At 41.3% G+C, this 288,358-nt stretch overlaps 2 protein-coding genes and 1 long non-coding RNA gene across 14 annotated transcripts; 2 read left to right on the top strand and 1 right to left on the bottom strand.

The window, feature by feature from the left end:
• Positions 1-20,373: 20,373 nt before the first annotated feature.
• Positions 20,374-63,383, bottom strand: LOC148043866 (uncharacterized). 2 transcript variants are annotated; one of them, XR_015697894.1, is made up of 4 exons: positions 62,771-63,383; positions 62,337-62,414; positions 54,680-54,841; positions 20,374-21,877 (listed from the first exon to the last, which is right to left on the bottom strand). It is a non-coding gene; the product is annotated as an uncharacterized LOC148043866 (long non-coding RNA). The 2 variants fall into 2 exon arrangements; XR_015697895.1 differs by having other exon boundaries at positions 62,775-63,383.
• Positions 63,384-69,882: 6,499 nt separating this feature from the next.
• On the top strand, positions 69,883-269,525 carry BLTP1 (bridge-like lipid transfer protein family member 1). 11 transcript variants are annotated; one of them, XM_087724418.1, is made up of 87 exons: positions 69,883-70,010; positions 91,342-91,468; positions 92,348-92,464; positions 95,038-95,116; positions 96,780-96,844; positions 107,087-107,273; positions 111,574-111,655; positions 111,928-112,121; positions 113,569-113,648; positions 114,354-114,504; positions 116,776-116,932; positions 118,436-118,514; positions 119,199-119,290; positions 120,079-120,196; positions 120,311-120,466; positions 123,770-123,867; positions 128,259-128,437; positions 128,535-128,641; positions 130,636-130,841; positions 131,441-131,668; positions 133,565-133,702; positions 134,276-134,452; positions 135,733-135,861; positions 137,040-137,159; positions 137,814-138,094; positions 141,891-142,141; positions 142,525-142,783; positions 143,306-144,149; positions 147,333-147,403; positions 154,358-154,531; positions 156,894-157,014; positions 157,817-157,945; positions 159,157-159,284; positions 161,099-161,301; positions 163,153-163,350; positions 163,438-163,649; positions 163,942-164,093; positions 164,937-165,087; positions 165,521-165,673; positions 166,439-166,679; positions 169,398-169,537; positions 177,114-177,333; positions 178,877-179,032; positions 181,062-181,237; positions 181,792-181,967; positions 182,205-182,911; positions 187,641-187,886; positions 188,483-188,576; positions 190,357-190,407; positions 193,009-193,215; positions 193,399-193,637; positions 195,230-195,474; positions 197,161-197,266; positions 198,241-198,338; positions 198,542-198,727; positions 201,417-201,585; positions 209,596-209,807; positions 215,016-215,214; positions 216,676-216,735; positions 218,070-218,296; positions 218,995-219,195; positions 219,386-219,516; positions 226,446-226,569; positions 227,117-227,226; positions 227,826-227,910; positions 231,534-231,596; positions 234,129-234,373; positions 238,006-238,221; positions 239,711-239,891; positions 241,142-241,316; positions 242,799-242,960; positions 243,047-243,186; positions 244,247-244,427; positions 245,429-245,623; positions 251,918-252,097; positions 256,072-256,209; positions 256,561-256,821; positions 258,370-258,520; positions 258,994-259,151; positions 259,468-259,660; positions 259,794-260,008; positions 261,949-262,197; positions 262,501-262,704; positions 262,964-263,158; positions 264,901-265,035; positions 267,176-267,341; positions 268,991-269,525. In XM_087724418.1, the coding sequence occupies exons 2-87, from the start codon at positions 91,372-91,374 to the stop codon at positions 269,205-269,207; spliced, it is 15,189 nt and encodes a 5,062-aa protein (XP_087580544.1). In that variant the 5' UTR covers positions 69,883-70,010; positions 91,342-91,371; the 3' UTR covers positions 269,208-269,525. The 11 variants fall into 11 exon arrangements, with proteins under 11 accessions (XP_087580544.1, XP_087580547.1, XP_087580543.1 ...); XM_087724421.1 differs by having other exon boundaries at positions 157,802-157,945; positions 234,270-234,373; XM_087724417.1 differs by having other exon boundaries at positions 157,802-157,945; positions 267,179-267,341.
• A 1,433-nt stretch (positions 269,526-270,958) lies between these two features.
• On the top strand, positions 270,959-287,227 carry ADAD1 (adenosine deaminase domain containing 1). The gene is made up of 11 exons (XM_087723784.1): positions 270,959-271,200; positions 275,634-275,816; positions 277,262-277,429; positions 278,641-278,724; positions 279,908-280,033; positions 280,125-280,248; positions 280,789-280,959; positions 281,384-281,610; positions 283,476-283,713; positions 283,921-284,053; positions 285,804-287,227. The coding sequence occupies exons 1-11, from the start codon at positions 270,993-270,995 to the stop codon at positions 285,915-285,917; spliced, it is 1,776 nt and encodes a 591-aa protein (XP_087579910.1). The 5' UTR covers positions 270,959-270,992; the 3' UTR covers positions 285,918-287,227.
• The last annotated feature ends 1,131 nt before the right edge of the window (positions 287,228-288,358 follow it).

Raw genomic sequence — 288,358 nt, 5'->3', positions numbered from 1 at the left:
ATATGTGTGTATGTGTGTGTGTGTAATCATTTTCAGACCTGGAGGGAAGTTGAGATCCCTTAATAATAGAAAATGGAGCTCATTGGCTTATGTACAGCTCCCTGAAATACTTGTAATAACTGCTTTGCATGGAGAAAGAATGAAATGGGATATTTGTGTGTGAAATTAATTTACACAAGCAGTCTGATTGCAGTGCGAAGGTGAGCATGTTGGTGGTAAAAGTTAGTGTGAATGTACTGACTCCCTTTTGCTTAAAGAAATGGAGAAAATTTGTTGAGAGAATGCAGAGAGACAGAGAGAGAGAGAGAGATCCCATTCAAAATTATGTTGCACTGGTGGTCTCATGAGTAGGAGTCCCCGGGCTCACTGTGTATAATTTAAAATAAAAATACTGAAAAGCCTGGATTGCACATTAGCTAAACTCAATTTGGCCTCACAAAAATAAGAGCTAGGGCAGATTCAAGAACCATCTCTTCGGAATGGGCAGCCTGTAATTTAAAGGGAAAGCATGGCTGTGCAGAATTTTGGAAGATTTGAGGGGGGTGGTTGCTTGCTGGAAGCTCACAGAAGAGATATCTGGTATTAATTGGCATGGAAAATTGGATACTGTAAATTGAGCCACTGAAGGGATCCTTCTGCTGTCTCAATGCCTTTCCATTGGGAGAATTAGGTCTCCCTCATCTGACCAATTTTACTCTTTTATCAAGAACATGTGCGTTCCACTCACATGTTTTGAAAAAGGAGGGATTGTAGGAAGTTATCACCCAGCCCTCTCCCAGAAAATGTAATGACCTAGGGAATATTGAAAAGGCAGAATATTTCTCTGGATGTAATAAGAAAGAAACATGTTTTAAAAGGCAGAATAGCTGTCTGCAGCTTCCTCCCATTCCCCCTCTTTGTCAATGAATCATTAAACCCTGAGCTAATCCATTTTAAGTTGGTTGTTAACTTAAGGATATTTTTCCCTTTAAAGAGCAAGTATCAGGAAAGGGGGGGGAGTGCAGCTTGGCTTTTCTGCTCTCTTTAACAATTTTTTTTTCTCTTTACCCTTCTGTCTGAGAAAGGAGGGGCTACTGGGTGGACTGCTCATGTAGCTTTGCTTTTCATTGTTTTGGTTTTCTTATATTTTCTTTTCTGCTCTGAATATAATTTTAATTTTGTTATTTTTGGGAAAGTTTTGAGGTTTAAGATGTAAAACTAAACCTATATAAAAAGAAATGATTTTGAAAGATTTTGTTTGCATTTGTACGTGTTTTAACCTACTTAATGAGAATATGCTTTCATCTGAATGGAATCTGAACTAACTCACATTTTACTAAAAGCAGAGAACTGACACAAAAGTTTGATCCAAATATATTTCAGAGCATGGACCCAAAGTACTCTATTTAGATTGCCTCGGGTTCTGTTCTCAGGGTAATTGTATTAGCAAATACCAAAGGGAGTCGACATGTTGATCCAAGTACTCCCTTCACCTAAATGTGTTTTGCAGTGAGACAGGGAAAAATAGGCAGGTTGTATTTAAATGAAGCCAGTACTATACCATAAAGAAAATGGAGTTTTGTTTGCAGTTTATTATGCAACCAACTATTTGTGTCCAAAAAGTTTTGGTGTTTTTTTTTCTTCTTCTTCTTCATTGTATTGATTTCTGGCTTCCAATTGAAAAGCTTACAAGAAATAAAGCCTTATTTATGTTGGCCAAAGAGCAGAATGAGAAATGGAAGTTCTCAGACTCTTACAGCACAACAGTATTTCCATATTTCTATGTCTTTAGCCACATCAGCTGCAATTCAGGTATTTTTATAATGTGAGCTAAGCAGTCGTAATAAGGGTGCTACATATGATCATCAGAAGTGTCTTTAAGTCCTTAGATTCTATCCTTACCCAAACTAGAATTATTTGAATTAATAGGCAGTAAAGAATTTTGAGTCTCTCCTTGCCAGCATTTAAGATTAAGGAGTGACTAATTTGATATACTTTTCTCCAGTGGTGTGCCATCCAAGTATTTAGAGATGACTGAGAATGGAGGTGATAAATGGATGGAGAACCTGAAGATAGACAGACCTTCCCTGATGAAAAAGAGATCATCATAAATAGTTTTCATTTAAAGAAAAATGGCCTTAAAATGGCTCTCTTTGAGCTGATCATGCTATGAGAAAATATTCTTTAATTTGGAGGAGAAGCTATCCTCCGTAGTAATTATTTTATGCCATAATGTGTTTTGTGTGTCTCCTTATAAAAATGAGGAATTTTGAGGGAAGGAAGTAAAGCTTTTTGAAAACATTTTATACACTGGGGAAATGCTACTTCCTTCCTAAGCATATTTTATTATTACTGTATTTGCATGTCTGAGGGGGGAAATGGATTGGGTAACAGAATTGAGTGTCTGAGGTATCTTTTTACATGATGTCATTTCTCACAATTTCACTTTATGTGGGGATGAAGGACTGCAAAATACATCAGAAAAGGAATGATACTGATTTACTTGAAATAACAAGCACATTGTTCCTAAAATTCTTATGCGTCCTTCAATGTCAGTCCTCCGTAAATGAGACAGCAGAGCAGACATCTGAAAATTATATTTCAGGCCCTTTACACTCAAAATATTAGTTAATAAATAACACTGGAATGGCGGTTGGGGGAGAATTATGGATTGAACCGCCTAGAATCTTTGAACCTGATGGAACTTGGACACAAATTCGGTGTTATAATGACAAGGAGAGTGAGTGTTGTCCCATGAATTGGATCTTTGAACCCAAAATTTGGTGGTATGAATCTAAGTTACAACCAAACTGGCAACAAGTAGGTCAGGAGGAAAGCTGGATAGTGGTAACACAAAAGAGAGGGGGTAAGTGTCAAACCACTCTATATTTGCAAATAAACCGAGAGACTATAGGAAGATATACTTGTACAATGTGGGAGGAGAAAGACTATTTAAACACAAACTCTTTAGTGGTCTCCCCAAGTTCTTTCGAATTTCCTCCTATCCCCTCGTGGATGCTGACTGCTTCGACTATTAGGAGATGCTCCCTGCAGAGAAAGAATAGAGCCGTTGGTATGGTTATCTGTTTGAAAAGTGGGGGACATCAAAAGGGAGAGTTCCAATACTGGAAAACTGCCCAATATGGATGTAATCTGACTCTGGAGGTAACACCAAGGCAAACTCAGAGAGATCCAGCTTGGACTTGTAAAAATCAAAGTAGAGAATGGATGAACCGTTTTCAAATTAGCTCTAATATTCTTTGAATAAAAGGATCTTTATTCTTTCACTCCGAAACTCGTCTTTGGATTTTTGGTCCAAAATTCTGCAAACACTGTTAAGGTAACTCTTGCTTGTTCTTTTTGGGTTACCATATAAGGAAATGGGTCATCTTTCCACTCTTTGCTATTTAAGACCACATCTAGCTTTGTGATTTTTGTATTCTTTGAGTCATAAAACATATATATATTCCATGAATACTCAAGCAACACTATTTTTTCTTGTTCATAAATTCTGAAATGAACAAAGTATAAATCAGTTCTAATAACATCTAGATTATTGTGCCAAACTTTGAAGACTGAAGAATAAATTTGATTTGATTTGATTTTGACATTAATGATATGTCCAAAATGAAATTAAATGGACATATGTTAATTTAGCACTTAGCCACAGCCTCACTGATGTTTCCTGTAGTTTGTTTCCCCCTCTTCTCCCCCTCCCCTTTGGAAGAAATATTAAGGCAAAAAGTAAAACGGTAAATTCTGGGATATCATAATGTAAACTATAGCAGTTTAAATAATGAAAATGGGAAAAATGGAAAAAAGTGTGTGGGGGGGGGAGAATGTGAAGATTTGAGCTGTATGCTATGAAACATTATTACCATAAGAAATGAACTAATAGCAAATATTTTTGCTTGAAACCATTAAAAGTTATAGCTATGGATTAAAACTGGAATAAAATTCATTATAATAAAAGGTTAGCATTCATCAAGTCTTTACCACCTTTTTATGTCTGTAAAATGGAACAAAGCTATACAAAAAATAAACCTTTCAGAATTGATAACCTGTATTTTGAGAGGGTAGTTTTCAAAGCAGAGAAATTAAGAATAGCCCAGCTCTATGATTCTAATATGTAACAGAGGCAAAAAATCTGTTGAAATCTGGAAATGCAAAATGCAGCAACAGATTTAAATGAATGTATATTTGAAATACATTTCCTGGGCCATTATGTGTTCCATCTGTAGGAGTTTTGTAGGGGTTTCTCAAAGATGGCATCTCCCTATAGAAAAACGTGATTTCCAATGCCTAATGAACTTCCAAGAGGTGTATCCTTGATTCTAATTTGTGTGTGTGTGTGTGTGTGTGTGTGTGTGTGCTTACATTATTGTGATTTATCGTATATTTTTTCTCCTTTTTCTATTATTTTTAATATCTGTTTCTGCTGAATGCTACACAGCGCCTCTTTGAATAGAACAGTATAGAGATATCAGAAATAAATAAACAACCAAACTGTACTTGAGGAAGCAATTTTAGAAAAGAACTGGTATTTTAAGAGAACAGAAAAATAAAATACTTCTCTATCTTTTCCTAAACCAAACAGGATGAATTGTCATAGCAAATTTTTAGGCTGAGCAATCTTATTACTTGCTGTAGAAATCCCAGAAGCCAATGGTTGTTATTCAAATTAAATGTCTGTCAGAAGAACAATTTCTCTGCACCAATACCCATGCACCAATAAGGTCAGGCCAGAATTATTTACAAATCCTAGTAAATGTCTATGGGAATGTCCAGTGATCAAAGAATGCAATTTATATATAAACACTGGGGATGAGTTTATGTTGTTGATTTTGGGAGATTTAGGAATGTAAAATATAAATAAAGACATGAGAAATAAAGCTTTCATATTATCCTCTAGAACAGTGGTTCTCAACCTTCCCAATGCTGCGAACTTTTAATACAGTTCCTCATGTTGTAGTGACCCCCAACCATAAAATTATTTTCATTGCTACTTCATAACTGTAATTTTGCTACTGTTATGAATCGTAATGTAAATATCTAATATGCAGGATGTATTTTCATTATTACAAATTGAATATAATTAAAGCATAGTGATTAATCTGCCAATCTTGGTTTGGGAGAAGATCAGCCAGGCTGGGATTTTCCAGGATAAAACGACCTCCCTGCCTGCCTCCAGCAGCAGTTTTCATTCTTTCTTTCTTTCCATTCTTCCCTCCCTTTTCTTCTTTCTTTCCATTCCTCCCTTCCTTTTCTTTTTTCTTTCCATTCCTCCTTCCCTTTTCTTTTGTTTCTTTCTTTCCATTCCCCCCTCCCTTTTCTTCTTTCTTTCTTTCTTTCCATTCCCCCCTCCCTTTTCTTCTTTCTTTCTTTCTTTCTTTCTTTCCATTCCCCCCTCCCTTTTCTTCTTTCTTTCTTTCCATTCCTCCCTCCCTTTTCTTTTTTTTCTTTCCATTCCTCCCTCCCTTTTCTTCTTTCTTTCTTTCTTTCTTTCTTTCCATTCCTCCCTCCTTCCCTTTTCTTTCTTTCTTTCCTTCCATTCCTCCCTCCTTCCTTTTTCTTTCTTTCCTTCCATAACTCCCTCCCTTTTCTTTCTTTCTTTCTTTCTTTTTTTCTTTTTTTCTTTTTTCTTTTTCTTTCTTTCTTTCTTAAACAAATGGAGGCTTAAACTACATCGAACTGTGCTTCAGTCCCAAATGCAATTTCTTGGGATGGAAGGAATGGGTGGGCAGGGCCTGTCCTCCCCTCCAGCCTCTCCTGCCAGCCCTTCCCGGGGCCAGAAAGTCTCTGAGCTCAGTTTAGCCCGCAGGACAGGACCGGCGGCGTGGGAGGCAAAGGCAGTGGCCAGGCCCAAGGCGGCTTGAATCCCGGCATGCGCCTGCCTGGGTGAGAGCCTATCCCACTGGGTGAAGTGGGTGGCCTGACTGCCCCACTGGTCTCTTGCTCTCTGGGCACCTTCGAGCCCCTGTGCAGGCGGCTGGGCTGAAGCGGCACCAACGACCATGCTCGCTTTGGACGTCCTGCAGAGGCGAGGCTGATCCGCCACCCAGAAGAACCCGTCTCTCTCCCCCTTCAGCGCCTCAGCCTTTCCCTGGCATGGATACTGGGTGGGGCGGCGTCTAGGTTGCGCCCGGAGCTGGGAGGAGGCTGCTTCGCCACCCAGAGCTCTTCCTGCACCTGCTGCTTCAGGACGCGCTCCTGAGCATGGGCGACACTGGTGGAGCAGGACGGTCTTAGGCGACCCCTATGAAAGGGTTGTTCGATCCCTAAAGGGGTCACGACCCACAGGTTGAGAACCACTGCTCTAGAACAAAGATTACTTTATATCAATTGACAGAATTCTATATATTTTGCAGATACTAATGGAGTTAGTATATAAAATGATAAATTTTAGATAAAAATTGATACCATAGGATAAAATTAAAATTTATGCATTTTTAAGGAAGCAAATCAACCACAAATCAATTACATCTAAATAATCTCCTTTAAACTCCCAGGGGAGAATGTTTAGAACACTCATATGGAAACTTTCTATCTTTGGAACACTCTTGTTATACATACCACCCATAATGTCACTGTGTCCATCATTGTAACCAAAAGAACATTGTGTATGCAAAAGAGGCATATATAAGTGCAAACTGGAGAAATACTGACATTTGAATAAATATATTGTAGAACAAAACTTTGTAGAACAAAACTGCAGAACCCTCAAAAGCTTAATGAATACTTACTAATGGTCAGTACCCATAGATGGTTTAGTAGCCCATTTGGTCTAGTGGTTAAAGCAGCAGGCTAGAAAGCAGGAAACTGTGAGTTCAATTCCTGACTTAGCTATGAAACCCAGCTGGGTGACTTTGGGCCAGTCACTTTCTCTTAGCTCAATCCACCTTACAGGGTTGTTGTCAGCAGTGGGATTTACTTACCTTCCCTACTGGTTCACAAATGTGAGCATACACGCCGCATCTGCACATGTGCACTGCCTTCTGCAAATGCATAGTGCTTGTGCATTATGTTGGAGCGGATGAGTGGAGCCTCCCGCATCCGCCACTATCAGTTCGCCCGAACCACAGAGAATAGCAATAGCAATAGCAGTTAGACTTATATTCCGCTTCATAGGGCTTTCAGCCCTCTCTAAGCGGTTTACAGAGTCAGCATATCGCCCCCACAGTCTGGGTCCTCATTTCACCCACCTCGGAAGGATGGAAGGCTGAGCCAACCTTGAGCCGGTGAGATTAGAACCGCTGAACTGCAGATAACAGTCAGCTGAAGTGGCCTGCAGTACTGCACCCTAACCACTGCGCCACCTCGGCTCTTAATTCAGAACTGCTGAATACCATCTCTAGTTGTTGTGGGATGCGGGGAGAAGGAGGAAGGTGTGTTGGACATCTTCACTGCCTTGAGTTATTTGCAAAAATAATAAAGGTGGGATAAAAATAAACAAAAATAAATGAAATGAAATAAACATAGAGAGTAGAGGCAGATCAAATTAGAGAATTCCAAACGTGTTGCAAGTCCCACTTGTCTGTCAGAAAACAGGCCTTAAAGTGATTTCCTGGATATGTCTTATTGACCAGTGCATGTGAAATACTAGTCAATCTTTCTGCAATTCATTCCTGCTCCAGTTGAAAAATACTTACGTTGAAAAATTACCAAAATATTATTTCCATTGTTTTCATATATTCTCATTCAATTTGATGTGAAATAAATTTAATTTTCTTTATTTTCTTTTAAAGGAAAAAAATAGGAGGGAAAAGGACTATTAGGTCTCTTTTGCAGCAATCAGGGATGTGCAGTCAGGGGAGGCAGGGGAGGCAGAGCCTCACCACTGTCATCATGAAAAGAAAAAAAAATGTAAAAGGAAAAAGGCTGAGGTAGTCACAGTGGATGACTCTGCTTAGTGCTTAAGTGTGTAAAAGGAATTCAAAAAGTTTGATTGCATGCAGAGCCACGTTACCTTTTCAAACACACACACACACACACACACACACACACACACACACAGAGCTGGATAAAAGTATATAAGCCCAGCTTCACTGATTACAAGTTTGAAAAGGCAACCTGCAATCAAAGGCTCAGATCAGAAGGCAGCAGGGGAATGGGGGGGGGTATGGCAGAGGAGCTGCTTTCAAGCCATTGGAAAATATATCCAATCCAACTTCTGTGTTTGTATTTGTTTGAGAGTGAGTGAGTGAGAGAGGGATCCAACTTCTCTGTGTGCATGTGTCTGTTTGAGAGAGGGGGGGACGGAGGGAGAGAGGGAGGAAGGCGGGGGAGGGAAAAGAAAAAGAATGAAGGAAAACTTATTTCGCAAAGGAGAAAAAATGCTGTCACTTTAAATCAGAACTGAGCATGCCTGGTGTGGAATTCTGGGAGTTGAAGTCCACAAGTCTAAAAAAAATTGAAACTCCGGTGTCAGTGCCTCACCAGCCATAAACCTCACCACACATCACTGGCAGCAATTACTGCCTCAATGCACCGTGGCATGGAAGCTATCAGCCTGTGGCACTGCTGAGGTGTTATGAAAGACCACGATGCTTCAATAGCGGCCTTTAGCTCTTCTGCATTGTTTGGGCTCATGTCTCTCATCTTTCTCTTGGCCATGCCCCATAGATTCTCTATGGGGTTCAGGTCTGGTGAGTTTGCTGGCCAATCAAGCACAGTAATCCCAAGTCATTGAACCAGGTTTTGGTGCTTTGGGGGGAAGGTGCCAAGTCCTGCTGGAAAATGAAGTCAGCATCCCCATAAATCTCAACTGCAGAAGGAAGCATGAAGTGCTCCAAAATCTCCTGGTAGACGGCTGCGTTGACCCTGGACTTAATGAAACACAGTGGACCAACACCAGCAGATGACATGGCTCCCCAAATCAACACAGACTGTGAAAACTTCACAATGGACTTCAAGCATCTTGCAGTGTGTGCCTCTCCATTCTTCCTCCATAGTCTGGATCCTTGGTTTCCAAATGAGATGCAAAAGTTGCTCTTATCAGAAAAGAGGACTTTGGACCACTGTGCAACAGACCAGGTCTGTTTTCTTTAGCCCAGGTAAGAGACGCTTCTGATGTTGTTTGTTATTCAGGAGCGGCTCGGCAAGAGGAATACGACATTTGAAGCCTGTGGTGGCTCTTGATGCACTGACTCCAGCCTCAGTCCACTCCTTGTGAAAGTCCCCAATGGCCTTTTCCTGACAATCCTCTTGAGGCTGCAGTCATCCCTGCTGCTTGTGCACCTTTTTCTTCCACACTTTTCCCTTCCACATAACTTTCTATTAATGTGCTTTGATACAGCACTTTGGGAACATCCAACTTCTTTTGCAATTACCTTTGAGGCTTTCCCTCCGTATGGAGGGTGTCAATGATGGTTTTCTGCACAACTGTCAGGTCAGCAGTCTTTCCCATGCTTGTGATTCCTACTGAACCAGACTGAGAGACCATTTAAAGGCTTAGGAACCCTTTGCAGGTGTTACGGCTTAATTAGCTGATTAGAGTGGGACACTTTGAGCCTAGAATATCGCACTTTTTCACAGTATTCTAATTTTCAGAGATTGTGGATTTGGGGTTTTCATGATCTGTAAGCCATAATCATCACAATTATGACAAATCACAGCTTGAACTATCTTGCTTTGCATGTAATGAGTCTATCTCACATATTAGTTTCACCTTTTAAGTTGCATTACTGAAATAAATGAACTTTTGCATGATATTCTAATTTTTTGAGTTTCACCTGTAGATAGCTAGCTAGCTAGCTAGCTAGCTAGCTAGATAGGTGGATGGGTGGACAGGCAGGCAGGCAGGCAGGCACTATTGCTTATTACACAAGCGATAGGTGCACACTTTTGTCATTTGCTTGCATGGAACAATTCCCTCTTTCCTTGCCACTGCCACAAAATCCCATTCGTCCACAAAGCTGGAAAAGTTGGGAACCGCTGCTCTATGACATTGTACAATGTTGTGATTCATAGTATTAACTTTTTCCCATCTGTATGCAACTTATCTGATTAACCAATTTTCAATTTAGCCCCAAAGGAAAACATCATTAAGAAATTCCTCTATTTAGCTTTTTCAGACTGTGTCAGTGGTGGATTGCTGCCGGTCCGCACTGGTTCTCGCGAACCGGTTCGTCACCAGACCCGGAAGTAAGTTCTGGAATGCCTGCCCCGCCCCTGTCGCTCGCTCGCTCGCCCCTGCCCGCCTGGAAGCCGCTCCATTGCTCGCTCCCCCTGCCCGTCCACACTATCCTGGCCACACCCACTGCTCACTGATTGGCTGACTCACCAATCGAGCCATCCGCCTCTAAGAACCCTATCTAAACCCACTTACCTTTTTTCCTGCTTGGCTCTCTATTGCTGCCTGCCAACTCCAAAGAGGTAAGTAAGCTGCAACTAAGCGCGGGGCAGGGGAGGCAGAGGCAGGCCATCTGGAGCAGCCTGCCACAGTCCTGAACTATAAGCAAGTCCAGTGACCTTTTGTGGCTTTGCAAGGATCCCAGGCTCGCTTATAGCGACGGGCCACCGGGCTGCCAGAAAGCATGGGTGCGGAGGTGGGGTGGGGGCAGGAGCTCAAGCAGTGTGGCCAGCATCTTTGACAAGTTCGGGGACCTCACAAGGCCTTTGCAAGGTCGCCGGACTTGCCCAAGATGCCAGGCCGCACAGACCTCTTTGGGGTGCTACAAGGAATCCCCCCTTGCTTTGGAAGGGGACATATGGGCAGCATTTCCCCCTGCCCCCCTCCCTGGGTGCCTGCAGCCTCAGAGCCTGCAGCCTTAAAGCAAGCCTTTGCACTTTAAAGAAAATCTTCTCATGAGTGAGAGAAGTTCTTAATTGCCTTTACTGTGCAAGTTGCTGCAGGCTCTGAGGCTGCAGGCACCCAGAGATGGGGTGGGGAAATGCTGCCTGTCTTCCCCCTCTCAAAGCAACCTCGCAGGTTTTCAAGATCGTCTGCAGAGGCGTTTTTAAAAACAAAGCGGTCTTCTTGGGAGGGGGAATGGGCTGCACTCGGAGGAGCCGGCGCTCGGGGCGCCCTGAAGCAGCACCAGCTAACATAAGGTTAAGCCCCAAGGGCAAGTGCGGCAGCGCCGCACCCACCTCCGCCCTGCCTGCTGCCCAGCAACGCATCCCTGCCACCTCCTTCTACTCAGCAGGCAGGCTGGAGCATGGGACGGCCTCGCAACAGGCGTGTCTGCCTCTTGCGGAGCAAAGATGTGGCACTCGGAAGCAGCGGTGGGCTTGTTTCCCAGTCGTTCCTGGCCCTGTGAAGGTTCCAAAAGTGCCTGGGGTCTGGGACATTCTGTGCTGTGCCCGCTTCCGCTGCCGCCGCCTCCACTCCCAAATGGAACTGTCAGCCGTGAGCAGGTGCCTGAAGCTGCTGCTTGCAGTCATTTACAGCTGCAGATAGATTGCGCCTTTAGTGGGAAGCTATTCGCCCTGTGAGAGCTCCTCTCCAGCACTCCTAGTTTGGTAACATCATAAGTGCTAGAAGGGAGTGGGGTGGGGTGGGGAATGAGGAGAAAGGACAAAAAGGTGAAAGAGAGGGAGAAAGAGGAGGTAGGGGATAGTGGGATCCTTGCTGCTTTCTGAGCTTGGTGGTTTTCTTACAGACATTTCATTACCAAACTAGGTATCATCATCAGTGCTAGAAGGGAGTGGGTTTGGGGGGGAAGGAGGAGAAAGGGGACAAAAAGAAAAAAGATAAGGAGGGAGAGGACTGTGGGGTCCTTTGGTGTTCTCTGAACGTGGTGGTTTTTAATTATTTTTAGGGAAGTTTTATTTAATTATTGTTTATAGAATGCTTATTACAAGAAATGTTATTCCTTTTTGCAAATGTTTTATTTATGATGCAATATGTTGCTTTTAAGTGTACAGGTTGGTACATGGTTTATGTGTCTCAAGGTGGCTGCTTTTCTATGGGCAGGCCAAGTTGGTGCAAGGCAGCTTTGCCAGATTTTATGTGTTTCTGTGTAATATCTGGTTCGTTGTTTAGGTAATTGTGAGGTGGTTGCTGGTTCTGTGAGCTTCCTGGCACTGTCCTTTATAATTTCCCACAATGCCTTGATGGTTTTTATTCCAGTGGCTTTGTCTTTCCTGTCCTTAGGGTTAGGGAAAAAAACTGGTTTCATCCACAGTCTTTTGGGGGGAAATTGTTATTTTTTGGTGTTTTCCTGACACTGTCATAGTTTCTGTGTGCGGGTGTGTAATGTCCCGCAGTTATCTACACATTAATAATGATCAAGTACTAATAATATTTCCTTATACATTTTAGTGACCTTTCCTTACATAATTGGTGTTTTCTTTCATACTTTTAGATTTATAATTGCTGTTTCTGTTAGTTAGCAATTGATAAAACAAATCCCACGTGAAAAAGTATTCGAAGCCTTCTTGATTTTAATTGTCAATTTATTCATTCCTGCACATTCTAATATTTATTCATTTTCATATCTTTGTTTTTTCCACTGTTGTGCAAACACAATTCCAACAGCTGTTAACATGTGTAAAATTAAATATGTATTTATTCCCTTTGAAATACAAGTAGTAAGTAGTAAGATACTTCCTTCTGTAAGTAGCTCTTTTATTGTTTTGTGTACTTATTTTAATCTTATTTAAATAGTAAGTGCACAAAATAATAAATTTCCTTTTTTATATCTTCTTTTTGTAGATCATCCATTGAGGCAAAGAATTCAGTGACATCGTCTTGGCCACTCCCATCCAGTCACATGACTGCCAAGCCACTCCCACCTGGTTACATGGCCGGCAAGCCACCCCCCACTCAGTAACATGGCCGGCAAGCCACTCCCACCTGGTCACATGGCCAGCAAGCCACTCCCACAAAGGAGGCAACACCCACAGAGTAGGTTCCAAAAATTTTTGAAACCCACCACTGGACTGTGTGGTATGCTTTTCCAGTAGTAGTATAAAGAGATGGAGAATCATGTAACAACAAGAACAACAACAAAAAAACCCATCTTCAACATAGCCTAACACCAACAATTAATTAGCGATACAGAAAGGGAAGGGAAAGGAAGGAAAAGTATTAAACTGAGAATGAAGAATTAAAATACTGTTTCACAGGGTATAGAAATGTTTAGGAAATTGGAAGATACATTTTAGCACTTTTACTTAAAATCATACTATGTTCTCTAATATTTATAAATTATAAAAGAAATTAGATAATAGAGCACAAACTTTCATTTTGGAAAAAAATTCTCTAGCATTTCTGATACCTACATTATAATAAAACCTAAGGTACATTGGGACTCCGGAATTATTACAGGAACCTTTTAGGACTTGCTATTTTAGAGCTGTGCAACATTTCAACTGGGTGATTGGATTCAAAACTGATTTAATGGAAATGTCGTACTACAGTGATCCTACAAAGAATGTTCTTTGTTAATGAATCAGAACATTGTTCTGCTCCTCACTTTGCACAAAAAACTAACAGGCAGATTGGTCTTGACTCAAGGGCTCTTAAGTTCTGAGTATGTAGGCTTTGGGTAGTAAAATCTAAAGTACATTTCCTCCTGTTTTTCTAGATCTGGGTTGAACACAGACATCCTGGGTAGAAACGCCAGGAACCTCTCAACTTGACAGACTACAATATAAAGTATCAGGAGGTTCATCTTGAATGAGGGCAGAGTATTTGAGTTATCTATTATTGGCAACCTATGCCTTGTTGGGTCATTGTTTCAAAGATATTTTCTAAATGAGGAAACAGAATGGCAGTAGGCCAAAGCAGTAGGAGTAGGAACATTTCTGACTTCCTGTTGGTTGTGGAGGGAAGTGGCAGGGAGTGTTGTAAATCATGATCATGTGACTGACCTTGATGGCATGGTGATGTCAGTCCAACTGATCTGAAAATCTTTGGAAATTTCAGTCCCACTAGGTTTGAACTAAGTGTAATGGGTCCTGGATTTTGAATGCATTCTTTAAGTTAGCTCATTTGAAGAACCTTGATTCAGAATTGTTGTCCTCTCATGCACTGTTTTGCCCAATTAAAGGTTATAAAAAGAAAAGCCGACATAAGAGTTTTGGTTAAGGTGACCAGACATCCCCCATTTGGAGGGACAGGCATGCTTTTTCATAATTTTTCCCGCATCTCGGGCCGTTCTCAAAAGATCCCGCTTTTTAATTTTGACGCCTTCTTCGATCGCTCGCTCCCCCCGCCCATCCGCTGCCGCTCGCATGGGCGGGGTAGCGTAGTGAGTGAGCGGGCAGATGGCAGTGGGATTGCCGCCCGGGAGCCGCCAGAAGCCTTCCTCCCCAACACCTACTCTCCCCGGACTTGTTTTGATGAGTGCGGGGTGACTGACGATAGTTTGCGCCGGCCACGTCCGCTCAAACTATTGTCAGTCGCCCCGTGTTATAATCTGGCCACCTTACTCTATGCTCACTTTTATTCCCGGGGAAAAAAAAAACTGAGCCTCCACCGTTGTCCAATCCTCGCGTTTCCTGGCAAGAAATCCGTCCCCCATTGTGATGAGGTACGCCGGCTGTCGATTGGTTAAGGGCCCTGTCCTTCTCCCATGTCTCTTGCTGGTAGAGCCGGGTTAGTGGGGTCGCGGATGGAGAGGCGCTTTCTGCCAGGTGAGGACCTGGGTTGGGGAGAGCCGTCGTCTTCTTCCCCCCGTTCGCTTTGCTCAACGGTTCGTGGGGACTCGGGCGGAGGGCTAGAGGCATTCTTCCTGCTGTTTCGTCCTGCCGCTTGCTTAGTTTCTTTAATCTGAGGGGAACTGAGGTAGGCTTTTTTTTTAATTAAAGGGGCGCCGCCCAGTCCCCCCTTCTTTTTCTGGTGGCCATGAGATTCACAGGCAGGCAGAATGAGGAACCTCGCTTGCTTCCCTGGACTCGCGACAAGCTTTTTAAATGAGAAAGAAGAAAAAATATACCGCCTCAGCTGGGAGATGGTGGGGAGACCCGCGGAGCCTAACACTTGTATGACGACAAACAAACACACTGCAAAAGGAAAGAGAAACCTTTAATGCTGCTGCTTCCCCGAAGCCTCTCCCACCAGGCTCTTTAGCCTTCAAGCGCCCCTTTTACTTTCCTTCCTCATGCGAGATTATTCGTGTCTGTGTGGATGCACCATCATTGACCTTGGTCGCTTTTACCTCTCTTTCCGTGCTTCCTTTTTCTTCGTCCTTTTAAAAAAAAGATTAAAACCCTATACAGGAATAGCTGGCTAACCGGTCTCCACCTACGGTATTTCTATTTAATGTTCGGTTTAATTATACTCGGTGGAAATAGTCGCAACCCTCTTTTAATTTGAAACTGGTTCCACTTGCGTGACTACACTCTTGCTGGGTGAATAAAATGTTGTCTAAGACCTTTTGGAGAACAACAACCTTGAGAATTGAGACCTTAAAAAGTCCTTCTTCGCGCGCTTTTCCCTCCCAACCGCACCCCTCTCGCATTCTTCGGCCTGCTGGACCAATGGGGGCCCAGGGTAGGCAGAGCCCGGCGAGCCTTCCGGGCCAAGAAATTGGAAGGAGCGAAGTTGCAAATGCTCCAAGGAGTGAGTAAAGCGCCACGCTCGGAGGAAGTAGCGGTGCATGATTGGAGTGGAAAGAGGGGCTGAGTTGGGGCATCCTCGGCATCCCCCGGGTGATCTCCGGGCCCCCGGCTTCCCCATCTCCTTTCCTATGGGGAGACGTGCATCATAATGTTGTAAGCTGCCAGGAGTTACCTGTGTGTGAGGTGGGCTGCCCTATGCATTTGCGTGTGTGCGCTGGAGAGAGAGTGAAAAAGAGAGGGAGAAATAATTACATTAATTAGATAGATCAGTGTTTCTCCACCTTGGAGACTTAAAAGTGTGTGGACTTCAACTCCCAGAAAGGGAGTTGGGAGAAAGGGAGAAAGGAGAAGAGAATGAAAGGAAGATGGGGGAAAGAAGAAAGAGGTAGGATGGAAAGGAGAGAAAGAGGAGGAGAGAGGGTAGAAAGGGGAAGAGGAAGAGCAGGAGTAGGAGAAAGGTACGGGAAGAAGGAAGGGGAAGGAGAGGAGGAAGGAGGAAAGTAGAGAAAGGAGGGAGGAAGAAAGGAAAGGGAAAGGAAAGGAAGATGGAAGGGAGAGAAAAGGAAGGAGAGAGGGTAGGAAGGGAAAGAGGAAGAATAGGAGTAAAGGAGAGGTAAGGGAAGAAGGAAGGGGAAGGAGAGGAGGAAGGAAGAAAGTATAGAAGGGAGAGAGGGTGAAAAGAAAGAGGTAAGGAGATGAGGATGGAAAGGAGAGAAAGAGGAGGAGAGAGGGTAGGAAGGGAGTGAGGAAGAGCAGGAGTAGGAGAAAAGTACAGGAAGAAGGAAGGGAAAGGAGAGCAGGAAAGAAGAAAGTAGAGAAGGGAGGAAGGGAGAAAAGAAAGGGAAAATAAGGTGGTGTTATAACAGGAGGAAGGGATGGTAAACAAAGCAACCCAAACTGTATATTATAACCTATTAAATGAAATAATAAATGTATAAGAATGATAAATGTTAAAACACTTGTAACCAAACGACATGCTATATGTGATGATAGGTTTTTTTTATTGTTGTGGGTATGTGTCGTCTATGTAACAAAAAAAATAAAAAAAATTTTTTTAAAAAAGGTGGAGAAACACTGAGATAGATGATAATGAGATGAGGGAGGGAGAGGGAGAGAAAGAGAGAGGGAGAGAGAGGGAGGGAGGGAGAGAGAGAGAGAAAGAGAGAGAGAGACCATAACTAGATAGACAGATAGGCAGACAGATAGATGGATGGATAGAGAGAAAGAGAGAGAGATAGGTAGGCAGGCAGATAGATGGATGGAGAAAGAGAGGGGGAAAGAGGGAGAGGGATACCATAACTAGATAGGGCAGGCAGATAGACAGACAGACGGATGGATAGAGAGAGAGAGGATGTGTATAATTAAAGTGACCAGACGTCCCTAGCGAGGCCGCGGGCTGGCAGTAACCGCCGTGGCCTAGCTCCCCCCCCCCCGGTCAATGGTGTCCCTCTTTACCAATCTGAAAATCTGGTCACCTTAGTTTTGGTAGTATATAGCTTGGGCAACTCCTGAAAAAGGAATCTGCCAAAGGAGTTTGAATTGTCTTTGTCCTGTTTGAATATTCCTATTTCTTTGCACAACTAGATTTAACCAGGAGTATTTCATATAGAAGCATATGCACAATCACTGAAGCTAAGTTACTTAAACAGTGCAGACTTTGGCTTGACTATATTAAAGTAGAATAAAATATGGATTAAAAATATAAGAATGAAGACGTGGCATAAAAAGGATAGTTAGAAGCTTGCTTAAAGGGACAGAGAAATGGCATCAGCCTCTAACCACAAGATGTTCCAGCCAACGTCCCTGTCAAAAGTCCAAACCACAAGTTCAATTATAGTTCGCATAAAGGCACGTAGTCAATACCTATGGCCCAAGACAAAAGGAGAAGTAAGACCCCATCTCCTTATAAGATAAGGTGACCAGATTTTCAGATTGGTAAAGAGGGACACCTTTGACCGGGAGGGGGGGCATTAATTAAAAACTTTATTCGGAGCAACAAAAATTTTCATACAATGCAAAAATAGTATTGTAATATTTTTTTATTTCAACATAACTAAAATTTACAAATATAATACGTTTATTTACATTTATAAAATATATTGACAAAAATTATGTACAGTATAATTTTAGTCTTTGACATATTTTTTGCTTGAGTGATTTTTTTTTTTTAGATTGCTGTCGTTGTTTAAAAGGTCATGAAATTTTTCACAAGAATTTGTTAAATTATATTTCACACATAAAATGGCTTTCAAAGTCTCAACACTTAATTGTGATTTTTCTGATGTCCACACTTTATTTACCATAGAAAAAACCCGTTCAGTCGCAGCATTAGTTCCTGGTAAGGACAGCGCGTATTCCACAATTTTTAGTGCATTATTGTATGGCACATGGTTTGTTTAAAATGATGAAATATTTCTAACCATTTGTTCTCTATTGTAATTTTTTCTGATGCCCAAGATTTAACCTTTTCCTTATCAATATATATATTTAATAATGATACCTCATCAAAAAGATCATTTTCAGAAATATTACTATTTGGGAAATTTTGATTGAATGATTTTTGCACATCATGCCAATTAAGTTCTTGTTTTAATGCAACCCAATGAAAATGTTCAATATCATTGTAATGTACCGTCCACTCTTCTAAATAATCTACACAGTTACTATAGAAATTTTTAATGTGATTCATGATGTCTGCACGATTTATTGCACCTTGTTCTTCTAGCTGGCTTATACTATTACGGATAGTTATGGGAATAAAAATATTTTCTAACTGCTCTTGATACTGAAATTTGAAATTATTAATTTCATTTGCTACTTCGATTACTGAAATTTTGTCACCTTCAATAAATTTTATACTATTTTGAAAAATAGCTGCTTGATTGTGTATAAATTCTAGCCTAATTTTTGAAGATTCTTTTTCAAAAAACTCTTCTAAAATTCTAGGACATTTATCCTGTGATAGAAAATAGGATTTCAAAGGATCGTATATTTTCAAAATTCTTTCAACAGCTGGCAAAAGAGCTAACCAGTGCGTTTTCCTGTATCCAAGTATTTTGTGATATTCGACTTCCGCATTTTCACAAAATTCTTTAAGCATTTCTACGCGCACAGTGTATATATAGAAATAAGAATATATTTTAACAATAATATTTTCCACATCTACGGGCAACAAGTCAGCAGCTGTTTGAATGGCGTTATGTATTATGTGCGCTGCACAACCAACACCAATGTGAAAATGGTCGCTAAGTGTGAACAATTGTCATCAGTCACTTTTTTCAATGCCATTGTAACTTTGGTCACTATACCACCTTTCTTGCCACAGTTCTTAAGTGAATAACTGCAGCTGATAAGTTAGTAACGTAAGTGAATCTGGTTTCCCCATTTGACTTTGTCAAAAGGTGATTACATGACCCCAGGAGACTGAAACCATAATAAATACGACTCTGTTGCCAAACATCAAAATTTTGATCGCGTGACCATGAGGATGCTGCAACCGTCGCTAAGTGTGAAAATGGTCGCTAAGTGTGAAAAAAGTAGTGAACTTTGGTAGTGACCAAAGTTACAATGGCATTGAAAAAAGTGACTGATGACCATTTTTCACACTTAGCAACCATTTTCACACTTAGCGACCGTTGCGTTGCAGCATCCTCATGGTCACGCGATCAAAATTTTGATGTTTGGCAACAGATTTGTATCTATGATGGTTTCAGTGTCCTGGGGTCATGTAACTGCCTCTTTTGTGACCTTTTGACAAAGTCAAATGGGGAAACCAGATTCACTTATGTTACTAACTTATCATCTGCAGTTATTCACTTAAGAACTGTGGCAAGAAATGTGGTAATGGGGCAAAATTCACATAACATCAGTGACGTGTGGTTGGTGAGGCAAGAGCGCAGCAGCGGCGAGAAGCAACGTCCCCACTGCTGTGTCCGACAAGCGTCTCACGTTTATGGCGGACATAAATGCAAGACAGCTGTGACACAGCGGCGGAGATTGCATCTCTCTCTCGCCACTGGCTCTGCCGCACCCCCTGGCTCTTCTGTCCCTGCCGCGAGGCGCCTGCTGTGACACAGCGGGCAGCGGGGATCCCTTTTGCACAACGGCAGAGATCGCTCTCTCGCCGCTGGCCCTGCTGCACCCCCCCGGCTCCTCCGTCCCCGCCACGAGGTGCCTGCTGTGACACTGTGGGCGGTGGGGATTCCTTCTGCACAGCGGCAGGGATCGCTCTCTCGCCGCTGGTTCTGCCCCACCCCCCCGGCTCCTCCGTCCCCGCCGTGAGGCACCTGCTGTGACACAGCGGGCGGCGGGGATTCCTTCTGCACAGCGGCGGAGATCGCTCTCTCGCCGCTGGCTCTGCCGCACCCCCCCCCTTTGCACAATAAATAAAATAATATTTTAAAATACATTAAATTAAAAAAATAAAAGAAAAAAACCCAGCTCACTTACCAGCAGGCAGGCAGAGTCAGAACTTCGATGCGATGGATCCTCACAGCGATGGATGGAAGCACGGAGCAGGCAGGCAGACACTGACTGGACTGGACTGTGAAGGGACAAAAAATGGCTAGGGTCCCTTAGTGGTGTGGAGAGGAGGCAGGGCGGGGGGGGGCAGAAGCTAGACCGCGGCGGCTACTGCCAGCCCGCGGCCTCCCTAGAGAAGGCATTTGCAAGGGAAGGCCTTCCCTTGCAAAGCTAGGCTGCCGCGCCCACCCGAAGCCTCCCAATTCCCGCCGCTGGAGTTGCTTACCTGAAGCAGCAAAGGCGAAGGCGAAATGGAGACTCGAGTCAGCAGCGTGCTTAAACTTTTCCATCCCCAGCCTGCTCACTGATTGGCTGGAGTCCAGGCCCAATCAGTGAGCGGCAGGCTGCACTGCCTTAGATTTAATGTGGATGGGTGGGGGAATGAGCGAGCGAGCTAGCGAAGGCGCCAAAATTAAAAATCGGAATTTTTTTGAAAACTACGCGGGACATGGGACAAATTGTGGAAAAGCGTGCCTGTCCCGCCAAAAGCGGGACGTCTGGTCACCTTATTATGCTTTCTCCTCAAGGTAACCAATAAGAAATGAGTTAAGTGTTTCCGTGTTATGCTGCCTTTGAGAATGCATAAGAATGCGTGCTTCGATAATGAAGGTTGTTCAAAACTTGCAATGCTAGCCATGGGCTAGCTTTCTGAACCTGGCTGCCAAATAAACTATTCCTTTATCCTGAGAAGTCTAAAGCCTGTCATTTTCTGCAATAATATAATTCATAAATGAGCTTAAGTTTATTATTACAAGCCTTCTCCTTCTGTCCCAGATTTACCCATTTACGTGATCTTTTTGCTTTATGATAATACAAAAGATTTGTTTTTGACAAAGTTCATGGGAAACATCTGGTTTCAGAACAGGATCACACATACACTTATACTAAACTGTATAATAGTAGTTGTTGCCAGATAAAGAAAGCAACCTACAATGCAGCTTTATAGAATTTGTTCCAGTGTGTGTTTATTTATAATCTTGTTTACATTTCAAGAACTTGCATTAGAGGTTGCCAAGTTTTGCATTTCAAAAATACTAAATAAGCAACTGTGAATAAAATGAAATGGATGTTATATTGACATGTGAAAGGCTGTATAATCAGAAGGCCAATATTTCAATAGATTTATATAAATTCATTATCAGAAGGCATGTGTTCAATTTTAGAAGAAAGTATGTTTTAAGATCAGACAAAGCTTTGCAACTATGAGCTAGGTAGCTAGAATCAGAGATCTGACCAGAAGCCTAGGGCCAGGGCATCTTCAGTGGAACTTAGCAGTGTCAAAATGGCAGGCTAATCAAATCCCCTCTTTTTAATGTGGGTATGATGCATGTGATGCTCATTAAATCTTTAATCTCCTGTTTTTCTTCTTCTGGGGCTGCTAATTGTTATTGGAGCCTAATATCAAGTTTATTGGAGCCTAATTGTCAGATCCTCTCCATTAGATAATTAGGAAAGAAAACCACGAGACTCCATGAGTAGAAATCAAGTGTACTTTTACTAATTATAAATGATTAAAGGCATAGCGAAGCGAAGTCTGATTATTTAGGCGCGAAAGCGATTGATATATAGAATAGCCCATTCCCCACCCCTTGGCATCACAGTTACAGTCCAATCATAATTCTCCCAAGTGTCAGGTGTGAGATAACTTCAAAAGGCATCACGAAGATGGAATGTCGGTGCTGTTAGTCCTGGCGGGAATCTCCTACGCATGCGTAGTCCGACAGGCAGCTGAGCTCCAGAAACTTCCTCCAGCACAATTAGTAACCCCTCCCAAATACCATGCCCTCCCTCCCCGTTTCATGGCAGAAGAAGCAACAGCAAAGCAGAGGCTGACATCCAGCCGTCCTCCGGAAAAAGGCATTCAGGCCTGGAAAACGACAAAACACAAACAAACAGACGAACAACAAAAACAGAAGAGAAAAAGAGAGGGGGGGCGAAAAAGTCAAGGCTTGCCAGGATAAGCAGAATAAAACTGTCGAAGCAGTCGGGGAGCACGGACATGGGACTTGTCCACCCATTCGGTATGAGATGGAGGAAAATGCTTCCAAGCCATGAGGTACTGTATCCGATTCCGCTGCCGTTGAGAGTCCAATATTTCATGAACCTCAAAATGTCGTTCACCATCAATCAACAGGGGGGCAGGTGGTGGGTCCACAGGCAGATGTAAAGAGGAGACACGAACTGGTTTAATGAGGTTAACGTGGAAAACTGGATAAACACGGTTGAGATGTTTGGGTAGCTGCAACCGAACCGAAACAGGATTGATGATCTTGATGATGGGAAATGGGCCGACGTACTTAGGCCCCAATTTCTTAGACTTTTGTGTAGTTTGAAGGAACTTCGTGGACAAATAAACCTGGTCACCCACTTTGTATTGGTAAGTTTGCGCACGCTTCTTATCAGCCTGTTTCTTATGAGCACGATGCACAGTATCCAAAGTACTAAGAGCCAAAGGCCAAACATGGCTCAATCTGTCGCTCCATTCAGAGACGGAAGAAACTTGTGGCTGCTCAAGGGGAAGTTCAGGAATAGGAACAAAGTTCTGACCAAAAACGACACAAAAAGGAGTGAACCCAGTGCTGCTATGGACAGAATTATTATAGGCCACTTCAGCGTGCGGCAACAAGTCCACCCAATCATCTTGTTGATAATTGATGAAACAACGTAAATATTGTTCCAGAACAGAATTAGTCCTCTCGCAAGCCCCATTAGTCTGAGGGTGGTGGGCGGAGCTTAGTCCCTGGGCGGAGCCAATGCGTTTAAGAAATTCCTTCCAGAAAACAGAAGTGAACTGGACACCTCTATCAGAAATGATGCGATCAGGCACCCCATGCAAACAATAAATGTGAGAAATGAAATGCCTTCGCAGAAGGAATCTTGTGGCACGGAATAAAATGAACTTGTTTTGAAAATAAGTCAGTAACCACCCATATGACAGTGTGCCCCTGGCTCTCGGGAAGTTCGACAATAAAGTCCATAGAAATTTCCTTCCAAGGGGCGACAGGGCGGGCTACAGACTGGAGCAGGCCTTGCGGTTTTCCTGGTGGCCGTTTAGCGGCTGCACAGACTGGACAACTGGCAACATAAAGTTCAATGTCTTTTTTCAAAGAGGGCCACCAAAACTGCCTCTTCACCAAATGCACCGTCTTCACAAATCCAAAGTGACCCGCCAACTTGGAATCGTGAGCCCGTTGGAAAACAACGAGACGAAGAGAGGCAGGGACGTAAAGCTTAGCCCCAATCCATGGTAAATCATCCCTCATTGTGCATTCACCCTGATGCTGCTGGAACCAGTCATCCTGGGGAAGGGCCCGTTTGAGGTCAGAAAGGAAATCTTGAGGCACTTCTACTTTTGAGCGCGCCTGCTGCCGAGTGACAACCGGAGCAGCAAGGCTGGATGCGGGAACTACGGGTTGAACAATACTCAGCTTAGAGCAGTTGTACTGAGGGAGTCTGGACAAAGCATCAGCCATGAAATTCTTCCCTCCCGGGATGTACTTGAGTGTGAAATTGAAACGATTGAAATGCTGAGCCCAGCGCATCTGCTTAGGGGAGAGGCGTCTTGGAGTCCTCAAAGCCTCTAAGTTTTTATGGTCAGTCCACACCTCAAACGGGTGCTTAGCGCCCTCTAGAAAGTGGCCAAAGCCCAGCGTACTGCAAATGCTTCTTTCTCCCAGATTGCCCAATGCCTCTCTGTGTCCGTGAGCTTACGGGAGGTGTAAGCGCATAGTTGCAAATTACCTTGGTCGTTGGCTTGAAGCAAGACGGCCCCAACAGCCACGTCGCTGGCATCAGCTTGGACGACGAAAGGCTTGTCCATGTCCGGATGCTTCAGAACTGGTTCCGCCGCAAAGAGGTGTTTCAACTTCTCAAAAGCAGCCTGACACTCCATGGTCCAATCCAGCGGCTTGCTAGGCTTAGGTTTAGGCCCACCTTTGGACTTCAACAAGTTAGTGATGGGAAGCGCAATTTTGGCCAAAGAAGGGATGAACTGACGATAGAAATTGGCAAAACCCAAAAATTTCTGCAATTGTCTGCGTGTACGGGGCACCTCCCACTCAGTGACTGCCTTCACCTTAGCGGGGTCCATCTCAATACCAGCGGGGGAGATACGATACCCCAGGTAGTCAATCTTCTCCTGGTGAAATTCACATTTGGACAACTTGGCATACAGTTCAGCGGCCCGGAGCTTTTTTAAGACAGTGCAGACCAACGTGACGTGTTCGTCATAAGTCTGAGTGTAAATAAGGATATCGTCCAAATATACGATAACGCCTTTGTAAAGATGGTCATGCAAGATCTCATTAATTAATTGCATGAAAACTGCAGGCGCCCCCTGCAGGCCAAAGGGCATCACCCGGAACTGGAAACAACCGAGGGGGCAGTTGAAAGCAGTCTTCCACTCATCCCCCTCCTTTATGCGGACCCTATAGTACACTTCCCTGAGGTCCAATTTAGTGAAAATGCGGCCCTTTCCCAATTGGGCCAGCATGTCCTTCATCAACGGTAACGGGTACAGGTTTTGAGCAGAGATACAGTTCAGGTTTTTGAAATTAACACATAGTCTCAGGGAGCCATCTTTCTTCTCTCTGAACAATACAGGTGCAGCTACCTTGGGTCGTGCTGGCTCAATGAAACCCCTTTCCAAGTTTTTATCAATGAATTTTCTCATTTCCTCCATCTCTCTAGGGGACATTGAATATATTTGGGGCTTCGGAAGCTTAACCCCAGGCAAAATATCGATGGAGCAATCAGTAGGTCTGTGGGGCGGAAGCTTATCTGAAGATTTTTCACTAAAAACTCCTTTCAGGTCCCAATATTCTTTTGGAATCTTTTCTTCCCCCTCAATTGTCTCCTGGCCCCTGGCGGGCAATGCGGGGCTGGAGCCAGCAGGCTCTGGGGAATTGCCCTCCCCGTTTGGAGCTGTGCTGGTGCAAATGCGCAGCCATCCCTCCCTCCAATTAATGCGAGGGTTCCATTTACGAAGCCAGGGGAGGCCCAAAATCAAGGGTCTGTCCATTCCAGGAGCCACAATAAAAGAGATCAATTCTACATGGGTGCCCATTTTCATCTCTAGAGGTTCAGTATAGAAATGGGCTGGGCCACCCCCTGCAATGGACCCATCGATTTGGCAAAACACAATAGGGGTTTTCAAAGTTCTTAATTTCAGGCCTAGTTTTTCCACTATTGCAGGGTTGATCATACATCTCGAACAGCCCGAGTCAAGGAGGGCAGGAAGCTGTTCTGTCACCCCATCGGGTGGTACTCTTAATTCTATTGGGATCAACATGGGGCCTTTATTTGAACTCACCCAGTGAGGCGAGGCGTCGTCATCGGAGTCATCAGAGGAGCTGGCGGTGACGTCAGCTTCTTTCTCTACCTCCTGTCTGAAGCGCGGGGGGGGTGTTATCAGCAGCGAAAGCAGCCTCTTTCTTCTTCTTCTCTGGGGCCCTGCTCATCTTCCCTTCCCTCTTGGCAGGGGGCGGGGCAGTTTTAGGAAGTTTAGTGCGGCAATCTGTGGCGCGGTGGCCTCCCCTCCCACAATGGAAGCATGTGAGCGGCTTGCGCTTGCCAGTGGAGCTTCTCTTTCCCTCACTCCTGATTCGGAAAGGGGGCTTCTGAGTTGGGGGGGGGGTGATCTTCCTGCTTTCTCCTCTCTCGCACGTTGAAGTCTAATCAAATCGAGCTCAACGTCTGCTGCATTTTCATACCAAGCTGTAACGCGCTTGGGAAGGTGTCTGTTAACACATTGTTGGTAAATGTCCTCATTCAATCCTAATGCAAATTGGTCCAAAAGGGCATCCTGAGACCAGCCTCTCATATAACAAGAAAGCTGTTGAAACTCCTGAATATATTGAGTCACCGGTCTATCTCCCTGCCTGACGGCCATAAATTTCATCTTCCCCCGTTTCTCAATTAGAGGGTCATCAAATCGTCTTTTAAATGAAGTCATAAAAGCATCAAAATTCCTCAGGAGGGGGGAATTGCTTTGGTGCAAGCTGATCATCCATTCGGCCGCCTCTTCCTCCAAAGCAAGTAACACCATTCGCACTTTCATTTCATCTGTTTCTAAATCGGGCCCATAAATTTCCATATAGTTATAAATTTGTATAACAAAGAGACCCAGTTTCTTGGAATTCCCATCATATTTTACAGGTGAGGGAGGGACTTTTGCCATTCTGCATCTTCTGGGGGCCCCCCCTGCTCTGGCAGCCGCCCTGGCTGGGGGGGGGGGAGAAGCTGTTTCTGGGTTAGTTTGCTCCCATCCTCCCTCGGCCTCTTCACCCTCCCTAAATTTTTGCATAGAGTACCTTTGTTCAAAGTCTTCCGTTTGGTCTCTTTCTCGGGGTTTCCGTTCGGGCAAGGTTTCTTCCAATTCAGCTGGCTTCGCCCTTTGTTTTCTCTTAGTAACTCCAGCATCCCAACTTTCGCTGTCCTCCTTTTGCCCCACACTTAGGGACCATCGAGGGGGGATCGCAGGGTCCGCTATTCCTAGGCCAGCCATTCTCCCAGGTAATGATGGGTCTGCAGTTTCCCTTTCAATCTCTTCATCGCTTGCTCGCAAAGACATCTCCCTCGTTCCTTCTTGTAAGTACACCCCCCACGGAAGGTTGAAATTTCCTGGTGGGGTGTGAGTGAGACTTCGCTTACTGTCAGATCCTCTCCATTAGATAATTAAGAAAGAAGACCACGAGACTCCATGAGTAGAAATCAAGTGTACTTTTACTAATTATAAATGATTAAAGGCATAGCGAAGCGAAGTCTGATTATTTAGGCGCGAAAGCGATTGATATATAGAATAGCTCATTCCCCACCCCTTGGCATCACAGTTACAGTCCAATCATAATTCTCCCAAGTGTCAGGTGTGAGATAACTTCAAAAGGCATCACGAAGATGGAATGTCGGTGCCGTTAGTCCTGGCGGGAATCTCCTACGCATGCGTAGTCCGACAGGCAGCTGAGCTCCAGAAACTTCCTCCAGCACAATTAGTAACCCCTCCCAAATACCATGCCCTCCCTCCCCGTTTCATGGCAGTCGAAGCAACAGCAAAGCAGAGGCTGACACTAATATTAAGATACATAATATGGTATCCAGAAGAATCTAAAAATACCCAAATGAATCAAAATATGCAACCTGAATATGGAATACATCCAGACCAAAATACTGACTTAAAGTGCTGCATTGTTACATGAACTTTTATCTATAATCCCAGTTTTATAACAGGCTTTATGATTATAAGCAGCAACCTCCCACCCACATTCCTTTTCTGTTTTTTTTTAAATGATAATGATGATGATGATTAACATTATTAACAATATTAACCATATTATGTATCTTGACTGGCATCTGTTGGGGGACAATTTTGTATTCTATTTCATAAATAGAACATTGAGTAGCTGATTCCAGCCTTAGTCTACATATTTATTTAACTGTTCGTATAGATTTATACCTATTTAAAAACTAATTATCAATCTTTTTAATAGATGTAAAGTAAGGTTTTAAAAATTTATATATTTTAATGATGGTTTTCATTAATCTTCTCTGAGATTTTCTCAATTCCTATAATTTCATGGATATATTCATTTTTCTTTTGCAAAAAATATGGAAGTGGTTTGTCATTGCTTTCTTTCGGTATGCTTTTTCTCCCCCTATTTTTTCTTGGAGTCATGTTAGACTCTGAATTGTAACTAAAGTAAACAAAATTAGCATTAGTTAGTTGGATTTTTAGCCTGCTCTTACACCAGGCATCATTATGGTTTATAGGCAGATTGCCTTTCATTATCTCTGAAGCAACAAAGCTAAGAGGCTGATTGATCTGAGAGAAAGAAACTGACTGTCAACTCGCAAAGCATTTGCTGAACCCTGACATAAAGAATGTTTCCACGGCTTTGGGATTCTTTCAATTGTAACTCTAATCTTAATATAACATTTTAAGAATAATATCATATTATCTTTCCTAAGTATAAAAGTCTTATACTAATATTGATATATTGATAAAATATTGTTCTTTCATCTGTGATCCTTATGATTTAATTTGTTGAGTGAAGATTGAGATCCACCTTGGTCAAATTATGGTGGATGAATTATAAAATAGAACTTGGTTCAGGTTCCCTAAATTCATCAGATGGATTTGATACACCATTAGGGTGGCACATAACACTCTCTGGGTGGTTCTTGAAATAAGAACATTTATTTATTTATTATTTATTTATTATCAAAATTTATATGCCGCCCAATCCCGAAGGACTCCGGGCGGCTTACAAAAAAGAGAGGGAAAAAAAAGAGAAAAAAAAGACAGTTTAAAATCACAAACCACATACATTCATTCTAATCGGGGCTGGACCTCGACAATGAGGTCAACAGCCCCAGGCCTGCCGGAACAGCCAAGTTTTTACAGCTTTCCTGAAGGCCATGAGAGTGGGTATGGTCCGGATTTCTGGGGGTAGCTGATTCCAAAAACATTGCTGAGAACTGACTTAACACCAATACTGTATGCAACCTCCCCCTAGAAGTGATACTGATCCCTCCAGCAATAACCTTTTATAAACTGGTAAAAAGTAATATTTTCCAAAAAGCCTTTGGGAAGGTTTTTGTCAGCATATTAACAATTATGGTCTATTTTTTTAAGGTTTTTTGTTATTGTTTGGGATTACCATGTTGAATTTTAATTTTACACTGTAGAAAGTTATCACCCAGCCCTCTCCCAGAAAAGTGAAATATCCTAGGAAATATTGAAAAGGCAGAATATTTTTCTGGATGTGAAAAGAAAGAAACATGTTTTAAAAGACAGAATAGCTGCCTGTAGCTTCCTGCCCATTCCCACTTTGTTAATGGGCCATTAAGAAGGCCGAGCTACTCCACTTTACATAATAAAGACTTCTCCACTTCAGCTACAGGAAACCATGATAATATTGGCCCCAACTGACCACATGGCATCTGAGAACTCAACCAAACCTGGATTCAAAACACAGCCTAGAGAATTGCCCCTGCATGGCCCCATGGGAGTCTGACAACCAATCAGAATACATTTCTTACACAGGAACAGGAAACAGAGAGGTGGGACTGAACAGGTTATAAAAAGCCTAGCAAGCCCCTTCCTCAGCCCTTCTCTTCTTCTCCACCAACATTGAAGCATGTAATCACATTTTCTGTTCAGGGCTCAAGCCATGTGGTCCTGTCCAACAATAAACTATCTTTCCAAGCAGCCTCCATGTCTCCAGGGTCTTTTTCTCCACTTGGAGCCGAACCCAGAAGGACATTTCTTTCATCAACACCAAAAAAGCTAGACTGTCATAGAACTTATAAACATTTTGAAAGAGAAAGGGAGCTTTAAGATACAGAATCTTACAAACATTTCCATTCCTTGATCTTCTTTCTAAATGTCTACTGATATAGTTGGGAGGTGGTCACGTCTTTTATAACAATAGCAGATTTATATACTGCTTCATAGTGCTTTACAGCCCTCTCTAATTGGTTTACAGAGTCAGCTTATTGTCCCCAACAAGCTGGGTCCTCATTTTACCGATCTCAGAAGGATGGAAGGCTGAGTTAAACTTGAGCCAGTGGGAATCAAACTGCCAAACCGCTGGCAGCCAGCAGTCAGCAGAATTAGTCTGCAGTACTGCATTCTAATCACTGCATTACTATGGGTCTGAATAAAAGAGAAATGTACAATGTTATGAATTTAGAAATATTTTGTAAATTACCATCCTATTTGATGGTCCTTGGTGCTCTCTAAGCTTGCTTGTTTTCTTACAGATGTTTCATTACTTCTTTTGAACTGGTTGATTGAAAGAGACAAAGAGAAAAAGACTTCAGCACCTCTCCACCAGTAATCAGTACTCAGATCAGCATAGATTTAACTCCAAGGTCACCTTTAGGCCAACAATCAAGTAACCATTTTAAAAAATTTATCAGGGCAACCTTGTCTACCCAATTATGGGACAGAGCATACTGCTCTGCTTGCGCCTTTCAGCCCCAATACAGGAGCCTTCACAGGTCATCACTTTTGCAACAAACTATTTTGTGTTGAATTTATGTTTTACCAACAAAAAAATAAAGGGAGACTAGTATAGATCTAGTTCAAGCTATTTAGCTCTCATCAGCTAGCCATACCCTTCTGGGATTTGAACCTGGGGTACCTGGTCTAATTGGGACATAATTGGGCAGATGAGATTGCACTGATAGATAGATAGATGATAGATGATAGATAGATAGATAGATAGATAGATAGATAGATAGATAGATAGATAGATAGATAGATAGATAGATAGATAGACAGACAAACAAATAAACAAACAAACCCACTTAATCTTTCCCCTGGTATAGCCAACATAGTGAGGAGAGCCTGTGTCTTAGAGGTTAATACATCTACCTAAAGTACAAATAGGCTGGGTTTGAATCAGTGGTGGGATTCAATTTTTTTTTATTACTGGTTCTGTGGGCATGGCTTGGTGGGTGTAGCATGGCTTGGTGGGCGTGGCTCGGTGGGCATGGTAGGGGAAGGATACTGTAAAATCTCCATTCCCTCCTTACTCCAGAGGAAGGTTACTGCAAAATCCCCATTTCCTCCCAATCAGCTGGGACTTGGGAAGCAGAGAATAGATGGGGGCAGGGCCAGTCAGAGGCAGAGGTGGATTGCTCCCAGTTCAGCCCTGTTTGGCCGAACCGATAGTGGTATTTTTGCCTGGGTCGTGGAACCAGCAGCAACCCAGGCTTGCCACGTCCCTGAACCGGTTCCCCCGCCGCCGTTAATGTCACCGCCATGTTGTTTTGTAATGACTGCACGTGCGCAGTTCACTGTAAATTGTTCTGCACATGCGCGAAGAACAATTTACACCGAACTGTGCATGCGTGTGCAGCAAAACGCGTGTGAAGTGAACCAATAGTAAAACCGGCAGCAACACACACACACCCCTGTCAGAGGTGGTATTTACTACTCAAAATTTCCGCTACTGGTTCTCTAGAACTGCTCAGAACCTGCTGAATATCATAAATTCAACACAATCAAGTAAGCAATATCTCAATCAAGAAACTGTCAAAGAGCCATTAATAAACAGCCAACCAAAGAATCTCTAAGACTGCTCCCACCCACATAGACAAGCAAGACACCAGAATACAAACTCTCAGCAAATACTACTCCTTACTATCACTGATGATGTTACCTAGTTAGGGTAATGAAATGTCTGCAAGAAAATAAGCAAGTTCAGAGAGCAGCTAAATAGGAGGGATACGGGGGATCCCCTGCAGGGTAGGGCTGAAGAGTACGTCCAGTTCTTGGCGGACAAAGTTGCTCGGTTTCGGTTGGAGTTGGACTCCGATTCTGCAGATCCAGCTGAGGCACAAGGGGATAATCTGGCAGACCATCGCTGGGTTGAGTTTCAGGATGTTGCCCCTGGGGACGTGGACAAGGCCATGAGAGCTGTGAGTGCCTCCACATGTGTACTGGACCCGTGCCCCTCCTGGCTGGTTGTCAACAGCAGGGAGGTGACATGGGGCTGGATCCAGGTGGTTGTTACCGCCTCCCTTCGGGAGGGGGTCTTTCCCCCCGCACTTAAAGCGGCGGTGGTGAGACCCCCTCCTGAAGAAACCATCTTTGGATCCAGCCGTTCTTAACAATTACCGTCCAGTCTCCAACCTCCCCTTTGTGGGGAAGGTTGTTGAGAAGGTGGTGGCCTTTCAGCTCCAGCGGGCCTTGGAGGAAGCTAGCTATCTTGTCCCATTCCAGTCCGGCTTCAGACCTGGCTACAGCACAGAAACCGCTTTGGTCGCATTGACCGATGACCTCTGGAGAGCCAGGGATGGAGGCCATGCCTCCATCCTGGTTCTCCTTGACCTCTCAGCGGCTTTCGATACCATCGACCATGGTATCCTTCTGCGACGACTGCGAGAGGTGGGGGTGGGAGGCACTGTTTTGCAGTGGTTCTCCTCTTACCTCTCGGACAGGTCGCAGTCGGTGTTAGTTGGGGGGCAGAGATCGAACCCTAGGCCCCTAACATATGGGGTGCCGCAGGGTTCGGTCTTGTCTCCCCTACTTTTCAACATCTACATGAAACCGCTGGGCGAGATCATTTGGCGGCACGGGATAAAATACCACCAGTATGCGGACGATACCCAGCTGTATCTGTCCGCCCCCTGCCAACTCAATGAAGCGGTGGACGTGATGAACCAGGGACTTGAAGCTGTTAGGGACTGGATGAGGGCTAACAAACTCGTGCTCAACTCGGATAAGACCGAGTGGCTGTTGTGTTTCCCTCCTGCCAATTTGGCAAATATTCCATCTCTCAGGCTGGGGGGGTCAAATATTACACCCCTCAGACAGGGTCCGCAACTTGGGAGTCCTCCTGGACCCACAGCTGACTTCCGAACACCATTTGTCAGCTGTGACCAGGGGGGCATTTGCCCAGGTCCGCCTGGTACACCAGTTGCGCCCCTACCTGAACCAGGAGGCTCTCACAACAGTCACTCGTGCCCTTGTGACCTCTAGGCTGGAGTACTGCAATGTGCTCTACATGGGGCTGCCCTTGAGGAGTATTCGGTGACTTCAGCTAGTCCAGAATGCAGCCGCGCGAGCGATTGTGGGTGCACCTCGCTTCACCCACGTAACACCTATCCTCCGCGAGCTGCACTGGCTACCTGTCGATCTCCGGATACGCTTCAAGGTGCTACTTGCCACCCATAAAGCCCTCCATGGTAGTGGATCTGGGTACTTGAGAGACCGCCTGCTGCCGATCACCTCCACACGACCTATTAGATCTCACCGATTAGGCCTCCTCCGAGTTCCATCCTCTGGCCAATGCCGACTGGCCACCACGCGGAGGAGAGCCTTCTCGGTGGTAGCCCCGACCCAATGGAACGATCTCCCCGTGGAGATTCGTACCCTCACCACCCTCCAGACCTTCCGCACAGCCCTTAGAATCTGGCTATCCCGTCAGGCCTGGGGCTAAAGATTGTAACCCGCCCGAATGGTATGAATGTTGCGTTTTAATCATGTATTGTCTTATATGTAAAAGTCTGTTTCCCCCCACTTCCTTTGGATTGTGAGCCGCCCTGAGTCCCCCCAGGGAAAAGGGCGGCATACAAATAAACCTTCAATCAATCAATCAATCAATCAATCAATCAGCTCATTTCAACCATGAGCTACAAATATTCTCCTTCATTGGTACCTATTTCTCAGATTGAAAAGTCATTTTTGTTTCGTAAGGTATTAGGAATCTTGAAGGATTTTGCAACATATAAATTCAATAAATAACAAAATATTTATCCGGGACTCATGCAAATCAATGGATTTCTATGTAAGAGTTGGTAAAAATTCCCATATGCCTCAAAGAGCAGCTATTAGTTCTTTATTACAAATTGCAGGCCCTTTGATTAGAAATTCCATTTGTAAAAACTAAATAATTTATTAAGTCAGAAAGTGACAAAATGGACTTAATTAAATATGTAAAATGATTAAAAATACCCTTTCATAGCTTCTCCTGTATAAATAGCAGTCATGATACTTACTATTGCTGAAGAATAATTGATTTTCAAGTAGCTTACATAAAATGCATGACAATTAGTCATGAACATAATTAATTTTGGATAGTCAAAAAGCTGTCACATGATAGTAATAACATTTAGTAGGACTTAAATTTTAAAATTATTTTGTGCATTTAGTGGTCTAACTTATGCTGTCTTTAGTTTTGTGTCATACACTACGCATTGACATGAATCCAGCCAGTTATGGCTAATTCAACAAACAATAGGTAAACATGAGTTGAATAAACGCATTGGTAAAGCGGCCACCACATTTTCTAGACTTACAAAGAGAGTATGGCTTAATAAGAAGCTGACAGAACATACAAAGATCCAGGTCTATAGAGCCTGTGTCTTGAGCGCACTCTTGTACTACAGGGAGTCTTGGACCCTTTACACACGGCAGGAAAGAAAATTGAACACCTTTCATATGCTCTGTCTCCAACGTATTCTTGGCATCACCTGGCATGACAAAGTTCCAAATAGCACAGTCTTGGAACATGCTGCAATACACTGTTGAAACAGTGACGTCTATTCTTGCTTGGGCATGTCGTGAGAATGACTGATGGTCAGATTCCGAAAGATCTCCTGCATGGAAAATTAGTGCAGGGAAAGCACCCCAGAGGGAGACCATAGCTGTGATATAAGGATATCTGCAAGAGGAATCTAAAGGCCTTGGGAATGGACATTAACAGCTGGGAAACCTTGACCTCTGATCATTCAGCTTGGAGGCTAAAGACGCACATGGTCTTCTCCAATTCGAAGAGACACTTATTCGGCAGGCTGAGGCAAAGAGGCAGTCTCAGAACCAGCAAAATCTGGGGGCTTGGTCAGGGACAGAATGTATCTGCCCTCAGTGTGGAAGGGATTCCCACTCCCAAATTGGCCTTTTTAGCCACACCAGTTGCTGCGTTAGGACCTCTTTCCAGAGCACGATACCATAGTCTTTTGAGACTGAAGGATGCCAATATAAGGTAAACATATCCAAGTTATTGTGATGCATAAACTCAGCCAATAACAATTAATAGATGCCGGTTCTAACATACCATAGATTATAAAAACCAATATTTGTAAATATTGTATAAATATCCAGCTTCAAATTGTATTCACTTATGTTTCCTTTGAGGAACATCTACCTATAGAATAGACAAATTGATTTTGATGTTTTGATATTGATAATATTTTGTGCTGTCAGGGTTTGTTTAACTATGATTTACTTCAGTGGTGGGTTTAAAAATTTTTTAGAACCTGAGAGGGTGGGGCCGAAGTTGTGACGAGACGACATGTGATCTCAAAGCTCTGCGATCACAGTTGACATTTTTATTGCCGGGGGGTCCCAACGGACCTAAATCATCCCGAAGAGATGGTGAATAGGAAGATTACGTCTTGCTGATCTCAGGGATATCGCAAAATCTCCGAGAGAAGCAAGGAAAAGTCTTCTCTCTGGTAATAAAAATTTCAGTCTTTTGTCAAGACTGACAAAGTCAGGGAGGCCTCAGAATGGAACGATGTGGAAAGAGAAAGTGTTTCCAGCTGGTGAGAAACTTTTATTGTTTTAAAAAAACGGACTGCCTATAAAAACTAAAAACTAACTAATCAAAAAATAGAAGAACTTAGCGGCAAATTTGATTTTTGTAATGGTTCTGGACAATGGTTATCTTACTTTTTAAATCCTATTTACATGGATTGAATCTAAGCAAAACTTTTTCAAATGGATGGATCTAACTTCTTCTAACATTTCTTTGTGACTGTCTGCAAGCTACAGATTGATTGTTTTGACTGCGACATTGCAAGCTTTTATTGCCTAGCTGTTTAGCTTAAGATCTGATGAGATTTTACAGCTGTTCTTTTGAAGTTTGTTTTAGCTTACAGAGAGCTTGTGAGTGTGTGTTTTAGTCTTGCTGACCTTCTAAAGAAAAAATATAACTGCGTATGGACATGGCATCCACAGGGCCTTTGAATCTCCGAGGAGTATTTTTAGCGCTGCAGAGTTTGTTGGATACAGAAGAAAGAATTGAGAGAAAAATGGATTATTTGGTACATTTAACAACAAAATATGATGAAAAAACTGAGCATGTTTTTCAAATACAAAATAAGAAGATTGGAATTCAAAAAACTGAAATGGAAGATGAATATAAAGAGACTGAGCCTGTTGATATTCGTGGTAATTGGTTTATTTCTGAGGGAGAAAGGAATGGAATATTGGAAGAGGAATTAAATGGAGAGAAAATTTATTTAAAAGACCAGGTCATAGAAGAAGAAGAAGAAGAAGAAGAAGAAGAAGAAGAAGAAGAAGAAGAAGAAGAAGAAGAAGAAGAAGAAGAAGAAGAAGAAGAAGAAGAAGAAAAAAACATTAAAGAATTTATGAACTATGAAATACTACTTGCAAAATACTTGATATCACTGCTGATAATTAAAGATAAGCTGAACAAGGAAACAAAAAGAGGGCGTCAAGACTACATGAGAGATATTACAAGTAAGGAGCTGCTAAGAGGAGTCCATACAGATTTGATCAAAAGGATGTTTGGAGGACTGGATCCACAAATGGCAGAAGACATAAGATTGTTTTGCTAGTGGAGAGATACAGGTTGATAGAAACTAGCTAAACTTAGTTAAATTTAGTGACAATAGGTATAGTTAAATAAAAATTGATAATGATAATAATGTATACAATGTTGAGCTGTTATGATAAGTAATAATTTGATATGAATATTGAATGTTACCCTTGAAGGGAAGGTTAGAAATACTTTTGGACTATATATAAAGGTTATTAGTAACAATAACAATAAAAAATAACAAAATTAGGCACTGCTAAGTTTTAATTATTAGGGGGGAAATGTTATGATATAGGATATAGCCAAATAAAGAAAGGATAATGATAATAAATTATATACATGCTATGAGTACAATATGAGGGAATTGGATGTAAATGGTAAACAGGGATTTGGAAAGGAGGATTAGAAAATTTTGGTATTAAATATTATGGATTTTTAGCTAGAATAGGATATGAGGATTTAATGTTAATGGAGGATTTTATAAATAAGTAAATGAAATGCCAGTATGTGGTTATGTATTAAATCTTGGTATATTTTATGATGAAGGACGTTTAAATAATCATAGTCAAATAAAAGTGGAGGTATGATGATGGTAATATAATAAATATCCAAGTTAAGATATTAGAATTAATATGAATTATATTTGATGACGGTGGAAGAGATGCACGAAAGCCTTTTGTAACCAACTGATACACTTTCTACAGTATGTAAAGAAGGAGGGTTTGTATGTGTGTTTTGAAAATAAAAATATATTTAAAAAAAAAATTTTTAGAACCTATTCTGTAGGTGTGGCGTGTTTTGTGGGAGTGGCTTGGTGGTCATTTGACTGGGTGGGAGTGGCTTGGTGATCATGTGACTGAGTAGGAATGGCTTGGCAGTTATGTGACTGGGTGGGAGTGGTCAAGTTGATGTCACTGAACTCTTTGCCCAAAAGAATGACCTACAAAAAGAAGATATTAAAAAAGGAAATTTATTATTTTGTGCACTTACTACTTAAATAAGTATAAAATAAGTACACAAAACAATAAAATGTCCTGTCCTAAGCCTTTACACTATGTATGGACGCAGACTTGGCTGTCTGCCACAACTAAGGAAGGAGATAAGCAACCCCCTTGGCTGGGAGCCCAAAAAGCTATCTCTATGAAACAAGGCTTGAATTCATGAAATTCTCCCAATCTTTCTCTACGGCTGGATCAGTAAATTGTTGTTTCCTGCAAAATTCCCCTCCCGTCACCCCACCTATAAGCTCTCTGGGAGAGGCCAATCAGTAGCCACCTGTTCCTATTTCCTTCTGTGACCCTTTTTCCAAAGCTGCTCCCTCCTCCTTGCAGCCCTATGCATATGTACATCAGGGATAGCCTCCCTCTGTTCTTCCTCACTGCTCCCTGATTCAGATGCACCTGGTGGCCAACAGGCCTCTCTAGTCCCAGCTCTGACTCTGAACACCCCCCAGAGTCTTCCTCAGCCTCCAGGGCAGTCCCATAGTGTTCATCACTGTCAGGTTCCACCAACAGCTCAGCCAGCCGCTGTTGGGCCATAACATAAAACAGCTACTTATCAAAGATTGGAACGAAAACTGGATCAATTTATTCTAAAATATGAAGCTAAAACTGAGAACGTTGAATGCTTAAATGTCCCTGAAACACAAACGGAAAATGTGAGAAATGGTGTCTGGTCTATCTCAGAGGAAGAGAAGAAGGGGGAAGCCATAAAGACGTCTCATTTAAAGAGACAGTGTGCAGAAGGAATGAAGAATCCACCCTTGAGAATTAAAGTTAAATTGGGAAGATTTATAAACCAAGAACAACTTTATTACTTCATCACTGACATTCAGAATCCAAAGGTGCCGAAATATTTTTGCTTGGACTTGCTTATGGAAACATTTGGTAAATCTATTCAACGAATGGCTACTGGACGGAGGAAACCTTGTGGCTGGAGGGACACAGGCTGACAAAAAAATTTAAAATTAACTAGATCGGATTACTTTAATATGTAATAGATATAGCTGAATAATGACTGATATGGATAGCAATATATATGATCTGGAATTGGCTGATAGATTGTTGAATACAATTGAAAACTACTTAAATCTAATTGCTTTTCTGTGTAACAAATATTGTTGAATAATAATTGATATTGATAGCAATGTATATAATGTGGAGTTGACATGATAATTAACAATTGGATATGAGAAAATACTTTTAGATTACACATAAAGAGTATTAACTATAATAATTAGCACTATTAAAAAAAACTAAATAGAATCCATATAATCAAAAGTTAATTAATATTGGGAAAATGTTATGATATATGATATAATTGAATATTATGGATGTTTAGCTAAAATATCTAGATCGGATTACTTCAATTTGTAATAGATATAGCTGAACAATGATTGATATAGATAGCAATATATATAATTTGGAATTGGTTGATAGATTGATGAATATAACTGAAAATTAGCTAAATCTAATTGCTTTTTTGTGTAACAGATATAGTTGAATAATAATTGATATTAATAGTAATGTATATAATGTGGAGTCGATATGATAACTAACAATTGGATATGAGAAAACACCTTTAGGGTATACATAAAGAGTATTAACTATAATAATTAGCACTATTAAAAAATTAAATAAAATCCATATAATTAAATGTTAATCAATATTGGGAAAATGTTAGGATATATGATATAACTGAATATTATGGATGTTTAGTTAAAATAGAACATGAGGATTTGATGATAATAGAGGATTTTACAAATAAGTAAATGAACTGCCAGCATGTGTCATGGACTAATTCCCTAGCATAACTAAGGATGAAGGATGTTTAAATAATTATAATAATTAAAACCGGAGGTATAATGATCTTGATATGGCAAATATTTGAGTTAAGATACTTGAATTAATAGGAGTTAATCGAAGAGAAGCACCAAAACATGTTGTAACCAGTTGATATACTTCTTACTTTTTCATAATAGATACCTGTGTTTCGTTTTGTTTTTCTGATTGTTGTCTTTGTTTTTTTTTCTGTATTATTTGTAATTGATTGATATATTAAGAAAGATGTTGTACCAGTTTTAAACTAAAACTTAAAAAACATTTAATAAAAAAAAAAAAATGATGGGCTAAAATAGAAAAAAAAAAAAAAAAAAAAAAAAAATAAAAACAGCTACTTAGAGAGGAAATATGGCTGTCCTTGCCGGTCTTCAACATTACTGACCACCTTGCACACACACTTCCAGCATCTCTTCCTCTTCCCTCTTCCTGGATTCACCCAGACGTCTTTAAAACTCACAGCCTGTGTGTGCGCGCGCGCACACACACACACACACACACACACACACACACACACACACACACACTTCCAGCCCCTCTGCCTCTTCCCTCTTCCTGGATTCAGATGTTTTTAAAAGAGTGGAAGAGTATGTGATGTGCACAGGCTGTGAGTTTTAAAGAATCTGAGTGAATCCAGGAAGAGGGAAGAGGCAGAGGGGCTGGAAGCATGTGTTCTTATATATCTTCCAGCCCCTCTGCTTTTTCCCTCTTCCTGGAATCACTTCAATGTTTTTAAAACTCACAGTCTGTGCACACGCACACACTTCCAGCCCCTCTGCCTCTTCCCTCTTCCTGGATTCACTCAGACGTTTTTAAAATAGTGGAAGAGTGTGTGCTGTGCACAGGCTGTGAGTTTTAAAGACATCTGAGTGAATCCAGAAGAGGGAAGAGGCAGAGGGGCTGGAAGCATGTGTTCCTATAGTATCTTTCAGCCCCTCTGCCTTTTCCCTCTTTCTGGATTCACTCAGACATTTTTAAAAACCCACAGCCTGTGCACACGGACATACTCTTCTAGCAGCCCCTCTGCCTCTTCTCTCTTCCCAAACATCCTCCTCCCCACCAGCCACTCACCAGTTTTTTCTTCTTCTGGTTCTTCTTCTGAGAACTTTTTGGCAGCATGGTGAGGATGTGTGGGGCAAATGAAAGAGGGAAAGAGGGGAGGGAGTGTTCTGGTATGGCGCCTCCTGACCAATGGGTACGGGAAGGTACGCTAAATTTCACCATCTGGTATGGCCGTACCAGTCCATACTGGTTGAAACCCACCCCTGGTTTACTTAATAAACCACAGTAATTATACATGGTTTTAAAAACACAAACAAGTGTGTTCTAAAAACCAAAAAGTACCACAGTATGGTAAAAATCATATTATGGGACGGTATAAATACACTCTATAGCAATAGCAATAGCAGTTAGACTTATATACCGCTTCATAGGGCTTTCAGCCCTCTCTAAGCGGTTTAGAGTCAGCACATTGCCCCCAACAATCCGGGCCCTCATTTTACCCACCTCAGAAGGATGGAAGGCTGAGTCAACCCTGAGCCGGTGAGATTAGAACCGCCGAATTGCAGATAACAGTCAGCTGAAGTGGCCTGCAGTACTGCACCCACCTCTTTTTCTCTTTCTCTTTCTATTCCCAGAAAGAATAATGAAATCCAAGTAAAAACATTAAAGAACCCTATTAAAGTTTTTTAGTTCCAGTATTAACATTCCAGCACCAAGGTAAATGTTTCTGTCAGTAAACAAGTAGCTTATTAAACAAAAGAGTCTGTTCTGGGTAGGTTTTATCTGAGATAGAGGAAATAGATTCTGTAAAGGATCCTTACTTTAAACTGTAAAATATTTTTAAAAGCATTATTCTTTTTGAAAATTTGTGCTAATAGGGCTGTTAGATCAGTGCTGCAAAACTAAAATGTCCATTAGGTGGAGATAGTTTCCTGTACCTCTTTTCACATATGTATTAGATGATTAGTTATTTTAAATTAGAACTGCTAGCTTTAGTGTGGGAGCAGGGCTTGGCTTTGTTTTGTCTGTAGTTACACACTGCTCTTAGTTAATATATTGTTATGACCAAATGATGGTAATTCCCTGAATATCCTAGTCTTTAGGGTACAATGTACACTGAAGAACATCATCCTAAAACCTGTTATTTTGTATTGATTTCTTCCCCCTCCAGCTTTCCTCTCAAGAGAGTAAAACGTTATATATAGAAATAGATTTCCTTTTTTAGTTATTTTATCAGGGAACTTTTATTACGCTACATATTTCAAACTTGGAACAGTAATTTATATGAGATTTATCTATAGTTAATTAGTCTCCGGAGATTTAAAATACATTGCTCAAGATATATCATAGAATTCTTTGGAGGAAGAAATTGCCTGGATTTCTAGACTATAGCCATTTCCGCACTGGTGACTTATAGCAACTTCTAGTGATGGTCAACAACTATTAAGGTCATGTAAAACCTGTTCTCATAATTGTTATACCAACTATCTACAATTCAATAGGGACGTGCAGTCACTGGAGGCAGGGGAGGCAGGGCCTCACCAGTCTCATGAGGAAAAGGAAAGAAATTTTAAAATAATTAAAAAGGCCAAGGTAGTTGCTGCCTGACTCCAAGTCACAGTGACTCTGAATCTGCTTAGTGCTAACTGTAGGAGGAGGCGAGAACTATGGGCCTCCTTTGCATAAGGAATTTTTCACCTTTTAAGAGTTAAGCAAGGGTTAAAAAGCAAAAAATTCCTTAAGGCAAATGAGGCACGTGATTCTCTTGCCTCCTCCTGCAGAGGGCACTTTGTTTAGAGGCTTTTTAAAAACATTTAAGCAGAGTCATCCATGTGGTGACTCTAGCAGCAACTATCCTAGCCTGCCTGGCCCTGGCTAGACCAAATCTTGCATTTTTGACGCAGCTGGAAGGCATGTGGGTCAAAGGGAGGGGGCAGGGCGGAGGAATTCAAAATTATTTGTAATGTAAGTAATTGTAATTTGTTTTTAGTGTGTGTGTGTGTGTGTGTGTGTGTGTGTGTGTGTGTGTGTTTTACCTGCCTCTGCTGGCGCGCGGGCTGGCACATTTATTTTTATTTTTCATTTTTTGGCCCGCCATAGAGCGACACATATCCTGGTTTGTGGCCGGGAGGCAGGCTGGCACTTTAAAGTGCATGCCGCCGCCCCGCTGTATGGCCAGGGTGGCGGCATGCACTTTAAAGTGCCAGCATGCCTCCCGGCCACAAACCAGGATATGTGTCGCTCTATGGCGGGCCGAGGCGGCATGCACTTTAAACTGCATGCCTTCCGGGCTGGCCATTCAGCGGGACATGCTTGATGTGCTCCATCCCAGCGGGCAGAGAGGGCGAGGGAGGACTGGAGGCGACGGGTGGGTGGCGAAGCGAGGCTGGTCGGGCGGCTGAGCCAGCCTGGGGGACGAGGGGTGGTCACAGGCTCCAGAAGCTGAGGGGCCTCAGAAAATCTACTTAGCACGGGCGTGGGGATGGCAGCAGGAGCTTACGTGGCACAGCAGGTCACCTAGGACCTCCTAGGCGCTGGTTGCACTGCTTATTACCATCAGTCGCCCCGTGTTCAGCAAAGCAAGCATGGGGAAGTCCTTTGCAGGCGGCTAAGACTGGCCGCCCACAAAGGACCTCCCCAGAATTGTTTTGATGAGTGCGGGGCGGCTGACGGTAGTTTACACCGGCCGCACCCGCTCAAACTAGCCTCAAACTAGCCTCAGTCACCCCGTGTTCAGCAAAGCAAGCCCGGGAAGGTCCTTTGTGGGAGGCCAGTCTTAGCCGCTTGCGCTCGGCACTGCAGCTGAAGTGAAGCCCCAAAGCCCCCGCTGCCACCGGAATATCTGCTGCCACCTCCTCCTCCTCCAACAGCACTGCGGGATTTGCTGCCCAATGCTGCGGCTGAGGTGAAGCCGGCAAAGGTCCCACTGCCCCCCCCGCCCGTGGCAGCGGCGTCTCCCCCTTTGCTCAGAGCACCTGAGCTGGGCTCTGCGTTACCCCTGCCCCCTCCTCCTTCGACGTGCTTTTGAGGAGCTATGAGTCCGTGGGAGGGAGCGGGAGCAGGAAAAAAGGCCGCAGCGCTGGGCAGCAAATGTGGTGGTGCTGTTGGAGGAGGAGGAGGAGGAGGCAGCAGCAGTTATTCTGGTGGCGGCGGGGGCTCGTCGGCATCTTCAGCGGCAGCCCACCCGTGAATAAAGCGAAGTGGAGCAGATCCATGCAGATGATGTCATCGCAACATGACTGGAGGAAGAATTCTGGGAGTTGAAGTCCACAAATCTTAAAGCTCTACCAGGACTTCAGTGGTGCTTTCACGCTTGCCTCACCGGCCATGAAGCTCACCGCACGTCACTGCAATTCAATGACATTAGAAGATGCTGTAAGTCACTCCCGGAAAAATGTCCTATGATAGGATTATATTATGGACATTGTAGTGAATGGAACTCTTTAACATTCAGCTTTTGCTTTTTATACATCAAACCTTTCATTGAACAAGCCTGGCTGTTTACAGTCTAATTTTTCTGCAAATCAGAACATTCCAATGAAATAGAATTGTAACTACCGAAGAGAAGGGAAAATGCATTTTAACACCAGGCTTTATTGCCACAAGCTGTTAATTTATGAATTCTTTTCAACTATTTTGGCAGAAAGAGCAGAAAATATTCTGGGATTACTTGGACCAGTAGTTATCACATCTCCTCCATAAATGCACAAATTTCAAAAAGAAAAAAATGGGAAGGCGGGGAAGATAGGGAATTGTTAAAAGCCTACTCATCTAATATGAAATATTTCATTTATTACAGGGTTAGCTTTGATTTTGTTCAAAATAATTTATGAATAATTATTTGTCTGCCAGGCAAAGGCAGAACTCAATTAAGAATGGCAAAACATGGTACTTTTTGTAGTATTTCCATATTTGAAGCTTACCTGGATGAAAAAGTTATGATTTACAGATTCAATTATGGACTGACTATATTTGACTTTCTAAATTTCCTATTGCCAAGTTACTGTTCAATCAAATCCAGGAAATCTGCTAGCTAACATTGAAATCATAAAAAATAAACTGAAGCTATCACATTTGAAATACATGTATATCTTCTTTTACATATTTATTTGAACCTGTATTGCAGGGGAGTCAAACTCTATTTCATTGAGAGCCACATCAGGGTTGTGTTTGACCTTAGGGCACCGGGGTGGGTGGGTGTAGCCAGGATGGGTGTGGCCAACTCAATGTCACTCATGTTGAGGGTGCCTGTGGAGGTTCCAGTGAAAACTGGCTCCTGAACTCTGTTTTTGGCTGCAATGGCTTCCTGCAACCCTCTGCCAGCAAAAATGGAGCTCAGGAGGGCCACACGCAGCCCTCCAGAGCTTTGTTTTTACTGGGAGAGGTACCACGGGCCAGTCTTTGACTGTTTCCAGGATGGCCCCACAGCACCCCAAGGACCGGATCTGGCTCCTGGGCCTCAGGTTTGACACCCCTTGCTGTAGTGGATAATGGGAAAAAATGCCAAAATGTTCAGATATTGAAGAGTAAAGGAAAATGTGAATCTGAATTGCCAATCACATCTTAACTTGTCCACACAGAAAGTGGATAGGACCTTCAGAGCCTTAAAAGTTAGAAGCAGGAAAGTTCCCCTTTCAGGTGGAATCCTTAATAAGAAGACATAAACATTCCATTTTGCCTTTGTTCTTCTTTCATCGAACTGGTTCATAACCAATTCCCAAGGACTGGAAAGCAGAGATCTTAGAACTATATAGCAATCTAATGAGCAGTGCAGCTTCATGTTGTTTAAGATTTTTGATCATCTGCAATTTGGGGAAATGTTCTTTGTTTTACTTTCTTATCCTGAGTTTTATTTTCTTCTACTCTTGTTTGGTTTGAGCATATATAACTGGAGAACAGGTGGCTGAGAGAAATATCTTCAATTAATTTTTCTATTGTCCATTTGTTTTTCTTTCTCCCATTGTCTTCCAGCCTTGAAGCAGTCCTTAATGTAGATATAAGGTAAAGGTTCCCCTCACACATATGTTCCCAACTCTAGGGGGCGGTACTCATATCTGTTTCAAAGCCAAAGAGCCAGCACTATCCGAAAATGTCTCTGTGGTCATGTGGCCAGCATGACTAAATGCCAAAGGTGCATGGAACGCTGTTACCTTCCCACCAAAAGTAGTCCCTATTTTTCTACTTGCATTTGTTACATGCTTTCGACCCACTAGGTTGGCAGAAGCTGGGACAAGTAACAGGAGCTCACTCCATTATGCAGTGCTAGGGATCCAAATCGCTGAACTGCCAACCTTTCTGATCGACAAGCTCAGAGTCTTAGCCATTGAGCAACTGTGTCTCTTAATGTAGACATACATAATACTATAAAAGACTTTCATTTACTCAGCACTCTCAGTTTGCCAAATACCTCCACTCCAAAAACAGTAAGTGTAGAAAGTTAGTATCTACACCTCCTAGAAGAATGAAATATTTTAGGAAATATTAAAAAGACAGAATATTCTATTCCCTTAAAAGAGAAATAGAAATCTTAAGGGAGACAGAAACTCTGAGCTTCAGCTCCCTGCCTCAAGCAGATATTTGGTGCCCATTGAGAAGGACTGGGCCAGCCAATCTACAAAACCAAAGATCTTCAGCTCCAGGGTGATGAGATTAAGACATGACCCTCCAGGACATAATAGAATTATCTAGAAGCAGGATTCATTGCATTGTGAAATCACCTGGGTACATTGCATCACTTTCCAGGCTTCAACCAAACTTGATTTGGACAAAGTGACCCCACATGGCCCTATGGGAGTCTGACTTGCACAAGAACAGGAACAGAAAGCTCAAGGGTAAGGCTTAAGAGAAGATATAAATAATCCTCACTCTCCACTCCATGTAGTCAGCAGCCCAGGACCATCAATAAACCATATTTCCAATTAGCCTCCATGCTTCCAGTGTCTTTCTCTCTGCTTGGAACTGAACCAGATGGATTTTTCTTCCAACAGAAGGAAGGAAGGAAGGAAGGAAGGAAGGAAGGAAGGAAGGAAGGAAGGAAGGAAGGGAGGAAGGGAGGGAGGGAGAGGGAGGCAAGGCTGGAAGTTTTGACTAAAGTGAGTGATGGCACCATATTGAATAAGCTTGGAGAGATAGGGAAGGTGTGGGTGGAGGATCTAGAGGTCTTTTGGGATAATCAGGGAACCCAATCTGCCATTTCTCCAATTGTGTGTGTATATCAGTGGTGGGTTTGTACCGGTTTTACTACCGGTTTGCTTGAACCAGGAGCAACCCACCTCTGGTGTATATGTGTGCAAAGTTGATATCAAATCTGTTAAAATATTCATGTCTGGGAGAGACATGGGAACAAGGTCAACCAATGAATATGCATAGCAACTGTCAGCCAATGGGAATTTAAACAGTTCTGAGTCTTTGCAGAGAATTGAAACAGAAACTTAAGAAGTCTGGGCATGGCTTAGCCTATTAAGCTCTTTGCTGAGAAGCTTAACCACTTCTGCTCTGAGAAGTAATCTAGCAGTCTGTCTGGGCTTGTCTACTGATAGGAAACTATCTGCTTGTGTTTGTCTGTAACTCTCCTGCCTTGTGTTTACTTGAAGAACCACCTGTTGATATTGTACATTTATTCTTATGTATATTAAAAAGTTAATGAATCCTGCTGCATCAGTTATCTGTGTGTGCTTCTGGATTTAAATTTATGCAACAAACTCGTATGAATGATTATTCCAATTGGATGGATGGATTGATCAATAATTTTATTAAAATAATAAATGGAAGAAGTAAAAGAAATATGATTGGAAAAAATATGGTAAATCATTTTAACAGTAAACAATTACAACAGTTACAATTCTATATGTATTTAGCTAATGCAAATATTATGCAATGCATTTAATTATAAGCATATACTTCTAATACACATATAAATATCATTGTTTTGTTAATAATAAGAAAGCAATATAAATAAACGTTTCTAACAAATGGACACCAATGACAGTGAATTAATGTTAAAGACTTATCTGATAATTTTCAGTAAAAAAAAAATCAGTGCAGCTGAATAAACATGGATTGCAATGCACAATTAATCATAAACTTAGCTACTTTTCCTTTTGCATGAAAATGGTTCTTAAAACTACTGGTTCCTGAATCTAGTGGCCAATGTACAGTAATAGTTTTGTAATCGCAGAAGAATTAGCAGTTATTACGTTTTCTTTCAAGAAGAGTAATGGGAGAAGCAAGATTCCAGCAGCTTCTTCCCAAAGTAATGAATGGGCCATTCCCTTATCATTATTCTTTACTGGAAGGCTGCAGATGCAATTTTTCAGAGGTCTTTTGCTTCCTGGCCAGTGGCAGAGGCCAGAATGTGCTTCCCTTCAATTCAGTTCTGCCAGAACAATGTTTCTTAGCAATTTCCCTATTGCCCACTTATAACCATTATAAACTGACAGAGTCATATCCGGAAGATGTGTTTACTTAGCCAAAGCCAAAGATCATTTCTATAAATACATTACATAGGGCTGTCAAATGTATTTTGGCGGGCCTCTCTCTAACTTTAGAGGAAATCCATGAGCATAGATTTCTATGAAAAGTCAACAAGAACTGTTAGGGAAAACACTGAAAAGTATTAGGATGGATAAAATATAGACATTGCGCTAGTGATGTGAAAGAATTTGGAACAGAGAGGGAAAATTGCATTAAAAACAAAAGCTGTAGTGTTGCAGAACAGTAGAACAAAAGTGAGCTTATTTATTTTATTTCATCAACTTAGATGGCTGCCTATCTCACATTCATGTCTCTTGACAGCTTAAAATTAAAACATGAACAGAATAAAAAACATGAAATAGCCATACAAACACCACAAATATTAAAAACAAGCAATTAAGGGCATACAATGTAATCAGCAGGAGAGCACAGCTGTTCAAGAGCTGTATAGGTAATCTTTGACTTATGACCACAATTGAGCCCAACATTTCTGTTGCTAAGTGAGTTTTGTTGTGAGTTTTGCCCCATTTTATGACCTTCTTGCTAATGTTGTTAAGTGAATCATTGTAGTTGTTAAGTTAGTAATACAGTTGTTAAGTGAATCTGGCTTCCTCATTGACTTTGCTAATCAGAAAGTTGCAAAAAAGTGACCTCCGTGCATGCTCAAGACCTTCCGTGCATGCGCAGTGTGTCATAAATGCGACGTGATGACATCCAAGTAGGTGGGCAGCCATCACTACCGGTTCGCCCAAACCGGATTGAACCGTCTGAATTGCTCCACTGTCCCACACCATTGTGGGCTTCTTCCAGTTCACATTTTTAACCAGGTGTGAGCTAACCTAAATTTTAGTTTTATATCCCCACTGGGTGGATCTAAATCAATGTCTCAATTGCTGCTGCCATCACTCTCTTTGCCAAATTCCCCTGTATCCCAGAAGTTGCTACTGAGGATACCTAGCAAGGGGAATCGCTAGCACATAATTTTCCACAAGACCAGCATATTCTTAGTAGCCTCTTACAGAGCAAATTGAAGAGCTGATTGGGAAGAAATTTAAATGAGGAAGAAGTTGCAGGACAAAGACATCCTCATTTACATTTTTTCCTTTATACTGTCAGCCTCTGCTTTGCTACTGCTTCGGCTGCCATTGAAACGGGGGAGGGGGGCATGGTATTTGGGAGAGGAATCATTGTTGTGCTGGAGGAAGTTTCTAGACACTGAACTGACCACCTTACTGCGCATGTCGAGAAGGAGTGTTTCCCGCCAAGGCCAACGGTCCAGCATTCCATCCTGGTGATGCCTTTCGAAGTTATCTCACACCTGACATTTGGGAGAATTATGATTGGACTGTGCACGGGGATGCCAAGGGGAGGGGAATGAATTATACATTATATTATTCGCTTTCACGCCTAATTAACCAGACTTAGCTTAGCTTTGTAACTGTTTATTTATAATTAGTAAAAGTACACTTGATTTCAACAAATGGAGTTCAGTGGTTTTCTTTCCTGATTACTGAATGAAGAAATGCTGACAATAAGCTAAGTCTCATTTTTCACCCAATCTGGAGCTACAACCTACGGAGGGGGGTGTCCTCACAAGAAGAAAAGAAATGTCTTTGCATGTGAGTGACCAAGAAGATGATGAGGGGGCGACGGCAGGACCATCTTTAACTGAAAGGCTGGCTGGGCTAAGAGTGGAGGAGCCTGTTGTTCGTCCCAGATGGACTTTGAGTGTGGGACAAAAAGAGGAGTCGGAGGAGTTGGATGCTGGAGTCACGAGAAGGAGACCAAAGAAAAAGTCAGCGGATTGGGGTGACTCTGGGGAAGAGGATTACAAGCTGTCCCACGCCATGAGACTCCTCGAAGAAACTTGGTCTGAACGCAAAAGCCGTGAAAGGGCAGTGGAAAGGGAGCCGGCTGAAGATCTTGAGCAAAGGTACTCGATGCATAGTTTAAGGGAGGGTGAAGAAGCCGAGGGGGTTGGGTGCAAGAAAACCCAGAACCAGCCTCTCCCCCTCCAGCTAGGGCCGCTCAAAGAGTAGGAGGGGGCAGGGGACGTCGAATGGCAAAAGTCCCTCCCTTAAATGTAAAATACGATGGAGATCCTAAGAGTTTAGGACTTTTTAACATTCAGGTCTGGAATTATATGGACATCTATGGACCTGATTTAGAGACAGATGAAATGAAAGTAAGGATGGTGTTAATGTCCTTAGAGAAAAAGGCAGCCGAATGGATGGTGGGCCTACACAAATGCAATTCCCCTCTCCTGAGGAATTTTAATGACTTTATGGCAGCCATGAAGAGGAGGTTTGATGACCCGCTGACCGAGAGACGTGGGCCCCTGAAATTTATGGCCCTGAAGCAGGGAAATAAATCGGTGGCAGATTATGTCCAGGAATTTCAACAGTTGTCAGCCTATATGAGGGGGTGGTCAGAAGATGCTTTGTTGGATCAGTTCGCTGAGGGATTGAATGAAAAAATATACCAGCAGTGCATAAACAGACGCATTCCCCGCTGGGTTACTGCTTGGTATGAACACGCGGCAGATGTTGAACTGGATTTGGCCAGGCTTCAATGCATGAAGGAGGGAGAAGCAGAGAAATCCCCACCAGCAGCTCCAAAAGCCCCCCTCCACCCAAAAAGTGAGGGAAAAGGGAGTTTCACCGGCAAAACCAAGCCTTTCACGTGCTTCCACTGCGGAAAGGAAGGCCATTGCGCCATGAATTGCCACGTAAAATTAGCTCAGACGCTCCACCCCCTCCCCAAAGAGAGGGAAGAGCGATAAAGGCCCCAGGCAAGAAGAGAGAGGCTGCGTGCGCCGCTGAGAATGTTCCCCAGCATTTCCAGCCAGAGGAAGAGGGAGGCGTTAGCTCCAGCTCGTCTGATGAATCGGATGAGGAACAATCTCATCGCTGGGTAAGTTCCAAAAGGGGCCCCATGCTTATCCCAATTGAACTAACAGTGCCACCTTCTGGCACGCCTGAAAAACTTTTAGCTCTCCTGGATTCTGGTTGTTTTCGCTGCATGATAAGTCCTGAAATGGTGGAGAAACTTGGCTTAAAATTGAGGACTTTGAAAACCCCTATTGTTTTTTGCCAAATTGATGGTTCTATTGCAGGAGGGGGTCCTGCTCATTTTTATACTGAGCCCTTAGAGATGAAAATGGGGACCCATCAAGAATTAATCACTTTTATTGTGGCACCTGGCATGGACAGGCCCCTTATTTTGGGACTCCCCTGGCTTCGTAAGTGGAACCCTCACATTAACTGGAGAAAGGGGTGGTTGCATATTCGCACTAGCACACCCCCTGAACGGGAGGTTGAGACTCCAGATCCTGCTGATTCTAACCCTGCATTGGCCGCCAGAGGGCAGGAGAGGATCGAAGGGGAGGAGAAAATTGCTAAAGAATATTGGGACCTAAGAGGAGTGTTTAGTGAGAAATCTTCTGATAAACTCCCCCCCCCACAGGCCCACTGATTGCACCATTGATATTTTGCCTGGGGTGAAGCTTCCCAAGCCCCAAATATATTCAATGTCCCCTAGGGAAATGGAGGAAATGAGAAGATTCATTCATAAAAATTTGGAAAGGGGGTTTATTGAACCGGCTAGACCCAAGGTGGCGGCTCCTGTGCTATTCAGGGAAAAGAAAGATGGCTCTCTTCGTCTGTGTGTTAATTTTAAGAACCTTAATGGGATATCGGCTCAAAACCTCTATCAGTTGCCACTGATGAAGGACATGCTGGCCCAATTGGGGAAGGGCCGCATTTTCACTAAGCTGGACTTGGGAGAAGCATACTATAGAGTCCGTATTAAAGAGGGAGATGAGTGGAAAACTGCTTTCAACTGCCCCCTTGGCTGTTTCCAATTTCGTATGATGCCATTTGGCCTACAGGGGGCGCCTGCGGTCTTCATGCAGTTAATTAATGAGGTGTTGCATGACCATCTTTACAAAGGCGTTATCGTATATTTAGATGATATCCTTATTTACACGGAAACATGTGAGGAACACGTAAAGCTGGTTCGTACTGTGCTGAAGAAACTTAGAGCCGCGGAGCTTTACGCCAAATTGTCCAAATGTGAATTCCATCAGGAGAAGGTTGACTACCTGGGCTATCGTATCTCCCATGTGGGTGTTGAGATGGACCCCGCTAAAGTCAAAGCAGTCACTGAGTGGGAGGTCCCTCATACACGCAGGCAATTGCAAAAATTTTTGGGGTTTGCCAATTTCTATCGCCAGTTCATCCCCTCTTTTGCTAAGATAGCTCTTCCCATAACTAACCTTTTGAAGTCCAAAGGTGGGGCAAAACCCAAACCTAGCCAGCCGTTGAATTGGACCATGGAATGTCAAGCTGCCTTTGAGAAGTTAAAACGGCTTTTTGCAGAGGAACCGGTCCTCAAGCACCCGGACATGGACGCGCCTTTTGTGGTTCAAGCTGACGCCAGCGACGTGGCAGTGCGGGCCGTGTTGCTTCAAGCCGATAGTCAAGGTAACTTACAACCCTGCACATACACCTCTCACAAACTAACTGACATGGAGAGACATTGGGCCATTTGGGAGAAGGAGGTGTTTGCTGTCTGTTGGGCTTTGGCCACTTGGCGCCATTTTCTGGAAGGCGCCAAACACCTGTTCGAGGTGTGGACTGACCATAAAAATTTGGAAGCTTTGAGAACTCCCAGAAGACTTTCTCCTATACAGATGCGCTGGGCTCAGCATTTCAATCGTTTTAATTTTACCCTGAAATACATTCCAGGGGGGAAGAATTTTATGGCTGATGCTTTATCCAGGCTTCCTCAATACAACTGTTCTAAACTCAGCGTGGTCCAGCCTGTCTTTCCCACGACGAGCCTCGCTGCTCCTAGTTGTTACTAGAAATCAGGCACGCTCTAAAGTGGAGATGTCCCAGGACTTTCTTTCCAATCTCAAGAAAGCCCTCCCTGATGATGATTGAACCAACCAACCAAAGCACGTGAATGAATGTACTATGAGGGATGAGTTGCCCTGGATTGGGGCAAAACTTTACATTCCTGCGTCTCTTCGAATTAATTGTTCTTCAGCGAGCTCATGATTCCCGAATGGCAGGGCATTTTGGTTTCGTTAAAACGCTCCATCTCGTCAAAAGACAGTTTTGGTGGCCTTCTTTGAAAAAGGACATTGAACGTTATGTTGCCAGTTGTCCCGTTTGTGCTGCTGCTAAACGCCCGCCGGGGAAACCGCAAGGACTGCTCCAGACTGTAGCTCGCCCTGTTGCCCCTTGGAAGGAGATCTCTATGGACTTCGTCGAACATCCTGAGAGTCAGGGACACACTGTTATCTGGGTTGTTACTGACTTGTTCTCCAAGCAAGTCCATTTCATCCCTTGCTCCAAGATTCCTTCTGCTAAGACTCTTGCTAAGATGTTCATCTCCCACATTTACCGCTTACATGGGGTGCCCGACCGCATCATTTCGGATAGAGGTGTGCAGTTCACCTCCATATTCTGGAAGGAGTTTCTGAAGCGGATTGGCTCTGCCCAAGGCTTAAGCTCCGCCCACCACCCTCAGACTAATGGGGCTTGTGAGAGGACTAATTCTGTACTGGAACAATATTTACGTTGTTTCATCAACTACCAGCAAGATGATTGGGTGGATTTGTTGCCACACGCGGAGGTGGCTTATAATAATTCTGTGCATATCAGCACTGGGTTCACCCCTTTCCGTGTGGTGTTTGGCCAGGATTTTGTGCCCATTCCTGAGGTTCTTCGTGAGCAGCCCCAAGTATTGTCTCTGTCCGAGTGGAGTGATCGCCTTCGATGCGTGTGGCCTTTAGCTCTCCAAACTTTGGACGCTGCGCATCGCGCCCATAAGAAACAGGCTGATAAGAAGTGGACTAAGCCGTATGATTACAAAGTTGGTGATCAAGTTTATTTGTCCACCAGATTTCTTCAGACTCCACAAAAGTCGAAGAAGTTGGGGCCTAAATATGTTGGCCCATTTCCCATTGTCAAGATCATCAATCCTGTTTCTGTTCGACTGCAGCTGCCTAGACACCTCAACCGGGTTTACCCTGTTTTTCATGTTAACCTCATCAAACCTGTCTGCACTTCGTCGTTGCGTCCGCCTGCTCCTCCACCTCCCGCTCCGCTTTTGATTGACGGTAAACAACACTCCTCCTCCCAAATCTCAGGACGCAAGGAAGGGATATTTAAATCTTTACTGTTGTTCCATAAGATAACTAAATACCAGAGTCATGACCCTCTGTGTACCTGTGCATTTATCTACATGTGTACAACTAAATGAATGTGAAGGCTAGAGTATGGGTGACCAACTCAGCTCTTGGCTCTCCCACCTTCACCTTGTTTCATTAACTATGAGTAACGAGTTTCATGTGAATGAATGCAGGCAGTGGTAAATAAAATTAAAATCCTTGGGCTTCTCTCTCTATTCAGCATGGGATACAGTCAGGTCAAAGCTCTTATTAAATAGCATGTAAACTGACACAGAGTGCTAATTGGTTTTAGCCAGGATCCCAATCTCTATTGCCAGAAAATCCAACAGATACTTTGCTTTCCCTATGGCATAGTTAATTAAACTTCCCAAACACTGGAGGGCCTTTATCTCATATCATACCCTCCCCTCAGCTGTCCTTGAAGTTTAATACAGGAAGATTGCTTACCCAGAGAGAAATTAAGCTTGTGACTCTGTACAGACAGAAACAACAGAGCACATGCTATGCAGTGCCTGTATAGATGTACTAGCTTAATCTTACCATTACTGCATAAATATGATGGCGTACAGAAGGCCCACTTCCCTACAGCTTTCAGATCCTAATCCTGCTATAACATAGTGTTGACTTATTCTAGGCAGCTCTTAAAATTCCTTGGAAGATGACCTGTGCTATAAACTAGGTTTAATTAGCATCTGGTTAGCCATTCTAGTGTGCTCTGTAATTTTCCACATGTTAATCTTTCTACTCTTACACCTGTCTAATGCTCCTACTCTCTATATATATTTCATACCTTCTAGCTTTTCAACATTTTAAAACTCTGACGTGTCTTCCATACTTTTACTCACTGTGCCTCATACTCCTTAAGTTGATCTATGACTGCAATAGCAATTTGATTTGAGTAAGTGAATTACAATAGATCAAGGGAGTAGTTCATATTTATTTCATGCATTTGTGTGCATATTTCAGAGTTGTAGGCCATTATTCATCACTGCAACATTTAATTATTTAATTGATTTAATATTAGCAAAAAAAGATTAAATATTTATAGCTATGCCTATATGGGATAGCTTACCCACACTTACATTTACAGCTCTTTATGCATAGTTTTGAACACAGATGGAGTTTATGGCTCAACATCTCAAGAGCTAACAACGTCTGCATGCAAAATACAGATGGCAGCGAGATTCTTGTGGTCCATTTAGCAATCGCCCGAATTTTTGCAGCAGTCGCCTGAATTTTTGCAGCTGAAAGTAGAAGATCGATCGGAATGAACGTGGGTAACCATATCATACAATCGCGAGCTGAGAGAGTTGTACTGAATATGATATATACTGAATATAATACATTTCCAAAGTAGTTAATTTATATATAGTTATCTCCTTTGGACATGTGATTGTAAAAGCCTCTTCATACAACGCACGATCTCCTTATCCCACTTTCGTTTCATTTCTATATGTTCAGTATGGGAAAAAGAGATAGATTTAATAACCGCATTGCCGAATGTAGCAGAGAAAGAACGTTGGTCCTTACCTGAACGTCTAGTCTCTGTAGCGTAGGAGGGAGGGGCTACAACCGGGTTTGTGACAGCCTGATTGGTCCAGAGACTGAGGGATTTTGTTTTAATATCAGCTCCTTTCCCTCCTGGCTCCCAGTTTCACGAGGTCGAATGGAACATCTGATATCTTTACGTAAGGAATAACGCTCCAACAAACCACAACAAGAAGAACATCCATGACAACAACTCCGACCACCCCAACCCCTGCTAATGACCTAGGGCGGGAAATGTAGCCCCTCCCTCCTACGCTACAGAGAACTGACGTTCAGGTAAGGACCAACATTCTTTTTCCTGTGGCTCCAGAGGGAGGGGCTACAACCAGGACATATCCAAGCTAGGTTCCAGGGCAGGAAGAAGATCCCGGGGGAGGGGAGGTCGCCACCTGTTGAAGCACCCTATGGCCGAAGGCCGTGTCTGCCGAAACGAAGCAATCCAGGCAATAGTGCCTAATGAACAGAGAGGGGGAGGCCCAGGTGGTCGCCCGACAAATATCTGCCAGGGGGCCCTAGTAGCCCAGGCCGCTGTAGTAGCTGCACTCCTGGTGGAGTGGGCCGTGATACCCTGAGGAGGAGCCTGGTTACTGGCCTGGTAGGCCTCTCTGATGGCTTGCCTCACCCACCTGCCAATGATGCAGAGGAGACCCTGGCCCCCAAGGAACTACTCTGAAATGACAAGAACAAGGCTTCTGACTGCCTAAATTTGGACGTACGCCTGAGATAAATGCTTAGGGCACGGCTTATGTCCAGACAGTGCCACAGCACCTCCCTCTCATGAGTCGGAGAGGGACAGAAGTTGGGAAGGATAAGCTCCTGAGATCTGTGGAAAAGGAATTGACCTTCGTGAGGAAGGTCAGGTCAAGCCGCAGGACAACTCTGTCCTGATGGAACTGACACAAGTCCTCCTTGGACAACAGTGCGCCCAACTCGGAGATGCGTCTGGCTGAAGTTACAGCCACCAGAAAAATGACCTTCAGAGTCAGGAACCTTAGGTGTACCGACCTCAGAGGGAAGGTCCCATGTGTGGAACCTGTGCACTGGAGGGGGACAGAGGTTAGCAGCCCCTTTCAGGAACCGTTTCACCAGGGAGGACTGCACTAGCATTCCTGAATCTTCCCCCACCAGAACCGAGGAGAGGGCTGCCGCCTGTCTACACAAGGTGTTGTGGGAGAGACCACGGTCCAGACCATGTTGCAAAAATTCTAGAACCTGAGCTACCGAAGAGGAGGCCGGGATGATCTGGAACTTACTACACCAGGAAGCGAATGCTGACCACATTGAATTGTAAATCCGAGTGGTAGAGGGATGCCTGGCAGCCTCGATGGTGGAGATGACCTTGGCCGAGAGAGAGGCATCCCTTAGCAGGCGCCGCTTAAGTGTCAGGCGGTCAGCTGGAGCCACTGGGGCTCTGGATGGACTAGGATCCCCTGACACAGGGTGACTTCCTCCCGGGGAATCCTCCAAGGGGAAGATATGGACATCAATACCAGATCCGTGAACAAAGGATGGCGTAGCCAGTAGGGAGCTACCAGAATGACGTGAGCCCCCTCCAACTCTATCTTCCTCAGGGTCCCCTGGATGAGAGGAATGGGAGGAAAAGCATAGAGAAGGCCTGGAGGCTACGGACTCCAAAGAGCGTCCGTGCCCTCCACGTTGCGGGAGAAGAAACGAGGGAGCTGGGAGTTGCTCGGGCTGGCAAACAAGTCCACCCGAGGATGGCCGAATCGAAGGCAGATTCTGTGGAATATCTCTGGATCCAGCTGCCACTCGCTGTGATCCACCGTCATCCGGCTCAGCCAGTCAGCCTGGTGATTGGCCACTCCCGAGATGTGTTCTGAGAGGATGGAGGACAGGTTCCTCTCTGCCCAGAGTCTGAGTCTGTGAGCCACAGGCTCCTGGAATGGGTCCCCCTTTGGTGATTTATGTCAGCCTTGGCCGCCACATTGTCCATCAGGAGCAGGACATGCCGATGGAGGATGGAGTCCCGAAAGTGAAGCAGCGTAAGGCGGGCCGTCTTCAACTCCAGCCAATTGATGTTGTGGCGCAGGTCGAACTTCGACCAACGACCCTGCACCAGGCTGGACCCCATCACTGCCCCCCAGCCGAATAGGCTGACATCCGTTGTTATGGACACGCGATTGGGCTCCCAGAATTTGGCCCCACGGTTCAAGGACGGGGACAGCCACCACCTGAGGGACCAGCGGAGTTCCAGAGAGAGTTGAATGGAGACCGGGGAGTTGCTCATCCACCGCCTCTGGTATGGGATGAGAGTCCATTGTAGCGTCCTGGAGTGCAGGCGGCCCACGGGACGATCCCTATGCAAGACACCATCTTGCCCAGCAATTGCGCCAACGTCAGGATGGAACCTGGCTGACTTGCGCGGACGTGTTGCGCCAAGGCTTGAAGACTTGAAAGACGTTCTGGTGAGAGGCGCACCAAGCCCGTCACCGAATCTATCACCGTGCCCAAGTGCAGGATCTTTGTCGACGGCGAGAGGTGACTCTTGGGGAAGTTGATGGAGAACCCCAGGGACTGCAGCGACTGGACGGTGAATTGTAGGTCCGAGGATGCCTGTGTGCAGGACTGGGCCAGGATGAGCACATCGTCCAAGTAGCAATAGAGCCTCACCGGGAGCGTAGGTGAGCCGCCATCACCGCCAGGACCTTCATGAACGTTTGGGGGGCTGAGGCTAGACCAAAGGGGAGAGCCCTGTACTGGAAGTGCCGGTCCCTGTGGGAGAAGCGGGGAAATTTGCGATGGGACTGCTGAATTGGAATGTGAAGGTATGCTTCTGTCAGATGTATGGATGCCATGAAGTCCCCCCACCGGATGCCCAGCAGTATGGACTTGAGGGATGACATTTGAAGCACCTGTAAACCAAGTAGGAGTTCAGGCGTTAAGTCTAAAATTGCCCTCCACCCCAGGATCTCTTTGGAACTACAAACAGGTGTGAGTAGACCCCTTGATCCTGTTCCTCCTTGGGAACCGATTCAACTGCCCAAATGTCCAGCAGGTGTTGGATTGCCTGGAGCATTAGGCGCCACTTTTCCTGATCCCTGGAGAGCGGGAACGTCTGAAGGAGCGTCGGGGGAGGACAGAGGAACTCCATCTGGAGTCCCTCCCTGACAGTAGATCTGACCAATGCATCCAAAGTCATCTGATCCCACTGGTCCACGAAGGATGCCAGGTGGCCGCCGATGGGGAGACTCGGGTTTGAATCATTTCCCGCTGCGGAAGGAGCGGCTGCCCCGCACCCCCCCACGAAAGAGCCTCTTAGACTGGCCCTGGTACCTATTCCTATCCTGATAGAAAGGCTGTTGGTTCTGCCTATCATAGGGGGTGTACCTCTGTTGGCGACAGTCTTGGTCAGGACCCCTGAAAGAGGAAGAAGGTCTATGGTAGGAAGGCGGACGGCCATCCGGCTTCTTGGTGTTCGAAGGAAGGACCTTCTTTTTGTCCTTATTCTTGACTAAAATGGGGTCGAGGGACGCTCCGAAAAGGTCAGGACCCGAGAAAGGAGTCGCCGCCAGATTCCATTTGGACTTATTGTCCATCTGCCAATTACAAAGCCAAAGGAGCCTTCTGGCCGTCACAGCAATAGCAATAGCAGTTAGACTTATATACTGCTTCATAGGGCTTTCAGCCCTCTCTAAGCGGTTTACAGAGTCAGCATATCGCCCCCACAATCTGGGTCCTGATTTCACCCACCTCGGAAGGATGGAAGGCTGAGTCAACCTTGAGCCGGTGAGATTTGAACCGCTGAACTGCTGAACTAGCAGTCAGCTGAAGTGGCCTGCAGTTCTGCACTCTACCCACTGCGCCACCTTGGCTCTAAGAGAGTGGAAAGAGCCCTGGATGCGAATGTAATGGAATCCAGGGTGGCGTCCGCTGAGAATTGAGTGGCTGCAATGATCTTGGTAGATCCTGATGAAGGCGCTCATCTTGGATCGGGATGCGATCCTGGAGCTGGTGAAGCCACATGACCGTCGTGCGGTTGAAATACGATGCTGCTGCGGCCGCTTTAATGGCCCAGGCAGAAGCTGTGAAGTTCTTACGCAAGGTAAGCTCAGCACGCTTGTCCTCCAGCTTCAACTTGTCTGCCACATCCCCTGAGACCACTGTGGAAGCACTGGCTAACAGAGAGACTGGGGCATCCACCGTAGGGAATTGCAAGGCCTTAATAAAGGCCTGCTCCATATTGTAGTATCGTTTATTGTTACCCACGGGATTGGGTAGGAAGGCCTGGCCCACTGATTCTGAACTACCTCCAGGAAGAGGGGAGGAGCAGGAACCTCCTCCTTATCCGTATTGGGGTTAATAAACATAGCTAAGTTTGGGTCCCTGTGTTGGGAAACCGGGGGAGCCCCTGTGCCAATCTGAGTAGTCTTCTTGGCCTTGTGCAGCATAGGCTTAAAGGCCGGGGGAGGGAAAAGCCCCGGAAAGGCTGGGGCCTCTGAGGGGGCAGCGTCCTCATCCTCTGAGAACCCCAGGTCAGGGTGTGCCACCTCCCTCAAGATGGAGCCTTCGCTGACAACTGAGTAGGAAGGAGGCCTGGCACTATCATGTCTGGTGGAAAAGGAGGACTTCTGCCTGACCTCTGGCGCAGACCTAGGACCCCCATGAGTGTCCTCTCTCTGAGACATGCCAGAAGAAATGCCCTTTGAGATGGCTATCGAGATGAGCCTCCTAATACTGTCTGGTAATTGCTCTAACTCCTCCAGTTCCTCCTCTGAATGGCCCCTTGAAGGAGGACCCCTAGGATAGGGTGACCAGACGTCCCGCATTTGGCGGGACAGGCACGCCTTCTCATAATTTTTCCCACGTCCCGGGCCATTCCCAAAAGATTCCGCTTAATTTTGGCGGCTTCTTTGACTCGCTCCCCCGCCCATCCGTTGCCGCTCGCGTGGGCGGGGTAGCGTAGCGAGTGAGTGGGCGGATGGGCGGGGGAGCGAGCTCGCCTTTCCAGCTCCATTTCCGGACAAGCCGTGGGAAAGCCTTCGTGAAAAGAGCCACCTGGGGCCGCTGCTTCTTCTCCGAACTCAGAGTAAGTTACCGGTGGGGCGAGTGAGCGGGTGGATGGTGGTGGGATCGCCGCCCGCTGCACTGCAGCTGACTCACCCCGGGCCGGCCGGACTGGGAGGCTTTGGGCGTCCGGGCGGGAAGAGTGTGGAGGAAGGCAGAGCGGCGCTCGACGCAACTCTGCTACTTCTGTTGGAGGAGCCCCTAGATAGGGAAGGCGGGTGGCGGGGCGGAGCAAGGGAGCGCAAGTGGCGGATCCCGGGCTCATATGCAGATGGAGCTCTCCAGGCACAGGAGCGCTGGAAAAGTGCTCCGCTCATGCACCTACCGGGACAGAGCACGCTGGCTCGCTTGCTCCAGCCCTGCCTGCCGGCACGCTAAAGTGCCGGCATGACTTTGAAGTGCTGGCTTGCCGCTTGCCTTCCACGTTGGCCCGCGCGGAAGGCAATCCAGCCCTTCAAAGTCATGCTGGCAGTTTAGAACTCGGCCGCCGTTCAGTGAAACATTTTTTGCTGAATGGCGGCCGAGGGGCATGCTAAAGTGCCGGCATGACTTTGAAGTGCTGGGTTGCCTCTTGCCTTCCACGTTGGCCCGTGCGGAAGGCAATCCAGCCCTTCAAAGTCATGCTGGCAGTTTAGAACTCGGCTGCCGTTCAGCAAAACATTTTTTGCTGAATGGCGGCCGAGGGGCATGCTAAAGTGCCGGCATGACTTTGAAGTGCTGGCTTGCCGCTTGCCTTCCACGTCGGCCCGCGCGGAAGGCAATCCATCCCTTCAAAGTCATGCCGAACCGCTCTCTTCGGTTCGCTAGGACGCGCTGGTTTCGTCTATTTTGGTAAACGCGGTGACGCTAACTGCGCTGACAGAAGCTACTGGTTGGCGTGGGAGGACCCAGCTATCTTGCCTTCACGGCTTTCGTTGACGCCGTTTTGGTGGTTATAGCCCCCATGCTTGAGAATTTATGATGCATTAATGAGTTATTGCAGCGGTACCTCCCCCTCCTCCGCTAGAAACACTTCAGCTGGGCAGACAGGGGTGCTGGGCTTTGCCGGCTTCAGCTTAGCTGCAGCGTCGGTCAGCAAATTTTAAGAAGAGGCACTGGACAGCCACTTGTCTAAAATGGATAGGATCTCCTGCTTGAGGGGGGGAAGGACTAGAAGATCTCCAAGGTCCCCTCCAGCTCAATTCTGATTTGACCAGAGCCCTGGTCAACAGTTGCAACAACGACATTGTGGAATGAGGGTTGCAATGGCCATTGCAAGCCACTAAATGGACTTTCCAGCCCCTGTTGTCTTTCTTAGAGAAGAATGCAGAATACCGGAGCAGGAGGTCATCTAATCCAACCCCCTGCTCAAGCAGGAGACCTGATACCATTTCAGGCAAACTGTTGTACATTATCTTTTTCAAAACCTCCTGTGATGGATCACCCACAACTTCTGGAGGGAAGCCGTCCTCACTGTCAGGAAATTTCTCCTTAGTTCTAGGTTGCTTCTCTCCCTGGTTAGTTTCCATCAATTGCTTCTTGTCCTTCAGGGGCTTTGGAGAATAGGTTGACCCCTTCTTCTTTGGGCAGCCCCTCAAATATTGGAAGACTGCCATTATGTCACTCCTAGATCTTCTTTTCTATAGACTAGAAATCCACAATTCCTGCAACTCTTCTTCATATATTTTATCCTCTGGTCCCCTAATCATCTTTCTTTCTTTTCTCTGCACTCTTTCCACATCTTGAGACTGATTGATTGGTCGATCTCAGGTAGCTTCTATCCACCTCAAAGCCACAAAGTGTTTCCTCCAGGCTTTTATCACAGATCACTTATGTTACTAACTTATCAGCTGCAGTTATTCACTTAAGAACTGTGGCAAGAAAGGTGGTATAATGGGCTTAGTGACCAAAGTTACAATGGCATTGTAAAAAGTGACTTTCACACTTAGCGACCATTTTCACACTTAGCGACCGTTGCAGCATCCTCATGGTCACGTGATCAAAATTTTGATGTTTGGCAACAGTTACAATTTATATTTGTAAATTGTAGTTATGTTGAAATAAAAAAAAATACTATTTTTGCATTATATGAACATTTTTGTTGCTCGGTATAAAATTTTTAATCAAGCCCCCCTCCCTCGGTCAAAGGTGCCCCTCTTTACCAATCTGAAAATCTGGTCACCTTACCCTAGGAGCCAGTTGAGCAGGGGGCAAGAAGTCACGAGAGCCCCCTCCCCTGGATTCTCCAGCCTCCTCCTATAAGCCCTGGGCGAGATGGAAGGGGGAAGAGAAGTCACTCCCTCCTGTTCCTGGCAGGGGAGATGGAGGGGGAAGAAGGACTGAACCCCCTTGCAGGGGAACAAGAGGCCTGGGACCTAGCCCCAATGGGAGATCTGGACCTCGAGGGGGAATCAGGCCTACTAGCCTCACCCCGCTTTTCAGCCCTGGCCACCTGTTTTTCTAGGGCCTGATGACTCCTGGACTCATCCCTGGCTGTGGCCCTGGAAGGCCGCTCTTCAGAAGTGTGCCTGACCAACGCCGCTCTGGGCCTAAGCCCTCCCCAGGCGTCCTCTACCAGATCCCCTTGGGCCCTGTCTGGGTTAGTCTAGGCCATGATTCACTCACGTGTCTTCTGGCCTCGGCCTGGGGATCCTTGCCTTGCAAGGTCTTCAGATGCAGGCCCAGGAGCGAGCTGCCTGGTCTCTTCAGGCCCACGAGGCTGATCTAAGATGGCCGCTCCAAAATGGCCAAATCAAAATGGCGACCACCACATGGAGATGGTGGTCGCAAATGGTGGCTCTGAGGTTATTAGCCTCGCTACGAGCCCGGGTCTCCGACCTGCATGCCGCCTGGGGGAGCAAAAGGATCACCACATGCACTTGCTCTCTTCCCCCAGCTTCTCTCTTCCACCACGAGCCTCAGAATGCAGCCAACAGTGGCGCGCGTTCCTGGCGCTGCCTCGATCACTCCAGGCCCACCGGACAGCTGATGGCTATAAACAAAGCATTTGCAATAGGCGCGGCTGCCGTAAAGCTCCCGAAAGTTGCAGACAGCGTGCCCAAGTCGCAGCGGCTTCTAAAAGCCCAAATGCGGTCTCCACTGAGCGCGGAGGGAAACGACCCCCCTCCGGAGGCTGCGGAAAGGTTCTACCACCCTCTCTAGCCGCACTACAGATAAGAAGAACGAATTTACTCACAATTTAGAATGTCCAATTTCAAACAGCCAAATTATATTTTAGAAAGGACGTTGGTCTTACCTGAACGTCTATTTTCAGAAGGGGGAGGGAATGGTCACACGTGGGTTGTTGTCAAAGCCTGATTGGTCCAAGACTGAGAGAAAACGCTTAAATACTGGTGCCTTCCATTCCTATCCCAGTTTCCTCGAAGGCGAACGGTAGAACTGAAAAGACAAAAAAACAACACACAACAAAAACCCCGGGAACCACCCGGGCCCTCCCCTTGGCCCCGACGGAAAGGTCTCAGGGCGGGTTGTGACCATTCCCTCCCCCTTCTGAAAATAGACGTTCAGGTAAGACCAACGTCCTTTTTCCAGAAGAGGGGGAGGGAATGGTCACACGTGGGACATACCCAAGCTACCGTCCCAGGGAGGGAGAACGAGAATCACCAGGGCCCAAGGGGAGCCTCAACCGCCACCCCCAGAGGGTCCTGCCACCAAGGACACACTCGCATCTGCAAACCTCCCAGACCATAGCGCCGGAGGAAGAAGCCGGGGAATCCAGAGGCCGCGCGACAGACGGCCTCAACTGGCCCCCCCGCGGCCCCCGAGGCCACGCTCGTGTCGCTCCTAATAGGCTGGGCCGTGAACTCTGACGGGACTGGCCCGTCGACCCGAAACCCCGAGGGCTTCCGCAATGGCCCGGCGCAGCCAACGCCAACGGTGGCTGAAGACACGCTCGAACCCAGCGACCCCCGGCTGGAGGATCAGTCCACAAGGGCTCGACCTACGGACCCCTCGGTCCACTGGCGATGGAGCCGCAGGGCGCGGTGCGCGCCCAACCAATGCCAGAGCTTAGCGAAGGAAGTGGCCACCTACGGGAAGGGCACGAGCAAGGCGAAGCCTCGCCCCGCCCCTTAAGAGGCGACGGGAACGACCTCAGAGCAGGGTGCCCAACTCCACGTACCCGGGCGGAGACAACCGCCACAAGGGAGCCAGCCGACGAGCATACCGAAGAGATTCGAAGAAGCCCCCCCTGAGCACAAGGGGGAAGAACACACGGGGAACCCGCGGACCGAGGGAAACCCAGAAGCCGCCCCCTACCGAGAAGCTCGATCAGGGGGACCTGAGAGAGGGAGAACCCCCACCCCCTCCAGGGCTGAAACAATTCCGCCACCAGGCGGCACAATCTTGTGGGTTTCCGAAGTCAGGCCCCTCCTGCAGGAACTCCTGACGTTTGAGAGAAAGGTGCCCTGCCAGGCGAAGCCAGGGGAGGCCAGGCGGATAACACCGCCGGACGATACCCAGGTGGAACCGCAGCCGCGGTCCGTAAGGCCCCCAGGCATCCCTAGTCGAGAGTGACCCCGTTGGCTAGACCAGCCCCCAACAGTTGCCGGACAAGAGTCATGGGCCGGATGCAACCCCAGGGACCAGGCGAAGCAGGACCACCACCCCCCGCTGCCAGGCCAACCCTTCCCGTGGGCGCCTCCGCGGAGGGCCACCGACAGCTGGACGAGGTCCGCGAACCAAGGCCCCTAGGTCCTAATGGCCCACCCCCACGATCAGGGTCCCCATGCCACCCCCCCCCGGGGAGACCTGGAACCAGGGGGACGGGAGGCCCCATACCGAGACCGCAGGTCACCTCCTCTCGAGGGCGCTTGCGCCCTCCACAGATCAGGATAGGAAATGGGTGAAACCCCAGGGAGGAATAGAACACGCGGCGAGCAAGGGAGTGTCGAACTGTCGACAGATCCGCCAAAAAAGAAGAACCGACGACTGAGGGAGTAGGCCTGCTCCCCTGGTCAGGGCCGCCCGATGCTGCCGAGCCGCCCGGAGACAGGAGAGCCCGGGGAGATTCTCGACTCTGGGGGCAACAGAGGCCCCACCGCCCAGACGTCCAGTCCCGAGCATTCCGGTCGAGGGCTGGAGAAGACCCCCCCCCCGGACAGATGAGGGCCTGAGCGGTCCCCGTGCCAACGGGAGGTCACGCGACGCCCAGCTACGGGGCCCAAGGGAAGCGCAGAGCCCAGCGGGACAGCACTAGTGCCATTCCAGTGACGAAGGGTAAGCCCCGAAAGCGACCACCTGCCGAGAGCGAACCGGGAGCCCCCTAACCAGGACGAGGCTCCCCAGGAGAGTCCAAGGGTCCGGCGGGCGGGACTATCCCTGCTCAAGAAACATCTCGCCCGATCTGATAGAGGGAGGTTGAAACCGAACAACATCCCTAAGGCCCTACGCCAGCGGGCATAGGCCGAGGTGGAGCTCCTGGACAGACTCACCCCCTCCCCTGACATGGAGCCTATGACCGACACCGGGCAAGCGGAAAGGGAAGAGGTGGACGCCGGAGAAGCCAGCCGAGGAACAGGACGGGGTTCCGAGCTCCTAGAACAGGCGCTAAATAACCGAAGACCTGAATAGGCAAGCCCGCCAAGGAATCAGAGCCCCCAGGATGGGGCGCGGACAAGCCGCCCGGGCCGCCAGGCCTTAGTGAAATCTGGAGAACGGAGACCAGACCAAGGGAAAAGCCCCGGGGGGGAACCCCAGGGACCCGCGATGACCGGCCAGAGCCGAGGAACGAAGATAAGCCCCCCGAAGAGCCACCAGGCCAGGGGCCTCCTGTCTGAAACCCCGAAGGACCGAAAGGGGGGAGAACGCTCTCCCCGCCTGTGCACTAGAGCGGTGCAGAAACGAGAGGGCCCGCTAAGCCTTCCGGCCACCCGGCCGAACCGCAGACAGATGCGAGAGGCGCTCCAGGCCCTGGTCATCCGGAGGAGTCATCTGCACTCCCTGAAGGCCAAAGAGAAGGGCAATGGCCTGAACCACCGGGTAGCAGCCCCCCCCCCGGCTCCCGGACGGAGGGATCCCCCAAAGAGCCGGCGGGGTGGAGAGAACCAATGCGGGAGCGAGGCAAGCAGAGGCCCGTGCCCAAGCGTCCAATGCCGGCCGCTCTGAGAACACGCCTAGCGGCTGATGGCCTCCAATGGGACGACCCGAGGTCAAGCCCCCCCCCCCGAGTGGAAGGGGTGCTGCCCCCCCCCTTGTGGCTGGACCGTCTGGACCAGAGGAGGGAGCCGTAGGCGCTCCTGAGGGATGAGCTGGAGAACTGCCTACAAATGGAAGAGAAAAACGCAAGATTATTGACAGAATCGGAAATCCATGCTGGCACATGACAAAGAAGATTTAGATCCGGCTCAGCTGTCACAAGTGGGCGAACTGTCCCGTGTCTCCATCCTCGGACCGGGAAGAGCCCCCCCCCAAGGGGTCAGGCCTCTCGAAGGCATGGTCATCCAGAGACAGCGGGCCGAGCCGGTCCTCAGTCAGTGACGCCGGCAATGAAGCCCGGATGACGTGACCGAAGTGGTCAGCATCCTGGACGCAAACTTGAGCGAGCCCCAGTCGCCCCAGGGAGGAAGGGCGGGCTGCCCCGAGTCAGAAGAGACCCAGGCGGCGAGGCTCCCTGGGACGTGAAAGCGCTCCCGGCGCTGCCCCAGTCACAGACTGAGGCCTGACGAAACTACCGGGAGTTGAGTCCGCAGAGGGCGACCCCCGCAGCGGCAACGGGAGGACATCTTAGAAGCTCAGCGCGCCCGATGAAACCAGGGCAGCCACTAGAAGGTGACGGACTGCAACTGAATCGCCCAGGCAAGGGCCCAGTTACTCTAGAGCCAATGGCCCAGGCCCCCAGACAAGTCGGAGGAATGCGTCCACTGAATGGTCAGCGCCTCCGTGCCAAGGGAGGAGTCGAGATCTCTTTCCAGACCATGGCCGTGGCAGAACGTGGTCCTGCCAGGATCAGTGGGTGGAGGCATCAAGGTCCCCCCCCACCAGCTGGCCATGCACCGAGCCTGCCCCAGGCAGAGCAAACAGTCTGAGCCAAGACGCCCAGAGATGGGCCCATCCAGGGCCACAGCTGCGATTAAAACGCCTGAGCCGGTCTACTCTACATAACAAAGATCGGATTAGCCTGCAACAGAAACTCACCACCTGGCATCTTGGAACTCAATCTCCAAAAGGGAATGCTACAGATCTAAGCAGGCCAGGAAGAACCCCTGGCCTCAATAGAAAGGTTTTTTGTTTTTTTAATTATCATTATTATTATTTACTTATTTATTTATTTATTTATTCATTAACTTTTAGTCCACTTTATTTTCCTAGCAAATTTCCAATTTCATCATTGACCGCGGATCAAGTAGGGGGGAACATAGCCCAACGATGGGCGCGGCCCAGACCTCCATGTCTAGAAGGGGCGGAGAACCATCTAATCCTCCGTACCACCATAGGCAAAACCAGGCCCCGGGAGAGCCTACCTGCACGCGGGTTAAGACCCTCGACTCACCACCACCCCCTGGACCCCCTGAGTGGGGGAGGGAGAGAGGGACCCCACTCTACCTGGAAGGAAGGGGAAACCTGCCTGGGAACCCCAGGGCAGGAAAACCAACCCCTAGGAGTGATTTGGGGGGAAAAAGGCCTGAGGCGGGACCAACCCCAGACCCTGGGATAAGGTCAAAGGCTCATACATGTAGATCTGATGCAAGTCCCCAGAAATGTGCACGGCCCTCTGTTGGGCCCCACAGAACAACAGTTCCCAAATGGCTAACCTCTGAAGGAGGAAGGCAGAGCCAACCCAGAGTAGGCCCGGGTAGAATCCCCGGGCACCAGTAGCAAAAGGAAGACTAACATTGCAAGCCCTTAAGTTCTCATCTGCTAGTCATCCCTTGCTGGCATTGAATTAAGCACAGTTGTGAAGTGCGTTTGTACATATATGTATGTATGTATATATATATATATATATATATATATATATATATATATATATATATATATATATATATATATATATATATATATATATATATATATATATATATATATATATATATATATATATATATATATATATATATATATTTGTATTTGAGCTGATAAAAAATAAGGGAGACTCGTATAGTCTATTACAATCCATTTAGCTCTCATCAGCTAGCCTTATAATAAAGGGGGACTAGTATAGGTCTATTTCAAGCTATTTAGACCTTATGTTAATTGCAATGTGAAACCTCCAAGCCACAATACTGTTCCTGCACAATGCAGCCCCTGACCTCCTCCCACGAGAAGGACTTCAGGGCAGAGGAAGACATGGGGGGGGGAACACCCTCCCCCTCCCCCTGCAAGGGCTTTCTCACCTGCCGCCAGGTCTGCCACCTGGCCCTGGGGAAAATCCAAGCCCCCCTCCATTTCCCCACTTACGCGTCCAGCCGGAAGGAATGGAGGATTCCAAGCCACTGTAGGCCCCACCGGGACCTGGGCCTGCTTTCCCTGCTGCCTGCCATGCCAAGGAAGAGACCGCACCAGCCAATGGACCTGGGTCGAGGCCCGGTCCTCGCACACGTGGCGACCGAGCCAACATGGCCGCCGGAACTTTCATTTTCGATCTGCGGCTCCGATGGCCCATTGAAAGGCCGTGCTGAGGCAGGCAAGGACGGGGGAGGCCACGCGGCTCCCAGGCACGCTCCCCCTCCCCCAGGAATGCTCGTAGCAGTCCGAGCCGATTCTCTTGCCTCTCCTGGCTATTTAAAGGAGAAGGCAGCCTCTCCAGCAGCTGAAAGGAGATCTGGCACCCCCGCACCCGGGGACGGGCTGAGACTCTGGGCCTGCGGGGGGGAGGCAGCATGCCCCACTGGGCCCTCCCCCACCGCCCGGGGCAGTAAACTGTCCCTTGGGGCCGCAGCTGCTGAATTTAGTAATTTAGAAATCTTTTAAATGCCCAATTAAACCAAATAAGACCAAATTGAATAAAGTAATCCTACCAGTAATTCTCAACAGTTCTTGGACCAGAAAAGACTGAGAGGAAACTGGGATAGGAATGGAAGGCACCAGTATTTAAGCGTTTTCTCTCAGTCTTGGACCAATCAGGCTTTGACAACAACCCACGTGTGACCATTCCCTCCCACTCTTCTGGAAAAGAACAGAGACACTAGTACTAAAACTAAGACCCTCAATTGGAGCCAAGTGATTGGACCAAAAGACTGAGGGAAACTGGGAGCCAGGAGGGAAAGGAGGTGATATTAAAGAAAAATTCCTCAGTCTCTGGACCAATCAGGCTGTCGCAAACCCATTGTAGCCCCTCCCTCCGAAGCTACAGGAGAACATGACACTTATGTGTACTGCAACCTTGTTACAATGGACATATATTTATCAGGGACTGGGATTGAATTTCCCTCAACTCTCTCTTCCTTACATTTCAGTAAACTAGGACTCTTTAATTTCTCTCTTTCAGCGCAGATCCAAAGTTCATTCACACTCCCTGGACGTTGCATAACTTATTTTGCGAGCCAAAGAAGAAAACTTCTGCGTTTACTCGGAAGTTCGGAACCTCGGGAAAGTCTGCTTTATTTTTCTATCTTCGTCGCATCAAAATTCCACGGAGGCGTCGCTTTCAAGGTTCACGTATGACGCGATTGGCTAGAGGTCGGGTTTTTTTTTTGGCCCGCCTTCTGCTTCCGACTGTAGACTGTTACCATTGCTCGGTGAAGCCGAGAGCGTTCCTGGGATTGGCAGAATGACATGGGAGGCCGGCTCGGGTGGAGTTTGCCGTTATTTGCAGGCGGCGTCGGTTGGGGAGGAGGCGGCGGGTTCCGGATTCGTAGTAAAGAACCGCAGAGGGGTTGGATGTAAACAGTAGACCATGGGGTAAGCCGGGGGAGCTGGGCCGTCTTGCGTGGGCTGCTCTGAACCGCCTTTCGTGCGCAGCGGCAGGTGGAGCGGCAAAGCCGCCTCCTGGGTTTTCTAGGCTTCGGCCCCGGCCTTTTTCTTACGAGAGTGGCTGCCGGTGGAAGCGAAGAGGAAGATACACGGGCTCCGTTCGTCCGAGCGGAGGGGGCGTTGCTGCTGCTCGGAGTCCGGCCGCGACTCTCGCCATCCTCAGCCCTAATTAAGGCCGAGGTGGAAAGAGCTCCGGACGCGGTGGCGAAGTGGCTCTGGACGCGATGCGGCTGCTCGGGTGCTTTTGCCCTTTGAGATCGTGAATCCCGATCGCTCGCCGGGCACTCCCACCCTCTGGGCAGGGCGCTGCTGATCGCTCAGGTAGCTCACATCCTCCCCCTCCTCCTCCTCCAGCAGCGCTCATTTTATACATGCGATCATTTGGAAGAGAGGCTGCGCTTGAAAAGACATAAAGACGGGCCACCCTAGTTTGGTGGAGTGAGGGAGAGGTGGGGGGAGCAGGCAGACCTTGATAAGGGCTTATTTCCTAAGGGAAGCCTTCCGTGTTGTGCTTCTTTCGAAGTCATTGACGGTCTCTGCTCCGTTGGGCATATTCTGGTTGTCTGTTCTACAGTATGTGGTTTTTTTTCTTGCAATGAAGTGGTCATACTGAAATCATGCTTTAATAAAATTTCGTTATTGAACTCGGTGCCCTTTGGCTGGTTTTGGACCAGATTTCCCATTTTGGCTGGGGTTGATGGCAATTGCAGCTCATAACATTCAGGTTTCTTTTAAGCACTGTCAAAGCAGAAAGTTAAAATATCTGATAACAGTGGAATATTTCACGTGATTTTTGAAAAAGAAAAGTAATCGGTAATGTGAATTTAGCTATGCACCGTGTGTATGGAATGGTGTGTCTTGATTTCAGTGAAACACAAATTAATGGAGAAATGAAAGTTCAACATCTGAGCATTTTTGGATTCCTAGTATCCATATAAGAGAGCTAGTTTGGTGTAGTGGTTAAGGCATCTAGTCTCGCCTTACATACAAAGTCAAATTGGATGATCTTGAGCCAGTCACTCACAGCCCTGCAAAGGAGGAAATAGCAAACCACTTTTGAAATCTTGCCAAGAAAACTACAGGGTTTTGCCAGGCAGAGTCAACACTGCATCCATACAAATAGTATCTATATATATAAGATAATATTTCACCCAGTTGAAGTTACTCCCAGACTCCGATAATAATTCTATTTCTTGGTTGGTTTCAGTTGGACAATTGCATTTATTTGTCTTTTAAAATATTTTCTTATACATTGCCACATGTATGTTTTTGTCCAGAAAGATCTTTAAGGTGGCCTGAACTGGAAAATTTTACGAATTTCAAAGCATCAGGTGAAACAACTATTGAAAGCATAACAAAAGGAATAATCAAAGCAGAAGACAATAATCTCATCAGTTTAAACTTAATTGGCATACTAAAAAAAGTTTTTGAATGCTATGTTTAAACTGAAACATAACTATATAGCAATATATTTCAGCCATGGTATTTTGTTCTTAGGTAACAGAATAAAGCAATATTTTAATTTATTTTCTTCATAGATTAAACTAAATTTATTGTGGCCATGTATCATCATATTTCAAGATTTTCTAACAAATCAATACACTACTATAAGGAAAAAATGAATTCTGACAAATAATGGAAGATTTTGCTAAATATAATGGTTTAAAAACAACAGGTTTTTCTGGTTTAAAATGAAAGTATATTGGACTATAATAAAGTATAGGATAGTAATATCTGGGATCTTGTATGTCTCAGTTATATCATGGGCTACAGATAATTCCATTTGTGATCTTGCAACTTCCCATATATTAGAAGGAAGTAATTGGTCGTGTTCTCAAATGTGAAATATAATCGTTGTAGCAGTGTTTCCTCGAAATGTTTATTGGAAATTTTTTATGGCAGGTATGTTTAAGATTGTAGTATATTTTTAGAGTTAATTTACGATGGACACTTGCTTTACTTTGCAGAAAACTCTATTTAATTAAGTGGAATTATTTTGGATAGAATTGGTTCTTCTGCCTCTTTTGAAATAGAATGCATATTGTTTGAGAAAGATTGTATTGAATTATAATTATAATATACGTCAGAAAGAACTGGATTCTTTTTATTTGAGAGTAAATTAGGCTTCCATAAATTTGAAGTAGTTGATTCAGTTGCTGATGAAGAAAAAGGCTTATTCCACTTCAATTTTTTTAATGTTTACTTAAGATTTTTTAATATACAAAAGACCTTTGATTATTCAAGGATTATATTATAAAATACAGGTAGTCCTCAATTTATGAGCCCAAAATTTCTGTTGCTAAGTGAGATATTTGTTAAATGAGTTTTCCCCATTATACAACCTTTCTTGCAATAGTTCTTAAACGTAGTTGTTAAGTTAGTAACACAGTTGTTAAGTGAACCCCCATTGACTTCTCCATTGACTTTGCTTGTCAGAAGTTTGCAAAGGGTGATCACATGAGCCCAGCACACTGCAACCATCATAAATATGAGTCAGTTGCCAAAGTCTGAATTTTGATCACGTGATCAAGGGGTAGCAGCCCGAAGTGTGAAAAATAGTCATAAATTTCTTTTTTCAGTGCTGTTGTAACTTCGAACAGTCATTAAATGAAAAATCATAAGTTGAGGATTATAGTATGGTATCTAGTTTAGTTTTAGATTTCATAGTTTTGGACATAGGATTTGGTGTGGGTTGATGTGGAGATGATTTGATCCACTTCGTTGCTGAGATTGAGAGTAAAATGGGGGGGGGGAAGTGTTTTATAATCCTGGTATAGTTTAATGAAGGGGGGGAATATCTAAGGAAATAAGTATGAGGTTTGGGTTCTTTTTTATTTATGATTGTAAATTCTGATTTATAAAAAAATCTTGTAACTCACAATTTAGATTAATCCTACACTTTTAACATTTTAGCAAATGTTAGAAATCTGGTTTTTCTGTAGAGCATTTGAGGTTTAATGTCTTTACTATGCTGGACCATTTTTCATTTTTAACATTGATTTGTGATTTAAATTTTAATTTAATTTTAGTTTTTCTTAACATTGTTGATTTCAATTTATTGTGAAGTTGTTATACTATATTAGGTGTCTAAAGTTTGTGAAAGTGAGTTGGCTATAATTTCATAAATATGTTTGGGACAGATTGTGATAGTAGCCTGATAGTAGCAGAGGGAGCATTCATGTCAACTGTAGAAAGATAGACTGAAATATTGGTGTACAAAAAAGAAGGGGTTTGTGTGGAATGGGAGCTCATTTTCTGAATATGGTGAAATTATTTTTCTCCAGAGGTTTTCATATAAATATAAAAATATGAATTTATTAGTCTTTTTCTTCATCATTATTTCTACTGAATATTGTCATAGTGAAAAGATAAATATTATTCCAAAGTTACAGAATTATATATCACAGGATGAAAATAATCAATGCGGTTCCAAAAACATTGTCATATCACTTATAGAAAAAGAGACTGACAATACTGTAGTGAGGTTCAGCTGTGGGAAACTAATAGTCAATAAGGAATGAGATTTGGATTAGTAAGAGTTATTGGGAAAAGGTTAGCTTAACCTCACAACTATTTCAGTAAATACTTTGAGATTACAAAGAGAAATGTCTGTATAAATTTATATATAAGTTCTTTGAAAACAACTGTTGGACACTTTATTATTCTGTGAACCAGCTTTCAGATTGTACTACTGATTTAACTTTCAGCATCTCTCACAAGAACACAAGATAGAGTGAGCGATTGCTAAGTTTACTTTAAGAATAATGCTGTAGCTCATTAAAATCCAGTTATTGATACCTCTTTACAGTGCTGAATAAGTAAATGACAATGCTTTTTTTTGCCTGGTTGCTGCCATAATGGCACTTTTTGCAGCTCTCTGAGGAAAAATAGATCAGGTATGGAATTTCACTGAAGTTCAACTTTAGAACACCAGGAATCATTCAGTCTATTGAGAACACGATCACTTGTTAGAACTATTCACAATGCCTTCAGATCTAAAATTCATCTCATGCACATATCTGGTAGATCATCATGGCATGAAACACTGGTATTATATGGTTGCCATAGTGCACTTACTGTAGCCAACATTGCAAATGAGTTGAAAAAAAGTAAGAAAAGCTGAATATTTTAAAAGTTTGTACAAATGAGTCTCCCCGTTAAATCAGCTGCATCTTCTATTTATTGTTTTATTTATGAAATATATATGTTGCCTTATCTATCACAATTCTGGTTTCCTACAGAATCTAACAATTAAACAAATCTTAATACAACTCATAGAAGATTCAAAGTATATTCATAATTTTTCTGGAATCAAAGACAAGCAGAGAGATAGCTGATGCTTTGGTGTTGATTGAATAACTTTGGATAATGAAAGTAAATAAAGTTCTGCACAGAGAATATTTCCACATTGGTTAATATTTGAACTACATAGAACTACATTTATAAATGAGGTTAATTGTTTTCTTTTGATTTGCACTGTTGGAAAAAAATGGAATTCTTAATCAATATTCTATTTTTAAAAAAAATGACATTTGGAGTAAGATAACGAACACAACCTACCCCCAGAAAATTTGTAAGCTGTTGAGAGACATTTTGGAGTCAGGCAGAATTAAAATCTAATAAATAAAAATACATTTTCCATAACGTTTTAAAATGTGGTTATCTTAGTCTTTGATCATACATATTGGTTTTTAAAGTAATATCTTTTCCAAGATAACTAACTCTATTTTCTCTGCTTTCCCTTGCATAGCTAAGTAGATTTTACCCCCTGTTGAGCTATTTTGATACTGTATGTTCCTGATAGAAAAAGGAAGTAAATGAGGTATGTAAATGCCATGTAGCCTAAAGACTCTTAAAATAATTTCCTTTAGTGAAAACATAGCTTTAATTAATGTACACTTAAAAAATTAACCCATGATTTTATTAAGGCTGAAAGTATCTTTATAAATATCATTTTAATCATTATATTTGGGCTGCTGTGAAAATATTATCATGTTAAGATATAAAGCAATTTAAAGCAGGTGTAAAACTATAAAATGAATTATACATTCCAGTGAGCGTCAATGTGAACAATTAATGAGTTGTTACTGATTTCTATACTCCAGTTATGATTCTCTCTTTGTATAATTTATCCAATTCTTTCCATTATGACTCTAACAGAATAAAATAAGTTTATTCTTAATCTGTGACATAGTGGAAGGATGTTTGTGTAAGTGAATAATACAATAGAATTCTTTATTGGCCAAGTGTCATCAAACACAATTTGTTTCTGGTGCATAAGATCACAGTGTACATATAAACAGAAAATAATAAATCATGGTCATAAAACATAGCTGCAATCATTAATCATATGTTACAAGCAACAATACAATCAAGATATGAAAAAGATAAAAGGGAGTATGGTTTTAACTTGGGAAGTTCAAAGTTGGATAAGATACTTATGGGAATAGAAGAAAGAATAATGAAGAAACTATATAGCTATCTATTAAGAATTAGGCTAGAAGAAGAAGTGGTTAAAGATACAATGTTAAGTTGGGCAAAGAACTTTGGCTACAGGATGGAGTTAGAAAAGTGGCAACAATTATGGGAAAGGAACTATAAATTAACCATGCCAACAACTTACAAAGAAAACTTATACAAAATGTTTTATAGATGGCACATGTCACCGGAAAAATGAGCAAAGATGTTTTAAGACAAGTCAGCAAAATGTTGGAAATGTCAACAAGCAACAGGTTCATATTATCATATGTGGTGAACATGTGCAGAAGCAAGGAAATATTGGACTAAAATAAGAGCATGGCTAGAGAAAATGTTACAACAAGAAATAGAATTTAGACCAGAGACATTTTTATTGGGTATTCTCCCAGAGAAACATAAGAAAGCGGATACCTATTTGATTATACATGTAACTACAGCAGCGAGAATTGTATTTGCCCATAATTGGAAGCTAAATAAGTTACCAACAAATGAAGAGATAATAAAATAAAATAGATTGTGCAGAGATGAACAGGTTGACATTGAAAATAAAGGATAAAGAGGAATCGGTGTACTTCAAGACATGGGAAAGATTTTATGATTGGCTAAAGGAAGGAAACTAGAAAAGAAAGTAAGGAGAAGATACAGAAACCAGATGATACACTATTAAATGAGAAAGAGGGGAAAGGGGGGAAAAACAGAAATGAAAGTACTAAATATATAAGTATATATTCAAGAGTGAGATATAAAGGGGAAAAAACATAGCATAGATTAGCGAAGGTAAGGGAATAAGAAATGATACTAAATTATATTTGAGTTTGCGGAAATGCCAACCCAAGAAAACATAAACTGAGATTTGCAAGAGACATCTATAACAACAGAAAAAGAAAGGGAGAGAGGAGGAGAGAATGAGATGAGGAGGAAAGGAAGAAAGAGATAAGGAGAGGAGGGTGGAAGGGAAAAAGAGAAGGAGAGAGTGTAGGAAGGGGAAGGGAAAGAGTAGGAGAAGGGGAGAGGTAAGGGAAGAAGGAAGGGGAAAGAGAAGAGGAAGGAAGGAAGTAGAGAAGGGAGAGAGGGAGAAAAAAAAGGGAAAATAAGGTGGTGTTACAACAGGCTGAAGGGATGATAAATAAAGCAACCGAAACTGTATATTATAACCTATTAAATGGAATAACAAATGTATAAAATGACACGTGTAAAGAAGAATAACAATTATGTGAATGTATACCATTGTAAGAGAATAAAAAATAAAAAACTTTTAAAAATTGATAAATAATAAGAAAACAACGAGGAAATAGGTAAGATGAGAAAAAAACCAGTGCTGTGGGGATTAAGTATTCAGTAGAGTGATGGCATGGGGGTGGCGCAGCGGAAACTAATAGATTTCTTAAGAACATAAAACATATACTATTATATTAGAATTTAATCTAGCATACTGTTTTCAAGAACAATGTTGACAGGAGCTTCAAAATCCCCCCACCCCCTAGTTTGATAGGAATTGTGGGAATTGTTTTCTGAATATCCTGCTTAAGTTAATTTGAACTTTCCTGTCTCGTGGCAATTCTATTTTCTATGAATTCCCTTATTTTCTTTAAAATGCTTCCTGAGCTACTGTTGATGAGTATATCTAAAACTGACTTTGATTTTTCATATACCATAATCTTTTATTATAAATAAAAAAGAAATTGTTATAAATTAATGACATTTCATCTGCATTATCCCAAGCACATTAATAGTTATACTAATCTCAGGAGCTATGCTACGTTGATGAATTAGAGTTATTTAAAATTGGTATAAGAGAGTTACTAATTACATAAAAGCTTTTCATTATTTAGAACACAATAAGCTATGGGCAGCTTTGCACAAATTGTCCCAGCCCACCTGATCAGATTCATTAGGTCACTCTACACCAGGGGTAGTACCTCTGGTGTACGTACCACCCACTTTTGTATTTCTGTTAGTAGTAACATTTTCTAACTGCCCATCGGTTCCACAGTAATGGGGAATTATAAAATAGGGAAGTAACTTTACTTTATAAAATTTATAAAGCAGAGTTACAGCAAATCCCTACTGCCCACTATGAAAGCTGGAATGCCCACTAGTGGGCATTAGGGACCAGGTTGACTACCACTGCTCTACACCAATCAGGCAACAGTGAGACCACTTTATGGTGACAGAACTGGTTGTCAGTTGCTGCTTCACTTAGTAATCAAGAAAGAAACCACTCAACTCCATTTTGCAGAATTAAGAGTACTTTTACTGATTATAAGTAAATAGAAGCTAAGCAAAGCTGGATCTGAGCAAAAGCACGCGAAAGCATTAGATATCAATACATGACCCATTCCCCTCCCCCTGGTAACCCCAGTCCATAGTCCAATTCAATATCTCCACAGCTGTCAGGTGGGAGACATCTTTAAAAATCATCATCAGGTTGGCATGCCGGACAGTTGGTCTTGGCGGGAAACTCCCCTCCTTGCCACATGCGCAGAACAACTCCCAATTAACAATCCTCCTGTACAGATTATTTCCCTCACCCAAATACCATGCCCTCCCTCCCCATTTCAATGGCAGCCGAAAAGCAAGCAGCAAAACAGAGGCTGACATCCGGCCCTCCTCCAGAAAAAGGACATCATCCCTGCAGAAACGAAAGAACACAGACAGACGAACAATATTACATAAAAGAGAAAAGGAAGGGAAAAAGGAGAAAATCGAGGTCAAGGCTTGTCTGGGTAGGCAGAGTAGAATTTACGGAGGAGTCGAGGGGCTTGCACATGGGACTTATCGACCCATTCAGCTTGAGAGGGAGGAAAGTGTTTCCATGAAACAAGATACTGAACGCGGTTTCTATGTTTCCTAGAGTCCAAAATTTCTTTAACCTCAAAATGCTGCTCGCCCTCAATCAGAAGTGGGGCAGGTGGAGCCGCCAAAGGGCCACGCAATGGAAAAGTGCGTTCTGGCTTCAAAAGATTGACATGAAATACTGGGTATACACGGTTGAGATATTTAGGCAGTTCCAGATGTACGGACACAGGGTTAATGACTTTGACAATCGGGAACGGGCCAACATACTTGGGACCCAATTTCTTCGACTTTTGAGAGGTCTGGAGAAACTTGGTGGATAAATGTACACGATCACCAACTTTATAATCCTTTGGTTTTGTTCTCTTTTTATCCGCTTGTCTCTTGTGCTCGATGCGCCGCATCTAGCACCCGGTATGCCAAAGGCCACACCTCCCGGAGTTGGTCACTCCACTTGGAAAGGGACACCACTTGTGGTTTTTCTCGAGGTACTCGGGGATAGGCACAAAATCATGTCCATACACTATTTTGAAGGGCGTAAATCCTGTGCTACTGTGCACTGAGTTATTATACGCAACCTCAGCATGAGGCAATAATTCCACCCAATTATCTTGCTGGTAATTGATGAAACATCGGAGGTACTGTTTCAGCACCGAATTAGTCCTTTCACAGGCCCCATTAGTCTGAGGATGGTGGGCAGAGCTTAAGCCCTGGGCGGAGCCTATCAACTTCAAAAACTTCCAAAACAAAGAGGTAAATTGGGCCCCCCTATCTGAGATGATGCAGTCTGGTACTCCATGTAGACGATATACATGTGTAGTGAACAACTTAGCTAAGAATTTAGCGGACGGGATCTTGGAACAAGGAATAAAATGAACCTGCTTGGAGAACAAGTTGGTAACGACCCAAATTACCGTATTTCCTTGACTTTCCGGCAATTCAACAATGAAATCAATAGATATCTCCTTCCACGGTGCCTCAGGATGGGCCACTGCTTGGAGCAGTCCTTGGGGTTTCCCTGGCGGCCGCTTTGCTATAGCACATGTGGGGCAGCTAGCTACGTAAGATTCAGTGTCCTTTTTCAATGAGGGTCACCAAAATTGTCTTTTAATGAGATGCAGGGTTTTAACAAACCCAAAATGTCCAGCCAAGCGTGAGTCGTGAGCACGTTGAAGAACCAGACCCCTAATAGTTGCGGGAACATACAATTTAATTCCAATCCAAGCCAGGCCATCTTTCATGGTGCACTCATCTGCATGTTGGTAAAACCATTCATCAACTTTAAGGGCCTCCTTGAGTTTTGTAACGAGATCTTGTGTGACTTCCAAACTGGAACTGGTCTGGCTTCTGGTGACGACTGGAGCGGCGAGGCTTCTCGTTGGCATGACTGGTTGGACGACACTAAGCTTTGAACTGTTATATTGAGGAAGTCTGGACAAAGCATCAGCCATAAAATTCTTCCCTCCTGGGATATACTTCAAAGTGAAATTGAATCTATTGAAGTGTTGTGCCCATCTCATTTGTTTGGGGGACAACTTCCGGGGGGGTCTTTAATGCCTCTAAATTTTTGTGATCAGTCCACACCTCAAAAGGGTGTTTAGCCCCCTCCAAAAAATGACGCCAGGTCACCAAGGCCCACCTGACCGCAAAAGCCTCCTTTTCCCAAATAGCCCATCATCTCTCAGTCTCTGTTAGTTTTCGAGAGGTATAAGCGCAGGGTTGCAACTTCCCATTAGCATTCGCCAGAAGTAGCACCGCCCCAACTTCAACATCACTAGCATCCACTTGGACACAAAAGGTGAATCCATGTCTGGGTGTTCAAAACTGGTTCAGCTGCAAAAAGCCGTTTTAACTTTTCGAACGCCGCTTGACATTCCATAGTCCAGTTTAAGGGTTTACCCAGTCTAGGTCTTGCCTCCCCCTTTGATTTTAGGAGGTTCGTAATGGGCAGGGCAATTTTGGCAAAGGAGGGAATAAATTGATGATAGAAATTAGCAAAACCTAAGAAATTTTGCAACTGTTTGCGTGTGCGGGGAGCCGCCCATTGGGTGACTGCTTGGACCTTTGCTTAATTAATGTTAATTCAATAATTCAGGTTCCTCTTAGTGTCTACTATACTTACTATCACCACCCTAATAGCATATCTAGTATATCTTACTAGAACATGTAAAATTGTAGAAAATGTTTAAAGCTAATAAATTCTTCTAAAAGAATATTTTAGAAAGATGTTAAAAATTACCAAATCATAGAAGGAGAAATAGAAAATGGAAGAGATTACATAAGAAAGGGAAAAGTAAAAATAAAAAAACAAGAAAATATATTTAAAGAAGCAATTTCCAATCTTTGCTGCAGTAACAAACATAGCAATTGCCACTTCCATCCTTCCATATTCCATATTCTAGTTCTTTCCCTGCACTAGATTATGTTTGCTATAGAGTGGTCCTACTAAATTAATATCAACAGAATGGCATTGACTAATATACTGTTTTATTAGAGAAGCAGTCCCTACATTTTTGGCACCAGGGTCTGGTTTCGTGGAAGACAATTTTTCTACAGACGGGTGGTGGTGGTGGCTTCGGTTTTACTCACTTGCCTGCTGTTTACCTCCAGCTGTGCAAGAGGCCACCTACAAAACTCTGTGGCTTGGAGGTTGAGAACCCCTGTATTGCAGGAGAAACTTCACAGTCCTACTTTACCTTGTTTGGAACATTAGTATTGTTTCTTGTTCACAAAAGTTTGTGCCATTAAAAATTCTGTTAATGTTTCATTTAGTACTGGATTCTTGGTGTCTGCTGCAGCAGGCTTTGAAGAAATGTGTACTTAACAATTGATTGTAGCATTTCCAGGGCGCTGCTCAGGAGAGTCCAAGCAAGGGTTAAATACAGCCAAACTGCCCAGAACTGAATTGAAACTTTAAGCCACGCCTCTGGTGCTGATTATCTTCAGGTGTTTTTTTTTCCAATTCAGCTAGCCCAGTGGATGCCCTTAGAGTTTCTCTTCATTTCTATTACTTGCTTGGACTCTCTTTATCTGTAAGTAGTCTGAATTTGATTGTATTGGAGCAGGCTTGGAGAGCAAAAGAACAAAGGTTTCTTTAATTGATTGAATTGGCCATTCTCTCCCTTCCAGTCCTCCCGGTGTCCTGGATACCTTAGGCACCATGGGGGGGGGGGAACACAGGCAGCTGTTGGGGGGGCGCATGGGTTGGAGTACCGACGCCAGCGCTGCCGCAGCCACCCAGCTGCATCCGTGCTTTTAAAGCTGGCATTCGGCACGGTTTCTCCGGGCGCTCATTACTCAGCCGGCTAGTTAAAGCGCAGGCGTGGCGGTAAAGGAATCTGCTCGCCATTTTTCCTGATCTGCTGGTTTTGCTTTCGATCTCCTCACACAAGCTGCAGCTGCCTGAAGCCTGACTCATCGCAGGAACTGTGCGGAGTTATTGTTGTCCGGCCTGGCTGGCAATTTTCCTCTGGAGCCTTTCACTTGCAGTGGTGGAGATTTGAGACCCCCTGGGGCACAAATTGTTATTCCTGCAGCTCAAATTGCTCGCACTTCGTTCTCACATTATCTTTGGTCCTTCGCCTTTCTGTGTCTCTCCAGTGAGCACTCTGGTCGATGGAGGGCCTTTGTGAGGTAGTGAGTGGGGGTGCCTCTTATCTATTGGATTGAGTTAGTGTCATGGCAAATCACATTTCAGAGGAGCCTGTCCAGTCAGGGGTCTCCTCCAAGGCCTTTCATAGGCAGGCAGGCGTGGCTGCCAAGGAGGCTATTAGGGGTTCCAAACCCTATGCCAGGCCTGGGCCTAAGCAGGGAACGGGGCCTGATAAGGATGCCTTGCGCTGCCAGAAGGCCCTTGAAAAACACTTCTCCAAGGCCCAACAGCAGACCCAAGCCTTTCAACAAGTGTCTCCTGAGGAGCCCTCTTTGGGAGTCCCTCCTGCTCAAACCCATCCTATTTCTGACAATGATGAGGAAGGCCAGGAATTTTCCCCCACGGCTTCCTTGGCCATGGGAGTTTCCCCTGGTGTGTCTATGGTGGATCAGGCCAACCTGTTTGCATGTCCTTCGGACCTGAAGGAAGGGTCAGTCTTAGGACCCTTGGCACCGCAGGATCCGCACCCCAGGCCAGATCCCAGGGTGCGTCCTGTTGAAGATCGGGGACCCGATCTCTCAGCGGAAATGCAGGAGGTCATTAATAGAGCCATTTCTCAAGGTATCGAGGCAGGCATGCAGCCGAGGGGCAAGCGCACTTGCAAGACCCGACATCTGCAGCCCCCAGTGGCTCCCAGGGCAGCTTTGGTCTCCCAAGAGCCTCAGTCTCCACATTCTTCCATGGCATCTGAGGATTCAGAATGGGAGGAGGAGGGGATATCTTACCCAGGCAGGAGGCGGAGTTCTCTGGGGACGAAGGTGGTACCTTCGAGAAGCCTTCTCTTTCTGGCCTGTTTAAACTGGCCAATTTCAAAACCATTTTTGATAAGGCTTAAATAGCAACCATATGGGGTCCAAGCCCCCATATGGGGTCCAAGCCCCCAGAAAGATGATCTTTCCAGGGACCTCTTTGAGGATCCTGTCTTGGCCCAGGAGATAGTACCTATCCCCAAGCTATTTCTTAATATGGTTCAGAAGCAATGGGCGCAGCCTGCCACCATGGCTACCCCCAGTAGCAATGATAAGAAGTTATATACAGTTGATGCCAGTCTGGAGGACTTGCTTAAGCTCCCTCCTATTGATCCTTCTGTGGCGGCCCTTACCTTGACCTCCATCCTCCCGCCTGATTTATTGAAGGCCTTAAGGCGGAGGATAAGAAATCTGAGACTGCCTGTCATAAAACGCACCAGGCAGCCGCTTGGGCAATTAAAACTTCAGTTTCAGCTTCCTTTCTCTCCAGAGCTGCCCTCCTCTGGCTGAGGCAATTGTTAACTAGGATTCCGGCCAGGGATACTAAGTTAAGGCAGGATATTAATAAGATCATGGCGGCTACGGAGTATACTGCCAATGCCACCCTGAGCGCAGCCAAGTTTGCCTCCCGGGCTCTGGCATCCAATGTTGTTACCAGGCGCCTCTTGTGGCTTCGGCACTGGAATGTGGACATGCGCTCCAAGTGGAAGCTGGTCTCTGCCTCCTTTAAGGGGGACAAGCTTTTCGGGGGAGGTCCTAGACCCGGTCCTAGTGGAGAACAAGGACAAGAAAAAGGTGATGCCATTGGTCACTAAGAGGTCTGACAGGAAGGGCCCCTACTCCTACAGGAGGCAGCCCTTTCGGAACGTGGAGCCGTCTACTAGCTCTGCTCCGCCCCATCGTTTAAATTAACTATTTTTATATTATTGTACTATTGTATTATTGCATTTTTAATGATTACAGTGGGGTATATATGAGGAGTGTGCTTGTTTGGTATACATGGGAGGACTGAGAGCGCGGCCTGGAGCCCCCACCACTGAGTGCATATGCAGAAGTGGATGGGGGCCCAGACCCACCTCCCGTCCTAAAATGAATGATATGTGCAGCCTGCCGGGAAGAATGGGGGCCATGAGAGAAGGGGAAGGGTCTACAGGGATGGGGCGGGTCGGAGCATCTCGGTTATGACCGGGAGGGGCAGGTATGGCGGGAGCTGCAGCGCTAGCCATTACTGGGGAAGGAGGGCTCGCTACATCACAGCTATCCCTTGTTCCGGCCCTGCAAGCTCAACTCAAGGACCTGGTGACAAGGGAAGTCAGTGCCCTGGTCTCAGGTTGCTGTTGCTAAATGCCAGGTCTGTGATTCAAAAAGCTCCCCTCGTCCGGGACTTAATATTAGACAAGGGGGCAGACCTGGCATGTATTACTGAAACCTGGCTAGGCCACAAGGGAGGAGTCCCCCTCTCAGAAATGTGCCCAGAAGGGTTCCAGGTGCTCCACCAACCACGACACCAGTGAAGGGGTGGGGGAGTGGCAGTTATTATCCGAAGGTCATTAGTTCCTTGCAGGTTCCCTGCTCCAGAGATTGTGGGGTGTGAGTCTCTTCTCTTGAGGTTGGATCTAGGGGTTCAAGTGGGCTTCTTTTTGACGTACCTACCTCCCAGCTGCGTCACAACAGCCCTGCCTGCATTTGTAGAGACTGTAGCCGGGTTGGCGGTTGAGTTCCCCAGACTAATTGTACTGGGGGACTTCAACCTGCCATCTTTAGGCGAACATTCTGATGGAGCTCAGGAATTCATGGCTTCCATGACAACCATGGACTTGACCAAGGTAATTCAGGGTCCGACTCATAGAGCGGGACACACGCTTGACCTCGTATTTCTCTCGGGGCATTTGAGACGTGATCTTGAACTAAGGGGAGTAGAGATCTCGCCCTTGTTATGGTCAGATCACTCCTTGCTGAGGCTTGACTTTAGGAAGCTACTCCCCCATCACAGGGAGGTGGAACCAATTAAATGGTTCTGCCCCAGGCGCCTGATGGACCCGATGGGATTTCAGAAGGAGCTTGGAGAGATACCTGACTCCCTTGCCCACAATCCGACAGAGTCCTTGGTTGCTACCTGGAATACTGCGGCAACTGAGGCGCTGGATCAGATTGCGCCTTTGCGACCTCTCCGCGGCAGTGGATCCAGGAGGGCACCTTGGTTTACCGAGGAACTCCGGGAGATGAAGCGCCAAAAGAGACGCCTAGAGCAACGCTGGAGGGCTAACAACTCCGAATCTGACCAAACACTATTAAGAGTCTTTATTAGGACTTATTTAGTGGAGATACGGGTGGCAAAATGTGCATATTTTTCTGCTCTTATTGCATCCGCAGAATCTCGCCCGGCCGCCCTGTTTAGGATAACCCACTCCCTCCTGAAGGGTGAGGACGCGGGGGAACCCTTACAGGGGAGGTCTGAGGAGTTCGCTCAGTTTCTGTCGGACAAAATCACTCAGATTCGGACGGACCTTGACTCCACTTGGACAGTACCAGCGGAGATGCTGAGGGAGAGTCTTGATCAGATTTCTTGGAATGAGTTCCAACTTGTCACCCCTGAGGAAGTGGACAAGGCCATGGGAGCGATGAGTGCCTCCACCTGTTTACTGGACCCGTGTCCCTCCTGGCTGGTCTCAACCAGCAGGGAAGTAATACGAGGCTGGCTCCAGATGATTACGAACGCGTCTCTGCAGGAGGGATCATTCCCACAACCTTTGAAGGAAGCGGTGGTGAGACCCCTCCTCAAGAGGCCTTCTCTGGACCCAGCAATTCTTAAAAACTATCGTCCGGTCTCCAACCTACCTTTTTTGGGGAAGGTTGTTGAGAAGGTGGTGGCCCTTCAACTCCGACGGACCTTGGATGAAGCAGATTATCTAGATTCCTTTCAGTCTGGTTTCAGGCCTGGATACAGCACCGAAACCGTTTTGGTTGCACTGACCGATGATCTCTGGTGGGCCAGTGATGGAGGACATTCCTCTATCCTGGTGCTCCTTGACCTCTCAGCGGCCTTCGATACCATCGACCACAGTATCCTTTGCGACGGCTGGAAGAGATGTGAGTGGGATGCACCGTTTTACAGGGGTTCTCCTCTTACCTCTCCGACAGGTCGCAGTCGGTGTTGGTTGGAGGGCAAAGGTCGACCCCTAGGCCCCTTAAATATGGTGTGCCGCAGGGCTCGGTCTTGTCCCCCCTCCTATTTAACATCTACATGAAGCCACTGGGTAAGATCATTCGTCGGCACGGGATTAAATACCATCAATATGCGGATGATACACAACTGTATCTCTCCTCCCCGTGCCAGCTCAGCATAGCAGTGGACGTGATGTGCCAGTGCCTGGAAGCTGTCAGGATCTGGATGGGAGTGAACAAACATGCACTCAATCCTGACAAGACTGAGTGGCTGTGGATATTGCCACCGAAGGACAGTCCAGATAGTCCATCCCTAATCCTGGGGGTGAAAATTTACACCCCTCAGAGAGGGTCTGCAACTTGGGGCTCCTCCTGGATCCACAGCTGACATTAGAACATCACCTGTTGGCCCTGACCAGGGGGGCCTTTGCCCAGGTTCGCCTGGTGCATCAGTTGCGGCCCTATTTGGATCAGGAGGCACTTCAAGCGGTCACTCATGCCCTCGTCACCTCAAGACTCGACTACTGTAATGCGCTCTACATGGGGCTGCCCCTGAAAAGTGTTCGGAGACTACAACTAGTCCAGAACGCAGCCGCGCGAGCGATACTGGGTGTACCAAGATACAGCCACGTTACACCAATCCTCTGCGAGCTGCACTGGCTTCCTATTGGTCTCCGAACGCGATTCAAGGTGCTGGTCATTACCTTTAAAGCCCTACATGGTTTAGGACCTGGATACCTGCGAGACCCCCTACTGCCGCATATCTCCCAATGGCCGGTAAGATCGCACAGGATGGCCCTTCTTCAGGTGCCATCAGCCAGGCAATGTCGGCTGGCGGCTCCCCGGAGGAGGGCCTTCTCTGTAGCCACTCCGACCCTATGGAATGAACTACCCCCAGAGATCCGGACCCTGCCCACTCTCATGGCCTTCCGAAAGGCTATCAAAACCTGGCTATTCCGGCAGGCCTGGGGCTGTTGACCTCATGATTGAGGACCAGCCCCGACCAGATTGGGTACATGATGAGGTTTTTAATCTGTCTCCTTTATTTTTAACGCTTTATTTTTTTTTTATGATTTGTTTTTTGCAATAAGCTGCCTGGAGTTCTCCGGGATTGGGCGGCCTATAAATCTATTCAATACATTACAATACAATCGTCCGTACTCCCAGCAGGTGGACCGCTCCCAGGACCGTCAGTCCTTTTGTGACAGGGGTTGCCAGCAGCACTACTCCAAACATCCCTTTCAGGGGGGGGGTCTGGTTCCCGTCCCTTCAGGAGATACAAATGACTATCACAGCTCTGCTCCCATAGGGGGGCGCCTCCAGTTGTACAGCGCCCAGTGGGAGCAGACCATGTCGGATCAGTGGGTCCTGCAAACAATCAGACTAGGACTCACCCTGGAATTCCTCTCCCTTCCCCCCGCCACTTCACCAGGTGCCCGGTTCCATCGTGCCCGGTAAAAAGGGCTCTTATGGAACAGGAGATCAGGCATCTCAGGGATATCAGGGCCATAGAGCCGGTTCCACCAGGCCAGGAGGGGACAGGTTTTACTCAATCCTGTTCCTGGTCTCCGAAAATTCAGGGTGGAGGGGTCGAGGGGAATCTTGGATCTAAAAAGGCTAAATTATCACATGGACTTGGACTTGGACTTGATCTTCGTAAATGTCAACGTCCATAAGGCAGTGACCGTTGCATTGTGAAGGCCAGGGGCAGGACGTCACGGATTACAGCACGCCATTGATTCCGATTTAGGGCGGCTTGTTGGGCATCGGTTATCGAGAAATGGAGTGGTTGAAGATCGTGAGCCACTTGGGATATCCACGTTTTCTTTGGGGCATTTCATGCGATTTTCCACCCATCCGGTCGCAGCGAGTTAATCGATCGGTAAGGTAATCGGCTATTGTCCATACGGCAAACGTGTCCAAACCATCTAAGTCGTTGTCTTCTTAGATAATGTAAATTATTATACATTCTTAGATAATGTAAATTATCACATCACTTACCGGAGGTTCAAGATGCAGTCCCTGCAGTCCATTCTGGGATGCATCAGACCAGGAGACATCTTGACCTCCATAGATCTCAAGGAGGCCTACCTCCACGTTCCTATTTGTAAAGCCCACCATCGCTACCTCAGGTTTGCTTAAGCCGGCCACCATTACCAGTATTGAACCCTGCTGTTCGGCCTGTCTTCGGCACCCAGGACGTTTACAAAGATACTCGTGGCTGTGGCAGCCTTCTGCTTCAGATCCCATCCAGTGAGACTGCACTACTATCTGGACGATGTCCTCATTCAATCGTCATCAGCCCAGCAGGTGCTTTTGGACCTGGAACACGCCATCCAAGTGCTTCAAGCTCACGGGTTTTCCATAAACATGGAAAAGAGTCATCTGCAACCGACGACCAGGCTACAACATCTAGGTGCTGTCATCGACACCATCGCCTGCCAGGTCTTCCTGTCGCCGGAGAGTGTGGCGAACCTCAGGGAGAAGGTCGCATACGTGCAACAGCTTCCTCAGGCCAGGGTTGTTCAGCTTTCGCAGCTCCTCGGCAAGATGATTTCATGCCTGTCCATCGTCCCTTGGGCAAGACTCCATTCCCGGCCGCTTCAGTGGCTCCTGCTCCCTTACCAGAGGGCCAACGAGAGCAGCTTGATGAAGCTCGTTCCAGTTTCTGCCGAGGTATGTCGGTCGCTCAAGTGGTGAATGTCTCCAGCTCTGTCGAAGGGATCCCCAAGGAGCCAACATGTCTCACCGTTAGGATGGATGCCAGCCTGTTCGGTTGGGGGGGTATTTTCAGAACCAGCTGGCTCAGGGCAGGTGGTCCCCAACCGAGGCCGCTCACAGTATCAATTGGCTGGAGCTGAGGGTGGTCAGGCTGGCCCTGCTTCACTTCCAGATTGGCATTCGGGGATGTCACGTGAGGGTGTTGACGGACAACGTTTCAACGAAGGCACATATAAACCACCAGGGAGGTATGCGCTCCAGATCCTTGATGTTGGAGGCCGATCTACTGGGTCGGTGGGCAGAGAAGCACCTTCTCTCCGTTCAAGTGGAACACATTTCTGGCACGACCAACACCCAAGCGGACTGGTTGAGCAGGGCCACAGTTGACCACTTGGAGTGGCGCCTGCATCCTCATCTGTTCCAGCGATTGTCCCAGAGTTTCAGGTGTCCACAGGTAGACCTGTTCGCCACCGCAGCCAATTCTCACCTCCCCAGGTTTTTCAAGAGGTTCCACGACCCATGTGCAGAAGGCATCAATTCTCTACACTCCCCTTGGCCGAGGGGCCTGATCTACGCATTCCCGCCATTACCCCTTCTTCCCAGAGTCATCAGGAAGATCCTGTCAGAGGCAGTAGAGGTCCTGTTGGTGGCGCCGTTTTGGCCCAGGAGAACCTGGTTCATGGACCTGGTGAGTCTCTCCGTCAAGCCCCCTTGGCGGATTCCTCCGCAGGAGATCTCTCTCAGCCAGGGGAATCTTAAACATCTGGAACCCCAGTGGCTTCAACTAGCCGTCTGGCACTTGAGAGGGATCTCCTGAGCAGGGGCAGCTTTTTGACCAAGGTGATCTGTACCATCCAAGCGTTTCAGCGTCCCTCCACGACCCGGATCTACGACGCTACCTGGAGGGCCTTCGTCAGCTGGAGCTCTGCCTGCGGCCTATCAGCCTCCTCGGCTTCGGTTCCTGTCATCCTGGACTTCCTGCAAGATGGCCTTGACAAGGGACTGGCACCCAATATTCTTCGCCGTCAGGTAGCAGCTCTTTCCACCACACTGGCTCCTGACGGGCAGGCTTCTCTTGGTCATCATCCTACCATCCGCAGTTTCCTCGGGGGCTACCAACTTGAGCCCTCCAATGGTGCACATATATCCGACTTGGGACCTTACCGTTGTCTTGCGTGCTCTCACAGAGCCTCTGTTTGAGCCTATCTGGACGATCAGCATGAAACACCTTACATTTAAAACTGCCTTTCTGATTGCCATCACTTCTGCTAGGCGTATCTCTGAACTGGCTGCCCTGTCTGTCCGGGAGGACTTGTGCTTGATTTTACAGGACAGGGTGATACTTTGCCTGGATCCATCGTTCATCCCTAAGATAAACTCCTGGTTTCACCGGGCTCAGGAGGTAATTCTCCCTGATTTCTGTCCGCATCCCAGGCATCCCAGGGAGAAGTGATGGCACAAGCTGGATGTCCGCAGGGCGCTTCGCAGATATATCAAGCGTACGGCCAGTTTTCATCATTCTGAATCACTCTTCATCTCTTTCCAACCGTCTTCCCAGGGCAGGAAGGTGTCTTCCTCTACAATTGGTGGGTGGAGGGCCTGCATCGCCCTCGCTCATGTCCTGCAATCTAAACCTGTGCCTAGTCGTATCACGGCACATTCTACTAGGAGCGCTGCCACCACGGCAGCCTGGGCTACCAGGACTCCGATTGAGGAAATTTGAAGGCTGCCACCTGGACTTCTCTATCTCTGTTCGTATGGAATTATAAGTTGGACAAGTTTACTTCAGTGGAAAGGGCCTTTGGGAGTCGTGTGCTTCAGGGCATTCATACCAGCGGAGAGACCCTGACTGCTGCAGCTTCCCACCCTAGTGACATTTAGCTTGGGTATGTCCCTTGCTTGGACTGTCCTGAGCAGCGCCCTGGAAAAGGACCATTGACTTACCTGAAGGGTTGTTTTCAGGGCGCTGCGAAGGAGAGTCCACCCCACCCAGGGGGTCTAGCTCTGCTGTTCTCAGTTTTCAAAGTTGGCAGTTCCTGTTCGACTTGTTATTGTTGAGAGTGATTTTGATTCGTTGTTGGACTCAGCGTGCAACAGTTCCACGTCTTCATTGAAAAAATCTGAAGATAGTCAGCACCAGAGGCGTGGCTTAAAGTTTCAATTCAGTTCTGGGCAGTTTGGCTGTATTTAACCCTTGCTTGGACTCTCCTTCGCAGTGCCCTGAAAACGACCCTTCAGGTAAATCAATGGTCCTTTTAATTGAAAAGCATAGTTTTTGGAAGTGATTTTTGGGTATGTCAAGGTCTAAAAGAATGTTTTGACCCCAGTCTTGATCAGAGACTAACAGTTGTATTTTAAAAATGAAAATAAAGATATTTAAATATGAAAGGTGATCACATATTTAATGTAATATGTATATAGCAAGAAAATTATTTTCACCTTGTTACTAACTCTTTACTTCAATAAGCTATCATTCCGTTTCTTGCTGTTTAGCGTATATTCCACTATCACAAAAGCTGTCCCTATGAATCCTACTGAATGAAATAGCATTTCTGTCATCCTATAGATGCTGCTTAAAGGCCATAACATTAATTTTGTGTGTTAATTTTGTGGTTGATCTCTGTTACATATATCTCAAACAAATCACTTCAACAGCACTTTTCAAAATGATACTCCCATTTGTTTTTTCTCTTTACAGTCATCTAGACCCTGCTGAAAGATTCTAAGAATGGACAGAAATAATAATGTTAGCATTGTTCCCAGTATCACTCAGTTGGAAAATTTCCTCACTGAACATAACTCAAATGTTGTTTGGCTCCTTGTTGGTATGTAATGTTTGGTTTGTAAAAATATTTCTTATGTTTTCAAATATATCTAATTATTTTCTCATCTGACATTAAATGTTTGGCAGCAGCTATACGTTACATGTTTGTTTTAGAAAACATTGATTTTATTCTGGGTGATTTTAAACAGAACTTAATTACTAATCTCAAAACTGGAGTTAGTGGAATGTTAAATACAGTTTCATGTAGCTTCTTAATTTTCCATCTTTAAGTTTATTTAAGTTCTTTTTATATCAGCTTGAAATTTAAACATTAAAATACCTTTTGCTTCATATAAACTCTTTATATACATTTTATTGACTTGTAATAGCTTAAATAGTTATATTTATATGTATATAATATACCATTTATTGGATCATGTATAGTGCACAATATAGAACATAGTCAATATGTAGGCAAAAAAAATAATACAGCATTTGAAATGTAGTGTTATCTGCGGTAATCTGGTTAGAATAAAGCTTCCGTTAAGGCAGTCAAGCGATTTAAAACATATAATTACCAATTGACATTGCTATTTCAAAATAATACCATATAGCTTTATGTGGAACTGTTTTATAAAGCTATTTTACACATGAGATTGGGGCAAGGAGGGGAGATAATGATGTATGTCCTCAGCCACTGTATGCCAGTGAGAATATTTGGAATTTTAGGAATAGAGCAGCCTTGCAAAATGGCTACCGTATAGCTGGTTACAAGAACCCATTTACCATTAAATAATTTGGTAATATTGCTTCCCATTGAGTCTGTGGTAGTCCATATCTCTTTCATTTCCAAAGAGTTTCTGTGTTACAAATATATAACTTCCGTGTTTTTGAAAAAATAATTTCCATTGCTCTAAATGTATTAATATTTGTTTTGCAGCTACAATTTTGTCCTGTGCCTGGATTATTTACCTAACTTATTACAATTCCCGAAACATTGGTTTCATTTTAACATTGATCCTTAACAGATTACATAAAAATGGCTATATCCATATTGGTAAGTGATCTTGATTTAAATATGAAATGCCAGTATATTCGGAATCACATTCGTAATATTATATTGATAAAAAGTCAGCAGTGTTACATATTTTTACATATTTTATGTAATATGTTACATATTGATTTCAGCAAGAGAAAAACAAATACGTTCAATTATTTTATTATCAATGTGATGAAAAGATTAACCCCATGCTGAGATTACATTGCAATGGTGAGGTTAATATCTGGACTGCTGTTGCACAGGTGAAATGTCTCCTGTATCCTATATATTGTGAATTTGGGAATATAAGTCAAATATCAACCAAAATATTAGTTTCATCCACTGTGGGGTGTAGTCATGTCATGCATGGACTCTTAGCAAGGCTTTTTACACTGAAGACTTTTCTTGAGTCACTGCACATGCAATATATACTGTTTTATTGGATCGGGAGAATATCGCATTTAAAGAGATTCGGAGGTAAAAGACTTAAGCTTCAACTTCATTTAGCTGCAAAATTTAAGTTTCAAAAAAAAAAAAAAAAGACCATGAGAGTCCAGAAACATAAACTCCAAGCAATCATCCAGTACTGGGTTGTTTTCCTTCTCTCTCCTGTAAAGATTTTATTATATTTTATCTGTATTTTAATGGAAGAAACAGAGCAGGTTTTTACTGTTTGACTCAGAGCCTGGCAAATGAGGCTAAATTCCTGGAAATCTAAGAAATTTAGAACCATCTAAAAGCTTGTATAAGTTTATTGCAAATTAGAAACCTAAATTTTGTTTTATGAAAAATTATTCAAGTTGTCGTTTTTTTTAACCATCCTTTGATTTTATTCTCTTGGATCTCTGTGTATATGCATTATTGGCTAAATATCCGCTGAAGAAACACTTTTTTGTCTTTTTCTTTGACTCCTAATCATTTCTGAAACATTGATAGACATAACAAAAGCTTGAATTTCTTAATTTAATTAGCCTTTCACACTGAAAGGACTTTATCTTTAGAACACTCTCCCCAGTTAGATAAACTAAGAAGACCTGGAAATTTTGCCTCTTTTCCCCTCATGAATGCACATGTAGTGAGGGATTCCTCCTTGGAATAAAATAGGTGATTGCAGTATATATACTGAATATGACCTCACCAGTTTTGCATAATACAGTAGGAAAGAAAAAACTTAGGAACCTTTGCTTGATGGAGTCAGAGGGATCAATTCAATCAGTTGCATGTCCATGCATGGTAATACATCATGGCAGTTATGGGATGCAAATGGAATAGATTTATCTAAAGATCAGTAATTTGAACACTAAATGTTCGCTAACTCCTGAACAAATGAGTGTGGGAAAATATCTTCCTTGGGAGCGTTCTTTGAGTCAAGTATTAATTTTGTTTGGGAAAAAGGTTTTCCTTCCTTGAGAAGTTTCTTTCCACCCAGGAATCGTTTTAAGTTTGATTGGTATTTAAAGGTTGTTATTCTCAAATAGGACCAAAAGGGGAACATAAAAGCACTACATCATCATTTTCTGTAAAACAAAATAAATATTTTAATTCTTTCATAGTTTCTGCTAGTTCTTAGATAGATGGTATTTCCTATATCTCTTATTCAAATTTTGGCTTTGTTAACTGCCTTGTGAGCCAGAAGAGAAAGAGGCCTCTCTCCCTTCCTTAAGAAAGAAGATACAGCAAATACAAAACGGGATCCCTCATTCCTCCCCTTTTAGAAGCACTGTTGAAAGAGAGGTTAAAGTTTATGCTTGAGCTTGGAATTTGAGTTTCTTAGGCTTTGAGGATATCCACCCATTATATTAGAACTAATTGAACTGAACCTTTAATTTTTGTTTTCTATTGCTTGAGATGGGATATTTCCATTACACTCTTCTTGTTAGATCTTCTATAATCTGTTCAGTATCAGTGTTTCAGTAAAGAATAATATTTATTGCTCAGGACAAACAGTAGGATGACACAAAATAAATCAGCCCCCACATAACTCTTTGCACAGTAAGTGCAGCCTTTAGAGATTCAAAATTATCTGAGAAAAACTATGGAAGGGGAAGAGAACTGAGAAAAGCGGTTAAGATTGATAATGGTATATGATTAAGAATAGCTCAGAAGTTAAGACACTGAGCTTGCCAGCTGAAAAGGCAACAGCCTGGGTTAAAGATCCGAGTGCTGGGTGTCAGGGTGAGCTCCAGTTACTCATCCCAGCTCCTGTCAGTCCAGAAGTTTCAAATGTGAGTAGATAAATAGGGACAGCTTTGGTGGGAAGGTTACTGCGTTTCCATATTTTCATGCTGGCCACGTGATGCTGGAAGTGTCTCTCAGACAATGCAGGCTGTCTTGGCTAAGAATTGAAGATGAGGACTGCCTGCTTGAGTCGGTCCCAACTGGATAGGATAAATCTTTAAACCTTTAAACTGTTGACCCACTCTTTCTCTTAATCATTGTGATAGGTTGCCCTTCATTTGTGCAGAAGCTAGATATTCATTTTCTAGGATGCTTTAATTGGATTCTTCTGAAAAGTTGGGAAGTACATCTTGAGAACTTAAAAGGATTGCTTGGTATTCTGCGATTTAACAGAAACTTCCTTTTTATTGCAGGATCCTTCTCATTCTCTGTTCTGTCTGGAAAAATCATGGTTCGTGAAATCTATTATATTACAGAAGATTACTCCATTAGGTACTTAACTTTTATACTATTTCACAGCCATGGCTTTAATAAGTTTATTTCCATTGTAGCATTGCATATAGATAAAGAAAGGCCCTAATGTGGTTTAGAATATAACATCTTCATTTTTATTTTCATCATTGGTATAATAAGAAAAATAATTCAAAGAAAAAAAGTTAGGTACTTATTTTGTGACTATGCAAAAATTTCTGAAAGGGATTATCTCTGTAAATTTAAGAAAATAAGATTCTCCTTATGTAGTAAAATTTGTTATCCTGCTAGTTGAATCACAATAATCTAGCAGATCTGTTGCAATACTTATGAATGGCAGTGAACCACAAGAGCAGGGATAGCAGGGATGTCTAACCCATGCATATCCTTTTGTCCATATTTATTAATCATATTTATTTGTTAACGACATTTATATCGCCATCCATTTCACAAAAGTGATTCCATACAATAGTTACTAAAACAGAAATATATAAAATATAACTATTATAACAATAGAATTGTTCTATTTAAATTTTTAAATTTAAATTTAATAATTTAAATAATTATTTAAGAACAAAAAACATTATAAAAAATCTAAAAATTAACCACAGTGGAGCCATGTATTTCCATTTCCCTGAAACCACCCCATCCCAGGCTTAGCATCATGATCAGGTCTTGAGGGACTAATCAAATGATAGCAAGGACAACCTGACTTCAAGGCGGGGGAATGATCCTTAGAGTGAGCACCATGGCAGAGAAGCGATAAACCATCCCAAGCCATGAATGGTTTTAAGATGATAACGAATGTTACATGTGCTCTTCTAGAAGCACATTTTTTTTGCCTGCACTGCTGCATTCTGCACCAGCTGAAACTTCCAGATACTCTCAAGGGCAACCACATGTAATGCAATTACAGTAGTGCAATCTGGAGGTGATTATGACATGAGTGACCTGTGAGCCTCCTGATCCAGGAGAAGGTGCAACTGGCACACAACATGAAGAATATTTTAGCTTTTACATAAAAAAAAAGTCTAAATGAGTTAAAAACCTAATTTTAAAGATATAGAAATATAAGCACGAATGGCTTGACTTTCAGTATATCCATGATCTATCAGAGTTGAGAGAATCTGTTTGGAGTGGTTAAAGGCAAGAGACTTTGAGATAACAATAATTTCACATTACTTTATGAAAGTAAAATCCGATAGGCTGTTAAATTGATGTGATCATCTCTTGCGACCTTCTTATAAGCGAAGTCAATGGGAAAGCCAGGTTCACTTAACAACAAGAAAGGGCAAGAAAAATCATAAAATGGGGCAAAATTAATTTAACAAATGTTTTGCTTGGCAACAGAAATGTTGGGCTCAATTGTCAAAGACTGCCTATAAATCCAGGAATTCATGATAGGTGTAGAATCAGCATAGAAATTCCCTTCTTCCTTAGTGAAAGTTATAAAGATAAATCTTTCTGTGAGCAGATTTGGGTTGAAAAGCTCATGTCCTTGAACAAATTGCAAAGAAGCTCTGAATGCATATATTTCAACTCTTTGGTATCTTTTCAGATTCCAAAAACAGGATGATAAATTTACCTTTGTGTTATTTGAAACAATTTCTTATTAATTGCATATGGAATATAGCTACACTTTAAGAGCTGTTTTAAATACTTTATTTGTGTAAATACTTTTTAGAATCCAAGATGGATTTATTATATTTCGTTGGTGGAAGATGTACAATCCAAAGCAGAAGCAACATGGTAAGTTTCTGCCATTTAGAAATGTATTGCTAGATATTGTAATAAATAAATGATTCCACAGGACAAATTATTATTTGTAATTTGAAAAGAAAGTAATTATTTGTAGGTATGTAATGAAATGGGGAAAAAGTTATATAAATATATTTTAAAGTCAAATATTTTGAAACTGCCTAATGTAGGAATTTAAGCCTTTTAGAGAAAGGTGATTGACATTTTCTCATTTAATGTTTCCCTGAATTTGTGGTTGCGTTATTTCCCAATTTGTGAATTATCATTTGTAATCTATGCTTTTTGAAGGTACTTTTATGTTCACTTGCATTATTTTAGCTTGCAGTGATTTCCAAAGGGTGGCATGGTTTTAAATAGGCAGAGTTCTTTATTATTGATATACACTGCAGGAGAGATTTTTAAAAAAATGCCTATTGATAAATTTTAGTTAGTATAGTTCTATATTACAAATGAAATGCAAGATTTGTATTTGTATTTTTGTATTTATTGCACATTTATAGGCCGCCCTTTTCCCTGAGGGGACTCAGGGAGGCTTACAATCAAAGGGGAAAGGGAGTGTAGGACAATACAAAAAGAGATGTGAACAAAGTAAATTAAACAGTAAAACTCAACATTCACTCGGCATTCGGGAGGGGCGAAAGTAGACTTATCCCCAGGCCTGACGGGCTAGCCAGTTCTTGAGGGCTGTGCGGAAAGCCTGGACGGTGGTGAGGGTACGAATCTCCACGGGGAGATTGTTCCATAGTGTCGGAGCCGCAACAGAGAAGGCTCTCCTCCGAGTAGTCGCCAGTCGGCACTGACTGGCGGATGGAATACGGAGGAGGCCAACTCTATGCAATCTGATGGGACGCAGGGAGGTAATTGGCAGAAGGCGGTCTCTCAAATAGCCAGATCCACTACCATGGAGCGCTTTATAGGTGGTGAGTAGGACCTTGAAGTGCACCCGGAGATCAACAGGTAGCCAGTGCAGCTCACGGAGGATCGGCTCACGGAGGATCGGATTTAGCACAAGATTATTGTGCTAAAATCATTTCACTAGATGTTTTGAAGCTAAAGTATCCTAAATATGAAGCTATGATAGTTAGAATTCCCATCAGGAAAATTAATATCTTCAAACATTTCAAATTTGGTTGGAAAAAACTGCAGAGGTGATAATCAAGAAAGAAATTTATTGCTCTGAAACTGATTCTTTGAAAAGGAGAGATTACTTAGATTCCTTACATTTTAGCTCATTAGACATCAGGTCAATAGCAAGGATAAATTTTCACTGTCATAATTCTTAATTATTTGGATGGCTTAATTTGTTATGTTATAAATGCTCTTCACCGTGCTTTTTTAGAAAGGGTGAAATTATTTATTTATCTTGCTGTATCTCTAAAGTTGAAAATGTTACATTTTCCTGTGCACCGCTTGGAGAGTCCAAGCAATGGGTTCCTGGGACTGAGGAAACTTTTCCTGATCATGCCTCCTGGTGTGGCCACTCCCCAGAATTTTTCCTCAGTCTGGATTTCCCTCTACTAGGGGCGGTGGGTCTGGCAAGGGCGGTGCAGGTACCATGGGCAAACATCCCCCTAGGGCCCCATCCGCTGCTGAGGTCAAGGACGCTGAAAGGCGCCAACGGGCTCCTGACAAGCAGTTTGAGAAGGCCTGGCGCCAGGCTGCAAAGGAGCTCCCTGAGTACAATCCTTCTGGGGACTCCTTTGTCCTTCCCCTCCCACGGGGAGATCCTCTGGCCTTGATGGTTGAAGAGGTGGAGTCTCAAGATCTGTCCCCTGATAGGTCACTGGTGGAACCAGCTTCTCCAGCTCCGTCTTGGGCTTACGAGCAGGGCCCCATCCCTGAGGATCCCATCCCGAAGGATTTGCCCGAGGCTGTTCCTACTCACCTGGAGGGGTCCATTGTTCAGGACCCTGAGTCCAACCAGGAGCCAGAACTATCTGCCTGCATGCAGGCCGTGGTAGCCCGTGCCATTGCCAAGGGCATTGCGGAGGGCATGCAGAAACGTGATCAGACCTCAGTTACTCCCAGCTCCTCCCAGCCCAGTCAGGGTGCTCATCCCCCTGCTAAGCAGGTCCGTCACCCCTCATTAGAATCCTCTGTGGTCAGCGAGGTCTCCGCCCTTGAGGATCCTGACCAGGAAGGACAGGAGCTCTCGGAGGATCTCCCGCCCGATGCTCCTGCCTTCAGGGCTCTTCAAGCCCAGCCTTTTTAAATCTATACTTCATAAGGTTAAGGCTGTTACCAGGGTTGGGATCTCAACAAAGTCATCGCGGAGGGGGCGGAGGTGGTCCTCGTGGCTCCTCATTGGCCCCGGAGATCGTGGTTCAGCGACCTTGTCCCCTCCGTGGCGGATTCCCTCGGACCAGGTCTCCCTCAGCCAGGGGGCCATCGTCCATCTGGAACCCCAGTGGCTCCAGCTGGCCGTCTGGCACTTGGGGACCTTCTAAGGGGCGAAGGGTTGTCGGAAGAGGTGGTGCGCACCATTCAAGTGGCTAGATGTCCTTCCACAACAAGGATTTATTACTCTTCCTGGGCTACCTTTGCCAAATGGTGTGAGGACTTACACCTTGACCCGGTCACGGCCCCTGTGTCCCGCGTCTTGGATTTCCTACAAGGGGGACTCGACAAGGGTCTTGCCCCGAACAAGCTCCTCTGTCAAGTGGTGGCTCTGTCCATCGTCTGGTCCGGCAATCCCACCATGCCCCTCGGCAGGATTCCCAGGGTGCGCTGTTTCCTCAAGGGCGCCTCTAACCTATGTCCTCCCACAGTTCACCGCTATCCCACCTGGCAGCTGTCAGTGGTTCTACAGGGGCTCACCTCTCCACCTTTTGAGTCTCTTCGTATGGCGTCTCTCCGCCACCTTACCCTTAAGACAGCCTTCCTCATTGCCATAACGTCCACCCGTTGTATTTCGGAACTGGCGGCCTTGTCCGTCCGTCAGGTCCTATGTGTCATCCACCCCGACAGGGTTGTTTTGCGACTGGACCCGGCTTTTATTCCAAAAGTCAATACTTGGTTCCACAGGGCACAAGAAATCATCCTACCTAACTTTTGCCCATGTCCATCACATCCTAGTGAGCACACCTGACACAAGGTGGATGTTAGATGGGCTCTGAAAGTCTACATTGCCTGCACCTCGGATTCCGTAGGTCAGAGGCCCTTTTCATTTCATTCCAGCCAGGCTCCTTGGGCAAGAAGGTCTCGTCTCCCATGGTAGGCAGGTGGCTAAGGGTGTGCATCGCTTCTGCCTACTAGAACCAGTCTAAGGCGGTGCCTCGGCGCATTACCGCCCACTCTACAAGGAGCACGGCCACTTCAGCGGCCTGGGCCACCCGGGCCTCGATAGTCGATATCTGCAGGACGGCCACGTGGTCTTCACCATCACCCTTCGTCAGGAATTACAAACTGGACGTGTTTGCCTCAGCTGAGGCATCTTTTGGCAAGAGGGTGCTCCAGGCGGTTGTTTCTACGACCGAATCCCAGAACTCTGCTTCTGCCCGCCCGGATGGACAATAACTTGGATATGTCCCATTGCTTGGACTCTCCAAGCGGTGCACAGGAAAAAGACCATTGGCTTACCTGAAGGGTCCTTTTCTGTGCACCGCGGGAGAGTCCAACCCACCCTGGATGATCCGTCCAGGGATTCGTGCTCTTCGTGTCAACAGGAACTGACTATTCTTGGGCGCTTCCGCTCCATCCTCACGGTTCCAGACCATCTCAAAATTCTGGGGAGTGGCCACACCAGGAGGCGTGGTCAGGAAAAAAGTTTCCTCAGTCCCATGGCAACCAGACTGAAATAACCCATTGCTTGGACTCTCCCGCAGTGCACAGAAAAGAACTCTTCAGGTAAGCCAATGGTCTTTCTGAAGATATCTTTCTTCATTGTGTATAGTTAGAAAATGAATAAATAATTTGCTAAAAGTATTCAACTAAAAATGTTCAAATGATTTGTGTGCAGTAATACCCTTATGTGTTTTAGGGAAAAAGTAAATTTTCTACTACTTTCTGGATAATGATAGAATACATAGAAAACTGCTGGTTATATAATGTATGTAGTTTAAGAGACCTAGTTTATTGAAATATCAAAGGAGTTCATGTCTCTTGAGTAGATAAGTAATAAGGTTGTCTTTAAAGAAAAATAATGAGTTAATTATAACAAAATTATGTTTAATTGGGTCATACTATATGAAGCTAAAAATATGTGAATCACTGATATGCTATTTTATTATTTATAATTATGTACAGTTTTTTAATTTTCTAAATGTATAACAATTAATTTTTACAATTTAAACATGCTATGTAACAGTGCTTCCTGACCTTTTCATTTAAGCTGATAATTAATATTCTTGAAAACTTGAAGAACAACATATAAAATATAAATTACAGCAACATTTATGCCCCTGAATTTGTGGAATTTCATATTAAATAAAATTAATTACATTGGTTTTAGTAAATAGTCAAAATCCTGTATGATAAGATGTCAAAATTTAATAAGATTTGAGTATATAATGAGATTGTGTCCACCTTAATCACATAGGTATTTTAATTGGCATTTTAATTGGTATTTTAATAAAATGGACGGGGAAACAGTATAGAAGACAGAGTAGAGTCTATGACAATTAGCCACAGGAACATGGGTGCACCCACTTCATTGCATACACACCCTGCCACAGCCAACCCAGCATGGGTGAACCTCTGCTGGCACTCCTCCCCCATACCCTCATGCCAGGCAATTTGCTGAGGGACATTTGTCCCTGGCCAATTTACAGCACAGGACAAGTAGCCACGCATTCCGGCAATCAACCCACATGCATAAGGGTAGGTCTTTGCCTTCCCATTGAGTGCAGTCCTGCTGGCTCAGCTTACTGAAGTGGAAACTGAAAAGGTTTGGAGTGGGGGCAAAAGTATTGTTTCCCGTGGCAAGAAACAGAATAATATGATCTGCTGCACTTTGCATGTAGGGGACTGGGATGGGCATGATGGTTGGGATGGAGAAGGCAAACTAAAGGAACAATTCAGGTGATCCCTGCAATCTGTTGCCTTCCGGAGGTTCCAAGCTGTTGTAGGGAGCCCCTTGGTTGAATACTGCACATTTGTGGCAAGGCAGTGGGTGGGCGGGCAGAGATGCATGGTGCTTCTGAAAGGGAGAGATTGGCTAATAATGGAGTCGTTCCAAGCACATCCAGAAATCAGGAATTTGTTTTCAGTTTCAGGATCAGGCTTCCTGCGTTCTGAAGAATATGTCAGAAAAATTTACATAATACCTGAGTGACAAGTAGTGGTGAAATTAAATACAACTTTCCTGTCAGGTTACAAAGAAGAAAAGGAACCTGAAATGAAGTAATTTAGATTATCAGTTTCAGCCAGATTTGCATAACAAAACCCCCAAGGAAGAGGCATGATATATGTGAAGGAACCCTCTCGGAAAAAGAACTGTCAGCCACACCCTGAAAGCTTCTCTAACTGAGTGAGCGTGTTCTCTGTAATTGTAGTCAGCAAAAATAAAATGAAAACATTAAATAAAGTGATTCTCTCAAAGAGACAGAGAAAGAAAGAGGGAGAGAGTGGGGAAAATATTAACCTCCACTCCGCCCTACACAGGTAGAAGTAGATGAAATGACATTATGCATATGAAAATGTCCAGAAAGATGTTTGTAACAAATGTTTCAATACCAAACCAATAATCCTGGTCTGTCATATGACTATTCTCCTAGTTAGTATGTTTTCTTTTATCTTATTAGGACAGTGTGGTTCAATATCGGGTGCTTCTCCTTTTCCGTCTTTTCCTCTCCACCCCCACATATCCCTCCACACCAAACAAAATCATCTCTTTTTTAAAAATGAAAACTAGTAGTTCCTCATACAAGATTAAGTTCTAACTATGTTATAAAACACAGTGCTTTTCTCTATAATAAAAGATGTTTAAAGAGTTCACTGCAGCTTTAAACAGAATTACAACTTACTTTTCAATTGTCCAGACCATAAATACATTATTCTCAATTCTTCCCATCTCTCCTTGTCAGAATTAATGAGATCAGACTCGATCAGGGCAGTGATTGCAACCCCCAAATTATTTAGGACACTGAACACATCTCTGCCCTGATGTGATCACTGGAGGGAGGGGGAGAGAAAGGATATACCTGAAACTGAAATCCACCTGAAATATCAGGCATCTCCTACTCTTCTACTTTCTGCCCCCACCCAGTGATCATATCAGGGCAGTGATACCTTCAGAGTCTGAATAATTTTGGGATTGCAGTCACTTCCCTGATCAAATCTGATCTGATCTCTGCACACAAAGCGCGGCGAGTCATATTATTTTGCTTCTTGCCAGGAAAAAACACATTTGCTCCACTACCTTTTCAGTTTCCACTTTGGAAAGCTGAGCTGGCGGGACTGTATCCAATGAGAAGGCTATGGCCCACCCTCTGGTGCGTGGATTTGCTGCTGGGACATGCAGTTACTTGTCCCATGCTATGAATTGGGCCAAGATTGCTTGCCTGCCTTGGTTTGGCTGTGTTGGTACCGTGATGAAGTGGGCGCAGTCATGTGCCTGTGGCCCTATTCCAGATGGTGTAATAGGTTTGAAAATAAGAGATGACAGGTGAAAATGCATACAAAATACATATGAACGTGACATCGGGTGCCTTTATTTGCTTTTATTTGTTTGCTCATATCTTTTCTATCAACTAATCATTTTATTCTTCCCTCCTAGCCATTTAAGATAATGGCATGTTAATGGATAAAAAAGACATAAACAAGGGACAGAGAGAAGCATCTTGCTTTTTTATGCAAAATCCAAAGTGTGTTAGTCAGCAAACATATACTGTATTTTTTGCACTATAAGACACACTCCCCCCACCCAAAAGTGGGTGGAAATGTCTGTCTTTTTTTTAAAAAAAACATTTTTTTATTTTTACTAAACAAACAACACACACACAAAAATAATCATCTTACATTACATCTTGTAGAAAGTGTGTCAATTGGTTACAATTAGCTTTTGTGCATCTCTTCCAGAGTCATTACTTACATTCATATCAAATATCAAAGTTCTTGATGAGTCTTACTTTCAACATATCATAGTTCTCATTTAACTGAAATTGTTTTAATGTCCTTTTGCCTAGAATAATCCATAGTTAAAAAACACAACCACCTAATGGCATTTCATTACTTATTACAGAGTCATCCAATAGCCTTAAACCTTTATAACATATTCTAAACAAAAATTAGTTGACAAAATTTCTAAGCCCTTTTCTTCCCCCAAATCACTGTTTACAATTTGTGTCCACGTTCCTTTTGTTATGGTGGTACATATATGTATCATTAACTGTACCCCTTATCCTTATCATTCCATTGTTAATTGTTATAATTAATATTGGTTAACAAAAAATCCTTTACTGTTATATCTATTTTCTTCTCATCAAACCAACATATATGTATACCTTATTGCCCTTATCAATTATTTTTTAACATAACCATCTATAAGTTACTAAATTACTACTTACTAATTATAAAACTTAGTTAAATTTTTTGTTATCTACTTTCATATATCCAATAACATTACACCTTTATAACATATTCAAAATAAGAATTAATTATTTACATTTCTAAACCTTTCCCCCCCGAATCATTGTTTGCAATTTATATCCAAATTCCTTATATTAAGCCAGTACATATATTATACATTACATTAACTATAACTCTTATCATTTCATCAAACATTATTACCATTAATGTTTGTAACGAAATCATTTATTACTTATATCCAGCTTCCTCACCTCCAGCCAACATAGAAATATTGTTACCATTATCAACTATTTATTTAAGCAAGCAATCTAAAGAGTTACTAAATTCCTACTTACTAATCATCAAACTTAGGTATTATTATTATTTTTTATTATCGATTTTCATATATCAACCTGTGTCCTTCCAGAAGGCATATAGTCTTATTTCTTTTGCCATTTGTGCAGTTAATTTTCTATTTATTTCCTTCGTAAAGTTTTTATGGACATCTCTCTGCACCTTATTGTCTATTGGATCTCTCAGGTAATCTCGGCACCCTTTTGCTACTTTAATTGATTTATGTTGGATTGCCAATTCTGTTTTTGATAAGATTTTTTTCTTTAAAACCATCATTTTTTCTTTTTTCTTCTTTTGTGCCTTGAAATTTGGGGTAAAGCTCCAGACCATCGAATTCCCCCCTCCAAACTCCCATTTTTTCGCTTTCAACCACTTTCAGTTCAGAAATCAAATAATTAGTTTTCTTATCTTTGTGTTCCTTTTTCTCTTCAGTTTTTGGAACTCCACCTCCCTCATTTTTTTCTGATATAAACTCTATGTTCTTGTCAATTCTCCAAGTTACCAATAACTCTTGAATTGCATCCCAAATCTTTTGCAAAGTTAAAGTTTCCTCTTCTGTAAATTGCTCCATGTTCCAAATTGTAAATTACTGCCACTGTAGCTTTAATCTTCACAAGAGAGAGGTTCCGTTTTTTCCCCTTCTCCCAGTACCGATAATGCTCTCAAGAGACAGCTGTGGTAAACAATTTATGGCCTTGACTCTTATCACTTTTAGTTACAGAGCTTTGAAGCACGAAGACATTAAGCTTCCGAGTAGCAAAACTAGTATTTTTTTTCACTTTCTTGTATTGACTCAGATTTAGGAGGGACAAAGTTCTTAAATGGAGTTAAATAGCAAATAGACAATTTTTGTTAAAGTAGAGAGGGAAATTTTAGTCCTTGAGTTGAAAAATAAGGCAGGAAGGAGCCGAAGAAGAAAAACCGGTCCGTTCACTTTAAGGGGGGGGGGGGGAGAGAAAAAGTTGCAAGAAGCATTTCAATAGTTACAAGAAGAAAAGCATACTGACCAAAACAAAACAATGAAGATCAATTCCGCCGCTGACTTCTTCTGGTTAAGGGTTTAGTTTAGCATAAAAATGAGATTCTTTGGGGCAGTTTTTTTTCCAAAACAGAAAGAATTCCCCAGATGATCACACTTTCTCTTTCTGTTCCCTTCCCTTTCATAGCCATCCATCCTCACTTCATTAGCCTAAGCTGTGTTTTGTCACTAGCTTGAAGACCTTTCTTTGCTTTTTTCAGGGATTTTGCGATATCCCCGAAATCAGCAAGACATATTCTTCCTGTTCACCGTCTCTTCGGGACGTTTTAGGTCCGATTGGACCCCCCCCCCCCAGTGGCAAAAGTACCGGCTGCAGTCTCAGAGCATCAAGACCGCACGTCCGTACCGTGGGGACATTGGCTCCTCCTCTGGAAATGTCTGTCTTATGGACTGAATATTGCTGAAGCCTCCCCACCCTTTGGTCCCTGCGTGCCCTGTTTTTGGCCTCTCCGTGCCCTGTTTTTGGCCTCTGCATGGGATGCCTGTTACTGTCACTTCCTCTAGCCACCAGCTATTGGCGATTGGATCATTCTCCTGGAATACCACCAATCAGCTTTTCCAGGCGGCAGGGATTGTCGCCACCACCATTCACGCAGTGAACGGCAACCCCCGCCACCTAGAACAGTTGATTGGTGGTATTCTGGGAGGCCGATAGGTGGCAGTGGTGGTGGCGGTGAGTGGCGATAGCTGGGGAACGCTGGCAGCAGAAACAGAGGAGACAGCAATAGCTCCGTTTCTGGTCAGCCAGCCCGCTGATTGGCAGAGCTATGGAAGCCGGGATCCAGACCAGTGGTGGGTGCAACGGAGCGTAGCCCTGATGGCCACATGCTGGGGCTGGGAGGTAGAGACAGATTTTTTTGTTTTCTTTTCCTCCCAAAAAGCCTGGTGCGTCTAATGTTCCCGAGCAAAAAAAACAAGGTATTTAAAACAAGTCATTTAGACTACACAGTAACAGCATGCATTGTTGGTTTGCTTCTGTGAGTGTTTGTAAGAATTTCAGCCATAGCTAAAACCTATCTTGTTTTTAATTAATAATTTATTTTCATCTTACTTGCTGGGAACTAGACAAAAGCTACTAACCAGTATTCTAAATGAAATAATTGTTATAATGAATGTTGACTTATAATACAAATGATGATGTGATTGTTTACAAACTGAATTAGATACATTATTCATGCATATTGGTTGGTTAATTATTTTAGAAGGTCATTCTTGTGTATGCGGCATATAATTAATGATTTGGTGTATAATATGCATGTATAATATGCATGTAATGTTTCTACATTTGTTTGTGAGTTGACTAAATGAAATATACATCTTGTTTAACTCCATAGATCCTAAAGCAGAAACAAGATTATATATCATGGTGAATGATTTTGAATTTCATGTCTACAACCGCTCTTATCTTTATGCACAACTTCAGGAATTATTTGGTTTAGAGCCAACCATAATTCCTCCAAAAACAAAGGATGAAAAACCACGAGAAAATGGGCAAGAGCAATCACATACAAATCTTGACAGGTATGGATTGTGTTCATTCACATAAGTTTTTGAATATAGCGCTAACTTTACTGCTTTATCAGTAAACTTTGATTAAAATTTACCAGTTAATTTTTAAAAAAAGCAACAAAGCTTTAAAACTGATTCTTTCCTTTGATTCTAAGAAATTAAATCTGTCCTTACTAGACTACTAACCATTTTAGCCATTCAATCCTTTATATGACAATTCCTCCATATCGGAGGAATATCTAATATTTCAGACATTTGAATACAGTACAGAAATTGTTTTGCACTTAATTTTAACATGTGATTATTTAGCTTGCACCTACTGATTAGTGCACTGGGTTTTTAGAAAGACTTGACCTGTTCAGTAATATGCTTTACAGTTCAGGCATTTATATATTAAGATGGTATCTCCCATTATCTACAACTAAATAGTAAATAGATGCACTCTTTTAAATAAAATATGTCCAGTTATTGGGAGTATTTCCATTTCAGTTTTTTTACTCTTTTGATTGCATTGTATATTTTCATTTCTTATGTAATCCATGTGCAGGCCTTTCTATCTTGTGATGCCAAGTATTTATCTTTCCATGGTTCTTTGTGTCACTTGTAGCTTTTGTATTGAATTAGAAATGGAAATTCTTATCTTTATGCACAACAATACATTTTAATTTGTAATGAAAGGAAAATGGGATTAGGTCACATAGCAAGAAGAACTGATAGCAAGTGGACTAAGGCAGTCATAGAATGGATACCACTCAGGGGTGGGTTTCAGCCGGTTCTAACCAATACGCTAGAACCCATTCATGAAATTCAGTGTACACTTTAGAACCCCTTCGTCCGGTGGCACAGTACCGGAACGCTCCCTCCCTCTGCCCCCCTTTCTCGCTCTCCCTGCCCAACACAATCTCCTTTCATTCTCCGTCTGCCTCATTCACTCATTCGGGCAGCAGAGAATGAAAGGAGATAGCATTGCCGAGGGCAAAGGAGCCTCCTTCATTCAAACGTTCAGGCGGGGAGGGGGCTTTCTCGCATGCCTTCTTTCTTTCTCTGAAGGCGTGCGAGAAAATGCCCCCCCCATTGCCCAAATGTGTGAATGGAGGAGGCTGCAGGCTCCTTTGCCCTCAGCAATGCTATCTCCTTCCGTTCTCCATCTGCCTCATTCATTTGTTCTGGCAGCAGAGAACGAAAGGAGATAGCGTTGCTGAGGGCAAAGGAGCCTGCAGCCTCCTTCATTCCTTCCTTCCCTCAGTGCCCGCCAAAGCGTTCCCCCTGCTCGGCTGCCATCGTTGCTGCCACGCCCCCTCTGCATGCCCACCCAGCCTCCAGCCTGAGTGGTAGCGAGCGATGGTGCTGGGTGGCTAGCGGTGGCGGCTACTGCTCCTGGGTTAGCTGTGGGTTGCATTGCTCAGCGGGCAGTGCCCCGATTCTCCCACCGCCACCGCCGCCACCGCTGCGCCACCTCAGTAGCACCTCTCACCCGCAGAACCGAGGCGGGGAAGAAGATCAAGAGACGTGGAGCCAGACTCTAATTCCCAATTTCAGTGGTGAGCCTAAATATTATGTGTATGAGTTTTTTAAAAAGTAATTTATTCATTTATTTAAAACTATTCATCCTTTTCATCACTTAAACAATACCAAAATATGTTTTTAGCTGGTAGGAGCCAGGATTATTTATTCATTTTTATTTATACTCTGCCCTACCTCGTCAGAATACTCAAGGTGATTTCTAACAATCAATATGAAAATTAAATTAGAGTTCACTCTACCATTTTAATGTTTAATTAAAAAGAAAACAGTTCTAAAAAATATTACAACTCAATTTAATATTCACTTTCAATAAAGTATAGAAAATATTTATGTGTGTGTGTCTCTCTCTGTTTTTAGTTTCACAATGTGAGTTAAGGCCTTCCCTTCTGTTTGTTGCATTTTTTCCCCACTATAAGTGGAATATTTTCAAAAGATGGAAAACAAAAGATGGCGCCCAGTTCAGAGGAGACTTGAGACTCTTTTCAAAAGAAGCTGTAAATCATTCAGTTGGCTCAATGTCACCAGGAATATGAGAACTAGCAGGAGGTTATTTTTATTTGTCTACTTGATATAACCAAATATATATTTAGATTGATAATAGACATACATTGCCATGAAGAGTAAGATTACCATTTCCTTCCCACTATCCATAAGTTAAAGCACATTATTTTATTAATATTATATCTATTTAGATAGATAAATAGGTCATGAGAGGTTTGATTGCTATAAAAAAATAATTCTCACAGTTTTTTCCATTATGCTATCTATTATATTGTTACAGGTGTATATCAACCATTGCATGTTTACAAGAATTTTATCCTTCCAGATTTCTCTTTTACTTGAGGAAAAGAAAAAGGAAAATATATTTTTCCCTAAGAAATGGTAGACAGGGAAACCAGATATCAACCACTTCCTGCCTTTAAGAGAGCTTGCTATATTCTATGAATGGTTGACCCATGTATGACCTTGATCGTGGGAAGGATTTGTTTTGGTTGTCTGATGTAGCCAGCTATCTACCGTGAAAATTCCTATTCAAGGGAATTCTTAACACTCCTTAAAAGAACATTAATTTGTGGTAGATGTTTTTGAAACAAGACTTTAGCTTTATATCTAGAGAGAGAAATTTCTCTGCAAATCCATATTTCAATTTTTAGTCCTTTGTTTACTGTATGGTTGAAGTGTTCTTACATTTGCTATCTAAATATATTAGAGTGTGTTTTAAGTAATTAAATTATAAAAAAATTAAAAATTGGAAAAGAACATCCCCTCACACACAAACACATGACCGCCAAGCCACTCCCACCCGGTCACATGACTGCTGAGCCACTCCCATAAAACAGGCCACACCTACAGAAGAGGTTCTAAAAATTTTTGAAACCCACCACTGATACTACTTGATAAAAAGCATCCACAAAAGAGACCTAAAACAAGATGGAACGACATCAGCAAATATTGGCAAAGGAAAGCTTAAGACCATATTGGTTGGAAACATGCAGAAGAGGCCTTCATCCTGCAGTGGATAGATAATGGCTAGGATGATGATGATGATTGAGAGTGTCCTTATTTTATCAGTTTTTTCTTCTAGCCACTAGTGTGTCCACTAGTGTCCAAATTGGCAAAAAATATATCAGTATAAAATGTGTTGCCCCTACTACTAGTCTCTGTCCTGACACAGGTATGGTGCTGGCAAAAGAGACTATCCTAATGTATACCAAATAGGACCATCAAAACAGATTGGTTGATTGCCCTGGCTGTGTTTCTTCCTTCCATAAAATATCACCTGCTGGCTGGATAACTATTTTTTAATCTATTTTATTTTATTTTATTTAAAACATTAAAATACAAACTCCAAAAAAAGAAAAAATATATACAAAAGCAAAAGAAAGTAAAACAAGACTACACCAAAATAAAAGTGCATAAAAAGAAAAAAAGAAAGACATACATAAATTGTCCCTCTCAATTTAATATTGATAAATATATTTCAAAGAAAACTCCTCCCTTAAAATCTAGGAAATGCTGAAATGAGGGCTGTAGGAAGATAAAATTACCAAATCAATCTTGCCAAGGCTGTTGAAAAACCTCTCCTGTAGACTGAAGATATCTTCTGAATGTGTTGGGATTGATGATACCTAATTTCTGTCCAGCTCCTGTACCATAGAACTCTTCAGTTATAGAGCCGAGATGCCGCAGTGGGTAGAGTACAGTACTGCAGGCCACTTCAGCTGACTGTTATCTGCAGTTCAGCGGTTCAAATCTCACTGGCTCAGGGTTGACTCAGCCTTCCATCCTTCCGAGGTGGGTAAAATGAGGACCCAGATTGTGGGGGCGATATGCTGACTCTGTAGACCGCTGTAAACCTATGAAGCGGTATATAAGTCTAACTGCTATTGCTATTGCTATTCAGGGTGATTTTCTGATTCTTGGAAAATCATTTGGAGAATGTTCCCAGGTGGAATAGAAATAATAATCTTTCTGCTTTCTCTTCTTTCTTGTCTTGATTGAAGCCAAAATTAATTAAACATTGTAGCAATATAGCATTTCAGAAAAAGGCGGGACATTACTTTGAAAGGTTTTGCATAATACAGTTGAAAATGTTCTTAAAAGATTACTGGAACTGCCTGCAAGTGTTTTGTTTTACCTCATATTTTAGCCTAATTACAGCAGTTGAAGGTGAGAGCATGTTCAGGGGATTACTGGCCTAAGACAGATGTGGGGAACTATGGCCCCTTTATGACTTGTGGGCTTCAACTCCCAGAATTCTTAAACTTAATTTGTTTTCTTCCTTCAGTGTCAAAGCAAAAAGTGATTCTTCTGACCCCTCATCTTCATGGAGATCTCTTATTCCCATAATTAAAGTCAATGTTAGCACGGTAAGTAAAATCTGATCATCTGTATTTTAGATTTTCTATGCTTTTTGAAGATCACTTTCTTCAGTAGTCATTATAATATTTCATTTTGATCTTAGAAGCCTTATTTAGTTGACATGATTCAAATATGGGTGTGCATGTGCATATCATTTCATATGTATTTCAATAGGTGATATATATGGTTTATTTTAAATGATAAGTAAAATTGTTTAAAAAGAATGTCTTGCTACCAAAGAATTAAGAGCTAACATGAGATTGTCTTTCTTTTAAATTAGGGCCGCTTAGCCTTTGGAAATCATTATCTGCCTCAGACTATATGCATTAACTTTGATGATGCTTCCTTAACTTATACCACAAAGCCACCTTCAAGCCATCTGGATCAGTTTATGCACATTGTAAAAGGAAAACTGGAAAATGTGAGAGTTATGCTTGTTCCAAGTCCAAGATATGTTGGTCTTCAAAATGATGAGTAAGTATAATAAGTTAAAACTATAGAACGTATAATATAGAAGTGGGGTATCTAACCATTTGGGAATAAAGGAATCTTAGTAATTTACAATTCTAAGGAAGTGTCATGGGTGTCTCTATAAAATGACGTAGGAGAATGAGACCTGCCTTACTGAGTGCTTTCCTATATGCTAGGCATAACTTTTCAATCTCCTAGCAAAACTCATGATTTTGTTTTTTTCATGGTCACTTTCCGGATTATCCCTTTGCAGAGGATAAGTATTAATTACAGCCAAATCTTTATTATCATGACCAGAGCATATTGTTTAAAAGAATAGTGCTATGTACTCTCAGAGTGCATCTAAGTTCTATTTTAACAGGAAACCTATTAATAAGTGACTGAAATTTAGGACAGGATAGAACTTTAAAAAAAAAATTAAATCAAACTTTAAATTGTACTGTGAAAATTTTTCAATTAAAAATTTAGTTTGGCTACAAAAACTTTCTCTACCACACTTCAATAATTTTATCATGTTAAAGTTTAAAAATGTATGCTTTCAAATAATTCAATTAAAATCTTTATTTTGAAGCAAATAAAATAAAGATTTTTAATTCAGTATTAATTTAGTTAATACTAATACTAATACTACTATTAGTTAATACTAATACTAGAAAATGTTAATATGTTTATCAATATGTTACTAAACAATGTTTTGGATGAGTCCAAGCGTGAGAAAAATACAGATTTTTTTATATTGCTTGAAAAACCTTTTAAAGGTTTTCTTAAGTGAGTTAACTAGAAAAACAAAGGCTATAAGTTAACTTTTAATAGTCAGAAATTTTCATTAGAAGTCTTGTAGCAGTTGTCAGGATTCCAAGTAATACCCCAACACAACCCAAACTCCCAAGGCAGGCATTTACCTCAAAGTTTGAATTTATTAGATATATCATATTGGCACATCTGGGAAAACCCGAATCTGAAAGCTCCAGGTTTTCCCCACCCAAAGTAAAGTCAATGTTCCTTCTCTTGCATCCACATGGGTATCACAAGGTCCAATCAGGTCACTGTCCCAACTGTAGATGATTCCCAGTCACGCCACTCCAGGTGCAGACTGAATGTTTTTGACTCCCAAGGGAAAAATGTTGCTATGGCTATACATCTCACACTGTCTCCAACAACCCCCACCCATTCCCACAACTTGCCCATCCACTGCTGTGACAGCCCTGAAGATTCCAATTTAAAGATGACCCCAAGGCTAACAGGCTGCCTCCCCTTAACCAACGATTAGCTCCTGAAACGAGATAAGCAATGGGGTTAGTATGGTTGTTCCAAACCACCGCCCCGCTGCCCCGGGGAAATTTAGGCTTGCTAGGGAATATGGATTGTAAATTTCCATAGACTAGAATCCCATTGATAAATGCAGTGTTTACATTTTTCCTTCCCATTTTTTATTTCTTTTTTATAACAGGCCTCCAAGATTAATGGGCGAAGGTTTTGTTGTGATGCAGTCAAATGATGTTGACATCTATTACTATATGGATGAACCAGGTAAGTGTGAATCTTCTCATTTAAGTATAATAACAATTTTCAAGATCTTAGTTTTTTTTCCAATGTTTTGAACTGGAAAGGTTCCTAGAATAATTGACCTTTCCCTTTTACAGAGAGTACCTCTTCCCATTTTTATTCAATTTAGCCTTGCTTTTTAACTTAAAAAAATGACTTAGTTCCTCGTCATGGATTGGTACCCAGTTTGACTCTATCCTAAAAAGCTATAGAGTTATTACTAATGGCCTTTTATTATTGAACAATTAACTTTAAATCATCTGATTATTTGAGTTGTAAGATTTCTTTGTGTAACAGATCTAGATTTCAAGAAGAGTGAAATTTCATATAGCTATGAGGCATCTAGGTTTTTTCTTCTGTGCTTTTTGCCAGCTTTTTTACAATTGGAAAATACTAACCAACATAGCTGGATTTAAGTAAATGTTGATTTTCATGATGTCTGGGAAATTCTTAGTTTTACTGACTAAACTCTTAATTTTCTTACCATTCAAGGTCAGTACAAAATATTTCAATACATTTTGTTAGAATTTTTGGTAATATCTTTATATTTCTGGTTTTTAATTTTAGTAGGGTGTAAAATGTCTTTTAGTCCTTTATGTACTTGGATTTATGATCCATTCATTAATTAAGCCTTCAAGTTACGAGTTATTTGAATATATATCACAGAGGGAACTGTTTCCCAAAATACAGGTGTTGTACCAGAAGAAACTGATGAAAGCAATGAGGGAGAGACAAGTAATGAAGATAGCAAATTGCAAGATTTACCACCATGCTGGGGATTAGATATTGTTTGTGGCAAAGGAACAGACTTTAATTATGGACCATGGGCTGACCGGAAAAGGTAGTGTTGTCATTTTTAAAATGGCTATGCTAGAGAAAATGAAAAATGTGGAATAAAGTTCATGTGGAGATGTTCTGTTCATTCTTGTATATGTATATAGAAATTATGTTTCATTAAAAAAACATTTGTTCCCGCTGTTCTTAGAAAACTTCTAAAATCATAAAATGGCTTTTTAAAAATAAAACTTACCATTCCAGTGACCAAACATCTGACAATTATGAAAATGAAATCCATTTATTAATTTGGTCTATATTAACTTTTTTCTACATTTTTATTTTGGATGAATTATTGAAATAAATAGCAAGAAATAAGAAAACTTCACAATACAATTCACTTCTGACATACACAATCCAGGTGTTACGTTTACAACAAAAGTGGCAGGACAACAGACGAATTACAATGAATAAAAATTCCCACTACTATGTTTGTGTAATATAGATTTCATAGTTAAAAATGTTTTTTAAAAAAAACATCCTGCGGAAACCTAGGATTCCATGGAAACACTGTTGAAAAAGATCAAGGTGTTAATCCAGAGATAAGGCAAAATACATGTCTTATATATTTTAACAGGCAAGTATGCCTCTTCAAAGATTTTGATTGCAAGATCTCATTTAGCAATCTAATCTTTATGAAGTACTAGATGATTTCCCCCCCCCCCCAGTTCATTTCACAGATATTTGCTTACTGGATTACTTACTTAATGCCTTCAACAATGGCAGAGCTTCTGACAAATTGGAAAAGTTCTTTAAAATTCAGGGAGATACTCAGAGTTGTATCTGCCTTGAATGTAGTCTCTGTTGAAGTCTATAGCACAGTCCTACATCAGGGGCTGACACCAAGCTGAGCTGGACCGGTTGTGGAGACAATAACTTGGTCCTTAACACCTGTAAGACCAAGGAGCTTATAGCGGACTATAGAAGGAATAGATCAGACATCCAGCTCTTGTTTATCAATGGAGACCGAGTGGAACAAGTGGCCAGTTTTAGGTTTCTGGGTGTTATCATAAAAAGGACCTGACCTGGGGCACTCACATTGCAGCACATTGCAGTCAAAAGGGCTCAGCAGAGATTATACAACCTGAGACTTCTCAGGAAACAACTGAATGAAAAACTGCAGGTGACCTACACCATATAGAGTATTTTAACTTACTGCACTTGTGTATGATTTGCCAATTGCACAGTGGCAGATAGGACAGCACTCCAGAGGGTGAACATCATTGCCCAGAGGATCATTGGTTGCCTTTCCCCTCTTTGGAAGAGCTTTATAGCTCCCGCTGCCTTAAGAAAGTTCAAAATATTCTTAAATATCTATATCATCCTGGGCACACTTTTTTTGAACTAATACCATCTGGGAGATGGTACAGGTTAATAAAAACAAGGACAAATAGGCAGGAAAACAGATTCTGCCCCAGGGAGGTAACTATATTGAATTCTATGTTATAGTGCAGGGGTCAGCAACCTGTGGCTCTGGAGCTGTATGTGGCTCTTTCATCCCTCTGCTGCAGCTCCCTTTCGCTGGTTGGCTCCACAATTGATAGGGCTTTCGCTTAGGACAGGTAGAATCAAAAGATGCTGTGCTAGCAAGAGACTCTATGGTGGGGGAACCAGACTTCCAGTCGCCTCCAGAATTGAATGGGGGGATTCCAGTTAGGACCTTTGTAGCTCTTTGAATGTTTAAGGTTGCTGACCCCTGGTATAGTGCAATATCGGGTTTTCAATTTCAATTTCAATTATATAGAATGTGAAGGATGTGTGTGTGTTTATTTTTATAGTTATAATGTACATTGAAAATGGCATTTAATTTTGTATGATGTGCAGTGACAATAAAGTAAACTAAACTAAACAAGAAAGGCTTTACAACATTTTGTATTATGTCATAAAATATTTTATAAAAATTGCTGAATTTTAATTCCATGGGAGTCATGGGTCTTGGATTTTGAAAGCATTCTGTAGTTAGCCCCATTTGAAGTACCTTGATTCAGAAATGATTGGCTTACAATATACCATTTCACCCAATTAAAGGTTATACACAAGGAGGAATTTTAGTAATGTATAGAGATTCAGTGGTTGATGAGGATGCAAGAAACCTGGCTCATTCATTCATGGGAAATTTTTTTAATGTAGGTTGATCCTGATCCTACATGTAAATTTATATACATGTAGAGAATCTGAATCGTCAGTATTGCTCTTGTGTAAATATACTACAGAAAATATTCATAAATGACTGACATTTATTTTAGTATAACTGTTATTGTTTGGATTTTTCTTTTAGGGATTGTTTGTGGAAATTTTTTTTCCCACCTGATTATCAAGTAATGAAAGTTACAGAAGTTCCAATTCCTGGGAAGCTAAGACAGATCCTTGCTTTTGAGCTACGTATGAATATTATTGCCGATGCTACTATTGACTTGCTCTTTACAAAAAATAGGGTAAATAAATATAACTTAGCTAGAAGCTTGGGAAATTGACACCAGTTGTTGCAACACATGTATTATTTTCTGCTAAAAATTTTTTATAAATAATATTTCTTATAATTTAATTTTGGAAGTATTGAAAATAGTACAATACAGAAAGCCTTAAGGCAAAAAGTATATTTAAACATTCCTTCATATTGGAATATTATGTTTTCTTGAATTTTCCAACAAATCTGTATTTTTAATTTTGTGTACCTGGTATACATGCCTGTATATTTTTCTTCATCAATTGATCAAAAATATTTTTTCTGCACCCAAGATATTGCTTCATATCAAAGTAAATAAAAACACAGACACACCAACATAAAGAAACATGTCTAGTCTCTAGTTTCCTATAATGTTAATCCATATTCTAAGAAAACAAGGGGGGAAATCTGCCAAAGTATAGGAAGAACTGATTTGAGTCAGTTTATTTAAGAATTTTGCTTGTTAAGGAGAATGTTAAAGCCTTCAAGCTGAGTATGATTCTTAGTGACTATTACACACACGCACACGTTTCCTGAAAATAAGACCTACCCTGAAAATAAACCCTGGCCCGTTATTTAGAGTGTTCCTCTAATATAAGCTCTACCCCAAAAAGGCAGGTGATCCTGACGCGCTATACGGGCTGCAGGCAAGCTGAGAGACGCGGAGTCGAGCCCCCTGCAGCTGGCCACCCACTCCATCCCACTGTCTGTCAGCTTGCCTGCAGCCCACATGGCGCATCAGGATTGTGTGCTTCCTTCCCATGCCTCTGCTGCTGTCTGCTGTTTGGACATGTAATCAAATTGCACTGTATGGGCTGCGCAACTCCAAAGTGTGCTGACCTAGAGGCCAGCAGAGTACAGCTGCTGCTAGATGTCATCCTCCACACACTTGCCATTTTGCAAACGCTGGGAGGGTGTGGCACCCAGTCAGGCTGATCACCTTGAAATCGTGTTCCCCCAAAAATAAGCCCTAGTGCTTATCTTGTTATTCCCAAAAATATAAGACCAGGTCTTGTTTTCGGGGAAACACGGTAGACATACTTATACATACATACATACATACATACATACATACATACATACACCTATATATAAAAAGTATATGTTTATACACACCCACAAATATATACATGCATACATAGCCATACAGTACACACACACACACACACACACACACACACACACACACCACACACACACACACACACACACACAGAGGGTTTTGTTGGAAGAGTATGGAATGGTTTACTGTTGCTTTTTTCCAGATTTTTGTCTGTTCATTTAATTTTACAGCTTTGATATGTACAGCTCTGTTATGTACTCAAAGGGCACAGCATTTTTTCTCCTTTCTGTTTCTAATTTTTATTTTATGTTTAATTATTTCTACTATATTTGCTTTCTTTAATTTTTACGTATGATGGTGATACAGTAGCTTGAAACAGGACATCATGTTAATAAAAGTAATTGAACTAATTCTGAAATTTATTGGCAGGAAACGAATGCAGTGCATGTAAATGTTGGAGCAGGTTCTTACTTGGAAGTTAATATTCCCATGACTGTCACTGAAAATGGTAAGTTGAAGCAAATATTTTTTATATTCTTTGTGGTAAACTATATTGAAGTAGTGTTCCTTACATATTGATTAGCATTTCTAAAAACTCAGCATTTCATAATACATCTCAACACGTATTATTGTAGAAAGTTTGTCGTATATTATTTGATTAAATATTAGTCTTCCAATGTAGTTAGACTGATTGGATTCAGGTTTTCTGTGCATAGGGTAAGCCACATAGTGAATTCTCAAAATAAATTCTAAAAATGTTGATGACTGAAGATGCAACTAGATTTCCCATTCTCTGTTACAGTCTACAAATATGTATTTCTTAAAACTTTCTACAAAAAGTTGCATCCACAATTTATCTGTAATATTCACATTACTTTCCTTCATTAAAAATAGACATTTGATCCAAAATGTTTATTTTTAAATTGATTCAGTTCATGTTATATATTTACTACTGATAGTATGCATGAAATAATTTTAGAAATAGGTACTTCCTTAAAATCGTGAAGTTGGTAGAGGGCTGCAAATGATATCCAGTTCTTCATTCAGTGCTAAAACATTTTGGACTGATGGCTACCTTTAAAGATCTCCATTTAAGAGAAATACACCACTGTATAAGGCAATTAGTTCCAATATTTTTGATGCTTTTGAAGAGAAATATAATCATAAAATCAAGTTTTGTTCTGTTTACTAGGCTACTGTCCCACTATTAAAGGACAACTTTTACATATAGATGCTACCAGTAGTATGCAGTTCCGGACTCTCTTAGAAGCAGAAATGTTAGCTGTAAGTAATATGCATACTCTGAGAATAATTTCTGTTGTGTTTGCTTTCAAAATACTTCAACAGCAGCTCCAAGTGATTGTAGATATCCGAACAATGATATATTTTCTTGAATAATAATCATATGAAAAAAAAACACATCAAAGATTAAAAATTTCCCCAAATTTGGCACTTGCACATAAATAGTATTACTTGATTACGTGGAACTCTCATATAAATGATCATTCCCAAATTAAATAAGGGGTGTTTTTTACTCTGTGTAACTCAAACCTGAGGAGGGACCTTTTGCAGATTTACCTGCAATCTCATCAGGGTAGACTGGAAATACTATCAGGAGGGCTAATGGTTTGCCTCTTCTGCTTGTGGATTTTTGTTTAGTATTCAAGTATAAATATTTCAGTGGGACTTTTATTGAGCTACATCTTTGGTGACTAAACATGCTATGTTGCCTGTTACAGCCATTTAGTGCTTCCTGAATAGTCACATATTTTTCATGGATGGAAGTAAAAAAACTTTATGTGGTCATCTCAAAATAGTTTCTATCCTTATAAAATAAAATCACTGTGCAGTGGGTTACTTATAGAAGGAAATCTCTGGGACAAAGTTTTCAACACATTTGTTATCAGAGCATTTGACAATTTTCAGCTAGGTAGTTTTGTATGAGTAATTAACAGAAGGATTTTTAAGTTAATAAAGGCGTTAAATGGCTCTATGTTTTATCTTTGCTGTTACAGTTTTTGGTTGTGAATTTTACATTGTTAACAGTAGCTATTTTATATATCTTTTTTTAGTTTCACATTAACGCCTTTTATCCCCGAACATGGAACATGCCACAGCTTTGGCAGACTGAAGTTGAAGTATATAAAGCTACTTACCACTTCATATATGCTCAAAAAAACTTCTTTACAGGTATTCTGGATCATATATAATTTGTTGTATTCAATTATACCATTGTCAGCATGATAGAATGTTAAGATTAATATTCTATCACACATTGAAGTAACATATTCTCTTACTTTTTAGACTTGATTGAAGATTGGTGTGGTGACAGTTCTCCTGATATCTACTCATTTGTTCCCTTTACATGGAATTTTAAAGTGATGTTTCATCAGTTTGAAATGATTTGGTCTGCAAATCAGCACAATTGGATTGATTGTTCTACAAAGCAGCAGGAAAATGGTGAGAACTTTATTGTAAAGTATGTATACTAAATTTCTTCTTAAAGCTATTTGAGCAGCTTAACATGCTTAAATTATTATAATTATTGAAAAGATCCAACTGCATTTAAATAAATACCATGTCACTCAAAGATGATTACAGGTCCTTTTTAATCTTTTTTCTTTGTGATTGTAATAGGGTGGGAAACGTGCAATGAAAAACTGTTACTAGCATACATACAAACATATTCTATTTTTAACAACTACTAGATTTGCATTATCAGTGAAGAATATTCCATAAAGGAAAACATATTTGGCAGCTAACTAAGATGATTTAAATTTCCCACATACTGTATTTAACCCACATATGACCATTTTTTTCTACCTGCTTTTGTTATTTCCACTGGAAGGAAAGAGAAATATGTTCTATGATAGTCTTTTCTGTAGTGACATTGCATTCTGGGAATTATTTGAATTTTGTAGGTGGGATAACTTAGTTTTCAAGCAATTCATTTGAGAGGTAATTATTCAGTTAACCCTAATCATTTTGCAATATGCAGCCAGAGAGAAAGGAAGGAAATCTGTTACATTGATTTGAGTTGGAATTGGCATCCCTAAGCTTGTCAAGATGATGAAACTGTCCATTGTTTTTTCTGTCTAGCTTTTATTAATAGGGTGGTGGTGAAGCATACTAAATTTAGGATTGTCTTCTATTCAGGCAAATAGTATTAGATTATTTATCACCTCTTCAACGTAAGTTTTATTTCGGGCATGTTTATGATTTCAAAGCTCTCTTTTCCTTTCAGTTACTGATATTATTATTAAGAAAGTTACTTTACTTTTTATTTATTAATAAATCCCAAGTGCCAGTAAACACAAAATTTTGATTAAACCCATACTTTAGGAACATGTTCCTTTCTCAAAGGGACTGTAACCAGGAGTGGGTTCCTGCCAGTTCTAATCTCTTCTATAGAAGAGGTTCCACAAATCTACCGTGCCGTTTAGAACTGGTTCCAGGTCTCTCCACCCACCCGTCTGCACTACGCTTGCCCCGCCCACTGCTCACTGATTGGCTGGCTCACCAATCACCCCGCCCGCCTCTAAGAGTCCTATCTAAACCTTAAAGTCTTAAAGCTGTCAAGTTTGAACACCTCTGGGTTTTTTTTTTCTAAAGGGTTAGGGGTGCAAGGGTCTTGTAGCTTGACAGCTTTAAGACTTGCGTGCTTCAAATGCCAGAATTTCTGAGCCAACATTTTGGTTGCTAAGCAGTTTCACCACATTTTACAAGTTGGTCACACCCACCCAGTCACGTAACTGTCAAGCCACTCCCACTCGGCCACATGGCTGGCAAGCCACTCCCATCCAGTCACATGGCTGGCAAGCCACTCCCACAAAGCAGGCCACACCTACAGAAAAGATTCTAAAATTTTTTGAAACCCACCACTGACTGTAACCCTCCATCCCCAAAGCTGTACATAAGAAAGAACTATAATGATTTAACAATATACAGGATAGCAGTATTTTTTAAAAGGGCAATTCTTGTGTATTTTCTAATTCAGTAAATTTTAAATTGGGAGAGTCTCAAGCTTGAATGTTTGAAATTTATTTAAAACATTTTATCACTGACAAAAAGGTTGTAATCACAAAGACAATAATGGATTAAAAGGAACATTCTTAAAATATATTACATATATTTGCTTTTAATGTAAATAAAAATAGAAGCAAAATGATTCCCACGACAGTCAGACATAAATGTACTTTTTGCAATGTCATAAATAGTTAGTTGGCATTCTGTGTAATATTGAATGAAACTGACAAAAACTGTCCACTGTATTTCTCTTCACAATGAGAATAGAGTTGAATAGAGGGAAAGAGTCTGGGTGCTACTCCTAGTGCAGGACCTCTTTGTCTCTCTCCCTTCAAATGAATAGAAACAGATGTCTTAAGATGCCTTTTTCTCATTCTGTAATTCAATGTTTGTACACAACATATTTTTGTTGAGCAGGCACAAATCTTCATCCATCTACTACAGTGTGTACAAAGTACACAAATAGTCTCTTGACTCCCATCATAATAAAAGATTTTTCTATTATATACGATAGCAACTCCGTAATAGAAAAATTAAACCAATACTATGAGAAGTGGAGGCTAGGGCAAGGTGGCCATCTCCATTTCTTGGCCGAGAGAGCCACTGTTGTCTGAAGACAATTTCCATGGACAAGTGGCCAGCATGGCTATATGCCAAAGGCGCAGAGAATACTGTTGCCTTCTACCAAAGTGGTACCTATTAATGTACTTGCATTTCCATATTTTCCAATTGCTAGATGCGCAGGAGCTGGGGGCAAATAATGGGAGCTCATCCTGTTGTGTGGAGCTCAGGTCTCGAACTTGAGCTATCAGCTCCAGATCACAACCTCAGCATCTTTAACCGCTGAGACATTGGGATGTGGTGATGCAATGGCTTGATGACACTGGAACTGTCAGCCAGAAATGCACTCTGGCAGATTGAGCCTGGCTCTGGGTGATGGAATGAGCTACTGTCACTTGATCCCTAGTTCCTGCCCACCTAGGAGTTGGCAAGCATGCAATATTGTGAGTAGATGAATGGGTACCATTTTGATGAGAAAAATTAGCTGTGTTTGTGTGCGTGGAGAGCCGAAGCTGGCGCTGAACCTGGACCAAGGCATTGCAAGGCAAGGTTAGACTGATTGAAGAGCCTGGAATCCAAGTGCTACTAGCTAGTAGTTGTAAAACTACTCTCTTCCCCTCCCCGCTCCCTGAGCACCAGCGATAGACATGCAAGCGCCAAACAGAATGAACTAGCAATCTAAGCTGTCAGGACTAGAATGTATAGATTTCCTTGACATTGTATACCATACTGTATGCTAAATAAATAGTAAAAAATGATTGCATACTTCTGTAGAAGCCCTACACTAAATAAATAAATAAATAAATACATAAATAATAATAGGAAAAAAAATCTCTCTATTATTTTTAACTAAACCTCTCAAGCTACTTGTCATTCCATTGCTTCTCAGTTCCAGTACTTACAGAGTGAGCCTTCTCCTGAATTTTTTTTTCTTAATTTTGCAGGTGAGCATTCTAACACACAATACATTTTTGAAAATAATTGCAGAGAAATTCTAGAGCTCTCATTTTTAATAAGTACTTATGTAGTTTAATATACTTAAGTGTATTAAGCATACTGAAGAACTTTTTAATGGTGCTTATAGAATAGCAAATAATCTTTATAATGTCATTTTGATAAAATTAAATATTTGTCTGATTAATTTATACTTGATGTTTTTCTCTTGTTCTCTTTTAGTCTATGTGGCTGCCTGTGGAGAAACATTAAACATAGTTTTCTCTTTGCCTTTTCTTGACTTTGTTCCAGTTACATGCAGTACTAGATTCTCTTTAAGGGTAAGTGGGTATCTTTATCTTCAAAATAAATTGTGTTTCTTTCCATAATAAAGCAAAAAACAAATAATTTAGAAAATAGAACTTTTACAGTATATATTCAAGCAGGACCTGAAGAACAGGAGCAAAGATGTCTAGCAGGAGCAAAGAAAAATTCTGTCTCAGGTGTCATTGTTGAATCGTTCATGCCCTGCTTTGGAATATATGCTATCAATTTTCTCTTTTTATCATTTTTTTTATTACTGGACATATAAGGCAGCCCACATCAAAAACTGACTCTAGTCATTCATCTTATATTGTTTTTAAAAGTGGTTTTATAAACGATGTTTAACTGTTTAACTGTTTAATAAATTTATAGGCCGCCCAATCCCGAAGGACTCTGGGTGGCTTAGAGAAATACATTTCAAAATAAAAAATTAAAATAGAGAGAAAAAAACAGATTAAAAGATCATTTCATACACTCAATCTAGGCAGGGCTGGACCTCATACATGAGATCAACAGCCCCAGGCCTGCCGGAATAGCCAGGTTTTGGTAGCCTTTTGGAAGGCCGTGAGATTGGGAAGGGTCCGGATCTCCGGGGGTAGATCGTTCCATAGGGTCGGAGCAGCTACAGAGAACGCCCTCCCCTGGGGGGTCGCCAGACAACATTGTCTGGTCGACGGTACCCGGAGAAGGCCCACCCTGTGTGATCTTATCAGCCGTTGGGAGGTATGCGGCAGAAGACGGTCTCGCAGATATCCGGGTCCTAGGCCATGTAGGGCTTTAAAGGTAATAACCAGCACCTTGAAACCTGTTCGGAGACCGATAGGAAGCCAGTGCAGCTCGCGGAAGATAGGTGTGACATGGGTGTATCTTGGTACACCCAATATCGCTTGCATGGCTGCATTCTGGACCAATTGTAGTCTCCGAACACTCTTCAGAGGCAGCCCCATGTAGAGCATGTTACAGTAGTCAAGTCTTGAGGTGACGAGGGCATGAGTGACCATCTGAAGTGCCTCCCGATCCAGGTAGGGCCGCAACTGGTGCACCAGGCAAACCTGAGTAAAGGCCCCCCTGGTCACAGCTGACAAGTGATGTTCTAATGCCAGCTGCGGGTCCAGGAGGACACCCAAGTTGCAGACTTTCTCTGAGGGGTGTAAAGTTTCACCCCGCAGGCTTAGAGATGGAATATCTGGACTGTTCTTGGGCAACATCCATAGCCACTCAGTCTTGTCAGGATTGAGTGCAAGATTGTTCACTCCCATCCAGACCCTGACAGCTTCCAGGCACTGGCACATCACTTCCACCGCTACACTGAGTTGGCGCGGGGGCGGAGAGATACAATTGAGTATCATCCGCGTATTGATGGTATTTAATCCCGTGCCGGCGAATGATCTCACCCAATAGCTTCATGTAGATGTTAAATAGGAGGGGGGACAGGAATGAGCCCTGTGGCACCCCATATTTAAGGGGCCTAGGGGTTGACCTCTGTCCTCCGACCAACACCGACTGCGACCTGCCGGAGAGGTAGGAGGAGAACCACCATAAAACGGTGCCTCCCACTCCCACCTCTTCCAGCCGTCGTAGAAGGATACCATGGTCGATGGTATCGAAGGCCGCTGAGAGGTCAAGGAGCACCAGGATAGAGGAATGTCCTCTATCCCTAGCCCGCCAGAGATCATCGGTCAGCGCGACCAAGGCGGTTTTGGTGCAGTATCCAGCCTGAAACCGGACTGAAAGGCGTCTAGATAATCTGTTTCATCCAAGGTCCGTTGGAGCTGAAGGGCCACCACCTTCTCGACAACCTTCCCTAAGAAAGGTAAGTTGGAGACCGGACGATAGTTTTTAAGAATAGCTGGGTCCAGAGAAGGCCTCTTGAGGAGGGGTCTCACCACCGCTTCCTTCAAAGGTTGTGGGAATGATCCCTCCTGCAGAGACGCGTTCGTAATCATCTGGAGCCAGCCTCGTGTTACTTCCCTGCTGGTTGAGACCAGCCAGGAGGGACACGGGTCCAGTAAACAGGTGGAGGCACTCATCGCTCCCATGGCCTTGTCCACTTCCTCAGGAGTGACAAGCTGGAACTCATTCCAAGGAGTCTGATCAAGGCCCTCCCTCGGCATCTCCGCTGGTACTGTCCAAGTGGAGTCAAGGTCTGTCCGAATCTGAGTGATTTTGTCCAACAGAAACTGAACAAATTCCTCAGCCCTTCCCTGTAAGGGTTCCCCGGCATCCTCCCCTTTCAGGAGGGAGCAGGTTATCCTAAACAGGGCAGCTGGGCAAGATTCTGCGGACGCAATAAGAGCGGAAAATGCATGCATTTTGCCGCTTGTATCGCCACTAAATAAGTCCTAATAAAGGCTCTTATTGTGTTCGGTCAGATTCGGAGTTGCTAGCCCTCCAACGTCGCTCTAGGCATCTCTTTTGGCGCTTCATCTCCCGGAGTTCCTCGGTAAACCAAGGTGCCCTCCTGGATCCACTGCCGCCGAGAGGCCGCAAAGGCGCAATCCGATCTAGTCCCTCAGTTGTCGCTGTATTCCAGGCGGCGACCAAGGACTCTGTCGGATTGTGGGCAAGGGAGTCAGGTATCTCTCCAAGCTCCTTCTGAAATCCCAATGGGTCCATCAGGCGCCTGGGGCAGAACCATTTAGTCGGTCCCACCTCCCTGCAGTGGGGGAGTAGCTTCCGGAAGTCAAGCCTCAGCAGGAAGTGATCTGACCATGACAAGGGCGAGATTTCTATTCCCCTTAGATCAAGATCACGTCTCCACTGCCCCGAGAGAAACACAAGGTCGAGCGTGTGTCCCGCTCTATGAGTCGGACCCTGAATTACCTGGGTCAAGTCAATGGCTGTCATGGAAGCCATGAACTCCTGAGCCCCATCAGAGCGTTCGCCGAGAGATGGCAGGTTGAAGTCCCCCAGTACTATCAGTCTGGGGAACTCAACCGCCAGTCCAGCTACTGACTCTAGGAGCGCAGGCAGGGCTGTTGTGACGCAGCTGGGAGGTAGGTACGTCAGAAACAAGCCCACTTGACCCCCTAGGTCCAACTTTATAAGAAGAGACTCACACCTGACAGTCTCTGGAGCAGGGATCCTGCGAGGAACCAAATGACTCTCGGATAATAGTTGCCACTCCCTCACCCCTTTCTGGTGTCGTGGTTGGTGGAGCACCTGAAACCCTTCTGGGCACATTTCTGAGAGGGGGACTCCTCCCTCGTGGCCCAGCCAGGTTTCAGTAATGCATGCCAGGTCTGCCCCCTTGTCTAATATTAAGTCCCGGACAAGGGGAGCTTTATGAATCACAGACCTGGCATTTAGCAGCAGCAACCTGAGACCAGGGCCCTGACTTCTCTTGTCACCAGGTCCTTGAGTTGAGCTTTCAGGGCTGGAACAAGGGATCGCTGTGACGTAGCAAACCCTCCTTCCCCGGTGATGGCTCGCCCTGTAGCTCCCATCGTACCTGCCCCTCCAAGACATAACCGTGATGCTCCGGCCCACCCCCATCCTCGTAGACCCCTCCCCACCTCCCCCGGCCCCCGTTCTTCCCGGCAGGCCATTCGTACCATTCACTTCTGTTTCTGCACTCAGTGGAGGGGGCTCCAGGCCGCACTCTCAATCCTCTCATATATACTGCACAGGCATTCTCCTCATACATACCCCACTGTAAAACCTCAGTTCAGTATTTGTGCCATTAATTTTACTCTTAAATATATAGATTCAGTAACATTGACATTCAAATTAAATATAATAGGTTGACATTTGGGACCATACCCAGTTTATTTTGTACTATACAGATAAAGTATTAGTATAGTCTTTTTTTTGAAAAGGTAGTTTCATTGAAAAATACTTGTTTTTTAATACTGATATTATTTCAATAGGTTTTACGCTACTTAATTTTATTGTACATTATGCAATTGTGGAGAATACTTGATAATTTTTCCCCAAGGCATTGTAATGACTCCTTCCTTCTATTTAGAAATTGAAAATACTTTCGTTATGAATAACTGTCTTTTTAATATAAATTTATAATGAGCGTTGTCATTTTCTAGATGTCAACAAAGTGTCAAATTTGTCATAACTGATTATAAAATTAAAGAAATTTATGATCCTAATTAAAATAAATAATCTGCTTGAGAGATAACTAAAATCTAATTATGTCTTGTAATTTCTAAGAGGTATTCATTATGTTTCATTTGTTTTTATTATTCACAAGAATAGATGAAGTCATACATTAAAAGGAAAGAGTCTGCTCTATGGAATAAAGAATGGTGAATGCCATTTACTTGTGTCAGTTCCAATTTATTTCATGACAAATTGGGATTCTTTGGGCAAAACAATGAGATACAGTAACACTTTTGTCTACTTCTGTATGTTTTAAATATAATAGATTGAAATATGCATTATATTGTATTTTCAGGGAGATGGTCTTGATGTTCACTTACTTCTTCCTGATTGCCATCCTAGTAAATACTCCCTGTTTATGTTGGTGAAAGATTGTCATCCTAATAAATTAAATCCTGAGTCTTGTGCTCCTGCTGATAGTCAGAGTGGTCAGAAACTAAGCAAGTCTAAATGGAGGAATATGACTCAAGAAGAGTAAGTTTGGTTTCTCTTACTAGAATGTCAAATTATGCAATAAATTAATGTGTAAATTAATAAAATAATTGCTACATAGACCATTCTTTTTGAATAGGGCTGGCTGGGTTGAATGCTGGACAATACCAAGTATTATGCTTACAATTGATTATGTGTGGCATCCAATTTATCCCCAGAAGGTTAAGGAACATTTGATCCAATCATGTAAGTTTGTTTCTTTTCATTCAGTTTTTTAAAATGCAGAATAATCCATTTTGAAAGAGAAAATAACTTAGGTAGAATAAATCGAAAGCCAGTGAAACTTGGGTTGAAAGCCACACTTTTCAGTTATGTAGCTTTCTCTATGACAAAAAGTTGTCTTTTCTACCTTCATTGGTATAAAGGTAAACCACAGTCAACACCTAAATTTTAAAACTAGACCTCCTAGTTCATTCCATTATGTATATATTATTGATCAATGCACATAGTCCTTGCTTACCGATTTCCTCATTCAGTGACCATCTGAAATTACAAGGTTGCTGAAAAAATAACTTTATGACCAATGCCCACATTTATGATGTTTGTAATGTCCCTCAGATGTTATGGTCAGTATATATCCAAACTGTATGCTGGGGGGATGGGGAAAGAAAAGTGGGCCAGGCACAGAGCAGTTTGTCTACAGAATTACTTGGGTTTTTTTCCTACCTCCTATTACACAACAGAATGGAGAGATCTCTAAGGGGATGAAGTTCCAAAAGTAAGGTAGATCCTCCCCCCCAAGGATCCACCTCGTGGGAAGCCCAGCTGAGCTGTTTAGAGAATGAATGATGGCCATTCAATGGAGTACCTCCTGCAGTCTGCCAAAACTGGGCAGCATTAGGTGGAACAAGAGGTGGCTCTGTAGCCACTCACCAAGCTGTGGCTCCTTCACAGCCCCCTCTTTGTAGTTTTCTTTGCAGTTGCCACCAGGTAGGCATCATTTTTTAGCCTTGGCCATTAGCAGACCCCACCCTGCCAAATAGATAAAGCTGGCTGGGATCTCGGATGGCATGACCTAAGCCAGTAATCAACCTGCCTGTGGGTGCCTTCTCTTTACAAGTGCACCATAGTGGAGACTCCAACCATATACTTGGAATGTCAAGTGGGGCATTGGGATACTTTAAATTCAAGGCTGACCAGGAGGAGATATGCAAAATCTAAGGGACATCTTTCCAAAGCAGATGTGTAGTCTCCCCCATGGCCAAATAGAACAAAGTTCTCAGACAGAAGCAGAGAACAAGGAAAGCTATCTTGTTACTCTATTTAGGGCCTGCATGCAACAGGACAGTTGGCACAGCCCTGTTTGTCATCACCACCTCTGCCTTCCAACACTTAAGTTAGATATTCCCCCCTACAATATGCGTGTCTGCAAGGCCCCAGTTTCCCCTCACCAATCCCCCTCCATCCAAACATACCTACTCTATCCAGGTTGGTAAAGTAAGAAAAAAAGCATTGACATGCCTCTCTCTGTCCCTATCAATGCCCATGTCTCTCTGGTGCTTTGTGCCATCCTCCCCTTTCCAAATGCCAATCATAGCCTCTCTCCTTGTCGCTGCCAGAACAGAAAAGCCCTGCTAAAACATAATAGGTTTTCCCCCCCTTTTCTGTGTTGTACAAAGCTTCTGGGCCATTAGAAATATAAACATATGATAAAAACTATTTTAAATACGCTTCAGTGTAAAGTACTTTGAAGTGAAATTGCATGATAATATACTAAAAAAAATATAAGGAGCAAATATTTATAGCTTTAATATCAAACAGATAAGATAAACTTTTCATTATTATCATTTCTAAATGTACCACATGATAAAATTATTTTGTGCTTATTTAAAATTTTCAAAAGAAAATGCATATAAAACAAATCCCTATCATAGTTTTCCTTTTCCTTAATTTACTACCCTAAAATACTGTTATGCTCTACTTATTGGACATGTCAGTTTGAATTAATTATTATTTAAAATAAAAACTTGCTTTTAGATCTTCAGGTTAGTTAAGAAATATAATTTAAAATAATATGAAACATCAACAATAAAACAAATTACATAGCTTTTATTTTCTTCAGATTTGTTGAATAATATAAGTCTGATTTTTAAAAAAATTAACAGATTTTACTTTCATCTAGTACACTGGTGAAATATTATCAGTATTTGCTTAATTGTTTTATTTTTTCATTCATAAAGTGTCAGAAATGGAAGAAACTATATTATCTGCCCAGCGACCATCACAGAAAATGGCAGACAGAGGAACATCTCCTTCAGCCTCTTCCCATCTTCCGATTGACCCCTCTGAACTTCCGCCTGACAAGCTTCGTGTAGAACTAGAAGTTTCCCCAGATTCCCAGATAACTTTATATGGACCACTTTTAAAAGCATTCCTGTCTATAAAGGTATCAGTTCTCCCTAGATTATAAACTATACATGGGCCTTGTAGTCCTATTAAAAATGTAGTATTTTGTAATTATAACTTATTCTTCTATATGAAGAAAGTCTCCAACCAGCCTTCTATTTTTTGGGGATCCTTCAAATGTGCTAAATCATAATTGTACATTTCTAACTAGCATGAGAACAGAATCAAATGTTTCCAAAGTTGCTGTCCATAATGTGAACAATATTAAAGAGAGCTCCTAATTTACAAACAACTCAAATATTTGATTTGTTCTACTCATTGCCCCCAGCTTTTCAATTACTTAAAATGTTTAATTTCTAAAACATTATCAGTATATGTGGTAATCATACAGACTATAATTAAGAAATGAAAAATAATATTTCTAAATGATTTGCTATAGAAAAGCTATACTAAAGTGTAAAGATTTATTTATTTATTTGTATCCATCTATTATTTTTAATAATTCAAGGTGGTGGACATATCCAATACACCTATTAATTTTATATTATTATAGTTATATTTTATACTATTATATTTTTCCTTGTTGTAACTTATTTATATTATTCCATTACAATGAATAATGTTAATTCATCTCACTAGGAAAATTATTTTGGTGAAGATGATATGTATACTGATTTTGAAGAAGTCATTTCAAGCCCTGTACTTTCTATGTCAACATCTTCAAGTTCTGGATGGACAGCAATTGGAGTGGATGCTGACAAAAAAGAGCGTGATACATCAGTGAAACAAGTTAATCCTCTAACTTTACGCCCTTGGGATATTACAGTGCTTGTTAATGTATACAAAGTTCATGGACACTTGCCAGTAGTAAGTATTATGAGTACTTTATTCCTGATTTTAGAAAATTGTGCACATAACTAGAAATACAGATTTCGTATGGCTGGCCTATGAATATGCTAGATTTTGTCCTTAAAAACATGTGAAAGAGGCCTTCATCCTGCAGTGGATAGACAATGAAATAATGATCCTTAAAAACACATTACTAATAGTCCTTGCTTAATGACATTTCTTAACCTGGTAGTTACACCAGGTCCTAAAAGTTATAATCATTAATATACTCACATGATCAAAATGTGGATGTTTGAAAGCCTGCTTTCACATACCATCACAGGGGCACTTCATATAGAAGATATACGTTGGTTTGAAATGTAACAACTTCTAAATGAAAAGCATATTGATAAAAATAAGGAAGTTCTCAATTTGGTGTGGGGATTGCTTTTTAAATAAAATTTATTTATGGAATGTCATATTTAGCTGTCATTCTTGCTGTCTATATAATGAAGTTTTGGACTGTTTCGTTCAATTTACTTGAATGCCTCTTTCATATATTGTATGAAAGTTATATAAGTATATATACGTATCTCATCTCTCATCATTAATATACAATTCATTATCATTGTTGGTTCCTTTCTAATACAATTGGTTTTAGAAGTGCTGAAAACAATCCCTCTGATACAGAAGTATCTTTGGGTACACAGTCTTTCCAGTAATTTTGTTACATTATAATTTTTATTATGATGGAATGAAATGGTAGATTACTATTTTAAACTTAATTTAAAATACATTGGTATTTAACCTAAAATTAAATTAAAATGAAATCAAATTTATTTTTTGTCCTAGTTCTGCTCATTTCTTTGTCTCTTTCCATGCATTCTTGAGGCAAAAGTAAAATGTTCTGACCTAGGCTTTCCCAAACCAAGAAGCAGACTCCTCGTCCTGACAAAAAATCCTTTTTTATTAAAGTTACTGTGAATTTCTCTCATTCACATCCAGCAAAGTCTTTCAAGGGTGAATATACAGTCACAGGCCTTATTTGGCTTGGAGAGCTGCCAGGCTGATATCTTCAAAACTTGGCAAGGAGCCCCTGAAAGTAACAAACTAACTAAGTGAACTAATTGTCTCCTGCAAACTCCATTCCCCTTTCACTCATCTTTTATTCCCTGTGGGAGGGACTATTTATCGTCCACTGTGGCCTTACTCTAAAGTTGGCCCTTGCTCCTTAGCTGTTCCCTTCATCTGGCAACTCTGCGCATGCACACACTGGGAACAGACTCCAGCTGTTTGTCTGCCGCACTGATGTCTGACTCTGAAGGCAGCTAATAAATGTCAGCTGACCCCATCTCTGCCTGTGATGCAGAGCCCTCCTCAGAGCCTTTTCCAGACTCCAGGACTGACCCATGTTCCTTCCCAACCTCCTCACTGTCCAAATCTGCTGCCAGTTCTGCTGGCCTCTTGGGTGGGGGGGGGGGGGCACAACAGAAAATGAACTCCAGGCAAAAGCTGTGTTCTGATCTTCTGATATGTAGTTTTATTCTCATTATAATGGAAGTTGGGTAACAGTAGTTGTACAGTGGTACTAGTTAGACTGAGATTAACTAGGCCCTTATTCTTGAGGTAATGCATAGAAAGGATGTTTTCTTGGTTCTTCTCCAATTTCAAAACTGTTGTTTCCCTGGGTAAGAACAGTTCAAGAGAATTTTTCATGAGCACTTAGCAATACAATATGAAATAAGGAATGATTCTTAACTTTAATAGTTTCAGAAGAATTATTTACTTTAAGCGATGTTACTCTTTGAAAAAACTCTTATCTTCCAGTGTTTTTGCCTTTTTAAAGAATATTTTGCATATTTTCATAATTAACAATTTGAGAATTATTGACATTTAATTAAATGGTTATTTATAATTTTATCATTCTGTATTTAGCATTGCAGCAGTGATGTCCCAGAATGTCCTACTGCTTTTCTGGAAAGATTATGTTTTGAGATGAAAAAGGGATATAAGGAAACTATGCTGCAACTTGTATTATCACCATTGAATATATTCTTGAATGACAGTTATCAGGTAATATTACTTAAAATACTTTCCAAGCTAGTTAAATCACTAGGAAAAGTGAACATAAGTATTACCTTTTCTTCATCTTGTTCTAAAGTGCTTTATTTATCACTGTGAGCCAATTACAGTTATTCCAATTTGAATGATTTTTCTTCCGATGTTCCCTTGTAACCAATCATTGTTGTTCTAGAACAGAGGTGTCAAACTCGTGGCCAGCGGGCTGGATGCATTATGTGGCCCTGCCCCCACCCGGTTTAGCAAAGGGGGGGGGAAAGTCCCAATATGTCAGGTGACGACGCCGTAATGACTCAAGTTTAACACCTGTTCTAGAAAATCTTCCCACCGTCAAGAACAGATTAGTTTGTATGTTGTGATAGTATGAGCAATATGATTTTTCTGTGGAATAATATCATTGAATTCAAATTATTTACCTGTTTTAGTTACATTTATTATTTGTCTTATACATATACACCCAAAGGTAGTTCCCTGAATTTAATTTTTTTAACATAATATAAAGCTGACAAAAGCATTAGGGTTTACTAGTTATATAGCACTAATATTCTTAACTTGCTTTCTTAACAGAGACCTACTGTGGATGAAGTACTTCGAGAGGGTCATGTAAGCCTTTCAGGTCTGCAGCTACGTGCCCATGCTATGTTCTCAGCAGAAGGTTTGCCTGTGGATAGTGATACTTTAGAATATGCCTGGTTAATTGATATTCAGACTGGGAGCCTGACAGCCAAAGTTACGGTTCCACAGGTTTGTAACTAAGTTTCAGATTAAAATGTATACATTGCTATTTTAGCATATATGTTTTATGTATTAAAGGATGGAAATAGAAAAACAATTAATTAGAATAAATTCTTTTTGGTTTCCTTTACAAATCAAAGGAGTTCAATAGGAAAGAAATTAGAATCATGCATTTGTGAATATTAGAATCTTGTAATACTTATCAATATTTTCAGAATTCAGAATCAACTCCTTCAAATAACATCAAGGTCAGGGTCTTGGTAGGACTTGCTTGGTCTAAATTGGATAAAAGATGCAACTATTTTTCTGAAAGTGAATCTATTTAAATCTGAAATAATTAGTAAAATATAATATACATGTTTAAAGTATTATTAGCCTTGATTATTCAGCTCCCATTTCAACTCTTATTCCATGAGAAATTTGCACATTCTGGATACTTTTTAAGGGTATAAAAACATGTTCAGTAAATTCTAACATTTTTGTTAATTATTGCAAAGCCCATGTGATGTTTGAATTCCAAGGAAGAAGATGCCTCAGAATGGGCCTGAGAACATGAAGAACTTTTTAGCAACCTAAACAAAGGAGAGAAGCTGTGCAATTTTAGAAAGAAACAGCTACTTTTTAGTTTTAGTTCCATTTAGTATTCTGTAGTTAACCTTGCTTTGCCTTTTAACTCCTTTCCATAACAATATTTTTATTTCCATCAAAATACCTGCGTTTAATGAACTATCCCTTTTCTTTTTTACTAGGTTCTATGTTTTTCGTTGTATATAAAGTATAAAGAAAAGTTAAAGGAAAATTCATTTTCCCATCCATCCACATTTTTGGAGCATTCATTCTCTTCTGTGTGTTTTTTATTCTCATCCATAGTCTCTCACTTCATCCTTCTGTGAAGCATCCTTTTCATATTTCTCATTAGCATTCCATGTAATGCTTTTTATTTGGTTTCAAGGTGATTTCACATCCTTTCTCGTGTTCATGTGTGATCCATTCTTTTAAGAGGTTATCTTTTACAATTTCCATCTTGTGAAATGCTAGCTTCATATAATGTCTTATTCATCAAGTTTCCTTTATATTTTTGCAAATTAGTGGAAGTTGCTTTGTTGCTAATTTCCAAAGTACCTCCCTTTTGCTGTCAAAATATAGCTACTGTATTCGTTATTAAATATAGAATTTAGTTTAGTTTAGAATTTGTTGAAAAAACCAAGAACTGTAAATATTTTCAAAGATCCATATTTCTCTGAATATATTTGATTTATGTGTAGTCAATAGTCCTTATTTATTTTCAGATTGCATATCTGTTTCAATGGGGACAAACTTTTGTGTTTCATGTGGCATGTCGTGAGTTTCAACTGGAAAGACCAAAATCTGTCGTCATATGTCAACATGGAATTGATCGTCGTTTTTGTGAAGCTAAGGTAACGTCTTCTTGTAAACTATATAATCTGGATTTCTGAACAGTGGTTTAATGAGGATATGCCTTATAAATATGCAATTAGCAAGGTATTCTGCTTTTTCATTCCATTTGTTATAGAAGCATATCTTCCAATTATAAAAAGTTCTTTTATAAATAAAATTCTATTTAAACTTATGACACGGGACAATTTTATTTTATTTTATTTTATCATTTTATTTTATTTTATCTATATGCCTTCTGGTTTAATAATATATCACAGTTGAAATTTTAATTATACTTTAAATATTAATTACATATGATTAAAGTTATATTTTTAAAAAATTGTTTTCACTATTGAATTTTAAAGCTTAAAATGCTGACAATAAACAGCAACATATTTCCTGTCTCCTTTGCAAAGATATCTCTCCTTCTTTATTTTAAAGAAATATTTAATATGCTCCTATATCTTTTTTCATTGCTGCAATGAATTTATTTTCCTTTACTCTTTAAAAAAAACATATGTCAGCAAACAGATTTGTCTTGTATCATTTATCAAATCTTTATGGATTTATACTCTTTTAAAAGTGTTCTCCAATTCATTTTTCTCTAACAAATTTATCTTTTTGGGTCCTTCCCAGTGTTCCTAATTCTTCTTTGCACTGCTGATTGTTTTGAAAGATTAGCTGAGGTTGGAGGAAAAAAAGAAAATAATCATTAAACAAATGGAGCTGAGAGAATTGTGGCCTATTTTTAAACACAAAGATGGCTTCTAAGGGTTTGTTAAATGGCTACAATGGTGAGAAAGGAGATGTAGTGTTTAAATTTAAAAGGGAGGATATTGATTTGTAGCATTTGTTTTAAAGAAGAAGTAGTATTTTTATTTTCCTGGCTAAAAAAAAAAGTACTATTGTCAGACTGGGGCATATTTGCAGAAGCTTCATGCAGTGGTGCTGGACATTTCGAGTTGGTGCCTTCTACAGGCTTAATATTTGACCAGACCAGTAAAGTATTTATTTTACTTAAACAATATGGAAATATACATTTACTATCGGTATAATTATATGACTGTAGAAGAACAATGTGCTTTCAGCTTCAATTGCCTTAATGTATCACTTTGCCTTTATTTAAAATAAAATGAATACATGCCAAGGATAACATTTACTACTATCTCCCCCCTCCCCCCACAAAAAAACCCTTTAGATGAGTTGCATTTCTGGCCCTTGTCTAACATCTGATGAATTAAAATATACTATGATCCGCCTGGCAGTAGATGGTGCAGATGTACACGTTGTTGAGCATGGTTGTGCTACAAATATAAAGGTAGTAACTTGTCTTACTTCACATCTTCATTTTTGTATACAGCTAATCCTCAGATTACAATCATTCATTCAGCCACAATTCAAAGTTAAGATGGGCTGAACTAATGCTGCTTATGACAGATCTTATAATTCTGCCCTCTGCAATCACAATTTCTGATATTCTTTGCCAGAAAATAAAAATATAAAAAGTCAATGTTTTAAAAAATTTTTTAAAAAAATTCAGCATGATTTTAAAGAGATTTCTATAGCATATCTTTTCTTTATATTGAATGTTAATTTCATGTGTCGACATTATTATAGAACTATTTTTGGCTATCTTTGGCATAAGCTATAAAATTGTTTTTAATAAGCATAGTTATTAATATTTATGTCTAATTTGACAAACATTAAGTTGTGAATTACACAGGTATAAACTCACACTTATTGCAGAAACATATAGTTTGATTTATTAGCTAAGTATGATTTCATAGGTGTGAAGCCTATTTACCGTTTGAATTGCCATTTTAATATTAACAATTTTATTACAATTTGTACTTGTAAATAATAAATTTAGAATCGCCATGTTTTTATTACTAGGGAGTAAATATCCTATAGTAATTCGAGTTGGTACTCTTCTAGGATTTTTCCTGATCTTTTACTTGAATTTGATATTTAGGTGGGTGTTGTGCGCATCGCTAGTTGCAATCTCCACAATCAGTCAGTTGGTGAAGGTATAAGTGCTGCCATTCAAGACTTCCAAATACGACAGTATATTGAACAAGGGAATAATTGCCGAATTAGTCTTCAACCTGCGATACTACGGAGGGCATATTGGCTAGAAGCAGGATCCATCAATTTTGGCCTTATCACTGCTGATGTTGCTTTAGCAGCAGACCGCTATTCAAAGCATGAAGCACAGAGACATTTTTTGGAAATTCATGATAACAGAACAAAGAGGTAAGAAGAACAAGTAAAAAAATAGGTTAGTAAAAAGATCTGTTAATGAAAAAACATTAATGAAAACATTCATGATAGATTCTTCAAAAATGTAAAGTTTTATAAATGTTTGATGCAGAAAACAGATTCCAGAATTTTTGTTATTATTATGCATGTATACATCGGTATGTATCTATGTGTATGAATTTCTTTTTAAAATATTTGTTATTAGCAATGTTTTAATATAATTTCATTACAATCTAATGATAAAGATCTGATATTTTCTGAAGTTGAAAACTGCTTTATAATATAATCACACCTTTTAAATCTATTTCTGGGAAATAAAATATATTTAGGTTTAGGTTTATTGGATTTATATGCCGCCCTTCTCCCAAGGACTCAGGGCGGCGTACAACATTAAAAAAACACATATTACAAAAGTTTAAAAAGATTTAAATAGAATATACAAAAAACAAACCCAATTAAGATTAACAATAACATTTTAAAAAGAAATTTGATTAAAATTAACAATAATCAATAATTTATTTTGTTTTGTTCAGGCCAGGCTGGCTTGCTGGAAAAGCCAACTTTTTAGGGGCCCCCGGAGGTTGGGGATTATACGAAGCTCCGGGGGCAGCTCATTCCAGAGGGAAGGCGCTCCCACAGAGAAGGCTCTCCCCCTGGGGGTCGCTAGCCAACACTGTCTGGCCAACGGCACCCTGAGGAGGCCAACTCTGTGGGATCGCACTGGACGATGGGAGGCTACTGGTGGCAGTAGGTGGTCTCGCAGGTATCTTGGGCCTAAGCCATGGAGCGCTTTAAAGGTCATAATTAGTACCTTGAATCGCACCCGGAAGACAACCAGCAACCAGTGCAGGCCGCCTAAAAGGGGTGCAACATGGGAGCACCTACGTGCCCCCATGATAACCCGCGCAGCCACATTCTGCACCAGTTGAAGCCTCCGGGTGTTCTTTAAGGGCAGTCCCATGTGGAGAGCATTACAGTAGTCCAGGCAAGAAAGGACAAGGGCATGAGTGACTGAGCACAGAGCATCCCGATCCAGGAAGGGGTGCAACTGACGTACCAGGCGAACCTGGTAAAATGCCCCCCTGGTCACGGCCGTCAGGTGTTCTTCTAAACTAAGCCGCGTATCCAGGAGGACACCCAGATTGTGGGCCCTCTCTGAGGGGGCTAAAATTTCTCTCCCTATCATCAAAGATGGAACAAGATGCACAAATCGGGATGACGGAAACCACAGCCACTGTCTTGGAGGGATTGAGCTTGAGCCTGTTCCTCCCCATCCAGATCCGCAGAGCCTCCAGGCATCGGGACATCACGTCAAGGGCGTCATTTGGGTGGTTTGGGGTAGAGATGAAAAGTTGAGTATCATCAGCATATTGATGATACCGTACCCTAAAACCGCGGATGATCTCACCCAGAGGTTTCATATATATGTTGAACAGGAGGGGTGAGAGAACTGACTCCTGGGGCACCCTACAAGTGACACGCCTCGGGGTCGATCCCTGCCCTCCAGTCAACACAAACTGCGATCGATCCGACAGGTAGGAGGAGAACCACCATAAAACGGTGCCCTCCACTCCCAACCCCCCGAGTCGTCACAGTAGGATACCATGGTTGATGGTACCGAAAGCCGCTGAGAGGTCTAATAGGGCCAGGACAGAGGAGCAGCCCCTGTCCCGGGCCCGCCAGAGATCATCGACCAACATGACCAATGCCGTCTCCGTGCTGTATCCGGGCCTGAAACCTGACTGAAATGGATCCAGGTAGACAGCTTCATCCAGGTACTGGGGAAGCTGACGTGCTACCGCACTCTCGACAACCTTCGCTAAAAAGCAAAAGTTGGAGACTGGACGATCGTTGGCTAAAGAAGCTGGGTCCAGGGAAGGCTTCTTAAGGAGGGGCCTCACCACCACCTCCTTCAAGGCAGTGGGAAAGAACCCCTCTCTCAACGAAGTGTTGGTAATCGCCTGGAGCCAGCCTCGTGTTACCTCCCGGGAAGCCGAGACTAACCAAGAGGGACACGGGTCCAGCACACAAGTGGCAGCACTGAGTCTCCCCATAATCCTGTCCATGCCCTCGGGGGTCACAGGATCAAACTCATCCCAGATGGTCTCCACAAGATTCATCCCCGTCAACTCACCCAAATCTACCCAGTCAGAGTCAAAGCCTGTCCAGATCTGAGTGATTTTATCCTGCAGATACTGAACAAATTCTTCAGCCCTACCCTGCAAGGGGTCTTTCCCAGTTCCTTGGTTAAGTAAGGAGCGGGTCACCCTAAACAGGGCGGCTGGGCAGTTATCTGCGGATGCGATAAGAGTGGAAAAATGTTGCCGTTTTGCCGCTTTTATCGCCACTAAGTAGGATTTAATATGAATTCTTATTAGTGTTTGATCAGATTCGGACCGGCTGGCCCTCCAACCACTCTCTAGGTGTCTTTTCCGGCGTTTCATCTCCCGGAGCTCCTCGGTAAACCAGGAAGCTACCCGGGAACGACACCGGGTCAGAGGCTGCAAAGGCACAACACGATCCAAAGCCCCAGTGGCTGCCCTATCCCAGGCTTCCACTATGGCTTCGGTCGAGTTGTGAGCAAGGGATTCAGGAAAAGTCCCAAGCTCCATCAGGAACCTTTCAGGGTCCATCAGGCGCCTGGGGCGGAACCCTGTAGTTGGTTCCGCCTCCCTGCGGTGAGGGGTAGCAATATGGAAGTCAAGCCTGATGAGGAAATGATCCAACCATGACAAGGGTTGGATAGAAATATCCCCTAAATCTAGATCATTCATCCACTGCCCAGAGACAAAAATCAGGTCGAGCGTGTGTCCCCCATTATGGGTGAGTTAGGTCCATAGCTGTCATGGAAGCCATGAACTCCCGAATGTTGTATCTCCAATATTTATTTTCCAAAAACTGAGTAAATTTGTTTTGGAAGATTTGGGTTGTTGCTATTGTTAAATGAATAGAAATCACTGTTGTAACAGTCTTCTCACCTTTGTTTCACCATAGCAAAAAATTGTGCAGCAAAGAGAATAGGAAATCTCCTCACATCCTATACAAGCTTATGTATGTAGAGTACATAATGTAGAAGCTTATTAATGAACTGTGTTTGATTTTTGAAATAGCCAACTTCCATTTCAGTATCTGAGCCAGGTTCCATGTATTTTCTGAAGCATGCAGAGTTATGGTCAGAATGAGATAGAAAAGACTTGTTAGCTTGAATCAGTTATTTGTAAAATAGTTGTTTTAAATGAGGTACAGAGAGTTTTTTCTTAATGACCAATCGCTGGAAGATCATTCGAATTTATAAAACTCTAAAAATAAATTACTTAGAACCTTGAATTTTGGGTGCTTTGCAACCAGCTGGTATTCTAGTTGCAACATCCCATGGTCATGTGACTCCATGACTTGCGACAGTTTTTGCCATTTTCCATCAGAAAAAAAACACCCATTGGATAGACTGGATTTGCTTAATGACCCATAGTTCACTTAACAATGACAATGACTCATTTTAAGACGGTTGTAACAATGGTTATAAAATCGAGTCAGGTCAAATGGTGACCTGCTTAACAACTACAATTACTTGATGATTAAAATACCAGGCCCAATTGTGATTGTTAAGTGAGGACAACCTGTATTTTTAAAACAACTCCAGTCCTGCTTCATATAGGTTTATGCATTGGTGAGAAATCTGAGTGGATGCATTTTATAGATAATGTAATCATTAATAATGGTTATTATAAAAATCACTTATAATAATACTTTCACTTTGTGTATTTCAATGAGCTCTTTCTTTTCCTACTAGACTGTGGTTTTTATGGCCAGATGATAATATAAAGAATAAAAGAAGCAAGAACAAATGTGGTTGTCTTGGTGGCTGTCGGTTTTTTGGTGGCCCTGGATCAGGATTAGACTTCTTCAAGTTTGAAGAATTGACACCATCAAGTAGCTCTGCTTTTTCAAATGCAAGTGCAGAATCAGATATGTTTTATGGGCAGTCTTTACTGCAACCTGGAGAATGGATTATTACTAAAGAACTTCCAAAAATTCCAGATGGTAAAAGATTTGTATCTATCTATCTGTCTGTCTGTCTGTCTCTATCTGTAATCATGTAAAAGTCTACCATTAATTAAACATTAGCATATTTTGAATATACGTATTCAAGTTAAAGAAATCATGCCTTTAACAAAAGTATTGCACAAAAAGTGATACCGAATGCAAACATTTGCTCACACAAATGCATACTGTTTAAAATGTGTGATTAGATTAGGAAAATTGATGATTAAAAATATTCCACTTAAAAAACCAGGCTGGTTTTCTAATGGCTGTCACACTTTTTAGTATGTATTTATTTATTCATTTATTTTAAAAAAAACAAGAAAAAATATTGGTATCTTTAATATTCATAAATTTAGCAGAAACTATGTAATTGTTTTTAGGTAAGGCAAATGGTATAAAGACAAAAGAATGGGAATGCCGAATTGTAGGTACAGAATCTGGAAGAAAATCCCAGCAATTAAATTTACAAGTACCTCTGCGATCTCATAGTTCTTCATCGTCTTCAGAAGAGAATAGTAGTTCTAGTGCTGCACTTCCCTTGCTTGCAGGTGATAGGGAAAGCCCTTCTTCTGCCATGGAAGACCACTTAGGACAAAAGGGGCTCTTGACAGGTTCAAAAAAAGAAGAGGCCCATGGAAGGTGAGCATTTACTTCTCAATAACATCTTGTTCCACTATGGAATTATCATGTTTATATCTTTTTGTCAAGTATTTGTTGTTTGCTTTATTTGAGTAAACCCTGTATTGTTAAATCTTGCTGTTTGGGATTTGGGAGAATTTAAAAACAAAGTAGGGAATCATGTTACTTACTTCTAGAGAAAATATGGGGAGCCAATGACTTTTTCGAGGTTATTTAACTGCATTTCTAATCACTGACCATGGTGGCTAAGGCTAATAGAAGTGGGATTCTGCCAACATTTGGAAAGTCATATATATTAATGTTTCTATCATGCATGTTTCCTTTTGAGTTTCTCAGTGTGCAGTATCAGTTGTTATCCAATATCCAATAATGCAAAGGGATTAAAGTAATTGTGAAAACCTTTGCTTTTTGGTTGTGTTGAAAGGAAATCTAATATCACAGTTTCTATGTCAACCCTGAATAAATGTTATTGATATTGAATACTGTGCAGTTTGCATCACTGTGTATAATTTTTCCCTCTAGTAATATAGCAGAAGGATCAGCAAATAGCCCAGTATCTCCTAATCTACAAGAAAAGCCCGTTGGACAATCTCCTCTTAGATCTCCTTTGAAACGGCAAGAATCAGTATGTTCTGGTCGACTTGGAAGCACCAAAAGTCTTACTGCAGCTTTCTATGGTGATAAGCAGCCTGTTCCAGTCGGAGTACAGTTCAGCAGTGATGTTTCCCGTAGTGATGAAAATGTCTTAGATTCTCCAAAGCAAAGAAGAAGTTTTGGTTCTTTTCCTTATACACCTTCTGCAGACTCAAATTCATTTCATCAGTATCGTTCTATGGACTCCAGCATGTCAATGGCTGATAGTGAAGCCTACTTCTCGGCTGCTGAGGACTTTGAACCCATCAGTAGTGATGAAGGCCCTGGAACCTATCCCGGAAGGAAAAAGAAGAGAAAACAAGCCAAACAAATTGATTATGGGAGGGGATCAATGTATCACAGTGTAGAAGGACCACTTACTGCTACCTTTCAAGGAGAAACTAGTCAAGATACAAAAACTCTGCCAATAAAAATGCATCCCTCTCAAGCTTCATTTGTCTCTGCTTTGGGAGGAGAGGATGATCTGGTTGAACATATATATATCATAGAAACTGAGAAGGCTCCTGAGAATGAACAAATCACTTCCCAGCAGCCTTTAATGAACTGCTACCAAAGCTACCTCACTCAGTACCAAGTGATTAACTGGTCAATAAAACATCCAACAAATAAAAGGACCTCCAAATCATCTTTACATAGACCATTAGATCTTGACACTCCAACTAGTGAAGAAAGTTCCTCATATTTTGAGCAGCTTTCTGTTCCAACTTTTAAGGTAAAAACCACAATGTATTTATTTGTTGACCTACCTATCTACGTTTATGTGCAAAAACAAAATGGAAAAAAATTAACAGCAAAAAATACCCTGTCAATTACTTATGGTAGTTGTCCTAATTCAGATTACCTGGGGGGGGGGGGAATAGTTTACTATAGTAACACAAATGTTTACTTGTTTTTGAAACAAGCACAGTAGAGTTGGAAGGTATCTTGGAGGTCTTCTAGTCCAATCCTCTGCTTCCTTTGCACATTAACAGGGTGGATGCTACAAATTTTAGGGAAAGGTATTTCAAAGTGGGAGCTATCCCACAGAAGTCTGTCATCCTGTCTGTCTGTGTCTGTCTATCATATGGCATATCATATATGAATTAGCAAAACATACACACACACACACACACAACATTTCATCTAGATTAGTAAAAAACACAATAAAATGTTAAAAAGATCTATGTTCATATACCAATGTCTAGGCCATCCAATCATATGATGTGATCTACAGTTTGATGTGAGACCCCACAGTGACACTGAAGGGGGGATACTATGCCCATCTATATTTATACAGACAGATCCGGCAGATTCTGTGGGAGGCGCAAACCCTATTCAGTATTGCCCATTGCTGGTGTCGTAGCTCAAAGCCTGGCACCTTTTTTGTGGGGGGTTTTATATGTCTTCTTATATCTGGGTGTTTAGCAACCCATTTGACTTTCCATTGGGAATCAAACTTGTTGGGCAGCTGTTATGCAAGTGCAAGTGGGGGCTTCCTTGATTTAAGTTTTCCAGCTGATAAATGAGGAAAGTCAGCATGTACCGATAGGAGTGAGTTGTTCATAATTTTTCTGTAGTCATTGTTTTTATCTTACATGCACTGCTTACGGGGAAGGAATTCTTAACATGCCTTCTCTAGATGAGTAGATCAGATAGCAGAGTCAATTCTGGCAAGTCTTGGTCTGATCTTTCTTCTGTATCATGACCAGCACTTTGAATTGGGACTGGAAGCTTAGTCTCAACTGATACAGTTGCTTTAGCATTGATATTGTTTCTTATGCCACTGTTAATAATTTTATACTAGTGGCAGTGTCAGCGTTCCAAATACAATGCAGAATTACCAAGGGGGATGCAGCTTATCAGATTTTCAAATGCATCCCCATGTTACTGCAATTCAATTGGACAGTGATCAAAGCATATTATGATCCTAGTAAAGTTGCATTTCGCATACAAGACAGAGCTGAGCAAATAGCAATAGCAGTAGACTTATATACCGCTTCATAGGCCTTTCAGGCCTCTCTAAGCGGTTTACAGAGAGTCAGCATATTGCCCCCAACAATCTGGGTCCTCATTTTACCCACCTCGGAAGGATGGAAGGCTGAGTCAACCCTGAGCCGGTGAGATTTGAACCGCTGACCTGCTGATCTAGCAGTAGCCTGCAGTGCAAAAGCGCCCCCCCCCCAGCATACTTAGTACATAGGAACAAAAAGTCCACGAGAATCCTCAAATCATCTCTTTATGAGTAGTATCATCAATGGATATAGGAGTGGAACCATTCCAAAATAGTCTTCAATTTTTTCAGTCAATTGTAAAGAATATTATAATTAATTATACATAACAAGAAGTCCAGTAGGATCAAAAGAGTGCATTCCCTCCCATCTATATCTTGAGAAAGGTTATGAATCAGAGTGCTATTTCTATTTCTATTTCATAACTAGGCCTGAGTGGAATTAAAAAGGATCTAGACAATTTGTTTCTTCTAGAATTTCCCATCACAAATAAATTGTAAATAATGTATTCAAAATAATTTATAATTTCACTGAATCCTTAATGGTGAATTTTTTTAATTCTTTTTTTTAAATTTTTTGAATAGACACAAACAAACAAGACACAACAAAAACCATAAAAACATATTCCATTACAAATTATAAAAAGTGTGTCAATTGGTTACAAAGAACTTTCGTGCATCCCTTCCACAGTCATCACCTATAATCCATATCAAATTATATATTTTACATCAAATTATATATATATATATATATATATATATATATATATATATATATATATATATATATATATATATATATATATATATATATATATATATATATATATATAACTATCATCATACCTTATCCATATGACTATAGTTGTTTTAACATCCCTTTATAACAAATATTCCGAAACTCAAAGCAAAACCACATAATGGCATTCCATTGTCTATTTTCAATATCATCCAACAACGTTCTATTTTTGTGAAACATTCTAAATAAAAATTAATTATGTTTGATAACAAAGTTTCTAAACCACCTTTCTTAATCACTGTTTACAATTTATATCCAATTTCAATATTATAGGCTTTCATTCATAAGTAAGTTTCAAAACTTCCTTTCATGGTCACCATTTAAAATTTATACCAAATTTCCTCTTGTAATTCATCATTTCCTCTTAATGGTGAATTTTTGAAGATAATTTTGGTTTCTAAATGAGTGAACTTACTGGTGTCATTCAGGCCCACACTCACAAGAGCCACACAGAATATCACCACCAAACATCCACAAAGAAAACAGACAAAAACACAAACTGATGAAGAGGCACGACCCAGAACCAGAAGCCAGACTGCAAATGCACAATTAGCCTCTTTAAAACCCCTCCTACCCTTACATGAAACACAACCCCCCAAACAATCAGAACAGAACACACCTCCACCCAATCAGGACACACCTCCACCCAATCAGGACACAGCCAAGCCCCCACCCAATCAGTTCAAACCCCCACTGGCAGTTAAAAGGAAGAAACAGCCGAGATCTCACATTACTCCTGGAAACACCAAGCCTGAAGTAGCCTGAAGATGACGAATGAGACTTCGTCGAAACGTTGCCAAGACATCTCCAATTCTACGCGGGAGAAAACCCGAATAACTATATATATATATGTTATTTATCAGCACAAATACAACATATATATATATATATATGTGTGTGCCTGTGTCTGTGTCTATATATGTGTGACTATATATATATATACACACACACACACACACACAGTAGTTTAAAATATATTATGGTATATCAATGCTAAAATTGCCATGCACGATCATGTAAAAATTTAAAGGGAGGAAGGAATATAAAATATTTCAGGACAAAAGACTGAAAAAAACTCTCAAAGAGTAATAGCATATTATTTTTTCCAGATTGTTAAACAAGGTCTTAAAGCTAATGCTCTCCTGGATCGAGGCATGCAGCTTACAGGATCAACTTCTAAGTGAGTAACAAGTTATGATGCATTTGTAATATATTGAAATTCCCCTTTTTAGATAATTACAAAGGTGGTGTCTATAAAGTTTTGTTCCACATTTTGGGAATATATATATATATATATATATATATATATATAGTGTTTCCGAAGTGGGGCGTGAGAGGAGTCACACATGGGTATTAACACAGCCCTTTTGCCCTGGAGACTGAGGTAAATCTTGAGGCCACACCTCCATTCCTCCACTGACCTCCCAGATTAACCTCAGTCTCCGGCCCAGAAGGAGTGTTTTACCGGACTCTCTCTCACTTCGTAGATTTCTAGGTTTTTCTAGGGTTTTTCCCAGTTTTTTCTAGGGTTTTTCTCCAGACCTTTAAGATTTTTCCATTTTTTTGCTCTACCTTCGAATCTGCTCCTCTCTCCACCCGTGCTCAGCGCTGCTTGCAGGCAAGCCTCGCCGCGATCCAGCGTGTTTCCCAAGCAGCCGGACGGCCGCGTAAGAGGGAAAAGAAGCCGCTGCGCCACGAGGCCCGTTGGGACAGCTGCAGGCCATCCAGGAGAGCTGCGCAAGGCACCAGCAATCGAGGAACCGGCCAGGCCCTTCCTCCAACGTTCCCGAGCCTCGGAGGAGATCGGATCGCAGATCGGTGGCCATTTTGGATTCCGCCATTTTAAGAGCACGTGGAAGAGCACATGACCCTCCTACGGAGGCTGAGAGTGCTCAAAAGACACCGCAGTAGCAGGAAAAGGCTACAGAAAGAGGCCTCACTCTGCCGGCAATCCGGGGAGGGCCCAGAAGCAGCGGTGAGCCAGCATTCGAGCCGCGGAGCGGCGGCAATTGTTGGGAAAGCATGGTGCCTGGAAGATCAAGGCACACAGAGAGAAGATGCCGGCAGGGAGAGAGGAGGTGGTACAGAAACCGTGAGTACTATGGCAGAGGCAGCGAGGAGCGGGGGTGCCAGGCCTAGGTCCCCAGGGGATTCGGATCCAGGTGAGGGGATCTCCAGGGGGGTTTCCCCAGTTTCCAGAGGGAGGTCCCCCGCCAAGAAGGGCACCCCCAGGCCCCATAGGAAGGGAAACTCTGGGAAGAAGGTTCAAGTTACCAGGGCCTCTGCAAGAAAGTTCAGGGCCACCATCAGCCCTTCCCCTTCCAGATCTCGCTCCCCCCGCAGGCTCCCTGTTCTGGAAGAGACCAGGGGGACTTCCCCAGGTTTCCCAAGGGGCACAGGCAGAGGGCACAGATCCCTATCACCCCCCCTTTCTCCTGCCCACCCATCTGAGGCTAGGAGAGACCCCTTTGGGCGCAGGGCACCCAGCCCTGCTAGACACCAACTGGCACCGCAATCCCCTGAACCTAGGGAATTTTTTCAACCCCCAGAACTGCACCCCTCTCTTCCAGAGCTCCCTGAAAGCTTCCAGGAGCTAGCCAGGGCCATAGCCCAAGGGATTGTTTCAGGGATGAAACACCAGTCCCAGGGTTCCAGGAGTAGGTCTTCCCGGGACCAGTCCAGGGGTCACCTGGATCGCTCCAGGGCCTCTGTTACCAGAGGGCCCAGGTCTCCCTCCCCCTCCACTGCCAGTGAGGCTTCAGATTTAGAGGAAGGGGAGTTGAAGGAGATGGGGTTTTCTGAGGATGAGGACGCCCAGGCCCCTGAGGCCCCCAACATCACTGGGCTCTTTTCCCCCTCCTTGTTTAGCTCCTTACTTCGTAAGGCCAGGGCCACAGCAGACTGGGCACCTGGACACCCCTCCAGAACCCAGTCCTGCCACTGCCACGCCAGGCCCCAGCGGGGGTAACAAGAAAGGGCCCTTCCCCGGTGGAGAAAGAGGAGATTCCCACTCCAGAGATGTTCCTAGAAGTACTTAAATCCCAGTGGGTTAAGCCCAGGGTCTTTTCCCAATCTGGGGGGCAATGAGGGTAGATTCTATAATCTCAATTCTACATTTGGCCAAGCTCTGCAGGTTCCTTCGGTGGACACTGGTTGCCACCCTGGCTTCAGTTTCGACCGTGGTGACTGGAGACATTGCCAACTGTCTTAAGGCAGAAGACAAGAAGGCGGAAATGATTTTGCATAAGTCATTCCAGGCAATAACCTAGGCTATTAGGGCAGCCGCTTCTACATCCTTTTTTAATAGGTCAACAGTGCTGTGGCTGGAACAGCTGAGAGACAGGACCCCGGCCACGGAGGTACATCTCCTGCAGGACATATCCAAGGTGCTGGCAGCCACGCAGTTTTTGGCAGATGCCATGCTGGATGCAGTTAAGTATGCTTCTCGAGCTTTGTCATCCTCTGTAGCGTCCAGGCGCCTTCTGTGGCTGTGCCACTGGCAGGCACAGTCTCGGGCTAAGTGGCACCTGGCAGGAGCTGACTAATCCGGAGACAAGCTTTTCAGTGCCTCGCTGGATCCTATCTTTGGTGGAGGACAAGAATAAGTGAAAGGTCTTCCTGGCTGCGACCAGACGGCCAGATCACCGACAGGCTCCTTACCCCAGGAGAACATTTACCACCCACCTGACACGGACACCCAGAATCAAAGGTACCTGCTTCCCAGGTTTCATAGACAAGGGGATAGGCAGTTCCCAAGAGACAGGTTTAGAGGCCAGCAGCAGAGCAAGCGGCCCTTTCGAGGAGGGGGCGGCCGTCCGTTCCACAGGTTCAAGTGATCCGATCGCGGATCACCCCATCGGCAGTCGCCTCTCCCTATTTGCGGATGCCTGGGAGCACGTCACTTTGGACAAATGGGTCCTCCAGATGGTTAAGTTCCAATCGCAGCCCCTGAATAGATTCTGCACCTTCGCCTCCTCCACAGATCTGGCCAAAGGGCCCTTAAGGCTAAGGCCATCAATCACCTGCTAGACATCAGGCCCATAGAGAAGGTCCCAGAGAGGGAGAGGGGTTCCGGATTCTATTCGAACCTGTTTCTGGTCCCCAAGAGTTCAGGGGGGTGGAGAGCCATTCTGGATTTTAAGCTACTCAACTCCAGGGTGGTCTACCGTAGGTTCAAGATGGGCTCCCTGAGATCCATCTTAGAAAGCATCCAACAGGGTGATTTCTTGGCCTCCATCGACTTCACGGAGGCCTACCTACACATCAGAATCGTGCCTGAACATTGTTGGTTCCTCAGATTTTCCCATGAGGGCAGTCACTTCCAACATAGGGCCCTTCCCTTTGGGCTTTACCAAGGTGCTGGCCGCGGCTGCAGGTTCCTTCGTTCCTTCCCAGTCCGATTTCACTGTTACCTGGATGACATCCTCATCCTAGCCAGGTCCCCAGACACTGCCAGGCAGGACCTGGGGCTCACCATCGACACCCTCAGGTCCCTCGGTTTCTTGATTAATCTCGAGAAGAGCCACTTAGCCCCATCTACCAGACTACAACACCTAGGGTCCATTATAGATTCGGTGTCTGGAGAAGTTTTTCTTTCCCAGGAACGTAGGGACAGCATTGTGCAGCTGGTCCATGAGATACGCAAATTACGCTCTGTCCCTGTAGTTCTTCTTTCCAGACTCCTTGGGAAATTCATTTCTTGTATAGGGATCGTGCCTTGGGCTCGCCTACACGCCAGGGAGCTTCAGTGGTTCCTGCTTCCATACCAGAGAGCCAGGACGAGCGACACCAGCTTCAAATTTCGAGTGTCACCCCAGGTGCTGCTCTCGCTCCGTTGGTGGCTGACACCAGCACTAGACAAGGGAAGGTACTCACAATGGACGCAAGCCTGTTCGGCTGGGGAGCACATCTGGAGACCCAGATAGCCCAGGGCCGCTGGACTCCAATAGACCTGTGCAACAACATAAACTGGTTGTAGCTCAGGGCCATTCATCTTGCCCTACGTCACTTCAAGACCACTGTGACCGGTCACCACGTCCTGGTCCTGACGGACAACGTGGCAGCCAAGGCCCACATGAACAGGCAAGGGGGCACTCATTCCAAGGACCTTCGTGACGAGGCCTCCGGTTGGGGAACTGGGCAGAGAGGCATCTGCAGTCCATCAGAGCGGAACACATCTCCGGGACAGAGAACCAGCAAGCGGATTGGCTCAGCAGGGAGACGGTCGACAACAGAGAGTGGCAGCTCCATCCCAGCGTCTTCCTCTGAGAGGTTCGGGTGCCCGACGGTGGATCTCTTCGCAACCCCAGCGAATGCCCAGCTGTCGAGCTTTGTATCAAGGTTCCCGTCCAGGGGAGCCATGGACACGGAGGCCCTTCGCTGCAGATGGCTACCAGGTCTTCTCTACGCCTTTCCTCCCCTTCCCCTCATCCCCGGGGTTCTGAGGAAGTTAGTGTCAGAGGGAGCAGAGATGATACTAGTGGCTCCCTTCTGGCCACGTCACCTCAGGCTAGCAGACCTGGTGGAGTTGTCCTCAGCCCCTCACTGGAGGATTCCCCCGGGGAAGGTGTCCCTGCAACAGGGGTCTCTGGAGCATCCTGATCTTGAGTGGCTCCATCTGACCGCCTGGCGATTGAGCAAGATCAGTTAAGACCATCAAGGCGTCCAGGAGGCAGTCCACCACTCGCATCTACAACGCCGCCTGGGTTGCTTTCGCAGACTGGTGCCAAGCAAGGGACATTGTTCCAGCTTCGGCTTCCGTACCCTAGGTTCTGGACTTTCTACAGGAAGGTCTGGAGAAAGGTCTGGCCCCCAGCAACCTTAGGAGACAACTCTCTGCCCTCTCCACGGTCCTGGGGTGTGTGGATTCACCGACTTTGTCTCAACATCTGGTCCTAAGGCGCTTCCTTAAGGGAGTGGTGAATCTGAAACCCCCAGTGGTCCATCGATTCCCTACCTGGGACCTGCCCATGGTCCTCCAGGCATTGACGGAAGCACCATTCGAACCCTTGAGGGAAGTTTCCCGAGGGAAAGATCATGGCACCAGCTGGACGTTAGAAGAGCCCTGCGCATCTATCTGAAGCGCATGGCACCCTTTAGATGTTCAGAGACCCTCTTTCAGGCATCTGGCCACCATTAGCAGGTGGATCAGAGCGGCCACCTCGAAGACCTACGAGGCACGGGGACTTCAGGTTCCAGAGGGCATCACAGCGCACTCCCCCAGAAGTGCGGCCACCCTCAGCAGCCTGGGCTACTCATGCTCCCATAGAAGAGATTTGCAGGACTGCCGCTTGGTCCTCTCCCTCGCCTTTCATCAGGCACTACCGACTAGATGCTTACACCTCCGCAGAAGCGGTCTTTGGGAGGAGGGTTCTCCAGGGAGTCCTAGACTCTCGAGGGGCTCAGGCCCATTGATCCCTCCCAAGGACATCTAGCTTTGGTATGTCCTATGTGTGACTCCTCCCACGCCCCACTTCGGAAACTGTCAGTTGGTCTTACCTGAACTGCATGTTTCGAAGTTGGCATGGGAGTAGTCACTCCCCCCCGCCATTTTTTGGGCGCACCGCGCCAGGGCCTGATTTAGCTCAGTGGCCAGTCAGGGCCAGGCAGGAAGAATGTGTCTGTGTGCTTTCTCTTTTTCTTTCTCTGTCCCTTCCTTCCAGGTGCTCTGCTACGAACTGTTGGTTAATCTGGGAGGTCAGTGGAGGAATGGAGATGTGGCCTCAAGATTTACCTCAGTCTCCAGGGCAAAGGGCTGGATTTTGTTTTATGGCTATTCTGAACATTTTTCAGATTCAGTGAAAAGTTATTGAAAAGTTTGAAAAGTAAGCCTTTCAAGTTTTTAAAGGAAAGTTAAATTAATTCATAAAATGTCTTCTAAGAAATTATGAGACTTATGATGTCGGACTTAATTGATATGATGAAATGTTTAGTAAACCATAGCTTGCTAAGGATAGCACAAACATGATGAAAGATATTTATGGAATTAATTTGTTTTTCCATTTCTGGGCAAAGGTAATCCTTGCTGCCGTAATTATGTAGTATTAAATACTGGATTTCTTTTTTGTATTTTGCAGACATAATTCCTAATAAAAAAACTTCAGGTTTCCATTCTATTTTAACCCCTGTTATTGCCTCCAGCCAATTTTTGATCCTTTCCCAAATTCTTTTAGTCTCCTCACATGTCCACCATAAATGGTAATATGTTCCGTGTATTTCCAACATTTTGGGAAGGTATTTGTTAAGTTTTTAGCTAACCTTGTTGGTGCCAGATGCCATCTGTAAAACATTTTGTACTAGTTCTCCTTGTATGCAACTGATAGTGTCATTTTTAAATTTATTCCCCAAAATTGATAAAAAATATTTATGAACACTTTCTTACATTTCCTGTACATGTCAAATAGTTTTGGTACTAGGCTTAAGAAAAACTCCTTTTTGCTTTAAAATATCTTTGTCATGCAAAAAACGGAGGAATTGCTGTTTAATCATTTAAATGTAATTCATATATCTATCATTTGAATATATTTTTATTTATTGTTGATTAAGAGGTCTTCATTATATACAGTTTGTTTACAATGATGAATCAACATGTATTTTCAAAAAGAGTGACATTTATTTGATGCCAGAATTTTTTATCATTTAAGACATTCTAGTACTTGAAGCTTGGTTTTCCTAATAATTGTAGAAATGTAATGTCTACCATCTTCTTATACCAAACCTGCTTATTGGAGGATATGTCTTGTAAATATAATATAATGCATTTATATCTCTGATTCTATTGCTCTCAACTGGTAGGATACATGTTATGTTTTTGTAAAATAAAAATTAAACTACAGATAAAAAGATACATTTAAAATGCGTTCAAACCTGTAACTTGAGAAAGCATCAATTCAGTGCTCAGTTCTATTGTCTTCTGGATACTTGTTTGTGTTATTACTTTGTTTTTGTAGGTGAACACTTTTTCAAATTAGGAAATTTACACTTTCTTCATCTATGGCATTTATTATAAGTAGGTCATATTATCCTGAACAGACGGTTAGGTAAATAATCTTTTCCAATAAATTCTATTCTGGCATGTAATCAGCAAAAAGATGCAATTAAAAATTTATATTTTGTTTTCCATTTATTTATTTAGCACTCCATATACTCCTTTGGAAAAGAAAATCCTTGATAACACAGATGATGAAACAATAACAGAGGAATGGACTCTTGATCATCCAGTTTGTCAGACCAGAACAACAGCTATCGTTGAAGTAAAAGGAACTGTGGATATAGTTCTTAGTCCTCTTGTAGCCGAGGTTTTAGACAGGTATTTCTTAGTTTCAAGAGCTATATGCATATAATATGGTTGTCACATTTCTTCTTGACCTCGGACGGTACAAACATACATTGTCTGAAACAGATATGAATAAAGAGTCTTTTTAATATTTTTCTCCTGCAGCCTCATGTGTTATGTCTTCCTATTTCTCTTCTCCTTGAATTACTGGATATGTATGGCCATATAAGCCAGTATTATAGTAATGAGATGCAGGTTCATGTAAGCCATGGAAATTTACTCTGTGACTTTGATGTCAACCAGTTTTTTTAGCCAACCTACTTCACCAATTTGCCATTACGTGGCTAAAATGAATTGTGATCACATTTAATCTTTCTTGAGCTCCTGTCTTAAGAATATCAGTACTTATAGGCCAAACAAAACCATTATTAAGGCTGTATTTGAACTTCCAGCAAACAGCTTATTCTAGGTAGATACTAGGGGGAAAAAACAAGCCACTACGTGGAAAACATTTCTTCTTTTCTTTTTTCATTTCTATCCTACCTTTCCTCCAAAAACTCCTATTTTTTTCTTCCTGGAAAGCACCAGCAATTTCAGATAAGTTGAGGTAAGAGAAAGCAACTAGCTTAAATATACTTGAGTTCATTAATCAAGTATAGACAGACAGAAAGCTATTTTCTGTCCAGGTGGCCATTCAGAATCTAAAAACCAATTCTGTTTAGAAAATATCAGTTGTATAGTAGCAAAATTGTGGAAACGGTTTCCCTTGTCCAGTCATTTTTGACTCTGTGGGATGGTGCTCATCTCCGTTTCTTACCAAGAAAGCCAGCATTGTCCAAAGACATTTCTATGGTCATGTAGCTAGCATGACTATGTGCCAAGGTGCATGAAACACTATTAGGATCCCACTGAAGTGGTACTTATTTATGTACTTGCATTTGCATGGGCAGGAACTGGGGCAGTTAACAGGAGCTCACCCTATCAAGAGGTGTTTATGTTTTGAACCTGGTCTGTCAGCTTTCTAGCTGACAAGCTCAGCATTTTTAACCGCTGAGTCCTGTTATTAATATGGTACTGTCAGCTGCAACTTCGTTTAAGAATCAGGAAAGAAGCCACTCAACTCCATTTGTTTGAAATCAAGTGTACTTTTACTAATTATAAACGAACAGTAGCAAAGCTAAGCTGAGTCTGGTTAATTAGGCGCAAAAGTGAATAATATCATGTATAATTCAATCCCCTCCCCTTGGCACCCCAGTCCATAGTCCAATTATAATGCACCCAACTGTCAGGTGGGAGATAACTTCAAAAGTCATCACCAGAATGGAATGCTGGACAGTTAGCCTTGGTGGGAAACTCCCTTCCTCCACATGCGCAGTAAGATGGTCAGATCAGCGTCTAGAATCTTCCTCCAGCACAACAATGAGTCCCCTTCCAAATACCATGCCCCCCCTCCCCGTTTCAATGGCAGCCGAAGCAGCAACAAAGCAGAGGCTGACAGGTACACTTTAATAAATCCCAAACTGATTTGATGTCCTAATACATATAATCTTTTTCTTAATTCCATATGATTGGTTAAGGTTAAGAGGAACAAAAGAATACAGAGTATACTTTGATAAAACAAAGAAACTGGCATTTGGGGTTATACCAGTTCATTGATTGATATAATTCTGTTTTCACAAATTAACTTTTTAACGTTTTTAGTATGAGCTACCAAAGCCATTGGGAGATCAGGCAGCAGACAAATTTAATAATAAATAAAAATATTGGGTTTCCCCTACATTGACAGATCCTAAAAATTCTGCTACCTGCTTATTTATTTATTAAATTTATATGTTGCCCTTCTAGCTATCAAGCGAATCCGGATGGTTTACGGATTATTAATAGCAATATAGACTATTATAAGTTTAACAATATTAAAACATTGGACATTGAAATTTAAAACAGCATTTTTAGCTTATGAAGAAAACTTAATAGCAATAGTAATAGCACTTAGACTTATATACTGCTTCACAGTGCTTTTACAAACCTCTCTAAGCTGTTTACAGAATTAGCATATTGCCCACAACAGTGTGGATCCTCATTTTACCCAACTCGGAAGGATGGAAGGCTGAATCAACCTTGAGCCGGTCAGGATTGAACTGCTGAACTGCTGGCAGCCAGCAATCAGCAGAAGTAACCTGCAGTACTGCATTCTAACCACTGCCCCATCACATGTGCAAATGTAATCATTTGAAAAAATAAATTTTACAGATGCATTTATTATAAATATCTTTAAAGTTTTAGACATAAGTTAATTTGGCTATATTTTTCTCAAGCCTTTTATAAAGATACAAGTAAATAAAATCTTGCTTGAAGCCTGCTTCCAACATATATTTTGGACTAACTTTTCCTATAGGTATATAGAAGCAATGGTGCACTGTGCAAGCACACGTCATGCAGCAGCCATTGTGGATGATTTGCATTGTAAGGTTCTCAGAGAAGCTGTCCAGAATAAAAAAACAACATTTTCAGAAAATGTACGTATAATTATCTAATTAAATTTCTGATTATGGCAAAGGTTTATTATTTCCATGCAGCTTTTTGCCTCACCAAATATGCTTTGGCTTTTTTTTCTTATTTGGCGTATTGAACAACAACAGAATAATCACGTTATATATTTAGTCCTCAAAGATTATAGGTGAGAGGGAAAGTAAAGCCTTGCTTCAGGAGATGGGGTGGAAGAGGAATACATTATATTTACTCCATTTAGTAAATGCTATAGTATAAGTAAATGTTTTACACAAGTAAGGAAAAATATTTTTATATTTTTGGACTTCAGTACAAAAATTATTTGCTTGAAAATTCAGTTCTCATCATTCTCCCTATTAGCAAAAACAAACAAACCAACAAACCCTTAACTGCCAAAATGGAGAAACAGGTAAAAATAATATGTGGGTTCCAGAGAGAAAAGGGATGGATGGGGGAGAGAATATGAAACAAAATGGAAGATTTATCAAATTACATTTAAAATATTCTATTGTCTAAAAGAATTAGGACTTCTTGAATTTGGCGTATATGTGGTGGTGCTTATTTCTATTGCTGTTGGATGAAAGGGTAGAATAAAAGACATGATGCTATTTTGAAGCAGTAGAACTGTAACTTTAAATTAAATTTAAGTTCTTTTAGATTTTATTGTTCCCTTCTCTAATTTTTGGAACAAGGCATGTCAGTCCTAGGCCAAATATAACACTTAATCCAAAGCAGTTGAACATATCTTCTTTAAATCTTAATTGCAACATGTACTATTGTTCTTCTGTTTTAAAGCTGTCTTCTAAACAGGATGTGAGAGGAACAAAAATTGAAACCCCGGCTACTGGAACAACTCAAGTAAAGACGCAAGCGAATGTTTCTCTTAAACAAGACAATGTGACTATTAAAGGCCTACAAGCCAATGTTACAGTACCTAAGGTAATTAACAGTTTGACCCAGTAGCCTTGAAAAATGCACTAGAGCTTAGCAAGAATTGTCTTGAATATAAGCAGGTTGAAAGAACGAAAGCATCATTTTGTGCAGATTTGGGCTAGGTGGAGGATCCAGGTTTCTGACATCTTCGTTATTTAAAAAGATGACTACCTAGTCTGGATCCTAAGAAAAGAACACTAATATGTTGAAGAGAAGTATAGGCATGAAATTATTTGAAGCTATGTATCATGGCCATTGTTATTGTATTAGCTGTATCAATGTCAAAACTGCCCAGTGGGAAAATGTTAATCAGCCTTGGTATGGATTCCTTCAAAGCCCAAAATTTCTTTTGTTAAGTGAGACATCCGTTAAATGAGTTTTGCTCCATTTTAAGACCTTTCTTGCCTCAATTGGTAAGTGAATCACCCATTAGTAACCCATTTGTTAAGTGAATCTGGCTTCCCCATTGACTTTGCTTGTCAGAAGGTTGCAAAAGGGGATCACATGACCTTGGGACACAGCAATAGTCATAAGTATGAACCAGTTGCTAAGCATCTGAATTTTGATCACATGATCATGGAGGTGTTGCTATGGCGGCAACTGTGAAATTGGTTATAAGTCACTTTTTCAGTGTCATTGTAACTTTGAACGGTCACTAAATGAACTGTTGTAAGTTGAGGACTACCTGTACATAATGTATTAGTTGGAACAACAACTAAGGCACTGGTTCATTTGCCAATTTCAAATACAGGTACATTTCTTTCCCAGACTGTGAGTATTTATCCAGGAAAGTGATTAGATGTCAAGGTACTACTGGGTCCAAAGTAACATTTACAAAGATTCAAGATGTTTATGACTAAATAAAGAAACTATGCATGAGTCTGGATCATTTTATTTCTAGTAAAGAATAGGGCCATACTGGTTCCATGCAACAGTGTAGAAAAGAATTTCATGGCTGATCATAATTGAATACAAAGGATGTTGAGGATGCTTTTACCCAAATACTAGTTGTACTTTCAATAATATACCAATCTCCCATAATATATCAATTGTGCTTATCCTAATTCAATGGCAAAATGTGCAACATGAATGTTCATAGCATTTCTTTAGATAAAGCGGTGCTCATGCTTTCTTGAAATTTTGAAAAATTTTTATTGAATGGAATAAAAGCACTTGATTTGTATGTCTCTTCTTAATCTATGGGATAACTTTTTTAGGTAAATTTATGCTTACTTCAAGCATCAATTGAAGAATCATCGGGGACAGCCACAGCCAAAAATGTAACTCATGTTTCTTTAGTGGCTTTGTGCTTTGACAGGATTGCCACACAAGTCCGTATGAACAGGTAAGGCAACATTTTTAATAAGTCATAGTTACATTTTTAATAGGAGATTATTTTTTTTTTTTTTTTTTTTTTAGGATTTTATTGGAAATTTATATGCCGCCCTTTTCCCTGAGGGGACTCAGGGCGGCTTACAACAGTGAAGGGAAGGGAGTGCAAGACAAGACTTAAAAAGAAAAGAATCGTGATTAAAAGAAAATTGATCATAAAAACACAACATTCACTCAACATTCGGGCGGGGTGAGAGTAATCCTATCCCCAGGCCTGACGGGATAGCCAGTTCTTAAGGGCTATGCGGAAGGCCTGGACTGTGGTGAGGGTACGGATCTCCACGGGGAGGTTGTTCCATAATGTCGGAGCAGCAACTGAGAAGGCTCTCCTCCGCGTAGTCGCCAGTCGGCACTGACTGGCGGATGGAATTCGGAGGAGGCCTACTCTGTGCGATCTGATGGGACGCAGGGAGGTGATTGGCAGGAGGCGGTCTCTCAAATAGTCAGATCCACTACCATGGAGCGCTTTATAGGTGGTAAGTAAGACCTTGAAGTGCACCCGACGATCAACAGGTAGCCAGCGCAGCTCACGGAGGATTGGTGTTATATGGGCGAACCGTGGTGCGTCCATGATCACTCGCGCGGCCGCGTTCTGGACTAGCTGAAGTCGCCGGATGCTCTTCAAGGGCAGCCCCATGTAGAGCACATTGCAGTATTCCAGCCTAGAGATCACAAGGGCTCGAGTGACTGTTGTGAGAGCCTCCCGGTTCAGGTAGGGCCGCAACTGGCGCACCAGGCGAACCTGGGCAAATGCCCCCCTGGTCACAGCCGACAAGTGGTGGTCAAAACTCAGCTGTGGATCCAGGAGGACTCCCAAGTTGCGGACCCTATCTGAGGGGAATAAATTTTGCCCCCCCAGCCTGATTGGTGGAACGTTAGCCAAATTTTTGGGAGGAAAACACAACAGCCACTCGGTCTTTTCCGGGTTGAGTACCAGTTTGTTAGCTCTCATCCAGTCTTTAACAGCCTCAAGGCCCCGGTTCATCACGTCCACCGCTTCATTGAGTTGGCACGGGGCGGACAGATACAACTGAGTATCGTCCGCATACTGGTGGTATTTTATCCCGTGCCTTCGAATGATCTCGCCCAGCGGTTTCATGTATATGTTAAATAGCAGGGGGGACAGAACCGAACCCTGCGGCACCCCATAGGTTAGGGGCCTCGGGGACGATCTCTCCCTCCCCACCAACACCGACTGCGACCTGTCCGAGAGGTAGGAGGAGAACCACTGTAAAACAGTGCCGCCCACCCCCACCTCCCGCAGTCGTCGCAGAAGGATACCATGGTCGATGGTATCGAAAGCCGCTGAGAGGTCGAGGAGAACCAGGATGGACGTATAGCCTCCATCTCTGGCTCTCCAGAGATCATCGGTCAATGCGACCAAAGCGGTTTCAGTGCTGTAACCGGGCCTGAAGCCAGACTGGAAGGGGTCAAGGTAGTTAGCTTCCTCCAAGGTACGCTGAAGCTGTAAGGCAGTGCTTCCTCCAAGGTACGCTGAAGCTGTAAGGCAGTGCTTCAATACAAATTTAAGAGTGTGACAAAATCATTGTTTCAGGACTCTTCTTCATCTCCATGAGGTCCCTGTAATCCAGATTTTGTCTGTATAATACATTTTTTAAATCTTTTTGTTAAATGATATGGGGCAGATTTATAATGTAAATGAGTAACAAATGCCTTCAGTTATGCATATGTATTAAATTATTGATTCAGGAAACTGCATTTTCTAAGATGTCTCAAATATTTCTTTCTTTTTTTTTAAATTAAAAGAGGTGTGGTTGAAGAGAATACAAATAGTACAGAAACTAGGAGAGGTTCTGTAACTTTTGAGAAGTATGTCCATTCCAATAAAATGCAGCCCCAATCCTCTGGCTCTCTACGATCAAATGCTGGAGCAGAAAAAGGAAAAGAAATTGCAGCTAAACTTAATATTCATCGTATTCATGGGCAACTCAGAGGCTTAGATACTTCAGGTAAGCCTTTTTGTAATGCTAGTTTGGCAGTGCTTCAATACAAAAATCTTATTAAGACTAGAATATATCTTATTAAGGCTTGAATATATATATATGGAAGGATTTCTCCCCCCCCCCCCCGCTTTTTTATTTTAGTTGAGAAAATACAAAACTCCAAAATTAAAAAAAATAAATACAGAACAAGACATTTAAAAAAGGTGCATTAAAGAAAAAAAGAGACCCAACATATATACATATACAGCATTATCCCCCCAGTTGAATACTTATTAATACATTACTAAAATATTGTTTTCCTTGTGAAACAGACCCCCCCCCCAAATTTTTAAACTACAAAATCTATTTGCAGATTATTGACCTGTCATCTTTATACTATATTAATGACAAAATAATTAATAGGAAAAACAATAATAATAAAAAGACAAAGTTAAAGTTTCAAAACCAAACAACAAAACTGTTATTACAATCAACTTTTAGAACTTTTAGCAAATTTATCATGGCACTTTATCCCAATTATTCTTAAATCTCATCCCAAGAGTTAATCCTGGATCAAATATCCATGTTTGTTTCCTAATACCAATTAATTAATATTAACAATATGAACAAGTAATAATTGTTGTCTAATTAAATATAATAAATTCCAATTTTTACAATCTGTCTTTCTTCCCAACAATGTTCAGATGAAAGTGGTTTCCAATTAATTGTGATAAATCCATTTCTCAATCTTCTCCAGTCCTCTGGGGGAAACCAATTTGTCACTTCTCCATTTACTCAGGCTTCTGCTATTATAAGACTGCAGGCTTTTACTTCAGAGAAGTGTATGCAATCAGTTCACTCACTTCTATGTCTATATAACCCATATCTCTTTCCAATGAATCTGTAGCTTTCAAATCACATTTCCTTTGTGAATCTAATTTATCCAGAGCTACATGCATCTGAATATTTTCCACAGCTTTTATCAATTCATCAGACTTTTTAAAAAAGCTTTCAACTAAGAATTGTATGTTACCAAAAAGTTTTTTTTTCCAGACATCATCCACTCTTGCTTGTCATAATTTGATACATTATTCTGTGTAGCTTAGGTTGAAGCAAAGGTATTTTCAGGATATTTTGATCCAAGATTAAAAGAGAAATTAAAAAAAATAACTTGAAATATTTTGCTAATTTAAAAAAATGTAAAAAACCTGTGGTGAGAGTAAATCAAATGAAAGCATTTTCCCTGTCCGAAAACACTGTGTGTTTCCTTGGGAAAGTGAAACTTATTCAAGACAACAACATCAAAAGGAAATTAAAAAAAAGCTAGAGTCCAGCAGGGGTTGAAATAAATAAGCACTAGATCAACCAGTTAATTTTTAAAGATAAAAAACAGAGTAAAACATAAAATTAAAAAAGTGAAGTTAAAACCCAGGCATACTTAAGAAAATGAACTGTCGAGAGAAAGATGGACAACCAGTGACTTTCTGACCACTTCCAAAGAAACTGGAATCTTCACACCCCTGCCCAAGTGGGTCCACAACCATCCAAAGCCATCTTGGGTCATTCTTCAGGGTTCCCATTCAAATCCAGGGAGTAGCACTGCCAGAGAACCAGCTTTTGGCAGCAAAATCAGCTGATTATCAGCAAGAGAGAAAAAAAAATCAAGTTTTATTTCTTTGATAATGTTCCAGAACTTGGAAAGGAACTATTTCAACACGAGAAGCAGTTAGAACTTTTCTTGTCCTAGCTCCACAGCAAATGGAATACCCATGTCAGTGCTGGAGGAAAAAGGTTGTTTCTAGAAAGTCCAGTACACTGTAGTTTTTCATTGAAAAAACCCTCTTTCCAATAAAATTGTCTTATTTTTTTACTTTGCAGATATGGGAATCTGTGCAATAACAGCCATTCCATTTGAAAAATCAAAAGTTCTTTTCACTTTGGAAGAGTTGGATGATTTTTCTTTTGTAGATGAAACTGATCATCAGGTAGTTCAAGATGTAACACGAATTGGGCCTAGCCAAGAAAAATGGGGCTGGATAATGTTTGAATGTGGAATTGAAAATCTGACAATAAAAGGTAAATGATCTTTCAACATTTTTAATATATGATAACACTGTAAACATTGTAAAGGAACTGATATTTTGTATGTTTGTATATTGACAGGTGGTAGGCAATGTGGTGCTGTATTATATAACGCATTTGGGAATATAGGTAAATCTGGAGGTACCGACAGAGGTGGATTTCTTGCATCCAATAATTCTTCAGATTCTCCCACTGGCAGTGGTTACAATACTGATGTGTCTGAAGAAATTCTCCACCGTGATTGCGTTAGTGCTGGTTCTGATACTCGTTCAAATTCAGTTTCAGATGAGCAAGTAAGACAGTTTTAAAATAGTCTTTGGACCATTGCTAGCTGTTACTATTGTGACAATAAAAATATTTTCCAATTTGCTAAATTAAGCTGTTTTTCAAACTGAATCCCTTTTCTGGAAAAATATGTAATTTGCATGCATGTTCATGTTTTGATTTTAAAAAAAGTCTTGTGCTTTTTTGGGGGGGAGGGCAGGTGACACAATAAGCTTCTATCTTAACAACAAATTTAAGAAACCTACAGCCATCCACTATGGACTAATCTTGCACTTTTTCATCTTTATTACTCTTGTTTAGGATGAAGGGGTTGAATCTGATGAACTAAAAAAGGATAATCCTTTAAGGCCACCCCCACCTGATTCTTGCAGCATGAAACTGACAATCAAAGAAATCTGGTTCAGTTTTGCAGCTCCAACAAATATTCGTTCACATGCCCATATATTTTCAAGGTGTGTTGGATTCCATTTCATATTACCTGAACTTCGGTCAATGGACTGTAATATATTTTATTGCCTAATATATAAAGCATCTAAAAACTACATGAACTTTACATATAAATTCATATAAATTTATTTAATGGAGTTCATTGTGTATTTTTTATCTAGAGTAGATATCAACATATTTTGAGAATGTGCACTAGGCATTTCTACCTAAAATATATTTTATGTACCTAGACAGGCACATTTTTAGGGTTATAATTTTATTGCTGAATGAGAACAATAGTAGGCTAAAATTACAGATTGGAATATTTATGTTATTAGATACAGTTTACATTTAAAAAAAATCTTTATATACTTAAATAGTTCAATCTATTTTGTGTCCCTAAGACCTCATTATTAATATGTCTCTGTAATTGCAATTAACTTTGTGTATAACCATGCATATTGTGATACTTTTACTCTTTTAAATATTTTTACCTAAACTCTTTTAATCTTAGTTTTGTCTTTGATTGCAATGGTCATAATAAAAATATTGGTTTTTATACATACTGTAGTTTCCTAATCTTACTTTTGCTATCCTGTATGTACAAATGAAAATTGTTGGTGATTGATATTTCTATGAAAGTACTCAAATTATGCACTGATACTTTAATCTAGTTTTGTAATGAAAAATCTGCAAGAAAGCAACCAAGATCAGAGAGCACAAAGGACCCCACGATATTTAAATTAATTCCTTGTACAGTTATGGATTACTATGAATATTAAAAAACATGTATAAAATTATGTAACTGATGTTCAATTTCCCTTGCATATACAACTGTTTTATAATTCATCTTTTTTCTAATATTGTAGGCAACTGAATCTTCTGAGTACTGCAACTCCAGCCATTGGGGCTTGGCTTGTTCCAATTGATCAAGTGAAGTCTTCTTTAAACAAATTAGAAACAGAGGGAACCTTGCGTGTTTGTGCTGTCATGGGATGTATAATGACAGAAGCCTTAGAAGTAAGTATCTATTAAGAGAAAGAGTTTGAATATATTATGCAAAGACCAGGCTCTTGAGAACTGTAAGATACTGGGAAAAGTGAAGAAAAAGAGAAGGTGACCAGCAGCCTGGTTAAAAAATGATTTAGCAAGAAAAAGTATATCATACCTCTATAAAATGCATTTACTTATCTCTATAAGGCACAGAATGTTGTTCCCTTTAAATCCCATTCCTTAACCTTTAGTATTGAAAGACACACAGACAGTAACAATATAATATTATTAGAGAATGATCATAAAAACTAATAAAGTTCTAAATAATTTTGTGTTTAGTTTTTCGGTAAAAATAGACCCTTAGCATGTGTATATATTGTAGATATTAGCCACAATACTAGATTGTGAATAAATATTGAGTGATAGAACTAATATAGCTTATTGTTTTTAATGTATTCAGAATAAAAGTGTACACTTTCCTTTGAGAAGCAAGTACAACAAGCTCACAAGATTATCTCGTTATCTACAAGAAAACCCTTCCTGTCTGCTGTGTAATATACTTCACCATTATCTTCATCAAGCAACTTTTTCCATTATTGAAGAAGCAACCATGGTAAGTTACTGCTTAAGATTATGGTCTGATTAAAAAAATACTAAAAAATGAGAGTTCTTTTGCACTGTGATCTATATTTATAAAATATTATTTACTAATTGCAATTTCTATTAACATTTGTGTAAATCTCTTGTGACATACCTGGCTATTTAATAATAATAACAACTGTTTATTGCTAATAACAAACTCTGACAGCATCCAGAGAAAAACAGAAGCCAAAGAAACAAAAATAGAATAGAGACTTAACAAAGAAGCATTGTTAACATGTTCAGAAAACCCCTACATATGTAAAAATATATTATTATAAGCACAAAAATGAATATTTTATTATTTCAACATAATTTTTTAAATTTATTTTATTTTATTGTTAATTTGTTATACTGTTATTTTGAAGAATTTAACAGCTGCAAAAAATTTCAAAATATTTGTGGCACAAGAAAGGTTTCTATCTTAAGGTGATTACTTAATGATAAGTTCTCCAGTGTGTTATACTTACTGTTTTTACATGTTAAAGAAAGGAAGGAAGGAAGGAAGGAAGAAAGGAAGAAAGGAAGAAAAATAAAAAAATAAAAATAGAGCAAAATAGGCAACAACTTAAAAAAGGGGAAAGGACTTGTCCTTTGTTAAATAACTTAAACATTTTAAAAACCCAGAATCTAAATTGTAGGAACAAATAAGAGAACTCAGGGGTATTTATTTGCAAGCAAATTTGGATGTTTTGAAGCCTGGATGCTAGAATTTTCTGGGTATCTGTTTGTATTCTAGAGTGATGGCCTTCCTGCTCTGGTGACATTAAAAAAAGGTCTCATTGCATTAGCAAGGCAGTGGATGAAGTTCATTGTGGTGACCCCAGCCTTCAAAGGTGTAGGTTTACACAGACCAGCTCAGCCAATAAAACTCCAGTCAACTGTACAACAGGAACAAGAAGATGGTTTAGGTTTGGACAATGTGGGAGGACTTCAAAGTGACACAAGCGCCGATGGAGCAGAATTTGAGTTTGATGCAGGTATTGTATTCATTTTCACATACTTTCTCTTTCTCTACCCCCTCTTCCCTTTGTCCCTCCATCCCTCTGTGTATTTTTAAGATCAGTTTATTTTGCATTCCATCCACATATGGTAATCTTTCCTCTTTAACACATTCTTGGAGAGAAATATGTTTAAAAAAATATTTAACCTTGTCCTGTCTGCATAAAATGGATTTTCCTTCCAAGTTCTTTTTCTTCTTTAATTATGTACTTGTAAAATATTGTAATATTCTAAGCTAATTCACAGGAAATATATAGGTACTTACAGTATCATAAGCAATATAATTTTAAAATTCATAATCAAAATAATTAAAAAGTGGGAGGGAGGCTGTGAAAATGTTATAAATAGAAGAACTTCAAAAAATACTGCTTCAGTTTTACTACTTACTGTTTTGCTGACATTATTGAATTACATTATTCAAATATTGCTGTTTCTTTTCCTTCCTTATCTGTACATAGCAGCTGGTAGCTGATAAATTGAGTCCCTTAAATTAATGCATAGCTAACAGATATGGAGTTGTAATCCTGGCCAATCACTTAAACAAAGACCTCTACTGAGTGGGCATTTTAAGGGGAATTGTAATTTATATATTCAAAAACAAAGATCTGCAATAACATTTATGTTTTCTTGTGAGGAAAGAATATTTGTATTTATGAATTTGTTTTTCTTTTTGTGTTTCTGTTTAAAACAATTGGATTTTACTTTGTTCAGACAATTGGTGACTGCCTTTCAAGTTAGATTAAATTAGTTTCCACAGGAAGCCTAGAATTGTATTTTATTGAGATAGGCTAAGAATAGAATTTTGCAAATCCATTTTTTTATTCATCTTTTTATAGCCCAGAAAGTTGGAGGATGGGAGTTAGTATGAATCTTTCCATTTTCCTTCCTCTCTGAGACTTTTCATACAGGTAGTCCTCGACTTGTGACCATTTATTGAAATGGCTGTAAGTCATTGAAATTACAAGGGTGTCAAAAAGAGTGACTATGACCTGTATTCATACATGACTATCACACCAGATGCACAGTCAGATGTGATCGTAATTCAGACGCTGGACAGCCAACTCACATTTACAGTTCGTTTTAATGTCATGCAGTCATGTGCTTGTAATTTGCATTTTTTTTTGCTGATTTCCAGCAAAAAAAAAATCCCCTTGGGGAAGCTGAATTCACAATGACTACAGTGATTTACTTAATGATCACTATAGAAATTGTTGTAAAATCAGGTCTGAGACAAATTACTACTGCAATGATTTAGGATGGAAATTTTCCCAATTGTGGTCGTAAATCGAGGATTATCTATGTTTCTTCTGCACCTGTTGTTTCTCTAACAGCCTCTGGATTCCTCAACAGTTATTGCTATAAGTAGCAATAATTATCCATGGTAATATGTTACTCAGACTGTTTTACAGACTGAATTTATAAATTTCGACTATAAATAACTGCCTATACAGTGTGTTCCAATGATCTGTAGGATATATGCCTTGGCAGTTAGCAAATGCTGATTATGTAGCAACATCCCTGCCTCAATTCCCAGATTCTGTTGCTTGGCTGGTACTAAAAACCATCAAGGTTTATCGTCCCTTGGAATATTAATTTCTCTTTGGATGGCATTAAGTTAGGACAACTCAGAAGCATGATCTCCATTAGTAGCTTAAGGTGTTATATTAAGGCTATGAGATACTATCCTCCAGGTTGGCCCATAGGTGGTGTATTAAGTGGACCTGGGCAACTGAATTCCGAGCCATAGGCTACAGTTACCTATGAAGCAGTAACTGTGGAACACCCAAATCTGGGCTGTTGTCTGTAAAGAGATAACACCATAACTATTAAAGCACCTTAATAAAAAAAGAGGAACAAATACATTGATGTAACTTTTTAATAGTGTTGAATTACATTTAATTATTTATTCTGGGAAATATCTAGTAAACATACACACACACACACACACACACACACACAATGTAACAGAGTTCCCCAACTTTGTGGACCAGTGGGAGAGAGAAGGGATGGGTCCATGTGTGCAGTGGGCAAGCAGCTCCATTTGTGCAAGTGGAGGACACGCATGCTGCTTATGCAAATAGTGCAAACGTGCTGTCTGCTGCTTGCACAAGTGAGGATACGCGTGCACTTGCTTGCAACTTTGAGGCCCAGTTCCCAATGGCTTAAGGCTTGATAATGGACGCAGCCTGGGGATTGGGCACTCGTGCAATAAAATATGTGCACTCCAATAAAACTCTTCTAAAGTTTTTCAGAATAGGTAATCCTTTACTTAGAAACAGTAGTTTAACTTCAGTGGGGGAAGGTGGATTCACTCAATGACTGTATGTCTCACTTAATAACTGCATTGATTTGCTTAACAACTGTAGCAAAAACAGTTGTAAAATGGGACTAAAATTCACTTAACAGCTGCCTTGTTTAGTCAAGGGAATGTCAGGCTCTGTTATGGTCATAAGTCAAAGACTATCTGATTAATGTAAATTGGCAGGGAAGCTGTATAATCAAAATTACTTGTAAAAAGAGTCCAATATATTTATTGAAGCTGACTGTGCTGATTCAAATTTCAATATTTTTCTTGAATTTTGGATACCCAATATTAATAAGAATTTGTTGGCAGTGAAGCAATACCTATTTTAGTAACTAATTGTCTTGGATAGCTTTATCCTCTTTATAATTTCTCCATTTGTCAAATGTTTTAGCTACTGTCAGTGAACATACGATGCTTCTGGAAGGAAGTAGTACACGCCCCCCACCTGCTGCTGGGCCTGTAACTGGTGCTGAGATTATGAGGAAATTATCAAAGACTCATACTCATAGTGATTCTGGCCTTAAAATAAAGGTAAATCTGTTTTATTCCACATCAGTATGAAATTTTATATCCTAACATACATATGCTTATTTGTTGAAGAAAAAATACAAAAATATAATTTTGTATATAGATCTTAGCACTCCTTATAATTAAAATTTGAACAATTCATTTACCACCTCATCTCCAGGTAGAGTTTTATTTATTAGGGTGAGGTGTGGGAGAAGTAACACATGGGTATTAACCCAGCCCTTTTGCCCTGGAGTCTGAGGTAATCTTTTGAGGCCACACCTCTGATCCTCCATCTGCTCTCCCAGATTAACCTCAGACTCCAGCCCAGAAGGAGTGTTTTTCCTGACTCTTCCTCACCTAGGAAGACTAGGGGTTTTTTGTCTGTGTGTGTAAGCTTTTTTCCTTCTAGCATTTTTTTCCTTACCAAGAACCTCCGATTGCTGCATCTCTCCTCAAATGTGCTCTGCGCTGCTAGCGAAAACCTTGCTGCCTTGCTAGCACATGCGCGCTCACCAAGCAGCTGGACGGTTGCGTAAGAGGGGAGGAAGCCTCCACGCCGATCCGAGTGCATGGAGAGGCCTTCGGCCTGCAGCCGCCTGACTAGGACTCCAGAGGACTGGGGATCCGCAGAGGATCGCCCCAATGCTCTCCAGCTTCAGAGAGGCTTGGGCCGCAGTTCGGCGGTCGCCATCTTGAATCGCTTGAGCACATAGGTGAGCGCGTGACCGGCAATTATCTATGGTAGCCGGGAGCGCTCAATAGGCACCGAGGAGGCTGGAAGAGGCCTAGAGCGGCCCCCACTCTGCCGGTGATCTGCAGAGGGGCTTGGATTGCGGTGCGGGCCGGCGCTCAAGTCATGGATCTGGAAGAAGAAGAAGCGCTAAACAGCTGAGCCGGCAGAGAACGAGGAGGGATGACCGGGAAAAATAGTAAGTGCATGGCGGAGGCGGGGAGCAGCGGGGGTGCTGGGCCGAGACCCCTAGAGGACCCAGATCCAGCCGAAGGGACTTCCAGTGGAGCTTCCCAGGCCACCAGAGGGAGGTCTCCCACCAGGAAAGGTACCCCCAGGGCATCCACTAAGGAGACCCATTCTAAAGGGGGCAGAGTTACCAGGCCTCCTCTAGGAGATTTAGGGCGACCATCAGCCCATCGCCTTCCAGGTCGCGTCCCCCCGCAGGCTCCCTACACTGGCAGAGGCCCAGGCGCCCTCCCCTGGCTCCCCCAGGAGCTCAGGCAGAAGGCATAGCTCTATTTCGCCCCCCCCCTTTTGCCTGCTCATTCTTCTGAAACAAGGGGGGATCCCTTTGGTCGCAGCGTTTCCAGCCCAGCCAGGCCCAGGCTGGCATCAAGTTCGCCAGAGGCAAGGGATCACCTGCAACCTCCAGAAATCTGCTCTGCCCTCCCAGAGCTACCTGAGAGTTTTCAGGAGGTTTTAGCCAGGGCCCTAGCTGAAGTGATGGCCGCTGGGATGCAGCACCAACCCCAGGGCTCACAACAGAGATCCTCCCGGGACTAGCCCGGGGATCATCAGACTCTTCCCAGAGCCTCTGTTGCCAGAGAGCACAGGTCCCCTTCTCCCTCCACTGCCAGTGAAGCCTCAGATTTAGAAGAAGGGGAGCTGAAGGAGGTGGGGTTCTCGGAGGATGAAGATGCCCAGTCTACAGAGGCCCCCAACATCACGGGCCTTTCCCCCCCCTCCTTATTTAGTTCCCTACTCCGGAAGGCCAGGGTCACAGCAGACCTGGATCCCCCACCAGAACCCAGGCCGGCCACTGCCACGCCTAGCAGCAGCAAGAGTAGTAAGAAGGGTCCCTTCCATAGATCCTGGGTAGAGAAGGAGGAGATTCCAACCCCAGAGATGTTCCTGGAGGTTCTAAAATTCCAGTGGGTTAAACCAGGATCTTTCCCAATCCGGGGGGGGGGGCAATAAGTGGAGGTTCTATAACCTCAACCCCACCTTTGCCCAGGCACTCCAGCTCCTGGAGGTGGACAACCCGATCGCCACTCAGCCTCAACCAGGGTGACGGGAGACATTGCAAACTGCCTTAAAGCAGAGGATAAGAAGGCGGAGACCGTCTGCAATTAGTGATTGGATCCATTTAACCAATGACAGAATATTGAATATTGAGGGACATGATTTGGTATATGGTTGGCATGCTTACTTGTTATTTAACAAAAAACTGGATAAGAATTTTAAAAATCATATTTTAAGAAATGCTTTATTGCGGGTCTGGAAAAAATATCAACATAAACTAAGTGACAAATTGCCCATGTGGGCAATTCCTAGACACGCAATTGAAAATATGAATATAGAACAAAAACAAGATAGAACCACATATAGACAACTCCTTATCACTGAAAGAGGGGTGTTGCAATTAAAATCTTTAGAGGTACTTAAAAAAGAGAAGGTAGTTCAAACGTGGTTTCAGTATGGCCAATTACAGGCTAGGTGGAAAATAGATCAAAAAACTGGCTTTGTAAAAGCTGAGGATAATTTGTTTAAACAAATAAGAGATCAAAGCTTAATGCACATAAAGAGGATATATAATGTATTAATACAGATGGATTCAGAAACGGAATTGATTAAAGACTGTATGATAAAATGGGCTCAGAATATTGAGGAACCAATAATGCTGGACACATGGGAAAGAATTTGGGTAAGAAATGTAAAATTTACACAAGCACAAAATCTGAGAGAAAATTTTTACAAGATGTTTTATAGATGGCATTTAGATCCCAAAAAGCTTGCCTCTATGTATCCGAATGTTCAGCCTAAATGCTGGAGATGTGGTTCTCTTGATGCTACATATTTTCATATATGGTGGACATGTCGTAATGTTAAGGCATTTTGGATAAAAATATGGTGGATCTTGCAAAATATCTTCAAAAGAAGGATAAAATTCACCCCTCAGCTGTTTTTACTAGGTATATGTACTGACTTTACAGCAGCAGAGATTAATTTGGTTCTGTACTTAATAACGGCAGCAAGACTCTTGGTGGCGCAATACTGGAAGAAGAAAGACTTGCCTACAATTCAAGAATGGACTCTGAAAGTTATAAACTTAGCCGAAATGGCAAAAATTTCAGCATATCAAAGAACATTCAAACGAGAGATATAAACGAGACTGGAAAAAATGGATTGATTATACACAAAGTAAATATGGGACTAAGAAACTCCAGATAGCTTATGCTTAACATCAGTAATAACTTAAATTGTTTAAAATTTGGGTAACAGTAAGAAGCTGAGCTCAATGTAGAGACATTTTAGACTGTGATTGTTAAAAAGTTATACCGTGTATGGGCTCTGGGAAGTCGGGGGGAGGGAAGGGAGGTGGGGTTCTAGGGGGAGGGGGGAAATATAATATGTGTTAAATTCTAAAGTACATGATTGCACTTGTATACTGTGGCTTTTTAATGATAGTGTTAAAATAGAACAAGCTGAATATATTGGAAGGTAATAGAAGTAAACCGAAGGGAGGAAAAAAAGAAAAAAAAAGAAGAAAAAAAAGAAGGCGGAGACCGTGTTGCGTAAAACATTTCATGCAATAACCTGGGCCATTAGGGTGGCCGCTTCTGCGTCCTTTTTTAACAGATCCACTGTGCTGTGGCTGGAACAGCTGAGAGACAGAACACCGGCCACGGAGGTGCGACTGCTGCAGGACACCTCGAAGGTGCTGGCAGCCACGCAATTCTCTGCTGACGCCACCCTGGATGCAGTTAAGTATGCATCCCGAGTCTTATCTTCCTCCGTAGCGTCCAGGCACTTGCTGTGGTTGCGCCACTGGCAGGCGGAGTCCCGAGCCAAATGACACCTAGCAGGAGCAGACTACGCCGGGCACAAGCCATTCGGTGCATTGCTGGACCCGATTCTGGGGGAGGAGAAAAACAAAAAGAAGGTTCTCCCAGCCATGACCAGACAGTCGGATAACCGACACGCCCCCTACCCCAGGAGAACATCCTTCCGCCAGCCTGATTCGGACGCCCAGAGTCACAGGTACCAGACCCCCAGGTTTCACAGACAAGGGAATAGACAGTTTTGTAGGGACATATTCAGGGGCCAGCAGCAGGGCAAGCGGCCCTTTCGAGGAGGGAGTGGTCGCCCATTCTGCAGGTTCAAGTGATCCGGCCACGGATCACCCCATTGGTGGTCGCCTCTCCCTTTTCGCGGATGCCTGGGAACGCATCACCTCAGACGAGTGGGTCCTCCAGATGGTTAAGCTTGGGTTTCACTTGGAGTTCCGCTCGCAACCCCCTAACAGGTTCCACACCTTTGCCTCTTCTGCTGATCTGGCCAAACGGGTCCTTAAGGCTAAGGCCATCAAACACCTACTAGATATCAAGGCCATTGAGAAGGTCCCAGAGGGAGAGAGAGGTTCCGGATTCTACTCAAACCTGTTCCTGGTTCCCAAGAGTTCACGGGGGTAGAGAGCCATCCTGGATCTTAAACAGCTCAATACCAGAGTGATCTACCGTAGGTTCAAGATGGCTTCCCTGGAAGCCATCTTGGAAGGCATCCGACAGGGCAATTTCTTGGCCTCCATCGATCTCATGGAGGCCTACCTTCACATCAGAATCGCCCTGGAACATCGCAGGTTCCTTAGGTTTTCCCATGAGGGCAATCACTTTCAATATAGAGCCCTTCCCTTTGGGCTGGCCTCTGCCCCCAGGACCTTCACCAAGGTGCTAGCCGCAGCCGCAGGTCATCTGCGCTCCTTCCCAGTCAGACTGTTTTGTTACCTAGATGACATCCTCGTCCTAGCCAGGTCCCCAACCAAGGCTAGGCAGGACCTGGGGACCACCATCGACACTCTCAGGTCCCTGGGGTTCCCTATCAACCTAGAGAAGAGCCAGCTGGTTCCATCTACCAAGCTCCAGCACCTCGGATTTATTATAGATTCGGAGTCGGGGGAAGTGTTCCTTCCCCAGGAGCGGAAGGACAGCATTGTGCAGCTGATTCATGAAGTTCGTAAATTACGCTCTGTCCCTGTAGTTCTTCTTTCCAGGCTCCTTGGGAAATTCATTTCTTGTATAGGGATCGTGCCTTGGGCTCGCCTACACGCCAGGGAGCTTCAGTGGTTCCTGCTTCCATACCAGAAGGCGGGGACGAGCGACGCCAGATTCAAGGTTCGGGTGTCGCCCCAGGTGTTGCTCTCGCTCCATTGGTGGCTGACCCCAGCACTGGACAGGGGATCCCCCTTCAAGGAGCCAGCGAGGAAGGTACTCACGATGGACGCGAGCCTGTTCGGCTGGGGAGCACACCTGGAGGCCCAGATAGCCTAGAGCCGCTGGACTCCATCAGATCTGCACAACAACATAAACTGGTTGGAGCTCAGGGCCATCCAACTGGCCCTACGACACTTCAAGACTATGGTGACCGGCCATCACGTCCTGGTCCTGATGGACAGCGTGGCAGCCAAGGCCCACGTGAACAGGCAAAGAGGCACGCACTCCAAGGCCCTTCGCGACGAGGCCCTCTGGTTAGGAAACTGGGCAGAGAGACATCTTCAGTCCATCAGAACGGAACACATCTCCGGGATGGAGAACCAGCAAGCGGATTGGCTCAGCAGGGAGACGGTCGACAACAGAGAATGGCAGCTCCATCCCAGCATCTTCCAGCGGATCTGCGAAAGGTTTGGACAACCAACGGTGGATTTTTTCACAACCCCAGTGAACGCCCAGCTGCCGAACTTCGTAGCGAGGTTCCCTTCCAGAGGAGCCATGGACACGGACGCCCTCCGCTGCAGATGGCCACCAGGTCTCCTTTACACCTTTCCCCCCCTTCCCCTCATTCCCGGGATTCTGAGGAGGCTTGTGTCAGAAGGGGCAGAGATGATTCTAGTGGCCCCCTTCTGGCCATGCCATCCCTGGCTAGCAGACTTGGTGGAGCTGTCCTCAGCTCCCCACTGGAGGATCCCCCCCGGGGGGAGGTGTCCCTACACCAAGGGTCTCTAGAGCATCCGGATCCGGAGTGGCTCCATCTGACCGTCTGGCGATTGAACGGGAGCAGCTGAGAGGGGCCAATTGCTCCTCAAAGGTCATTAGGACCGTTGAGGCGTCCAGGAGGCAGTCCACCACCCGCATCTACAACGCCTCCTGGATGGCCTTTGCTGATTGGTGTAAGGCAAAGAACATCATTCCTGCCTCAGCCTCGGTACCTCAGGTTCTGGACTTCCTACAGGAAGGTCTGGAGAAAGGTTTGGCCCGCAGCACCCTTAGAAGACAGGTCTCCGCTCTCTCCACGGTCCTGGGGGGGGGGGGGTGGATGCTCCTCCCTTGTCCCAACATCCAGTCCTAAAATGCTTCCTTAAGGGAGCGGCGAATCTGAAACCTCCAGTGGTCCATCGATTCCCTACCTGGGACCTACCCACGGTCCTCCAGGCATTGACGGAGGCACCATTCGAACCCTTGAGGGAAGTTTCCCTACAATTCCTGACCCTTAAGGTCGTCTTCCTGGTTGCCATCACCTCGGCCAGGAGAGTATCTGAGATCAACGCTCTCTCCAGCAGATCGGACCTCGGAACCTTCCTAGAGAACCGGGTCATCCTCAGATTGGACCCCGCGTTCATGCCCAAGGTCAATTCCCCCTTCCACAGGGCTCTAGAGATAGTTCTGCTGGACTTCTGTCCGCAGCCCTCCAGGGATAGGGAAAGATCTTGGCACAGGTTGGACGTCAGAAGAGCCTTGCACATCTACCTGAAGCGCACGGCACCCTTTATGCGTTCAGAAGCCCTCTTTGTGTCATATCAACCGCCCACCATAGGCGCTAAGGTTTCCCCGGCCACCATCAGCAGATGGATCAGGCGGCCATTTCACAGGCCTACGAGGCACGGGGAATTCAGGTTCCAGAGGGCATCATACCTCACTCCACCAGAAGTGCGGCCACCTCAGCAGCCTGGGCCACCCAGGCCCCCATAGAGGAGATCTGCCGGGCCGCCGCCTGGGCGTCTCCTCCGTTCATTAGGCATTACCGCCTAGATACTTACCCCTCCGCAGAGGCAGCCTTTGGTTAAGAGAGTCCTGCAGGGAGTCTTAGACTCTTGAGGGGCTCAGGCCCATTGATCCCTCCCTAGGACATCTAGCTTTGGTATGTCCCATGTGTTACTCCTCCCACACCTCACTCTGGAAACTGGCAGTTGGTCTTACCTGAACTGTATGTTTCAGAGAAGGTGTGGGAGGAGTCACTTCCCCCCTGGTTTAGGGCGCCCCGCGCTAGGGGCCTGAGCCAGCTCAGTGGTCAGTCAGCGCCAAATAGGAAGGACGTGTGCTTGCATTGTTCCTTGTTCCTTCCTTCCAGGTGCTCTGATACGACCATCAGTTAATCTGGGAGAGCAAAAGGAGGATTGGAGGTGTGGCCTCAAAAGATTACCTCAGACTCCAGGGCAAAAGGATTAGGTTAATACCCATGTGTTACTCCTCGCACACCTTCTCTGAAACATACAGTTCAGGTAAGACCAACTGCCATTTTCTTATACTGTGAAAAAATCTGGGCAGAAAACAGATTGAATTTAGTGGCAATCCATTTGAATTGCTAAATGGATATGTATTAGAGTTGGTTTCCTGTTATCCTATTAACATTCTATGTATATTTGCTTTTCAGGGTATTCATCCATATCATTCTCTGAGCTATACCAGTGGAGATACAGCTACAGACTCACCAATGCATGTTGGTCGTTCTGGGCTACTTGTTAAAGAAAGTCCAAGAAAAGAGAGTTTACTTAGCTATTTGACTGGAAGTTTTCCTAGTCTACATAATCTTTTGGAGGGGACTCCTCAAAAAAATACCACCGCCCCCAAAAGTAGCTCTTTAACAAGAACAGGTAGAAAACATTTTGTTGCTATTATAGTTTATTGATGAAAGCAGTGAATGATGGTTTAATTTCACACTATTCATTGTTTTCAGTATTACATCCTTAGAATTCTCAAGATATTATAGCAATTTTCTTTTCACCAAGGCACAGGTTCAGATGTAAAATGCATAGTCACTTCTCTACAACTACATTTGATTAAAGTGGCAATAAATCAGCTGGTGTAAACACTGTTACCAAAAGAGATCCATATTACTTTTGGAATATTTGTTTTAATAAAGTGTAATTTATTCCTATGTCAGTATCTGTGGACTTAAAAACAAAGAGTAAAATGTCTCTTCTTGGTCTGTTTCTTAGATGTTTGTCTGCTGTCTTTCTCTTAGTTATTTTTTTAATCTATATCTTCCCAATAATGACCTAATAAATAAGTAGAAGAATTTGTAGATAGTTTTGTAAAATATAGAATTCTGTTGTATGCTATGTATATTCTGGGTATATGTAATTCCAAAAAAGTTTATTGTACAGGTTTCAGTTCTATAGAACTTTTATTGGGAAACTATTTTCTCTGTAATTTATAAAAATAAGGCCATATGGCTAATGAGCCAAGGTGGCGCAGTGGTTAAATGCAGCACTGCAGGCTACTTCAGCTGACTGCAGTTCTGCAGTTCGGCTGTTCAAATCTCATCGGCTCAGGGTTGACTCAGCCTTCCATCCTTCCGAGGTGGGTGAAATGAGGACCCAGACTGTGGGGGCAATATGCTGACTCTGTAAACCGCTTAGAGAGGGCTGAAAGCCCTATGAAGCGGTATATAAATCTAACTGCTATTGCTATTGCTATTTTTTTCCATTTCTTTCTGGTATCTGTCTAGAATCTGTCTAGATTTTTTAAAATCATTTCTGCTTTGTTTTTTTATGGTTTGTCACGCAGTCAGATGTTCAGACTAGATTAGATATTTTTGCCTGTCTATCAACTCCTTCCCTAGGACCGGGAATAGGCAGATTTTGATGTTCGATGGTGTTACAGATACCTTTTGTATCTTCTGCCTTTTACAATTTACTAATGTTGAATTTGACAATGGCAATAGTGTGCAAACGATGCCCCAATGGCTTTGAGATTATAACCAAGATGCCTATTACTATTACCTTTGCTCTCTTTTGCCACTGTGTATTTCTATTTTCAGGCTTTGTATTTTGTTATTTTCTGCAGTTTTTTCTCTTCTATTATTATTATTAAAATGTATTAGTGTCCCAACTCCTTTGGACTCCAGTAGAAATCTAGTTTCTGTAGATATACACAGAATATAATTTCAGTTCTCTGATGGTGTCCTCTGATTGAAATAGGGCAAAGAAAGTTCTTCTAGTTTTCTTTTTATTAACAAGAAATTGGCCAATATTTAATGCTTGGTTGACGCTTCATCATCAGTGACAGAAATGTATGTAAAGTGCAATTTTTTTGCATAATCTCTTGTTTGAGGTTCAAATTGGTTTGAAAACTATATTATCAACATTTATTTTTAAGGACCTACAGTATTTAATTGTTTTTATTCCTGTCTAGCAAACACCATGCAATCCGAAATTCTATCAGAACATCCATTATTATCAGAACCATCTGTGAGTTTTTATAACTGGATGTCAAATGCAGTTGGCAATAGAGGAAATACGGCTCAAGAATCTCCTGTCACCAAAACTGGTCACAACAGTCTTCCAGCAGGTATTCTGAAATTCAGAATTTGCTTTAATACAATAACTGAATCACTAAGTAAAATAAAGTAAAAGCTATCATTAAAAATAATCTACTCTGTGCTTGTTAATTGAAATGAAAAAAAAATAAAATAAAGAATATACTACTGAACTTAAGGTATTTAAAATAGTAATATAAAATAAACTCTAATGATAAACTTGCCCTTCATCCTGTTTCCTCTCAGATAGGTCGCAGTCGGTGTTGGTTGGAGGACAGAGGTCGACCCCTAGGCCCCTAAAATATGGGGTGCCTCAGGGCTCGGTCCTGTCCCCCGTCCTATTTAACATCTACATGAAGCCGCTGGGTGAGATCATTCGTCGGCACGGGATCAAATATCATCAATATGCAGACGATACTCAGTTGTATCTGTCCGCCCCATGCCAACTCAGCGAAGCGGTAGAAGTGATGTGCCAGTGCCTGGAGGCTGTTAGGGTCTGGATGGGAGTAAACAAGCTGGCACTCAATCCCGACAAGACCGAGTGGCTGTTGATGTTGCCCCCCAAGAACGGACCAGATATTCCATCTCTTAGCCTGGGGGGCGAAACCCTTCGCCCCTCAGAGGGGGTCCGCAACTTGGGTGTCCTCCTGGATCCTCAGCTGACATTAGAATACCATCTGTCGGCTGTGACCAGGGGGGGCTTTTGCCCAGGTTCGCCTGGTGCACCAGTTGCGGCCCTACCTGGACTGGGAGGCACTTCAAATGGTCACTCATGCTCTTGTCATCTCTAGGCTTGATTACTGTAATGCGCTTTACTTGGGGCTGCCCCTGAAGAGTGTTCGGAGACTACAATTGGTCCAGAATGCAGCCGCGCGAGCGATATCGGGTGTACCTAGGTACACCCATGTTACACCTATCCTCCGCGAGCTGCACTGGCTTCCCATCGGTCTCCGAATGCGCTTCAAGGTGCTGGTTGTTACCTTTAAAGCCCTACATGGCTTAGGACCTGGATACCTACGGGACTGCCTCCTGCCACATACCTCCCAACGACCTATAAGATCCCACAGATTGGGCCTCCTTCGGGTACCGTCGACCGGGCAATGCCAGTTGGCGACTACTCGGGTGAGGTCTTTCTCTGTAGCTGCTCCGGCCCTGTGGAATGATCTCCCCGCAGAGATCCGACCCTTCCCACTCTCTCGGCCTTCCGTAAGGCCACTAAGACCTGGCTGTTCCGGCAGGCCTGGGGCTGTTGACCCCAAAATATGGTCCAGCCCCACTTGGAATGGAGTGCATGGTGTGTTTTTAAGTCTTATCTTTTCTTTTTCTCTATGCCTTTTGATTTATTTGTATTGTGAGCCGCCCGGAGTCCTACGGGATTGGGCGGCATACAAGTGTTATTAAACTTTGAAACTTTAAACTTTCTACTAGCATCTAAATATTTTCAAAAATTCATCAACGAAGATTTTTCTTAGTAACTGTCCTGTTGAAGTTAGTTTGGAATATAATGATATATTTATACCTTTTGACCTTAAGAAAAAAGTCTATATATTATCATTCTCAAAGTTGAAAGTTTGATTACAGATAGTTATCCCAAATGGGTATGGTCCTGAATTCAAGGCAATAATCTCTCAAGAAATTTTAGAATGAAAAAACTTCCTCTTTCACAATTGCGACTGTACTTGGAAAAAAATACATTCCTTTGAGGGGAATACAGTATTTGTTTGATGTGCTTTATCTAGTAATGAAAACAATGCAATGTAATTGTGCAGATATTTTAGGCTCTGAAGAGATAAAAATGTTTGGCTATTTTTCACCTGCTGGAATTCATGATCGTTCTTCATATTCTGTGTCAGTAGTGATGTGTGTTTGTGTGTGTAGACATGTATATAGACAGACACACACAGATGCTTACATACATCAACTGAAATTGATGTCATGCACAGTGTATTTTCCTCAGGATTGAAGTTTTCTTTTATCTGAATAATTTTTCAGCTTTCTGAATCCTGAATGTAGTAGAACTAAGTTTGCTACTAGAAAATTAATACATGAACTGTTTTATAGGTGTAGCTCCAAATCTTCCAACTATACCATCAGCATCTGACTTCAATACAGTAATGTCTAGTGACCAAAACACATTGGATGGAACACATTCACAGCACAGTACTAGCCAAGATGATATTGTTGGTATTGAGGAGGCAAACCAGGGATTCCCTGCTGTTCAACTTGCTGATGCACAGGTATATGCTTATCTTTAAAATCGGAGCCCAGGCATGATAAAAAGAGCCAGTTTATTGTATAGTGGTTAAGTCAGTAGACTGAATTTTAGTCCTGCCTTAGGCACAAAGCCAAGGTGCCTGACTTTGGGGCTATACCAAACTAATTAGGCTGTTTTGTTACAGGAAAATAAAGTTGTATATATACTGAAAGATAAAATATTCAAGCTCTATATTTATATATTAGTGCTAGGCTTTAAATCTGAAGCTTTTTCCACTTGACTTTTCAAATCAACATAATTGTTTTCCAGTTTAAGAATTGGAGACATGCATTTCCTGTCAACATAATAATTTTCACAATCCTAGGTTTTCATCTCTCCAACATTGGCATGAGAATTATTCCTTACTTTTGTTTAATTAAATTGAAAGATACACAAAGACATTAAATTAATTATGTCAACTTGTAATCTTTTACTGCTTTAAAACATTGGAAGCCTTTTCAAAAGTGTAGTAACATTTAATGAATGACAATTTCAATAGTTACGATTTAAGAAAACACCTGACTTTATTTTTGATAGGTTGTTTTCAAACCCCTTCTGAGCCACACAGGAATTCAGTCTCAGGATGTAGTACCATTGTGCTATAGGATGTACTTTGGTGAACATCTTTCATTCTCAGGAACTCTGGATTGCCTTAGGGCAGACATTGTTGATTCAGATACAGCAAAGGAGAGAAGAAGCAAAAGAGCACAAAGGTATGACAGTCAAGCTCCAAAAATACATTTCACATTTAAAAAAAAAAAAAATATTTTCCTCTTCGTGAAATCAGAAATAATGCAGCCCTTTAAAAAATTATGAATTGGCATACAGCAGGCAAATTAGATAATCATGGAGTTGGGATATCACTTTCTGAAATGTTACCAAAATAATGTAATTTCAGTTGCTTTTATGGTTATTAATGTAAGAATAATTCTTGTATGTTTGTTTCCTAGGCAAGGATTAGTAAATCTTCCTCCACTTGAATTCAAACCAGCATTAATGTTGGAAACTTTTAGTATTAGTGCTGTTATAATGGAGAAGTCGGTGAATACACCTCAAAATTCTACCAATGCTCTTTCTTTTCATGACTTTAACAAACGTCATTATAGCACATTTCATTGCAATTTTACAATCTCTTGTCAATCTATAAGCCAGCATGTTGATATGGCACTTGTTCGACTTATTCACCAATTCAGCACCATGATAGATGATATTAAAGCTACACAAACAGACATCAAACTTAGTAGATATACAGCTGGCTCAGCTTCTCCAACACCAACCTTTAAAACTCGGAAACACAGAGACTTCCGTTCTTCCGATTTCAGCCGCAGTTCTCGGGGCAGTCTTAATGGTGTCAACAGAGTGAACAATGCAAAAAATAAACGATCAAACAGTGAGAACAATAAAAAAGAATCTCGGAATAAAAATTCACTGGGAAGGGCAGAAAGAAGGACTTCTAAAGTATCCAGAAAAGGTTCCAGGGATGTTGTTGACCATGTCACCATTCATATGGATGACTCTGATTCAATTACAGTGTCGGAACAGAGTGAGCCTTCTGCAGAGTGCTGGCAAAATATGTATAAATTGTTGAACTTTTATTCTCTTATCTCCGATCCAACAGGGATTTTAGAAAAATCTTCTGAAACATTTTATCCAGCAGGTAAGAAAATCTTTGATGAATTACAATAATTTGCCTCTTTTGGAGAAGGCAAATGAATTGAATTCTGCCCATTATGTTCCTGCATGCAATGTCCCAAAGGACAGAGCTTGCATCATACATACATTACACATACTGTGTTTTTCCCAAAAATAAGACAGGGTTTTATTTTCTTTTGATCCCCGAAATAAGCACTTGGCCTTATTTTCGTGGAGGTCTTATTATTTTTGAGGTGCATGAGGCTGCGAACGTGGTCACCTCATGGCTGCTGCTGTGTTACAATATTTTCAGGGAGGACTTATTTTCAGGGCAGGGCTTATTTTAGTGTATGCACTCAAAAGCTCAATTGTCCTTATTATCTGGGGAGGTCTTATTTTCAGTGAAACAGAGTATGTACGTATGTATGTATCCACCTTTATTATTTTTAGAAGTAACTCAGGGTACCAAACTTACCTAATATTCCTTATTTCTCCAATTTATCCAACAAAAAAACAATCCTCTGAGGTGAGTTGGGCTATGAGACTGAAGTCTCATAGTCACACAGGGGCTTTCATGTCTAAGTTTGGAATTTATAGTTTTCTGGTTTCCAACTTGGTGCCTTAATCACTAGAACAAACCTGTTGATTGACTGCCTGCTTGGCTTATTATTTTTAGTTTGACTTGTTACTTTTGTACAGTTCCCCATCTTAAAACAACTCTTGTACATTTCATAAGTTGGTACTTTCACAGTTAGGAACATATTTCTATGCTGATGTATACGCTTTTTTTTAGCTAAATAAAAAAATTAATTCTAAAAGTGGTAATTGATTTTGGCAAACTGGCAATTAAAATGGTTCAGTTAGACAGCAAATGGCATTGTTATTTTTGGATGCATAGAAAGCTTTTGATAATGTAAATTGGCAATTAATGATAATACAACTGCAAATGATGGATTTTGGGGAGGGATTTATAAATAGGGTTAAAACTATTTACAAAAAACAACAGGCTAAGTGATGGAGATATGGCAGAAAAAGTGCCGATTAGAAAAGGGACCAGGCAAGGGTGCCCGCTATCTCCACTATTATTCATATTGATACTAGAAGTTTTGAACAGAAAGATAAGACAAGATAAAGATATAAAAGGAATGAAAGTTAAAAAGGAAGAATATAAATTGCAAGCATTTGCAGATGACTTGGTATTTATTATTGAAGATCCAATAGAAACAGGTCCAAAACTACTAGAACAAATAGAAGATAAAACAAAAATTTTAGTGAAAAATATAACAGAAAAACAGAAAAGAGAAATAATGGAGAAATTAGATATTCAAAAAGTAAAAAAAGTGGAATATTTGGGAATACAATTGACCTCGAGATGTGTAACTATTAAGGAAGATAATTATTATAAACTAAGAATCAAATTGAAATGGATATAGAAAAATGGAAAAACTTACAGCTATCACTAATGGGTAGAATAGCGGTAATTAAGATGAATATATTACCAAGAACATTATTTTTTCCCAAACAATACCAATAAAACTGGAAAAAAGTACTTCAAAAAACTAAATAAAATAATAGAAATATATATTTGGCAATGAAAGAAAGCAAAAATTAATATAAGTATGCTACAAGATTCTAGGATTAGAGGTGGATTTGGTGTACTAAATTGGGAATTATACTATCAAGCAGCAGCTCTAACATGGATAAAAGAATTGATATTACTAAGAAATACAAGGTTACTATCCTTGAAGGGACACAATATACAACTGGATTGGCACACATTTTTGTGGTATGGGAAAAATAGAATACATAGTTATTTTCAGAGACACTATGTAAGAAATGGTTTATATGCAGTATGGGAAAAAGTAAAAGAAAAGCATTATATGGAAGTATCAGTGTGGCTTTCAACGGTAGAGGCTTTGACACATCCGAATATTAGTAGTATGAAAAAGGTTATTAGGTACAAAGATATATTAACAGCGAAGGGAGAACTAAAACAGAAGAAAGAATTAGAAGAACAAGGGATTGATATAGCAATAGCAATAGCAGTTACTTATATACCGCTTCATAGGGCTTTCAGCCCTCTCTAAGCGGTTTACAGAGTCAGCATATTGCCCCCACAGTCTGGGTCCTCATTTCACCCACCTCGGAAGGATGGAAGGCTGAGTCAACCTTGAGCCGGTGAGATTTGAACCGCTGAACTGCAGATAACAGTCAGCTGAAGTGGCCTGCAGTACTGCACCCTAATCACTGCGCCACCTCGGCTCTCTTATATATAGGATGGTTTAAACAAATGCAAATACAAACAAGATATGAGAAAGATGTTAGAGTATGATTTTAATATGGAAAAGTCAGAATTAGATAGGATACTCATGGGAACAGATGAAAAAATGGTTACAAAATTGTACAATTATCTACTTAGAATATACCTAGAAGAAGAAGTTAAAGAAACAATGATAAGATGGGCAAAAAACTTTGGATATACAATAGAACTAGAAAAATGGCAACAACTATGGGAAAGGAATTATAATCTGACAATGGCGACAGCATATAAAGACAATTTATATAAAATGTTTTATAGATGGCACATGACACCTGAAAGATTAGCAAAAATGTTTAAGGATAAATCAGCTTAATGTTGGAAATGTCACCAATTGCCAGGAACGTTTTATCATATATGGTGGATGTGTAGCGATGCAAAAAGCTATTGGGTTAAAATACAAATATGGTTAGTGAAAATGTTACATAAACCCATAGAGTTTAAGCCAGAGATATTTTTATTGGGTATTCTACCAGAGAAATACAGTAAAGAAGATTCATATTTGATTGTACAAATAATAACAGCAGTTAGAATTGTATTTGCACAAAACTGGAAAGCAGATAAAATACTATCAGAAGGGGAGGTAATAAAGAAGCTATTAGACTGTGCAGAAATGAATAGGTTGACATTGATAATAAAGGACAAGGAGGAATCAGTGTGCTACAGGGCGCGATTTTGAGTGGCTTGAAAAAAGATAATACATAGAAAGAAAAAGGAACAAAACATGAAATAAGTATCTCAGATGACACATGATTAATATAGGGGGACACATGATTAATATAGGGGGAATAAGAAAATATCAAACTAAATATACAGGCAGAAAAATGATATGAATTGACATGTTAAATAACAATTATAAGAATGTATATTTAAGAATGAATTTGAAAGGAAAAATAAAAAACATTTTACAAAAAAAGAGCAAATATTACTGTTTCATACCTGATTGTTTTCAATAATGCGGAAAAGTTGTAACTTAAATAATAGGAAAAGAATAAATCCTGGTAAAGTTAGAGTAATTTAAATGAAAAACAACATATAAAATGTGAAGACCTGATATCTAGATGAATGAGACATAAGTACTTTTTTGACACAGGATCAAAACCTCTTTAATAAAAGAAACTCTGGTTATAAGTTTTATGATTTTTCATACAAGGAATGATAATTGGATTTACCGTGCATTGTTGCCACATTTAGAAAGTTAAAATTTATATCACTTAGAAAACTCATTAAGATCAAAATCCTATGTATAGGAATGGTAGCTTTTGATAGCGCTGCTTTTGAGCATCACAACAATATTCATATCAAAATCCAATTCTTGACTAGCTAATATAATTTTGTAGTTGACTTGATTAAAATTTTTGTTTACACACAAATAAAAAGAATGAAGGCATTAAGAAAATTCTCAATCCCATTATATATATATATTATTTTATGTTCACAAATGTGAGTTCATATGTAAACAATTGTTTCAGTGGCTCTGAATCAATCTTGACTCCTGGATGATCATGTCTATGCAGCTTACTTGGCAACATTTTCAGAAGTAACTTTCCATTGTCTTCTTCCTCAGGCTGAAATAGAGTAATTGGCTCAGCCTGTTGGCTTCAGTGTCTAGAGCAGGACTAAAATTCATATCACCTAATTTCTAAACTGTAGTTACAGTGGCCTGTATTTACTGCATCAAAGTAGCTCGCTCTTGTACTTAGGTAGTTACAGATCCCACATTACAACTATTTCAATTTCCAATTAATTGTGCTAATTAATTATTTATTGTTCTATTAGCTTATTTAAATTTTAATTATGATTAATCAGAAACAGTTCTCATTCATTGTTAAATTACATTTATTGGCAACCCTTAATAGTAATTCTAGATTTTAATTGAAATGATGTTTTGAATATTTTGAAGAATACTAATTTTCATTAAATTCATTAATGAAAATTAGTATTCATTAATGAATTTAATGTCCATGATGGCGAACTTATGGCATGCGTGCCAAAGGTGGCACACGCGGTGTCACCTCAGCTCTGCCATGCACGTGCGCGCACCTTCTGCCAGGCAGTTGGTTTTTGGGTCTCTGCCTTCCATTTGAAGGGGGCGGGGTGCATGCAGGAGATGCATGCATATGCGGGGGCGGGGCACATGCAGGGGTCATGCACACACATGCGGGACAGGGTGTGCATGGTGGGCGTTTGCATGTGCATGGATGGGTGCATGCAGGGGAGGTGCTGGGGGACACGCAATGCGTGCCATAGGTTCACCATCACGGGCCTACAAGATAAGAAACAGTACAGCTATAAAAGTTATAAGACATATTGAATTCAGCAGAAAACTGTTAAGTATTGCCTTGTTAAATTCATACTTGATGGGCATATTTTTATTAAGTAATTATTTTTGAATAAATTATATCAATATCTCTTGGTTTATTTCCATGTCTTTTAGGAATTCGGAGCCCTACAGAACCTGCATGCAAAGTTGCATTTGAAAATGAACAAGATAGCAACAGCTTGACCAGGCCTCAGAGAAAACGCAGTTTGGTCACAACTGAACCTCAGCATGTGACCTTAATAATCTTTGGAATTGGCATGGTAAATCGCACACATCTTGAAGCAGATATTGGTGGGCTAACAATGGAATCGGAACTGAAGAGAATCCATGGTAGCTTTACACTCAAAGAAAAAATGAAAGGTAGAAGATTTTAATTGAATACATTTGTTTTGACTTAATAAAAATGAGAAGCGGGATATAGAATAAAATATATAATACAAGAGTATGAGCCAGACTGCTTTTGGAAAAAATGTTTCTCTTATTGAAATAATGAAAACATGATTCTGTTTAGTGTATTTTAATGTAAAAGTAATTAGGATATTGCTGGAATCTCACATTAAAACTGGTGAGATTTGAGTTCATAGTCTTATTTACTTATATGAAGCTTACCTTGACTAATACGAATCTTAGCTACCTTACCTCATTGGCTTATTTGGGGAATATAATGAGTTGGTATTATGGATCACTTTAAGTTAAATGAAGGGTATAACTATAATAGTGTTTTGCAAAACCATAAGAAAATGAAAAAGTATGTTAGTTGCCTGGCCCAAATTATATTAAAATGTTCTAACTTCAAAATTTGTTACTAAAAATGTCCATATGGTCTACTTTCTCCAAACATTTATTGTTATAAGGGTCTTATATTTGCCTGTTGTATTTCTAATAAGAATTATGTGTGAATGTAAAAAATAAATAATTTTTCATTTTAGTTTAAATATATTTTTTTCCTATTAAAGATGTACTTCACCAAAAGATGACGGAGACAAGTGCTACTGCTCATATAGGTGGTGTTAATATTGTTCTCCTGGAAGGGATCACACCAAATATCCAGTGAGTTCAAATAAAAATGATATTTGAATTGTTATTCATAAAGACAGAAGTTATGCCCAGTATAAAGATTAGGTTCAATGTTTCTAGTAATTTAACTGAATTTAATTTTCTTAAGGACTACTGTATTTAGGCAAAACAAACAATGGCAAAAGTGAAACAGAATGCCATTTATTTGACTTTTAGAGTTAACTAAAGAAGTTAATAATAATCATTATAATGAATCAAATAGTCATTAATATTTATATGATAGCTGGAGTGCAAGATTTTCCCGAACAAAGCAGGAACTAGGTAAAAATTCAAGGACCATTTTGATACAAGATTTTAATTAAATCACTAAACTATGTTAATCCTGCCACGTTTTAATTTGATGTTTCTAATATATTGTCTTTTAGTCTTTTTTCTGTCCCTAGCAATTAGATGTATTTAACCTAACTATAACAATTACAATTAATCTATTACTATTTTTATGTCATATTTTTATGTTTCTCATGATCATGCTACCATTTTTTTCCTGATGATGCTGCCATTATTGAACATTATAGTTATTTATAGTTATGGAATTTTTGGCAAGAATAATTAAAAAACAAAATGTTATTTTCTTAATATAATCACACTTTCACTGGATTCTTTTTTGACAAATTCACTGAATTAGTGTTAGATTTCCTAGAAAAGTTTTTTTTTTAAAAAACAACAGTATTCTTAATTGAAGTAGTTATATTTTTAGAAAGCTTTAAAATAGTGTGTTGCTTGGTAACTAAGCATTTAACTTTGATAAGGTTTATCTGATGTTAAAACAATTGTTTTCCTTTTTGTGCATTTTAGTCCTTGAAAATTTTGCTGATATACAGTATATATATTTCATTTTCTCCTTCTTACATACTTGAAAATGTCTGGTTGTTACAATTTTATACTTAAACACTTTAAATAGAATAGCAACGTCAGGACACTATGAGTATGTTGGATAGTTTACTTTCACATATTTCATTAAATCTATCTGCAGTCATGTGAAAAAAGAAAGTATACCCTTTTTTAATTCGGTGGTTTTACAAATCAGGCCATAGTAAAAAACCATCTGCTCCTTTACAGTTATTAAAAGTAAGTAAATACAACCTCAGATGAATAGAAAGCCAAAATGGAGAATGGGTATACTTTCTTTTTCACATGACTGTAGATAATGGGTTTTTTTTTTCTGTAAAATATATTAAGATTAAGAGAATATGGGAAGAACTAATTTTGGGATCAGTTTTTCTCAGGTGCTATATATTTTCATATCAAAGATATTGAGAATCTATTAATTCTTTGAAATCCTTTTCTGGATAAATTTGCATTTAACCAACTTAAATAAAACTTATCAATTATATATTACTTCAAAAGATAGCCAGATGTTTTAATGTTTGTATAAATGCTTAATTACAGTAATAAGAATGCTATAAAAATAAGAATTAGTTACAAGACTACTTATAAATTTACATCTGTCCTGAGAGTTTCAGTGTATGATCCAGTAGGTGAAAGAGGTTCTTATCTGATTAAATTTATCCAGTTATTGATCTTATATAAATTTTCCATGCATACACTTTTGGAGCATAAACATACTGAAATGAATGGCTTGCTTATTATTCTTTGCAGTATTGAAATCACCAGTTGTCACTGCTTATATGATAATTTTTCAAGTATTAGAACGTATTTTGAATTAACAATATCTGACTAACTCTTCTGCATGACTTTTTATTCCTTAATTTGCTTTGTTTTGTTTTTGCTTTCATCCAATCTTCACATGTAGGCTGGAGGATTTTCCTACATCACCAACAAGCACAGCCAAACAGGAATTTCTGTATGTCATGTTGTCTTTAAATGACTTTCAGATAGAATGTAGTATAGTTGAAGATGTGCATAGTATAGTTAAGATGCATTTTTCTGTATACTTAACTAGTTTTATTATGAAATACAGTACAAATACAATATGAAATTTGAATCAGCATATATTAGAAGTTTTGAACCATGTGTTTTATGCTTTTGATTTATTGACAGAATGGGGCTTGGGGATTCTTTTGGTGCCTTCTGGCTAGTGTTGATCTTGGTAACTGCCTGGCCAAGTCTGTAGTTTTCCTGGCAAGACTTCAGAAGTGCCATTGCCTCTTTCCTAAAATTGAGAATGATTGACTGGCCCAACTGGCTTTGTGCTTAAGGCAACGCTAGAAATCATGTTCCCATGCTTTCTAGCCTGTTACATTTAACACTGCACTAAACTGACGCTTTGCAGACTCGTTCATATTTTTAAAGTAATTTTTTTAAAAAAATTGTAACTTTTCTAATGTCACTCATTGGCATTATGAGAATATTGAGAATACTGACTTTATTCTGTGAGGATAATAAAAGGTTGATAGTTCTGACCTTGCATTGATTAACAAACACCGTCCTATTGTTACACTATAGTATTGTTATGTTAAACATTGTTAAGATGTTACAACAAAAATTATTACACATCACAGAAACATTTGATATAAATCCCATCACAAAAGTGTGCATGGAATGTCTCATCTAAAGGAGCTTTTCTGTATACAATGAAAGCATTTACTTTATAATATTTTCATGCACACAGCTGTGCTCCTGATATCACAGGTTCTAAACAGATATTATCATTGCATAGCCCAGTGATGGCGAACCTTTTCAGCACAGAGTGCCCAAACCAGTACGTGTGTGCATGTGTGCGCGTGCATATGCCGGAGTGCCAAAAACCTGAAGACCAGCTGGCTGGCGTGCTCATGGCTCCTTTTGCCTGGTTTTGGGGCCGTTTTCAGGATGTTGTTTAGGCCGTTTTCAGACCATTTTGACCCCAAAAAGGGCCTGAAAAGGGCCCGAAAAATGATCTGAAAATGAACTGAAAACAACCCCAAAACTGGCCTGAAAATGATCTGAAAACGGCCCAAAAATGGCCTGTTTTGGGGATAATATTTGGGCCGTTTTCAGGCGCCTGTGAAGACCAGCTGGCTGGCGCGCATGTCGGAAACCAGAAGAGTAGCTGGCGACAGCACATGTGCCCACAGAGAGTGCTCTACGTGCCACCTGTGGCAAACGCGCCATAGGTTGAAATCACAGGCATAGCCTGATACTTCTTACTCAAATGGGATAGGAGGAAACAGAGGTCTAATCCTAACTAATAATTGTGTGACAAGGTCAGGACACCTAAATAAGATGCATATGTTATTGAGAGCTTTGACTAGTCAATGAGATTTGATAGCATATAATTAATCAATAATGTTTTGATTAATTATATGCTATCAAATCTCATTGACTCATAATAACATAAATTGATTTTCTCCATGTTAGTGTATCCCTAATCTGGTCTTTCAGTTCTTCTAATAGTACACCCATCACCACTTTAACTGAATTAATCCATCTCACTACTGGCATCATCATCTTTTTCCTTCCATTGTCCCAGCATGAGAACTTTTTCTAGAATACTGATTTTTTACATAATGCATCCAAAGTATGATAATTTGAGCCTCATTATTTGTGCCTTATGATAAATTGGATTGATTTGTTTGAAGGTCCATTTATTTGTTTTTTTGGATGATCACATGATTACTCTTTGCCTTCTGGTTCTTCAAAGTCCAACTTTTGCTTCCAAAGAATATCACAGGGAATAAAATTGCTTGCACTATTCTGATATTTGTAGATATAGGCACATTTGAATATATTTTCCAAGCCTTCATGGCTGCTGTTCCAAATGCTAATTATGGCATATTCTTTTACTATTGATGGTTGATCCTAAAAGGCAGATGGTATCTACTAGATATCTTTATTATCAATTTTAATTTTTTGTTTTCATTAGTTTGGACTTCTTTATATTTATTGTTAATTCCATTTTTCTCACACTGCTTGGCTTTATTACTAGACCTTGCAGAAAGAGTCACCAACATAGCATGGGTTATTGATGTTTCTTCCTCCAAAACTATATTCACTGATCCAGATTGCCTTAATCTATGTATATTCAGCACATAGATTAAATAACTAAAGAGTGATTATACACCCTTGTTTAATTCCTTTGCCAATCTGAAGCCAATCTGTTTTGCCATGTTCTGACCAGACCAGGGGTGGGCAATTAATTTTCCCAAGTGGCTACATGGGAAATGGGACTGTTGCAGAGGGCCAAACTAATAGGGCTGCTGCTATGGGCCAGACAGCCAAAGGGCCAGATTTAGCCCCTGGGCCATAGAATGCCCAGGTCTGGTCCAGTCTGTAGATTACAGCTTGATGTGCTCAGACAATCAAATGCCTCCCTATAATCAATTAAGAATAATGTACTAATTAGGCTCAGCTGAACATTGGCCATAGATTGCTAATATTATTTGATAGTACAAAATGATTAACTAAGACCACTAAACATATTTTAAATGTTTTTGAAGAAGCTAAACATGTATTTTCTTTTTAGAACTGTGGTGAAATGTAGTATTGCCAAATCGCAAGCTCTTTATAGTGCCCAAAGAGGAGTGAAAACAAACAATGCTGCCATCTTCAAAGTAGGTGCTATCAGCATCAACATTCCTCAGCATCCAGCTACTCTTCACGGCATGATGGTTCGCAGTTCCCATCAGCTTTCAAAACAAATATCAGATCTCATCAGACAACCATCTTCAGTGTGAGTATTTATTTGTTTAGTATTATTTAGTAAGCTTACATTCTGTCGCCTAGAGGTATTATAATTGGTACAGTCCTCATGTGGAAGCCTAGCTCATTATATAACTAACTATAGTTCTTTGACCAAAACAGTATTACACTGTTTAGAACATATGATAATTGTATGTTCCTTTTGTATAAATAGTTCACAACCTCTCAAAGAAGATATTGCAACCCCACTACCTGCAGAAAAAACACCTACAAGTGTAAACCAGACACCGGTGGAAACAAATGAATTTCCGCAATTGCCAGAAGGTTTGGAAAAGAAGCCGATAGTTCTTAAATTCAGTGCCATGATTGATGGAATTGCTATTGGGGCAGCACTTTTGCCTTCGTTGAAAGCGGAGTACAAAATGGGAAGAATGCGAAGTCACGGAATGACAGGTAATGGATTTTATTATTATATGAGGCATCTTAAAGTAACAGTCATAATTCCATTCAACTAAAATTCTAATACATGCCACTAAGATTTGTACAATTCCTTCAGGGGGCATTTCTGTTATTTTTTCTGCATTTAATAAAGGAATTTTGTCTCCCTGTTTCATGCCTGATTGTAAACTTCTGAGGCTCCTCAGTTCCGAATTCTAATACAGAATAATTGATAAGCAAATTCATGTATTTAAAACTAGTCAGTTATTGTAGTTCTTTGGATCCTGTTCCTCTTATGAGATTGACTACAAATTTTACGATGCAGAAATTAGAATGGAAAATATTGTTAAAACATTAAAAATTTGGATTGTGCAGCATTTTTAATTGAAGGGCTGGGCCAGGTCGTGGTGAAGCTGGGAGGCATGCTTGCTGGGGGTGGAACAGGCACTCACACAAACCCCCCCTCTCCAGCTGGGCAGAGCTCAATGTACTGACCTAGGGGTTATCTCTAATGTGCCAAGCTGCAGGAGCTGGGGGTGGGCAGAGCGCCACATGGCTTGGCGCCTTAGGGATACCCCCTAGTTCAGTTAATGGCGCTCTGCCCGGCTCGAGAGGGGGTTTGCCGGGCAGCTGCTTGTGAGCGTGGTCATCTCATGGCTGCTTCGCCCCTGAGGCTGTGCCCAGCTCTTCAGGAGCCCGCTTGCAAGGCAGCAGCCGCCCGGCAACTCTCCCCTCCAGCCAGGCAGAATGCCACTCCCCAACCTAGCAGTATCCCGAAGGCGCCAAGCAATGTGAGCGCCTCCTCCCCTGGTTCCTGTGGCTTGGCGCCTTTGGGATACCACTAGGTCGGTGAGCGGTGCTCTGCCTGGCCGGAGGGGGGGGGGTTGTCCAGGGGGCTTATTTTCGGGAGTGGGCTTATATTTTTGCCCATGTGAAAAATGTGGCAAGGCGTTAGTTTCAGGACAGGTTGTATTTTCGGAGAAATATGGTAGGTATGCTTGCTGCAAGACTTGAAGGCAGATGTAATGTTTATTCCCCTGTGTCTTGTATTGCACCTTTTTCATTTGAATTAAAGGGCTGCAGAAACATACTAAACACACCAGCTCTTCTGAATTTTAGGGTAACCCTCACCAGTGATGGGATTCTATTTTTTTTTTACGACCAATTCTGTGGGTGTTGTTGGTGGGCGTGGCATGGCTTGGTGGGCGTGACAGGGGAAGGATACTGTAAAATCTCCATTCCCACCCCACTCCAGGGAAAGGTTACTGCAAAATCCCCATTCCCTCCTGATCAGCTGGGATTCGGGAGGCAGAGAATAGATGGGGTCGGGGCCAGTCAGAGGTGGTATTTACCAGTTCTTGGAACTACTCAAAATTTCTGCTACCGGTTCTCCAGAACTGCTGAATACCACCTCTGCCCCTCACCCAAAAATGTACAATGGTTACATAGTCTTCATGCAGTTGTATAAAGTATCTGGGGTTTGAAAATATGAATCCATGTGTATTTGGAAGTAGTTTACTGAACTTAGAAAGTAAACCAGCAGTGGGAAATTATTTCTGTAATCACTGTACTTATAAGAGATTATCACACTATTTTTCCTTTCCCAGGTGCACAAACAAGATTCACATTTGAACTTCCAAATCACAAGTTACGATTCACTTCCAAAGTGTCTGCCACTGATATGTCTACCATACCTCCTTCAGCTAGTCTCAACCTCCCTCCTGTGACAATGTCAGGCAAATATGTTATGGAGGAACATGATACTTACTCAGATCAAATATGGAGTATAGATGAACTGCCAGCTAAGCAGGGTTATTATCTCCAGGGAAACTATTTGCGTTGTGTGGCTGAGGTTTGTATTACAGTTTGTCTTTACAGATAGTCCTTGACGTATACCCACAATTGAACCCAACATTTCTGTTGCTAAGCAAGATTTTGCCTCATTTTACAACCTTTCTCACCACAGTTGTTAAGCACATCATTGCAGTTGTTTAAATTAGTAACAGTTATTAAGTGCATCTGCTTTTCCCATTGACTTTGCTCGTCAGAAGGTTGCAAAAGGTGATCACATAACCCCGGGACATAAATATGAACCTGTTGCGGACTGCCTGAATTTTGATCACGTGACCATAGGGATGCTGCAGGGGTTGTAAGTGTGAAAAATGGTCATAACTCACTTCAGTTCCATTGTAACTGAACAATCACTAAAAAAATTGTCAAGGACTGTGTCTGTGTTATCTCATTTTTTTAATTTTAATTTAAGTTTATTATAAGATAAAATACAAATAAAAACAAAAGGCAAGAAAGGCAAAAGAAAAAGAAAAGGTGCAAAAGTAAAGAAAGAAGAATGAAAAGCAGTAACGGCTGACTTTTCACTGCAGGGGAGTATAGTATCTTTTCCTTTTGTTTTACATTTCTAATTAATTCAGACTATTTATATAACTAAGTCAATCTAACCATCAAAACCTTCCATTTTGAAGTCCAGAAGCAGTTACGAACTTACAATTTTTTTTTAATTGGCTTCTTATGCATATTTTTAATTTGACAAAATTTATCTTTTATGTTATAATCCTCACAATGGTTGATTCATAGTTTTCTCCCTCTATTTTGTAAGTACCCAGTTGTTATAAACAAATACTATTTTATAATTAGCCAGTTGTTATAGTCCAAAAAAGACTCAAATTGTATCTTTTGAGTCCTTTTTAGTCTCAGCATATAGTACCACCTGGTTGAGTACCACTATAGTATCACTAGGCTGGTAAAACGAATAAGATTGAGCCTGATTAGTACTTCAGTGGGAGACTTTGAGGAAATACTATGTCCATAAATGAGATAAGGATGTTGAAAAATAACACCCTGGTAGATAACAGTGTTAAATCATTCCTATATGTCTGCAAATAACATTACCATATTTTTCGGAGTATAAGATGCACCGGAGTATAAGACACAGCAAGGTTTTGAAGAGGAAAATAAAAAGGTTTTGCTCTCTGCAAACCTCCCCAAAACAGCTCATTTTTCACGAAAACGAGCCCAGTTCCCCCGCCCCCAAAAGGCACGAATAGCCTTTAGGGAGCTTGCAGAGTGCTCGGGGGGGAGCAAAAACGAGCAAAAAACAGCCTGTTTTTCACAAAAACGGGCCCATTTTTTTAAAAAAAGGGGGGGCATGGATAGCCTTTAGGAAGCTTATAGAGTGCTCCTGGGAGCTGGTGGGGGGGTAAAATTGAGCAAAAAAGGGCCATTTTTTCCTCTCAAAGCTTCCTAGAGACTATGCATGGCCATTTTGGTGAAGGGGGCGGGGTTTTGGGAGGCATAAAATGCTGTATTCAGTGTATAAGACGCCCCCAGATTTTCAGCCTCTTTTTTGAGGGAAAAAGGTGCGTCTTATACTCTGAAAAATACGGTAAATAGATACAGCAGTCAACACAACTTCAAATAAAATTTTCCTTTTTCAACATCCAACATAATTCTTAATTTGAATTATTTTACAAAGTCAAAATTACAGATCATGAATTAATATTTATTATCTTTTTTTGCCTAGGTTGGGTCCTTTGAGCATAACCTTTCAACAGATCTTTTGAACCATTTGGTTTTTGTGCAGAAAGTATTTATGAAAGAAGTCAATGAAGTAATACAGAAAGTCTCAGGTAGTCTAATGGCTTTAAACTTTTATTAAACCACTTGATGGCCTAACAGGAATGTTTCTTAGGCTGTATTAAGCACAAGTAATATATTGTTTTAATATTTTATAAATTCTACACATAAAAGCAAGTACTGAATGTGTACCCTTTGTTAAAATATTTTTAAAAATCATGTATTTGATAAAATTAAAATTATTCTGGAATAAAATACAATCCCATAAAAGCCAGAACTAAGATTTATGACTTCTTGGATTTATTAATTTTTAAGTCTCAGGAAGGTGATTAATGTATTGTAGTTGAACTGTGCAATTTTTTTCCATTTAGAAATGAATATTGAATTTAATGCTGTTTGTTCCTAAATAAATACAGTATATGAAGGATTACAGCTGCAATAGATCCATTCAGTTCTATTAAGATGTGTGTCATTTTATAAAGCTTTATGTGGACTAACTTAACAATTGTCAATAATTACTGCAAAGACTACAGTATAAAATAAATTTGTTTTCTGTCAAACAAATAGTATTCAGAAACCTGAGCATATTTTATGTTAAGCAGCCAAACACTAGTATTGCACACTCTTAATTCTTCAACTATTAAAATAAAATCTCCTTATTTTTGGTTCTAGATAATTACCTTTGGGATGATTTTTCATTATAACTTTATGTTGTTTTGAAGATTATGGAATTTCTTCATTTCATAAAATAAATTTATTTTAGGAGCAGATTTACCTGGCCTTTTATTCTATTTTTAAAGAGAAATCAGCATTTATAGCTGGGCTAGAATAGGATGTCAAATTTTACTCCAATGAGCAGAAATAAAGATGCATTAGGCATAATAGAAATATTCACCATGCAGCTCATTGCAGGTTTTTTTTTAATTGCAGATAATGATGCATAGTTTGGTTCTTAAATATGATGTCAAATATTGATTTAATAACAAGATACAAAATTATGTGTACAATTGTGTAATTATATTTATAGGAGGGGAACAACCTATTCCTCTATGGAATGAACATGATGGAACAAATGATGGAGAAAAACCAAAAATTCTCCTTTACTCTTTGAGTCTTCAATTTAAGGTATTTTTATTCTATTTGAATCTGGAGATTTATTTAGGTGCATTCCAACTGGGACAAAAAAAACAAATTAACTATAGAATGAGTTGTGTATGTATGCAGGTAGGAGTGTTATTTTATAAACTCCATTCAACATCGCAAGTAGCTTCAACATGTTTGTAACTTAGTAACTGACCTCATTTTATATTTTACCTTTTCTTTACTAGGGAATCCAGGTAACAGCTACAACACCATCAATGTGGGCTGTACGCTTTGAAACAGGACTGATAGAACTAGAGCTTTCAAATAGAATACAAGCGAAAGCTATGCCAGGTGGCACCAGTTATTTGAAGCTTTTTGCTAAATGCCAAGTGGATTTAAATTTGGCTTTAGGACAGATTGTTAAACATCAGGTTAGTGTTTACTATACGTTTCTGAAATTACAGTTTCATAACTGATTGTAATATACTTTTTCCCCCTCCCTAAAAATTAAAAAAACAAAACATTAAAGCAAAATGTGTCCAACATTGGCAACTTTAAGACTTGTGGATTTTAATTCCAAGAATTCCCCAGACAGCATGGCTGGTTGGAGAATTCTGTAAATTAAAGTTCACAAGTCTTAAAGTTGCCAGGATTGGACACAATGTTCCCTCTAATTTTTTTTCAGTGTGAGCAGAAAAGTATAGTGTTTGAGCGGCATATTTTCATGCCTGAGCACCTGAATTTTTTTCACAGATATCACCTATGACAACAACGAAATCAATATTATTTGAAACTCAAAGTTATGTTTATTCAAGGTACCCGCTTAATTAAAAGTGTTATATAATATCAGTATCACTTAACAACGCTCCTGCTTAGCAACCAAAATGTTGGCTCAGAAAGTCTGGCATTTGAAGGACGCAAGTCTTAAAGCTGTTGTTACAAGAACTTTGCACCCCTAACCCTTTAGAAAAAAAAAATCCCAGGGGTCTTCAAACCTGACAGCTTTAAGACTTGTGGACTTCAACTCCCAGAATTCCTCCTCCAGTCATGTTGGCTCAGAAACTCTGGCATTGAAGCATGCAAGTCTTAAAGCTGTCAAGTTACAAGATCCTTGCACCCATAACCCTTTAGGAAAAAAAAAACCAGGCATCTTCAAACCTGACAGCTTTAAGACTTGTGGACTTCAACTCCCAGAATTCCTCCTCCAGTCACCTTGCGGCGACGTCATCTGCGTAGATCTGCTCCATCTTCGGGTTTTTTCACAGGGGCCAGGGCTGCTGCTGAAGATGCCGCCGAGCCCCTGCCGCCACTAGAATAACTGCTGCCGCCGCCTCCTCCAACAGCACCACCACATTTGCTGCCCAGCACTGCAGCTGAGGTGAAGCTGCCAAAGCTCCCGCTGGTTCCCCCGCCCATGGCAGCGGCAGCGGTGCCTCCCCCTCCGCTCGGAGCACCTCAGCTGGGCTCTGGGTTACCCCTGCTGCCGCCTCCACCTCCTTCCTACTAGCTCCCGTGGCCTCATGGCTTCTCAGTTGCAGCTCCGACGCTATGGAACAATCTCCCCGTGGAGATTCGCACCCTCACCACCGCCCAGGCCTTCCGCACGGCCCTTAAGATCTGGCTATCCCGTCAGGCCTGGGGATAAAAAATCTTAGTTTGTCCCCTCCCGAATGATGAATGAATGTTGTGTTCTATTTTTAATATTATGTATTGTTTTATGTCTTTTGTCTTTGTACCCCCCTTTCCCGTGTTTTGTAAGCCGCCCTGAGTCCCCTCAGGGAAAAGGGCAGCCTATAAATTATAATAAACATTCCCAAACAAACAAACAAACATTCAAAAGCACGGCGGAGGAGGAAGGGGGAGGGATAACGCGGGGGCCAGCTCAGGTGCTCTGCGTGGAGGGAGAGTCACCACTGCCACGGGCGGGGGTGCTGATGGGATTTTGGCGGCTTTACCTCAGCCGCAGCGTCGGGCGGTAAATCCGGCAGTGCTGTTGGAGGAGGAGGAGGCGGCAGCAGATATTCTGGTGGCAGCGGGGGCTTTGGGGGTTCACTTCAGCCGCAGAGCCGGGCGCAAGCGGCTAGGATTGGCCGCCCACAAAGGACCTTGCTGAACACGGGACGACTGATGCTAGTTTGAGCGGCCACGGCCGGCTCAAACTACCGTCAGTCGCTCCGTGCTCATCAAAACAAGTCTGGGGAGGTCCTTTGCGGGCGGCCAGTTCTAGCCGCCTGCAAAGAACTTCCCTGCGTTTGCTTTGCTGAACACGGGGCGACTGACGGTAATTAGCGGCGCAGCCGGCGCCTAGGAGGTCCTAGGAGACCGGCTGTGCCATGTACGCTCCTGCTGCCATCCCCGCGCCCATGCTAACCCTAGATTTTCTGAGGCCCCTGCCCAGCAGTTAGAAACTGCTGCGTGGGGTTTTCTTGCCACGTGCGCGGCCGCACACCCGTGCACCTTAGAGGGAACAGTGGTTGGACATCTCTGCATTTAAGGCTCAGTCCTAAGAATCTGTGAGAGGTAGGAAAAAATGGTTAAAAAGGAAGAGACCCAAACTATATTCTATATATTTGTAAGAAAATAATGATAAAGACTAACGATGAATGATAAATGATAATAGTAATTATAAGAGTGTATATTTGTGAATGAATTTGAAAGAGAAAAATAAACTTTTTTATAATTGAAAATGGTTTTTCTTCAAGTTCTGAAACTGATATCCACATAATATTAAACAAGTCTCCAATTCTTTAATGAAAGAAATACAGGTTCTGTCATATATTATGTATTGTGTTTGTCAGGGAAACTCAAAATCCATGTAAGTGTACAACAGACTGCCCTACTCTCTTCCTTTTTACTATTATATGTTTCTCTGTAAGATATGATGACGCTAAAGCACTTTGTGTTTCCTTCATCTGATGGTACTTATAAAGTGAACGTAAAAGCATCCTTGCTCTTCGGAATAACATTTCCTTAAAGATTTGAGCCACTACAAGTCTAAATTATTCTTAATTTATATCTATACATTCAATGATAATACAAATTATAAATATAAATAATAGTATCAGGTTTAATTTTTGCTGTGTTGTATTCTAACGTGAAATATGTTTTGAATATATAAAGGTATATGAAGAAGCTGGCTCCGACTTCCATCAAGTTGCTTACTTTAAAACTAGAATTGGATTAAGAAATGCCCTTAGGGAAGAAATCAGTGGTTCGTCAGATCGAGAAGCTGTACTTATCACACTGAACAGGCCAATAGTTTTTGCTCAGCCTGTGGCCTTTGACAGAGGTACTAATGGCGCTGAATCTCTTTTTATTTTATAAAGATAAAGGTGGTACCCATGGCATTCCCAATTTATAAAAATCTATAAAAGTAGACCTGAACCTGTCTATGGTAAATAACTTTGAACAGTCATTTTGTCATGAATTCTAATATGTCTGTTATTTTGGCCAGATACAGAAGCACACTGCTTGGTTCTTCCCCTACTTAGCCGGATTTGCCAGGAATTCTGATAAGCACCCTTTCTTAAGGTTGAAATAAGGGGATTAGCAAAACTATGATCAGATGCAGATTACAGGGAATCGTCAAGATTTCACCCAATCTTTCTAGTCCTCTGGATCAAAAGAACACTGGAAAACTTATAAGAGCCGAGGTGGCGCAGTGGTTAGAGTGCTGTACTGCAGCCACTTTAGCTGACTGTTAGCTGCAGTTCAGCGGTTCAAATCTCACCGGCTCAGGGTTGACTCAGCCTTCCATCCTTCCGAGGTGGGTAAAATGAGGACCCAGACTGTGGGGGCGATATGCTGGCTCTGTAAACCGCTTAGAGAGGGCTGAAAGCCCTATGAAGCGGTATATAAGTCTAACTGCTACTGCTATTGCTAACTAAATTTTTGCCACCAAAATACAGCACATAAACAGGCTTCATTTGAAAGTTAAGCACTTTTTGAAAGTCCTGTTGTATAAATTCTAATAAATATAAGTAATCAAATCTTTGAGATTGGTTTCATTATCTGCTGCAAGGACTGTGAGAAGGAGTCTGATAACTGTATATATTTATCCTGTTCATTGTATTTTGAATGATTTCTCAATCATTTTCTAAGTCTCTAGGAATGAATTCCTCAATTTCCATAGGCACATAGGTCTTGTTAACTACAGTGTTGTCAAATCTGTTTGCATGCTAGAAAGTACCTCCCATCAGCAATGAGGCCTATATACAATGCCATAACTATATGGAAAGGATTCCATTGATTTACATTGAAGGGCCAGTTGTAGGAATTTTGTGACTTTGATTTGCTATAACATTTATTTTCTTTGTTATAGAAAAGGATTTAGAAAGGTTGATATTCTAAGATTGTGTAGCATGTTGGATTCAATTCCGAAAAGGTGCTTTAGAACTTAAAGGATGTGTTTCCATTATTGCATGACTGTAGTGGAAACGTCTGTGTGGTACCTATAGATTTTTGGAAAAAGCACAATTGCTTTAATGGAGAGATGGTATATTTGTGCTCCTACCTGTACTAAAGTCAAATTATTTCAGGGAGCAGAATCTGTTTATTTACTTTTCTTTTAAAAATCTCAGAATCTTTGATCAAGATTCAAGGTTCTCCTGAGCACTGCTTGGAGAGTGCAAGCATGGGTTAACACAGTCTATCTGCCATAGGACTGAGTATCTTTTTCACTCTGACCAATGTTCCCTCTATTTTTTTTTCAGCGTGAGCAGAAAAGTATAGTGTTTGAGCGGCACATTTTCATGCCTGAGCACCTAAATTTTTTTCACAGATGTCACCTAAGACAACAACGAAATCAGTATTATTCGAAACTCAAAGTTATGTTTATTCAAGGTACCAGCTTAATTAAAAGTGTTATATAATATCAGTATCATTTAACAACGCTCCTGCTTAGCAACCAAAATGTTGGTTCAGAAACTCTGGCATTTGAAGCACACAAGTCTTAAAGCTATCAAGTTACAAGACCCTTGCACCCCTAACCCTTTAGAAAGAAAAACCCAGGGGTCTTCAAACCTGACAGCTTTAAGAGTTGTGGACTTCAACTCCCAGAATTCCTCCAGTCATGTTGCAGCGACATCATCTGCGTGGATCTGCTCCATCTTTGGTTTTTTTTCACAGGGGCAGGGCTGCCGCTGAAAATGCCCCCGCCGCCACTAGAATAACTGCTGCCGCCTCCTCCGCCTCCTCCAACAGTACCACCACATTTGCTGCCCAGCGCTGCAGCTGAGGTGAAGCTGCCAAAGCTCCTGCTGGCGCCCCCGCCCATGGCAGCGGCGGCGGTGCCTCCCCCCTCTGCTCGGAACACCTCAGCTGGGCATCGCATTACCCCTGCCGCCGCCTCCACCTCCGCCGTGCTTTTGAGAAGCCATGAGGCCTTCTTTTCCTGCTCCCGCCCCCTCCACCGCCTTCCTACTAGCTCCCGCGGCCTCATGGCACTTCAAAAGTACGGCGGAGGAGGAAGGGGGAGGGATAACGCGGGGGCCAGCTCAGGTGCTCCGCGTGGAGGGAGAGGCACCGCTGCCACGGGCGAGGATGCTGGCGGCTTCACCTCAGCCGCAGAGCTGGACGCAAATGGCTAGGATTGGCCGCCCACAAAGGACCTCCCCGCCAGGCTTGCTTGGCTGAACATGGGGCGACTGATGCTAGCTTGAGCAGCCGCGGCTGGCACAAACTACCATCAGTCGCTCCGTGCTCATCAAAAGAAGTCTGGGGAGGTCCTTTTCGGGCGGCCAGTTCTAGCCGCCTGCAAAGGACTTCCCCGCGTTTGCTTTGCTGAACACAGGGCGACTGACGGTAATGAGCGGCGCAGCCGGCACCTAGGAGGTCCTAGGAGACTGGCTGTGCCGTGTAAGCTCCTGCCGCCGTCCCCGCGCCTGTGCTAACCCTAGATTTTCTGACGCCCCTCAGCTTCCAGAGCCTGTGACAGAAATCATTGCGCAGCAGTTAGAAACTGCTGCGCGGTGTTTTCTTGCCATTAGAGGGAACAGTGCCTTTGACCACGCCTCGCTTTGCCTCTATAATCCCTCTATAATCCCAGATTAAAAACTCAGTCCACCCAGTGAGGACTTGGTTTTGGGGAGTTCCTCAGTCCTAGAGCAAATAGAGTGTACTTCCTATCATAAGCGTTTTCTCTCACCAATTCATCCCTCAAGACCACTCGTCGGTTAGACAGCTGACTGCTAGCCATTGCGGAACGTCTTACATCTGCTTATCGTTGCTGAGGGGGTGCTTATGCAGCTGGCTGTTACAGGAGGAAGCGTGAGTCGTTTGCCCGGCACTGCCGGCGAACGGTGGGGGGGAGGAGATCTCCCTTGCCTGTCCCCTTCGGCTCAGGGCGCTTCCTGATAGCACGGAACCTCTTGCTGTCTCGATCGGAGCGCAGAGGGCCTTCCTGGGTCTGTCGCCGTTGCGCTGGCCATTTTGGGATTCGCGTGCTTTTCGCTGGCAACAAGGGCAGAATCTGCGCATGCAGCGGTGGCCATTTTGGAGGAGCCTTTCCACAGCCGTGTGTAGACGGTGCGAGTCAGACGTGTCTACGGGACTGCAGCGAGTCAGGAAAGCGGTCTCCATTGTTGCTTGTTTGGAACCGCTGCGATTGGGGGGCTGCTGCTCCTACACCCCAGCAGCATTGCGGATCGCCAGCCAGGAGGCCAGGGACCTGTCTGGGGCGCCAGAAGGTCGCATTCTCCCATGTTGCACCAGCCGGAGGGCTGTGGACAGCCTGAGGAGGGGCCTAGTCCTGTGGGCGCCCCTCTCCTCTATGATCTGCGGGCGCCAGTAGCCGGCTGGCTTGCGCCCTATCCAGCCTACTACGTCAGCTCCCCTTTCCTTGGCTGAGCCACCATGCCAGACGGAGGTTTGGAGCTTCAGAGGCCCAGGCAGGGCCTTCAGCCAAATGGGCCAGGCTGGATAACCCGCCCAAAGGGGGGAAAGGGACCAAACGCCCTTCTAGCAGCACCCTACGGGACCTTCTGAGGGCGATAATCATAGTGATAGCGCCAAACACTGCAAAGGGGAGGTTTCCCTGTTTCACGGGAGCATCTTTCATCCCCTGAATGCAGAGAGGCACCTGATCCCACCCCAGGGCAGAGGCCTGAGCAGGGCCCTGTTTCCCCCAGGGCGAGCAGGTCACCCTCATCAGCAGCGGAATTATCCAGGGATTCCTCCCCTGCAGCTTCCTAGGGTTACCCAGATTCCCCCAGTTTGTCCCTGAGGGAGGAACTGGCTCCCTCACAAGTTTCTTTACCTTCTGATGAAGACTCCAACCCCAGAGCCTACAGAAGCCGCGGGGTCTCCAGTAACTCTCACCGCAGGGGAAAGAACAATAGCAATAGCAATAATAGCAATAGCAGTAGACTTATATACCGCTTCATAGGGCTTTCAGCCCTCTCTAAGCGGTTTACAGAGAGTCAGCATATTGCCCCCAACAATCTGGGTCCTCATTTTACCCACCTCGGAAGGATGGAAGGCTGAGTCAACCCTGAGCCGGTGAGATTTGAACCGCTGAACTGCTGATCTAGCAGTAGCCTGCAGTGCTGCATTTAACCACTGCGCCACCTCGGCTCTTAACAAGTCGGGCCTGTCCGCAGAGATGAAGGAGGTCATATCTCAGGGCATTGCTGAGGGCATGAAATATTGCACTGGTACAGCGGAACCAGCTTCGACATAGGAATTCATTCCAGTGCCAGAGCTATTCATGGACATGGTCCAGAGGCAGTGGATTCAGCCTGAGACCTTGACCAACCCGGGTGGGGGTGACACGATCATATACACCATTGAGCCAAAATTGGAGGAAGCCCTGAAGCTGCCTGAGGTAGATGCTCCAGTGGTATCCCTGACCTTTATGTCCAACCTGCCGGCGGACCTTCTAGAAGGTCTAAAAGCGGAGGATAAAAAGTCAGAGAAGGCATGCCTAAAGACTCACCAGACGGCCGCCTGGGCCATTAGGGCCTCCACCTCTGCCTTGTTTTTCATACGGTCCTCTCTCCTCTGGCTGAGACAATTGAGATCCAGTCCCCGCCCCGGGGGATCTCGATGGAGGCACGAATTGACAAAATCATCACAGCAGTGGAGTATTCCTCTGATGAGTCCTTGAACGCGGCAAAATTCGCATCCCGGGCACTGGCTTCTAACGTTACTTCTCGCCGCCTGCTCTGGCTTCGCCACTGGCAGGCGGAGATGAAGGCAAAGTGGAAGTTGGCGTCCACTCCATTCAAAGAGGGTCCCCTCTTCGGAGACGCCCTGGATAAATTCACCACTGAGACCAAGGACAAGAGAAAACTCTGAAAAAGGCTGATCGCAAAGGTTCTGGCTCTTTTCGGAGGCAGTCCTTTCGGGCACAAGATAACACCAGCCTTCAACCTCTTCTTCCTACCATAGGTCCTACTCTCAGCAGGGTGATAGGGGTCAGGACAGAGGCTCCTTCGGAGCACGAGGTAGGCTCATTTCGCAAGCCCTTTCGAGATGGCTCCAATTCCCGAAACTTCTGTAGGGAGAAGTGACCACCACAGGGATCCCCCCATAGGGGGTCGGTTGCAGTTTTACACCGACAGGTGGGGGGAGATAACCTCAGACAGGTGGGTGCTGAATACCGTCAGGAGGGGTCTCCTTCTAGAATTTCTGTCATTTCCCCAACGAACATTCATCCGTTGCCCATCTCCCAGGAGCCCCCTAAAAAGAGGACTCATGCAAGCAGAGATCCGCCACTTGGTCCAGATATGGGCCATAGAACCGGTCCCCAAGGATCAGGAGAAACAAGGGTTTTACTCCATTCTGTTTCAAGTGCCCAAAGCATCAGGGGGATGGAGGGCCATTCTCGATCTGAAGCGCCTAAACCTCCATCTGGCATACCGGAGGTTCAAAATGCAATCCCTCCACTCCATACTGGATTGCGTAAGATGAGGCGATCTCCTCACCTCGATAGACTTAAAAGAGGCATATCTTCACGTCCCCATTTATCCAGCCCACAGGAAGTTCCTGAGGTTCTTCTTTGAAGGGGAGCACTACCAATACCGAGCTCTCCCCTTTGGGCTGTCCTCAGCACCCAGGACATTCACGAAACTGTTGGCAGTGGTGGCGGCCCACCAGAAGGCGGACTAATTGAGCCAGCAGACGATCAACCATTCAGAATGGCGACTAGACCCAGACATCTTCAACCAAATTGTACAGAGGTTCAGCGAACCACAAGTCGACCTCTTCGGCACTCGCCACATCACCCAGCTGACTCATTTCTATTCCCGCTACCGGTCTCCAGGGGCGGAGGGGACGGATGCCCTGAGGTGCAAGTGGCCTCCACGGCTACTGTATGCGTTCCCCCCTCTACAGCTCATTCCGCAAGTTGTGACCAAGCTACTGGAGGAAGAGGCGGAGATCATGCTAGTGGCACCCCATTGGCCCAGGAGGTCCTAGTATGCGTACCTTGTCAGCCTCTCCGTTCAGAAACCTTGGAGGATTCCTCAGGAGACCCTCTCCCTCAGCCAGGGGGCAGTACTCCACCCAGAGCCTCAATGGCTGCAACTAGCCGTCTGGCACTTGAGGGGCACCTCCTGAGGAAACAGAACATTTCTGACAAGGTCATCCAGACCATCCAGGCATCCAGGAGGCCTTCGTCGACCAGAATATACGAGGCTACCTGGAGAGCCTACTCCACCTGGTACCAAGGGAGGGGATTGCAGGACACAGAGGTCTCTATACCTCAGTTACTAGACTTTCTACAAGAGGGGTTGGATAAGGGCCTCGCCCCCAACACCTGCGATGCCAAGTAGTGGCCCTGTCTACCATTCTCTCCAGAGGTTCCTCCCACACTCTGAGCCAACACCCTCTGGTTAAGAGCTTCCTGAAAGGGGCCTCGAATATCAGGCCTCCCACGGTATACCGATATCCATCTTGGGACTTACCATTTGTACTTAGGGCCTTGACGGGAGCCCCGTTTGAGCCTCTTTGAACTGTGTCTCTTTGACACTTAACTATTAAGACTGCCTTCCTGGTCGCTATTACCTAGGCCAGGAGAATATCTGAGCTGGCGGCTCTGTCAGTCAGGAAGGACCTTTGTATTGTCTATCCAGATAGGGTCATCCTACATCTCGATCCCACCTTCCTACCTAAAGTGAACACCCTGTTTCACAGGTCACAGGAGATGATCCTTCCCAACTTCTGCCCCAAACCGTCTCATCCCCGAGAAAGGGACTGGCACAAGTTGGACGTAAGACGTGCTGTACGCATTTATGTCAGGAGAACCAAAGAGTTCAGACGATCTGAGTCGTTTTTTGTCTCCTTTCATCCTGGGTTGCAAGGTCGAAAAGCTTCATCGCATACCATCGGACGTTGGCTGCGAGCTGGCATTAATCTGGCATATGAACTTCACAGCAAGGTCGTGCCGGGCCGGGTTACGGCTCACTTCACAAGAAGTGCGGCCACATCTGCTGCGTGGGCGACCCAGGCATCAATCATTGACATTTGTCGAGCAGCCATGTGGGCATCCCCCACAGCCTTCATTCGCAATTACAAAATAGACACCCTTGCCTCAGCCGAAGCCTCCTTGGGGCGAAGAATTTTACAAAAACTTGCAGAGGCTCCGGACTCTACGAATTCTTCCTGCCCTTGGACATCATAGCTTGGGTATGTCCCATGCTTGGACTCTCCAAGCAGCGCTCAGGAGAAAGACTGTTGGCTTACCTGAACGGTCGTTCTCTGGGCGCTGCGGGAGAGTCCAAACCCGCCCAGTGGTTATTGCCTCCGGTGAGGCCTTTGAGGAACTGTGGAGGCAGTCCTAAACGGAGTCTTCTTTGTTTTTAATCTGAGATTGTAGAGGCAAAGGGAGGCGTGGTCAAAGGGGGAAAAAAGATACTCTGTCCTAGGGCAGATAGACTGTGTTAACCCATGCTTTGACTCTCCTGCAGCGCCCAGAGAACGACCGTTCAGGTAAGCCAACGGTCTTTCTAGCAATAAAAGATGGGCTTTTTTGCTTTTAGTCTTTTATGGAACACATGAAATACCCCTTTTTAAAGTAACTGTTCCTAGCTGCCTCCAAGTAACTGCCCAGCCCTAATATGTTCCTATAGTTTTTCTACCTTCAAGTACATACATATTCTAGTTTTCTGTCTATTTTTTTCCTGCAACTTCTATTATTTTATTTTTAATTATTTATTTTTTAGGTTTGTATTAATTTTTATTGTTATAAATTGCAGTGTTAAAAAAATTTCTATAAAGAATAATTATAAAAACATGAAATTAACATTCCGTAGTACTTCCTTCTAAAAATAGTGAAAAACATATTTGTTTGTTTTTAAAGCTGTGCTCTTTTGGCTGAATTACAAAGCTGCTTATGATAACTGGAATGAACAGAGAATGGCCTTGAATAAAGATGTTCATAGGGCTACAAAGGAAATTGTTGATATGCTACCAGGAATACAGCAGACCTCTGCTCAAGCTTTTGGAACCCTTTTCCTCCAACTAACAGTTAACGACTTGGGAATTTGTTTGCCAATTACAAACACACCACAGGTAATACTAAATATAATAAGAATAAGACACCCTCCCTCCCCCCCCCCCCCCGTTTGAGTTGTTACATCTATTCAGATTAACAATTCTTAAAATCCTTGATATTTTATTGTGGCAGCAAAATACTTTGGAAATGTTGCTGATTTTTAAAAAGAAAAGCAATTAAATTGTCTTGTAGCTAACAATCTGAAATAGTTCTATAAAATGAATGTCCTGTTAGAGATCTTTTTAACTTCTTTGCTACTTACCAGAATGGAACTGTTATTTGAAAGCTAACTGTTTAAAATAAATGCTTAGTTTAAAGGTTAAACAGTTTATTAAAAAGCATATTTAGATTCTGAGATAAAATCTTCAGTTTTGAAAATAATTCTTATTAATCTTTTGAACTTTGGATATAACTTTAATCTTTTCTATGTGACATACACACACATGTATGTCTAGAAAAATGAATATTGCATAGGTAATATTCATTTGTATATTTATATTACAGTTTCCAATTTTCCAATTTTTTATTTTTTTTGTTTCTTCTTAACTTGCACTGCTTATGACAAGTTTGATGTGTTTCATGAATTTCCCCCCTTCTGTTTAATATAATGTAACTAAATCTTAATAGTGAAATGCTGAGTTCATTTTAGAATTAAAACTATATTTTATAGTATTTCTGCTATTGTTTAGCTATTATTTAAAGCCTAATATTTTTAGGCTTTAAATAATAGCTAAACTTTATTATTACCATCACCATCGTGGTAAAGAGGAGGAAATTATTGTGGCTTGGGCGAGCGAATTAAACGGCGATTTAGCCACTACCATCATAGCTCGCCTGAACGCCCGCCCCTCCTCTATCCTGTATTTTAGTGCCTACCTCTCTCACCGTGGAGCCTCTCCTTTTTATTCCTTCTGTGGCTTGGACAATTCCTTTCCCTGTCTGCCCCTGCTACTGCGGAGCCATGCTTGCCTGCCTATTTGTTCTTATTTAATACGAGCTTTACTGCCTGGCCTGCGACCACCGGCATTGGCCTGGAACAACTGCTCTTCTCCACCACTTGCTACCACTGCTACTTTGAAACATCTAATGTGAGCAATCGACCATCTGTTTAACCATTTTGATATCCTATGGTATATATACTTATGGTGCATTTGGTTTGGGGAAAGAAGTGATAGAGGATGGCAGTTTCAGGGACAGGAACTTGGCGTTTTAAAAACTGGACACTAAGCTGGCACCCCCCCTTTCCCCCTTCTAACTGGTTCCAGTCACTTGTAGACTTTGGACATTTAGACTCTGGCCGTTCCAGGACTACAGGGGAGGGGGAAGATAAGATACCCCCCTGCATACTACCGCTTTATCTCCTATGGACCGTTATTGTTTATTATTCCATGGTTTATCTGGATTTGGAGGGTGTGAGACTGCAAAGCTGGTGCTGGCTGATACCTGGGGCCTGTGCTTTGCCCCCCCTCCATCTACAACTATTTATAGAATACGGACCTTGGACTTTGGCCTCGGATTTCTCTGGAACTGGAGGAAGGGAGGCTGGCTCTTCTGGAACTCATAATTTTAAATTCTGTGTTGCGCAATTTTAAACGGGTATGTTGAGTGCGTGGGACTGAATGAGTTAGTATGAAAGACCCACTTTTAGCACTATTATTGCTGTATTCTTTTTGTGTTTTAATTATATTGTGGGGACTGTTTGTGTGAGTGTCTGAGTATGCCTGATTCGGAGGACCTGGCGGGGCAAGCGGGGGCCATTGGGGTGGTTGGGGGAATTATGCCCACGGGAGAGAGTCGGAGCATTGCGATCATAACAGGGAGAGGCAGATATGGCGGGGACTTTAGGGCTGGCCATTACCGGGGAAGGAGGGTTCGCTATATCGCAGAGATCCCTCCTTCCGGCCCTATGAGTCCCACTCCAAGGTCAGATGGCGTGAGCGATCAGGACCCTGGTCTCAGGCTGCTGTCGCTAAATGCCAGGTCTGTTATTCATAAGGCTCCCCTCGTCCGGGACTTGATTGTAGACGAGGGGGCAGACCTGGCATGTATTACTGAGACATGGCTGGGCACGGAGGGAGGAGTCCCCCTCGTAGAGCTGTGCCCAGACGGGTTTCAGGTGCTTCATCAGCCGAGAGCCCAGGGAAGGGGTGGCGGTGTGGCTATTGTAGTCCGGGAGTCTTTAGTTCCTCGTAGGATCCCTGCTCCGGAGCTTGCCGGGTGTGAGTCCCTACTAGTGAAGTTGGACCTCAAGGGTCAAGCGGGTTTGCTGCTAACGTACCTGCCTCCCAACTGCGTTGCAGTGGCCCTCCCTGCGCTCCTCGAGTCAATAGCCGAGCTAGCAATTGAGTTCCCTAGACTAATGGTTCTGGGGGACTTCAATCTGCCTTCGCTCGGTGAACACTCTGACGGAGCGCAGGAGTTCATGGCCTCCATGACAGCCATGGGCCTGACCCAGGTAATTCGAGGCCCTACCCACTTGGCGGGACATACACTCGACCTCGTATTCCTCTCGGAGCAGTGGAGTTATGATCTTGGTCTGAGGGGAAATGAGACCATTCCCCTGTCGTGGTCAGACCACTACCTACTGAGGCTAGACTTCCGGAGGCCAAACCCCCACCGTGGGGAGGAGGAACCGACCAGGTGGTTCCGCCCCAGGCGACTGATGGACCCTGTTAGGTTCCAGACGGAGCTTGGGGTCATTCCAGATGCTCTCGCCCACAGTTCGGCGGAGACTATTGCTGCGGCCTGGCACTCGGCGGCATCAGAGTCTCTGGACAGAATTGCGCCACTACGGCCCCTCCGGGTCAGCGGCTCGCGGAGACCCCCTTGGTTCACCGAGGAGCTCCGCGAGATAAAGCGCCGGAGGAGACGCCTAGAGCACCAGTGGAGGTCCGACAGGTCCGTATCGAACCGAGCACTGTTGACAGCTTGCACCAAGGAGTATATTTGGGCATTGAGAACCGCCAAAAGATCACACATTGCCTCCTTGGTAGCGTCCGCCGAGTCTCGCCCAGCCGCCCTGTTTAGGATAACCCGCTCCCTCCTAAATAGGAGGGAGACGGGGAACCCCCTGCAGGGTAAGGCTGAGGAATATAGTCAGTTCTTGGCGGACAAAGTTGCTCGGTTTCGATCGGAACTGGACTCCACCCCCGCAGATCCAGCCGGGACACAGGGGAATAACTTGGTAGACCATCTCTGGGTTGAGTTTCAGGATGTTGCCTCTGGGGATGTGGACAAGGCTATGCGAGCTGTGAGTTCCTCCACCTGCATACTGGACCCGTGTCCCTCTTGGCTGACTACCAACAGCAGAGAGGTGACACGAGGCTGGATCCAGGCGGTTGTTACCGCCTCTCTTCGGGAGGGACACCTCCCCACCGTGCTTAAGGCGGCGGTGGTGAGGCCCCTCCTGAAGAAACCGTCCTTGGATCCAGCAGTTCTTAACAACTATCGTCCAGTCTCCAACCTCCCCTTTCTGGGGAAGGTTGTTGAGAAGGTGGTGGCCTTACAGCTTCAGCGTACCTTGGAGGAAGCTAACTATCTTGACCCCTTCCAGTCTGGCTTCAGGCCCGGTTACAGCACTGAAACCGCTTTGGTCGCATTGACCGATGATCTCTGGAGAGCCAGAGATGGAGGCTACGCGTCCATCCTGGTTCTCCTCGACCTCTCAGCGGCTTTCGATACCATCGACCATGGTATCCTTCTGCGACGACTGCGGGAGGTGGGGGTGGGCGGCACTGTTTTACAGTGGTTCTCCTCCTACCTCTCGGACAGGTCGCAGTCGGTGTTGGTGGGGAGGGAGAGATCGTCCCCGAGGCCCCTAACCTATGGGGTGCCGCAGGGCTCGGTTCTGTCCCCCCTGCTATTTAACATATACATGAAACCGCTGGGCGAGATCATTCGGAGGCACGGGATTAAGTACCACCAATATGCGGACGATACGCAGTTGTATCTGTCCGCCCCGTGCCAACTCAATGAAGCGGTGGACGTGATGAACCGGGGCCTTGAGGCTGTTAAAGACTGGATGAGAGCTAACAAACTGGTACTCAACCCGGAAAAGACCGAGTGGCTGTTGTGTTTTCCTCCCAAAAATTTGGCTAACGTTCCATCAATCAGGCTGGGGGGGCAAAATTTATACCCCTCAGACAGGGTCCGCAACTTGGGAGTCCTCCTGGATCCACAGCTGAGTTTTGACCACCACTTGTCGGCTGTGACCAGGGGGGCATTTGCCCAGGTTCGCCTGGTGCGCCAGTTGCGGCCCTACCTGAACCGGGAGGCTCTCACAACAGTCACTCGAGCCCTTGTGATCTCTAGGCTGGAATACTGCAATGTGCTCTACATGGGGCTGCCCTTGAAGAGCATCCGGCGACTTCAGCTAGTTCAGAACGCGGCCGCGCGAGTGATCATGGGCGCACCACGGTTCGCCCATATAACACCAATCCTCCGTGAGCTGCGCTGGCTACCTGTTGATCGTCGGGTGCACTTCAAGGTCCTACTTACCGCCTATAAAGCGCTCCATGGTAGTGGATCTGACTATTTGAGAGACCGCCTCCTGCCAATTAGCTCCCTGCGTCCCATCAGATCGCACAGAGTAGGCCTCCTCCGAATTCCATCCGCCAGTCAGTGCCGACTGGCGACTACGCGGAGGAGAGCCTTCTCAGTTGCAGCTCCGACATTATGGAACAACCTCCCCGTGGAGATCCGTACCCTCACCACAGTCCAGGCCTTCCGCACAGCCCTCAAGATCTGGCTATCCCGTCAGGCCTGGGGATAGGATTACTCTCACCCCGCCCGAATGTTGAGTGAATGTTGTGTTTTTATGGATAATTTTCTTTTATTCACGATTTTTTTTCTTTTAAGTCTTGTCTTGCACCCCCTTCCCCTCATTGTTGTAAGCCGCCCTGAGTCCCCTCAGGGAAAAGGGCGGCATATAAATCCTTAATAAAATCATAAAAATCATAATATTTTAAAAAGGTTTCTTAAAGCATGTTTATTTTTGACTTGCTGATTGCTAAAGAAGTAGTACTTTTGTTCTAAGGGCAAATTTTAATAAACTATTTCAAAAATAAATAGTTTGTTAATTGAAAAGCATTTATTTTAGAGTAACTCTGAATATGATGTGTTTAATGAAAAAAGAGACTATAGGGATTGGGAGAACGCTTAACTGTGAAAATTTTGGTATTGAAATAAACAAATTTTACTGCTATAGTTACTTTTTCTTACTGCAGGCAACCCATACGACTGACCTGGACACTGGCTCTGCATTAGTCTTGACCATTGAAAGCACTTTAATTACTGCCTGCTCCTCAGAATCTCTGGTCAGCAAAGGCCATTTTAAAAACTTCTGCATCCGCTTTGCTGATGGCTTTGAAACTAGCTGGGATGATTGGAAGCCAGAAATACGAGGAGATCTCGTGATGAATGCATGTAAGCATTTTTCTTAGTAATTTGACTTTTTGGAATTTAAAATATATATTCTAGGCCAGTGATGGCGCACCTTTTTGGCACTGAGTGCCCAAACTGGAACACGTGCGTGCATGCAAGCACGCACACGAGAGCGCCGGAAACCCAAAGACTAGCTGGTGATGGCGTGCATGTCCACAGAGAGGGCTCTATGTGCCACCTCTGGCACACGTTGCATAGGTTCACCATCATGGTTCTACGCTATAGTTTAAGTTTAGAGAGGTAATAGAGTTAGCTCTCTTGAACTTCTCAATATATTGCATCACAAAAAATAGCTCTTTGTAAACAAGTAAAAAACTGGGAATTTCAGTAAGAATTTGCCAAGCATTGTGTTTGTCCAAATCAATGGCTTATAAGTTTGAGAAGGACAATACATTTAATTCAATTTTTTTGATAAAGATTTTTTTTTATTTTTGAATAAACACAAACAGACAAAACACAAGGAAAAAACCCCACAAAACCATATTCTATTACAAATTGTAGAAAGTGTGTCGATTGGTTACAAAAACTTCCAGTCATCGCTTCCACGGTCATCACCTACAATTCATATGAAATCATATATTTTAAATCAAATATATTTCAGATTCAGATTTAGTTTATTTGTATGCCGCCCTTCTCCGGGAGGGACTCAGGGCGGCGAATAACTCAGAAGGGGAAAAGGGGACACAAACACAATACACGTAATTAAAATACACAAGAGACATACAGCCATACAAGTCGAGAGGGGAGGGGAACTCATCAACCCCAGGCCTGCCGGCACAGCCAGGTTTTGACGGCTTTTCGGAAGGCCTGGAGAGAGGTGAGGGTCCGAATCTCCGCGGGGAGTTCATTCCAAAGGGCCGGAGCTGCTACAGAGAAGGCCCTCCCCTGGGTGGTAGCCAGATGGCATTGGCTGGTAGACGGAACCCGGAGGAGGCCGACCCTGTGCGATCTAACGGGTCTATGGGAGGTAATTGGCAGCAGGCGGTCTCTCAAGTACCCAGGTCCAATACCATGAAGAGCTTTATAAGTTACGACTAGCACTTTGAAGCGTATCCGGAGACTGATCGGCAGCCAGTGCAGCTCGCGGTGGATAGGTGTAACGTGGGTGTACCGAGGTGCACCCACAATCGCTCGCGCGGCTGCATTCTGGACAAGTTGTAGTCTCCGAATACTCTTCAAAGGCTACCCCATGTAGAGCGCTATCATCATACCTGAACCTTCATTTGACTATAATTGTTTTTACGTCCTTTTATATAAAATATTCCAGATTTAAAGCAAAACCACATAATGGCATTTCATTAGCTCTTCCCAATATATTAGCTCTTGCCAATAAAGCTCCCACATTTAATTCAAATTTTGATTAAATGCTTATACACCTATAATTTAAAACAAATCTTTGCTAAACTGGTATGTCCATTTTGTTCTATATTCTTGATTCTTTAGGTGTAGTACCAGATGGCACCTATGAAGTGTGTTCAAGGACAACTGGACAAGCAGCTGCAGGTAACATTAAAGAGGCTTCCATATTGGCAGAATTTTACAATGTTGTCTTAATATTCTTTTTCAAGTCAACTTTGATAACTACGAACAAGTATTTTTTCCTAGTATGCGCCATCCTCTCTCACTGTTTAAATTAAGAGAGTTCAGCAACAGCAAACTGATTGCTATTGCCAGATTTCACACCAGGGTTTGGTAGTAAATTTTAGCTCTCCAGACATTTAATCATTTTGACAGAAGGAAACTCAGATCTGAAGCTTTATTGCAGACAAGAGTGAAGTTTGAAAGATTTGTTTGTCCAACATGATGCGAAGAATTTGGAGTCTTTATATATACCTGTCAGGTGCTGCTTCATTTAATAATCAGGAAAGAAACCACTCAACTCCATTTGTTTGAAATTAAGTGTACTTTTACTAATTACAAACGAATAGTAGCAAAGCTAAGCTGAGTCTGGTTAATTAGGCGTGAAAGCAAAGAATATCATGTATAGGTCAATCCCCTCCCCTTGGCACCCCAGTCCATAGTCCAATTATAATTCACCCAACTGTCAGGTGGGAGATATCTTCAAAAAACATCATCAGGGTGGAATGCTGGACAGTTAACCTTGGCGGGAAACTCCCTTCCTCCACATGCGCAATGAGATGGTCAGGACAGCGCCTAGAATATTCCTCCAGCACATAATGATTTCCCTCCCAAATGCCATGCCCCCCTCCCCGTTTCAATGGCAGCTGAAGCAGCAGCAAGGCAGAGGCTGACAATACCCATGCTCCAGAATTTAAACTTTAATTTTTACTCCTGACTTTCCAAGTTAACAGATATTCAACTGTTCTCTGGGTAGCCTGGAAGCAACAAGTACATAATGCTTCCCTGTAGTCTGGGACCCTCAGTTTCTGCCTTGTCAGTCTCAGCTCTTACTTTTTTTGATTCTTAATAGTAAGTAGTACATATTTTTAAACAAATGAATCAGGACACTAGAATATCTTGGCACATTTTATAGCATAATTTCTTTTCAGCATATGACAATGATGTATTATAGAATATGATGTCAACTTTAAGAATAGAGTTTTACATTTGCTTTAATTCTCTATTTGAAGCATCTTATAGGTCCACCCTTTTCTTTGTGGCATTTCTTTCCTATGTATCAACAAGAAACGACTTTTCTATTTCAAACTATTCTGTGTGATTTAAAAATGGTTCACATATTCCTTAGCATTTCTAGCACATGATAAAAATTGTCTTTAAAGGATTTATGCAACACCCTATCTTAGTTTTGCATGCTCCAATCTTTAATTTTTGAAAAGTATAATCTTAATATTTTTCCCTGATTTCTGTTGAAACAGAGAGTAACAGTGCTGGAACATGGACTCTTAATGTGCTGTGGAAGATGTGTGGCATTGATGTACACATGGATCCTAACATTGGGAAAAGATTAAATGCTTTAGGAAATACTCTCACAACTTTGACAGGGGAAGAAGATTTAGATGACATTGCTGATTTGAACTCCATTAATATAGCTGACCTATCTGATGAGGATGAAATTGATACAATGTCTCCCACTGTTAGCATGGTCAGTGAACTAATCCTTCATTCATTCATTTATTACGTTGACAATAAAAACAAGTAATATATTATGCAACTCAGCAATGGTGCATACTTATGCAAACTTTAGTTGTCGTATCCTTTTCTTCTATATATATGTTATCACAGAATAGTGTTAATCACTAAAGTGCTTGTTATATTTAGCAGTGCTGAAGATATATTTGTTAACTAAAAAACAAAGGACTTGGTTTCTTGCTGGTAACTTACATTATCGAAATAGAATTCTTAAATGTACATATACGTTCACAAACCTTATAAATTATTACTAACTTCAAAATATGAATTGGTAGTTAAGGAAAACAAATCTAAAGTACCCTGGATTTCCAGAACCAGTTTTGCAGTAATTATTTGGTGAAAGATGCACATTGTGAACTCAAGGTTATTTGAAATTAGCTCAGTTTGATTACCCAGAATAGTATAAATTCAAATTGATTGACCATTTTGAATTATGACAAATAGTAGCATTTATCACAACATAGGAGACGGAAAGCAAGTCACACTGACAACATGCAGTTAGGGAATAACACTAGCATATTTAGGCAATATCTGAATAAAGTTTAACGAAGATGTTTTTAAAAAATAGTACAGGCAGAGAAGGGGCAGACAATAAGAAAAATGGAAATTTCATTTCCTGAAGTATTAATTTTGCTATTTATTATCATTTAGAGATCAGATGGTGGTTCTTTATATGGAGACATATGCAAACTCACTTTGGGGCAGCGGATTGTAAATCACCTCTTGGGTTTGAGCCCCAAAAGTCAACGTTACTCTGTTCCTGTAGAATATCTGGTGGGATCAACAGCAAGTTATACATCTTATGCAAACGGTTCACATTTACAAGTGGGCAGGTCTTGCTCATGGGGACATGTATGTAGCATGTGTAGTATCTCTTTAAACAAATGATGAATATATGGATATTGGCAAATCAAAAATCATCTGACTTCTTAAACTGATTCTGCATGTATTTTGATTGGTGGTGCTAAACTTCTTCTGACTTCATCTTAGTCATGAAAACTGCTTGTGAGCAATGAAGTAAATGCTTTCATTTTTAAAACAGGAGAATGCTGACTATCGGAAGCAGGGATCATCTAACACTCAGCCTGGAGAGCAAAGAGGAAGAAAGTATGTGAAGCGCTTAGTTGATATCAGGGAGTTGAATGAACAGGCTAAAGTAATTGATGACTTAAAGTAAGTATGTTGTTTCCAAACAACTTTTACAATCAAAATAAATTGTTTATTTTTATTTTATAAAGATTTAATTAAGAGGCTCTCAATCTTTGATTTGACCCCTCCCTAAGCAGTTTTAAATCGAGGAATTACAATCTTCTTGTAAAGCTAATCAGAGTTCAATAGGCAAAGTAGGAATGGTGTGAAAACTGACTCCCATTTTGCTTGCATGAACTCTGAGCAAGTCTTAACAGTGTGCCAACTTTACCTGTGTAAGAAATGGGAATACTTTCAAAACCTACTCCTGCTTTGCCCGCATAATCCCACAGTGCAGTGCCCCTAGAAAAGTGTGAACTCACTGTCAAAATTTGCTAGACTCTTTGTTCCACATCTGCATGTGCAAGCCCCAATCATTTTTGGGAGTAGCTAATTCCATGGGATGCACAAGGGTCATACTATAAATGACAGTTTCCCACCAGTGTTTAGTGAGTTTCAATGTGGTGTATAGTAGCATAATTGTTATTGGAGTGCCAATGGTAGTGTACATTAATGACACTTTTGTTAATTATTTCATATTTCTAGCTTTTCAAAAACTAAGTTTTGATTGGGAAAAAATGTCTAAAAACCAATCTCTACATATCACTGCTAAAATAAGCTTAAGTTAAGAAAATAAGATAAAGATTCTGTGTATTTTAGAAAGTAATGTATTTGGCTGTTGCCCAACATTAATTCTAGTGAAATTGTTAAATATATTATTGGTTTTTTTCTCCAGAGATTGTGGTGTCGCTCAACCGAAGACCCTGTGCTTTAATTAGTGGTGCCTGACAGAATTCTTTTTTCAATTTATACCCTCTGCAAAAAATTACAGGTCACCAATAAAGGAGAATATTTGTAGCTCAGGGTTAAAATGAAGGGTCCTTGGTGCTCTCTGAGCTTGCTGTTTTCCAGAGTGGGAGGAGGGAGTGGTCACGTGTGGGTTTTATCTTAGCCTGATTGGTCCAAGACTGAGAGCAAAGTTATAAATACTGGTGCCTGTCCACTCCTGGCCCAGATTCTCTCAGTCTGGTCCAAGTACTGTTAGATAGGTGTTTAGGTAGGAATTTTTTTCCTTTGTTTAGTCCTTTTGCGATCTGGTTTCCATTTGGCTAATTGGGCACTTTAAAAATTTCAAACTTCCAAATTGTTACTGCTGCTGCCCCAAGGGACAGATCTCTGCCTCGGGCGGCTGGGGGAGGGCCCTGTGGGGCGTTTTGGTCTCCCCCCGCGGGCCAGGAGCCTCAGCCCTATCCCCGGGAGCACGGGAGTGCCAGCTCCGGTCTTCAGCTGCTTCCCAAGCAGCTCTCTGTGCAGCAGCGCGGCAGGAGCGGCTTTGGCGCCACGTGGAGCGTGCGAGCCGCCCTCCTTACAGGTGATCGGCTCGGGCTGCTGCCGCTCCGCCGCTTTTCGTTTAAATTGCTGTGGGGGCCATGCGGGGGTGAGGAGAGCGTGCCTGAGTGCCGCATGGCTCTCCCCGACCCGATTCAGCGCGGCGCTGGCTCCTGGAAGCCCGGCTGAGCTGCTGGTGTCTTTGCTGGCCTTTTTGCCCGCGTGTGGGGTTCCGGCGGCCATTTTGGTGGTCGCCACGTGCGCGGAGCCTACTTTGGCCTACCTTGGGGGTGAGGCCTTGCACGAGGCTTCGGGCCTGAGTTTCCCCATAGACCCATAGGCCCTGGTTTCAGTGGGACTTCGAGGCCTGTGTTCCAGCCCCTTTGTCGGACACATGAGTTGGCTATGGACGAGGGGGCGGAGATTCCCCAGGGCCAGGTGGTGGGCCCAACTGGGGGTGAGGAGGCCCTGGATCAGGAGGTGGGGTGGGGTGCACCCCCCCCAGGGATCCTTGGTCACCAGGCGCCCTTCTAGGTCATCCACTAGGGAGGAGGCCAGGCGGCATAGGGCACTGGAAAAGACCTTTGCGAGGGCGGAGAGGCAGGCCCTGTCGGCCAGGCCTTCATCCCGGGACAGGTCCAGGTCTCCCCTTGGACCTGTATCCAGCAGATCTTCCCCTAGGGGGTTTAGCCCGGCTTCTTCCTCAAGCTCCCCTGGCAGGTCTCGGGCCTACTCTACGAGGAGGCGTTCTCCATCCCCTGTAGGTGATCCCCTGGAGGGTACGTCCAGGGGCCCCTGTTCCTCCCAGAGGTTGGCTCCCCAGGGGCCTGGTTCTGTTTATGGGGATGTGGAGGGTCTGGATAATCTTCCTGAAGGAATTAAAAGACTTATTTCTGCAGCCATTACACGGGGCATTGCCCAGCGAGACAAGAGCTCCCTTTCTTCTAAGCATGGGGGGCTAGGCAGGGTTCAGTATCGAGCTTCCTCTCCTTCCATGGTCAGTGAGGCTTCATTCTTGGGGGGGGGGAGATTGCCCAGGAGATGGGCTTCTCGGATGATGAGAATACAGCCCTTTCTGTGAGCCTTCTTCCAAGGGCCTCTTTGTGCCGGCCATGTTTAAAATTATCTTGGACAAGGCACGGCAGACCACTAAGGTTGGGACCGGGGACCCTTCAGTGCCCCCCCTAGGGATCCTGACATGGCCATGTTTTCCGCTACGGCCACCAACAAGGAGGAGATCCCTGCTCCTCCCCTGTTTTTGGAGGTTTTGACTGACCAGTGGGGTCGCCCCTCCAACTTCTCGGCTCCTGGCAGTAATGACCGCCGGCACTATAACGTAGAACAGACCTTTGCTCAGGCCATTCAGCTGCCAGCCATTGACACCCCGGTGGTTGCCCTAGTCTCCTCCTCCCCGGTGGTGTCGGGCGACGCGGCGGATAAGATGAAGCCGGAGGATAAGCGTGCAGAGCTTACCTTGCGGAAGAATTTTAACACCACGGTGTGGGCTATTAAGTCTGCGGCCTCGGCTTCCTACTTTAACCGTGCCACTGTCATGTGGCTTAAGAAGCTTCAGGAGCGCATCCCTATCCAGGACGACCGGATCCACCAGGATCTGTTTAAGATCATGGCGGCCTGCCAGTTCTCGGCTGATGCGACCCTGGATACGGTCAAGTTTGCTTCCAGTGCCTTAGCCACCTCTGTCACCTCCCGTAGGCTTCTTTGGTTGCGTCACTGGCAGATGGACAACAAGGCGAAATGGGATTTGGCGGCCGCCCCCTTTAAAGGGCCCAATCTTTTCGGGGAGGCCCTTACTCCCATTCTGGTAGAGGATAAGGACAAGAAGAAGGTCCTTCCTTCCACGGCTAAGAAGGCCGAGGCTAAGTCACGTCCTTTCCGTAGGCAACGGTATAGGGCTTTTGATTATTGCTATAACCAACGCTTTTCTTCCTTCCCTACTGATAGACAATTCTCCGGACAGTCCTTTCAGGACAGGAATTGCTTCCAGGGCCAGGCTCGGCGGCCCTTTCATGGGGGAGGCAGCCGTCCCTACCACAGAGGGAAGTGACTCGAACCCGAGTCGTCCCATCGGCGGCCGCCTCTCCCTCTATGCGGATCGGTGGGACGAGATCACGTCGGACGCCTGGGTCCGAGCCACGGTTCGTCACGGGCTCAGGTTGGAATTTCTCTCCACTCCTCCAAACCTCTTCCGGTCGTTCCCTCCGCCTCGGAGTCGGGAGCGCCACCGCCTGATGGTTCAGGCGATCGCCCACCTCCTTGAAATTCGGGCGGTGGAGGCGGTTCCCTTAGGGGAATGAGGCCTGGGCCACTACTCCAATCTCTTCGTGGTTCCGAAGAGCACGGGGGGCTGGAGGGCAATTCTAGACCTCAAGCGCCTGAACAAGTTCCTGGTGTACAGGCGCTTCAAAATGTCATCCCTCAAGTCTATCCTTCAGGGCATCAGGAAAGGGGACTTCCTGGCCTCTGTGGACCTCACGGAGGCCTATCTTCACATTCCCATCCTGCCCGCTCATCGCCGGTTCTTGAGGTTCTCTCACAGGTCCCGCCACTACCAGTACCTCGGCCCCGCGGACCTTCACGAAGGTTCTGGCAGCTCTGGCGGCTCATCTGCAGTCTGTGCCGGTTCGTCTCCAATGCTATCTAGATGACGTCTTGGTTCAGGCAGGGTCCCTTCATCAGGCCGTCTCGGATCTTCGGCTCACTATTCGGAGCCTTCAAGGTCTGGGGTTTTCGGTGAACTTCACCAAGAGTCATCTTTCTCCCTCCACCCGCATTCTGCATCTGGGGACAGTCATAGATTCCAGGTTGGGGGGTGGTGCGTCTGTCTCAAGAACGGCAGGTCAGCCTCCGTCGTCTGGCGGAGAGCGTTCGTGCAAGGTGGTCCACTTCCATCCTCTCTCTGTCACAGTTATTGGGCAAGATGGTCTCTTGCATGGGGATTGTTCCGTGGGCCAGGCTTCATCTCCAGCCCCTTCAGTGGGAACTCATCCCCTTTCAGAGGGAACGCCTGAGCAATTCTCTTCAGACTCTCCGTCTCCCGGTGGGGGTCTGCACCTCTCTGGCGTGGTGGCTCTCCCTGGCCATTCAGCGAGGCTGCTGCTTCTGGGAGCCGGACAGGGTGACCGTCACCACGGACGCAAGTCTGTTCGGGTGGGGGCCCCTGGTGGGCTCCCGGATGGTGCAGGGCAGGTGGACGGCCTCGGTCCTCCGCCACAACATAAATTGGCTGGAACTGAAGGCTGTGCGACTAGCTCTGCATCACTTCCGGTCCTTGGTGGAGGGGCGTCATGTGCTCCTCCTGACGGACAATGTTGCCACCAAGGCACACATCAATCATCAAGGTGGGACCCACTCGCGGGCACTCTGGCTGGAGGCTCTGCGGCTGGGGTCCTGGGCGGAGAGACACCTGCAGTCCCTGGTGTCGGAGCACATCTCGGGACTCTCCAACGTCCAAGCGGATTGGCTCAGTCAAGCGACTCTGGACAACGGCGAGTGGCAACTCCACCCGTCGCTGTTCCGGAAGATCTGCCAAAGGTTCGGGTCTCCTCTGGTGGACCTGTTTGCGTCTCCCGAGAACTCCCAGCTTCCACGGTTCTTCACCTGTTTCCAGTCCAGGTCGGCGAAGGGCACGGACGCCCTCAGGAGCCGGTGGCCCCCGGGCCTTCTCTATGCCTTCCCTCCCATTCCCCTCATCCCGGGGACCGTCAGGAAAGTGGTGGCGCAGGGGGCCCTGGTCATTCTGGGGGGCCCGTTTTGGCCCAGGAGGCCCTGGTTCGTGGACCTGGTACAGCTGTTGGTGGCTCCCCCGTGGAGGATTCTGCAGGGGGAGGTGGTCTTGCTGCAGGGAGCTCTGGTTCACCTGGAGCCTTAGTGGCTCCAGCTGACCGCGTGACTCTTGAACGGCGGCTTCTGAGGGAGGCTCATCTGTCTTCCGGGGTCATTCACACCATCAAGGCGGCTCGGCGTCCGTCGACGACCCGCATTTATAACTCCACCTGGGCGGCGTTCGTCCGATGGTGCTCTCCTAGGGGCATTTCTCCCGATAGGGCCACCATTCCCAACGTCTTGGATTTCCTTCAGAAAGGTCTTGAGGACGGGCTTTCGCAGAATAACTTGCGTCGCCAGGTGGCGGCTCTGTCTTCAGTCCTGGGGGAGGGGTCTTCTTCCCTTTTCCAGTTACCTCTGATCAAGCTTTTCCTGAAAGGGGCGGCTAACCTCAGGCCTCCCCCTGTTCACAGGTTCCCCATGTGGGATCTTCCCCTGGTCCTCAGGGCATTGACGGGAGCCCCGTTTGAGCCCCTTCGCTCAGTTCACTTACACTTCTTGTCGCTGAAGGTGGCATTCCTGGTGGCGATTACATCCGCCCTACGTATTTCTGAGCTAAGCGCCCTGTCCTCCAGTGATGACCTCTGTCACTTTCATCAGGATAGGGTGGTCCTTCGCCTTGACCTGGCCTTCGTACCGAAGGTAAATACTCCCTTTCACAGGGCCCAGGAGATCGTCCTGCCCGACTTTTGCCTGGGCCCTTCCAATGACAGGGAGCATCTCTGGCATCGGCTAGATGTTCACCGCGCTCTGCGGATCTACCTCCGGCGGACCGGTGAGGTCCGTAGGTTGGAGGCCCTGTTTGTCTCCTTCCAGCCAGGGTCACTGGGGTCGAGGGTGTCTTCGGCTACCATTGGCCGTTGGCTGCGTCAGGCCATCGTGGAGGCTTACACGGCCTCGGGTCGGACGGCCCCGTCGGGGATCACGGCTCATTCTACCAGGAGTGCCGCGACCACGGTGGCGTGGGCCCCGAGGGCCTCGTTTGAGGACATCTGTCGTGGGCCACTTGGGCTTTCCCGACGTCTTTCATCCGGCATTATCGTCTGGATGCTTTCGCGTCTGCGGACGCGTCCTTCGGTCGGAGAGTTTGGAAAAAGGACGTTGGTCTTACCTGAATGTCTCTTTTCGGAGGGGAGGAGGGAGTGGTCACGACCCGCCCTGAGTTCTGTTGTTTGGGGCCAAGGGGAGGGCCCGGGCGTTCCCGGGGTTTGTTGTGTTGTTGTTTGTGTCATTTCAGTTGTACCGTTCATCTTCGAGAATCTGGGCCAGGAGTGGACAGGCACCAGTATTTATAACTTTGCTCTCAGTCTTGGACCAATCAGGCTAAGATAAAACCCACACGTGACCACTCCCTCCTCCCCTCCGAAAAGAGAAGTTCAGGTAACACCAACGTCCTTTTTCTTGTAGACGTTTCATTATCCTAAGTAGCTAACATCATCAGTGCTAATAAGGATAATGTTACTTAGTTAGTAGGGTAATGAAACATCTGCAAGAAAACATGCAAGCTCAGAGAGCATCAACGGCCCCTAATCACAGGTCATTATACATCCCTTAATTTACTTTGGCAAATATACTGCATTTCCTGGCAATAAGTCACCCAAAGTGCTTTGCATAATTGTTTTCCTTTATGGCCACCTTTCAAGATGAAGAGAAGACCTCAGCAAATAAGCCATCATTCTTAACAAATATTATTGCTATTGAATGATTGATTGTGGGATTTTATTTGTCAATCTTGTCTTTAGGAAACTGGGTGCAAGTGAAGGAACAATAAATCAAGAAATTCAACGATACCAACAATTAGAATCAGTAGCTGTCAATGACATTCGCCGAGATGTGCGTAAAAAGCTACGCAGATCAAGTATGAGGGTGAGCAATTTTAAAGCTCCTTTTCAGTCATATCAATTCTGTTTTCATAGTATTAAAAATAGATAGAACATTGTCACATATGCCAAAAACAAGATTTAAAGATACTTTTTTTGAGAGAGAGATATTGGTGGGATGTCATTCAGTACTGGGATTTTTCAAAAAACAAAGTTGAATTTAAATCCACTTCCATCTAACTTGAAATCTCCTTCTCCATCAATTCTTCATCAATCCTTCCTAACATCCTCTAAAGGCTTTTCAAAGGTAGCAAAATATTTCAAGGCGAGAAGCAAAAAGTTAATTCTATCAATTGCTGTCTGCTTGCACAGCATTTCGTTTATAGCTCCCAAGTCTCTAACCTGTTTACAGTATATACTATTTTTATAACTGCTTGGGGCTTTATGTTAGGTTCATAGACATCTAAGTCTGCTTGTTTGTGGATTGCAACTATTTAGTCTTGCGTGATCCTTAGTATTTTATTTGCCAAATTTCAGAATTATGCAAGAATACTGTCAGATTAAAATGTGAGAATATGTTTTGTACATCTCAGGCAGCATCTCTGAAAGATAAATGGGGCTTAGGATATAAACCCAGCTATAGTCGATCTAAAGGTATTTCAACTTCAGGAAGACCACCTCTGAAGAGAATGGACAGAACAAGGTAAGATGGGATAGGGATCATTTGTAGATCAATAATATTTTGATTTTTGAGTATATGTAATGAAAAAACTTATAAAATAGTTGTTATGAAGACTGTGGCCAGTTGTAAGTCATGTACCGCAAGAAAGTAAGCTACATGCCCAGAATGTTTTATATCATCACATTGAGCCCTTGTGAGCCCAAAGGCTTATTAGAAATAATGATGAACCTTTGTTTTGCATCATGTCCTCTTTAATTATTTCTGTTTAATGTTATTTTTAATTTGTTAAAAGGTGAGGTTTCTGTTAGGCCCCATTGGAGGTACTTTCCTTGACTTTGCCAGCGATAGAGATAACAGTGATTTGAAATATATGCTAATATAATTAAAAGAGCCAGTGCCTTTAAACTACATGCTTTCTTTTTAGGTTTTTTAAAAATATTTGAACAGTTGCTTAAAGTGTGTTCAGGTTTACATGTATTTAATTTTTAATTTTACTCATTAGTATGACAATAGCTATAACAGAAATGTGGCATTTGGGGGGAATGGCAAAATATGTACTTCTAAAATATGAGTATTTATAAATATCATAATTTCTTGTTACTGTAATTTTATTGTACAAGGCTTGGGGAAAGTGAAGAAATTCCAGAAATTTGTGTTGAAGGGCCATCTGCTGGGTCCAGAGTAATTTTCAATCTACAAGATATGGTAAGGCAATCCCTAAGAAGTTCACTGAATGCTTGGGTAAACATGTATGCTATGATTATTTCTTTTTATTTGTGCCAGTGTCATATATTTATACACACACACACTCACACACACTGTAGAATTGGAAGATGCCTCTACGTCAGCGGGGTCAAACTTGATTTCATAGAGGGCTGCATCAGGATTGTGGTTACCTGCAGGGGGCTGAGTGGGCATGGCTTGGGCAGTTGTGGGTGGGTGGGTGGGTGTGGCCAGCTGATTGCCTGTGGTGGCCTGAGTGGAACTGGGAGGAGCCACTGTCTCCAGCAGAGTGGATGGGACCAAGGCAGGTGCTGGGGGCACCTGGCTGTGCTTGCTTCCTTGAGGCTGCTGCTGCTGCTGTGCTCAAACTCCTTGTCTGGACTTTGAAGAGGCTGAGGAGGAGACTCCTGCTGGAGAGATGGCTGCTGGAGTGGGCTGCTGCTGTTGGTGCTGCCGTTGTGAAGTGAGGCAGGTGGAGGAGCACGGGTGGTCTGGCTGTGGGGCCCTGAGGTGCACGGGTGCAGGGCTGCTTCTTGGGGACAGGGGCTCCCCGCCTTTCCCGTTCATCAGGGCTGTTGGAAGTGAGACATGCTCCCTGGAGGATGAGGTTGGATGGCGGGGGCCGAGTGCTCAGGAGGGAATGCAAAGTGCCTTTGTTTCTTGTGTGCTGCCTTCATGGCTGAGATTGAGCAGGCAGCCTCCTGGCATGTATAGAACGGATTGCATGCCTCCCCCCATGCCTTTGCCTCTGCCTGCTGCATGGACTGGGCCAGTGGTGATGGCGCTCGAACCCACCTGTGCTGCATGGGCTCCGGAGCCCCGGCTGCTTTTTGGGGATGAGGCTCCCTGCACTTCGTTTTTGCTGGGGCCATTGGGGGGGAGGGAGGCTCGTCCCACGTTTGTGGTGGAGCTGAAGGATGAGGTTGGTTGGCGAAGACTGAGCCTTGCAGCGGTACCAGCAGTATGCAGAGGCATGGGGGAGGCATGCAATTTGGCCCCGTGGGGTCAGCCATGTGGTCACCTGACTCATCCTAGCTGCAACGGCCTTGCTCAAGCGAAGACAGATGGTGGGCCGGAGCAAATGGGCAGACAGACAGCTGCCCGGTGCATCTGGCAAGCCAGATCACTGCCTCCCTTTGCCCCTCTGCATCTTCCTCTGCCTGCTGCTTGGAGGGCCAACCCAGTGGTCACAGTGCTCAGATCCACCTATGCTGCGTGGTCTGCGAAACCTCTTGTATGTGTGCTGGGGAGGGCTCGGCGGGGCAGAGGAGGCCAGTTCCTCGCCGTCTCTGGGGCAGTCCTATGGGCCAAATCTGAGCCCATGTCTGTTTTCAGGTCATCTACTCTTAAGTCCCTGCTTGAATTCACAATCTGCTAAAGCATTTTTGGCAAATATATATCTATCTATTTGAAAATCTATAGTGAAAGCTACATATTACTTAATGGAGCAGCCTACTCCACTAGGTGACCATTTTTACTGTCAGATACAGTTGCAAGAAAAAGTATGTGAAGCCCTTGGGATTACATGGAGTTTTGCATGAATTGGTCATAAAATGTGCTCTGAACTTCATCTAAGTCACAACAATAGACAAACACAGTCTGCTGAAAATAATACACAAACATTAGATGTTGCCATGGTTTAATTGTACATAACATGTAAACATTCACAGTGCAGGGAGGAAAAAGTATGTGAGCCCCTAGCCTAATGACGTCTCCAAGAGCTAATTGGAGCCAGGAGTGAGTCAACCTTGACTCCAATCAGTGTGATGATATTGGATGTGTTGCTGACAACTGTTCTGCCCTTTAAAAAAACACACCTGTTGTGGGTTTACTGGTTTCAAGAAGCACTCTCTGATGTGAACCATGCCTCGCAGAAAAGAGCTCTCAGAAGACCTATGATCAACAATTGTTGACTTGCATGAAGCTGGAAAGGGTTACAAAAGTATCTCCAAAAGCCTTGATGTTCATGTGTCCACGGTAAGGCAGACTGTCTACAAATGGAGAAAGTTTAGCACTCTTGCTACTCTCCCTAGGTGTGGTCATCCTGTAAAAATGACTGCAAGAGCACAGTGCAGAATGCTTTATGAGGTAAAGAAGAATCTTAGAATGTCAGCTAAAGACCTACAGAAATCTCTGGCACATGCTAACATTTTTGTTGACACATCTACAATAAGGAAAACATTAAACAAGAATGGAGTACATGGGAGGACACCACAGAGGAAGCCATTGCTGTCCAAAAAAAATATATTGCAGCACGTTTGAAGTTTGCAAAAGAGCACCTGGATGTTCCACAGCACTACTGGCAAAATATACTGTGGGCAGATGAAACCAAAATTGAGTTGTTTGGGAAAAACACACAATACTATGTGTGGAGAAAAAAAGGCACAGCACACCAACATCAAAACCTCATCCCCACTGTAAAACATGGCGGAGGGAGCATCATGGTTTGGGGCTGCTTTGCTGCCTCAGGGCCTGGACGGATTGTTGTCATTGATGGGAAAATGAATTCCAGAGTTTATCAAGACATTTTGCAGGAAAACATACGACCATCTGTCTGCCAACTGAAGCTCCGCAGGGATGGGTGATGCAACAGGACAATGACCCAAAGCATACAAGTAAGTCAACACAAAAATGGCTTCAACAGCACAGAATACGCCCTCTGGAGTGGCCCAGTCAGAATCCTGACCTCAACCCGATTGAAATGCTGTGGCATGCCCTTAAGAGAGTGATTCACACCAGACATCCCAAGAATATTGCTACACTGAAATAGTTTTGTGACAAGGAGTGGTCCACAATTACTCCAGATCGTTGTGCAGATCTGATCTGCAACTACAAGAAACATTTGGTTGAGGTTATTGCTGCCAAAGGAGGGTCAACCAGTTATTAAGACCAAGGATTCACATACTTTTTCCTCCCTGCACTGTGAATGTTTACATGTTATGTGCAATTAAACCATGGCAACATCTAATGTTTGTGTAGTATTATTTTCAGCAGACTGTGTTTTTCTAATGTGAGTTAGATGAAGTTCAGAGCACATTTTATGACCAATTCATACAAAACTCCACATAATCCCAAGGGGTTCACATACTTTTTCTTGCAACTGTAATTCATTTCAATATCTAATTGAATCTCCTTACCTGTAGTTTAAGCTCATTAATTGTAGTCCATCCCTCACGTTAATGGAGAACAAAACTAGTTCTGTAGAACAACCCTTTAGCTATATGAAGACTGCTGTTCTGTCCTTTGTTAGCTTCTGCTTTGCAAGCTAAACATACTCTCATGGGACTTCATTATGTTGTAGCCTTTGCTGTAATTTCACTCTCGTTCATTAATATTTTTAATATGTCAGTGTGACTTACCAGAATCTTTGGATCCTTGTCACATCTACTACTTCTGAGTCAGGACTCACCCATCCTGCACTTGTGTCTTTCTATTCACTTTTTAAATGTTAGCTGCAGCAAATTTGGTATTCCTGGATTAAAGGAAAGATTTATAGGAATATCCAATACCTTAATCTAGGTCTTTAGTAAAAATATTGAAACAGCAGAGCCCAGGATTATATACTGTGTTGTTTTAATAATTTCTCTTTTTCATTTTTAATTAAGTTGAATGGAACAGGTTTGGGGATTGCACAACAATCCAGCTATCCAGGGGAAGGGTATTTTCAGGTATTTGTAAAATCAATAGGTATACTAATTAACTGCATGGAAAATCTGCTTCATTTATCATATCTGCCAGCTAAGCAGAGCACATTATAATACCGTAGTCACAACTGGAAGTATTATAATAATTCAGTATTACTTGTTATTTTGGAGTGAGAGTATTCATCAGTGTACTGAGGGAATACCCCTGGGCACCTTGATAAGTACTCTCAACCCCAAACTATTTTTAACAGATTTTGAATGATAAAACTTTTACACCAAAAACAAATATCTTGTAGAATGAAGCTCATAGGGAACTTTGCAAAATAATTTTAAAAATTGATATATTACTGGCTAGCCATTTTGGTTGATACAACTACTGATAATTCAATAGTAGATGTTACTCACTTTATGCTTTTTAATTGAATTGTCCAGGAATATAAATACAACGAAAAGGGTATTACTGAAATGAATTCCTTCCAATTATGAAATTAATTTTAAAATAATTTGGTTGAATCCCGATGTAATGAGCTGACACTACATTAAGACACTGTTAATTAAATTACACATGGCTTATATTCCCTACCCTAGTATACTTGGAACAAAGTCCATCTAATTTAGTCTGTGTCGAGCACAGTTCTTTTATCAAATACTCTTGCCCTATACTGTTAGGAAGAGGGGAATTCAGAATATTTGATTACTTGCTTTGAACCTGAATCACGTATTTTATAGAAATCTAAGAATACCATATTTCTTGAGAAATAATGACTTTCTTCTCCCAAATACTTTCCTGTGCGTTAGAGAGAAGTAACAAAAGATGTGTTAATGAGTGAAAATATAAGCCATTGATGATGCAAATTGTGACAATTATCTTTGAAATATAAATGAATTAATAATCCTTGGGAGAGGCCTGCTATCCTAAATAAGTTAAGATTTTCCTAAAGATACCATTGAATTAACTCTTCTCCCACCTTTAACCAATATTATTCCTCATTTTCCTCACTGTCCCTACCTACCAAGGTTACCTCTTTCCATTAACCTACCTCTAGTGATCTTTTTCTTCATAGTTACTGTTTCTGATGAAAAGAGGATAGGATAATGTTTTTGTATGTAGTATGTTTCTCTGTATAGAGAGGGTGAATGTATGTGTGAAACCATAGATGCTATCAGCCTTAGATTATACATCATTTTAAACAGTAGCTTCAGTAAATTTTCTTCTTTGTGCTGGCCCCACCCAGTTATGGTTGGTGACTGCCAACAGAAGGCTCTGTGTGTGTGTGTGTGTGTGTGTGTGTGTGTTTGTGTGTGTGTGTGTGTGTGTGTAGACACAGACAAATATGTCATGTTTACATATTTATTGGATGGGGAACTCCAGGTTTTGATTTCAGCTGCAGTGAACATAAATATTTGTTTCTGTGTGTATGCACATGCACATGTGCACATGCATGCATGCACGCACAAACACAAAATGCAAATAAAAGTTTGGAACACAGATTTTAGCAGCATGACTCAGATATATTAATAATATTTTATATATGAAGAACTAGCTCCCAAATAAAGCTTTAATATTTATAAGAGCATTTTAGGAATCAAATCCTGTTACAGGTTTTTCTGTGCAGAAAAAAGGTATCTTAGTTACTTACTTGAGAGACCGCCTACTGCCAATTACCTCCACTCGACCAATTAGATCCCATAGATTAGGCCTCCTCCGAGTTCCATCAGCCGGTCAATGTCGACTGGCAACCACGCGGAGGAGAGCCTTCTCGGTGGCAGCTCCGACCCTATGGAACGAACTCCCCGTGGAGATTCGTACCCTCACCACCCTCCAGACCTTCCGCATAGCCCTTAAAACCTGGCTGTCTCGACAGGCCTGGGGCTAAAGACCTTAACCCCACCCGAATTGTATGAATGTTGTGCTTTTAACAATGTTTTGTCTTATGTGTTTAACTTGGTTTGTCCTCCCTCCCTTTGAACTGTGAGCGCCCTGAGTCCCCCCAGGGAAAAGGGCGGCATACAAATAAAATACCTATACCTATACCTATACTTGAAACCTGAAGATTTACATCTTAGCTTATTTAGAATCAAAACAACATTCCAAAAATTCCCTCAGAATATTACTATCTAAAAATCTAGCCTTTTAAATTAATCATATTTACTACTTTAAAATGAGATAATAGGTTGCATACTATGCCAGCATTTTGCATGAGCTTCCATTTTCTAATAATTTCTAGTACTTTCTCTTGTTAATTGGAGGCTTATAAGGTTCTTGCTTTTTTATGATTTAAAATGTTTATTTCAATTATTGTAGTAGGATATATTGCAATCTAAGCTGCTGCTATATCTAAATAAACATGCATTCACTTCCTTTTTCTGATATACTTCTTCAAGGCTAATCACTCATCTATTTTCAAAACATTTTTCATGGCTGACATCAGTTCTTTGGCCTGTACAAAATGAAACATTTACTGCTTTGTCTTTAAGAATCTGATTTTTCCTCCCCACTCCTTGAGATAGTTGGTAGCTATAACGTGAATATTTTTTTTGTCTCTTTGTAATCAGTTTCCAGAGGAGACAGAATTGGATCTTTTGTCAGTAACTATTGATGGTCTATCCCATAACTCATACACTAGTGAAGGATCAGGCTCAGTATTCAATTCACCCCAAACTCCAGCTGTCTTCTCACCAAGCATTCCTTTCCAGCCTGAAGAAGGAAGACGAGATGACAGCTTGTCTTCATCAAGTGAAGATTCAGAAAAAGAGGAAGATCATGAGAGAGAGAGACCATATGTTTATCGGAAAGCACTGTGAGCATATTTGTAAAAACTGAATATTCATTTCATATAACCACTCTGAATATGTGTATATTGATGAATATAAAAAACCATCCAGCTTTATACAATATTTGGTCTGAACTCTTTATGTTATGCTGATGTTATTAACTATTTAATTTTTAAAATATTTAATCTGTTCTGATAATTTAGCTAGCAGAGCTTACAAAAAACACTAAATGCAACTGCCTGTGGCAGAAAATAACCATGACTCTTGGAAATGACTATCTTGTAACTCAATATTTGACACATCTTTGGGTGTTTAGGATGTCAAGTTCAAACCGCGACTGTGTGAAGCAGCCTGAGAAATTCCTTTCTATTTAAATATAATGGCAGATAGCTAGTGCATTACAGATCTGATTTGAATGCAATTAATAAATTATTCATAATTTTCATATAAAAATTTGTTCTATATCTCATTAAACAACAATATAACATCAACATTTTAGGAACTCAGCATTTTCATTTGCCCTTCCTGTTCTGTTTTTTAGCTGTAAAAATGTAGCATTTGTTGGGAATTTGATAGTTACTTTGAATAGGATGAGTGTCCGGAACATTTCTTAAAACATTATATCCTGCTGTAGTAACATTTAATCAGAGCTGCTTTTTTGGTTGCATAAATATTTTTTTAGCATACGTTTAAACTAAATAGTATAAGAACACTGAATAAATTACATCTTTTAAATTATTTTAAAGTAGCTATTTTGACTATTTTTGGTTTCCTCCCATGATCCATGAAGAGGGAAAAACCCCCACTGAAGATTACTTATATATTTGTGGATTTTGTTCTCAAAGACTAAACGTAGTTTAGTGAGAAAATGAGATGGATATCTATCTCCTCTTTCCTCATTTAACGGACCTGCCCAATCACAGAACCTTCATACCAATTTCAAAAAAAAAAAATTAGTTATCTCAGACAGTTTAACTATTTTTTAAAGAATTTTTTTAAATTTTTGAATAAACACAAACAGACAAAACACACACACACACACACACAAACCACAAAACCATCTTCTGTTACAAATTGTAGAAAGTGTGTCGATTGGTTACAAAAACTTCCGTGCATCCCTTCCACAGTCATCACCTACAATTCATATCAAATCATATATTTTAAATCAAGTATATTTATATATATAATTATCATCATACCTCAACTGTCATTTGACTATAATTGTTTTTACGTCCTTTTATATAAAATTTTCCAAATTTAAAACAAAACCACATAATAGCATTCCATTAGCTCTTCCCAATATCATCCAGTAACATTACATCTTTATAACATGTTCTATATAAAAATTGGTTATATTTAATAACAGAGTTGCTAAACCTCCTTTCGTAATCACCATATCAAATTTCCTGTTATCATATATATATATATATATATATATATATATATATATATATATATATATATATATATATATATATATATATATATATGTTCGATTCCCAGCAAGGGTATGGCTAGCTGATGAGAGCTAAATAGCTTGAAATAGATCTATGTTAGTCTCCCTTTCTTTATTTATCAGCACAAATATAACATTATATATATATATATATATATATATATATATATATATATATATATATATATATATATATATATATATATATATATATATATACACACACATATACATACACACACACACACATATATATATACATACATATATATATATGCATTATCAATCAATTATTTAACTGTATCATTATCACTTCATTTTATACATAATGCTCCAAATTTAACTAAATTTGACTTAATTACATTACATCTTTATAACATGTTCTAATTAAAAATTGGTTATATTTAATAACAGAGTTGCTAAACCTCCTTTCGTAGTCACCATTTGCAATTTATATCAAATTTCCTCTTATCAAACCAATACATATATATGCATTTTTATCCTTATCAATCATTTAACTGTATCCATTATCACTTCATTTTATACATAATGCTCTAAATTTAGCTAAATTTGACTTAATTTTTTATTATAAGTTTTCATTACATCAACTTGTGACTTTCCAATAATAGTGCAGTCTTATGTCTCTTGCCATTTGTGGCATTAGTATTCTGGTTATTTTCTTAGTAAGTTTTGTATGGACTTCTCTTCGCAACTTATTGCTTATTGCATATCTTGTATAAGCTCGAAACCCTCCATCTGCTTTTCGATCAGCTTATCTTTGGTTATCACTAGTGCTTCTAACAAAATTTCTCTCCTTAGTTCCATCAATTCTTCTCTCTTTTCTTCTTCTATACTTTGAGATCTGGGGTAGAGCTCCAGTCCATTTATCTCCCCTTTCCATATTCCACTCTTTCCATTTCCAACCACGCCTCAGTTCACTTTCAATATCAACAATTTTCTTGTCTCTTTGTTTATTTTTTCCTTCAGTTTTTAGAACTCTATCCTCCACTTTCTTCATTTGATGAACATCCTCAATTTTTGCATCAATTTTTGCTGTTCTAGGATCTATGTTCTCCAATCTCTTCTCAATTCTCTCTGTTACTTCTAATAATTTTTGAATTTCAAACATAATCTTTTGCAATGTTAAGGTTTCTTTTTCATGTTGCGCCATTCTTCCAACTTGTAAACACTGCCACTCTGGCATTCATTTTTTTTATTAAATTTAAAGCAAGTTCATTTATAATCTTTCAAGACAAGGCTTTGTTTTCACTCCACTCCAGCTGCCAATGAAGCTCCCAAAAAGCATCTCTATAAACAACCCATGCTCTTCACACTATCACTCTCCATAAACAAGCTGAGGAACCTTGAAATGCAAAATCAAATGATCAAAGAGAAAAAAAAATAGACAATATTTCCAAGCTTTCCAAACCTCCAAGTGGCAGTGTTACTTCCTTTCCCTCTGTTATTATAGCCCTCTTTGTATTCCTTTTATATCTTCTTTATATTCCAGGCTTAAAGAAAACAAAATTCTTAAATGGAGCCAAAAAAAAAAAAAAAACCCATCTAATCCAACATTATAAAAATAAGGAAAAAGATTTTAATCCATAGGTATAAAAAAAGAATATAAAAAGTAGTAGAAGAAAAACTAATCCATTCAATTTAAAGAATAGGAAACATTTGCAAACGTTTCATCCGTAAAAGAAATAACACACTGTCTAATGTAGCTTAATTTCGCTTCTTGTTCTCTTCTGTTTTCAAATTTAATTAAGCTTTAATTTTTTGGGGGGTGGATAGTTTCTTCTATAATAATAAGATTTCCTCACCAGATGGACACACTTTCTTTTTCCGTTTTCCTCCCGTTCCGGAGCTGTCCCAACTTCAGCAGCTTCAATGGCTGTGCTTCTGTCACTGGCAAAAAAAGATTCTCCTGGATCAATCAGGGACTTTGCAGTGTCCCTGAGATCAGCAGAACATACTCTTCCCTATCACTGTCTCTTTGGGTCCAAAAGTATCAACTTTTGTATCTTGGAGCTCCAAGATCGCATGTCGTGTCGTTGCAACATTAGCTCCTCCACTTTAGCTTAACTATTGAGTTCATCTACAGTGTTAAAAATATCAAGGGAAATATATTTTAACAAATTGGATGCAGTAAGATAAGTTTGTTAAATCTACGTTTTAAAATATTTTTTAAATATTTTGCAGGTCTGCTGCTCGTAAGAAAGCTACAGGTTTTGCTGCTGTTCACCAACTGTTTACTGAACGTTGGCCAACATCTCCAGCCAACAGAAGTGTAACTGGAACAACTACTGAGAGGAATATTGATTTTGAACTTGATGTGAGAGTTGAAATTGACTGTGGAAAGTGTGTACTTCATCCAACAACACTCCAGCAAGAACATGATGACATAAGCATAAGGAGGTAAAATCCTGCAAAAAGCTGAGCAGGTTTACCTAACTACCATATGTTTAGAGCAGTAGCCACATTTTTTATGTTGAAACTTGTATGAAATCTCTAGTGATACTGATCATCAATCAGTTGCAATATTCCATATAAAGACAATTTGACAACTTGAATAATGTCCTCTTTTTTGTGCCAAGAACTTTGTCATAAAATTGTGTAATTAAAACAGTCCATCTTAATTAAATTGCATATAAAATACTCATAACCGGGTATGGGACATATTTTGGAAAATGTTGGCTTATTAAATCTCATTTAATCAGCAATTAAGCAATTTGTATGACCTTTTACAGCATGACGTTATTATTGTTAATTCAATAAACATCCAGCATTTCTGGTTTTGTTATGAATGGAGGACTGAACATGGTGCCAGAGGAAAGAAATTGTTAAATGCAATTAAACACATTACAAATATGCAAGTAAAATAATGCACTTACAGAAATAGAAGAATTTGTTCCATTAAAAAAATAGGCTTGGCTACAAAATAGACTCTGATCATGGAAGAGATTCTCTTCTCCCACCTCCACATAACCTCTCATATTTGTTTTGGAAGATTCCCGATGATGTAGTGATGACTTTCTGAGGATTCTGGTAGACAGAAGAAGAATATTTTGCTGTTTTAAAAGTTTACTCATAGAAATCCGGAACAAATCCTTATTTCATCTTGTCTTATCTTTAAATTTCTTGGCTGCCCAACTCCAGGAGACTCTGAATAATGCACAAAACTAGAGAAAATATATAGCTAAACCCATTGAATCACAAGCCAGACTTTAATTATATTTGTGAAAGTTGAGAGTGTTTCTCAGGACAAGCGTGTCATTAACAACCAACAGCTATCCAGTTCAAGACTAAAACTGCAGAGTAAAAAGTCTATTAAGTAGTGAGAAGTAGTGAGCAGTGGAAGAAAGAAGTGTTGTAATTTTTTTAAAAGTGTATATAAAAATTGAATTGGACTGTTGATAGAAGCTTTAGTGGCTTCTTCCTAGTTCCCCATTTGGGCATCATTTAAGGTGCTTCTGGGTTGAAAGGATTAGCTGGTGACATCATTGTTTCCCAGGGGGAGGGGTTTATGCCTACAGGCATCCTCTCATATTTCCATCAAGGAGCTGGAGCAAATGACAGGAGTTCACCCTGCCACGTAGCAGCACTTAGGTTTCACTTGGGCTCGCTAACCTCCAACCCAGGCTCCTAACCAATTGATCTACTACGTTCCCTTCTTCCTAGTTGATAAAGATTCTTTCCTACTATGCTGTGTGCCTGACAACCTTAAGCCAAATGTAAGCTAGAGCATAATCAAGTCATGTCAAATATTTCTGTTCTCAGTTCTCTGAGATATTATCAGTGAGTTTAACTAACAATGACTATTTAGAGATTTTGAAATGACTTAATATTGCCTTTATGTCCAGGGTAATTAAATAATGACTATGTTTATTTATATATATATATTTAGGACCTATGATCGCAGTTCCCGAAGTTTAGATCAAGACTCTCCCTCTAAAAAAAGGAAATTTCAAACTAACTATGCATCAACTACCCACTTACTTGCTGGAAAGAAAGTACCAGCATCTCTTCAAACAAAGTCTACTGATGTGGAAACAACAATATTTTACATTCCTGGTGTAGATGTTAAGGTAGAAAATAAAAACTTTGTCATTTGCTCCATATAGTGTGATAAAATAGAATTGTAGTTTCACATTACTTTCCTGAGCCTGTCATGTAATGTAGTTATTGCTTTGAAACATGTAAATACGCTAGGAAATGCCTGTGTTACTTCAGATAAGCATTAATGCCTTTATCCCTGGAAATACTAGTAAGATTGGATGAGTAATTATTTGAAGAATGTTTGAGGTAAATCAATGTGCCACATTGCCAATTCAAGAGATCAGTGGCACTGTCAGTCACACAAGTTACTAATGTTTCCTGCAATAATTGTTATCCTTTTCTCTGTATCACTTCTTATTTACCTCTATATTGGATATAGTATCATTCTTGTACATACGTGCTACATCCACTTTGGATGTGTAGCACATCCAATCAGTGGCACACTGATTTACCTCAAACTGATGCTTTAAATACACTGCCAAATCAAATGTATTTGCATACATAATCCTATCTGAATAGGATTTCAGATAGTGAGACATCAGGAATTTTGTGGCAGCAGGGTTTTGAAGAAAAGAGAAAGAAAAATGAGGCATTTGGTACAGTAGTAAAAAGGGCTGACAAACATTGCATATGTTTAGAAAACTTTAAAGCTTTTTCCTTGGCAATTAAAGGCTAGGAAAAAGAAATGGGAGTGTGACAAGTGGGGCATATTTTGCCAACAAGATCTACATTTTAAAAGTGATTCATGTTATTAAGTTGCTGATGGAGAAGATAAACATTCATTTTCAGAGAGGGTTTTTGCATCTAAATATATTTTGTTTTACAAGATATTCTTTCTTTGTCCTTAATATACATTTCACATTGAAAACATTCTTTTTGCTGTAGTACTATTGTTTTGAAATGGCAAAGATACTGGAATTCTTTTCAAAAACAATTTCAGGCATCATTTAACAACATTTACAAATAAAATAGATTAATTAAATCTAGTCAGATAGTTCTAAACATTTTATAACTTATTTAATACTGTAGTTCCACATAATAAGGAATACCTGTACATCAAATACTGGTCGGCTGTAATAATCTAACTTTCCAGAACATTTTTTTATCTAATTTAGCCCAACAAAATTTTGCCAGTCCCTATATTTTCCATTTCAGTTAAAGTGTTATTTGTCATTTATGCTCTTCTATTCTTTACACTGCTGCTTGCCCCCTCCCCCCCCCCCTGCAGCTTTGGCTATGCAGAAACCTATGGTTTTAATCTTATTTTGTCTTGTTTCAGCTACATTACAATTCTAAGATGTTAAAAACTGAGTCGCCAAATACATCTCGAGGCTCATCACTTCAAAGAACCTTTTCCAAAGAATCAAAGTTGTATAGTATGAAAGAAGTTATTCCTCCTACCCGTATCAAAGCTAAAACCTTACTAACTCCTCAACCTCCACCTATTCCATCAGGTAAACATTTCTCTTTTCATTGTTTGTATTTTAACTTTAGTAATCTTTTGCCATAGTGTAGAGGCCAATACTAAAATCAGTATTTGTAACAATAAACTATTCTATTTGATGATGTGATACATTTTTGGACATAATTTTTTATGTTTAATACTTCTGATTATTTTCTTATTAGTTTTTCTCTTTGTTAAAATTTACTTTATCAACTATTATAAATGGTTTCTGTTATATTCTTTAGTCTATCTTTGTGCTCACTATATTTGCTGCATTAATGTGTCAATGTTTGGGAAAACGAAGTAAAATTTGGACAATTTTCACAATTTCTAAATATGCTTGAAATCCATATGTGGAAGACAAGAAATCAGTGATCCTTAATGTAGAATGTTAAATAGAAATCCTTAATTTCAGAATTGTCTCTAAGCATATACACATTTTATAATACCTAAAAATTTGAATTCTGACTACATTTTATTGAAATTTGGATAATAGAGGAGCTATTTTAGGTAGTAGTTTGATATTTAAAAAATGGACTATATTTGCAAAGATTTCTTAGAAGCGTGCAACTAGTTTGATTTTTAAAAAATTGACTATATTTGCAAAGATTTCTTAGAAGCGTGCAACTCATACATCTTTCATCATTTTAGAAGGCTAAAGGGAATGGGAGTGATTTGCAAATCTTTTCCATTGCCATTCTTAATTCATGTTCCTTGAAACTGAAAAATGATGAATACCAGGAGTTGGACATGCCTTAATGTCTATTAAATTCTGAATTTAATATATGTTAATAATGGGGGGAAGTATTGACCATGAAGGGTTTTTTTTGCTTAGTATTAGAAAAGCAATAGCAATAGCAATAGCAGTTAGACTTATATACCGCTTCATAGGGCTTTCAGCCCTCTCTAAGGGGTTTACAGAGTCAGCATATTGCCACCAACAATCCGGGTCCTCATTTTACCCACCTCGGAAGGATGGAAGGCTGAGTCAACCTTGAGCCGGTGAGATTTGAACAGCCGAACTGCAGAACTGCAGTCAGCTGAAGTAGCCTGCAGTGCTGCATTTAACCACTGCGCCACCTCGGCTCTAAGCATTTGAATTACATGCTTATTTACAGGATACTTGGCATATGCTGAACATGTTCAGACAATGTGGCAAGACAGGCATGTGCTTTAGTTAGGAACATGTTGAATTGTATCTGCTGCTTTATGTCATGCATTCTTTTGAGCAGATCCTAATGCTGTAACTTGATATGTCACTTAAGACAAACCTTTTTATGGGATTATGGTTTACCAAAACAAACTCAAAAACCCAAGTTACAAAAATGGTGAGGATCTGTTGGATTAGCCAGAGATAAATTATTAACTTAAGCAAGGAATTGGGTTAAGGTAACCTCAACTTTGACCTATCATTAACTTTTCTTACTTTTTTATTTGTGTTCTATTTGTTGTTTGTGATGTGGTATTTCACTTCATTTTTTAATTATTTCAGCCAAAGCTAAAGGAAGTGGTGGTGTAAAAACAGCAAAATTGTATGCTTGGGTTGCACTTCAGTCTTTGCCTGAGGAAATGGTGATTAGCCCTTGCCTGTTGGACTTTCTAGAAAAGGCCCTTGAAACAATACCTATAACTCCAATAGAAAGGAATTATACAGGTATCATACTTTTCCACCATAATTTTTATAATCTAATTTTTATTTTTCGGAAGTTATATGTAAATCCCTTCCTTATTCTTTTAAAGCCATCAGTTCACAAGATGAAGATATTGGGCAATTTGATATGCAAGACCCTTTAGAAGAATCCACAGCTTCCTTAGTATCTTCATCAACATCAGCATATTCTTCTTTCCCTGTTGATGTAGTGGTATATGTAAGAGTTCAGGTGAGCATTGATGTCAGCTTATGTAATACCTTGAAGACTGTTGCAAATTGGTAGGACTTATTTGTACACAGATAAACATTTTGTTTTTCAAATGTTAAAACAATGAATTCCATTTTAAATTGGGACTTTTTTCGTTTATTCTAGTTTCTATTTCATCTTTATATGAGAAATACCATTGATACCATGTAAAGAAATGTACTCACTGTGTCTGTTCACTTATTTATTTATTTGTATTGCTCTTAGAGCATACTTTGCTTTAAATGTTGCACTGTCTAGTAATGAAAACTATGTTATTAATTTAGATATTGTATTCTAACTTTTTCCATGGAATCTAAAGCAACATTTGGTTTCACAACTTCATGAAAGTGGATTAAGCTAAGATCTTCCTATGGTTTGGCAGTGACTCTTGTAGCCAAATGTAAAATTGTACGTTGCTTGCTTGTATTCCAGACTCAGCAGTTTAATCAGATGGAACAAATTAATATTCATTGCTAAGATGTTTGCAGCTTATTGGCTCAAAGTACACAGGAGCCAGGAAATGTGAAACTAGGGCTCATGCTTTTATTAGGCAAGATGTACTAACTTCCATTTGATGTATTTAATTATATAGTTCTTCTCTACAATATACTCTTCTTGTGTTCCATATGTGGTTTTCTTCAGTGTCATACTCCTTAGAATTTCTTAACAAAGTTTTTATGATCCCCCCCCCCCCCAAAAAAAGTCTTGTTTTAAACATTCTGCGGAAGTAACACTATGTTACTTTTCTTATTTCCGACACTAGGTCATCATCTGAACACAATTATCTTCTACAACGTATATATTCTATAGATACTTTCTGGCTCTTCAGTTGTTCTTGAATTCCAATTTATAGTCTTATCAGCCCAGATCCAGGAATGAAGGATATTTAGAATTATATTAAATAACATCTAGATGGTCACACATTTATCTCTCGCATTAAAAAAATTAATAGTATTCCATCTTTAAAATTGTTCTGTTGCTCGTTCCTTTCTTGTCATTTCAATTCTCCATGTATGATAAACACTGTTTTTCTTTTCTTCAGCCTTCACAAATCAAGTTCAGCTGCTTACCTGTGTCACGGGTAGAATGCATGTTGAAACTTCCTTCCCTGGATCTTGTATTTTCTTCTAATCGAGTAGAATTAGAAACTTTAGGTTCAACTTGCCCTACAGAAAATTCTTTACAAAGTGGATCAAAGATGCCAGTTAAAACTATCTCACCAGGTAAAATCCATTTTTATTGAAAAGCAGGTTCAGTTCAGAAGGATGTATTCAGGCCTAATTTAAAATAAGAGTTTAATCCTGCGAAAATAAATTGTGGCTCTTCTGGTGCTCTCAAAAGACAGAAATTAAAACGTGTGCTTATAACCATGATTATGGCTTAACAAAACCATTGAATAGTATTAACTTTCATTTACGAGCAAATTAGAATTAAAATTTTTAAATTGCCTTGTTTTTCTAAATGATTAATACAAATTGTGATCTTTCAGACATAATTACTTGTTTTGTAAATAATGGTTTGGTCTGAGCTCCATTATCAACTTACCAAACTCCTTTTGAGCTTAGCCAAGTCTTACATTCTGGTCAATGATTATAATAATAAGCTAGACTATATTGTACTCCCCACTAATTAATTTAGTAGAAGGACAGTTGACACAGAAAAAAATCTTTCACATTTCAAATAATGTAGCATTTATCAGGCTGCAGAAAGAGACTTCTTTATCAGATCTTATAATGTGACCAGGATGAGAGAAAGCAGTTATTTAGATGCGTTGATTAAGTCATTCATGGAATGATGCTGAAAGCTTGTCCAATAACCAGTTTGGTCTAGTGGTTAAGACGTTAGGCTAGAAAGTGGAAGCTTATGAGTTCAAGTCCTGCCTTAGGCATGAAAGCCAGCTGGGTCATTTTGGGCTGGTTACTCAATCTCTCTCACCCCAAACCACCTCACAGGGTTTTTGTTGTGAGGGAAAAACAAGGAAGAAGATATGTTGGACATGTTCGCTGCCTTGAGTTATTTGTAAAATGATAAAGATGGGATAGAAATGAATAAATAAAAGAAATAAAAATAAATAATTTGTAAGAATGTTTTCAAAGGATTCAAGCTTATACTGCTATGAGTTGTCATCTCCAATAAGAGATGATTGTAAGAATCTCATCAAAATATGTTTTTATTTTCTTTCCAAGGAATGTACCTTTGCTGAGCTTTTCTTTTTCTGCTTTAGGTTCTTCTCTTGGATTAGGTAGCCCTTTTGGCAGAACACGGCATAGTAGCAGCCAATCAGATTTGACAGGTTCTAGCAGCAGCTCTTCAGGTTTGAGTTTCACAGCCTGCATGTCTGATTTCTCCCTTTATGTATTTCATCCGTATGGAGCAGGAAAGCAAAAAACCACTGTGGCTGGCTTATCTTCTGGAACAGGTAACAGAATATTGTAGTTCATAGAAATGTATTGGTGATTTTTTGACTTTTTAGATAAGCCTTTAAAAAGAAAATACAAAATCCCTTTAAAAATGACATTGTTCTAGTTTAACAGAAAGCAAATATTTAAATATGTATGAAGATATATTAAAAATACATTTTGCATTCATATCTCAGTACATCTATGCAATGGCATTTATACAGTAAATGCAGTAAAATTATTTGTTTATTTGTTTAGAAACAGTATTAAAATTATTACATGATATAGCAATAGCACTTAGATTTATATACCACTTTACAGTGCTTTACAGCCTTCTCTAAGCAGTTTACAGAGTCAGCATATTGCCCCCAACAATCTGGGTCTTCATTTTACCCACCTCGGAAGGATGGAAACTGCTTTGGTCGTGCTGATCGACGATCTCTGGTGAGCCAGGGATAGGGGTCACTCCTCTATCCTAGTGTTCCTTGACCTCTCAGCGGCCTTCGATACCATCGACCATGGTATCCTTCTACGACGGTTGCGGGAGGTGGGAGTGGGAAGCACCGTCCTTCGGTGGTTCTCCTCCTACCTCTCGGACAGGTTGCAGTCGGTGTTGGTCGGAGGGCAGAGGTCGACCCCTAGGCCCCTCAATTATGGGGTGCCGCAGGGTTCGGTCCTGTCCCCCCTCCTATTTAACATCTACATGAAGCCGCTGGGTGAGATCATACGCCGGCACGGGATTAAATACCATCAATACGTGGATGATACACAATTGTATCTGTCCGCCCCGTGCCAACTCGGTGAAGCGGTAGAAGTGATGTGCCAGTGCCTGGAGGCTGTTAGGGTCTGGATGGGGACGAACAAACTTGCACTCAATCCCGACAAGATTGAGTGGCTATTGATGCTCCCTCCCAAAGATGGTCCAGCTATTCCATCTCTTAGCATGGGGGGGGGGGTGAAATTATATGCCCCTCAGAGAGGGTTCGCAATTTGGGAGTCCTCCTGGATCCGCAGCTGACATTAGAACATCACTTGTCGGCTGTGACCAGGGGGGCCTTTGCCCAGGTTCGCCTGGTGCATCAATTGCGACCCTATCTGGACCGGGAGGCCCTTCAGATAGTCTCTCACGCCCTCGTCACCTCAAGACTGGATTACTGTAACGCGCTCTACATGGGGCTGCCGTTGAAGAGTGTTCGAAGACTCCAGTTAGTCCAGAATGCAGCTGCGCGAGCAATTGTGGGTGCACCTAGGTACACCCACGTTACACCTATCCTCCGCGAGCTGCACCGGCTTCCTATTGGTCTCCGGACACGCTTCAAGGTGCTAGTCATTACTTTTAAAGCCCTACATGGCATCGGACCTGGCTACCTGAGAGACCGCCTCCTGCCAATTACCTCCCAGAGACCTATTAGATCGCACAGATTAGGCCTCCTCCGGATTCCATCTGCTAGTCAATGTCAGCTGGCGACCCCCCAAGGGAGGGCCTTCTCTGTAGCTGCTCCGGCCCTCTGGAACGATCTCTCCGTCGAGATCCGGACCCTTACTACCCTTCCGGCTTTCCATAAAGCGACCAAGACCTGGCTGTTCCGGGAGGCCTGGGGCTGTTGAATTATCCAGCCTCATTCTAAGGTGTGAATGTTGTTGTAATTTTAAATTGTTGTTTTTATTTTTATATCCCCCTTCCCTTTTTATTGTAAGCCGCCTGGAGTCTTCCGAGAGTGGGCGGCATACAAAACCAATAAATAATAATAATAATAATAATAATAATAATAATAATAATAATAATAATAATAATGAACAACACCTGAAAACTACAGACCAATAACATGCTTGCCAACAACCTTCAAATTACTCACAGGCATTATTGCAGATAACATGATGGATTATTTGGAAACAAACAACATCTTGCCAGTAGAACAAAAAGGCAACAAAAGAAGGAGCAGGGGCACAAAAGATCAGCTTCTAATTGATAAAATGATATTAGAAAATTGTAAGAACAGAAAAACGAACTTGAATATGGTCTGGATTGATTACAAAAAGGCATTTGATTCACTGCCACATAGTTGGATCATAAAATGCTTAGAAACAACTGGCATTAGCAAAAATATTACATCCTTTACTGAAAAGGCGATGAAACAATGGAGAAATGAGTTGGCAGTAGGGAATGAGATCTATGGAATGGTTAATATAAAGCGAGGAATTTTCCAGGGTGATTCACTTTCACCTCTTCTCTTCATCATCGCAATGATCCCACTATCAGTAATCTTTAAAAAAATGAAATTAGGCTACCAAACAGCCAAAGAAGCTGAAAAAATTTCGCATTTACTATATATGGATGATTTGAAACTCTATGGAAAGTCAGAAATAGAAATCCAATCATTGACAAACACAGTCTGAGTATTCAGCACCGATATTTCAATGCAGTTTGGCATGGAAAAATGCGCCACTGTATCCATAAAAAGGGGCAAAATCACTGCATGTGAGGGAATTGAAATGCCCAATGGCCAATTAATTAAATGCAAAGAAAATGAAGCCTACAAATACTTAGGCATTCTGCAGTTGGATAACATCAAGCATGGAGAAGTAAAAACTATTGTCAGGCGAGACTACACCAACAGAGTTAGGAAAATTTTAAAATCTAAATTGAATGGTGGAAATACAATCAAGGCCATAAATACCTGGGCAATACCAGTTATAAGATACACAGCTGGTATAGTTAACTGGACACAAGCTGATTTGGACATTTTGGACCGAAAAACCAGGAAACTAATGACAATGCACTACAGTTTACATCCACGTGGTGATACTGATAGACTATATCTGCCCCGAAAATCAGGTGGCAGAGGATTATTACAAGTGAAGCAAACAGTTGAAGAAGAAAAACATGCACTGGCTGATTATTTAAAAGAAAGTCAAGAACATCTATTAATCGAAGTAAAGAAAAAAAATCTACTGAAGGCCCAACATACGAAACAAGAATACAGAAAAGATGTGATAAAATCAAGAATGAAGAGTTGGCAGAACAAAGCACTGCATGGCCAATTTCTGGAAAAAAAAAAAAGATAAAGTGGACAGTGAACAAACTTGGTTATGGTTAACAACAGGTACATTAAAGAAAGAAACAGAGTCACTAATCCTGGCTGCGTAAGAACAAGCTATCTGCACAAATGCCATTAAGGCCAAAATCGAAAAATCCTCTGATGATGCCAAATGCAGACTTTGCAAAGAAGCTGATGAAACTGTTGATCACATACTCAGCTGCTGTAAAAAAATCGCACAGACTGATTATAAACTGTGGCACAATTCAGTAGCGCAAATGATCCATTGGAATTTGTGCAAAAATTTTAATATTAAAACAGCAACAAACTGGTGGGAACATCAGCCTGAAAAAGTCACCGAAAATCAGATGGTCAAGATCTTGTGGGATTTCCATATACAAACGGACAAAATACTGGCGCATAATACACCAGACATCACACTGGTTGAGAAAAACAAGGTTACAATCATAGATATTGCAATACCAGGTGATAGCAGGGTCGCCGAGAAGGAACATGAAAAAATCGCAAAATACGGGAAGAAGGCGGGGCTTAGCAGTGAGAAGACGGAGTTTCAGGCTACTCCTGAAATTCCCCTATTCCGAAGGAATTTTGGACGGGTCGTCAGACCCTAGCTGTCCCGGAGAGACAGTGAAAGGTGAGGGGAGATCCAGTGACCTCAGAGACGTTCGCAAAGTCTCTGGGGGGCTTGGAATTAACCCCTCCTGCCAACTCCTTTCTGGATTAGCTGTATGCTAACCGAAACTGCAGGTTGCCCTTAAGAATGGTGAAAGTGGATTCAACTGGTAAGCTGATTTTATTACTCAAAGAGAGACGGTCCGCACTAAAATTTAAGCTAATTGAAACCAAAGAACAGAAGAATCTAGCGGCAAATTGGTTTTTTTTTTTTTTATGGATTTATGGCCGGTGGTTACCCTATTTCTTAAACGCTTTAAGGAATTCTTCAACATTCCCCCCTGACTCTTTCTAAGTGGGTTGTAAAACTAACCTACTACAAATTGGCCCTTCACGATCCGACACTTTTATTGCTTGGCTGTGTTGGTCTAAGATCAGATAAGATCGCACAGCTCCCAGCGTGTTTTTACTTGCAAATATCTTAGAGTCTCTAACTGCGTCACAACATGGCGTCGATCTATATTCCCAAGGGCTCATTTCAAATACTTTTTTCTGCATTTCAAAAGCTGTTTGATTCACAACAAAGATTTGAAAAAAAACTGGATTATTTGACATTAAAATATGAAGGAAAAGGTGAGAACGTTGAATGTTTGAATGTTCCTGAAATACAAATGAAAAATGTGAGAAATGACATCTGGTCTATCTCGGAGGAAGAAAGAAATGCAATGCTGGAAAGGGGGGCAGTACAGAAGATTCATTTTAAGAGACAGAGCGCAGGAGAAATGAGAAGTATTAAAAAATCTACACTTTATGAAACATCATTGGCAGATTTCTTAATTCCACCCTTGAGAATTAAAGTCAATTTGAAAAGTTTAACAAGCCTGGGACAACATTATTATCTCATCAGAGACATCCTGAGCAAAAAGGTGCAAAGATATCCCTGTTTGGACTTGCTTATAAAAACATTTGGTAAATCTATTCAACGAATGGCAATAGGACTGAGAAGGTTTTGTTATTGGAGAGACATAGGCTGACAGATGGAAGAATACAACTTAAAATTAGCTAAATCTAATTACACTTATTTGTAATAGATATAGCTGAATAATAATTGATATTGATAGTAATGTATATAATGTGGAGTTGATATGATAAATAATAATTGGGTATGAGAAAGGAAGGTTGGAAATACTTTTGGACTATATATAAAGGTTATTAATTACAATAATTATCACTATTAAAAAATAAAATAAAATATATACAGTGAAATGTTAATTAATATGGGGAAAATGTTATGATATACGATATAGCTACATAAAGAAGGGAGAATGATAATAAATTATACTGCATGGAAGATGGAATTTTTGTTATTAAATATTATGGATGTTCAGCTAAAATAGGATCTGAGGATTTGATGTTAATAGAGGATTTTACAAACAAGTAAATGAAATGTCAGCATGTGGTTATGGATTAACTCTTTGGCATAGTTAAGGTTGAAGGATGTTTAAATAACTGTAGTTAACTAAAAGTGGAGGTATAATGATGTCAATATGGTAAACATTTGAGTTAAGATATTTGAATTAATATGAATTAATGGAAGAGATGCACCAAAACATGTTGTAACCAGCTGATATACTTTTTTTTTATAATATATACCTGTATTCTTTTTTTTCTTTCTTTCTTTTTTTTTTTTTTTTGCTTTTTGTTTTTTCTTCCCTGCCTTGTTTTTTGTTCTTTTTGTCTTTTTTTTTTCTTTCTTTTTTTTTTTTTGATTTTTTCTTTTCCCACTGGTGTGGGCATGTATTAAGAGTATTATTATTATCAATATTTTTAAATAATAATTACAGTCAAATGAAAATGGATATATGATGATGGTGATATGTATGAATATCTGAGTTAAAATGCCTGAGTTAACATGAGTTATGTTTGTTGACTGTGGAGATGTACGAAAGTTTATTTGTGACCGACTGATACACTTTCTATAGCATGTAAAGAAAGATGTTGTACTTGTTTTAAATTAAAATAATAAAAAAATTCAATTAAAAAAAAAAAAAGAAAAAATCGCAAAATACCAGGACTTAAAAATCGAAATTCAACGACTATGGCACAAACCAGCAGTGGTAATTCCAGTGGTAATTGGCACACTGGGTGCTATTCCAAAAGCACTGGAATTACATTTAAAACAGTTAAAAATTGACAAAATCACCATCAGTCAAATGCAAAAAGCCGCACTGCTTGGATCTGCACGCATATTACGAAAATACGTTACGACATCCTAGGCCCCTGGGTGGGGCCCGACTAGTAACCAATGCCAAATCTGGCAAAACAACTGGCCGCTGTGATACAATTGTATAATAATAATAATAATGGAAGGCTGAGTCAACCTTGAGCCTGATGAGATTTGAACTGCAAAATTGCAGGCAGCCAGCAGTCAGTAGAAGTAGCCTGCAGTACTGCACTCTGACCACTGCGCCACCACGGCTCAAAATAGCATATAGCAACCAATAATTTATTAACCATATTTTATACCAGCCAAAGTTTACACACACTTTTGTGCAAAGCTCAATATCTGCAGACATTATGTGAGAATAGGTTTCATCCGTTTAGATTAAGCCAAAAAAGTATTTATGTTTTTCATGATTTCAGGGACTATAGATGAAGAACCTTCATCAGTTACTGGTCGCAAGGATTCATTGAGCATCAACCTTGAGTTTGTAAAAGTTAGCCTATCAAGAATAAGGCGTTCAGGAGGTGCTACCTTTTTTGAAAGTCTCTCTGCAAGCAAATCTGCCAACAAGATGGAGACTACATTAATAAACATATCTGGTATTTATCAAACCTATGGAATAAATTTAGTGCAACATAGAAAATACTACTGCATTACATGTAACAGTATCAAACTTGCCATTTTTTTCCTGTGATACTGTAAGTCGGACTTGTAGGTCTTTTGAATAGATGTTGCATAATTGCATTTTAAGCTATTAATAAAACTTTATATATTTTCTCCTCGACGTTTCATTAAACAAAAGATCTTTCTTGACCTTGTCATAGCTCTTTACAGTTAATATGTAGATAATTCTTGATTAACGTCCCCTCATTCAGTGACATATCAAAGGTACAACAGCGCTGAATGAGGAGGACTTACAGCAAGTCCTTACAGTTGTGACCAGCACAAATTCCTGCAGTCACAGGATTAAATTTTTTTCCCCAAATTTTTTATTTTCATTTTCATACACTCACATGTATACTGTACATAGCCAGCACCATACAGCATTAAACAGTAATTGCATCAATTCCTCTTGTCAACAAGGCCCCAGAAAATAGAAACCCAATATAACTCTTCCGCTTTCCATACACCTCTTTCTTCCACCACCCACCAACTTTCTATCTTCCCTCCATCATCCCCCTCTACCCTACTTCCCCTCCCACTCTACCACTCCTCTCTCCACATCCACTCCCCCCCTTCCTTCTCACCTTTCCCTCCCACCCTCTCTCCCATCCCTTCTGCCCATCTTCTTTCCCACTCCTCCTCTCCTTGGTGTATTTCCGCTACATGTCAATATACTTGGCCTATCCTGTTTTTAAAGAAAAATTAAAAAGAACAGTATGCATGTGAAGTCACATTACATTGAGATAACACATCTTATCTAACCTAATATATATCCCTCCCTCCCCCCACCCTCCCCCCGACCCCCCACATCCTTCCCCCCCCCCCGACTTCCCAGAACCCATACACGGTATAGATTTTTAACAAACATAGTCTAAAATATATTGAGAAGAAAAGAATAAGAAATTAATAACATCTCTACATTGAGCTTAGCTCCTTCTTGCTAAGCTAACTTTAAACAATTTAAATCATTCCTAATCTTAAGCATTGGCTATCTGGAATTTCTTAGTCCCGTATTTATTTTGTATATAATCAATCCATTTTTTCCAGTCTCGTTTATATCTCTCATTTGAGTGGTCTTTAAGATATGCAGATATTTTAGCCATCTCGGCTAAATTTGTAACTTTCAATGTCCATTCTTGAATTGTAGGCAAGTCTTCCTTCCTTCTCCCAATATTGCACCACCAACAGTCTTGCTGCCGTTATTAAGTGCAAAGTCAAGTTAATCTCTACCACTGTAAAGTCAGTACTTATACCTAACAAAAATAACTGAGGAGTAAACTTTATCCTTCTTTTAAAAATATTTTGCATAATCCACCATATTTTTTATCCAAAATGCCTTAACCTTTTGGCAAGTCCACCATATATGGAAATATGTAGCATCGAGAGAACCACATCTCCAACATTTGGGTTGTAAATTCGGATACATAGAAGCCAACTTTTTAGGATCTAAATGCCATCTATAGAACATGTTGTAAAAATTTTCTCGCAAGTTTTGAGCTTGTGTAAATTTCACATTTCTTACCCAAATTCTTTCCCATGTATCCAACATTATTGGTTCTTCAATATTTTGAGCCCACTTTACCATACAATCTTTAACTAATTCTGTTTCCGAATCCATCTGTATTAATACATTATATATCCTCTTTATGTGCATTAAACTTTGGTCTCTTATTTGTTTAAATAGATTATCCTCAACTTGGATAAAACCAATTTTTTGATCTATTTTCCACCTGGCCTGTAATTGCCCATACTGGAACCATGTTTGAACTACCTTCTCCTCTTTCAGTACCTCTAAGGATTTTAGTTGTAGTGCCCCCCTTTCCAAAATGAGGAGCTGTCTGTAGGTAGTTCTATCCTGTTTTTGTGCTATATTCATATTTTCAATTGCATGTCTAGGAATTGCCCACATGGGTATCTTGTCATTTAGTTTATGTTGATATTTTTTCCAGACCCGCAATAAAGCATTTCTTAAAATATGACTTTTAACATTTTTGTCCACTTTTTTGTTAAATAACAGGTAAGCATGCCAGCCATATACCAAGTCATGTCCCTCAATATTCAATATCCTATCATTGGTTAAATCGATCCAATCACTAATTACGGATAATACCACTGCATCGTAGTATAGTTTTAGATTGGGTAGTTTCAAACCTCCTCTCTCGCATTATTTTCAGCTTTACTCTTGGCTTCTTTCCTGCCCATACAAATTTATTGATACCCTTCTGCCATTCTAAAAGATTCGCATCTTTTTTGAGTATAGGTAACATTTGGAAAAGAAATAAAAATTTTGGTAAGATATTCATTTTCACTGCCGCTATTCTTCCCAGCAAAGATAAGTGCAACTTCTCCCATTTTTTCATCTCTATCTGTCTACTATGCCAGAGTGGTTCCTAATTATACTTAAATAATTTCCCATTTGAGATTGAAATATTAACTCCAATATACTTGACCTTTTTGACTACCTCACATCCTAACATTCCTCCTAGTTCTTCCTTTTGTTTAGTATTCATATTTATAGCTAATATTTTTGCTTTCCCTAAGTTTATTTTAAAACCAGACACTTGACCATATTGATTAATCATGTTCATTAAAACCGTACTGGATTCCTGCGGTTGTTCCAATATTATGACCAAATCATCCGCAAAAGCACGCACTCTATATTCTTGCTGCCTAATCTTAATTCCTTTTAGACCGTCCAAGCCCCGTATTTTATTCAACAATATTTCCAAAGTTATAATAAACAATAGTGGGGACAATAGGATTAAAATTTGAGTGCCTGGCAACTGGCTCATAATTATGCATTTCAAAATGTCCCTTGGTCACATGATCACCATTTGTGACTTCTCTGCTGGATTCCAATGAACAAAGTCAACAGAAAAGCTGGCAGGAGGTCACAAATGGCAATCACATGACTACAGGATGCTATGATTGCTCAATATTTGCCTAACAACAGCAACTTGGACTGCTGGAACTGCTATTGCAAGTCAACATGATCACATCACATTGTGCCTTATGATTATGACAATTAGCAATGGAGTTTCCAGCCCCAAATACCACCAGTAAGTGAAGATTACCTGCATAACCAAAATAATAGGCAGATCCATCTAGGAAATATTTCATAAAACATGAATACCACAACTGCTTACTTGACATTGCCCTTCCTTACCTCTAACATTTGAGAAAGTATCACTTTTTGAACTTGCAAACCAAACTAATACCACTGTGAATTTAAATTTGTATAATTATATTTAAAAGCATTTCAAACATGTACAGGTCTGGTTCACCATAACACTAAATCAAGCTTTTGATATAGTGTCATTTTTCAACATCTATTTCTATTTTTCTTGATCCTTTTTTTGAAATGAGATGATAAAATTGTGCCAGAAATTGCTGAGGAAGAGAGACACATTTCTTCTTATAGCAAGCAATTTCAGTATTGAATACATTGGAGTAACACAAACATTTTTGAGGTGACTATTACTGTAGTGAGCCTAGAGTTCGGTGCTACAATGCTAAAAAAAGAAGAGATTAAAATGATATATAATATAGACAAGTTTCTCCTGAAAAATGAAACGTACTCTAGACTTGCAATCTACAATAGCCATCAAGCATCAAATTGATTGCAGCAAGTTACAAATCAAATAAACAAACGAACATTGATAACCTGCTACAGGATCTGTAGCCCTTTTTATGTTGTGCTGAATTAAACTATAGTAAGCCCAGTTAGTTTGATTGATGGTAAAAGAAACTAAAGAATACAATCTAAATTAAATTAATTATCTCAATTTTGACTATTTTAATTATAATCTATTAAGCACTTGGTTTTGGTTTATAAATGATGAATGTTACAATAATAAATAAAATAATATGAAATGTCAAATATAAACATATTTTTGTAATATTTTTACAGCTGTTTGTGATATAGGATCTGCTTCTTTTAAATATGACATGAGGAGACTGAGTGAGATTCTAGCATTTCCAAGAGCATGGTACAGAAGGAGTATTGCAAGACGTCTCTTTCTAGGTGATCAAACAATAAATATGCCAGGTAAATAGCCAAAAGAATGTGCAAGACATTTTTTTCATAATAATCAGTCTTACCGTGATTAATGTTAAAAACATGTTATTTTTCCATTTTGTGTTAGAAATACTATGATGAAATAAGAAACTGGGTAGCAAATGGATTAAAAAATGTTCGTGCTTAAAAACTGTTTGAATTTCTTTCCCTTGGTTCCCTTAAAATAGCTGGTTTTAGATTATTTTTAAACAAAGAACCCCTAGTCTCTAAATAAATAACTAGGTGACATTGGAGAATAGCATATTGTAATAATCTTGGTAGATTTGTGTTGAATTAATAACAAGCTAAACAAATCATTTATTTTGTTATATGTGTTCCTAGTAACATCAGGTCCTGGAACCCCAGATTCTGTTGAAGGGCTGAACCAGCACATGTCACCTGACTCATCAAGAAAAGCATATTGTAGGACCTGGGAGCAACCAAGTCAGTCTGCTTCATTTTCCCATATGGCTCAGTCACCAAATGTTTTCAATGAGCACAGTGCTAATAGCAATATGGCCTGTGGATCAGGGTCTCATAACCTAAAATCCCCTGCTGTTTCAAGATCCAGAAGTGTATCAGATTCTTCAGTCCCTCAGAAAGGTGAAAAGAAGCTTAATTTCACTACTTTGAATCACACACCATTGTGTAGTATGGGCAACTGACCATACATCTATAAAAAAGGTCACGAACATGTAATCATTTGCCATGTAAAACACTGAAATGGATTGACTCTACATTATTATGATAACAAGAATACTTACATTGAACATAAAAGGATGCAGTATTACTCCAAAATCTGCTTTATGATTTTTCTTCAAACAAAACAGAATTACTAATTTCTTTTCCATAGACTTGTGTATTGCCCTACAAAGTGTACCGCTCTACACAAAATACTAAGGTAATTGAAAGCCTGGAAACTAAAACAAATGAAGAACATTTGCAAGATTTGGGTTTGGCTAGTCTAGAAAAAAGAAGGACTGGGGGGTGGGGGGACATGTTAGCAGTATTCCAGTATTTGAGAGGCTGCCACAAAGAGGAGGTCAATATTTTTTCCAAAGCAGCAGAGGACAGGACAACAAACAATGGATGGAAACTAATCAAGGAGAGAAGCAACCTGGAATTAAGGAGAAGGTTCCTAACAATGAGGACAATTAACCAATGAAATAGCTTGCCTTCAGAAGTTGTGGGTGCTCCATCACTGGAGCCTTTAAGAAGAGACTGGACAGTCACTTGTCTGAAATGGTATAAGGTCTTCTGCTTGAGCAGGGGTCTGCACTAGAAGACCTCGAAGTCCCAACTATTCTGTTTGGTTGAAAATTTCCCTGTATTGTCTTACAAAGTGAGAAGAAACTAATTTTACATACCTTGTGCGTTTTAAACACATACTTGTGTAACACAAAGAAGATGCAAATATGTGAGAATGCTTCTATTCAAGTGTGTTTGTCTGCTTGGAGAACCCATTCTTACTTCATCTCTAAGGTTTGAGGAATACTGTACCTTAGAATAGTATGGAGAATTGAAATAGATGAAGTCCACTGAAGAATTGCAAATTTAATCAATCAGGCAACACAGGATGGAATAGAGCTTAAAATTTCAATAGTTTCTGGAAAGAAAAAAATAGTAAAAATATTTAGTATATTTCATCAAACTTATCTTGGAAGATTTAGAAAAGAAAATTTTCAGTAGTCCCAGTTCAACTGGTCAAATGTTGTTCTGTTCTGTTCTCTGTCAGTTAAACAAAAGTATAATTATTGAGCTATAAAAAACTTTGTTTTTTTAATTATTAGAGTTGAACGCAAACTTCAGAAATTTTAGCAATATTTTCTGAGCATCAGCCTTGAAAACATTTAGATAACATTTAGATATAGAAATCTCTGATGTTTAAAACCTCATTCACTACCATGTTAAAATTGTCTTCACTGAGAAAAAAGTTCTGAAAGGTTCACAACATAAAAATCTCCCTAGAACACTATTGTGTGCAAACAGATGAAGATGAATTTAAGAGTCAATCAATACGCAAGTTTCTGTTTGTATTCAGTTACTCTGAGGTATTTTCCAACAAAATCTGCAGATGATTAATATTGATTTTTTTTCCAGTAATACTTTGCAACATTACATTTACAGTATTTGCTTTGTGTTTTATTCTAGATCTTCTGTCAAAAACATCAACTCCATTTAATAAATCAAATAAGGCAGGAAGTCAGCAAGTGACACCATGGGAGACACTGGTTGTATTTGCTATAAATTTGAAACAATTAAATGTACAAATGAATATGAGCAACGTGATGGGAAACACCACGTAAGGAAACCTTTTAAATTAATCATTTGAATTTTCTGTATATTCCAAACATTTTTTTTAAACATGCAAAAGTGTGTGTATGCACATTCAGGTATATTTGAAGAATGCTTTGATTCAGGAAGCATCAGCTTTCATTTCAAATTAGGTTATATTGAGTTGGGAGGACTTTGAACAGACACTTCCTTGAAAATCAGTTGTTGAAGACATTGATTGCTAGCAGAACTAACTAAATGCTCCATCTTTGTTCTTATATTACTATGTTCACTGATAATATAGAGATGGCCCATTAATATTTTTATTATAAAAAATTTGAGAATTTGTCCCATCTTGTTTTGCTAAATGAAATTGAGAGAATTATGTCTTTCTACCATGTACATTTCTTATTATTATGTTAAATTCATTTCACAGCTTGCATTTTTGCATGTGAATGGACAAATAAACAATATTTTCTCCTTATTTTGTGCATGTTTTAGGTGGACTACTAGTGGTCTGAAAAGTCAGGGTCGTTTATCTGTGGGCAGTAACAGGGACCGCGAAATTAGTATGTCAGTAGGATTGGGAAGATCACATTTGGATTCTAGAGGTGGAGTAGTTGGTGGTACCATAGATGTTAATGCCTTGGAGATGGTGGGTAAGTTGAAAATTAGCAAGTATTTTTTATCAGTGATTAGTTCTTTTTATATAGTGAATATAGTGAAGACCTCAGTTAATTTTATTTGTTTTAATTGAAAAATTATCATTTACTCATTACTTTTAAATTGAGTAACCACTAATTGTTGAAAACATTTTCTGGACATGTTCAACACTATTTGTATGTGCACTAATAGAAAAAGAGAGAGAGAGTTTGGAGGCCTTTTGATATTAACTGGAGGCTAGTGTTAGGGAGCCAAAGTCAAATATCTTGTTGTTTCCCTTTGCTACTAAACTGACATAAAAATGTTTTTCAGCTCATATTTCAGAACATCCTAACCAGCAGCCAAGTCACAAAATTCAGATTACCATGGGCTCTACTGAAGCTCGTGTGGATTACATGGGATCTAGTATTCTAATGGGCATTTTCAGTAACGCAGACCTTAAACTGCAGGATGAGTGGAAAGTTAATCTCTATAATACTTTGGATTCCAGCATAACTGATAAGAGGTAAAGATTTTTGCTTGATCTAATGTATATAATCTGCGGATTAAATCAAATTGTCCCTAAATATTTTTGTATTAGCTATTCTCTCTTCAAACTTTATAAATTCATGGAAAACATTATTAATTTTATATTCCAGTGAGATATTTGTCCATGGTGATTTAAAATGGGATATTTTTCAAGTCATGATTTCCAGATCAACTACACCAGATCTCATCAAAATAGGAATGAAGCTTCAAGAATTCTTTACTCAGCAGTTTGATACAAGCAAGCGAGCTCTGTCCACATGGGGGCCTGTTCCATACTTTCCTTCCAAAACTGTTGCTAATAATATAGAAAAAAGTTCACAGCAGTGTACGTATAAAATTAATTTATTTCATGTCATTAAGCTTTTATCAAAAATATTACATACTAGCCTTCCTAATTTCTGAGCCCAGACTACATTTAACTGTTGCTAATACTATGATGACAGGAGAATATGACTTTTTTTTCATTATGAAAAAAAATATCCCTGCATAAAATTGTATTTTTAGTATCTTCTTTTTTAGCAGCATCACAGTGTTTTTTCCCCAGAATCTATTAAATAACTCTGGAGACTGGCTAGAAAAGAGTATTGTAATAAAAATATGATCTATTCTATAGGCAAAACAATAGACAGAGTGAGGTATCTGAAAAAAAATGAAAACAATAGACAGAGTGAGGTATCTGAAAAAAGTATCTTAACACTGAGCCTCAAAATCTGAATTTCAGCAAAAATTTTATAATTGAGCATTTTGAAAAATAATAATGTGTGTATTTTACTATAGAAAGACACAAAAAGGTCATTATATCATCCAAAACCAGAAGCCATTTGAAGCACGTAATACTTCTAAATATTTAATCTATACTTGTATTAGCATAATAAGTTATAAAAAAAGGAAACCTTGACTTATGACCACATTTGGGACTGGAATTTCCATTATTAAACGATGCAGTCATAAAGTGAGATATGTCTTAACAACAGCACTCCCCACTCGTCATTAACCAAAAATCCTGGGTGGTTAAATGAGTACCCAACCCCATTTCAAGAGACACTAGGCTTGGTCCTTCCCAGCTCCAAGTCTCACCCAAGGGCCTACTTCCAACTGTGCTCTTTAGTTGCTCTGCTCCCTGCCTTGCAGGGCAGTAAGCAGCCCCAGAAGAAGCTCTGGGACTGACTGGCCCTTCTGGCAAGCATCAGCAAGCATTCGTTCACCCAGCAGCCTTCTTTGCCAATTCCCATGCTGACCTTTTGCCTTGTGTTGCCAATTGCTATGGTTGAGGCGTCTTTTCCAGTACCGTATATGTTTTCTAAATGTGGCTCCTTGAGCCTTTGGAAAACTGCACTTTTTTGGAATGTATTTGGGAATACAACACAGCTTTCTAAAGACAGCTCAGTCTGCAGATTTGGGCTGCGTTGGAGACTCAAATGAGACTGAGGAGAAAAGGCAGCTGGACAAATGAATGCTTGCTAGGGTTACTGGGTCAGGCTGGGGAACCACACATAGAAAAGATTCACCGTGGAACATAGGCTTCTAAATAAGGCAGTGAGGTACTTCTGTTTCAGCTGCAGCAGCTGGGCACAAAAGGTGATTGATGTAGGGAACTGGGAGAGAAGACTTCTGGGCTTAACAAACGCTTGTTGGTGCTTGCTGGGATGGCTAAATCTCATTAGGTATGGGAAGTAGCTCCAGAGCAGTTGTTGCCACCTCACAAGGCAGGGTACAGAGCAGTCATAGGGCAGATATAGAGGGGACATAAGCAAATAGGGTCATTAAGAGACCCTGGCTTCCAACATTGACTTTACTTATTAGAAGCCCTCTATAAAGGATGTAAATGGTGATTATGTGATCTTGGGATACTGCAGACACTGTAAATACATACTTGTTACCAAATGGTTGGATTTTGATCATGTGACCACGGGGATACTACAATTATCATAAGTGCAAGAACCAGTCATAAGTTACTTTTTTCAATGCCATTGTAACTTTAAAAGATTGTTAAATAAATGGTCATAAGTCAGGTATCTACTAGTGGATTCTATGACAGTTTTAAAACCTGGTTGCTATACACAGATGAAAATAAGAGCGATTATTTGTTCATCCCTCTCCTAAGCACAAGCATTGAAGTCTAGAAAAAATGAAAAATTGTTAATGAAATTTCTGTTCATTATTTGTAGCTAAGGCCTATCATTTTTAGAAGAATTTTTGAATCCCTAAAGTTAATCATAATGTCATTATCCTCCTCTATGTATGTCTGTGTGTTCCGTTTTCTAGTACTAGATGCAGCACATCATCGCCACTGGCCAGGAGTTTTAAAGGCGATGTCGGGGTGCCACATATCCTTATTTCAGTTTCCCTTACCAGAAGATGGAAAGTTTGGAGGCTCTATGAGTTTGCATGGAAATCACATGACTTTGGCATGTTTCCATGGACCTAATTTTCGTTCAAAATCGTGGGCTCTGTTTCATCTTGAAGAACCTAATATTGCATTTTGGACTGAAGCACAAAAAATATGGCAAGAAGGTATTCAAGCATTTTTATGTCTTTTGCTTGATCTTTTCCCATATTAAGTTGTAACCAATACTTAAATAACAAAGACTAAACATTGATGAAATATCATTTTAATTTTTGTTATAACCTACCTACATACTAGATTTAATAAAATTCTATATGGGCATTAAAATGAGAGTTTGCCATGGTATCAAGAGATTTACTGAGCTCATATAAATGACCACAAAGGATTGTACATACAATGGCAGGCTATAGAAGTGATGACTTCAGAAAATATACAAGATTTTAAAAAATGCTATGTTCAACCTTTCCTAGGATCCACTGAACATTCTACATACGTTGTGCAAACATTAGACTTCCATTTGGGTCACAATACTATGGTTACAAAACCATGTGGTGCCCTACAAAGTCCCATGGCAACAATTACTAAAATAACAAGGAGACGTCATGAAAACCCACCACATGGAGTTGCAAGTGTAAAGGAATGGTTCAATTATGTTACAGCTACACGAAATGAAGGTAGGAACAAATAAATTTCTCTTTATTGGGCATTTGGGAAACTGGCATAAATTTAAAACCATTCCAATTAATAGTATGAAAGAATGCAATGTGATGGAAAGATGCCCAAATATTCATAATTTTCTTAGTTTAAATCTTGAAATAATTGTATATTAAAAGGATGCATGCGACTTTACAGAAAGATATATATAAAAATAATAGTATTAACATCATCAAACAGCATCTATATCAAAAACATTGTTTGATATTTTCTTTCCAGAGTTAAACCTTCTCAGAAATGTTGATGCAAACAACCCAGAGCATACTACAACGGTGAAAAGCTCCAGCTTGTTAAGTGGCTTCAGAGGTGGCTCCAGTTATAATCATGAGACTGAAACAATATTTGCGTTACCAAGGATGCAGCTGGATTTCAAATCCATTCATGTTCAACAACCTCAGGAACCTTTAATACAGGGTAGCCTGTTCTTTTTTTTTAAAAAAAAGATTAACTTTATTTGTATTTTGTGTAAGTGGAATTATAGCATAATTTTATTTTAAAAATAAAATACCATCAATATGCGGACGATACTCAGTTGTATCTGTCCGCCCCGTGCCAACTCAACGAAGCGATGGATGTGATGAGCCAGGGTCTGGAGGCTGTTAAAGAGTGGATGGGGGTTAACAAGCTTGTGCTCAATCCAGAAAAGACCGAGTGGCTGTTGTGTTTCCCTCCTGCGAATTGGCCAAGTGTTCCATCTCTCAGGCTGGGGGGGTCAAATTATACGCCCCTCAGACAGGGTTCGCAACTTGGGAGTCCTCCTGGACCCACAGCTGACCTTCGAACATCATTTGTCAGCTGTGACCAGGGGGGCATTTGCCCAGGTTCGCCTGGTACACCAGTTGCGTCCCTACCTGAACCGGGAGGCCCTCACAACAGTCACTCGTGCCCTTGTGACCTCTAGGCTGGAATACTGCAATGTGCTCTACATGGGGCTGCCCTTGAAGAGCATTCGGCGACTTCAGCTAGTCCAGAATGTGGCCGCGCGAGCGATTGTGGGTGCACCTCGCTTCACCCACGTAACACCTATCCTCCGCAAGCTGCACTGGCTACCTGTTGATCTCCGGGTGCGCTTCAAGGTGCTACTTATCACCTATAAAGCCCTTCATGGTAGTGGGCCTGGGTACTTGAGAGACCGCCTACTGCCAATTACCTCCACTAGACCGATACGATCGCATCGATTAGGCCTCCTCCGAATTCCATCTTCCAGCCAGTGCAGACTGGCAACTACCCAGAGGAGAGCCTTCTCGGTGGCTGCTCCGACCCTTTGGAATGAACTCCCCGTGGAGATTCGGACCCTCACCACCCTCCAGTCCTTCTGCGCCGCTTTAAAGATCTGGCTGTCCCGGCTGGCCTGGGGTTAAGATTGTAGCCCCACCCGAACTGTGTGACTGTTGTGCTCTTTTTTAACATGTTGTATTGTCTACTGTTTGTCTCCCCCCCCCTTTTTTTGAATTGTGAGCCGCCCTGAGTCCCCCCAGGGAAAAGGGCGGCATACAAATAAAGGAAACTAAACTAAACTAAACTAAACTAAAAATGAAGAAGCAAATTTAACTCATGACAATTGTGACTCCATACTGATTATCACTATTAAATGATAATTGAAATAGAATCAGGTAAACCTCTTAACACTGCAATACAATATTGTCTACTGGAGGGAATGTCCCTCTAACTTCAGTTGCATGTAGCATGACCAATATTGTATAATAGTTTAAATATAAAATATGAAAACAAAGTAGAACAAATTTATGGATACCTTAGTTGATAGCTGATCTCCCAGCTGTGACTATAAAACGTTGATTTTTATTATGATTGCTGTACCAAAAAAATATGGAATAAATACCAAATATAGTATCGTATAAGAGTTCATTGATTGTACATACTTCCGGAGGGCTTCATTTTAGAATTGCTTTAAATGAATCCATGTTGCATGTACAAAGGAATTGTACATCAGTCAGAGACATTATAAGGCTTTACGCACAAAAGTATTCTGAGGAATTTCATTTCAAATTTATGCTGAAAAAAAATCAATACGGTACATAGAATTAGCACTTTTCCCTATCCTGCATTTTAAAACTTTTTCATTAAAATTTTTTATTCGGGATATTTATTAATGTAATTATCAGTTTCTCTGAATGATTTATGGAATTTCATTACAGATGCCAGTGCCAAGCCAAAGGTAGAATGCAGTGTAGTAACAGAATTCACAGATCACATATGTGTAACTATGGATGCAGAATTAATAATGTTCCTGCATGACTTAGTTTCTGCTTATCTTAAAGAAAAGGAAAAAGGTATGTAAATCAATTAACACTAATCCTGTGGGATTATTTTATGTGCTCTTACAATTTGTATAATCATTAATCTTGAGTTTTTAATATATTTTAGTAGTAAAATATTTGACTATTTCTATTTTTTTGTCTGCCATATTGAATATCAATCTTCTGGAAGGGATTATAGCTAATGAAGCTTTTTTAAAAAAATTACTGAACCCCTTTTTCGGGATAAAAGGTCAGGGTTTGTTAAATTCAAAACATCTGAGCCCCACATTGGGCGAAAAATCAAAATCAAAACATCCATGCTATAACTAAACACATTTCCAATTGATGTTCCATTGAAAACTTTTGTGAATTTGTAGGAGTATTGTTAATTTCATTGTATCAGAGATTTTGTGTTTTAGACCCAACTGCTACTCAGTTACCTTTTAAAAATACACTTTTTACATTATCTTGTCATATAGTGTAAGACTGAATGGTTTCCTTTACAAGTATGTTAATACTATGAAATACTCATGGACTCAAATTATTTTATAGTATAATACATATTATATAGGTAAAGGTTCTCCTCGCACATATGTGCTAGTCGTTCCCAACTCTAGGGGGAGTGCTCATCTCCGTTTCAAAGCCGAAGAGCCAGCGCTATTCAAAGATATCTCTGTGGTCATGTGGTGAGCATGACTAAACAATGAAGGCACATGGAACGCTGTTATCTTCCCACCAAAAGTGGTCCCTATTTTTCTACTTGCATTTTTACACGCTTTCAAACTGCTAGGTTGGCAGAAGCTGGGACAAGTAACGGGAGCTCACTCCATTACGCGACACTAGGGATTCGAACTGCCAAACTTTCTGATCGACAAACTCAGCATCTTAGCCACTGAGCCACCGCGTCCCTTACATATTATATAGTATACATTATAAAGTATATTTGTGAAAAAAATAATTGAAGTTTTCTGAAAAAAATCATGTGTGTCACAAATACATGATAAAGGTATATACTTCAGGAATAATGTGCAAATCATTCCGTGAGGTGCAGCGCTTTGCTGTTAATCTGATTGAGGTGCTTTCATATGGGCATACATGTCTAGAAGGCTTGTGGAGGGCTTTAAAGTAACTGACTGAAACTTAAGTATTACTTGTGCTAGTTTACAGCTTCACAGAATGCATCTTTACTATTGGCAAAGGTGTATTATTTGCACGATCTAATAGTGGCATCTAATAGTTCTCTTCCTTATAGCATTTGATATACAATTTTTATACAGGTAATCAATAGGTTACATTGTTAATTGTGACCACAATTTCTTTGCTACGCTGTGTGGTCATTAAGCTGGTCGTGACTGCAATCTTAGAGATAGCAATCCTGCAGTCCTGGTTGTTGTCAGAACCCCAGGATTGTGCAGGTTATTAAGCAAGAGAAGGTGGGAGACCAAAGTAAGCACACCAGGTGCTGCAGGCATGTATTCTGGAGCATGGACAGGTGCTGTAAGGTGCTGGTTCACAGTGACATTATAATCACGAGCTGGAATCGAGCACCTGGTTCACAATCACAGCTGTAGAGGTGCTACAACAGCTGCACCTTTGAGACCAATCATCGGTCCCTCTTATTCAGTGCCATCATAACTTTGAATGATTGTTAAATAAGTGGTTGTCACTTGAGAACTATGCACATATTAATTTTTTTGAAATAGAACTAATTACTTGAATAAAACTCATTTTTTGTTTTGAAATCTTTTCCAATACTATACTACATTAACAACTCTAGACTTTAGTATAGTATGTAAGTATTAAGTAATTTATGGCACTAATGAATTTCTTATGTCATGAAAGTTATGAAAACATGACAATATAAACCAAATGGCTTGATTTGCTGATAATTTTTAGCATTGTTTTATTTCACTTATTTTATGGTGGTTATTGTCAATATCACTATATCCTTTATATTTTTGGTATCAGTAATATGTGCAATTCTAATAGTTAAGTCTCAGTAAGCAAGTCAACAGTTGTTTCTGACCAATCAGTATAATTTTGTTATATTAAATGTGCTACAAAGTTTAAATTCTTATTTCTGGAATGGTTGCAATCTTACATATTTTATACTTGTCTATGACCAAAATGAAGATTATAGCCTAAGACAGAAACATTTCTGTTCTTTTTCTAGCAGTCTTTCCACCTCGTGCTCTGTTTAGTCGGCCAGGACAAAAAAGCCCCATCAGTGTACTTGATGAGAGCACTACTGAAAAAGAATTGGAACAAAATGTTACTTATACAACTGTGGATTGGAGAGAATTTATCTGTAATACTTGGCATTTGGAGCCCACATTGAGGTAATTAGCATTTGTTTTCAATAATCAATCTGATTTTCAGATAATTATTCTGCTACTTATTACTACACAGTAATACTAAATAACAAGTCTAACTCTGTAGGCAACTCTAATGGCTAGTTTTACACATAGCTAGGAACTATTTACAAAAAGGCATAGAAAAGAAAATTTATACTAATATTTTTTTATTAATAGTTATATAATATATATCACTGAACATATTAAATATTAGTATTATTTAATATTTATATATTGTATATTTTATATATTAGTAATTAACATTAACCATAATCACTATAGTGGCGTTTTGCCACTTATCTTTTTATTTATTTAGTTTTGAATTTTTATTTATATACTATCTTTAAAAGTTAGAGGCAATGTTTTATTCTTGCAAATATCTATCACATGAAACAAATTGAGAAATAATGATTGGCCCAATGTCACTTAGAAAGTGCCATGATTCTGTGGGAATAACCTGGATCTCCTCCAACCAAACCCAATTTCTTAATCATCATAGCAAAAATTATATTTCTATACTTATCACAGGTTTTTGTGCTGTATCATATTTTTTCTAGAAAAATAAAAAGCTAGTGGCATTGTTTATGACTCGTTGTTTTCTAGCATTTACACTTTCAAACCCAAAACCATAAGTGCAGCCATCAATGTCCTCCTTCCCCTAAAACAGACTGCATGTGGCACTGCAACCACACAGGCTCATAAACTTTTAACATTATTATGATCTATATACATTAACTATATTTTATATGCAGCCCAAGACAATTCCTCTTAACTCAGTGCGGCCCAGGCAAGCCAAAAGATTGGACACCCATGCCTTAAAATGAGAGAATAGCAATAGAAAAACCTTTACACTATTTGTTCATTTGATTTAGGTCTCTCCCCCCCGCCCCCATTTTATAAAGTTCAGTATTACTACTACAAAGCTTATGTCTTAGAACTATGTAAGAGTGCAACCTGGTGTTTTTAGAAAACTCAAGCTAAAATGCTTATTTTCCCCAAAACCAGCAGTATTATTTATTAAATTGGTACAAACATGTCTTTCAAATCACAAAATAATTTTTAAATAGATCATATAGTTCACTTGTATTCATCCTTTTGTCCTTAGATATTGGCAAATGGAATTAAAGGTTGTAATCTCCACAGACAGGAAAAAAAAGAAAGAAACACCAGTCCAAGAGTCCTCCTTGGCATATACAAATAAAAACCAGAAAAGATTGTATAGTATAGCTGGAAATTAGGGATTCCAACCATCCCATGCATGAAACAGTTGGTTTTCATCGATCTGTATCAGAACTGAAACAGGTTTTTGATGTTTTGGTTCATGCAGAGTATAAAACCAACTTTTGAGTAAAGGGAGAGGGAAGGGAAGAGGAGAGATCAGAGAAAAATACCAACTATTGAGTAGTAGCAGGAAGATTAGTGGGACAAAGAGGCTGGGGGTGGGGAACAATATCTTGGGTTAGGACATAATTAGGGAAGGCCTAGGACAGGAAAGGCAGGGCCTGGAAAGATGCAGGGAGATGCAAGACCTATAAAATTCCCTTACTATAGAACCTACATATTAACATACGTAGAATTGTAGAAAAATAATTTATTCTTGCTTATTGAAAGTGATATAATGCTTTAATTTATAGGTTAATCTCTTGGACTGGAAGAAAGATTGATCCTGTTGGTGTGGATTATATTCTTCAGAAGCTTGGTTTCCATCATGCAAGAACCACTATTCCTAAGTGGCTTCAACGTGGAGTCATGGATCCCTTGGATAAAGTTTTGTCAGTTCTCATAAAAAAACTTGGCACTGCATTACAGGATGAAAAAGAAAAGAAAGGAAAAGACAAGGAAGATCACTAAAAATCCTAGTATTAGGATGGCAAACAGAGACTTTTTAAAATCATTTGTTTTATGGTATGGTTACTGTATAATTTTAAAACAATTTACACTGAAAGAACCTAACAGCTTTTTTGCTGCTATATTTAAAACTTCATCAATATGATGAATAACTTATTTTGAAAGATGATGCCATTTTGTGTTCAGTCTAGCACTGCATGACTAATGTTGTGAAGAAAACTATGAAAGAACTGTTTGATATTTACAACTATATTGTGTGCAATATTCTGCATCAGTTGTATGTTTGTTATACTTGAAATAAAAATTAATATGTCAATATAACCCAGTTTAGTTGATCATTTTTACAAGGTACATATATAAATAATATATTATACGGATATATGGGGAATATATGAGATTTTAAAAACTTGTATTGTACCCATTGTTACTTTCGCCAGAATACCAACTTAATAGATAATATATAGATAAATGTAATAGTTTAGAATATCTTGATCACACATTTTTAAGATTCCTGTGCAAAAGATTAAATTGAATTGCAGTATTCCTTCTAAATTCAATGTAAATTAATAACATACACTAATGGCAGGAATAATCGACATCCCAGATTATAGCCTTAGTATCCAAATGAATATTGACAAATATATGTATGAACTATATATGTATGTATGTGTACACCCTATAGTGTTGGCTATTTCTTCCAGATTAGTGTCATCTAAAAATTTGATGAATTCCCCTTCTGTACCCTCATCTAAATTGTTTATGAAGATATTGAAAAGTACTGGGCCTAAGAGTATCTTCTTGTACCCCACTGTCTATTTTCTTCCATGTAGATGTAGTACCATTAAGGACTTACTGGTTAAGTGCAATTTGTCAATCAGTTTACAAATACATCTATTAATGCTATCTATCTCATTCTTGTAGCTTATCAAAAGTAGGTTGTAGTCTACTTTGATGAATGCCTTACTAAAATCTAAATATAGTACGTCCGCAGCGTTTTCGCTGGTCCGTTAATTTAGTCATTGTAAAAAAAAAAGAACATGTATATTCATTATGTATAGCGGAGGCTGTAAAGATATATTGGGCCAGCCAGACTCGGTAAAACTCAGCGAAGTCGCGCTAGATCCCGCAGGTGTAGCTTTCCCCCGCTAATTCCGCCTCGGGATAAAGACTCTCCCGTTTCAGAAGCTCCCTCTCCGTATTCGTCCAGCTTCTTAAAGTGGACGGCAACCCTTACTCTTAAAAACGGACGGGATCAGATAAAATCGTCCTTTCCTTTCCAACTGAACAGGAGGAGGACGCGGGTTCCGACCGCCCTTCCACAGAATCGGCTCCGCTCTGTTGCAGCGGCTGGGAACGCTCGTTTCTAAGAGGCGTCCCAAGCAGCAAGCCGACGTCGAAGAACGTTAAAGCGTCGGGCGGGGGAAGAGGAGGAGGAAGATAAGTGTTAATCACGTGGTCGTGAGCCTTAAAAGCCGGCGAAGACGGCGTTTTCCCGCGTGAGATTCTAGAACTCCAGAGGTTCGGTCCCGCGCTCTGCGCGCTTTCTTTTCAGCTTCGTGTAGTTTCTCTCGAAGGCGGAGTTTCCGTTGGAGCTCGTTGGGTGGGTTGAGGGTTTAGTGGCCGCCTTCGTCTCCTAAGGGTGGCACATTTCCCCCACTGCACCCTCTCCCCGCCCATTCTTCTCCCAATTGCTTGGCTGGCGCACCGAGGGCCGCCTTGTTGACGCCGGAATGCCCGGCTGATAAATAACGCTCTTTGTTGTTTCGACTTGGTTTTAGGTGAGAAAGGATGGCAAATGACTGGGCTCAGGTTACTAGGGTGCCTAGTTTTGCTCAAATGTTGAAGAAGAACTTGCCTGCTCAGCCAACCCAACCTTCCGTCCCGTCTTCGTCTCACAGTAGTTTGTTTCGGCAAACGGAGAATGCTAAACCGATGTTTTTAATCCCAGAAACATCCAGTGTATCAAACTTGGCGTCTAAGGTGACCCCTATTACAGGTATTGGTTTTGAATGATGGCTTTCCCTATTATGTTGCCTATCAACATTAAGGAATTAGGAGTTTGGTACTACTTATAGCATTCTATTGACAATGTTAGTAAATGCATATAAACTAGGACTAGGGTTAAACTATGGATATGTACCTGATCCAATCTTTGGATGGTAGATTCTTATCCTTAAAGGTAATACCATAATACAGTTGCTGGTGTATAAGTGTAATGAGGCCTGGTGGGTTTGACTTAATAGATTAACTTGGTTACAATTTAAAGTATTCCTTTTTAAATTATAGTTTAATGTATATTTTAAACCTTTATTTCACATATTCTCCCATTGTTTAAGCATTATATTATACTCGAGGTCCTTGCCCACTGAATTCATACCATGCGTTACTTGTTCATTTTCCACATTTAAATTCAATAACATTTTATAGATTTTAGCAAAATGTTCATCACTACCACACAATAGAATTTCCTATTCAAATTTGACAAAGTTAAACCCATAATTCTTTTTGTCTACTTTAAATCTTTCTTTCAATTGTAGATATGTAAACCAATGGCAGACATGGCCACCTGATTCCAGCTCCTTAGATTTGAGGGTAGGGACACCTAAATTGAAAGATTATTTTACTACAAGTCTGCCAGTTTGACCTCTTCACCATTTTTTTCTTTAAAAAAGCTTCCTGTGGGGAAACCCAAAGAGTCACCTTCATGGAAAACCTTGTTTTATAGTTATTTCAAACTCTCAAAATGGCAAGTCTGACAAAATGGTGGCTGAAATCAACATTTACTTTAACTTCATTAAACCATGGGTAACCAAATCTTAATTCATGACCTTCCAAGTCTCTTATTCTCGCCCATTCTTTTAGCCAAACCAAACAACAGGCATCAAAGTACAGTTTGAATTTAAAGTATATCTTGATTATTTTACTCCTCTAATAACATTTTTGCAAAATAGGATAGTCTTGTTCTACAGAAGCATCTGATTCAAAGAGTAATATCTAACAAAAAGAGTTCTTTTTCCAACATTTAATAATGACCATAGCAAAATCAGTATATTGCCATTTTTGATCTTTGAACAGAACATTAAAAGAAAAAAAAGTATTTGGAGTAAAATACTAGAATTTTGAAAATAATATTGAAAATAACTGGCTGGGAGTTGAAAGTCCACATATCCTCAATTAACCATGATTGAGAACACTGGTAATAGTGAGGAAAGCAAGATGTAGCTGCAGTATGTAACTACAGTATAGTAGTGGAAAACTGTCCACTATATTCTTTTTACTGAGGTCAGTATTCGGATATTCCAGTTTTACTTTCGGATCAAATCTGAACAGTCCATTTGAGGCTAAGGTAACCATTGGACCTGTTCCAAGTCACTCTTTTTCACAAGGGTGATTTCATGGGCAAGACTAAATTCTCGCATTGGATGGGATTAGCTTTTCTTTTTGAAATCAATTCTCTTGAGGCAAGACATTTTTTACTTGGCACTGTATATGTTGGATATTTTTTTTACTTTTTGTCTGTCATGCTATCTCCACCTCTATGGAGAACCATAAATTTTCTTCGTAACATGCTACTTTTGATGAAATGCTTAGGAGCCTGGTGGCAATTCTCAACTGTTGCAATATACTTCCAACCATATGAAAGACAGTACAGGTGAAACTCGAAAAATTAGAATATCGTGCAAAAATTCATTTATTTCAGTAATGCAACTTAAAAGGTGAAACTAATATATGAGATAAGACTCATTACATGCAAAGCAAGATAGTTCAAGCTGTGATTTGTCATAATTGTGATGATTATGGCGTACAGCTCATGAAAACCCCAAATCCACCCTCTCAGAAAATTAGAATAGCAGTAGACTTATAGCAATAGCAGTAGACTTATATACCGCTTCATAGGCCTTTCAGGCCTCTCTAAGCGGTTTACAGAGAGTCAGCATATTGCCCCCAACAATCTGGGTCCTCATTTTACCCACCTCGGAAGGATGGAAGGCTGAATCAACCCTGAGCCGGTGAGATTTGAACCGCTGACCTGCTGATCTAGCAGTAGCCTGCAGTGCTGCATTTAACCACTGCGCCACCTTGGCTATTACATGCTATCAATAAAACAAGGATTGTACATAGAACGATATCGGACTTCTGAAAAGTATATGCATGCATATGTACTCAGTACTTGGTTTGGGCCCCTTTTGCAGCAATTACTGCTTCAATGCGGCGTGGCATGGAAGCTACCAGCCTGTGGCACTGCTGAGCTGAAGACCAGGATGCTTCAATAGAGGCCTTCAGCTCTTCTGCATTGTTCGGTCCCATGTCTCTCATCTTTCTCTTGGCAATGCCCCATAGATTCTCTATGGGGTTCAGGTCAGGCGAGTTTGCTGGCCAATCAAGCACAGTAATCCCACGGTCATTGAACCAGGTTTTGGTGCTTTTGGCAGGTGTTCCTAAAATATATGTCAGGAGCATTTGCCCTATCTCTATGTTTTTTGATGGACACTAATATCCCAAAATTGCTTCTTTTTTTTCAAAAGGCACCTGAACTTCCTTGTTTTTTTCCTTTGAAAACTGAAGAAGCTACTTGGATGAGAAATGGAAGTTTTCAAAGGAAAAAAAATAAAAGTCCAGTCAAATTTTGGGGGGAAAAAATAGCACCTTTGGATGACAGAATTTCCATGGACAAGAAAATTGAATGTTACTTGTCATTAGATATAAAACAGATCAATATAAAGAATCTGGTTTCTTTAGAATTGATTGGAATTGATTTACTACATCCAATAGGAAAATAAATGTTATATTTTACAATTTATAGGAGACTTTTTTTGTACAACAAATGCTGTGGAGATACCCACAACAGAGACTTATGTTTTTGCAATATAAAATCCAATTGTTAGAAAAAATCTCATTCAATGTCTTAAGGAAAGCCTTATTAAGAATCATTTGAGAATATTTGATCTTGGATGAACCAGAGATAATGATTGCTATGACTTTCTGTGAATGAAATGCAATAAATAGATTGTTAACCGAATATTTAGAAGTTTAATTCAGCTGTTGGTTTTATCTGTTAAATATGTTTTTATATATTAGATAGATGCCAGGCTAAGTGGATTGGTTAACAATATTATGGAAATTTGTGTACTTGCTTCACAAGAGGGATTAGTTATTATTTTTGAAATATATGAGTTATTCGGCTGGGGGATTTTCAATTTATGTATATGTTTTGTCTTGTTTATGAACTTTTTTGGGTGTAGCATTGTTTAATTTTTGTATTTTTCTGTTTTTGAAATTTGTGTTTTAATGTTTGAATAAAATCAATATTGTGTTTAAAAATCTGATTTTGAATGCTGTGTAATTTGGGATATAAAATCATTTGTTGTACACTGCTACACAGTATTGTATTGTATTATTTTTAAAAAATCTGAAAAGGAATGGTAGCTGTACTGCTAGTTTCCTGGCATTAAGCTTATTTTCTTTTCCATGGTTCTCTTCCTAGAATCTTCAAACTTTAATTAGCAAGATATTAATTGTTAAATTGTTTCACAATAACTACATAGTTTATTACTATTTATACAGTATTCCCATTTAGATCTCTTACCAGGCTATGATACACAATACATTTAATATTTTCAATGCAATTTTCATGTTGTTCATAATAAGTTATAAGACCTGTTGTGAGACCTACATTTTCAATCTGTACAGTTGGTAATTTGGCTACACGTATACTAGTATGACAGATTTGGTAGCACTTGCTTCTACGTCATACATTGCATACATAATATTCATTAACAGAGTACTTTGAATATTATTATCCATCTGATATTAGCTGTTGATACAGCTAGACAAATTTTTGGCACAACTGTTTGAATTGTTCTTCTTGGATGTTGCTCCACTAATACATATTAATGTGTTTGTAGTTCAGAATACCCAAGCATTTCATTATGTTATATATATAATTATATAATTGTTTTTATTAGTTATTGATTTTCTCATATAGTATTTATCTTGATAAACTTATACTGGTATTTTTAAAATAACTTAAAAGTTCTATCCTTCCCTGTACAGCAGTGGTTCTCAACCTTCCCAATGCCGCGACCCTTTAATACAGTTCCTCATGTTGTGGTGACCCCCAACCATAAAATTGGTGTTTTGGTTCCTAAGACCATCAAAATATGTGTCTTAGGCGACCCCTGTGAAAGGGTCGTTTGACTCCATAAGGGATCCCGACCCACGGGTTGAGAACCACTGCTGTACAGGTTCTTTAAAGGGGCAGATCAAGAATAAAATGGAATAAATGCAGGGAGGGTCTCATTTGTAAATAGACTCTAAAGAAGAATTTTTGGAAGAGAACAAATATAAATAATGAAAGATTACTATGTTTCAGATCAAGTAAATGCTGTGATTCACATTTTTTTTGTGCTTTTTACCACTGCACTTTAGGTCATGACTATCAATATACTAAAACTGTGCCTATCATTCCAATTACTTCACTTCCCCCCAAAAAAATTCCAAAGGAATTTATTGCAAAATACAAGCGAGGAGAGATCAATCCAGTCTCAGCTTTGCATCAGTTTGCACAAATGCAGCGTGTACAGCTTGAATTAAAGGAAACTGTGGCAACAGGTAATTTTTTTTAATTGTAAGTTATCTGCACTGTCCTAATAGCTGGATGTTGAAATATGTATTGTGTACATCAGAAAAGCCTAGAAAACTGGTTTGCCGTAAATAAACTGCATATAGGACTCTGACTTTTGGTTTTTCCTCTGGGGTACAAGAAACTAGTTAACTAAAGTTTGGCACCCTGGTGGTGGGTAATTCTTTTCAGCTGGGGGCTGTATACTGTATATTTATACTAGCATTAAGGAGAGGTTAACTGATGTCATGATGGCATTTTGGCCTTTTTGGTTCTTTTCCAAAGATTCATACGATCTATAACAGTGGTGTCAAATTCGCAGCTTGCAGGCCTGATGCATCACATGCTGGCCACGCCCACCCCCATTTTAGCAAAGGGAAAGTCATGATACGTTACATGACGACAATGTGACGACGTGAGTTTGACACCCCTGAACTATAAGATCCACAGACAAACCAGAGTAAGTAATTCATATTTATTATATCCAGCCTTTTTTTGTAGAACTCAAGGTACTGTATGTTCCTCTATTTTTTCCCCAGAACAATAACCTGAGGTTAGAGTTAATAAAGATTGGTCCAAAGTCATCCAGTCATCTCCCATGCATAAGGGAGGACCAGAACCCATAGTCTCCCAGTTTCTAATCAAGTGGCTTAACAAATGGCGAAGGGGGAAAAATAGGGAAAAGATTAGAGGTGCCTTACGCTTTTAGGAGGCTTTAAGTACTTGCTGCACTTTTTAAATTTCCAACAAAAGAAAATAAAAATGGATCCCAACTACTATAGAGGCACTCCTGAATTAACTAAGCCGAGTTAACATATTTTCTGAATTAAACTATAGGAAATCACTCTGAAAGCAAATGAAAGATCTTGATCCCAAAACTCAGAAATCCTGTTATAGTATATTTGAGAAATATGTAATGGCTAATCTAAATGCTATCAGTCAAATATTCACATTGTTCTATAGGCTTAATTGTGAAGTCAGATCTCTTCAATTGCTGTTCTCAATAGTTTAGTATGATATTGCATGCCAGACTTAAATTAGGTTGTTGCGATGTCTCTTATCACCTAGATAAAATCTAAAATTCTCTTGTATAGAAATCTGATGATGCTAGGAACTGGTAAATGGATCCCAACTTCACCCATTTATCAGGAAAAGGGTTTATTTGGTGGTATGAAACCGGTCAACAATCTATTTTGGAATATTTAAACGTGTCTCAATTATTCTGTTACATTGGCAATGTGATTACGTTTTGGACGAGGACAGAAAATTACAGAAGTGCTAATATATTTGAGAATCATAACCTTTATTTTTTTATTTTTCTCAAATTTAGGTAGACTAGAGTTTGATATTAGTAAAATGTATTTAAAACTGGATGAAAACATCTTAATTTATGAAACTAGAAGTAAATGTTTGCTTTCCTTTTTGCATTTTGAAGGAAATCTCTTGGGAACTTACTTTGCTTTTTGTGCTGTAGTTGATGGCATTCAGTATAAGACTGGATTGGGCCAAAATAAAAAGGAATCAAAATCAAATGCAGCAAAACTTGCTCTTGATGAAATTCTGCAATTGGAAGAGGGAGAACCAAAAGCTTTGGAAAATCCAGGTAAAGCTTTTATCTTGAAACATAAATGGATATTGTCTGTGTGCAATTGGAATTTGAGTGATGGAAGTAATATCGCCCCAACTGTTTAGTGCAGCAACTCCCAACTAGAGAACTAGTTTCCAACCCCATGTAAGGCAAACTTGGCACAGAGTCTCTTAAGCAGACAGAATTTACCACTCTTGAACTGACCGAATGAACATATTATTTCCTGCAAAAGCCCACTCTCCGTTCACTCCTCTTTTGTTTCCTATGGGAGGGGTCAAAGGTGTGGCTTTACTCTTTAAGTCGACCCTGCTTTCTTAGTTGTTCTTGTCTTCTGGAAGCTCTGCACATGCACACACTGGGAACAGGCTCCAGCTGTTCCTCTGCCTCACTGCTGTTTAGCTCCCTCTCTGCCTCTGACGCAGAGCCCTCGTCTGAGTTTTCCTCAGCCTTCAGGGCTCACCCATGTTCCTCCCCATCCTCCTCACTGTCCGACTCTGCTGCCAGCTCTGCTGGCCGCTGACAGGCCACAACACGTTCCATGGTTAGAGGTTTTTCCAAAAACCTGAGCAGGGGTGTGTGTGTTTGTCACATGCTGCCTGCATGTCGCATGTGTGCAGATGGGAGCTTCACTCATTTGGTTAGCCCGGTTTCAATGCGGTCAAGACAGAATAGTAATCAATACTGGAAGAAGGAAGATTTGCCTACTATTCAAGAATGGACATTAAAAGTAACAAACCTAGCAGAGATGGGTAAAATATCAGCATATCTCAAGGATCACTCAAATGAGAGATATAAACTGGAGTGGAGAAGATGGATTGACTATATTCAAAATAAATATGGGACTAAGAAATTCCAGATAGTTTATGACTGAAGAAACAAGGAATGATATAATCTAATTAGCCTAGCAAAGAGGAGTTAAAGCTCAAATGAAAGATGATACTAAGTTTCTTTAAGTTTATTTTAGAATATCTTTGTTAAAGATTTATACCCTGTATTGGTTCTGGGAAGTCGGGGTGGGGAGGTTAGGGGGTGGGGGGGGAAGTAGGGAGGGAGGTAAACATTTGTAAAAGTTTTTTTTTCTAAAATTTTCAATTAAAAAAAAGACAGAATAGTAATGAGACAGAAATTTTCATACCAGCATATATTTTGGGGGGCGACTCAAGGATAGCATTTTACCTTAGTAGTGTGGAAGGGTTTTCTCTTTATAACTGCTACTATGTTTGCAGGTCCTGTCAGAAATTTTGCTGAAACTATACATGCAACCAAACCTCAAATAACAGAATCTGCCTATTTTACAAAGATTCATTATGGTAGGAATGTGCTGTTTTATTCTTTTCAAACACCTAAATTAATCCATATAGGTTATCCATTTTATTGATGAAGTAATGCAGTATCTGTGACGGCATTAAATTTTCAGTCTGTTAAGTGCTTGCTTATCTGTGTTGCAGATAAACATGCCCATCCTAGCTCCACAAAGACAAAAAAAAATCATGATACATATGATGCGGCCTGCGATGCGATCGGGTTTGCCCAATCTTTTGGTTTGCCTAGGCCGCATTGAGTGAAGAGGAATTGTGTTGGGCTATATACTAGATAGATAGATAGATAGATAGATAGATAGATAGATAGATAGATAGATAGATAGATAGATAGATAGATAGATAGATAGATAGATAGATGATAGATAGATTAGATAGATAGATAGATGATAGATAGATAGATAGATAGATAGATAGATAGATAGATAGATAGATAGATAGATAGATAGATGATAGATAGATAGATGATAGATAGAATGTTAAAAGTATTTTTTAAAACTTCTATTATTTTTTATATTTTGGGGCAGCATTACTAGCATATTCAAGCCAGGAGTTGGACATGCCGGATCTAGACTTTGAGGGGCCTTTCCAACCCTCTGATTCAAGGGTAAATGGATTGGCCTGGCTTGGATTTGAGAGAGACAGCTCTGATGATTGTGGGCAGAGAATTCTGTATTAGGAGCTAGATGGAGCAATAATATATGCAAGAAGGTCAAAATAGTGGTCATATGACTACAAAATCTTGCACTATTGTAATTGTGAGCCAGGCACCAGGATTGCAATCATGGAGCTGTTGTTGCTGATATAAGTACAAAGACCAGTGATAATTATCACTATACGGCATCATTGCAAGTTCAGTCCCCGAATATGGAGTCATTAAGCTAGGACCACCTGTAGTTCAAAGCTCTAAGCTTTGATGGAGGGATAAAAATAATTGGCTACATAATGTTAAATTTTCTCTAATTAATTATTTGTTCCAAGTACAATTTTACTATCAAAATAAATAGTTGGAAGCCTAGAGATTTCAAGAAAATGATTTTCCACTCACAAGTTACCCTATTTATGCACTGAAAAATGCAAACTTTAATGTTCTTTCTTTTCTTGAATGATTTTATCAGTATAGCTAAAAAAACCTTACCTATCTTGTTTACTTTTTTTAAAAAAATCTTACTAGAGGGGCAGCATCTCGCACATAGAAAAATTTCTCAAGTTGTCAGAGAAACATTCGATAATTTGGTGGATAAGTATCCAGAGTACCAGAGTTGTAGCAGTTCAGTAGCTGCCTTCATAATTGAAAGAGGTAGGCATGCTTCCCGAAAATAATATGGTTTAGATGTTGGTAGTCTTTTTAGCCTGAAAACACACAAAAAATTACTCTTTCTTTCCCATAGCTACAAAACCTGAAGTGGTAGCTGTTGGAACAGGTGAATTTAACTATAGCCAATGCAGTCATCCTGATGGAAGAGTGTTGCATGATAGTCACGCAGTTGTTACTGCAAGGCGTTCTCTACTTAGGTACGTATATAATGATGCTTTCCCACCCCCCTCGCCCCAGTTACATTTATGTAATTCTTCTATGGTGTTGAAGTTCATAGAAATTCAACTGCATTTAATATGGGTTTTAAAGACTTGTCTTTAATATCTAATTGTCTAAAATATTAATATTTCTTTTTTATATATAAGAATGTTTTATTTTTGAATAAACACAGACAAACAAAACACAAAAAACATCACAAAACCATCTTCCATTACAAATTGTAGAAAGTGTGTCAATTGCTTACAAAAAACCTTCATACATCCCTTCCACAGTCATCACCTACAATTCATATGGTTATATATTTTAAATCATATATATGTATAAGTGTGTGTGTATGTGTGTATGTATGTGTATATGTGTGTGTGTGTACATATATATATTTTATTGTCATCATACTTCAACCTTCATTTGGCTATAATTGTTTTTACGTCCTTTTATATAAAATATTCCAAAATTTAAAGAAAAATCACATAATGGCTTTAATATCTATTGTCTAAAATTTTAATATTTCTTTAAAGGTATTTTTATAGACAGCTTTTACTATACTACAGTAAAAATCCTGCTATGATGGACAAATCCATATTTTGTGCTGAACCAACATCTAACCTGCTTACATTAAAACCAAATGTAAAAGTGTTTCTCTACATGAATCAGTTGCCAAAAGGATCTGCTCAGATAAAGTCCAAATTGTAAGTAGTGTTTTTAAAGGTAAAGCAGAATTCATTAAAATACACAATTTCCCTTATAAACAAATTCTTAGTTATATATTCCTGATGCTTTTTGTTTATTTAATTTATATATTTCATTGTGTTTAGAAGCCCAAAATGGCATAGATAGTGCTGTTTCCTATTTTTGCTCCCCCAAAGCTACTCTGTAAGGTAGGTTGTCCAAAAGCTATCCATTGAACTCTTGTAGCTGAGAGTGGATTAGAATCTCTATCTTTGTAATCCTTGTCCAACACCTCAATTTGTTATACCGTGATAAAATAAAAGAACAATAAAATACTTTTCAATCTAGCTTTTATTTCAGTGTTTTGTATTCTCTTAAAATATTGTTTTTATTTGTCTTATGTGTTTGGGATATGAAAGCATTGAACTATATCCTTTGTTGTAGACACCTCAATCCAAACTCAGTATCTGCATTTGAAGCTGATGAAGAACTGTGTCTTCATGTGGTTGTTGAAGGCAAGGTTTATCTCACAGCTTTTTGTCCTGCTGAAATTGCCACAATAAGCAGCATGTCTACCAGTGATAAACTGACAAGGTGGGAAGTATTAGGTGTTCAAGGAGCCCTACTGAGTCACTTCATTCAGCCAATTTATGTTAGCACAATAATTCTTGGTAAGTAAATTATTGCTACAGTTCTGCATATCAGCACATAAGTAAAAATCATCTGGTACTTAGCAGTTCTTAAAAGTAGGTAAATACAACCTCAGATGAACAACAACACATGACATTATACCATGTCATTGTTTATTTTATAAAAAGAAAGCCAAAATGTACCAGGCACATGTGGAAAAAACTAGTTACACCTTTACTGCTTTCATAGATATGAAGAGGCTAAGTAGCAGCAAGGTGCTGCTAATCAAGTTCATTAATTGATCATCAGCAAGTGTGACTCTCTCTATAAAAATTGAGATTTTAGAAGTTTGCTGATCTCCAGCATAGAAGTGTTAATACAAACAAAGAGTAAAGTCATCAGCAGTGATTTTAGAGAGGCAATTGTTGCTGCCCATCAATCTGGGAAGAGTTATAAAGCCATTTCCAAACAATTTAAAGCCCATCATTTTACAGTGAGGAAGATTGTTATAAGTAGACACACATTCAAGATAGTTGCAAATCATCCAGAAGTGGATGTCCCAGCAAATTCACCCTAAGGTCAGATTGTCAAATGCTTAGAAAAATTGCAAGGGGGGGGGGGGGGGGGAATCAAAAGTTACATCTCAAGACTCCATAGGCTTCAGTTAGCATGTTAAATGTTAAAGTTCATGACTACAATAAGAAAAAGACTGAACAAGTATGGTTTGCTTGGAAGGATCACAGAAGAAAGCCTCTTTTCTCTCTAAAAAAAAGTACATAACAGCATGGCTTAGGTTTACAGAGTTGCATCTAAACAAATCACAAAACTTCTGGAATGCTGCCCTTTGTACAGATGAGACCAAAGCAGAGGTGTTTGACCAAAATGCACAGTGCCACGTTTGGTGAAAACAACGCATATCAGCACAAACTTCTCATACTTATTGTCAAGCATGTTGGTGGCTGATCATTTGGGCTTGTTTTGCAGCCACAGGACCTAGGCATCTTACAGTTTTTGAGCCAACCATGAACTTTTCTATTAAAATACTCTAAAGACAAACATGAGGCCGATAGCTAAAGCTCTCTGGCATTGGGTCATGTAACAGGACAATGATCTCAAGCACACCAGCAAATCTACAACAGAATGGCTGAAAAAGAAAACCATGGTGTTCCAATGGCCCGGACAAAGTCCAAACCTCAACTCAATTGAAATGTTGTAGTGAGACCTCAAAAGACTTGTGAATAAACAAATTCCCACAAAACTCAATCAATTGAAGCAATGTTGTAAAGTAGAGTGGACCAAAATTCCTCCACAATGATGTGAGAAAGTCATACAGAAAACAATTACTTCAAGTTATGGCTAAAGGTGGTTTCTCCATTTTGCTTTTCTTTTTGTAAAATGATGACTAATATGTCATGCATTGTTAATCTGGGATTGTATTTACCTTTTTCACATGACTTATGAGTGAAGTTTGTTAGAGAAGAAATACAGGTTTAAATGCTACATTTTTATTTTCAATTAAAAATACTTTTTTGACTTTCTAAACAAGGTATGCAAAATTGCAGTGCTGGAATTCTATGAAATCCTCATTCAGAACTTAAGTATACAAAATTTCAGTATGCATTCATAGGCAGTCCATGGCCTGATGCTTGTTTTCTAATGAATGGTTTAGGAGATCTATGTATTTTAACTGATATGTGAATCTGCTATTTAGTTGCAAAAGCATTTTAATCAGGACTGAAATAATAAACACAAATTTTATTGCCAATATTAGGTTGTCAGTGTCTTTGCAAAAAAATAAATGTCTACTGTAATTTTATACAAGTTCATCTTAATATTTATAGTGATGGTGACAATAGAATTAATTTCCTCATTTTAATATTTGTGATACGAATCTCAATTTTTTTAGGTGACGCAAACTGCTGTAGTACAAGAGGATTAGAAATAGCCATCAAACAACGCATAGATGATGCACTTAGTAAAAAACTTCCGGTGTTCTATCTTGTGAATAGACCTCATATTAATTTGGCAACTGCTGCATACCCTGTACAGATTGACCTGGACCAGAGGTCTCTTAGTGTAAATTGGTCACAAGGGGACTTATCGCTGGAGGTGATAGATGGATTAAATGGAAAAATCATTGAAAGGTTAGTATTGCAATAAAGTCCCTTAAATAAAATATGAACTAACATACTTGTTCTTTAGAAACATAATAAAAATCTTAATTTTATTAAAATAATTTTAACAGAGACTTCTTTCAAAATAATTTTCAATTTTATTATGTAATGATAGTTTACAGTTTTAACCAGTGGTAATTGTTGGAATATGCTCATTGCTATTTTTTTCAAAACTAGTTCACCCTTCAAAAGTGGTATTTCAATGGCAAGTCGTCTTTGCAAAGCTGCAATGCTAAGTCGCTTTAAGTTAGTGGTTAAAGAATCAAAGAGAGAAGATTTACATAAAGCAACAACTTACCATGAAGCAAAGGTAACATTAGCTAATATAAATGTGCTCTAATAAAAGTGTCATAACTTCTAATGTAGAATTATAGCTATTGAACTATTGGCTTCAAAGCTGCCGCATCTTTCAGTATAAGGCACACCGGAGTATAAGGCACACCTTAGTTTTTGGGGAAGAAAATGGGGGGGGGGATTCTGCCTACCAGGTATTCATTTTTATTCCCATAGCACCAGAAAAACAAGCAAACACAATAGTATAATAAAATGACACTTTTAGTCACTTCCCCCCCCCCCCCCCCCCCCCCCCCCCCCCGGCAGCTGGGGGAAATCTTAATAAGCTTAATCAGATGCTTGGCCATCCCATTCAGCCAAAAGCACTTAACACCTCTAAAATGTAACAAAGCTGAATCAACAAACCAGCCCTTTTGGGGGGGGAGGGTGCATCTTATACTTCGAAAAATATGGTAAGTAATAATCATGGTATGATTTAAGTATTGGCAAGAAAACAGCCATTATTTGTGATCTGTTGCAGAATTGATATTAGATTTGGAAAGTGGATCTGCATGTTTCTTGCCTTAACTTCACAGGATGACTTCAGAGGATGACTTTATATGCCTAGTCTATAGGTAGGAATCATATCAAAAACAAGCCACTTTTATTTAAGTTAGTAACTGTTTTCAGAATTTCTGCCCATCTTTCTCTCCCTTGTTTCCTTTTTACAACAAATAAGAGAAATTATTGAGTACTATTTCATTGTGGCCTGGAGAAATTTAGGACATGTAAAGAGAAGCATTCCATACTATGTGTGCTTTTTTATAGTGGCACCTGTAATTGGATTTATCACAAAATGGAAAAGAAACTAAATATATACCTCTTTTGTCATCTAAAGGCAAACTTTGTGATAACTCGTATTTAGCAACTAAAATATTTATTCAAGCAATGATTAAAAAAAAAATTGGTGTTGCATATACGATCTGCAAAGGCTTTTTTCTATTCCTCCAAACTACTACATTAATAGATTGTGGAAAGCAAAAAGTAATGTCAAGCTCAGTTTCATTCTTAGTAACTATAGGACCAGTAGACAACCCTAGGAGCTTTTTATATCCTCCGTCCAATGAATCCCAATCCTGTTTACTATTTATGTTCCATGTAGTGCAATCCTCAATTTACAACCACAGTTGAACCGGAAATTTCTGTTGCTAAGCTAGGCAGTTAAGGGAGTTACACCTCATTTTGCAACCTTTTTTGCTACAGTTGTTATAGCGAATCACTGCAGTTGTTACAGCAAATCATGCAGTCATTAAGCAAATCTGGCTTTCCTCATTGTCTGCTTGTCAAAAAATGGATGGGAATATTACAAATAATGATCATATGACCTCAGGACAATGTAACTTATAAATACATGCCAGTTGTCAAGTGCCAGAATTTTGATCACATAATCACTGTTGCAAAGTCATAAGTGTGGTAATAAGTCACTTTTTTTCAATGATGTTGTAATTTCAGTCGCTAAACGAATGGTTGTAAGTACCTGTAGTAACTTCTGTTGAGATCATTCATTCATGTGACAGGTGATATATAGCTCTAACTTAAAACAAAATGTAAACAGTTTAAAAAAAGTCAAAACCATAAAAATCACAGTATAAGATCTAAGAAAAAGTTCCAGCCATCTATTACATCAGTTAAAAATCAGAAATAAAGTGCATTTCTTGAAAAGGGTTATTGTTAAATTTTCTTTCTAATTTGTTATCAATTCCCCAGTATTTCTTTTTATTATCTAGATTATGGCAGAATCTTACCAAGGGACAAAATACTTGCTGAAGTCCTACTTGGAGCAACATGGTTATGGGTCTTGGATTGTGAAGTCTCCACATATTGAAAATTTCAGCATGTAAAAGGTTAAAATACCAGCTCTATGACTTAAAAAATGAGTTTTTGCTCTTGAGAAGAATTTTTTAATTGGTTAATGATTGTGGATCAGTGTTGACCAGTAATATGAGCTGATAGATAAAAAAGTGCATAAACATAAGCAAAATAAATACACTATTTAGTTAATATATGAAGGTCTTTTTATTTCTTTGTCTGTGTAAAAATAATAAGTTGAATTACTTTGTGCTGTGTATTTGCTGCAAACTGCTATCTCAAGGACTTTGAATTTGAGGAGTACCTTTGGGAAAATATTGTGCGGTTGACAATAGTTTTGATCTGTACCATGTTCTACAATTGCAGAACCAGCTATCTGTCATTGGCTTGCTTTCTGAAAAGTTATGTGCAATTCTGGCATAAAAAGCCACAGTTCACCTTGTTAATCATATTGAAACTTTGTGGGTTTAAATCCCTTTTCAGTTGTGGGACTTAAATTTATCTGCAGGAAACTACACAAATTATGCTTGCATTACAAGAGTAAACGCCTACAAATACATTTTGAACAAAGTGTGTGGTCTTGCTGTATATTATGGAATTAATTCTGTAACTTGCAGAACTTTCAAACAATATTTGGCTTACTAATAGAAACAACTTAGAAAATGTATTGGGTATCTCAAAATATTTAATTTGTAATTTGACTCCTTTTGTTATTCTTAAGACTTAATGTGGATACTGCTTTGTATAATAATACTACACTTTATTTCTAGTAAAATAAGCATGATTCTACTAATTTTTATAGTTCATTAATATACTGAAACACTTATTTGAAACTGCAAGCCCATAAAGTATTTTTTGCTCGAAAATGACAACAAGCCAGAAAATGCAAAGCTAGAAGCAAAAGAGAATGTTCCTTAGAAGTTAAACTATGTTGAGGGTGGGGCAACCCTTAGAGTTAAATATTCTCATTGAAGTAAAAGTATTATAGAACGGCCCTATGGAACAGTTTAAAACTATTTGAAGGAGTAAATATAACCTTAGAAGATTATAATATATCCTGTACTGGATAATTCACTTTATGGATTCGTCTTTAGTTCAGGAAGAAATCTTCATGATGGTTACTGAAAATGATAGTTTATGCAATTGTACATAAATGCAAAGTATTTATGCGCCTTGTAGAGACCATACCCCTCATAATTTATTTCCTTTTATTTATGAAGCAACCAAACACTGAAAGTCAAAACTTTTTTTTAATTTTTTGGTGATTAGAATTACTATGTTTAAATTTAGCATAAGAATTTGTGTACAAGCATTTTTACTTTATTTCATTGTGTGTATTGGAATAAATATATAATAAAATTAGCAATATTCAATGCTTATTTCTTTGCTGACTTAGTATTTTCCAGTAAAACTGGTCTCTGCTATAAATCAAGAATTGTCTAAATTTTCCTTTTATAAGAAAACGAGTCATTTCCCCTTCCCTGGAGCAATTTTTTCCAAGTAGTATTACAACAGAGCTTTGGAGAGATTCTTCCCAATCGTAAAATTAAGCATTCAACAAGTAATAAGCGGGTATTCTATATCTGTATCTTGTTGAACAATTATACAGTCACATGATTTGCTAGGATTGTGAAGAAGTGAATGACATTGTCCTTTTTTCAAATCTCTTTGTCTATAGACTTATAGAAAAGCGCTTGTTCCTAGCGCTTGTATTTATTTGTATGACCCTGTATAGCAGCGATCTCCAGCTTCTCCAGCATTGTGGACTGATGTGGACAAAGGGGATGGTTCCATGTGAGCAGCTCTATTTGCAAAAGCGGCAGGCATGTGCATCTGCCACTCACACAAATGGAGCTGTGTGGGTTCATCTGTCCACTGCGCATGCATGAAACCTGCATGCATACGTGCCACTTCTTCAGCCTGGTTCTGAATGGTCCATGGCCCAGGGCTTGGAAGCCCCTGCTATATATAATTGAATTTTGCAGGTGGTATATAAACAATCTGCAATTTATCAAAATGCAATCTACAAAAGTAGAAACAATGACAATTGCCATAAAAGTATTCCATGAATTTATGATGATAACCTTAAACTATTGAAATCAAAGCATGGGGGGGGGCTGCTTGAACCATAGGGCAAATAATGTAGAACCATCTTATTTATGAGATTGCGAGACTAATCAATTCATAAATTATTCTTAGAGCTATCATTAAGTAGTAATACCAATTGGTTTTAAGTCCTTTTACATTATATGGATTAAAGACCTTGGCAGATATTCAGAAGGGTTGATTTTAATCAGACAGTCCTGGAGCATAGTATGAAGCCTTGTAATATTTAAAGTGTTTACGTGAGCATCTTGAATTGGTCAATTTTCTTGGGTCGCATATAAAATATATAGTTAATGTATATAAAAACTTCCTTTTTAAATATACTTTTTATCATGATGTGGGCCAGCTGTTCAGGACTGCATGTGGC

The sequence above is a fragment of the Thamnophis sirtalis genome, unplaced genomic scaffold, assembly GCF_051295495.1.
Source record: "Thamnophis sirtalis isolate CommonGarterSnake01/CBP01778 unplaced genomic scaffold, rThaSir2_p1.2 scaffold_10, whole genome shotgun sequence".
NCBI classification, from domain to species: domain Eukaryota; kingdom Metazoa; phylum Chordata; class Lepidosauria; order Squamata; family Natricidae; genus Thamnophis; species Thamnophis sirtalis.
Note: the sequence above shows the minus strand (reverse complement) of the source record. Positions and strands in the feature narration are given on the sequence as shown.

Excerpts from the sequence above, each read along its gene's own strand:
- ADAD1 (XM_087723784.1), top strand. The coding sequence starts at position 270,993 with ATGGCAAATGACTGGGCTCAGGTTACTAGGGTGCCTAGTTTTGCTCAA. Across the intron at positions 280,960-281,383 it reads GCTCAGATAAAGTCCAAATT|ACACCTCAATCCAAACTCAG; the intron begins GTAAGTAGTGTT and ends CCTTTGTTGTAG. Across the intron at positions 283,714-283,920 it reads AATGGAAAAATCATTGAAAG|TTCACCCTTCAAAAGTGGTA; the intron begins GTTAGTATTGCA and ends TTTCAAAACTAG.
- BLTP1 (XM_087724414.1), top strand. The coding sequence starts at position 91,372 with ATGGACAGAAATAATAATGTTAGCATTGTTCCCAGTATCACTCAGTTG. Across the intron at positions 193,216-193,398 it reads ATCAGACAACCATCTTCAGT|TTCACAACCTCTCAAAGAAG; the intron begins GTGAGTATTTAT and ends TTGTATAAATAG. Across the intron at positions 243,187-244,246 it reads TGGTATATGTAAGAGTTCAG|CCTTCACAAATCAAGTTCAG; the intron begins GTGAGCATTGAT and ends TCTTTTCTTCAG.